The sequence below is a fragment of the Nomascus leucogenys genome, chromosome 14, assembly GCF_006542625.1.
Source record: "Nomascus leucogenys isolate Asia chromosome 14, Asia_NLE_v1, whole genome shotgun sequence".
NCBI lineage: Eukaryota > Metazoa > Chordata > Mammalia > Primates > Hylobatidae > Nomascus > Nomascus leucogenys.
Window position 1 is genome coordinate 54,492,740 of NC_044394.1, and position 280,163 is coordinate 54,772,902.

Sequence of the window (280,163 nt, forward strand, 5' to 3'; positions counted from 1 at the left end):
CATCATCTGCCAGGGGATACAGCATCTATCACACTTTCATTGCAGTTATTGGTTGGTCCATGATAGATGCTCATATTCTGGGAAAACAAAAACAGGGTACTTCATTACCCTGACAACTCTTTAGTAATTCACGCTACTTACTTATGTCTGCCTCTTTTTTTCATCTTTATTATAATCTACAGAATTCCACAACATTTTTCATCCCTCACGCTCCAACTTTTGGCTTGGAGTCTTTCTTTCCACTCTCGTCTGGCCATTACTCCCTAATACAATCAGCAACCAAGTTAAAATTATTTTAACATAATAATCCTCACAATTCCCAAACAAATCTTCTTATTAGATCCCAAAGATCTAATAACAATCCTACCTTTAGTATTGATTCATATGGCTATCTTCACTCTTCTCCCTTAGACCTCATCATCTTTATTCAGATCTACCTCTTCTTGCACTTGCTGTGCCTTCTCCTAGAACATTTTTCCCTGCCTTATTTCTTGACTAATTCCTAATCATTCTGTCCATCCTTGCTCTCCACCATATGACCCCAGCTAATCACCAAATCAATCATTGTTTCCCTGAAGACACCTGATGCTTCAGGTCATTGTACCATTCATGGTTCCCAGACACAATGCATACCATCCTCCTTCTAAAATTATGTTCAATCATTTGCTCCATGAAGGATGTCTTCTCCCCTCAACCAATATTAATCCATCAGAATCTCAATCATCCTTCAAGGTTCATCAGAGACACCCATGATGTTTTCCTTGTTTTAAATGCTTGTGCTCTTTCTTTTAACTTTCAAGGATGTTTACAACACTTTTTTTTACAGTATTTAAACTACATTCTTGAGGCTTGCGTGGTAATTTTATAGTCACATGTTTATTGTCTAAAGTATATCTCCTAATGTTTGTTGTTGTTGTTGTTGTTGTTGAGACAGAGTCTCACTCTGTTGCCCAAACTGGAGTGCAGTGGAGCCATCTTGGCAAGGGTGACACCTCCCAGGCTCATGAGATTCTCATGCCTCGGCTTCCTGAGTAGCTGGGATTACAGGCGCACACTAATGCGCCCAACTAATTTTTGCATTTTTATTTATTAAGTTTTTTTTCTTTTTTTGAGACAGAATCTCGCTCTATCGCCCAGGCTGAAGTGCAGTGGCATGATCTCGGCTCACTGCAAGCTCCGCCTCCCACGTTCACACCATTCTCCTGCCTCAGCCTCCCAAATAGCTGGGGCTATAGGCGCCTGCCACCACACCTGGCTAATTTTTTGTATTTTTAGTACAGATGGGGTTTTACCGTGTTGGCCAGGCAGGTCTCGAACTCCTGACCCCAAGTGATCCGCCTGCCTCGGCTTCCCCAAGTGCTGGAATTACAGATGTGAGCCACTGCACCCGACTGAAAGTACATACCCTAATGTCTGAAAGCCAAAATGATGTCTGTGGCAGCATGAGAATGTTCCTCACAGATCTTCCAGGACAGGAGGATAATAGAACAAGCTCTGGAATCCAGCATCAGGTTTGTGCCAAGGGTATACCTCCCATAAGCTGCTCCTTGCCAATGACTGAATGTATCAAGGCTAACCCATTCTTAGGACACAAAGGCTCTCCTCTGATGGCCAGCTTTGATTTAGGACCCCCCCAAGGGCACTACTGAAGTTCCCTCAGAAGGAGGGGGATATCCATTCAGGGTCACACTTGCTTCTCAGGGTCATACTTGCTTCACACTGTGAAGGCTGTCCAAGTCTATCCCAGTCCCCTCCCCATTTTCCTTCATATGGCATTTTCCCAGATGTTTCCAGCTGTTTCCCCACATGTTTAATCCAGTCTTGGCATCTACTTCCCAGAAGACCTGGAATAACAAAAGTGGTGCCAGGAGTGATCCTCAGAAACAGGCAATGAGTTGAGGATTAGAACTGGCTAACCCACCACCCAGCAGAGGAAGAAGACAGCATCCTAGTTGGAAGGAGAGGCATGGATAATCGCTGGCATGAGGTAGTCCACCATTCCTCTAATAAGGACTAACATTTCCCACTGCAGAAGCCCCTCTCCCATAAAACAACACAGGCCAGTGGCAAATGAAATAATAGCCCCACGCCCCCCACTGCCCTGCCACACACACACAAAGATGTCAGGTCCTAATTTCTATAATCTTTGAATATGTTACATTACATGGCAGAAAGGATCTTGCACATGTAATTAATTAGAATACTGAGGTATGAAGATCATCCTGGATTATCTGGATGGGCTCAAAGCATTCTAAACACTGATGAAAAAAATTGAAGATGACGCAAACAAACGAAAAGACATTCCATGCTCATGGGTTGGCATAATTGATATTGTTAAGATGACCATACTTTCCAAAACAATGTATACATTGAATGAAATTCCTGTCAAAATACTAGTGTCATTCTTAACAGAAATAGAAAGAAAATCCTAAAATCCGTATGCAATCAAAAAATAGCCAGAACAGCCAAAGCAATCCTGCATAAAAAGAACAAAGCTGGAGGCCTTACACTGCCTGACTTCAAAATGTATTACAAAACTATAGTAACCAAAAAAGCTGGTATTGTTACCAAAATAGATACTTAAACCAGTGCAACAGAACCCAGAAATAAATCCATACATTTATAGTCAACTGATCTTTTGATAAAGCCATCAAGAACAGACACTGGAAAAGGACACCCTCTTCAATAAGTGATTCTAGGAAAACTGGATAATCATATACAGAAGAATGAAACTGGATCCCTATCTCTCACCATATACAAAAATCAACTCAAGATGGACTAAAGACTTAAACATAAGACCTGAAATTATAAAACTATTAAAAGCATATTGATCTAGGCAGAGAATTAATGGCTAAGACCACAAAAGCATAGGCAACTAAAACAAAAATAGGCAAATGGAACTACATTAAACTAAACAGCTTCTATACAGCAAAGAAAACAGTCAACAGAGTGAAGAGGCAAACTCTCGGATGGGAGAAAATATTTGTAAACTACTCATTCGACAGGGAAGTAATATCCAGAGTATACAAGGAACTCAAACAACTCAACAGTTAAAAAAAAAAAATCCCATTTAAAAATGAGCAAAGGACATGAATAGACCTTTCTCAAAAGAAGACATACAAATAGCCAACATGTATATGAGAAAATGTTCAACATCACTAATTACCAGAGAAATGCAAATCAAAACCACAGTGAGATATCTTACCACAGTTAGAACGGCTATTACCAAAAGACAAAACATAACAGATACTGATGAGATTACAGAGAAAAGGGAAAAGGGAGCTCTTATACACTGTTAGTGGAAATGTAAGTTAATACAGCCACTATGGAAAACAGTATGAAGATTCTCAAAAAAATTAAAATAGAATTACCATATAACCCAGAAGTCTCACTGTTAAGTATTTATCCAAAGGAAAAGAAATCAATATATCAAAGTGATTACCACACTGCCATATTTGTTACAGCACTATTCACAATAGCAAAGATATGGAATCAACATAACTGTCCATCAATGGATGAATGGGTAAAAACAAAAAAACTGTGGTATATATATACAATGAAATACTATTTAGCAATAAAAAAGGATGAAATAACATCATTTTCAGCAAGATGGGTGGGACTTGAGGTTAATATGCTAAGTGAAATAAGCCAGGCACAGAAGACAAGAATTCCATATTCTAATTCCTATGTGAAAGCTAAAAAAAGAAAAAATGATCATATAGAGGTAGAGAGTGGAATAATAGATAACAGGGACTGGAAAGGGTGTATGTGTAGAAAAGGGAATGAAAAGAGTTGGTTAATGGGTACAAACACAGTTAGATAGAAGAAATACATTCAATCTTTGATAGAAAAGCAGGGTGGCTATAATTAACAACACTGCATTGTACTTTTCAAAATAGCCAGAAGAGGACTTAAAATGTACCCAACACATAAAAATGATAAATCCTTAGGTGATGAATACCCTGAATACCCTGAATTGATCATTACCCATTCTATGCATATAACAATATTTCACATGTACCCCATAAATATGTACAAATATAATGCATCAAAAAGTATTTAAATATTAACAAAAGTTCTTGTAAGAGGAAGGCAGTAGGGTCAGTGTCAGAGAGGAAGTCAGAAGTCAGAGAGAGAGAGAGAGAATTGAGATGCTATGCTGCAGGACTTGAAGGTGGAGGAAGGAGCCATAAGTCAAAAAAGGCAAGTGGCTTCCAGGAGTTAGAAAATTCAAAGAAACAACTTCTCTCCGGCTAGCGTCTTGATTTTAGAACTTCTGACTTTCAGAACTAGAAGATAAAATATTTATATTATTGTATGTCATGAAGCCTGTGGTAATTTGTATATTTTTATTTATTTATTTATTTTTTTGAGACAGAGTCTCACTCTGTCGACAAGCTGGAGTGCAGTGGCGTGATCTCGGCTCACTGCAACCTCCACCTCCCGGGTTCAAGCGATTCTCCTGCCTCAGCCTCCTGTGTAGCTGGGACTAAAGGCATGCGCCACCACGCCCAGCTAAGTTTTGTATTTTTGGTAGAGACAGGGTTTCACCATGTTGGTCAGGTTGGTCTCAATCTCTTGACCTCGTGATCCACCTGCCTCGGCCTCTCAAAGTGGCCTGTGGTAATTTATTACAGCAGCCATGGGAAACTAATACAGTGCCCCACTCAAGAGCTGCCACATCTTCTCTTCTGCCTTCCGGGCTGCTAAATAGGAAAAAATTTCATCATAGCCAGGCTAGGGATATGCTGAGTCTGGTAGGAGCAGAAAGCAATTATATGCCTAAAAGACTACATCCCTAAGAACTGCAGGAGTCAGGGAAGTTCTCCTGTGATTTGAATTTGAGGATACTTGATCAAGGAGACAAAAAAGTAAAGCTGGATAAGCAAGATTTCATTGAATTAGAAGTATTTTATTTAACACAGTTTAATGTTCTAGCAAGGTTTGGAGGGAATGAGACAAACTTGTTGCTACTGTGGCTCTTAGAAGCCTGGAAAAAAACAATGGTCAGCTTTCAGCAATGTAGAAATGCCTGCATTTCCCTAGCTGGTGATAAGAGGAAGAAATGAAGGAGCTAAGGGAATATACTTGCTAAAATGGATAAATGACATGAGTCCAGAAGGTCTGCCAGATGAGCATGTCCCATGGGAAGCCCAGAGAACATAGATAGCTTTCATCGAGGTCGTCAGGAATGCACTGGTGATGAGGGGACAGACTGCCATCACCAAGAAGTTCAAAGGTAGTTTCTTTGCAGGGTAGGGTTGAAGGGAGGTGAGGCAGTCACAGGTCTTAGCTTAGTAGCGTGCATGGGAAGGATGGGACTGTGTAGAGGACTATGTTAGCACATTCCATAACAACACTGAGGGTCTGATCTACAGTTTCAGGAATAGGGCTTCAAAGAAGGTGAGTTCAATCTATTGATAAGAAATGTAGTTAGAAAAAAAAAGGTCTATGTTTCACCCATCCTTTAGTAATTCACCACTGTGTTCACTTCAGTAAAGTTTTCATAACACATCTAAAGCCTCTGTGAGGCTCAGAAATATTTGTGAAACAAAATTCTGGAACCGCAAATAAAAGATTAAATGGTCGCTTTAAATAGAAAATAACATATCTGGAAAATTTTCATGTAACTGTGTGCTTCAATCAGCCTTTCCTTTTCTAAGCATTATGTGTTTAAGTAACAAGCAATAGAAAATACTTTAACTAGGTAGGGCTCAGTGGCTCACACCTGTAATCCCAGCACTTTGGGAGGCCAAGGCAGGCAGATCACCTGAGGTCAGGAGTTCAAGACCAGCCTGGCAAATATGGTGAAACCCCATCTCTACTAAAAACGCCAGAAATTAGCCAGGCATAGTGGCAGTCACCTGTAATCCCAGGTACTCAGGAGGCTGAGACAGGAGAATCACTTGAACCCAGGAAGCAGAGGTTGCAGTGAGCCCAGATGGCGCCATTGCACTCCAACCTAAGCAACAAGAGTGAAACTCCATCTCAAAGAAAAAAAAGAAGAAGAAATATACTTTAATCTTTGGCAATCAAATATTATGTCCTGTAGCCAGATCATAATCAATATATACAAATGTCTTGAAGTTATATAGCGTGTAATCATGTCGGTTTGACATTTCATATCTCATCAGAGAGGATGCCTACCTGCAATGCTCTCGTCAGTACCAGAAGCTGAAAGGTCGGTTACTTCATCTTGTCCAGAGGCCTCATGGTGTAATGGGGAAAAAAAAGAGGGTGTGGGGTTTAGAGTCCTACAAAAAGAGATACGAATGTCAACTCAGCCACTTCCTAGTTTTCTCAACCTGGACATGTTTATTAACTTCTCTCACCTTGGTTTAATCATCTATAAACAGGAAATAGACACAGGCTTCTTACAAACAATATATGAGATAATATCAACTGATACCTGGTCAACAAATGCTAATTCTGTTCCAAACCCCACCCTCTCTCCTTCAGTTTTCTTTCTGGACCCCATGGTATTTTAGCCTTATAATGATAGATTGCAAGGAAATGGACTAGAATAGACCAAAAGATACATAGCCCCATCTTTGAAAGCCACTTCCATTCACAATGGTCAGAAAATCTTGAATTTAAAAAAAAAAAAACAACTGACCTCTTTTACCTAAAGGTTTTTTGTTTTTCCCCACAAGGTCATACATACTGGTTTTTTTTTCTTTTTTAAATTGTAATGTAGTAAGGAACACTTAACACTTACCACATCTACCCTCCTACCAGATTCTTAAGTGTTCAATATAGTAACTGTTGTGCACAAACGCAAGGTTGCACAGCAGATCTCTGGGGCTTATGTATCCTGCATAACTGATTTTATGCCCTTTGATTAGCAACTTCCCATTTTCCCCTCCCTTCAGCCCCTGGCAACCACGATTCTCTTCTTTTGCTTTCCTGACTTTGGCTGGCAGAGACAAATTCTTAGTAATCACCTATAAAACTGCTAAATTTAGATTTCCAAAGGTTTTAAACTACTCAGAGGGCAGTTGGTAGGGCTTTATTCCTGATTCTTGACTGCACTTATATATATCTAACTACTAGCACCTGCCTTGGCCTTCCTCCTTTCAATCTTGTATTAGTCTGTTCTCACGCTGCCATCAAGAAATACCTAGGCTGGGCATGGTGGCTCATGCCTGTAATCCCAGCAGTTTGGGAGGCTGAAGCAGGTAGATCGCCTGAGCTCAGAAGTTTGAGACCAGGGTGAAACACTGTCTCTACAAAAAATACAGAAATTAGTCAGGCGTGGTGGTACACACCTGTGGTTCCAGCTACTCTAGAGGCTGAGGTGGGAGGTTGGCTTGAGCCTGGGAGATGAAGGTTGCAAAGAGCCAAGATCACACCACTGCACTCCAGCCTGGGTGACAGAGCCAGACTCTGTCTCAAAAACAAATAAACAAAAAAGAAATAAGAAAGCAAGAAAGGCCTGAGAGTGAGTAATTTATAAAGAAAAGAGGTTTCATTGGCTCACAATTCTGCAGGCTGTACAGGAAGAATGACAGCATCTGCTTGGTTTCTAGGGAGGCCTCAGGAAACTTACAATCACGGTGGAAGGCAAAGGGGAAGTCAGCACTTCACACGGCCAGAGCAGGAGCAAGAAAGAGAGGGTGGGGGGAGGTGCCACATACTTTTAAACAACCAGATCTCGTGAGAACTTACAACAGAGTACCAAGAGGGGATGATACTACAGCACTCACGAGAATTCCACCCCCATGATCCAGTCACCTCCCACCGGGCCCCACTTCCAACATTGGGGATTACAATTTAACAGGAGATTTGGGCAGGGACACAGATCCAAACCATATGAAATCTGTGATGCTGCTTTCTTACCACCTATATCACTACCTACTCACAGCTATAAATAATAGAGAAAATAGTGCATTCACAATAGCATAGCTCATAGTTTCTATCTGCCTGCCAATGTAATGACAAGCAACCTCAGCAGAAACTCAAAGATAGCAGAATGCAATTCTAATCAGAAAAATGCCCCTAACAGTTCAGTGGCTCACTCCAATCTGTAGCAAGCTCACTCACATAACACTCCACCCAGAGATCTCTGCAGCTGATATGGTTTGGCTCTGTATCCCCACCCAAATCTTACTTTGAATTGTAATAATCCCCATGTGTCAAGGGTGGGACCAGGTGGAGGTAATCAGATCATGGCGGCAGTTTCTCCCATGCTGTTCTCGTGATAATGGGTGAGTCTCAAGAGATCCAATGGTTTTATAAGCATCTGGCATTTCCCCTGCTTGCATTCATCCTTTCCGCTGCCACCCTGTGAAGAGGTGCCTTCCACCATGATTGTAAGTTTCCTGAGGCCTCCGCAGACATGAAGAACTGAGTCAATTAAACCCCTTTTCTTTATAAATTACCCAGTCTTGGGTATTTCTTCATAGCAGTGTGAGAACAGACTAATACAGCAGCTGTTCTCCATCAGCAACATCAGCCTTACTTAGATGGTTAAAAATAAAATGTTGTATTTGGGGTGGGGGTCAGGGTGAATGGGGAAGGTAGTGGCTAGCCCAAGGTATTTTCTTGCTCAAGGAATAATTTTTGAAGATTTACAATTGTTTCTGTTCCTCTTCACTGGTATTTTCACCAGATGGATTTTTTTGCTAAATGCCACAGAGAAAATCATTAGCCAACTTATATCCCTTGGGTAATGGTATTTAATGGTTTTATGCAGAAAAGTTACATTAGTATAAATCAGTGGTCCTCAACAGGTGGCAATCTTTCCCTATCCCAACATTTAGCAACTTCTGGAGACATTTTAGGGGCAGGAAGTTCAGTGGCAACTAGTGGCAAGGGCCAGGGATGCTACTAAATATCCTACAATGCACAAGATAGCCCCCCACAACAAGGAATAATCTGACCCAGAGGTAAATAGTGCAAAGGGAGAGAAACCCCAGTCACTCCATAATTTAGCTGTGAATGCATGTATGCCAAAAGGGGAAGGAGTTATAATGCAATATCAAAACAAAATCACGTTATAGCAAAAAAAGAAGCTAACATGATCTTTGTCATGGAAGAAAACTTGTGACATTGGGATAGGGAGCAAAAAGCCTTTGAAACACAGTAAGGGAACTTGCATTTATAACAGGTCACTAAAACTAATTCAAAAGATAACAGTGCCCTGAGCTTGCCAAGTATGCCATCGTGACTGTAGCCTCATGGATTCATAGGCACGCCTGTAGGAATACAGAAATAGGTTTATTTAATCCTGACTTTCTTTTGAGCACTGGCAACAGACGAGTTCTCTGCGCCAAATCCTGCCCGTAGAAAGCTAATGGGTGTTGCACGCAGTTATCCAAGAACACAAATTGGCTTTGTGGTTTCTTGTGGCATTTGGCTAGCTGAATCAGAGGAAACAACTAGAAGCTGAGGCAGATGGTTCATAGGCAATATGCTATAATGTCTTCTTACAAATATGTAGTCATGTATTAATAGGTAACCTCTTAGGGAACATAGACAAATATATCATTTTTTGCAATTCTCAGTTTCTAATACAGCTCTGTATGTTATTGGTGCTCAATACCACTGGTTTCATATTTGTTAAACTATCTCATACTCTATTCAAACTCATATCCTCATATCTTTGGAATGTGGAAGCAGACACAAACAAGAAGCTTAGCAAGGAGCACTTACTAAATACCAAGTACTGCATCAAGGGCCAGAAACCCAGTGATAAATAAGATGAACACGTCGTCCACCATTTCTGAGCCTATTTCTCCTCTGAGTTTATTGTGGCCCTTTCTATCTAAGTGAGGCTGAAGGCCATTCCTGTAACAGAAGTAAAAGTTGAAATTCTCAACTCCACGCTTCCTCCATGAAGCCCTCCATCAGTAAGTAACATGCTGACAGGTTGGAACAAGAGTTTACAAATATGTACGCTGGTCAGGTAGAAAAGGAGAAATGGTGAAAGAGGAGTAAAGGATAATGGTGTGCTTTCTCAGGTAAAGAAACTATCTTCAACAAGCACCTTTGACAGTAGGGAAGAGAGTGTATAACGTGGTATTGAGTGGAGGCAGAAATATTAACCTGGACCAGAGCTACTGGTGCTAACATGAAAATTCTAGCAATTCTGAGACCAATGGAAAAAAAAATTTTATAACCCGTCTACCAGCCTGTAAGCCTGTTTCCACTTCAGAATTAATTAGTATCAACATTTTACCAGCCAATATGTCTCAAAAAAAAAAAATCAACAGTGTGCTCTGCTTTTTTTCTTGTGCAATAAACCCCTAGGGATTACAGATATATTTATACCACATCTTTCAGGACAGTTGGAAATATGAACCAAAAGTATGTACCTAATGATTGTTTTCATTGTAATGCATTTGTATTATTTTCAATGAATGAAATTTATTAAATGACTATATAAATGTGATATAATATGTCTAGACATAAAACAAGTTCCATAAGCATACATAAAGCAGAAAATTTTGTCAGACTATTATATTCTGACTTAAGCATGGTCATCTTCCACTTGTAAGATTCATATCTCCTATACATAAGCTAAGTGACTCTGTAGAAGATTATCTGGTCAGAAGATGTGACTAGAAATTCATAAATGTTCTATTTCTATTAAACCTGCCTCACTGACACAGCCCACTTTTGTTCTCTCCTATTCTGCAAAACTTCGAAGGCTGGTTTAACATTCCTGTGTTCTCGGCTATATAATTCTGGTCTTTCCACCAAAGCAGTTTTATTTCCTGACAGTCACTACAGCTTATGAAAGCCAGTGCTATTGGGAAAATATTCCAAATGCACAGGTTATGTGGTTGTGGAAAATAGGCATTAATGGAAAAGGGACTGAAACCAACTTCTCTTCCGATTGCTATTTTGGAACTTCTGGTTTTTCTGTGGAGCTCCAAGTCAGTGGTGATTGCAAAACCAAAAAGACCAAACAGAATATTCAAAAAGCAAATGACCAGGAGGAGTTTATTTAGAAAATAGATAAATACAAGTTGTGCTTTATGGGTTTTCATGTTTATGTCAGAAGGAATGGGTAATGTTGGAGAGTCTGAAAGTGATGCTGTGGAATTTCTGTATTTCTCTTTTGTTTCAAATCATTCTCCCTGTATCTGGTACTAAACTCTTCAGAAAGGTTTCACAGCTGTGTCCTTTGGGCACAGGGCATGTTCTGACATGCAGAGGATTATCTTGTGCAGCCTGTGGCCGCCAGCGCCACCTAGCTTCTGTATACATTTCCTCAACTCAACAGTTTTCCAAATTGTTCAATTAAATGAGCCAGTCTTCCATGAGAGCTCAGTATCGGTCTCACAGATTTTGAATGATGAAATTCAGGACGCGAGTTGGAACGGCCAAACTGCTCTGAATGGTTGTCAGGTATAAAGACACGTTCTCTAAGTCTGTGGAACTTTAGGTAGGATTGACAACGTTTCTCAATGCATTCATCGCCTGCCTGTCTTTTATTTGACAAACTTTTGTGTGCCAAGCAGTTAGATAATGTGCATGGAGACCCAGCTTCTGAATTTTAACCACTACGTTTTAAATTAGGAGGGTTTCTAAGAAGAGAGTCTTTGCTAGGCTCACACTCAGGGACTGCTTCCCAATGAAGGAGATCAGAATATGTCACCCCGAAATATGCCGGCATAAGAATTATTTTGAGCTGGGGGCAACTGAGAAAAAGCAGACACAGAAGAGCTCTGCCTTCTGCCTCTGCGGGGCATAAATTTCCCCGCGTGAAGGTGTTAAAAGAAAAATTTTAGACAAATTAGATTTAACAATTTAATTAAGCTCATGAATCAGGCAGCTCCCGGAAGCAAAATAGGTTCCCAGCGACTCTTGGGCTGCCACATGGTCAGATAACATTAATCAACAGGAAATGGCAAGTGAGGTTCAAAAAATAGAAGTGAGGTACAGAAACAGCTGGATTGGTTACAGCTCAGCATCTGCCTTATTTAAACGCAGTTTGGACAGTTGGCTGCCCGTGATTGGCTGAAACTCCGCTGCTGTGATTGGCTGAAACTTGGCTACTGTTACAATAGGTTACAGTCTATATTTCCACAGCCCCTTGAGTTACAGTTCACTGTATATGGAGAAACCTTACCTTTAGGCTAAACGAAGGTGTCCCCCACCCTCCCCTGTTAGAAAGAGGAGAACAACGCTTATCAGGAGATGGAGATAGCACCAAGATGTGCTGTGTAAGCAAACTTTAGTAAATAACTCTTGTTTATTATTGCTTTTCCTCATAAATTTACCTTCCCACCACTCAGCACCCCTAGAAACTCAAACCTTCTTTCTTCTGTCATAGTCACTTCCCCCCAGGTTATCGTCCTTTGCTAAAATGGTATAGATGCCCTCCAGTTTACCTGCTTTTGGGGGGATTTTCACTTCTTTTCTATGAAAACCCTGCCCACATAAGAATATTAACATCACATACAATGTGTACAATCTTCTTCCATTCATCTATCTTTGTCAGTTTAACTTGCAGGCCCACCCTCAGAATATAAGAAAGTAAAGAAAAAGTTTTACCTCCCATACATTTAGAGTCAGTGAATGATTGATTACTAAACAGGAGAAAAGTTAGAAAATCTAGGGAAAATGGCATGAGGTCATTTGCTCTGTCTCAGAATGTCCTTCGTTGTTCTGATGTCACCTTTGAATGGAGTTTATGATTCTTATCTCCTTAAAAGATAACAGGGATCTCATCCAAAGCATCATATGCTTCTATCTTTGGGCTAACTTATGACCATAACGTGAGAAACAGAGGAGCACAGAATCATGGGTCAGGCTCATTCTTTGTAGATGAGACCAATTGCTTGAGGGCATGATTCGGTATACTTTAGAGGCAGTGGGTGTTTGAAATATATTAATGAAATCGACACATAAATAGAGCAGTTGGACAAATAGCCTACTTGGATTGTCTGGAAGGCCTTTTCGTTTAGTTTTATTTTGGAAGCCAGGACAATATGATTACCAACTATTAGTTTAATGATGAAATTTTCCAGATAGTGATGATGATTAGAATGATCAAGGAATTAGAAGCTGTTCAATCCTCATAGGAAGGCTTCAGTGGAATAGACTCCCTGCTGCCTCCTGTAGACTTGGACTTATTTAAGGAAAACCCTACAATGCCTACAGTTTCCAGTTGTAGCAATTGGAAGAAGAAAGAAATAGCACCTACAAGCCTAAAAGTTCTCTTCCTTCCAATGAAAAAGCAGCTTAAACCTGTCCAAAGTCATGTATGTTACCTCGGCAAGTAAAATTTTATCATTCTGTACACTGAGTGAGGTTTCTTCCCCTCCCAAGAGGCTTTAACTATAGAACCTTTAGGATTTGTTTTGTTTTGTTTTGTTTTGTTTTTTTACGAAGGGGGTCTAGCAACAACCTCAAGTTCCAGGACAGTCATTCTTTACTGACAAAGGAAGCAAAGATGAAATCCAATTAAAAACCCATGAAATTTCCATCATGTTTTTTTGAATTGAGTTTGGAGTCTTTGGAATTCTCAAAATAATTCACATGAAGATCTCATATGCCAATGTATTTTCTGACCCCCTTCAAGGTAGCCATATGAGGAATGGCAATGAGTTTTATACCAGCATTTGCTGACAGTAAAATATGATGAAAAACATTTATTTGTAATAATGTAGACCACATTCTAGCTGCCATTTAATGTAACCACACTATATTTCATAAGGTTTCAATTTAGCATAGCTAATCACAGGGCCAGTTCTACTCTGATGTAGACCTTTTGCATTCTGCCTGAGAAAAATCTACTAAAGTGCTGCTTAGGAGAGAGACCCAGCCAAAGTCACATTTGGAATTAAACACGTTAGAGTTTTAAACTTTTTGAAATTTATAAATGATAAAACAAAGATTTTTTTAAAAAAAATTATTGTTAAATATAAACCATTAGCAAAGGGAAATGTTTGTTACTATATGTACTGGGTTAATTGGTGGCCCACAACAAAATATACATCTACCCAGAACCTATAGAGGTGACCATATTTGGGGAAAGGGTCTTTGCAGATGTAATTAGGAATCTCAAGATGAGATCATCCTAGATTAGGGTGGTCCTAAGTGCAAAGACAATATCCTTATAAGAAGAGGAGAAAACACAGACACAGAGAACGAGGCCATTGAAGACCGAAAGAAAGACAGAAATGGTGCTGCCACAAGCCAAAAATCAACTGGAGCCACCAGAAGCTGGAAGATGCAGGGAAGGACCTTCCTCCAGCACCTTTAGAGGAAGCGTGGCCTGCCAACACCTTGATTTCAGACTTCTGGCCTCCAGAACTGTGAGAGAATAGATTTCTTTCCTTTTTTTTCTTCCATTATACTTTAAGTTCTAGGGTACATGTGCAAAACGTGCAGGTTTGTTACATATGTATACATGTGTCATGTTGGTGTGCTGCACCCATTAACTCATCATTTACATTAGGTATATCTCCTAATGCTATCCCTCCCCCCTCCCCCCACCCCATGACAGGCCCCGGTGTATGATGTTCCCCACCTTGTGTCCTTTTAAGCCACCACATTTGTGGTCATTTGTTACAGTTGCCCTGGGAAACTAATACAGTACATTCAAATATCACAACAAAAAAATCAATTAAGAGGAATGAATGGTTAAAAACAAATCCTGGCTGGATGTGGTGGCTCACGCCTGTAATCCCAGCACTTTGGGAGGCTGAGGCAGGTGGATCACGAGGTCAGGAGTTCAGGACCAGCCTGGCCAACATGATGAAACCCTGTCTCTATTAAAAATACAAAAATTAGCCAGGCGTGGTGGCATGCACCTGTAGTCTCAGCTACTTGGGAGGCTGAGGCAGGAGAATTGCTTGAACCTGGGAGGCAGAGGTTGCAGTGAGCCGAGATCGCATCACTGCACTCCAGCCTGGGAGACAGAGCAAGACTCTGTCTCAAAAAAAAAAAAAAAAAAAAAAAATCTTCTCCACTGATCAGCGGAGGAAGCCTTTCCTCACATCCATCCTCCACATCTACGAGCATGGGAAGCTGTAAATGAGAAAGTTTACATCTTTTAAAGCAGTTAAAATTTAGAAGTATAAGAATCAACGAAACTATAGAAAGTACAATTGACTCGCCATTTCCTAAGCATGTCTTTTTTTGTTACACTTCCATAACTTTGCAAATACTGTTCTCTTAGCCTGGGATGCCTTTTTCTACCTAGTAAATCTCTACATACCCTTCGAGATGGGGGACAAGTGCTGTCACCACTTCCACGAAGCTACCTTCTACACACACACACACACAGACACACACACACACACACACACACACTCACACACGAGGCTACCACTTTATTCTGGCTTCTACAACATTTTTTACTCACCTCTAGTACAATACACATTACAATACTTTGTGGTTTTTGGTTTATGGAGCTGTCTCCCCCGCTAGGCTGTGAGGTTTACACGTGCAACACTATGACCTGCTTATTCTCAACCCCTCTATATATGGTCTCCAATCATTCAGTAGTCTAGCCTGAATTTCCTTACCGCATAGTGGCTAGGTTTCAAGGCCTAAGAAGCAGAAGCTGCCAGTTATCCTAAGGCCTAAATGCCAAAGTCCTAGAAAGTCGTTTCTATTTTATGCTACTGTGCAAAGCAAGTTATGAAGGTATTCTAGATGAAGGGGTGGGGAAATAATTTCCTCTTCTTAATCTAAGACCCTGCAGGCATGTACAGAGACGGGAGGAATTGTTGGTGGCCATATTTAGAGACTGACCTACCTCACCTGAATTCTAATCCCAGCTCTGTGTCTTACTATGACCTTAGCCACAGATACATAATCTCTATGCCTTTATATCCTCTCCTATAAAACTAGGATAACACTATCTACTTGAGAAGACTGTTAAAAAGACTAAAGGAGATATTATAATTTACTTAGTGTGGTTCTTTACACATAGTAACCTTCTAACAAATGATAACTATTTTTTCTCTTCTCATAAAGGGAATGTGTTAGAAAACAGGAAGTTAGTAGACTGCTAAAAGGAAATGCCGAGAGAGACTTTCATAGGGAGAAAAAATGAAAGGCAGAAGGACAATAAAGACAACCTTTATCAACGTCAATCAATTTTGACCAATTTTGTTGCTTCTAGGCAACTGTAGAAGAAATACCCAAATCCGGCCGGGCGCGGTGGCTTACGCCTGTAATCCTAGCACTTTGGGAGGCTGAGGCGGGTGGATCACGAGGTCAAGAGTTAGAGACCCGCCTAGCCAACATGGTGAAACCCCGTCTCTACTAAAATACAAAAAATTAGCCAGGTGCGGCGGCGTGCTCCTATAATCCCAGCTACTCAGGAGGCTGAGACAGGAGAATCGCTTGAACCCAGGAGGCGGAGGTTGCAGTGAGCTGAGATCGTGCCATTGCACTCTAGCCTGGGCAACAGTGCGAGACTCCATCTCAAAAAAAAAAAAAAAAGAAAAAGAAAAAGAAATACCCAAATCTGCAAAACGAAGTATTTTGGGTATTCACCAGCAAAGTATATGCATGTCTAGAAAACCTCACAGTTGAATTTCAGGGAATATATCATAGTTTTGCATGATTTTTTTAAAATCATACTTTCCTTTAGAAATAACTGTTTTCTTTTTTTTTTTTTTTTTTTTTTTGAGGCAGTCTTACTTTGGAGTGCAGTGACATGATCTTGGCTTACTGCAGCCTTGACCTCCTAGGCTCAAGCAATCCTCCTGCCTCAGCCTCATGAGTAGCCAGGACTACAGGCCCATGCCACCACACCCAGCTAATGTTTTATATTTTTAATACAGACAGGTTTTTGCCATGTTGACCAGGCTGGTCTCGAACTCCTAACCTCAAATGATCTGCCTGCTTCTACCTCCCAAAGTGCTGTGATTACAGGGGTGAGCCACTGTGCCTGGACTTGTTTCTGACTATTAAAGCAACCCATGGCCATAGAGAAAATTGTAGGTAATATCAAAAAGTAGTAGGAAGAAAATAATTAACATCCATTAATGCTATCACAAAGGGTAGCTACAAAAAATATCTGAACCTGTTTTTTTGCAGTAATTTTGTTGTCAACATATTCAACCATAGCTGATTTTATGACTATACACTGTGTAGTCAGATAGGGCCACACACTCGGAAGAATCCCATTCTTGGTTTAATCCTCTCCTATCACCGTCTTGAAATTCTTAATAATTTTTGGAAAAGAGATTTCAAATTTTTATTTTGCAAAGAGCCCTACAACTATGTAGCCAGAGTCCTGAATGCAGGTGTGTATGTTTCTTGGTATGTATCTGTATATAAAAACATGGAAGCCGGGCACGGTGGCTCACGCCTGTAATCCCAGCACTTTGGGAGGCCGAGGCAGGCAGATCACGAGGTCAAGAGATCGAGACCATCCTGGCTAACATGGTGAAACCCCGTCTCTACTAAAAATACAAAAAAAATTTGGCCAGGCATGGTGGCGGGTGCCTGTAATCCCAGCTACTTGAGAGGCAGAGGCAGGAGAATGGTGTGAACCCGGGAGGCGGAGCTTGCAGTGAGCCAAGATTGTGCCACTGCAATAGTGAGACTCCATCTCAAAAAAAAAAAACCATGGAAGTAGCTATATATGTATACATGCATTAGTACCCCAAGCATATTTAGAATTATATACTTTATTTACATATCTTTATGGTTACCTATATTTTATCTATGAGCATGTCATGTTTTAATTAACTATTCCATTCCTCTTACATTTTCAGGCTATTTACATGGAGAGATGCTTGTCCTCAAAAGTTATCATAAGATGTGCTACAATTTTAAATACAGTGTTCAGAGAAACTTTGCTAATGAGATGACACTTAACTAAAGGAGAAAACTCTCTAGGAATCTGAAGGCAGAATGTTCCAGGTAGAGAAAACAGCAAAAGGAATGACCCTAATATAACAGGTGGTTAGATATATTCGAGTCAAAATACAACTGTGGAAATTGCATTGAGGCGATATCCCCTAATATAATCCACAGGTGCCATATGTCAAGAAGAGTTAATGGATCAGGGATGGAAGAGGATGGGGAAAATAATTGAATAATAAAAATGTGATTAAAGGAAGAAGGAAACTTGCTTGGATTACCCATACGTATACTAACAACTCAGTCTTGTGGACATGAGGTCAAACAACAAAACAATGACAACCAGAGCAAAGGTATCTAGGATACTGGCAAAAGAAGTGAGTCAAGAAATAAAATGTGTGAAGCTAAGCTAAGCAAGAAGATAAGTAAAGACCAGAGGGAACCTGATAGAACTTAGAAATGCTCAAAGGACCAGAGGTCACAAGAGGACCAAAGAACAGGTATAATAGAAGCTCCTGTTAGGAGTTAACCAGAAGATAAGTGATCAGAGTTAGAGAGAGGAAACTCTGGGTTTCTAAAGTGGAACAACTCAAATTGTCAACATGGCCCAAGGTACAGTCATTGAAAGCAGTATAGAGGAGGTCATTGTGATAAAGAGATTATCAAAATTAACAACAAGTGAAAGGAACTCAACAATTGGTAGATGTTTTTTTTTAATTTTTTTTTTTGAGACGGAGTCTCTCTCTGTCGCCCAGGCTGGAGTGCAGGGGCGCGATCTCGGCTCACTGCAAGCTCCGCCTCCCGGGTTCACGCCATTCTCCTGCCTCAGCCTCTCCGAGTAGCTGGGACTACAGGCGCCCGCCACCACGCCCGGCTAATTTTTTGTATTTTTAGTAGAGACAGGGTTTCACCGTGGTCTCGATCTCCTGACCTCGTGATCCGCCCGCCTCGGCCTCCCAAAGTGCTGGGATTACAAGCGTGAGCCACCGCGCCCGGCCAGTAGATGTTATTTTTATTGCGATTATTATAACTCATCACAGCATTCTTAAGGACTACAAGAAATATATAAAACTATATGTAGAACAGAATCAGAGTCTTAGCAAACAAATATTATCTTACAAAAGTAGTACCAACAGAGTTCTGTCTCCAAAACTAGCTTATATCCAAATCTATGGTGTCTGAAAGAACAAAAGAAAAAACAGGATTTCAGACACAGCATTATTAGATCATTCTCACACTGCTATAAAGAAATACCTGAGACTGGGTAATTTATAAAGGAAAGAGTCTGACTCACAGATTCACACATCTGGGGAGGCCTCAGGAAACTCATGGTGGAGGGGAAGCAGGGACATCTTACATGGCGGCAGGTAAGAGAGAGGAGTGTGTGTGAAGGAGAAACTGTCAGACACTTATAAAACCATCAGCTCTCGTGAGAACTCACTCACTATCACAAGAACAGCATGGGGGAACCGCCCCCCATGATCCAATCATCTCCCACCAGGTCCCTCCCTTGACATGTGGGGATTCTGGGGATTACAATATGAGATGAGATTTCGGTGAGGACACAGAGCCAAACCACATCATGCCACTAATTACGTTTTTTCATCTTTACTGATTTATATGGAAGGCGCTTCTCTGTCTTTATCTATTTGTTGCTAGTGTTTTTAATAAGGAAATTTCAGAACTGATGGTGCAAGAAAAAACAATAATTATGAGGTCATCCTGATTTAGAGGATGGAGAGGAAGGAGAAAAGGAAGATTAAGAAGATCTTAGAAGGAAGACGGCTAAACAGCCCTCACACGACTACGATATAGATGCACTAGTAAATCTCAATAGCTAACATAAAGAAAAAGGGACTAGCTTTCCATTCTTTCCCATTTAAACCATTTCTACTTTATTCCATACAAAGTAATCCAGTGAGATAAGTTTGAAACAACTGAGAATGTCTCTTTTCAGAGTCACTCCCTGTACAACATCGCACATAACACATACTCTAACATCTAACACAATATAACACCATTTGGGATGTGCTTGACCAAGTATCTAAAATTGTCATAATAAAGGAATTCAAAACTCCAATTTTTCTTTTTTTCTAATCATTTACATTTTCCATCATTCCCTACAAACTCCAATTTCCCTTCTTGAATTTCATCTTATTCTACCATTTGAAAGTGTTTCAGAATAGAAAGCATAATTAGCAGCTTCGTTTTATTCATCCAACAGTGTTTCTTGCTCTTTACTGAGCCACTGGTTCCCATAGCCTGATTTTGGAGGAGGCAGGATAGCTGAAGGCAGGTTACTTCCCATGCATTCTCTGAATCTGTCCCACAGGCTGTTTAATACGAGTTGAAGGAAGTACATTCCGAGAAGAAAGTTCAGCATAGGATGTGGTACAGGCCTAGGGATAGCCTATACAAATGACACAAGGTCTTAGTGTGGCCGTCAAAACAAGGAAGATGGGAGGCTGGGTGTGACTCAGTGACTAACTCTCCACCTTGGGAAACCATGAGCTCTTGTGAGTAAGCCCTGCCCAAGATAATGAAAGTATAAAAATATATTTACACAATAGTCATTGAAGTTAAGTGTTTTTCATCTTGTTTTCTAGTCTCCTGGCTAAACAGGAAGTTTTTTGCAGGATGCTCCGATATCCTCTGTTCAGAGTAACAACTTTAGCACTTTGCTTTCCTTTTCTCCCACGATACACTTAATGTTTCCGCTCTAGGTCCTGGATTTAGTCACAGATTTCCTGCAGGAAACTAAGGCCCTTTAGCTTTTTTGCAAGAATCAGGCATACTCCACATAAAAGAGTCACAAGGAAACTTTTGTAGATAGATTCATCTTATTTATGTGCCTTGGGGAAAGTCAGAGTGGGTGAGTTAATAAAACTATGCAAAATACAACCAGCACCTCTGTCAATCTCCACAACACTCACTGGAAGTCAGATACTTAAAATAGTTCCTGATCTTAGGGGAAGGATAAATGATTCACTAGGTTCACTGCAAAAGGAAGCTCTTTCTCCAGAGCTTATCTTGGCACCTGAAAATCATTACAAGGGCTAAATGCTATTGGCATATAAAGATGATGATGAAAATAAAATTAAGCCAGTGGGAGCTGGCTATATTGTATTAACATCTAGAGTGATTATATTAACAGTTGCCAATTTTCCTTTAAACTAATATTATATTCACCTGGACATATTTAATTGTAAGTTCTACCCTTCTGATTCAGTAGAGCATGGTGACAGATTGTGTGGACTTGGAGTCAGGGGCCCCTTCATTTCAATCCCAGTTCCAACACATTTATCTACATGATATTTAGGAAATCTGTTTATTGGTTGGGGAGTGGATTTCTCTTTTTCTTCATCTTTAAAATGGGAATAATAAGTGCATTTGGTTGAATCAAAACCTTAGCCATTTTTGTAGATTAAAATCTACATAAATTTCTTGTAAAGATTAAGGAGCTAATACATGTAAACTGCTTGGCACACTGCTAATACCTGTTAAAATTTAACAAAGCAATTATATTTTTATTATTATCATGTTCCATCATTTGTTCTTTTGATCTACAGTTATGGAGTAGAAATAAAATGCAGACCACTTAATAACACTCTGGAATATAAGATACTGGAGGACAGCAGTTTTTATATTGGTTCACTGCTGCGTTCAACCCTGGAAAAATGCCTGGTACACAGCACATACTCAGTAAACATTTGCTATATGAATGGATAAATTAATAACATGAAGATGATTACAACAAGATAGAATTTAGCACCTGTCTTAAAATCTTGAGCTATTTTATCCCATTTCATTTTAGAAAAATGTGCTATTTGTTGAAATAGTAACTTTTCTAATTAGACCAGGTGGGCGGGTACATTTTCAAGATGGTCAGGTACATCTAGTTCTGAAAGCCTTAATCTCTAGAGATTTCAGGTCATCCCAGAAATGTTGGTGGCATCCCAACTGAAGAAACAGCTGAAGTCATAGGAGGGTTCTGCTCTGAATAACAGGAACCAGCTTGGATGTCCACTATTCTTAAAAATTCATGATAGTTTTATACCTGTTCAGAGGTAAGAATGACACATTTACTTTTGACATTTCCCTTCTCAATTTGTCTTCTGCCTCAGTTTCTTTTCCTTGCAATAAACAAGGAAACTATAGAGAAGTTCTAACGTAGAGATATTACTTTTCATTTTCTTTCTTTTTATTTTATTTTATTTTTTATTTTTTTTTATTTTTTTTTGAGACAGAATCTCGCTCTGTCACCCAGGCTGGAGTGCAGTGGCGCCATCTCGGCTCACTGCAAGCTCCGCCTCCCAGGTTCACGCCATTCTCCCGCCTCAGCCTCTCCGAGTAGCTGGGACTACAGGCGCATGCCACCACACCCAGCTAATTTTTTGTATTTTTAGTAGAGATGGGGTTTCACCATAGTCTCAATCTCCTGACCTTGTGATCTGCCCGCCTTGGCCTCCCAAAGTGCTGGGATTACAAGCGTGAGCCACCATGCCCGGCCTTATTTTTGTTTTGTAGAGACAAGCTCAGGATGTTCTTAAACCCATGGACTCAAGCAATCTGCCCACCTTGGCTTCCCAATGTGCTGGGATTACAGACATAAGCCATCACACCCAGCAGATTTCTCTTGATAATTGATAGCAAAAGGTCTTGGGCCGGATCCTTAAAAACTATGTAGTGGCATCGACTGAAGGCTGTAAGAAATATTAAGGAAATGGCTTTTGGCATGAAATGTTATTGGTGTTTTGAGTCTACAACTAAAAGACATTGATAATTTGAAGAAACAAAATTAGCATACTGATCATGGCTTTTTATTTACCAGCCACAGGGTCTTTTTAAAAGAGTATGGACATAATACTGATGCAGGAGTTTTTCTCGACCCCTCCGTTGGACTTGCAACAGAGGTGCCCTGTTTATTTGGCCCACTGCACTCAACTTCTTGCAGGAGGGAGTGCATGAATGAGTGAGTGTTCCAGACAGCTGCTTTGGGTGCTGGCAGGAGCAGGCTCCATGCAGGCCCCATGGCAATGCCAGGGTGGGGGTGCCTGTGACCCTTGAAGCCCCAGAGGGCATGTTACAATCCTCTCTTAGCTCCGCCGTCCATGCACGGCAGTGTTATCAGCTCAGTAGATTCCTTGACTCATTGTGTGGGTCAGCTGCCCTCCACTAGTGAAAACAAACAGCCAGTGTGACAGCCTTTTTTGGGTACCCACACTCGGTGGGTCCCAAGCTCCTGTCTGGCATCCAAGAAGAATTAGGTTGCACGGACACTTGAAGGTTGGTGGAGGTGGAGAATTTTATGTAGTGATGGAAGTGGCTCTCAGCAGAGAGGGATGCTTGGGAGGGGATGGTAGGGATGATAATCTTCCCTGATGTCTGGCTGTCTCTGGTGGGCTCCTCTCCAAAGTTAAGCTGTCTCTCCTTCAAAGTCCAGCCATCCCCCTGAAGTCAAGTCACCTCTCTCTAGTCAAGCTGCTTCTCTCCTCTACTGACTGAGTCTGGGGTCTTTATAGGCACAAGATGGGGATCCTGACAGGCCATAGGTAGTTTTGGAAAAGGCAGTATTTGATTGTTAGAAAGACATTATTCAGAAAGAACCAATTGAGAAAGAGTGAGCAAATAGGGATAGAAATTCTCACTTTTGGGCCACGGGTTTCAGGATTTTCGACTTGAAGGTGGGATTTTGCCAGGGACCTACCTCTGTCTGCCTAGAATTTCTCTGCCTCATGCCTCTATCAATACAATTCTTATTAAAATGTATAAATGGTACAGATAGGCAAGAGTGTAAAGGACAAGCAAGCCAGCTCTGAGCCACACTGCCTGGGTCTCAGTCCTGGGTCCATCACTTACTAGCTGTGAGACACTAGGAAAACTACTTACCCTGTCTGTGCATAACTTTCCAGAGTATTAAGTGATATGCTACCCAGGAAGCACCTTGCACAGTGCCTGGAATGGCAAACACTTAATAAATGTCATCTTTACTGATCCTATGATGTTTAATAAAGATAACATCTGCTTTGGAAGAGATGCTTTTAGAAAGACAGGATCATCAAAACTCTTTCTTCTTTTTGTTTTGTTCCCATTTACATCATTTCCCTTAAAATAGTGTCAGTTCTGAGGTATTTAAATTTTTATTCAGCTAAAAAAAAAAGTTCGACATTGTAGATATGGCATGGTTGGTCATACTCGTGTTTAAAAATAAAAGATCAACAACAACAACAAAAAAAACCTTTTTGATGGTGTCTACTGGAAATCTTGACACTTCGATTCATCTTTTGACCATCTTCCTGTTTCAGTAAGATTCTCATGAGACTCTTGGAAGAATATAGTCGAACACACTCGAGAGTGAACTGTGCACTTACTTGTGTTGTAAGGATGTTGTTTATATTTTAGATCCTGTTTTCTTCCTGGATGAAGTGCCGCTGTTACCAGGTGCTTCTCCCACTGTTATCGTCTCCTCCTCAGGACTCAGCCTGCTGGAAGCAGCTTCCTGCAGCCTCTTTGTGAAACTGGCCACTAAAGAATAGGAGAGAGCCTGTCAAAGGTTATCTCCCACCTGGGTTGCAGTTTCCATGAATATCAAGGTTCATCACAATCTGGTGCAGCAATTTATATGATGTGTCACAGGGCACATAGAAGAGACAGAGTTCTTGCTGGAGGAGAGCTCAGAAGGGGGAAAAAAGATAATGACAGTGGGCAAATGAGATGCTCAAGGGAATTCCTGCAGTCAGATGCTGTAGACACCAGTTAAAATACAATGCCTAACGCTTCTGGGGAAAATAATGAATGCATGACACCCTGTACAATTAATTCTAAATTGCTTTGCACATATCTGATGGTCATGTTGCTCCCAAGAACAACTTTGGTTCAGCTACACAAATAGAATGAACACCTACCTCGAAGAAAAATGTTGTTACCTTCTTAGATAATTAACCTCCAAAACTGAGACAAAATGGACCAATTTTACTGTAAGGATTAAGAGGCAATTCATGAGCTAATCAGAAAGCAAGGATGCTTAATTATGCATCTAAACCTCCTGATTCAGCTATGCCATGCCATAGAGCCAAAAGGAAGATCGATCTCTGTCCAAGTTTACTTCCCAGACTGGGAAGATTAGCAGGAGGGCAGAGGCTCACAGGGGTACAGAAACTGACAATATGGAAGCTCCACTGAAGCCCTGTTACATACTTCAATATCTGCCAAGAAGTAAGCACCATGCCTATAGAATCCACTTACTTAAGGAAATGAATTACTAAGGTTGCATCCTCTGAGTTAGCAGTTATTGACGGTAACGGCAAAGACTTGACTTAGGAATAGGGAAAATATCACTCGTTACACTTCCTCTAAGCCAATCTCAGCTATTTCCTCTTTACTACTCATGGCTTCCTTCCAGGCACAGACAGCCTCAAGTAACATTCCTATAATTCCCAAACCAGCCTGTCCTACCCAAAACCAGTTCACTGATTTCAAGGGCAAATCGCAAATGGTAGTCATAACAGCAAAACGCAAAGCATCAACAGGAATTTCCCCCTTGTTGACAAATTAGGGGAAAAAATGGAGCCAAAGAGGGTGATGTTGAATAAGAGAATATCATTATTATTTCTTAGAAGTACTATTGTGATCAGTTTTTACAGATGTCAGAAAACAGAGATTTGGAAAATACGTAGAACTGCTTTTATTCTGAATCAGTTGTTCTGGAGTCAGGTAAAAATCTTTCCTGAATCCCTAAGACAATCACTTTCCACCACTTGGATAACACTAAGAAGGTTTTAGACCACAAGGGAATTTGGAACACTTCCCACTAAGCTAGAACTAGAATATGTCTAGGGAAAGCCATGTTTCTGATAAAGAGATTTCAGTCCCAAAAGCAAGTGAGAAAAAATTGATTAAATTTTTAAAAATCTGAGCCTCACTACTCAGAAAATATTAATCAAAAAAGAAAAAAAATCACGGTTTATGCTCACAATGGCTATAATACTGAAGCTATACTCCAACATATGCCTAATACATTGTCTAATCCAGTGTTTAACATTCCATATTTAGTGGTTTAGTCATTTGAGTTAGGACCTGCATTCAAAAAAATATTTATTGAATGCCTAACATTTCCCTGCACTATACTAGGCAACGGCTATGCAGAGATGTTTGAAACACAGTGTTTGACCCCGAGTATTTCAAGTTACTACCTAATGAATCATTGTTAAAAGTAAAAATTTTCCTAGAACATTTTGAGCATCAAAATAAACAATGATAGTTATAGATTATAGACCACAAAATAAAATTAAAAATCCATGGGATGAAAGAAATAAAGAAAGAGAGAGAGAGGAATAAAAAAATGGAGGGAGAGAGGGAGGAACGGAGGAAGGAAGGAAAGATGTGAGGGAGGGAGAAAGAGAAGAAAGGAAAGAAAGACAGAGAGAAAAGAGAGAAAGAAGGAAAGAAAGAGAAAGACAGACAGACAGACAGAAAGAAAGAAAGAAAGAAAGAAGGAAAGAAAGAAAAGAAAGAAAGGAAAGAAAGAAAGGAAAGAAAGAAAAGAAAAAAAGAAAGAAGGGAGGGAGGAAGATCCTTGTTAAGAATAGATTTCACACTAGTAAATATGAAAGAATAAAGGAATTTCACTATATTGGCCAGGCTGATCTCAAACTCCTGACCTTGTGATCCACCCGCCTCGGCCTCCCAAAGTGCTGGGATTACAGGTGTGAGCCACCAAAGCGAATTTTAAAATTCCTTTATTCAGCCAGGCACGGTGGCTCATGCCTGTAATCTCAGCAATTTGGGAGGCCAAGGTGGGTGGATCACGAGGTCAGGAGTTCGAGACCAGCCTGGCCAATATGGTGAAACCCCCGTCTCTACTAAAAATACAAAAATTAGCCAGGTGTGGTACCAGGTGCCTGTAATACCAGCTACTGGGGAGGCTGAGGCAGGAGAATCTCTTGAACCCGGGAGGCAGAGGTTGCAGTGAGCCAAGATCACGCCAGAGCGAGACTTTGTCTCAAAAAAAAAAACGCTTTGGGCAACCACCATAATAGTAACTGTTATAGAGATGAACTATCAGTGGATGCTAAAACTACTGGTGGAAGTTTGATTTAAAAAATGATACTTACATAAACTCAAAGCATTTTCCCACAAGACACGTATTAAGGACAAAGGGAAAAACAATTTTACAGTGGAGAAACCCTATCATCTTAACCAAAGGGATCAAAATTACCACCAATAATGAGATAAATAGACATCATGTGCGCCCCGTTAGATTGCACTAAGAAAGACAAAACATCACATCTGAGTATTGCCAAAAATGCATAACGTAAATCAAATCATGAGAAAAGTTCACAAATCTACACTGAAATGTCTACAAAATAAATGTCCTGTACTTATCAAAAGTATCAAGGTCATGAACAATAAAGAAACACCAAATAATTGTTTTACAATGAAAGAGAATAAAAAGACATAACAATCAAATATAATATGTGATCATGGACAGGATACCAAATGAGAATTTTTTTTTTTTGCAGTAAAAGACATTATGGACAAATGATAAAATTTGATAAGATCTGTCAACCAGATGAAGCTTCACAAGTGTCTTCTCTGGAAGATCAGATGGTAAATGTTTTCAGAAACTGCAGGCCATGTAGTCTCTATCACAACTATTTAACAATACCACTGTAGGCAGAAAGCAGCCAAGGATGGTCCATGAACAAATGGGCATGGCTGTGTTCCAATAAAACTTTATTTACAAACATAAATGGGAAGGCACATTTGCCAACTGCTGGACTAAATTAATACTAGATCAATATTAATTTCCTAATTTGCTTATTGTACTGCAGTTATGTGAAAGAACATTTGTTCTTAGGAAACATGTACTGAAGCATTTCAGGATAAAAGACATCATATTTGCAACTTACTCCCAAAAATTTCTGAGAAAGAAAAAGAAGACAAGTAATAAACAAGCTAAAATTTGAATATTTGGGGAACCTGGTGAAAGATATATGGAAACTCTCCGTACTGTTTTTACAAATTATCTTTAAGTCTGAGATAATTTCAAAAACAAAGAGTTAAAAGCCAAACATGGTGGTACGTGAGTCCTCTAGTCCCAGCTACTCAGGAGGCTGAGGTGGGAGGAGCCTAGGAGTTCAAGACCAGCCTGAGCAGCATAGGGAGACCCTATCTCTAAAAAACAAATCAATTTAAAGTTGAGAAAATGAATTATGGGAGGAAGCCCAAGTGGAATAATGCCATGTAGATACAGAAGATGACTTGAGAGGTAGGAGTGTAATAGACAGTCAGCAGCAAGACATAAAAATTACAGTTGACAGAGATAAGGGGGATAAAATTTCCTCTAGGGCTGCCTTTTAAAGACCAACTTAAATAAAACTGATTCCCATTTTCTTACAGGCCATAACTTTCAATGATGCCCCAAAAGCACAATTCACATAAATGTTCCTCCTACTGTGCATTGTGTGCAAAATGCATAACTCTGAAGGGAAATTGCTTCTACATTTTCTCCTCCTCAACTCCCACATTGTTGGGGTTGTCTGAGCATTTCAAATGCCACAGAAATACTTTGCAGAGCACAAAGAGCTGCCAAACACCAACAAAAGTTTGTCCAGACATATGCATAAGTAACTGGGATGTGAATTATGAGACTGTGGAAATAAAATCTTTACCTCTCAGACAGTTTCCAAGGCAATGCCTTAGAACTGATATGGACAAGAGGCAGGAGGGTGGGGGTCCCCAGCAAAGGTCCTACACTCAAGCCTAGATACCTGAGGCCCTAAATGGGAACAGGCATTCCAGTTTTTGCACCCAAAAGTTGCCTTTTGGCCAGCCACACACCCCTATCCTGTACCCATATAAACCACAAATCCCCAGCTCTAGGAGCAGAGAGGTGGACAAAGAGAAGAGCAGAAGAGTAGTAGAGAAGGGGAGAAGAGAAGGAATGTCGGGAGGAGTTCGGCTGGGGACGGATGGAGAATCAGGCACTGGACAGCCAAACTCCAGGGAAAGATCATCTTCCCACTCCATCCCCTTCCCAGCTCCCCATCCACCCGCTAAGAACGACCTCCAGCACTCAATAAAACCCCTGCATTCACCATCCTTCGAATCCGTCTGTGACCCAATTTTTCTGGGATGCTGGACAAGAGCTCAGAATACAGAAAGCTGTCACTCTGGCCCTCTGTCCTTGCAAAAAGGCAGAGGGTCCACTGAGCTGGTTAACACTTAAGCTTTAAATGGACGGCAAGGTTAAAAGAGCTCACTATAACACACACCTGCTTGGGCTCCTGCCCCTGTTTGTCTGCGTACTCCCCCTCCCATAAGGGGTTTAAGCAGTGGCAGCTACCGAACAGATGAGCCACACCCCTGTCGCATGTCCTGCGAGGGGGGTCAGGGAACTCTCCCATTTCAGAACTATGATAAAAATTTGGACAGTCATCCTGATATTATACAAATTTGAAAAATTAACCTTCCCTCTGGTAAGGTAACAAGAGAAACCCAAAATATGGGGGTGGGGGGGCTCTGCACCGCAAAGGTTCAATTCTTGCTCATGCTAAGTCCAATGCAGAATTTTTTCCAGGAAAATTCTCTCCAGGACTTCTCCATCTTATGTTGCCATCATTTCCCCATCTCAGCTCCCAAGGCCTCTGCAGCACAGGAGGAAAGAACCCAAGAGTCATGGAGGGATTCGGGGGGCGGAAATGAAAGGAGCAGACATCCCTTCTGCTCACAACCCATTTATCAAAACGGGTCGACAGCTCGAACTTAAATCGCAAGCAAGGCTGAGAAAGGAAGGCAAGGAAGCCCTGATATTTTGTGAACACTAAATATCTCTGCCACCAAATCTCTTCTGGTTTTTGTTTAGTAAAAACCCATAAACTTTTATCAAGATTGTCATTTAATAGAGAATGGAATTGGATACATACTAAGACTCCCCCATACACATGTACTGTGTTTAATAGGACAAACTGACCTACATGTGACCAATAGGATCTTAAACTACTGTAGCAATCCATCCTTTCCCCTACCCCCAACTTCAAGTCATGAAATAGAAACCAATTGAAAAGTATTTCCTTGGCATTTGGTCTCAAATGATCCTTAGCCACACGACTAAGTTTTAGGGCATTCAGGTCTCTGTTCTAAACCTAAGGTAAACCCTATAAATGTCACAATGCATTTTGGCATTAAATCTCCAGCCTTTGAGAAGGTTCATGTGACATTTTGTTTGTGACAGAAGTGATTCCAAGGGTTGATTTTGTTGGTTGGTTTGTTGTTTCAATTGCAACAGAGTCTGAAAAACCACCCGGCAACAAGTAAACAGAATACCGCTGTCCCCGTAATAATACTGCAAGAGAAAAACATCTCAGGGAGAAAGAAGTCAGTAAATTTCTGACATTCCAAGGTGTGAGAGGAAGCAATCTGACGTCTGAAAGCCGGAAAAAAAACAGTTCCTTGGCCCATGCTGTTCATACACACCAAGGTCACCTAGAAAGTTATCAGAAATCAAAAATAAATAAAATTAAAAGTCTATTTTAAATGATCTCCTGTATCCAAAAGCTGCAAACAAGCACGTGAAGATTTCAACATTTTATCTCTCTTGTTTGAAAGTCCTCATTAATACTGTATTATGCTGAGGCGTTGCTGAACTCAGGTAAACACTAGAATTACAGAATGATTTCCTAACAAACACATTGCTTGCTATATATAATGAAGACCATAAGAGAAAAATCCTGGGAATGTTGTTAACTCAAAGGTGCAAAAATGAGGAAATGTCATTACTCAAGAATAATTAGATTAACTGAAAAGACAACTCTTAATAGAACTAATATCATACTAAAGCAAAGGAAGTAAAGCAAGCTTTGTCTTGAAAGTCAAATGGTCTCCTTTTATGTATGTTCATTTCTAGGGGAAAGGGTGATTTTAAGCTGCCGAATCAGTGTAAATAAAAGTCCCACTTATGGCCGGGCACAGTGGCTCACGCCTGTAATCCCAGCACTTTGGCAGGCCAAGGCAGGCAGATCACGAGGTCAGGAGTTCAAGACCAGCCTGGCCAACGTGATGAAACCCCATCTCTACTAAAAATAAAAAACTTAGGGCCCGGTGTGGTCGCACGTGCCTGTAATTCAAGGGATTCGGGAGGCTCAGGCATGAGAATTGCTTGAACCCGGGTGGCAGGGTTGTAGTGAGCCGAGATTGCGCCAGTGCACTCCAGCCTGGGCAACAGAGAGAGACTGTCTCAAAAAAAAAAAAAAAAAAATCCCACTTACATTTAAATTTGAAGAGTCCCAGTGCAGGTGCTCATGTGCACACATGCACACACATATACACACACATAAACTGTATATTAACTGGAATATATTTTTAATATATATTTAGTGTGGCAGATGGTAAAGATTGTTGTATGAAACAACCGAAGAGGAGAGATAATAGAAAAAAGTAGAAAAAATTCAGAAACACTAATAGCATGAAATGATGGAGAGTGTCCTAGCATATCTTCTCTGTACCTTGTTTCTGTCATTTGTTATTTCCGTAATCTAAGAAAAATCATACTTTATTTCTCCAAGCCCCTGGTTGATCTTCTGCAACATGGGAATGGTAGCATGGATTCTGGAGGATACATGGAAGGATGAAATAACAAAATATGTGTATATGACTGGAGTTGATCAAGCACTTTCTCACCGTTCTTCCCTCAAGGATATCACTAATATGATTGTGACTCTGAAAAATTTCTAACCACTCACAGATGTGTTAAACAATAGATTGAAACCAAGTAACAACTAAGTAATACACAAATAATTAAATGAAGAGTCATTGGCTGGCAAAGATACAAAGAAAGTGTAAGAAAAACAACATGCTAGGAAGGCTGTATTGTGTTTAATAGGACAAACTGACCTACATGTAACCAATAGGATCTTAAACTACTGTAACAATCCATCTTTTCCCCTGCCCCCAACTTCAAGTCACGAAATAGAAACCAATTGAAAAGTATTTCCTTGGCATTTGGTCTCAAATGATCCTTAGAAAATCTACAAATGTGGACATCTATAGGCTCATGATTTTGAAAAGTTATTTGACTCAAAACTTTGGCGTTTGCTTTCCTCATGTATAAAGTGATAGGCCAGGCACAGTGGCTCACACCTGTAATCCCAGCACTTTGGGAGGCCGAGGCGGGCGGATCATGAGGCCGGGAGTTTGAGACCAGCCTGGCCAACATGGTGAAACCCTGTCTCACTAAAAAGTACAAAAATTAGCCAGGCGTGGCAGCGTGTGCCTGTAATCCCAGCTACTCGGGAGGCTGAGGCAGGAGAATTGCTTGAACCCGGGAGGCAGAGGTTGCAGTGAGCCGAGAACTTGCCACTTCACTCCAGCTTGGGTGATAGAGCAAGAACTCCATCTCAGAAAATAAAATAAAATAAAATAATAAAATAAAATAAAATAAAATGTGATAATGATTATTGTAAAAATAAGGCATTATAGAGAGACAGCCCCTAGCACAGTGCCTAGCAGAAGGATTGCCCTTGACTTCATCCTTTCGCTCACTTCATACATTAAGTTCACGAGTAATTCCTATGACCTGTAACTTCAACATGCACCACACCACCCATTTCTTCTCATCTTTACTCTTGTCACTTTAGTCTCTCCTCCTTTCAACTTATTATTCATGTAGTGTATTAGGGTTCTCCAGAGAAACAGAGCAAACAGCATGTGTGTGACAGAAAGAGATTTATTTTAAGAAATTGGCTCATATGATTGTGGAGGCTGGCAAGGTGAAAACCTGTAGGGTAAGGTAGCAACCTTGAGATCCAGGGAAGCTGATGTTTTAGCTCAAGTCCAAAGACAGTCTGCAGGAAGAATTTCTTCTTCCAGAGGCGACACCAACCTTTTTTCTCTTAAGGCTTTCAAGTGATTTGATGAGGCTCACCTGCATTTTCAAGAGTAATCTGCATTTCTCAAAGTGATTTTTAAAGAATAACTTCTATTTTAGATTCAGGAGGTACATGGGCAGGTTTGTTACCTAGGTGTACTGCGTGATGCTGAGATTTGAGATATGAATGATCTCGTCACCCAGGTAGTGAGCATAGCAACCAACAGTTTTTCCACCCTTGTTCCTTTCCTTTCCTCCCCACTCTAGTAGTTTCCAGGGTCTATTGCTGCCATCTTTATGTCCATAATTACCCAGTGTTTAGCTCTTACTTATAAATGAGAACATGCAGTATTTGGTTTTCTGTTCCTGCATTAATTTACTTAGGATAATGGCCTCCAGCTCCATCCATGTTGCTGCAAAGAACATGATTTTGTTCTTTTCTATGGCTGCCTAGTATTGCATGACATATACCCCATTTTTTATATCTACCACCTTATCATTTTCCAGTCCACCATGGATGGGCACCTAGGTTGAGTTCATGCCTTTGCTATTGTGAATAGTGCTGTGATTAACATAACAGTGCATGTGTCTTTTTGGTAGAACAATTTATTTTCTTTTGGATATATAGCCAGGAATGGAATGGCTGGGTCAAATGGTAATTCTGTTTTAAGCTCTTTGAGAAATCTTCAAACAGCTTTCCGCAGTGGCTGAGCCAATTTACATTCCCACCAACAGTGTATAAGCATTCTCTCTTCTTCATAGCCTCACCAGCATCTGTTGTTTTTTAGCGTTTTTAATAATAGTGATCCTGACTGGTGTGAGATGGTATTTCACTGTGGTTTTGATTTGCATTTTTCTAATGATTAGTGATGTTGAGCATTTTTTCATGTTTGTTGGCCACTTGTATGTCTTCTTTTAAGAAGTGTCTGTTCGTGTCCTCAAAAGTGTATTGATTTACACAGAATCTCATCTAGAAAATATCTTCACAGCAACAACTAGACTAGTATTTGACTGAGCACCTGGCTACCATTGTGTAGCCAAGTTGACACATAAAATTAACCATCATACATACAACCACCAAACTCATTCTTTCCTCTGGGCATTAGAGCCACTGTTCCCTCTGTTTGGAAAACTCTTCCTTACATGCTTCATCACTCTCACATGCTTCATCACTCAGATCCCATCACAAATGTCACCTCTACAGAGAGACCTTCCCTGCCCAACCTATGTATTGCATTTTCCTTACCACCTTCCTCACCACAACATGATCTCTTACGTCTCCCAATTTTATTTTATTTATATGCTTATTACTACCTACAGTCATCTCATTTCTGCATTCTCCCATTTGTTATGTTTCCCCATTGGCTACAGGATAATTAGCTCTGCATGTGCAAGGATCTTATCTGCTTCCCACTCTGTCTTCAGTATATAGAACCCTGTCTGACACATAATAGGCACTCACTAAGTATTTGATGAATGAATCAATCAACCAAGCAAGCCTAAGTACTCAAATACTATTTGACTACTATTTTTATTAATAATTAATTTATATAGTTTATTATCCCTATTATTATTATTTGTACTCTGGGCTTTAAAAATCATACCCATCCTGCCAGGTGTGGTGGCTCACACCTGTGATCCCAGCACTTTGGGAAGCTGAGGCGGGCGGATCACCTGAGGTCAGGAGTTCAAGACCAACCTGGCCAACATGATGAAACCCCGTCTCTAGTAAAAATACAAAATTAGCCGGGCGTGGTGGCACATGCCTGTAATCCCAGCTGTTCGGGAGGCTGAGGCAAGAGAATCACTTGAACCCAGGAGGTGGAGGTTGCAGTGAGCCAAGATCGGGCCATTGCACTCCAGCCTGAGCAACAAGAGCAAAACTCCAACTAAAAAAACAAAAACAAAAACAAAAAGCATACCCATCCCATATCTGGATTATATTTTAATAACATATGCTGAATTTATCCTTAATCCCACTATAGTGATGATTTCAAATAAGTTTGTGAAATTTAAATTTTATTATATGAGAAGCAGGAGATAGATTATTAAGAAAATTGAAACAAGAGTTATAAAGCTTAATATTTCATACATTAGCTCATCTGATTATGGATATAAAGAATAGAGCCCTAAAATAGACCATGCCTACACACACAAAATGACTTAGAAATGATTCAATAATTCTGTATAATTCAGGCTGAAATAACCAAGATTTTAGATATCCGGGTAAGTAAAGTAACAGGGAGCTCCTATTTCTTGGATTAGCTTGTTGGCTGGTTGTATTTCCTCCATTACTTTGTGCATGCAGACCTAACTGAGGAGTGTTTCAAAATTTACACTTGGCAGAGAAAAGGAGCTTCCCTGAAAATTTACTTTCTTTGCAAAGGATGATAGTTATGACTTCATTATTTTTGGAGAGAATGAAAAGATGTAGGTAGATGTTGGACGGTGAAAACAAGTAAACCTCTTACTGAGACATCTTTTCATATTTCATTCTATCTATACAATATAAAACTAAAGTTTTCGACATGCTAATGCATATGGTGGTTGTTGCAGAAACAGATCTTTTTTTAATGACTGAGCCTAGATTTTGTTAACACAAAAGCATACGTAGAAATAATAAAGTCCCAAGGAGGTCTCTTCTACAAGGAAGAAGCCCTTCTTTCCCGAGAATCTCCTGGATGCCTCAGCTTCGTCTTTTCTCTCTGTTTTACCTGAGACCTTCACACGAGCATCTACATTCAATCTTTTTAGTTTTTCATCTTTGAGGAGAGTTGCATTTTGCCATGAGGCTAATTATTCTTTCAAAAAATGTATAACTTGGTGAAAATACAGGAACAGAAATTACCTACTTTCTTTTTCAAAAAAAAAACAAGATGCTAAAGCAGGAAAGAGATGGGCACTCCCTTGATACCCATAGGACATCCTGAGAACCACTCCCCTGTAGAGCATTTATTAGTATTAACTGAAAGCAAGACAGTAAAAGAGACCTTCTCATCCCTGTTGTTCTCTTCTTTAGAGGAACTAAATCAGTATCCAGTTCATTTTGAAGATAAGAGGGAGAAAGGAAACTAACACCCTGCCCCTCATTTATGACAAGCCTAGTCCTGAGCTCCAGACCCCTAAGCCCACTCGCTATTGAACAACACTGTGAAATAGGGATTATTATCCCGATTTACAGACCTGGGCAACTGATTTGACCTCTTTGAGTCTCAGCCAATGTGAGACAGAAGTGAGGACTAAGTTAGTCTGTCCAGCTCCAAAGCCTGCCTAGAAGCAAGCCTCATATCCAGTGACAGAAAAGGCCATCCAATGCAAAAAGCAGAAACCATAAAGGAAAAGATATGAATAGGCCTAGCCACTTAAAAACAAAGGAAAAAAAAAACATTGTATGGCAGCAAAAAGGCAACTGACAAACTGGGAAGATATTTGCATATATAAGAGAAAAATAATTAATACCCAATAGGAAAGTGATTCTTATAAATCAATTAGTAAAAGATAACCTCACAGGAAAAAACAATGGGAAAGGATTAAACAATTCATTAGAGACAGATTTAAATAGCTCAGAAATATACACAAAGATATTCAAGTTACCCAGTAACAAATAGGACAGCCAAAGTAACAAAGATTAAGAAGACAGGCAAACAAAACCCTCTGTTGACAAGAGTTTGAGAAAATGGAAATTTATATACACCGTTGTAGAAACTGTAAATTGGTACTGTCTTCCTGGAGAAATGGGTGTCTATCGTTGATAATAATGTACTGTGTACTTGAAAAACTGCTAAGGATGTAGATGTTAAATGTTGTCACAACAAAAGTAAGTATATTGTGGTAATGGAAATGTTAACTAGCTTCATTTAACCACTTCACGATGTATGCATATATCAAAACATCATGTCGCATACCATAAATATATATAATTTTCATTCATCAGCTATAACTTAATTCTAAAAATTTAATTACTTGAGTCAGTAATTACACATTTAGAATTTAATCTGAATGATAATGATAGAAAAGTTCACTCATAAATGTAGGAGGAAATTAGTGGCACTAATATTGATAATACCTCTCCAAAAATGCTATCAATAGGCAACTGGTTGAATTATAATAGCCCAAAAAATGAATTCCAGTATTGAAAAAGATACTGCATGCTCATATATTTTTCTATTTTTATATATTTCTATCTCATTTGAAATATATATGTATACATACATATATATTCATTTCAGAATCAGAAAAAACAAACTGTAATTTTCGAGATCTTTAATATACCTAGCACTTTACAAAATTTGCAAAGCAATTTCTCATATTTTATTTCATAGTACAAACTAAGTTTTCTGTCCAATGATGTTATAGTGTGATATGATTTCATGCTAAAAGCAATACTTTCTAATTTTGCCTGTGAATTTCTTTTAATTATTTCAAATATTTAAAAGTAGGCAGGCTGCCCAGGTGTTTGGGTTCAGCAACCATCATCAAAAGGAGAGGGAAAATGTGGTTTTCTTTCATTGCATTTCCCTTGAGCATCTTCAAGACCCTTTGAAAGAACAGCTGCCTATCCCAGGCAACCTCTCTGCTTAGTCTACACGGAAGAGATGAAATTCACTCCTAAAGAGCGGGTGTTTTCAGGACCCAGTGAATTGGAACTTTCAGCGTCTTCTGCAAGCTCCGTTGGGCCGGCCTTTCATGTGAACAGGAAGGAAATGACTGACAACTTTCTCGTCTTTATGGAAGGCGGACTTTATTTCCAGCTCTCAGGTCAAAAGGCGGCGGAAAGAAAACAAAACCACTAAGAGATAAAGGCTAAAAATAATGTCCTGTGGGGTGAATCAACTCAGTTTGGTACCCTGAAGACAGCAACAAGGCAAGGATGTGCGTAGGGCTAAATCTGCGTCATCCTTCACAGGTGGTCGTGACCAGAATCAAAATGCCTGGGCAAGAGAGGAAGAAGTTCTGCAAGCAGGTGTGCTGGAGGGAAGGCGTGGGGAGGGGAGAGGAAGAAGCCATTGAGTCGATCCTGGGCTTGAAGCCCACACACTTTCCCAGCAGTTCACCTCCGGGAGAGCCCAAAGGCTGGACATGGGCTCGGAAGGAGCTAAAATTTGATTTGGGGTTTTGTGGTTTGGGTGATGCACTTTCAGTTTAAAATATAAATAGATGTGTTTATGCAGTTGGGCTTTCTTTCTCTTTGCTTTTAATTGTCACTTTAGAAGAAATAAGTCTATGATTCACAGGCTAGTGCCAAAAAAAAAAAAGGGAGTTCTCATTGGGTGATTTCCTACTTTATAGGAAGCAATGGGGGAATGGGTTTAAAAGTCACACGAAAGACATTCGCTATGGACTTTGATGATGAGTGTAAGAATGATTCATTTTATTTATATAGCACTTTAATTGTGTTTTTAGTCACATTCTAATTTGGACGTACAACTATTCTAGGAGATAGATAAGGTGATTATTATTCATCATATTTTACAAGTTAGAAAACAGAGGGTCAGATAAGTTAAAGATTGCATGTTCCCTTATAGATTGAGCTGTAATACACACACACACACACACATACACACACACACACACGAGGCAGAATCATTACCATTATTTCCCTAACTGCACCACTGGGCAAACCTCCAAAGGGGAAAACTGGTATTAGATGCTGCTAAGGAGAATAGTGCAAAAAAAAAAAAAACCACTGAGTACAAGAAGTATGAGAAGGATTCTAGCCTACATGGATTTAAAACAAACTAGATCCCAACGGGATTTGAGCAGTGCTACCTTACAAGGTCTTTCCAACTGGCTGCTAAATATTTCCATTAGAATGTGCCACTAGTCCTAGATACCATGTCTATATGTACTAAACAAAACTGATCATCTTTCTTTATCCTCTTCCTTCCTTCCATTTCTGTGTTAATGATGTCACTGTTTTTCCAGGCTCCCAGACTCCAATGAGTTTTCCCCTGTATCCACCTTCTATGCCTTATACATTCAATCAGTCCTCTTGCTTCAGCCACTGAAATGACTCTTACATGTTTTCTCTCTTATATCCTAATACGATCTAGGATTCCTCCCACCTAGACAAATGCAATAATTTGTTCTCTCTTCTCACTGCCTGCAGGTCTAATACAGCAGCTCCAATTCATCTCATGATCTATTCCAGCCAATCTTGCCTTAAATGTGACCTGATTATAACACTGTGCTGCTCAACACCCTTCACTTGCCATAGAACAAAGTCTAAATTTGTTGGCCATGACATTTGAGATCATTCATACAATGGTCTCCAATTGTACATTTACAAAGACCCCCAATTTAAACAACACTGTAAGAGCACTTTCCCCAAATATTTCCTCTTACCTCAATATCTGCCTGCTTAAGATTACTTTACCCTAAATATGCCCTCTTATGTCAATATCTGCCTACTCAAATTCCTACGTCTCCCTTCTTTGTCTCCAGAAATACATCCTCCAAGGTCCAGTTCAGATGTCCTCTACTTGATGGAGCCCTTTCCAATTCTCTGAGTCATTAGACACCCCATTCTTTCCTTCTGCTCCCACCAGACTTGGCATCTCCCTTGCATCATCTGTCACATTTGGCCTCTTAATAAAATTGTTGTGTTTGTTTCCTAATAAATTGCAACCTCTCTCAAGGGAGATCATATTCTATACTTTACATCCTGGAAAGTGCTTGACATAACCTTTTGCTCATAGAAAATACCTAATATATATCAGCTGTAATAAATTAGAAGGACTAACCAAAGCTTGTAGCATAACTTCCACATTATGAAAGCATGCAATAATAACTCCAAGCTACTTGCAATTCCCCAGACATTTACAGTGAAAGCAATAGCTATTATTTACTGAGCATTTATTATATGCTAAGGATATCCTATGCATCTTCTAGCTCACAACAACCCTGTGAAATTCATCATATTCACATTTTACATACAAGGAAACAGAGGATTAATAACCCCTACAAAGCTACACAGATGGGAGGCAAAGGACAGAGAATCAAGGTTATCTAATTCCGGAATGTGCTCCTCACCACCATGCTATCGCCACAACTAATGTCATGGATGTGTTTTCACAGGTATCCTGGACAGTATAACCAGTTTCCCTGAAGAGGTAATACTTTTTCACCAAGGCATACACATCCTCTTGCCCAGCCTCCCCTTGAGAACAGCTGGATAAAGTCATGATGGGTATAAACCATGGCTCAACACCAAGCTGTGAGCTAAAAGAAGGAAGAGAATCTAGAGCCCAAGAATAGAACGGGGGTCACCAAAGCAAGGCCAAGACAGCAGCAGACCCAGTAGCTGGTAGGAATTGAATCCAACGACAGTGAAGCTGCAAACCTGACTTGGAACAGACAGGAGCAGACATATGGACAAGTGCAAGGTCTGAAGAGGCCAGCAGTAGACAGGAACAAAACAAAAAGCTGACCTGCAAGGGGTCCAGAACACAGACATGAAGAATGGGCAAGGAGTCAAATTCAAGCAGCCCCAAGGCCGCAGCCCCAAGCCCACAGCTCCAGATGTGCTGATGTTTCTGGGAAGGCAGACACAATCTCAAAAATTATCTGACTTGGGATTTTTAGGTACAGTTAAATGGAAAGTCCTGCCTAGAGAAGAGAATGGTGTTTGGGGGGAAAGTAATTCAGAAACTTCCGATAATTTATTTTTATGTCCCCAAAAGGGCATACCACAATTGAAAGTGCACAGTAAACACTCCATAAACATTTGTCGATTACCTAATAGAGATGGAAGTTTGTTTGGTTTTCTCTTGTAAACACAAAGTAAATCATACCCAGTCAAGTGCCCCTTGCTTAAACTAGCACAATAAATCAAAAGTACCCTAAAGAGGCCAATTCTTTTGCAGAGTGCAGAGTTGAGTCCTGCGGGAGAAGACTGCTCTATTTCCTAAGCCTGAGTAACTGGAAATGCCATACATCGCTGCCAGGGAATAAGCAAAGATCCCCTGCCTACTTAAGAGCAGTACAAGCATTCTCCAAGATGTTATGAGTTCAAGCAGCATTTGGGAAGCTAGCTTGAATCAAAACTAGACTCTTCCAGAAAGACCCATTCCATAACAACACTTCAAAAACTCATCTTTCCCAGATAAGAAAATTCACTATACGTCATCATCAAATTTCCCAAAAAATCCAAGTTATCTCTGTTATAAGGGTCAAAATTCAAGGCCACTCATTCACTCCAAACAGAACTTTTTCAGATGTCTGAAATTCCCAGATGAGTTAGACCAGACAAGATAAACTCTGCCCTTAGAGATTGCAGGAGAGGGGGGTTTATCTTCAGCAATTTTCCCTTGTAATCTTTGCTCTCAGATAACCTGAACTGAATTCATTATTCTATTTCAAATAGTATCAGTAACCAAAGTCAACAGAGAAAATATTATTTTTATTGTTTATGAAATCCTTAATATTTATTGTATGTTATTGAAGGCTTAAACAAAATATCCTTCTTCATGGGTTACTCTATAATAATAATACCACCTGTAATAGCTTCCATTCAATCCTAAATAAATTCTCCCTTCCTGCTAAACAGGAATATAAAACTTTAAAACCCATGAACAAAATTAACATTTTTAACTAGATCATTTTAACTAGCCAGTTCTCTATTTATCGTGGATGTTGTGATCTAATCATTATTTCCCATAATAGGTTTTGCTTCTTTAATGGTTTTAGTAGGCAAATCAGCCCCTTTTATGGGAGCTGGGATGATACACACATCCCATAACCGGTATCACCCCTGTCTCAGTCACAAAACAAAAAGGCAACACAGTCATTTAAATCATAAATGAATACTCACACTTACGCTAGGAAGAATATGTCCTAAGCTTTACCATAAGCTAATGGCCAAACTGTTAACTCCACATAGACGTCTCTATGAATCTACTGAAAAGTAATGAAAGTGTGAATATAGGAGAGGGTTCTCACTGAAGTCTAAAACATAGCTTAAAAATTATTTTTCCTTTACCCTTACAGAAAGGAGAGGAAAATCAGAAAAATATTAACATAACCTAACTGTCTTATGGAATAAATGCAAGTGTCCCCTGATGGGAACATAGTTCCCTCAACACTGTAGTTAAGACATTTTCCTCTAACGCTAAGTAGAAGCAACAACACGGGTCTTAAGCACTTACCCATGAAAAGGCAGAGCCAAAAACTGTGTTCGACCGTCCAAACTCTGCTGGCCAGCCAACCTTAGACATTCGTGGAATATCACTTCTCCTTCACCTGACTGGGCAGAAAATAACTGACATTAAACACCTGGAACCCACATTGTTCTTATCAGGCAGGCAGCATCAGACAAACCTAACTGTCTATTTACAGGAGAATGACCACATATATAGAGTACATCCTACTATAAAATGCAATCTGCAGTTTAAAATTAAAAGTGGTTCTGCGTATACTTATACAGAAAGAGCCTCAAGAGATACTTGACATGTTACAAGCACGTTTATGTTTGGGTGTGCAGTGGGATACCATTTACAGAAAGCCCAAATCACAAAAGAGCATAGCTCATCTAGAAGGATAAGTCAATCCAGCAAGAGTGCCAGGATTGAGGTTCAGCCATCAACAAGGGCTTTGGGTTTATTTGTATATTTTCACAATGAGAAATACTGATGTATCTTTCATGTAAATGCCTTCTGCTCTTCTCTCCTTCCTCCAGCAAGGGCTTCTGGCCAGTCATGGTCATCATGTTTAGTTGCAAGAAGGGCAGCTTCTCATGCAGCAAGCAGCCATGATGGGCCACGTGGCTTACTATGTAGGATATATCACCTGTGTCCATCTTCTTGGGAGATTTCTCCTAGCACTTAGCTCTGGCTTCTTGAAAGCTACTCTTTTTTTTTTTTTTTTTTTTTTTTTGAGGTGGAGTCTCACTCTTGTCACCCAGGCTGGAGTGCAGTGGCATGATCTCGGCTCACTGCAAGCTCCACCCACCGGGTTTACGCCATTCTCCTGCCTCAACCTCCTGAGTAGCTGGGACTACAGGCAGCCACCACCACGCCCGGCTTTTTTTTTTTTTTTTTTTTTGTATTTTTAGTAGAGACGGGATTTTACCGTGATAGCCAGGATGGTCTCAATCTCCTGACCTTGTGATCTGCTCCCCTTGGCCTGCCAAAGTGCTGGGATTACAGGCGTGAGCCACCGCGCCTGGCCCTTGAAAGCTACTCTTAAACTTTTTAGCTAAATGACTCTAAGTTTTATCTTTTTGACCCATTGCCTTTCAACTTCTTAGAAAATGCTCCATTTCAATCAAATAAGGTAGTTTGTTGCTCATAGTACTAGTTTCCTGCTCAAAGACCTTCCAGAGCCCCTCTGCTCCCTGAGGCTTCCTCTGTTGGTCCTCTGAACCAGTTATCTTTTTTCCTGAATTAACAAACCTTTTAGTAGATTTCCAAAGCACTTTGGTGAGTACTGCAGCTCATAAACTAGGATTAAAAACAACAACAACAAAATCTATGCCTTTTTTATTTCCTCCAGTTTGCTAGGCTTCCCCACAGCAGAATGACAGCATCAATAATTTATAATGATTCTCCAAGTAAACTAATCATGCAAACCACACTAATAAAACATTGTAAGCCTAGAACTGTGCTAATGACAACACAGTGGTTACAAAATTAATGATCTCCCTGTACTCTTTATCCAAAAATATCCCACAGCACTTTACGGTTTTAAGATATCAAGAAGCATTTTCCCTCTGCACAAGCAATTTGCTGGCTTCCCCCAGAAAGCACAAATGGCCAGGATAGGAAGTGTATGCTTAAAACTGGAAAATTACAAATATGTGAACCAGCTCTTGAAATTCCCCTTTGCACTGGATTAGAGCCAGGATAATGAGTCTTACGCTTCCAGCCATGCGTGAAAGATGTTTGGGGCTTTTTCTAATCCAAGACCCAGAGCACTTTTTCATGTTGACTTCCAGGGGACAAGGCACTAAGTGAAAGCATATCTTGCCACGATTGACTTTTCTATTTTCTCTATTTATTTAAATGTGTCATCACAGCTAACCACATCTTTCATTTTATCCCATCCCATTAAGAAATAGGATAAGAGATTTGAGCCCATCATTGTTTTTTCTTAAGTAAGGATTTAAACGATAGACGTGAAACAGAAGGAACCGTCAGAAGGCCTGAAATTGAGCACTATTCAAACACAGGTAAAAAGCATGGAATACCACCAAATCTGACCACCCACCCTACATTCACTTATCAATATGAAAACACTTTGTCCACGGTAAAGGACTTTGAAAATGTAAGATATTATTTTAAAGGCTATTATAAAATGTCCAACGAGGACTTTCAGCTAAGCATATCATACAGCACTAAATGTAGTGTTGGTACGCACTCGGGATTTTTAAACATCGTTACTCATTGTTATTAAGATGAATAATTAGTGTAGCAGCTGTTGGTGGGCCAAACACTAATCTTTGATATGGACTTACCAGGAAGAGATGCCGATTTTCTCAGCCTCTTTCCTCTCCCCTCCCCTTGGACCCCAAAGCCACACAGGATGAGCAAAGCAGATCATGTGTTCGATGCATTGTGTATGTGCAAACCAGCCTGTGTACACATCACAGTCTTCTTTGAGGAACTTGCACTAAGAGGACGGTAAGGAAGGAGCAAAGCTGACTGTCCGAGTTGACTTCCAATCAGGATATCCCAGCTGGAAGCAAGCCAGCTTCCGCTCCTTTGAATAAAGCAAGAAAGACGTGATCTTTCTTATAAGTGAATGAACAATACCATCGGCGTGACCCCTTTTATAGGCTTCAGCCTTCAGTGTGACTCTAAGTCATTTGGTAACAAGTGAATTCCCGAAAAAGACTGGTCCAGCAATAAAGTCTGAATACTCCAAAAGGCAGAATTAAACTGCCTAGTCATTCCTCTTTAAAAATCCACTTTTAAGTATTTCCTTTAACTTCAATGATTACCCTCAGGAGTAGTGAGAATCTAGGCATCTCATATACTGCTGACAAAACAACATGTGGGTGAGACCTCTTGGTGTCTTCGCATTACTTAACAACAAAAGCTTTCAGAATGTCCTTAACCTCTAACATAGAAATCCTGCTTCTAGGAATTTATCCTAAGTAAACATTTGTAACGTCACAAACACTTGGCTACAAGAACAATTTTTATAAAGCAATTCATAAGACAGAAAAATTGCAAGACATCTTACATATACAGTAGTAACAGCCAGTTACATTCAACTAGAGTACACTCATATGATCACATATTTTGCAGTTATTAAAGAATGAGTATGCTTATTAAGAGTAATAAGAGCAAATATGTTTTCATTTTGATAAATTTATATTTGTATTGGTTGTGTGTAGGGGAGAAAGACACACACACACACACACAGGGATACACACACACACACACACACACACACACTTTGAGAGTCTAAACCCAAAAAATATAACCAGAGTTATTTCTGAATGCTAAGATTGTGTTTCATCTTTTTCTACTTGCTTATCTACATTTTCCCAATGAATATCTCTTATTTTAATAACAATTTTTTAAAGTTATGTTAAAAATCTGCAACCCAGAAAAGTACAATATAGTTTTTGTTTTTGTTTAGTTTGGTTATTGTCATTGTTAATATTTTCTTTGTTTCTGGTTCTTATGTATGCTTTTTACTTGTTTGTTTGTTGTTTTAAAGGTAAGGTTATTAAGGTATGTTTAGCTCACGGACAAAAAGAGTTCTCTCAGTACATTTCCAGATTATCCTGCTTTGTATGCCTTTCCCTGCTGACCTGATGAAAGAGTTCTCAGCTGCACTAGGGAAGAAAAATAACTTCAGGACAGACAGTCAAAATAACCCAGATGAGGTTTACAGCCTGGGCAAGGGTGAAGGTTGTTGTGTGGACTCTTATGAACACAGCTGAAGTTCCAGACTAGTTGGTAGTTAGCATACACCCTCCAGTTTCCATAATTGTACTTCCTTAGGCCACTGGTGTGAGATCCTTACTCTACCCCTCCTGCCATGGGGTCATGAAGTTAATCCTGTTAAAACACATGCACAAGATTAAATCATCTTTTCATTTTTCAGACAAGCACATAACACCACCCTGACACTGAGCAGATCGTCTCCAGCTCCCTTCATATTATGCTACTGGAGACCAATCTTTATAACCAGAAGAGGAGGAGGAGGAGCTATTCTAACCTGTCGTTTTCTTCCTTTATATCACTTTTTCCTTTTAGGTCATATCCAAAAACGGAAGGTAAATATATGTTTTAAATCATCTGCAGCAGTGTCTTAAATTATATCATTTCTTAAGGAAGGAGGAGGAGGAAGAGGGAGTAGAGGAAGAAATAAGAAAGAAAACGAGAAAGAGAGGGAGGGACATAGAGGGAAGGAGAGGGGAGGGAGGGGAGGGGGAAGGAAGAAAGGGGACGGGAGAAGAAGGAAGGAAAGGAGAGGGGAGGGAGGGGAGGGGAGGGGGAAGGAGGAAAGGGGACGGGAGAAGAAGGAAGGAAAGGAGGGGGAAGGAGGGGAGGGGAAGGGAAAGGAAAAAAGGGGAGGGGAGGGAGGGGAGGGGAGGGGAGGGGAGGGGAGGGGAGGGGAGGGGAGGGGAGAACATTAGTGATTGTCTTTCTGGTTCCTTTTCTACTGAAGCTTCACCTGTGACTTCTTTCTATGAGATCCCCTACTGGGCAATTCTGGGAGCTCCAGGAGGAGCTGCACAGCACATTTCTGGCTAAATAAATAAGGTTTTCAATCTTGATTTATTCATTCAGCAAGAACATGTCTCCATGTCAAAGGCTGACCTAAGAATCTTCCTTGTAAAAATTCAGCAAGCATATCATTGCATTTTTTTAATTAAAAGGATTGTGTGACAAGGGAAGCAGTATTCTACAGTTTATGAAGAATGAGTAATCACTACACAAAGTATAATTTATGCCTTTTTTCATATCTGACTATTCTATGTACTTTTTTTTTTTTTTTTGAGCTGGAGTCTTGCTCTGCCGCCAGGCTGGAGTGCAGTGGCACGATCTCAGCTTACTGCAAGCAATTCTCCTGCCTCAGCCTCCTCAGTAGCTGGGATTACAGGCATGCACCACCACACCCGGCTAATTTTTGTATTTTTAGTAAAGACAGTGTTTCACCATGTTGGCCAGGATGGTCTCAATCTCCTGACCTCATGATCCACCCGCCTCGGCTTCCCAAAGTGCTGGGATTACAGGCGTTGAGCCATCGCGCCGGCCTTTCTATGTCCTTGTTTTGTAGAATTCCTTCCCATCTGCTTAAATAACCATAAGTGATGAGAAATCTACCAAGTATAATATGACTTTTCATTTGCAAGTGTGTACCACCCCAAGAAACATCATGGTGCCTTCTTCAAAGTATGCAGAGAGTACTCTTCAGATTGTAGGTCTGGCTCAAGAATAAACTAAAGAATGGAGAGATGTTCCTAGGCAAGTTGGAGGCTTCTAATCCCACCTACGCACCGCCACAACTTACCCCACATTCTGACACAGTCACCCAGACCCCTTGCTCTGTAGAGAGACAAATTCACAGAAAGTCAGTATATGCCTCAAGGCCTACCCTCAATAAGAACAAACAGGGTCCACTTAGAATTCTCCCCAAACCACAGCAATTTAATATCAAGGGCACCAAAGAGAAAAACAAGACAATTCCCATTTAGGACATAAATGAATACTACTGTTAAATATGATTTTTAAAGTCAACAGATAATTAAGAAGATATTTTAAGAACATTCATCATTTAGATCTAACCTTTTTAAATTGGTGTCATGGTGGCCAAGTGCCATGGGGCACTCTCAGCAGCAGACTATTTACCAAGAGGGATCTTGCTCAGACTTCGTTTTACTTTGTGATGCACACTGTATTACAGGAATAAGTGACGATCTGAGGACAGCTTTTATTCATCTGAGGGGATCCCAGAGTTTCTGTAAAATAATGTGGGAAAATCAATAGGTACTAAAGGGAGTATCTTGTATCATTTCCATATTAATGTCAGTTGAAATAAGGAATAAGCATGTATATAGGTCAGCAGGCTTTTTCTTTGTAATTCTGTGCCGTCATCTCTCTTAGGGGAGTAACTACTGCTCTACAATAACAAAGAATTGGCGGATAATTAAGCTGCTTTACACAGAGAGGGTGTTTTTTGTTTTGTTTGTATGTTTGTATTTTTAATTTAAAAAGTGCATTCACAGCCAGGGGCGGTGGCTCACGCCTGTAATCCCAGCACTTTGGGAGGCCGAGGTGGGCAGATCACCCGAGGTCGGGAGATCGAGACCAGCCTGGCCAACATGGTGAAATCCTGACCCTAGTAAAAATACAAAAATTAGCTGGGTGTGGTGGCACATGCCTGTAATGCCAGCTACTCGGGAGGCTGAGGCATGAGGATCACCTGAACCCGGGAAGTACAGGCTGCAGCAAGCCGAGATCACGCCACTGCACTCCAGCCTGGGTGACAGAGTGAGACTCTGTCTCAAAAATAATAATAATAAAATAATTAAAAGTATATTCAGTGTGGTTTCTCAGTGCACATGGTGAGGACATGCTTCTGTAGGCCTGTTAAGTAAGAGTGCCTTCTCCAATTAAACATGCAAAGAAGGATCTTTCCATTTCCATATTGAGAGAGAGCAAATAGAGTAAATTCTATGCACTTAACTGATTATTTCTTCAAGACTTAAAAACCTCGGGAACATATTCTCATTTCAGACATCCATATAGCTCTTCACCATAGATGAGGCAACTCATTTCAACAATCACTTGCCCCCGTAGACAAGGATGACACTCGATGATGCAGGAGATACACAAATAAGTGCTCATGAGTTTAGGGTATGTTGCCTTAGAGAGATTTTTTCCAGGTGAGGCTGATTTGGCTTTGAGACATGGGGGTAATACTTGCTTCCTCCATGATTACTAGAAAGTCTTTCCTCTCCTCCATCCCCACACCCTGGTCTGATTAGTGCATGAGAAGACTCATGCCATCCTGCCTTGTGCTGGCCTAGTGGAACTTCTAAGTCATTCCAAGATCTATTAGGTGACTTCAGGTGACTTTAGGAGTTATCAGGAAGAGGGGGAAAAATGATGGTAGCCTACCTACACCAGTGTGTTTGAAAGTACCTGAGCTGGGAGTCAGAAAAACGATAGGTTCAAATCCTAGCTTTTCCATTTTATGTATATTAGGCAATCAGTCTTTGTGAACCTCAACTTCTCACCTATAAAAATGGAGGGAAATAAAACGGGTCTCTCACACTAGTTGTAAGAATTAAATTAAATTACATATAATCATTTAGTTACCAAGAAACAATACTAATACCACATGCCACTCATCTATGATAGTAATTTTATAACTGTTAATTCAATTCTTATCATATGTCAGCCACTGAGCTGGCATATATTATTTTACTTAATCTTTAAAGCAACCTATAGAATTAGCCTCATCTTACAAGTGAAGAAACTAAGATATCCAAAGGCGAAGAAATCTGCCCAAGCTTGTACAATTTCACACCAAGAAAGTCTGACAATAAAATCCAGGTTCCACCAGTACTCTGGGCTCTTCCCTGCAGAAGAGTGCCTGATAATTGCCAGGTGATTCATAAGTATTTACTGCTTCTGCAAGAGGGTCTGTTTCTTATTTTTAAAAGTTAAATCTAACTGATACTTTACCTATTGTTATTTGCCCCTGGAATACAGAGATATCTTTATAGTAGAAGGAGGAAGAGGAATTTACAATTTGCTCCACTGGGAAGTATCAGGAGCGACTGCCAGGTTTTCGCCCTCCCTGGGTGCAAATCACAGTAGCCCTTCATAAGAAATACTTAGAAAGGGGCCGGGCACGTGGCTCCCGCCTGTAATCCCAGCATTTTGGGAGGCCGAGGCGGATGGATCACCTGAGGTCAGGAGTTTGAGAGCAGCCTGACCAACATGGTGAAACCCCCATGACTCTACTAAAAATACAAAAATTAGCTGGGCGTGATGTCAGGTGCCCGTAATCCCAGCTACTCCGGAGGCTGAGGCAGGCGAATCGCTTGAACCCGGGAGGCGGAGCTTGCAGTGAGCTGAGATCGCGCCACTGCACTCCAGCCTGGGTGACTCCATCTCAAAAAAAAAAAAAAAAAAAAAGAAAAGAAAAGAAATACTTAGAAAGTTGGTGTCTCATATATTATTGTTATCTTAGGAAGTATGGTGTCTCCCCTGCCAGCTTCACTGTATCTGTACTAGAAATGCCAATGTCTGAAGTCGGCTCAAACGCCGGGTACTTTAATTCGTTCTTTCGTTTGCCTTCGTAAGACACAGCGGAATGTTCCTGCGTCAGTGGGTTCAGGGAATCCTGTGTGTTTTGTTGCCCCCTTGTGGCTATTTTAAATGTCTCGCAAGTGATTTATAACCTGGATTAAAATTTTCCAATTCAAACTCCTCACGGCAGAAGGTTAAGTATGCATTCTCGGTACCATTGCCTTTGATGTAAAACATGCACATACACTAGCACACTGAATTTTAATTTATCTCTGAGTGATAGAGTGATGGCTAAATTCTCAATTGCACTTGAAACAGATCTTTTAATTCAAACTTCCACAATGTAGGATATTTCTTGTCTCCAAAGTTTAATATTGGAGCTTGATCATTCACCATATTACCAACATAAATTGACCCCTGTATACAAAGGGACAGGAGGAAGATTGTAAACTTACCATTGTGTTACCTGCTTCCCAGAAAGATGTTAAACAATTTTAATATTTTAAATTGAGAGAGAAGAGAGAAGACCACGTAAGACACAAGACACAGTCATTTTAAAAGGGTTTTTTCATCAATGCTGTGGAGATGCCAGAGATCGCAGCCACAGCCGAGAAACGGATCAAGAAAGGAAAAAAATAGAGCAGGAACAAAACTGATCAAAATATGCCTAAATTTTTAAGAGAAATAATTATTGGATAGTTTAAAATCAAGTTTGTTAATTTAAACATTTATCAACCTCTTCTCTCCAGCTTCTCCGCGCTCATCACGGAATTCCTACATAGGAGCCTTAACATTAAAGGGTTTTTTCCAAGAAATATGAAACAGATAAAAAACTGATATTGTAAGGAACTACAATTATATACTGTGAAACAATAATCAAACATTTGAAAAGAACTTTTTGCTGCTCCATTTTTTGTCAAAATCTACTCTCCTCCACTCCCACTTATATTAAGTTAGTAAACTCTAAGTTTTGAAATAAATTGCCTCTGGATTAGCCAAAATGTTATAAAGTATAATTATTAAGGTGTTATATATTACATACTTCATATATAACATATATGAAGTCTATATAATACCTCATATGCATTATATTATATAATAATATAATATATATCTTATATAGTGTAAATCATATATAATATAAACTTCCACAATGTAGAGTATTTCTTTTCTCCAAAGTTTAATATTATTAATATTATTATATTATATATTGTTATATATTATATAATGGCTCACATATAATACATCATATATGAAGTATATATTAATATATATCAATACATATTTATATGTCATTATATATTATATATGAAGTATATAAATAATATATTCTATAATATGTAATATAGTTATATCATATATTATTTATATAACTATTATAATATATTAAATAATATAATATTAAGCATATGTTAATATGTTATAATATTAAATAATATATGATTATGATTATTAAATAGTAGATTATATATTTAATATATTATAGTATCACATAATATAAATTATTATATAATATATAAGGTATATGTGAAGTATATTACATATACCAAGTGTAATATACCTATATATTATGTTAATTTATTAAGGTATAATTGTAAAACATTTAAGGAATGTAAGATATATTTAATTTGCAGTCAATGCATACAGAAACTTTGTTTTACTTCGTGGAAAAGTTGACATGGATGTTTGGGTGTTAATAGGTTACAATCATTTAGTCACCTGGTCTGGATAGGAGATGGGGCACATTACTATAATTTATAAATATTAGGGTACCCTTTATGAAAATTGCATTTCTTTTGATAGGAGTAAAGCAATAGATTTTATCCTTTAATTTTATTGGTTGCAAGGTTTCACTGCTGTGGATCCTCTTGGGAAAATGTGCACACAATCATAAACACACAATTTTGCATTTAATTTTATGAGGCTCACAGCTCCTTAGAAGCCATCCGTGGGTCCTAGACACCCACGGCCACCTTGATCTGAATGCTATCCAGAGCTGTCCATTCAGCACCAGTGAGGCTGCTTGCATTGATGGAAAGAACACAGGTCCACCAGGCTGAGGAAAAGAGTAAATTTCAGTTCCTATTATGTGGTGATGGGGATGTACAAAGCTGAGCATCTAAAGTGTCATTCTTGGGATGCCATACTCAAGTTTCACTCAGGATTTTTTGATGTCAAAACAGTCTGATTTCCCTAATCATAGGTCCATGAAAATACTGCCTATAGATTTTATTATATAGATATTATTACTGTCAACACTAATGGTACACCAACATAAATGTATCATTTAAAGAATGCACTACACCCTCAGTAAATTATTAAAATCAGGATATGTTACCAAAGGTAATTTTACAATTTGAAAGAGATGCAGTTTTCTGATGAAAAAAGATGGTTATTCCATTTCCTATGAGCTTGATAATTTCTTGCCTCAAAAGACATAATTCCTTTGGGGGTGAAGAGAAGAAATTTGCTACATTAGCTGAATTGTTGGCAAAGGTTAGAATTATCATCTACCTGATACGAAGCAGATCATGACCAGGAAATACAACGGGAAGGACTGAAGCACAGCTTTTGTGCTGCTCATGTTCACAAATGAGAGTTGCTTCTACACCTTCTAGAAGCCATAGCATAAAATATGATTTCCCCTTTTGGATTTTTGCTAACTAATGGAGGATAATGCAGCACTCCACTGGGTTCACTTCTGTAAGGAAAATGAAAATTCATGTTACAGGCCCCTGTGTATTATATATCTTAAAATATTTCCATCTGCTTCTGAAGTTTCCATAAGAGAATGCCCAAAAGTCTTTTACAGATTAACAAGAGAGTTCATGTAGAATTTCAGTGGAGGTTTGTCCCACCTCCCCCTGCCTGCCACCTCACACACACCTAGTAAATGTTTGGTATAATTTAGCTCTGAATGAGTTCTCTATTCACATGCAAAAGTTATTACACTTACATTTTCCATAACTTACTCTGACCACAAAACATTCATTCACTAACACCAGACTATCCAGAACACAGACGCTGTTTTCCTGTCTTCATCAGGACAGAATTGCATATTGGAAGGCTGAGCCCCATCCCCTACTAATCCCTTCACAGTTCTTCCAATCTGATGTTAGAAAATATTGCCATCTCATGAATCACTGTAACTGTTTAAAGGAGCTAAACCTAACTGGGTATTTTTTCAGTCCAGAGGCACGATTGCATTTCCAAATAATCGTGGAATCCGTCTTTGACATGGCTCTTAGAGAATGAATTCCTTTCTTTTGCTCCCTTGAATTGAGGCATAAAAGTAGTTCACATGCTCTATAGCTACTGGTTTCAACAAGTGAACCTGATTTTTTGCACTCTACCTGAATGGCATGGACAGTGCTGCCTACAAGCCCCAAGTTTCAAAGGGAAAAAGACATCTTGCCAGGTGACAGCCCTCACCTTTCACATTTCTTAAGGAGTTCCCAAAAGGGAGGAACACATGGCCAGAGATCTCTTTTTCCCAATTCTCTTGTCCTACACTTTGCATGGAGTCAGTATGGGATCACCCATTCCCTCCAGCTGGGAAACAGAATTTGTTGCCACTGGTACAAGCTCAAGTTTACAGGTTCTGGCTCCTAGCCCCTCAATCCCCTACCTTTTCTTAGTTGGCTCCGCCAGTCCCTTTCACCTTAGGTCTCAGTCTCAGCTTGCCAGTCGTGGCTGTGACTGGCCCCTCTCGGGAGTTGGCTTGTAGCCCTGTTCTCAGACCTGGTGGCCCTGCTATCTTGACTGCCGGGCCACTGGGTTGCCTCTGTCTGGCTCGATGTCCCATGATCTCCTCCACTGCAATTTTTTAAAATAATTTCAACTTTCATTTTAGAGTCAGATGATGCATGTACAAGTTTGTTACATGGGTAGATTCCTTCACTGCCATTTTTATATGAGATCAAGTATGGAGGGAAAAGTTCAGGTCTCCTACTTACTCTTCTTCTCTGTCTCTCTTAGGTTGGTTCCCTGGTCTAAGTTTCTATTTGCACTCCCTGTCTCAGTCCTGATAAAAATCCAAGTCTCTATTCTGCCTGACCCTACTCTAACAAAACAAGGCCTCACCCTAAATCCTGCCCAATTGCTGAAGTCCTGGTGATCTGCCCCGATGCCCACTGGAATACTACCTGCCCATCCAACTGAGTCTCCTAATTCCACCCTTTGCAATGCCTCTGCAGTTAAACTGGCTAAGCCAGTCCTGACCCCTCGTGGGATTTGGTCCTGAACAATTTGCTCTGGAGTTTGATCCTCAATGAATTGCTTTGCCTTTCTGGATCACCCAGAGTACCAAAGTCCCAGCTTATCCATCTCCCCACATTGGCCCATACAAAACATTGCTTTCCCCTGCAAAACGGAAAGCCCAAAAACTTAGTCTCAGGGTCAAGAAAGTGAGAAAACCTTGTCTTTGTTTTAACGCAAATCCAAAAGAGACAAGATAGAGAGATTAGCCCCTTCTGTCTGGCTCGTCTGTTGACTATCTGGGTAAACTTGGTTATTGAACCTCTGGGTCTCCTTTTCTCCAGTTGTAAAAAGGGTGTCAGTAATGGTTCTCGCCTTGTTGACAATTTTGTAAGGATTAAATGAAACAATGCTAAGTCGCTAATTTTATTATTGTTTCAGATGTTTCCTTTTAAAGTGAAATGCTATATTTTCTTTTTGTTTGTTTTATTTTTATTTTTGAGACAGAGTCTTGCTCTGTCACCCAGGCTGGAGTGCAGTGGGGTGCGATCTCAGCTTACTGCAGCCTCTGCCTCCCAGATTCAAGCAATTCTCCGGCCTCAGCCTCCTGAGTAGCTGGGATTACAGGCATGTGCCACCACGCCCAGCTAATTTTTGTATTTTTAGTAGAGATGGGATTTCGCCATGTTGGCCAGGATGGCCTCAAACTCCTGATCTCGGGTGATCCACCTGCCTCAGCCTCCCAAAGTGCTGGGATTACAGGTGTGAGCCACCACTCCCAGCCAAAATGTTATATTTTCTTATTGACATTTTTAATATATTGAAATTATAAAACTGCCATATATTAAAAACTTTTTATAGATTTTGTTGTTCTGCATGTCGCAACACGTGCAGAAATGTGCATAACTGAAACGCACACACAAGGGAACGGTGTTCCATGGTTCAATGATAACTAAGATCATCACCTGCAAAGGGAGGTTTGCCTGCCTATGACAGGCACGGTGCCGGATTCTTTACTTCTTACAATTTCCACTCCCCTCTCTTCCATATAGTTCTTAATGTTTTCTCTTATTTTAGGTTGAAAACTGAGGCTTAGAACGTTTAAGAAATTTATCCTCGCCTGGGCGCAGTGGCTCACGCCTGTAATCCCAGCCCTTTGGGAGGCCGAGGTGGGCGGATCATGAGGTCAGGAAATCGAGACCATCCTGGCTAACACGGTGAAACCCCGTCTCCACTAAAAATACAAAAAAGTAGCCGGGCGCGGTGGCGGGTGCCTGTAGTCCCAGCTGCTCGGGAGGCTGAGGCAGGAGAATGGCGTGAACCCGGGAGGCGGAGTTTGCAGTGAGCCGAGATCGGGCCACTGCACTCCAGCCTGGGCAACAGAGCGAGAGACTCCGCCAAAAAAAAAAAAAAAAAAGAGAGAGAAAGAGAGAGGAAGAGAGAGAGAAAGAGAGAGAGAAAGAGAAAGAGAGAGGAAGGGAGGGAGGGAGGGAGGGAGGAGGGGGTTTGATTAGAGGATAATATTAAGAAAAATGTATTGAGTGACAATGATGTGGCAGACACTAAGTGCTTACACTTACAGATGATATTTTATTTAATTCTCATAAGAATTCCAAAGTAGTTCTTATGATTATCTCCATTTTAAGGAGGAATAAATTGGGGGCACAGAGAGCTTAAGACATGTGTCCAAGATTTTAAACACCATACTTGGCTGTAGCTCTAGACTGGAGCCCTATTCCTTTTCTCTTTTTCTCTTTTTTTTTTTTTTTTTTTTTAGACAGGGTCTTACTCTGTCTCCTGTCCAGGCTGGAGTGCAGTGGCATGATCACTGCTCACTGCAGCCTTGACCTCCCTGGCCTCAAGCAATCCTCCCACCCCAGCCTCCCCCAGCAGCTGTGACTACAGGCACATGACACCATGCCTGGTCGATTTTTTTGTATTTTGTTTTAGAGACAGGGTTTTGCCATGTTGCCCAGGCTGGTCTCGAACTCCTGGGCTCAAAAGATCCTCCCACCTCAGCTTCTCAAATTGCTGGGATTACAGGGGTGAGCCACTGTGCTTGGCCCTTCCTTATTTCAGTATCAACAGGAGCTCCATCTCTTGTTGAGTGAGTTTTCAACCAGTGTCATTGTTTGGAAGTTATTATTCACCCATTTTATTAGCATTATCAAGTCATATTTCAACTCATATTATGCAAAAGTATGTCATGAATCATGGATATTTCTGCACACAAATACAACTTTCAGAGAAACTAAATCAAAGCTCACTGGCTCCTTTGATTCTTGAGAAATTGCTTAGATAAATGAAGAGAATTCATGTTCTTTCTTATTGGCAAACAGAGTTGCCACTTGCCCTAGGCTTGCGTCTGGAAACAGAGCTAATCTATCCTTCTTTATCAGCTACGGTTTAGGGAATTGGAGGCTCTGGCAAACAGATATTTATGTTTATCTCCAGCAGTGACTCATTTGATTCCAGTGAAGAAGTCCCAAAAGCCAACCGGCTCAAGGAAAGGATGACCCATCCAAAGATCACTATCTGACTAGCAAGACTAATTTAGCCACTTTATGGTGGAAGTTGTGAATTGTCCAGAAGTTTTCTAAAGCACACGATGTCACTGGCTTGACTTTTCTGGCTGCCAAATTGCAAAAGCCAAGAGAGATGGCATGCTCCCGATAAACAGTTCTGCAGCTGTTGAAAGGTCAAGTGGTTTAGCAAGTTCTTGTCTAAGAACAACTCTTCACCTCCCAGTCTGAAGGGTCATTCTGGATCATAGGAAAATGCTCTGAGCTGAGCTGATTACTTTTAGGCAAATAGCATTATGTTCCAAGTCTGCCTCTTGTCTCTCCTTGGAGGGCAGAGAGCCACCACTTGCCAAGGAAGTTTTTGACCAGACTGTCAGTGCAAGGAACTCCAGGGACCCAAGGTGGGGCACATTAAGTCTCAGACAATACCAGAAAGTTCCTGAATTTGGAGAGAGCAAAAGCAACATTCTTTTAGATCATCTCTAAGCTTTGAGGTCACTATCTCCTAGACTTCCTTCGCTATGAAGCCTACACAATGTTTTGCGTCCCTAAAACAGCATTAAATTTGAATCTATAAAATAGTTTTATCTACAACTGATATAAATGTATGCAAGGATAAGGGTCACTTTGTCCCCTTCCCATTACTTCTTTTCAATAATTCTACAATTAAAAAAAAAAAAAAGAGGCCGGGTGGGGTGGCTCACACCTGTGATCCCAGCACTTTGGAAGGCCGAGGTGGGTGGATCACCTGCGGTCAGGAGTTCGAGACCAGAATGGCCAACGTGGTGAAACCTCATCTCTACTAAAAATACAAAAATTAGCCGGGCATGGTGGCACACACCTGTGGTCCCAGCTACTCAGGAGGCTGAGACACGAGAATCACTTGAACCTGGGAAGCAGCAGAGGCTGCAGTGACTGGAGACTGTGCCACTACACTCCAGCCTGGGCGACAGAGTGAGACTCCATCTCAACAAAAAGAAAAGAAAAAAGAAAAAAGTTGCATTTAACCCAACATCAGAGTGCAAATACACTTAAATACACTTTAACACAAAAATCCTTCCATTGAATATAGATACTGCACTTGATACATCTAACACCACCAGAAGCACCTTTTGTCTGTAACACAGGGTAAATATCAAAAGTATTGCAGTAACAATTGAGGTCTGACAATCAAACATTCAAAGCTGGATGAGATGAATAGACCAGCACTTCTTAAGCTATCATTTGAATACGAATCACCTGGGGATGGTGTTGAACTCCAGATTCTTCTCTGTATTGTTAATGAGCTCCCAGGTGATTGCAATGATGCTGCACCGTTGATGTACAAGGATGGAGAAGGCAAGTTTCAGGACAGTGTAGAGCTTCTCAAACAACATGAGGACTATAGGTAACAAAATATGATTCACGCCCAATGTGCAGATTTTAGCTGCTCTTTACACAAAACCAAAAAAAAAAAAAAAAATGGGTCACTATGTGACATGATGTGCATGTTAATTTGCTTCAGCAGAGTAACCTTTTTAAACTACATGTATCCTTGCACACGTATGTTTATTGTGGCACTATTCACAAGAGCAAAGACTTGGAACCAACCCAAATGTCCCTCAATGATAGAATGGATTAAGAAAATGTGGCACATATACACACCATGGAATACTATACAGCCATAAAAAAGGATGAGTTCATGTCCTTTATAGGGACATGGATGAAGCTGGAAACCATCATTCTCAGCAAACTATCGCAAGGACAAAAAACCAAACACCGCATGTTCTCACTCATAGGTGGGAATTGAACAATGAGATCACTTGGACACAGGAAGGGGAACATCACACACCGGGGCCTGTCGTAGGGTGGGGGGAGGGGGAGGGATAGCATTAGGAGATATACCTAATGTAAATGATGAGCTAATGGGTGCAGCACACCAACATGGCACATGTATACATATGTAACAAGCCTGCATGTTGTGCACATGTACCCTAGAACTTAAAGTATAATAAAATAAAAATAAAAAAATAAACTACATGTATCTTATAACATCATGTTGTATACTTTAAATATACACAATAAAATTTATTTTTTAATAAACTAGCATAGCTGTGCCATATCTGGAAAGGGTTTCTAGGGCTAATGACCATTGAGTAAGTGATGACTGGGTTCGGGCTTTTTTAGGTTGTTGTTTTTTTCGTTGGTTTCTTGTTGGTGGTGGTGGTTTTTGTTTGTTTGTTTTTGCAGAGTTCTAGCTCTAGCTTCATGTAGACTTACGTGGCCTTAAGCAGGTAGAGTGTGAACCAGACAAACTGGAAATTCTCTGCTTGCTTCTTACTGGCATGATGTAATCATTAAACAAAAACTGCTAGTTTTAAAAAGGCAACCTTTTGCTTCTCCGTGGCAGATTCCATTTCTCTGTTCCTATGCCCTGTACTTTTCTTTCAAGTGCTTCTTGCGGAACATTTGTTCCTCTGTGAGCATTTCTGAAAGAGTTGCTTATACTCTATTGTACTCAAGGAATACACCTTTAGGACCCGGAGGACATGATTATGTGGGCAAATTCTAGCACTGCAAATTCCCGAGTTTGGTTTATTGCTGGGCAAATCTTATCTCTTTGTTAAAGCTGGACCTGGAAGTGGGTAGGCACCACAAAAATGGAGAGAGCTGTGTTGAGACCAGCAAAATACTGCTGGTGTTCATCCCTGGAAAATAGTTGAGGTCCTTCAGCTCTTTAAAACTTTTCCAAAACAATTAGACTGGTGTATAAAGATGTAAGAATATTTTTCAGAATAATCAAAAGGAAATAATCAAAACTTTCACCATGGAGGAATAGTTAAAATTGTGTGTGTGTGTGTTTGTGTGTGTGTGTGTGTGTGTGTTGTAGGGAAAAATATACAGAACTATATATATAATTTTATTTTTTATTTCAATATTTTGGGGGTATAGATGGGTTTTGGTTACATGGATAAGTCCTTTAGTGGTGATTTCTGGGATTTTGATGCATCTGTCACCCAAGCAGTGTACACTGTACCTAAAATGTAGTCTTTTATCCCTCACCCCCCTCCCACACTTCCCCTCCAAGTCCCCAAAGTTCATTATATCATTATTATGCCTTTGTATTCTCATAGCTTAGCTCCCACGTATAAGTGGGAACATACGATATTTGGTTTTCCATTCGTGAGTGAATTCACTTGGAATAATGGCCTCCAGCTCCACCCAAGTTGTTGTAAAAGGCATTATTTTATGGAGTAATATATTTTTAAGTGCATAAACAATTAACTTGGCCAGGCGCAGTGGCACACACCTGTAATCTCAGCACTTTGGGAGGGGGAGGCAGACGGATCACCTGAGGTCAGGAGTTTGAGAACAGCCTGGGCAACATGGTAAAACCCTGTCTCTACCAAATATACAAAAATTAGCTGGGCGTGGTGACACATGTCTGTAATCCCGGCTACTTGGGAGGCTGAAGCAGGAGGATCACTTGAACCTGGGAGGTGGAGGTTGCAGTGAGCCGAGATCATGCCACTGCACTCCAGGCTGGGTGACAGAGCAAGACTCCATCTCAAAAAAAAAAAAAAAAAGAAACAAACAATTAACTCAGAATCATAGAAAATGTTTATTTCCCTGTATGTATTCTCTAGGTTTTCTCAGAATGTATTATTTAAAAAATATAAAACAAAGCTATCTCCATTTGGAGGAAAAACACCTACTCTGCAAGTATTTATGAACCATGACCATCTGGGGTGGTGGGGAAGTATAGATAGGAGATTTGTGAGTCATTTGTGTGAATATCTAATTCTCTTCTGTGTCATTTTAATTCCAACTATGGCTTAAGTCTTTCAGGCAGAGATGGCTAATTTACCCTCTAGGATAAGATTATTTTGATCAAAGTGCTTTCTTTGACAAAACTGTAGATAATAAATAAATGGAAATTAATTTTAATATTAATTTTAATACTGTTTTTCCACTTTCATCACTGATTTTAATACATCATTTCCACTGCCTCTTGGCCACCAATTTTGGAAAGAAGGAATAAGATGAGATTTTAAAGTTTACTGGTATATTGTAACTGTATTAGACTAACCAAGCATGGTCATTAGTTTTCAGACATCCTCACCATGAAGCATAACCTCCAAGTATTCACAGTGGAAATTACAGTATGATTAACTTGCAGCTTCTGTGTGGGCCTTCTGTATCACTGAAGCTGGGGAAGTACAACTTCCATGAAAGAATTCCAACTACTCTGAGATGCCCAGGCTATGAGGAGGCCAATCTAGCCACGTAGAGAGGCCACATGAAGCAAGAGATGCTCCACTGGCCCCTAGATATTCCAGCCACCCTAGTCCAGACACCAGACATGTGATGGAAGAAGCCCTCCAAGACTCTTACCCCAGCCACCATCTGACAACACATGCATGAGAAACACCAAACAAAATCGCTCAGCTGAGCCCAGTCAACCCTCAAGATCGTCAGTAATAAACTGTTGTTTTAAGCTACTAAGTTTTTGGGTTTGCTGTGTTTAAGTACATAACCAAAACATCAAGAAACAACCCCAAAATGCTTTTGTTATTAACCCAATTTCCTTTCTCCATCTTCTACTTTAATTCAGTTTCCTACAAGATCTTGAGTAAACAGGGAATCATTCTGATGGGGAAAATTAGCATCAGTCAACATGAGGGGAAAAGATGGAATTATCCAAATCAAAAGAAAAATACTTTAAAATCTAATTATATAAAAACCAGGAATAGCTGTGGAGAAGTGGATAAAATAACCTTCACATGTGATGTCTGAGAATCATGTTTGTTCATGCCCTCCCTCTCCACATACCTGCACCCTTATAGGAACTTAAAATTTGTAATGTCAAGGAAGGCCTGTCACTTAAGAAAGATGAAAGATTATGACAGTCTTGATACAGTTTAGGGGAGAAGGACTCCAAAGTCAGCATAATAGAGTCCATGGTCCCTGGGAAGTCATTTGAGTAACGTACACAGAAGTAGAGTGAGCCCTCTCCTTTGGATTCTAACTCTTGAAATGATTTAAATCTGACGTGAAACACCAAGGGCTTTTTAAAAAGTCTACTTCTGATTCAGCAGCATCAGTCTGTTTAAGAAGCAAGCTAGAATCCCATTTCTGGGTATACAACCAAAGGAATATAAATCATTCTTTAACAAAAATATATGCACGCATATGTTCACTGCAGCTCTATTCACAATAGCAATGACATGGAATCAACCCAAATGCCCATCAATGATAGAATGGATAAAGAAAATGTGGCACATATACACCACGAAATACCATGCAGCCATAACAAGGAATGAAATCATGTCGTTTGTAGGGACATGGATGGAGCTGGAAGTCATTATCCTCAGCAAACTAACACAGGAACAGAAAACCAAACACTGCATGTTCTCACTCATAAGTGGGAGCTGAACAATGAGAACACAAGGACACAGGGAGGGGAACAACACACACTAAGTTGGGGGGTGGGGGGTGGGGGGAGGAAGAACATTAGGAAAAATAGCTAATGCATGCTGGGCTTAATATCTGGGTGGAAGGTTGATAGATGCAGCAAACCACCATGGCAAACAGTTTACCTGTGTAACAAACCTGCACACCCTTTACATGTACCCTGGAACTTAAAATAAAAATAAAATTTAAAAAAAGTTTGAGAAAAACAAAAGAAGCAAGCTAGAGATAAATGTGTGCTTCCTGGTATAACTGGTGATCCACTCAAACAGGAACACTCAGGTCTAGCAATTTTTCTCTAAACTGGATTAATATGGATACAAGTCAAATGGATCTAGTCCCTCCATTTATAGGAGAAATCAGAGAACTGTGCAGACTCAACCATATTTACTTGTACTAAGATTTTCTTTCCCAGAACATCTGGATCATGGCACTGACTGGTCATGTAAATCAAATATCCTAATATTACACCTACAGGACCAGGAAAAACTTGAATGACTAGTTTGGCCTCATAGTTCAGTGTCAGCAACACACGGAAGCCAAAAAACAGTTGGTCTTAATCTTTTCATTTGATCCATCTGGACTCATCCTCACCAAAAGCCATCTGATTTTAATAATAAAATCTTCGCCTTCACCTCCAACCTAGGCTGCCTATAACAATATTGAGTCTGAAGCTGGGCGCGGTGGCTCACACTTGTAATCCCAGCACTTTGGGAGGCCGAGGCGGGCGGATCACGAGCTCAGGAATTCGAGACAAGCCTGGCCAACATGGTGAAACCCTGTCTCTATGAACATACAAAAGTTAGCCAGGGGTGGTGGCACATGCCTGTAATCCCAGCTACTCAAGAGGCTGAGGCAGGAGAATTGCTTGAACCCGGGAGGCGGAGGTTGCAGTGAGCCAAGATCGTGCCATTGCACTCCAGGTCTGGGCAACAGAGCAAGACTCTGTCTCGGGGAAGAAAAAAAAAAAAAACAAATATATTGAGTCTGAAGTAGACTAGAAATGAAATTTTTTTTTTTTTTTTTTTTGAGACAGAGTCTCACTCTGTCATCCAGGCTGGAGTTCAGTGGCATGATCTCTGTTCACTGCAACCTCCGCCTCTCAGGTTTAAGCAATTCTTGTGCCTCAGCCTCTCAAGTAGCTGGGATTACAGATGTTCACCACCACACCCGGATAATTTTTTTTTATTTTTAGCAGAGATGGGGTTTTGCCATGTGGCCCGGGTTGGCCTCAAACTCCTGAGCTCAGGCAATCTGCCTGCCTCGGCCTCCCAAAGTGCTAGGACTACAGGCGTGAGCCACCGCGCTTGGCGTTGAAATGATTTTCTAATGAGTCTTCAGGGCAGCTGATATGGTTTAGCTGTGTCCCCACCCAAATTATTTTAGCTCCCATAATTCCCAGGTGTTGTGGGAGGGACCCAGTGGGAGATAATTGAATCATGGAGGCGGTTTCCCTCATACTGTTCTCATGATAGTGAATAAGTCTCAAGAGATTTGAGGGTCTTATGAGGGGTTACCCTTTTGCTGGGCTCTCTCTCTCTGCTCTTGTCTACCACCATGCTGAGACATGACTTTCGTCTTACACTGTGACTGTGAAGCCTCCCCAGCCATGTGGAACTGTGAGTACATTAAACCACTTTCTTTTGTTAACTGCGCAGTCTCAGTTACGCTTCTATCAGCAGCATGAAAACAGACTAATACGACTGCAATACTGTTGTGTTGTTAGGTTTTGTTCTAGTCTGTTTTGGAAGTGCGGTGGTAGAAACAGGAGAAGCATAGAGAAAGAATAACAAGAATATATAGTCCAGGAAATTTTACCGGGAGAGCCTTTTATACCATGTTCCTGGAACACAGGGTTTCCAACAACTCAATGTACAGACTGTACAGACTCACTATGCTTTTTAAAATGTCTTTTATTGGTTGTACATTTTCTTATGAGATCAACACACCATTTTCTTTCAAGAACACTTTGCTCCTGAATACTTAATGTTACTTTTCCCAGCTATGAAAGTCATAGCAAGCACTTTGACAGAAAAGGGTGGTTGGGTATGTTTTGCCATTATCACTGTCTTCTCTATCATTAAACTGTTGTTTGAGTCAGTTTGTAGATTGAGACAACATTGAACACAACACACACGGTGTGAAGTTTTACACGCATATACACACATCTGGAGACCAGTTACAGTGTCTGCAGCTTGGTCCTTTCTCCTCAGCAGTATGAAACTGAAGAATATCCTGAGATAGGAAGTAAACGTGAAAGTTCCTCATTAAAAGAGGAGGTCAAGCTTGATTTAATCTCCCAATTTCATTTTCTTTTTGAGGTGGTCAGAGGGGACCCAGAACGGTAGCCAGATGAACCATGGAACAACCACGTGGTTTAACATCTCAGCCGTTTTCCTTGGTCAAAAACACAGATTCACAGAAATATTTCATGGCACATCAGAAACCTGCTTTTGAAAAATATGATCTTGGATTTGAAAGGAGGGAAATGAAAAGCCTGTTTTTTACTAGATGTGATGGGAAATTTCACCACAGAATGACCTACATACTTGTAAGGCAAAATTACCCTCACCTTTGGCAATTATTATAATTACTTGTCTATTGACTGATAGAAGTCAATCATCCAGTCTTGTCCCCCATCAATGTTATTTGCATGAAAAGATGAATTTCTCAAGAATAGAGACCCAGGACAGGTGGCTTCTCCAAATGTTAAAAACAAACATAATTTCTTTAAAGCTACATTATCCCTCAATTCAGTATATTTCTGGGAACACTATTAAAACTTGACCTACGTTAACACCAATGCTTATATCTACTGCAAGTCCTGCATACTGGCTATTTCCTTGGCTTTAGGATTTGGAGATAACATCATTAATAATGATAAACAATAGTTCAAATGAAAAAAATGCACACAACCTGGGTGACAGGAAAGCTAGCCTAAAATGAATATGTTTGGAGCCACCAAAGCCAACAGGCAAAGAAAACAAAGGCATGCCGTCCCACAAAACAGGTATTTTAAATACAATCCTGAGGCCTTATTGAAGTTATCACTTGATGCTCATATATTTCCATATAGAAAAACACAGTTAGATAGACACCCCCAACTCCTTCTTTCCTTCTTCAGCTCACAAGCAAAGAGTTCCCAAAGGCCAGAATTTAAATTTAATATTAACCTCAAGAGCATGGAAACATTCCACCCCATGCTTTAGAGGTCTTTACTTTATAAACTTCTAATGAGTTTCATGCTCTACAGTTCAGCCTGCCTCATTCACAAAGAGACAATGCGGCAATCCATAAAGAAGAGATTATTCCAACCAGAAAAAGCTGCACCTGGCAGGAAAGATGGGCACCTCAATGAGGGAATCCACTGAATAGCATTCATTCTTTTATTTTAAACTCACCAGAGACACCACTTTGAAGTGCTGGAGGTGGGTTTTGAAAGACAGGGGGGCATAGGACCTCTCCGATCTCCTTTCAGAATATTTCAGGTACCAAGAAGAGGTAGCAAGCTCCTAACTAGCTTATGGAACTACCTCATTCTAGCATCAGGGCATTTTCCACTTGCTCAAAGGCTCTCTGCAATAAACATGGTTTGAAAATAACTTTAGGGTGCAACCTAGGCAAACAATCAATCATATATACAAATAACGTGTGTCTATCACAAAATTTACAGAAGGTAAGAAAACGTGTTGTTGTGTTTTCTTACAAAGACCATATTAATAAATGGAAGCAGCATTTTCAGCTATGAAACTGAAGCACAAAGAAAGCTGGAGAAATCCACCTCTTTTATTAAAATTCTTGTAAAGTTCAATTCCATAAAGAAATTCTAGTGTCTCATCAAGATTTTCACAAAATATATAGAAAACTGTTCATGTATTTAAATAATGTGAAACTACATTCCTAACACCTCTTTCAGCTTTACATGACTCAATTTGATGATTCAGTATCATAGGAAGTATGTCCTAGTTGTGTAACTGAATTACACAAAAAAATACTTTTCCTCTAAAAATACCTATTATTCTATTAAAACATCATTTCAGTTCATATAGAAAATCACTCCACTCAGAAAATAAATTTGAGGCTAAAGAATAAATCAAACACAGAGGTAATACAGGAGATAAACAGAATTTTCTTAATCAAACCTCCTCAAGTGGCTTCTATGCAGATATTGGCCAAGAACACTACAAACTGCTGCCCAGTGTAAAGTTTTGGCACATATAGTGTTCTAAAACAGTTGCTGTCAAACCCCAGCTATTAAATTTGCTCTAGTGGCAAACATAACACTGTCAGAATTCACCAGACTCTTTATGTGTGTGTACAAGGCACCTGATATGACTCAGTTGGTGTTTAAGCATTCCCTTGTGTGCAGCTCATGACAGATACACCACCACAGCTTCAAGCTTCTAAAGGCTGTACCAGGTTTCCATTACCCTTCTCCACATACAACACCTTTGCAAAATGCAGCAAGGGGTAGCTCTGTTAGCTGGAGTCTCCTCTGTTACCTTGAGTCCCTCCCACAACACGTGGGAATTATGGGAGCTAAAATAATTTGGGTGGGGACACAGCCAAACCATATCAGCCGCCCTGAAGACTCATTAGAAAATCATTTCAAGGCCAAGCGCGGTGGCTCACGCCTGTAGTCCTAGCACTTTGGGAGGCCGAGGCAGGCAGATTGCCTGAGCTCAGGAGTTTGAAGCCAACCTGGGCCACATGGCAAAACCCCATCTCTGCTAAAAATACAAAAACTTACAGACCGTACCCCTGTCTGTGTCAACATTGTCCAAAGGATTTGCTTTTTTCTGATAGGTCAATGAACAAAAATGGTAACTCCTGCCTCTGCAAACCTAGAGATGCAAAAATTCCACTGCATATGAAGAGCCCAGTCACTCCACTCCTTGTCACTGAGACAGTGAACAAAGATCAGGTCATTCTCAACCACTTTAGGAAAATGCCCCATATAAGGATCTATAATGCATGGCTGTCATACAACAATTCCTTGCACTTTTCTTTCAAAATGATTTATGCTCAATTAAAATTAAATGACCCTGTCTTCTTGCCACCTATCTCCCTATCTCTGTGAGCATACTCAATACAGCAAAAGCCAGGGACTCACAGCCATGGTTGGCTATAAAATTTCCCATATTTGAGACTGTTTAAAGTCCTAAAGTGGTCATTTAATCCAATGTTCCCAAGTTTTTAATGGCCACAGAGACTTCCAGTTAAAAGGAACAATACTAGAAACCAGATATTCCGACTGGAGGTTGACAGAGGTTCAGATAGGCAGAGTTCACCTTCATCACACTCTCTTTCCCTTCTGTTCATAAGAGACCCTCAGGGGCACCACTGAATATGGTCTGAAAACCACAGCTGTACCTCACTCTTATCTCCCCAAGTATTGAACATACAACAGGACAAACAACTTGAGATCAGAAAAATAAAATAAAATAAAACAACAACTTCTTCCCCATAATTCATGGCTTCTGAAACTTCAAACTAGCTTTGAGTATTATATTTTAAAATTATAAAATCTAGTTCGTCTGGTGAAGACCTGTAGTGTATTTCTCAGTACATTCACAGTTCTCTGCATTATGGGAAAGAAGCCTGCTCATCAGGTAACCTTCTCTAACATCCACCTTTCTTAAAAATGTCTGCCGTCTGGAACAAAAGGTTAAGGAGCTCAGGCTTTGGTATTTGTGTTTCTTTACCCAGAGGTGGCTGATGGATGAGGTGTATATTCTCAAAATGCTTTAGGCACATTTCCCGTTAAGCATTTACTTTTTGTTCAGCCATTTGTCTGAAAAGGTAACTCTTTCAAATCAATAACACTAGGGATACAAAAGAAAATGTTCTGATATCCAAATTAATGCCACTCTCTGGATCTTCTTATAGCTCAGTATTTTTAAGGAAAAATAACAATAAAGGTTTGGCTTTTTGATGGGTTTTCCCATAGGAAATCATCTCTATAATATAGTAACACTGCAAATAAATTAAAAGATATACTTGTCTGCCAGCTTTTTTTTTAATCAGCTTGCTCCTTCAAGGGGTTCCTAATTTAGCATCAACCTTTGCATTTATCACTTCTTCCAGCCCCCAAACATGACTTCACATCACTGTTCAGCCTTATATTCCAAAGTCCAGCAACAATCCCCTAAGATAGTGGTTTGACTTACTTTGTTGAAATATCTTGCAGACTCCAACACAAATATTGGTAGTGACCAAATGATGCAAGTTACTCATTTGTGACCACAATAGAATATTACTTAGTGAAATCAGATACCCAACCTTGCTGCTCATCTTTAAAGGAAGTTCTTATTATAAGGTCGCATGTTTGGAATGAGGGTTTCACTTAAACTTTTCTTAGATAGCCCTTAAATTTTTAAGAACTGGAAACAATAGGGTTCATTTAGGCAGACTGATACAAAATTGTTGACTTTGATTTTTGTTATATGAAAATGGCCAGATCAGTTTCTTACCACAAAAGCATTAAGTCAGTCCAGGTCATCTGTGACCAGCAGAGAAATAGCAAGCAAACTGCAGCAAAGGAAAACAGAAAAGACTTTTGAAGGCCTGGTCTAAGTTACAAACTCCAGAGATTACTTAGAAAGTTCTGTTTCCCACATTAAGACACAAGTAAATGCCTAAACTTGCCGATACTCTCCCTGAGTTCAGCCTCCAGGCCTTAAACATTAGCCTCCTTCCTTGAAAAAGACCCTGAATCTCAGAAATGCAAAAGTATAAACTGGAGAAAGCTATGGAGCACATCAAGATTAACTGCCCACAAAAAAATTCTGTTCATACTGACGACATCTAAGAAACAAATACAACATAATTCTTCCAAAATTTAACTGTAAACTCTCAAAAATAAAGGGCTCAATGTCCAAGTTCAAATGATAATACAAGTGATGTCAAGATACTGAAAGTCCCAAGGAATTAGGCTGAATATTTTTAAGTTCTATTAACACATGTCTGTGTTACAAGATGATACTGATTTCTTACCAACAAAAATTCCCTACTACGAAGTTTTTTACTTTATGTTTCTGCTTAGACTAGCAAGTGCCTTCATCACCTCTATAGCAAAGAGGCTCTCAGAGGAGTTTTGCTTGAAAAAGGAATTTGGGTCAGAAACTGAAAAGATTACCTTCCACTAAAGTCTTGATTTCAAACTACTTCATTAGAAAAATCTGTAATAGTACAATGATATTTGCATAGCTGTAAACAGTGACTTTTAAACCTCAGAAAAATAACACATCTTCTATGTAGTCACCAGGAACAGGTAGTGAGTGATGTATTTGGTGGCAATGTGCTTCCCCTGGGAGGATAATTTCATTTTGAAGACTCTGGAATTCGGGTTTTATTTCCCTAGGTGAAGAGAAAAACATTCTTTTAGGTAAATTGCCAGATCAAATACTTCAATATGCCCTGTTAAGGAGTTTCCAAGTATCATTCTAAGCATAAGGTATGTTTGTCTAATGGTGCAGCAGGAAAAAGAATGTTTCTGAATAATAAAGAGACTATAGCTTTAACCAAGATGTGTGCTATTGTTCTGGAAGAAAAAAAAAATGAGAAAGCTTCGGTCACTGGCAGACTGTCATTTTTATAGCATTCTGTATGGCAAAGAGGGTGCAAGTCCTAACAGAGGGTGAAGCAAATTACATAGCTGTTCTAGTTCTATAGGGAAGACAGGACCTTCCACTAGAGGCTACAGGGCCCATAAATTCAACTAGGGCCAGCAACCCAAGAAAATCGCATCAGAAAGGAGGCATTTTGCATAGGCCCCTTAAAATTGAAATTTACTGATGATTAAAAAAAGAGAAGTACTCCTCCCACTTTTGTGGGACAGCACAAAATGGGTAGGCCTGAGTCTTCTGTCGCAGTGAGAACAGGGAGCTTTCAGAACACCTGAGGACAAATTTTGTGACTACAAACTACTCTTTCCTACTTCCTTAAAATGTGAACAGATAATTGAGGTGGATGAGTTGGAAAAAGTTAAGAACTCTATCTGCCTTCTTCTACGTTTGAGGTAAGTCTGACCTCCCAAATTCCCCAATCTCAGTACAGGTCAGGGAATAGAGAGATTGACTAGTGTCTGGGTTCGTGATTCTCTTGTGTATAAACCACACTACAGAAAGAAAGAAAGAAAATGCAAATAACCTAAGCCAAGGATACAGTTAACAACTAAGAGAACTGTGACATTTATTTCCAAATTGAAGTAAATTATGTTGGTGATTGCATAGAAATGGAAAAAGTAAGTACTTCAGTTTGATCTGAAGAAAATTGTTCTATCAGCTTCCAGAACAATTCATACTTACCTGAGGACATTAACAAGCACCTTTCATGGGACTAAACAGTCCTCATCCTTTCTGAATCCAGTTTCCTATGTCCATTTTCCTAATCTGCCTCAACAGCAGCTGAGCTCAATAGTCACTAAAATGGAAGAGCTCTACACATCTAGTTAATCAATTAGAGTTTTATATTTAATGCTCTAAGACTGGTGTTGGCAAACCACGGCCTGTGGGCCAAATTTGGCCCATTGCTTGGTTTGTAAATAAAGTTTTATTGGAACACAGCCACCAGGCTCATTCATTTGTGTACTGTTTATAGATGTTTTCATGATACAACAGCAGAGTTGAGTAACTGTGACAGAGATGGTATAAAACACAAAGCCAAAAATATTTACTATCTGGTCCTATACAGAAAAAGTTTGCCAACCCTGGTCTAGAATGTCACAGTTAATATTCTACAGAACAGAGCTACTAACCCTGTGGAGTATATAAACTGCAACCCCCTCCCAACAACAACCAAAAAAAGTTTGCAAAATTATGTGTTTCATATACAATGTAAATTTTCCTAGGGAGAAGGTCCTAGCTTTCAACAGATTCCCAAAAGAATCCATAGTACCCAAATTAAAGCCAAAAAAAACCCCAAAGAGCATCTTTAGTTGTCAGCACATTTAACAGCGCTAGAGCCACTCAAACACAAGAGGAACATAGACCTCCTAGAATAAAATAGCTTTCTTTCTATTCTATCGGGTCTGGTAGCTCCTTCTTCCTAGATTTTACTCTGGCATTTTTCCATCTGACTATGTAAATTTTCAGAGGTCTAATTGAAAACTGCACCTTCCATTTGAAAAGTTAAAAAAAAAGTCCTATGAAGTTGACATTTATTCGAACACCTTTTCACTTGCTAATTGATTAAAAGCAGAAGATCCTTTGAGCCAACAAATCCCTCTTCAAGTCATAGATAGATGTTAAGAAGGCAAAATCCCAGCGCAATAGACATTTAATTCATTTTACTAGATCTGACTACCAGCTCCAATAAATTTTGTAAATATACAAATCTTACCTTCGAGGGCAGAGGGAGTAACACAGCCAAAACAGCATTTGGGTAGGAAATTAGGAACTAGGTATCCATTGTCCTTTCAGGCCAAAGAAACAAGTGTTTTGTTAGACACTTTTAAGAGAAACAGAATCGTTTCTCTGAGCATAACTAATAAAGCCCCTTGGTCAACAAAGACATTTTAGTGATAAACTATGCAACATTAACCCCTCTCTGCCTCCTTTGAGATTATAATTCCCAAGACACTAAACAAGTTCAATGGGAGAAATCAGGAACCCTGTCCATCTTAGCACCAGCCTCCTCCAATGCTGGGGCTTATGAGTATTGCATTTTTCTAGACTAAGACACTATGGCACTGCAGGACTGATGAACAGCAAAGAAGAGTAGGGTTGCAGTTAAAAAATGAATTAGCCAATGGCAAGCAAGAACAATACTAATCATAACAAAACAAAGAGTGAAATAATGTGGAGAGTCGAGTGGCCAAGAATTTCATTTTGAGGGTCACCAACAGCAGGCAGTGCAAACATTGGCATAATAGTTATCTGTGGTCCCCAAATTATGTACTGAGATATCCCAAGGCACCACAGAACACACACAGGCTAAGCAAGATGTTGTAATTTTTTTTTTTTTTTTTTTGAGATGAAGTTTCGCTCTTGTTGCCCAGGCTGGAGTGCAATGACACGATGTTGGCTCACTGCAACCTCTGCCTCCCGGGTTCAAGCAATTCTCCTGCCTCAGCCACCTGAGTAGCTGGGATTACAGGCATGTGCTACCACACTCAGCTAATTTTGTATTTTTAGCAGAAACGGGGTTTCATCATGTTGATCAGGCTGGTCTCAAATTCCTGACCTGAGGTGATCCACCCGCTTCAGCCTCCCAAAGTGCTGGGATTACAGGCGTGAGTCACCGTGCTCAGCCAATGTTGGAAATTTTTAAGGGAAATATAGTGACATATGCAGGACACTGTGCAAACTGCTATTATTAAGCTGTTGGGACCTAATTACTTAAAACACTGAACTATTAAGTATATATTTTGGCCTTGGGCACCATAAAAAAAATTACTAAGACAACTAATGGCACCCTGAACACAGAAAGTTTAGGAATCTCTGGCACATACAATTTTTTGTTAGGCTTGAAGGATATACAAGAACTGTAAAATACAAACAATTTCAAGCCATGCCCATACATACTCGTTTCCATTTCAGATGGCTTAACTGTGATAAAAGCTGCTTATTTAACCCATTTGTTCTGATTAAATCAGTGTGACCAAACACAGTCTTTAGAAAAAATAGATTATTCCCCCACATCAGGACCTTCAATCATAGAAAATAGGTGACTTTCACGTGCAAAATCCGTGACTACCTGATATTTTATCAACAAACATATACCTTTATGTGGGTTCTATCTCCTTCAAAGTAGTCATTTTGGGAGATTACACTTATTCTGGTGGAAGAATGACTCTGCTTAAAAATAATCATTCACGGCCGGGCACGGTGGCTCACGCTTGTAATCCCAGCACTTTGGGAGGCCGAGGCAGGCGGATCACGAGGTCAGGAGATCGAGACCACAGTGAAACCCCGTCTCTACTAAAAAATACAAAAAATTAGCCAGGCGTGGTGGCGGGCGCCTGTAGTCCCAGCTACTCGGAGAGGCTGAGGCAGGAGAATGGCGTGAACCCGGGAGGCGGAGCTTGTAGCGAGCCGAGATTGTGCCACTGCACTCCAGGCTGGGTGACAGAGCAAGACTCCATCTCAAAAAAATTATAAATAAAAAAAAACCATGCACTTTGGGCAGGGGTAGGGGGCGGGGTGTGGAAATCTTCATTTGAAATTATCTCCAGAGCCCATGACATGGTGTTTTACAAAGATTCAATGATGCTAAAACTCCAGCTCTGAGGGAAGATTTAACTTCTAGAAATTATCAAACAGAACTTTGTGCTAAATCTGATAAACAAGGCAGGTAAATCAAAGAGGGAAACACCTGGTAAGGATTTTTGTAAAAAGCAAAACAAACAACAACAAAACCTAAGTAATAATTCTCAAATGATGACACACATCTCAGAGGAGGGAGTGGATTCTAAAGCCTTTTCTGAAAGAGAAGTGGCAAAAATAATTTAATAGCATTATTTATATAAATATGTAGCCTCTCAAAGTGGCTATTCTGGTGGGCAATATTCATTGATACGTACAAACATAGGGTAATAGTCTTAAAAGTTACACATATTCCTTTTCTGGCACACCTCTTAAACCAGTAATATCAAAAAAATGGCTATTTTAATCAACATTTTCAAAAATTATAACACGGACAATTATATGATACAAAATCAAATACACCTGGGGAAATAAGCATGATCTCTTTTGTAGAGCTATACTGATTTTGTAATACATTGATAGGTGTAGACAGGGCTGATATTCAGATGGTCTACGCTGGTGGGGCATTAACTATTTTGAGGGTCATCCGTGAATACAGATGTCTTTATATGTAAGTCTATACGTACAGCATACTCCCAATTTATATATAGTTTAGGTATCTTGACTTTTTCAAAAGTTGGTTGATTGGCACTTACAACACAGTTTTCCAAAAACAAAACCATGCTCTAAAATTTAGTCTCGTGAGGCTATCAGGTCATTCTTTTGACATTAGCGTATAAGACATTTAATAACAGTGCAAAATATTGCTTCTCTGGGGAAAAGGTGTTCTAAACTTCCTATCAGTATCCCAGGAACATGCCTTCGCTCATAGTGAAAAAGAGATTTCCACTGATGAGGACAGGGAAAGAAATAGGACCTGTTGTTGTTACTCTCTGCAATGGCATGTTACTCCCTGCAAATGTTCAAAAGAAAGTAAATTTAAGTCAGTTCTCTTTAGAAGGTACTAGATCAGTGTTCTGAACCCAGCTTCATATCAGAATCACACGAAGGTGTGTAAAAAACAAAACAAAACAAAAAACAAAAAAACACCGATTCCTAGGCCCCACCAGTTAAATCCAAATCTCTGGTGGCTGGAACACTGGCAGCGACAGTGTTCACAGCTCCCAGATGGTTCCAATGTGCACCAGGGTTGAGAAGCATAGACTAACTTTTTCTCTACCCTACTATTAATATGATTGTTTTTGCAAGTTTGGCCTAGGTTCACAGATGGGAGAGGCGTACGTATGAGAAGTTACACATTTTGTTTAGAATGTCTCAAAGTGGAAAAACAGGTAAGAGTAATCGGACCTAGACCAGAGAGACAATTTGCTTTACATCGTTCATCAAAAGCTAAAATGGAGTAACTGGATTTTTTTTCCTATTGCTTCCTGTTTTCATAGATGGGTGAATAAAGTAAGGAATACAATTGTAATTTTTCTCTTGATCTCAAAGAGAAGAACTTCCAGATTTAGGAAGATAGATGGGGAAGTGAACAGCCATAATCACTCGGGTGATACTCCTTTTCTGGCTAGAATAAAATGAGGACAGAGGTAGCTTCAGAGCAGAAGAAACTCATGTTTAATCAAACAGATATAACTTGGAACTGAATATGAAGAAGTGTTCGGAAGTGTCACACTGATTCTGGGCAGGAGCAACTCCTCCTTGTCAAGAACAAGGAGGAAAAAATGCAAACAGAGAAAAATATATGATTGCACTTCAAAATCTAAAAGGGGAAGGAAGAGAGGATTCAGGGAAGCAATCCTCTCCATATTGAACGTGAGGCCAAGAAAGAAAACGTAAGGTTTTTTCTTCTTCTTTTTAAAATCAAATTCCTCTGTCCTTCCTTGTCCAAAAGCAATGCTTCCTGGTTATTCATCATAGGTCTATGTTTTCCCTGTCAATTACTTCACTCCTTGATCATCAAGAAACCTAGAGCTACAAATCATAGAACCTGTGGGTATATTTAGCCATGAGAAAGAACTTTTGCTGTTTAGTCAACTTGCTAGGAGCTCCCAATGAAGCTCGTCTGCTATAGAGGAGCCAGCTATTGCACACTGCTGAAGAAAGATGCGGCCTCAACTCAACTTGTGGTCATCTGGTAGTCCATGCCTAGGCATTAATTCAACCTTTCCCATTATTTCCTCATCTTATCAAAGAATTACTCACTACCTTTAATTTTCTCCTATTCTAGCCCTTCTATGAATAGTAAGGCTGCTTAACTGAACAAGAAAACAAACAAAGCCAAAGACTACATTAACTACAAAGGCAATCCTTAGAACTTACACATGGCAGGAGGGACAAACGCAGAAGAAGGCACCATTTTTTTCTGTGGTTTAACACATCTCCCCCTCAAAACTGACAAATGTCCTCCTTACCAAACAGAGATGCTCATAGAAACCACTTGGCAGGACTTGTGAATTGCCAAATAGACACACAAACACACACACACACACACACAGGTAGATGAATAGGTAGGTGGATATAAAATCATATTACGAATCACTTTCCACTAATACTATACCACAAGTGTTGGGAGAACCAAATGTTTTACCCTTTGAGCTGTGATATGAGTGATTTTTATGTTTTCCAAAGTTGGGAAAAAGAATATGACCAGAGCATCTTGCCACTTCCCCTAAAAGATGTGGTGATCACCCAGGATTGGGCAGATGTTTGCAAAAATGGCAGCAGTCACAACAGCTGGAACAGACATTTCACAAGAAGAGCTCCTTTTTGATATTTTTATAATATTCTCAAAGATGCATATTAAATAATTTCTTCTGGACCACAGACACAATTGAACTTAAAAAATAAAAGCCCTATAAATATTGCTAACCCAACCTTGTCTTTTTTTTTTTTTGAATCTCCCTTCTTGTATAAAATGGAATCTTTTCAACCAAGCACTTAAACATAAATATTAAAATAATAAATGGGACAAACTACAAATCTACTTATAATTTCATCACTACTGTAGCACCTTTTTGTCAGGGCCAATGCATTCATTTTGTAAAGAATAAGAGAAGTCTGAGAAGCTTGAGGACTCATATGACACATCATTAAATATTTAATCACCTTTTGAAGTCCTAAGCCTTTATCATAATTCATCCATCTAGACAGTTCATTCTATACTATAGATTCCAAGGCCCCCTTAAGAGGGGGATTAAAAAGAAAATTGGGAGAAAACCCTCTGAGAGGCAGGGTTAAATTATCTCAAAGATGACTTTCTATTGATGCTGTAGTAAACTTGCTTCACCCCGAAACCCACCAATCCACAGTAGGGTCAACCAATTAAGTCCATTGCTTTTTAGTCTCCAAGAATCAGTTTTACAAAAGATGCCACATCTGTTCCTTTGGATTCATGTAGGGTGAAAAATGGATGTTGCTAGAAAAGAAAAAGAAAAAACATGGTATTAATATCTCTCACTGACAATCAATATATGAGATTAGCAAGTGAATAGATCTGCTTGGTACAGGGATTAAGTATCCCTATCAGAGCTAGACTGGGCTTTTCCTACCCTTTCCAAAATCAAGCACACATCTAGTGATGCAAACATTTTAAAGATATCTCTTAGTTGTCACTCTTTCCATCTTGATATCTCTAGGTTTCCACTATATTCTTTAAATTTAAAAAAAAAAGTGTAATTATGCTACATAAGTCTCATCTGGAGCAAAATACAAAGATTGACAAAAAACAACCCAAACTCTGATTTACAAATAGCCCTGGGCCCCACAAGGTCATTTTAGGCTAATACAGTAGTAAGATAACAAGACAATTCATAGGTGTATGCACTTTTTTTTTTTTTTGAGATGGAGTCTCGCTCTATTGCCCAGGCTGGAGTGCAGTGGTGTGATCTTGGCTCACTGCAAACTCTGCCTCCCGGGTTCCGGTGATTCTCCTGCCTCAGCCTCCCAAGTAGCTGGGACTACAGGTGCATGCCACCATGCCTGGCTAATTTTTTATATTTTTAGTAGAGACAGGGTTTCACTGTGTTAGCCAGGATGGTCTTGATCTCCTGACCTTATGATCTGCCAGCCTCAGCCTCTCAAAGTGCTGGGATTGCAGGTGTGTGCCAGCATGCCCGGCCAGCAGTATGCACTTTTATTTCTCAGGAAAAAGACGATGGAATGAGAAGCCAATTTTGTTGAATAGTAAATGTGCAAGGAAGGTAGCCCTCGCCCTTGACGTTGGAGAATTGGTTTAGACTAAAACAGTTAAAGCCATTTGCCAAGCCACGAGTTATATTTATGTCTCTCCTGGTGAAGAGTTCATCCATCTGAAAAATAATGTAGACTGCCAAACTCTAGTTATGTGCAGAGAAAACCGAACTCGGAGGTTAAGGATTGAAAAGGGAAAAGAAGAGTCTCTATCTTCACAGCTCAGATCAAGTAAACTCTAAAAACATAACAAGTCTTATGCTTTGCTAGGGGAACAAGCATGGTATGTGATTCAAGAGGCCATGCATTTCAAAACAATTCTGAACAGGAAGCCATTTTCTCTGCACTAGAACAATTCTCCCCAGATTGCTCAATTTTGTTACAATAAGTGCCCGGCTCTCACAGTGGAAGCTGCCACCTCTACTTAGAAAGATACATCAGGTCATGAGCCACAGTTCTTACGGTGGAAATAGAACCAACCAAACCTACCCAAAAAGGATAATTCCTACAGGTAGAACTTAGTCCCACGTGTCTCACCTCCCCTGCTCACTTCCTTGACTGCCTGGTAGTACTATTTTCAATGACCAGTTGAGTAGCTAAATGTAAGCATTTTTACATCCAGACACATAAGTGACTCACTCTGTTTCCCCTGACTTTAGGGAGTTTAGTTTACAACCTTTATGTTGCCCAGCTGTAGGTTTTCTAATTATATTTGTTTTAAACCTGACAGCGGAGGGTTGGATGAGTCAGCTCCGTGGAAAACTGAGTTCCCACTCATGGAAATTCTAGGAAACAATGCAAATGGGAAAGGAACAAAGAAATAAAAACCCCAAAGAAGGTAGCTGGTCACGATTAAGTATCATGACTCAGAAAATGGAAAAGAGATTTTCTCCCTTTGTCCATCTGAGGACACAGGTTGGGTGTTGGCTCGGATCCTTACACTCATGAAATGAACTGAAGCTCTGAGTGCCAGGTCCTTCCTCCTGACCTCCCTCAAAAACTAAATAGCAGCCATACTTCTGATTAGTAACCACATACACAGCACACTTACCAAGGACTCTACCATCATGCTTATTAGCTTTCCCACATCCTCTGGACATTTGGAAATCTTTTAATGTACTTAAAAGCTTTTTACTATCAAAACAGGACATGCCAAACCTCAGATTATCTTGGTGACTGCTTCCAACACCTGCCAGCCCCACCTTGCCTTTTGTTCTGCTAGTGGCTATTAGCTCAGTAGATGTTGCCTGAGTCTGCAAATGAATTAAATAATCTGACTTGAAGTCTTTAATAAAAAAAAAAGAAAATCCCTAGGCATCTTTCCATTTATTCCCAGGTTGAGAAAATGCTATGAGAGCCAGAAGGACACGGGGGAGGAAAACGGGTAGGCATGACAAATGGAAAGTGTGACTTGCCTTCTTGTGTGGGTTTTGAGGCTGTAAAAGGTTAAGAGGGAATCCAGTCCCTCCTATAAGCAATGGATTAAGATTAGCAAGGGCAGCAACCAGGAAATGGGCAAATGAGGGACTATGAATAATACTCAGACTATAGTCCCAGGCTGGGTTTAAAAGAGGAGCCGGGGAGACAAGAAGGGAGGCCTTTATACCATTTAGGCTCACTGATGTGCCTGAAGAAAACATGGAGATCCATGAACATACGGTGAGGAATACAGAGACAAGCTACAGTCACCAGCAGGTCTCCCTGTCCCATGCATAGCACCTCATCCCTTAAGACTATGGTTTTGAATGGGTCAGGCATCTTTGTTTAACATACAATTCAACCTAGAACTTCCTAAGATAATTGGAGAACATAATTATTTCACTGGGCAATCACTTGAATGAACTGGTTATCTTTTCTGGTGATTATCATCTAGGGCAGGGATCAGCTACCTATGACCCAGAGGCCAAATTCAGCCCACTGCCTGTTTTTTTAAATAAAGTTTTATTGGAACACAGCCACACACACCCCATTTTTTTTTTAACACATTGGATATGGCTGCTTTCACATTGCAACACTGAATTGAGCCATTGTAAACAGCAACTGTATAGCCTACAAAGACTAAAATACTTACTATTTAGTCCTTTACAGAAATCGTTGGCTGCTACCTACTTTAGAAGAACAAATTCTACTGAGTCATACTCCCCAGTGACATTTGAGAGAACAAGCAAATGACATGATCTTAAAGAATGCACACCCTTCAATCCGTGTTAGGGAGAGAAACATTTGGAATTTCTATAAGAGGGACATGTCTAGGTTAAGGCCTTAATTAAATTGTCCTTCACCTGGAAAAAGGATTATTTTTTTCCTTCATACTTCCTCACCAGCTCCTAAAATCTAAACAATTGCCTCTCAGCAAGTGTTTTCCCAATGCTAAAGTCAGGGAGTTTGGACTCAGATTTTCCATTTGAAAACCTCAACTCCACAGGAAAGCAGGGAACAGTTATAGTCTTAAAAGGCAAGTCCATTTCCAGTACCACAAAGACTAATGCTGTAAGAAGAAAAGGGGAACTGACATGATTTTATAACATTAATATATATGTAGGCCATAAAATATCACAGGGTTAGAACATATTGCAAATGTAGAATTTGACATCAGCTGCCCATGTATATTAAGCATTCTTTTTCTCAAGCGTGTTTCAGTGAAATTTCTGATCCAAAACCATTTGGAAGAAGAAAAAGTAGCCGGAAATATATAGAAAATATTCTTCTTATCCAAACAGTTACAAAACATGGCAACTTTAGAATAGGAATACAGGTGCACACTTGTAGTCCCAGCTACTTGGGGGGCCCAGGCAGGGGGATTGTTTCAGCCCAGGAATTCGAGACCAGCCTGGGCAACACAATGAGACTCCATCTCTAAAAAATAAAAATTAAAATATAAATAAGTAAAATAGGATTACAGGCTCCATAGTATCCTACAAGAATAACTCTATATCTACTGTATTTTATGTGAAATTAATTTTAAAATGCCCTAGCGGGTGCATAAGCACATTAAAAAAGAGTAAACAGAACCAAAAAAGCCTTTGACTGGCTATTAAAAAATAATAAGGAAGAAAATATTCAACTTAAACATGTACTATGCTAGGATTTTCTCAAACATTACTCATATTTCCTTCTTTAACTGTGAGTTTTAGTTGAATCAAGATGGTAGAGTGCTGAGCACCAGGGGCTGCCTTTTAATGGACCCAATGGAGGCCCAAGGAGATGGTCTCATCTCCAATTCATCCAGTTGCAAAATGGTTCAATCTTCAATCAAAGTGTAGGCAACAGACGTGAAAACCTACGTGATTGGCTGTAACTATCATGCATCTTCCTGATCAGCTTTCTATAACTCTTCCTGACTTGACATTTCCAAGCTGTGCTTCCTCATATCTAAGCCACCTCACCACAGCATTTGACACTAGGAATCCATGCTTCTAAGACATGCCCTGAGTTGGTCTTGAAGACAGCAGGGCTTGTGGCTGGGATAGCAGAGGAGCAAGCATTTAATGCCTCATGACTGACTGTGTTCCAGTAAGAAAGGGTGTCAGTGTTTTATTGCTTTTGAAATTGTGCATGAACGTAACTCTTCTTTCCCCCGCTAAAATGAAAACCTTGATAATTGAAACAAATCTGGGAGTTAACATAAATTAGCAAAGAGTCTGAATTTTATATATTTCTCCCCCTCAAAAATGTGTTTCTCCTACATTCAACATATACTTAGATAAATCAAAGCATTGCCAAGTTTAGGTCCTTGCCATTTGTATTTAGCTTAGAATCATTAGTAATTAGCTTAGAATTGTAGTTATCAGAGTTTTGTTTGTTTGTTTGTTTTTCTTTGAGACAGGGTCTCACTCTGTTGCCCAGGCTGGAATTCAGTGGCACAATCACGGCTCACTGCAGCCTTAACTTCCCGGGCTCAAGTGATCCTGCCACCTCGGCCTCATGAGTAGCTGGGCTACAGGCAAATGCCACCATGCCCGGCTAATTTTTTGTACTTTTTGTAGAGGTGGGGTTTCATCATGTTGCCCAGGTTGGGCTCCAACTCCTGGGCTCAAGCAATCTGCCCAACTCGGCCTCCCAGAGTGCTGGGATTACAGGCATGAACAGCCACCGTGTCCTGCCTATAGTTACCACAATTTAAGAAACGTTATTTTAATACAACAATGCTAAGTCTTACTTTCTTCACTCTTGCTTTTTATAGACACAGCAAGTGATAAACTGTGAATGCTGAGGGAGTATAATTTAAACTAATAATGCTTTGTCTTACTTTTTTCCACCAAAGTGAAAACAAAAAGCAAAAATTTTTTTTCCTCCCTAGCTACCCACCAAAAAGTTGTTCATCTAATTTAGCCCAGATATTTGATCAAAAATTGATCAGTCAAATAGCATTTAAGTTTTCCTCATTATTGAAATCTCTTAAATCATACTTTCCTTAATTTTCTCTTAGTAATATGAGGATTCTCATATCTTTTAAATTCAAAAATATAAATTGTATATACATAATTTGCTCTGTATCATGACAGGTTTATTAGCCTGGAAAAAAACTACTAAGAATAGTGACAGGTCCCAACCTGTATTTAAGAAGGATGTAGGATGAACTCTTTAACTCTCTTTCCTGGAGTTCAAGTCCTGTCACTGATGTCTCAATGAACCAACTCTTCCAATATTGTGATGTGATGATAATTTAGGTCTTAGTGACTTTGCCTTTTATAGCTATTAGTATAGTCATGTTTATATTGCTAACAATACTCACCATTAGCTCTGGGTATGTAGGCCGTTCTTTGGAATTCTTCTTTAAGCTTAAAGAAAAAAAATTAATCATTAAAATCTAGAAGCCATATATATTTTCATTAGACAAGGATTTCAGAACCTGTAGAACACTAAACATAATCAGCTTTAAAAGCGTATTGAAAACACAGCCTCCTACCTTAACTTTCCTCTTCTGTAACGCTTATGTATTATGTTTTAAATCACCCTGGTTGTGCCTTAATGGGAAAAATAGTTGTGTGTGTGTGTGTGTGTGTGCACTTTCCTTCTGATACTTTACCAATGACATACACACTAATTTTTCTGATCTACAGCCATTGTATTTCAAAAATATCTACTTTCCTTCAAAGCAGCTTTTAATGCCATTTCCACAGACAAAGAAATTGGCAAGTGTTTCTTACATTGCCATTTGTTACTTCTTCACTGTCAGGTACCTGGTTCTTTTTGCTTCTGTTTCCCATGAATGCATAATTTGCTTTTATATAGTCCTAACGAAACCTGCCTGAGATAGAAGCAATAAACCCCTAATATTAATTTTCTTTTCCTTGAGACAGGGGCTGGCTCTGTTGCCCAGGCTGGGGTGCAGGGGCATGCAATCTCGGCTAACGGCAGCCTCCACCTCCCTAGGCTCAGGTGATCTTCCTGCCTCAGCCTCCTGAGTAGCTGGGATTACAGGCACGTGCCACCATGCCTGGCTAATTTTTGTATTTTTTGTAGAGGCAGGATTTCACCATGTTGCCCAGGCTGGTCTCGAAGTCTTAGGCTCAAGTGATCCACCTGCCTCAGCTTCCCAAAGAGTTGGGAGTACAGGTGTGAGCCACTGTGCCCAACCCCCCATAACATTTCTAAGGTAATACTACTTGTTTATGACAAAGGTAATAAGACCTGTTTACGACAGCTGATAAAAGAGAGAGCGCGCTCAGTGACAGCAATTATTCTTGTTAGAAATACTTTATGGTCATGTGCTGTTGTCAGGTGACTTCTGGTTATTCTGCTCTCCGTTGACACAGACATTTAATAATATTTGATACTGGAGGCAATAAGTGCTGTTACTTATTATTTAACAGTAATAAAACTGTAAGATGAAGAGACCAACCCATCATCCCATTATCAGCCCATCCCTATCCTCTATCCAACTCTGGCCTTAAAATGAAAAAAAAAGAAAGAAAGAAAGAAAAGAAAAGAAACAATTTACTTGGAGTTGGAATCCCAGGTTACAGAATGCAGAAAATGATGATTTTGAAAACTATGATTTGCAAGGCAACCTACAGACTCCTGTGCCCAATGGACCACAAAATCATACATGAATGGAAAGGAGCTTTGCCTGGCATTGGAATGGAAAGGAATTTTGCCTGGATTTGGAGGAATCAAAATGTAACTGATTATTAGGTTGCTGGGATTTGAGCTAATGGATCATTCTGAGCAAATGAGACCTAGTACGTGTGACGTGAGCTCTGCCTCACCCTCTGAAGCTAAGCATGACAGGGTAAGATACAGAACCATGAGAGAGCGAAGTAGTTCAGGCACTTCGAGAAACTGTGGTTTAAAACGAAATAAAATTAAAAAAAAAAAAAAAAAAAAAAACAGAGAGAGAGAAAGTTTTTGAACCAAAACAACTTAAAATCAGCCTACCAGTTTGTTCCAGGCAATGCTGTGGGTGGAAGCCAGGGAACCTGAGACAGGCTACGGGTAGATGTGAGGACAGAAGTTTCAACCTGGAACTGAGGGCAGACCTAGGACCTAGTGACCTCAGTGACCAGACAACCTATGAGAGAAAGTTTCATCTCAACTGAGGATAAAAATAAGAGCACATTAGAAAGAGGAATTAACAGCTGGCAAAGTCCGATTGATATGGGAATGTGTGCTGAGTGAAATGAATGAGTCTGTGTAACTCCCACTGATGGTTTTGTAGGTACCTAGATGCTGAGAGTCCAAGTGGGTGGTTCTCAGCTGGAGGTCATTTTGCTCCCAGGGGATATATGGAAAATGTCAGGAGGCATTTTTGGTTGTTACATCTGGTGGCAGGGTGTTACTGGCATCTAATAGGTAGAGGCCAGGGATGTTGCTAAACATCCTATAATGCACTGGGCAATCCCCCACAACAAAGAACACTCTAGCCCAAAATGTCATTAGTGCAGAGATTAAGAAACGCTGTGCTATGTGTAATAGGTGGCCCCTCCTTGTTGCAGCTTCCTCTCCCCTTCACTTAAAAGGACCATCTCCAGCTGGTTTGTCTGTCTTTAAGCACATTCTCACCACAACCGTCTCCTACCCTCAACCCTCAACCCCAGGAAGCAAGTGTTTCTTTCTAAGTTCAAGAGCTAGTTTACCTAGAAAGAAACACAGAAGCAGCAATGTGATCCCAGGAGCGTTGCTGACTTGCACACAGACCCTGGTAAAAAAAACAAACAGGCTAGAAGCCCTGAATTTCCCACTATTGTTCAAAGCAAATCAAAAACCAGAAATTCTTCTCTATCGTTGGAACAATGTAACACGCTAAGTAAATAACAAAAAGCACAAGCACAACATTAAATCCACACTCAATATTCAGATGGTTGACTCTGGATGTCTCTATTTAGACCTTAAACTCTGCATTGCATCTGGAACATTCTCATTGAGGACCCAGGCCCACTCCGTTACTAGCTTTCATCGGTCAACAACAGAACCAAGGCAGTGTCAGGAAGAAAAGCTTGTTTCTCAAATGTAAAAATGTGCTGATTTTTTTACTTTATATTTAGCAGAAAAGATAAAATGACTGTCTCTTTCCAACAGATAGATGAGCTTAAGCATCTCCATTTTTTTTTTTTTTTTTTTTTTTTGAGACGGAGTCTCGCTCTGTCGCCCAGGCTGGAGTGCAGTGGCACAATCTCGGCTCACTGCAAGCTCCGCCTCCCGGGTTCACGCCATTCTCCTGCCTCAGCCTCTCCGAGTAGCTGGGACTACAGGCGCCCACCATCACGCCCGGCTAATTTTTTTGTATTTTTAGTAGAGATGGGGTTTCACCATGATCTCGATCTCCTGACCTCGTGATCCGCCCGCCTCGGCCTCCCAAAGTGCTGGGATTACAAGCGTGAGCCACCGTGCCCGGCCTCCATTTTTTAAAATACTGTATTTTTTTAAATGCTGTATTTTTTTAAATGCTGTATTTTTTAAAATGCTGTATTTTTTAAAATACTGATTTTGAGTCAGAATATCTTATCTTTTCACTTCTGGAACAGCTTATAAAGATTTCTCGGCCAGGTGCAGTGGCTCATGCCTGTAATCCCAACACTTTGGGAGGGTGAGACAGGTGGATCAATTGAGCTCACTTGAGGTCAGGAGTTCAAGACCAGCCTGGCCAACCTGGTGAAACCCCAACTCTACTAAAAATACAAAAATTAGCTGAGCATGGTGGCAGGAGCCTGTAATCCCAGTTACTAGGGAGGCTGAGGCACAAGAATCACTTGAACCCGAGAGGCAGAGGTTGCAGTGAGCTGAGGTTGCACCACTGTACTCCAGCCTGGGCAACGGTGAGACTGTATCAAAAAAGAAAAAAAAAAATCTCCAGATTTTTGTTAACTCTGTATAAAGAAAATATGGGTAAAGTACCCTAGGTGATCCATCATAAAGTGTTAAAGATTCCTGAAACCTCCAAAACTACTGGCCAATTGGCTATTCCTTGACTCATGGCCCCTGATTAGAAAGCTCACAATCTACCCCAAACACTACTGCAGAATATAAACGGAAAATACTTACACCGCAAAGCAAGGCTGTTTATTAAATTAATGTAACTGATATAACCCATTCTCTCTATCTTTTAAATCAAGAACACTTCAAAACATGGGCTAAGAATAGCAAAATACTCAGGATAAGGCTGGGGGGGAAAGCAAATTTTCCATGTTTAGTAGGAAGTACTTGAAATTCAGTATACAATAACAACTTTGGAGTTCAAAGCAACACCAATTTCTTTTTGAACTGGAATCAGACTTGAATTTTCAAAGAGCTTGTCATTTTCAAGCGTGCAATTAGCTAACTGCCCTAATTCCTTTTCCAAATGCCACAACACACGCTTCTGACCATAGCTGACACTAAAAAACAGCTCATGCTGTCTTGAGAATTGCTAGCTTGTAGTTTGTGCTGACCAGAGGATTTCTGCCTATTTGAATTCCCCCGATCATTTCCAAGAAGGGCTATTTGGTACATCCACAGAATAAAAACACATTGCGCCTTTCAAGACATACATTTGTCAAAAGCTAAATAAACATCTAGTGCCTCTTTTTACTGTCCTTCCTACGCAAGTAGGAGACTGTATTTGACTGCCTGTGTTTTATGCTAGTTTCTCTGAGTCAGACAATAACGATGCTTGAGTGGGCCTCCACTACCCTTCAATATGCCATCAGACTGGTCAGTTGGGCCCACAGCTTCTTAAATAGGCCTAGAGAAAAAGCCAAAGGGAAGTCCAGCTGATTTGGCACTCAGCAGTTGATTTCCAGTGACTTCCTTCTGTGAACCTATAGGAAGAGTTTATGATGAAAAGTGTAAACTGGCTAAGATTCCAATCTTTTGCGAACTCGTTTGTTAAGCCTTCTGCAGGACTAGAAAGCAAGACTTCTCTATTAGACTTCTCTGTGATGAATCCCAAAACAAGGCTGACATGGTCAACACAACCCAACCCAAGAACTCCTTAAAACCCCTATGATAAGAAAGAGATATATAGGAAAAAGAGGAAGAAAATCTCATTCTGTAGTCCTATCTCAAAATAAATACAGAAAAGAAGGGCTTGTAAGAAACCATTGTGGGTTTGCTTTTTTCCTTTATGTTCATATGGTTAATTCTTCTTTCTCCTTCAAGATAACATTGTCAGATGATACTGCAAAAGAAATGCAAAAACTGGAACTCTGGACTCGAGGTCTAACTTTGGGTGTGGTGATGATAGCCTGTAAGAGCTTTTCTACTTCACCCCACAAACCAAGCGATTTACTGTCAACTAACAAGCAGTGATCAGTACTGATGGGCCAGACAAGAGTGGCTACCAAGTCAATTCCCTGGATACAGAATTATGGTACCTAGCAACATGGTGATGGCATCATGCCAAGTTGATTCCTTGGGTGCAGGTGTATGATACCTAGTAGCTTTGTGACATCGAATGCTTAGGTAGGATACACAAGTTCACAAATACTCTGACAGTTACCTAGGCTGTGGGTAATGTGTTCTTTTTCTACATACCAAAGACAGATGTAGGCAATAAAAACATAGATGTATCTATCTTGAAATTTGAGATTAAATATTTCACTTTCCAAATCCGTAGTCTCCCTTCCCCACTATAGGACACAGAGTTGGGGAAGTCTGGGAGGACCATAGCCTATGTAATAAAAATATAAAAAACATGGAGATCACGAAAAAAAAAGGTCCTTTAATGAAGATATGTCTCAATAATAAGCTTTATTCATGAGAAAAATAAAAGAATAGCTGATAAAGGGGAGTTACGTGCACAGGGAATAGCCCTCTGTTCATGAAGAGGTAGAAGAGGTACTCTTCTGTTAACAGTCACTTTTCCATTCTTTCCATCAAGCTCCAGATCAAACCTCAAGCTTTCGGTAATCAAACAAGTAAAATCACTAGATTGCTAATGGACGGAGGTATGTACCCATATATTAATATATGTATGAAAAATAAAATTGCTTCCATAAAGTTCTAGGCCAGTCATAAACTCTAAAAGGAAATCAGTGCTACTTTTTGAGTATAAGATGACTTTTTCAACCCAGTTGAAAAATAATGTTCGTGCTTAAGGGATATCAAAGAAAATATATCGGTGGTTTGTGGCAGGCAAAAAAATTATTGACCTGGGATCTGAAATAGGAGAGCTTGCATGCTGAAAAAGTCAAACTGAGGATAAGTAAGAAGGCCCATAAAATTCAGAATTAACGATTCCCTTCTACTTCTTAATTCCCATACCAACAAAATGACTATTTTAGACAATTGATATTCTTAAGCATAGCATTCTACCAGAACTATAATACTGACACTTTGAGGAAGGAAAATTTATCTTTTTTTTTTTTTTTTTTTTTTTTGAGATGGAGTCTCGCTCTGTCACCCAGGCTGGAGTGCAGTGGCGCGATCTTGGCTCACTGCAAGCTCCGCCTCCTGGGTTCATGCCATTCTCCTGCCTCAGCCTCTCCGAGTAGCTGGGACTACAGGCGCCCGCCACCATGCCCGGCTAATTTTTTGTATTTTTAGTAGAGACAGGGTATTATTTTTAATATACCCAGATATAAGACAAACTGACTTACTTGAGTAGAAATGAAATGACACCGAGCAAACAGTATTAATAGAATTAACAGTTTCAGGAAAGCTGGGACATGTCTACGGCTCAAAATTTTTTAATTAATGAACTGTGGTAGGGACTAAAATTAAGAGAAAACAAGAGAGAAGGGGATATCTTTGCAGGCAGCCATGAAGGCACCATGGGTGTTACAAGGAGAGAGAAGGCACAGGGCAGTCATTATATGAAGAGCAATGATGCTGGTATCTGGAACTTCCACATGTGTGCATACATTAAAATTAGAAAAATCGGCCGGGCGTGGTGGCTCACGCCTGTAATCCCAGCACTTTGGGAGGCCAAAGCGGGTGGATCACGAGGTCAGGAGATCGAGACCATCCTGGTTAACACGGTGAAACCCCGTCTCTACTAAAAATACAAAAAAATTAGCCAGGCGTGGTGGCGGGCACCTGTAGTCCCAGCTACTCAGGAGGCTGAGGCAGGAGAATGGTGTGAACCCAGGAGGCGGAGCTTGCAGTGAGCTGAGATTGCGCCACTGCACTCCAGCCTGGGTGGCAGAGCAAGACTGTCTCCAAAAAAAAAAAAAAAAAAATTAAAAAACATTTATTTCTCAAGATGTTCATTTTTAAAATATCTCTAAAAAGTTTCAATGCTCTGATTCTTTGGAGAAAATTCTAGTAAGAGAAAAAATACACTGGTGAAAGAAAAATCAAGCAATTGGATGATTTTTTTTAAATAAATTGAAGAAAATAAGCCTTCTAAACAGAAACTAGTTGATGGCAGGTCCATAGATCATACGTCTAAACCTGGGGTTATCACCGCAGCTGTACATAAAAATGACTTGAGAACATTAAAAATATATTAGTATCTTGGCCCCTCCCCAGATCAATTAAATCAGAGTCTATGAGGATGAGGCCTAGGGGACAGTGATTTTGAAAACTCACTAGAGTTTTATAAATGAGCAGCCACAGTTGAGAACCATTGGATTAAACTGGTGATTCACAATCGTAGACTCAGCTTTCTCAAACTTTTCACACCAGCCTCATTATTACCAAAATTTCCTAAAGCACCCAGAATCTTGGGAAAAGGGGATAGGTGGGAGAAAGGTAATAGGGAGAATAATTTGAAGAGACTTAGCTAGATAAGATCATTTCCCATTACCACCCGTCTTGAGAACTACTGTACTACCCAAGATGCCTCATCCTTTTTTTTTTTTTTTTTTTTGAGATGATTTCTCTCTCTTATCACCCAGGCTGGAGTGCAGTGGCGCAATCTCAGCTCACTACAACCTCCATCTCCTGGGTTCAAGCAATTCTCCTGCATCAACCTCCCGAGTAGCTGGGACTACAGGTACCCGCGCCACCACATTTGGCTAATTTTTGTATTTTTAGCAGAGATGGGTTTTTACCACGTTGGTCAGGCTGGTCTCGAACTCCTGACCTCAAGTGATCCGCCCACCTTGGCCTCCCAAAGTGCTGGAATTACAGGCATAAGCCACCACGCCCAGCCCCTCATCCCTTTTTTTTAATGTGACCTTAAACATGAGGATAAGGCAATAAATAAATAAATAAATAACCAACCAACCAACCAACCACAAAAAACAAGTTTTTGAATCCAGAAGGCAAAATCATGAACCCAGGTCAACCTGGCAGAGGTACTACCACATCCAGCACACTCCCTCAAGGAAAACAGACAGGAAGTAGCCTAGAAGATATATCTTTTAAGAGGCATCCAACAACTATTATACTAGCGCTCGAGGCTCTAGTCCCTCTCTAGTCATCCAGCCAAAAACAAAAACAAACAACTGCAGACCAGCCTCATACATCATCAGGGAAAAGTACCAGGAATGAGAAGGGGCCTTGGGCTGACAAAGAGTCCAAGAGCTCTTAGGTTCACAAGCAACAGACAGTTGCTTTGTTTTATGTTTCTTCCATGTTTCCTGATGAATGCTGTATTCACAGCTTTTTTTTTTTTTTGAGATGAAGTTTTATTCTTGTTGCTCAGGCTGGAGTGCAATGGCGTGATCTCAGCTCACTGCAACCTCCACCTCCCACGTTCAAGCGGTTCTCCTGCCTCAGGCTCCCGAGATTACAGCTGTCCACCACTACGCCCAGTTAATTTTTTGTATTTTTAGTAGAGTCAGGTTTTCACCATGTTGGCCAGGCTGGTCTCGAACTCCTGACCTCAGGTGATCCACTCGCCTCGGCCTCCCAAAGTACTGGGATTACAGGCGTGGGTGCTCCGCCTCACAGCACTTCTAAAAAGCATGGAGGCCAAGGAATGAAGCCATGGGGAAGATGTTCCTTCAGCTTCCTCAGTACCTCAAACAGCCTTCAGAGCTCCAGGCCCTTCCCCAGCAGCGAGTACTCAGAGCGGATCCAAGGATCAGTACTCCAAGGATCACAGCTAGGCCTGCCACCATCTCCGAGCCTCCTTCCTCCCAATTCTCATCTACTTCTCCCAGACGGCCAAATACACTAACCTGGCTCAGGGATGTGCTTCACTTCTGGCATCCTGCTTCCAGCATCACTTGGCATGATCATTACTATCAAGTCATGCTAGGCATCATGACCTCTATGCAGACAGAAATTACTGGATTGTCTAGAGAATACTTTCCCCTCTGTTGCTTTTCTTGACTGCCCTGGCAGTTTTCATGAAAATATAGTTTACCACATGAGTATGGCTCCCTCCCTCTTTCTAGTCCAACTTTCTTTGGATTCCCTTCCCAGAACTTCAGCATTGTTTCTTATGGTGGGCAAGTTTCTCCATAGTTAGCAAGTACTCAGTAGCAACCAAGGTTCTACAAGACTTCTGGGGACCTAAGAAACACTCTCAAACTGCCCACTGTCTTCTCACCCAAAGTAATTCTTTGCCTCTACTTCCTATCCCCAGGCCTCTAGTGGGTCCTATCAGCTTTCTCTTTATGCTCTAATCAACATCAAATTGCTTAAAGCTCACATAAAGGAGTTTCTTGCTTTTGTGACATTGTGAATGATGTTCCTTCTGTTTGGAATACGTTTCCTTTCCTATTTCCCTTTTGTTTGGAAAATTCCTCTCACGATCTCAGCTCCAGATTTATCTCCTCCAGAAAAGCCTATCCTGAGGTCTTCCCTCTGAGTTCCTTAAATCCCCTATGCTCCTATCTCTATCACTGGACTTGCCACATTATACTATAATTATTCATTTATGAGACTTCTCTACTTGACTTTGGGCTCAGTGAGGGCAGGGAGTGTGATACGGTCATCTTTGCTTCTCCAGCAGAGAGGGCATACTCCACAAATGCTTTCGGAATGAATGTTTGCATGATGGATTCAACCCCGATGGAAGAAATTCATGAGAACTCATCTTCTTCTTTCACATTGACACTTGGGAGGTGAGGCTCTCTTACCACTGTGAGGTAAAGTCAACAAACTCTGCAGAGAACTTGTCTGCTGGGAGTTGTGGTGATGGCTCCTCTACCACCTGTTTGAGCTGCTGAAATGGAGTTCCCCATGAATCATAGGGAAATCGAAGGATGGCCAACTCAATCTGGAGAAGAGAGGAAACAAGGAAACAACAGTTTCAACAGGGCTGCTTTAGGGAATCACCCATGTTTCATTCGTGGATAGCCAGAGGGAAACACAAGGCAAAGTTCAAGTGTAAGTTGGGGGGGCGGGAAATAAACAAATAATTTGTTCTCTGGCAATTTTCCCCAAATTCCTAGTACTAGGAATTTTTAAATATTACTTACTAGACACAGCCACTTAAGCCTATCTAAAACCGGGCCCCTCACTAAAACCCACTGTGGCACTTCATAAAAATCGTAAGCCAACAGTATTAAACTTCAGGATGTAAAGCTACGAGGATTTCAAATGTTTGGTCTGCAAAGTAATTCCCAGCCTAAGACCTTTCCAGAGCTGAGCATCTACAGCCACCTGCAGGTCTCTTGGTGAAATGACAGGGGGAAAAAGCAACCTAGAACCAAATGACTGATCTTTTTTTGGACTTGAGAAAAGGCCACTTTGCATTACAGGATCATGTGCTTTCTGGGCAGGCAGGAGAAATAACTCATGGGATTTATTCAGCTGCTGTGCCTGGGGAGGAGCCAGGACCACAGTGGATAATTCCAGACCTTGGTGATCCACTGAAAATGTATGACCACCAAAGTTATGAAATTTACAATCATCAAAGTTATAAATAAGTTATGAATAAATCATATAACTTTAGGGCTGTGTCTAAGGAAATCATCCTATTGGTTATCATGTATTGAGGATATACCTGACTGATATGGTTGGGCTATGTCCCCACCCAAATCTCATCTTGAATTGTAGCTCCCATAATTCCTACATGTTGTGGGAGGGACCCAGTGGGAGATAACTGAATCATGGGGGCAATTCCCCCATACTGTTCTACGGTTCTCATGGGAGTGAAAAAGTCTCACAAGATCTGATGGTTTTATGAAGCATCTCCCTTTTCGCTTGGCTATCTCATTCTGTCTTGTCTGCCGCCATGTAAGATGTGCCTTTCACCTTCCACCATGATCGTGAGGCCTCCCCAGCTGCATGGAACTGTGAGTCCATTAAACCTCTTTTTCTTTCAAATTACTCAGTCTTGGGGATGCTTTTATCAGCAGTGTGAAAACGAACTAATACACTGAGCTGATCAGACTTTAACTTCTACTTCTCCAATAAAAATATCCTGGGAAGCATAGCCTATGTCCTGGATAACACGGCCCTATCAGGGTTCACGCACATTAGCATTCTTTGCACAGCTTAACCTTCTTGCCTTGGCTTGAATAATTTAATTTTAAACTATAAGGAATCTCGTCAGATCCTCTTATTTTACAGATGAGGATAGGAAGGTAGGCCATGTGACTATAACAATTACCCAACAAGGCATACAGCTTGTCAGAGGTGGAATCAAGAGAAAAATTGGTTTCCCCAATCCCATATCAGTGTTTTTATTACACCACAATACAAACAATTATTAGTCCAAATCTCCTACCATCTCAGCAGGAGAGGGCACCCCAAACCAGCATTTAGGGCATTTGTTTCTTGAACCCAAAGTCCACCTCATTCTAGTTTCATTACCCACGACCTCATAGTTCACGATGATTGGCATACACTACCATCGTGATGCCCAGACTCCAAATGTCAGACTTCACACTGTATCCCTTCTGGTTGAGCTCTGGGTTTATTCTTTCAGGCTGGAAAGGAGACAGACAACTGAGAAACTGGGAAGACAATTGAGATAACATTCTTAGTTCAACAGTCTCTGGGGATGGGGGTAGCGTCAGCTGCCAAGTGAGTTGTTATAAGCTGTTAACATGCCTCTGAGGCCAAGAAGACCCAGTTAACTACAACAAATATCAATGTCTCCATGGGGTTTCCCTTCTTCTGTGTTTGTCTTTTCTTGGACACAGTAATGGATCAAGTTCCTTTCATAACAAATTTAAAATTTGCCTTAAGAAGAAACAGGGTATACGTTATAAAGCTACCTTGCCCATCTAGAATTATCCTTGTTTAAAACACGAACAGTCCAGAACTCAATAAAACAAGAGTCACTGGGCTACTGTCCCATGCTAATAGACCTGAGCAATTTTTAGCTAAACACAGACAGGAAGCTTTTCAATTCAAAGCACAAGTCCATTTCGAGATAGAATGTAGTGTCCGTTCCTTCAGTTAAAGGGGATTGCAAGGTCTCTGCTAATGACAGTGAATCTTCACAGCCGTGAGGTCCTCTCATGACTAATCTAACTGCCTTGTTTGGGTAATTTAAGCTCTATTTACTATTTTGTCCTCAACAAACAAGGTAATACTCCCCTACAATACAGTGTGGAAAACTGTGCAGGCTATATGTATTGTGTATATATTTTTTCAAATAACGTATCTCCTTCACTTGATTTTTTTAAAGTAATATGTATGTAACTATGTTTGTGCCCCACCAAAATCCACAGGTTAAAACCTAATCGCACATGTGGTGGTATCAGAAGGCAGGGCCTTTGGGGGGTGATTGAATCATGGAAGTGGAACACTAATGAATAGGATTGGGGCCCTTATTTAAAAAGCCCTAGTGAGATCCCTCGCCCCTTTCACCGTGTGAGGACTGAGCAGGAAGGTGCTATGTATGATCCTGAGAAACATGAGCCCTCGTTGGACACCAAATCTTCTGGTGCCTTCATCTTGGATTTCCTAGCCTCCAAAACTGTGAGAAATACATTTCTGTTGTTTATATGCTGCCTGGCTTACATTATTTTGCCATAGCAGCCTGAACAAACTAAGACAATATATGAAGCAAGTGAGTAAAGATTTCAGACATGAAATTTTGGAGAAAAACTAAGAGGCAGACTACTTCTGGAGTCTTCGGTACATTTCCATTTTCCCTCTGTGGCCATCCATTTCTTGTTTCCCAGCATGATTTGTTGGCAGTGACATTACCAGATGCCACCCTAGCTAATGTACTTACGGCCATGTATGGTTTGCAACCTGCATCAATTGTTTTAGCAACAGAGTCCACCAAGTAGCCACTGATTCCAAAATCACACATCTTCACTTGACCGAGGGCATTAATGAGTACATTAGAAGGCTTGACGTCTGAAAGCGAAAACAACCAGGATGCCATCATTTCAGCCTGCTTTCAAGATTCATTTCTCTGCCACCAGAGGGCCTAAAATCTCCATTTGTCCTTCATCTTCCTTTCCCCAAGTTACCCAACACAGAAGTAACTGCCATCCCTGACCCATAGTTATAAACTGCTTATTGCTTTCAACTTGATTTTCTATTTCATGTTTTGTTCATGCCTTGTAGAATTATGAATTTCTCCATACAAAGAACTGTTTTCTCCACTGATTTTATAATCTTCATTACCCTCATACTTGTAGTAAGAGCCTAAAAAGTTATTACTGAATCAAATGTCCAATTCAAAATGATCTATTGATACTTACTGTAGGAGTAATAAAACAAAGAACAAAAAGGCAGACTGTGACACAATGATATACCAAATATGACCAAAGCAACCTTTGTTTTTGTTTGGTTTGGTTTTTTCTTCAAAATAAGGTTTTACTCTGTTACTCAACTGGTATGCAGTGGTGTGATCATAGCTCACTGCAGCCTCAAACTCCTGGGCTCAAATCATCCTCCCGCCTCAGTCTCCTGAGTTGCCTGGACTACAGGTGAGCACCACCATGCCCAGCTAACTTTTTTCTTTTTTTTTTTTTTTTTTTTTTTTGATAGGATGTCTCTGTGTTGACCAGGCTGGTCTCGAACTCCTGGCCTCAAGTAGTCCTCCCACCCCACCTCCCAAAGGGCTGTGATTACAGGTGTGAGCCACCAAGCCTGGCCCAAAGCAACAAATTTTGATTGAAACCTCTGCAAGTGATGTGTCAGAGGTCACATAGTGTAAAGGATCGTAAACCCAGGTATTTCAGACCACAGAGCAGGTTACTGAAGAAGCAGTATTACAGACCAGATTTTAAATGAATCCTTTTGAGTAGAAAGATTTAACCCACCCGCCCATATGCCCAAAAAATGGAACTACGATTATCTCTGGATAATAACATTCAAAATTCCAGCTAATTTTTTCCTTTTGTGATACTTTTCACAACACCCATAAAATTTGAAGTAAAAGATTATTACAAAAGCTTTAAAAATTATCCTTTATAATTTTCCCTTTAAGCTGGAAGATATACAAATTTCATTTTATTATTTTTATACCTTACATATATTCTCTAATATGAATTACATATTTCATAACGGTGAAATAACCCTTAATGTTAATTTCAAAGTTGTGAATACTCTAGTCTTTTTCCTATCTGTATTCCTTCCTATTTTCTTCTCCTCATCTTCCTTCATCCTATTTTTCCAATTTTTAATAATAACAACTAACAATAATAGGCACACTGTGGAAGGCATTCACATTACTCAGAGAGTTTAAGAGTTATCCAAACCACAAGGCCCTCTTACTTACCAATACATTCCATTATTCTTCCCAAAGACATGGTTGAGGTTATCTCTTTCCAGAAGTTTCCCTGACTACAATCACTAAGGCATAGCACTTACTTACTTTACATTATCTACACTACTTCTGTATTTGGTACTTGCATTTTTTTTTTTTTTTTTTTTGAGATGGAGTCTCACTGTGTCGCCCAGGCTGGAGGGCAGTGGTGAGATCTCAGCTCACTGCAACCTCTGCCTCCCAGGTTCAAGCCATTCACCTGCCTCAGCCTCCCAAGTAGCTGGGATTACAGACACCCACCACCACACCTAACTAATTTTTGTATTTTCAGTAGACACGGGGTTTCACCATGTTGGGCAGGCTGGTCTCAAATTCCTGACCTCAGGTGATCCACCCTCCTCGGCCTCCCAAAGTGCTGGGGTTATAGGCATGAACCACGGCACCCAGCTTGGTACTTTCATATTTCTAAGGTGTTTTTTTTTTTTCGTATATTTATCTTACTTCCCTATGAGAATCCTGATGCATAACTTAATCAGAATATATTTTCTTCTCAGATACCTCTCAGGGGATCTATTACATTTTAAAAGTGATTTTAAAAGATGAATAAATGGATGAATGGGTGGATAGAAAAGGAATGAATGGATGGATGGATGGATGGATGGCTGGTTGAAGAGATAACAGGCCAAGAAAAAGGAAGAAAAGGAAAGAGGAGAGATAAATCATTGTATCCTGCCTCCTGTTGTCTGAAAGGGCTCTACTTTATACCAGTTTTTCACACTTTCATGTGCACAAGAATCACCTGGAAATCTTGTCAAAATGCAAATTCCAATTCATTTGATCTTGAGACCCACGATTCTTTTCCAACAAGCTCTCATGTGATGGCCAATACAAGATCGATTTTTATCGTATTTTCTAAAATTCTCAATGATATAATCTCACAGCTCTGCTTGCTAACAAGTATTTATATTCAATTTGGATGTAAGACAAAGATCATGTCTTCTTCTTATGTCCTCAGCCGTGATAAGGAATACTACTTATATGGTTTGCTATCCAATCTCAAAGGAAAGCCCCTTAGTTCTCTTGCCTGAGTCAATTCTACTTCCATCCACGGGGGATTGGGGGTAGGGAGGGACTCCAGGTGAAAGAAATGAACTTTATCAAAGGAACAGCCAAGGCAGCTCATGGATGCTTACCTCTGTGAATGACAGACAGCTTACTGTGTAAATGTTCTAATGCTTTTACAATCTGCAAGAGAAACACAAGATAGATTTATTTATCATATCGTTGGAAAGAAACTGAATGTTAAGTATATCAAGGTTTATTATCCTTGGCTTTAGGTTACCAGTGAGATATTTTCTCAAATAGTGGTGGTCCTATCTAGGCAAATACATAGGAAGTTACACAAATTGGACTCCATCCACCAGAGAGGACTGTATCTTATATCAGAGAGGATGTCTCCCTCAGTTATCTTGTTCATTTGCCCTCCTTCTTTCTCTCCACCCTCCTGAGCCTGAATAGCCATGAAGGTAGAAGACCTTCTTTCTATTTATTTTCCTTCTGCTTTCTTCTATGCCTACTAGTCTTAAGAGAACATTTTAAAAATCCATAAATGAAAATCAAAATAAACTAATGTCAGAATATAGACACCAGGAATGTGGTCATAGCTGATGAATGCAGCACTTAGAGTCATTTAACGTAGAGTCTGCCAAACCAAAGCAGTGCTAGAATCTTCTACACAGTGCTCAGAAAGGAAAGCATGTATTTATCCATCCACCAATAAACGTCAACAGACATGTACGAATAGTAGCTGTGGCCCAGGTAGTATTTCTTCATACCGAGGTCCAAAGACACATAGTGACTTTATTTCTCACATTATCCTTGCAGTAGGGATCAAAATGTACTCACAGAAACTGCTATTTTCCCTAAGATGTCCTCTGGAATTGTCTGGCCTTTATCAATAACTTGTTTGTAGAATTTATCTAGTGATGTATCCATGAGCTCCATGCAGATCCACACATCACCCTGGAGACCATTTGGTTCGGGAATTGTTTAAAAGGATGAAAAAGGGAGAAAGAAAAATAAAAAAAAAAAAACAGTAAACCCTGTCCTGAAGAATTAACTATTTCTTTCTTGAATTTTGGGGGGAAATATATTGTTTTCTGTCAAGATCATAAAGGAATTTACAAATAAGGTTATCTACAAACAGCAAACCAGTAGGTAGCTGAGCAGAACCTGCATGTGCTCTCCTACCCCTTAATGAAAAATGGAATCTAATTACTAACAGACATAAGCAATACAACCCCAGGAATCCAGGCCTTTACTGATACCACTGTCTAGGAGTTAGGTCTAGATGCCTCCTCCATCTCGGATCTCTCACACTAAACACCAGCAATAGCCAGTCAAAAAGCTGGTTTTAATGAGGTGAAGCCTCATAATCCATATAACGCTAAAGTGGAAAACAGAGGTAGAGAAAAGAGATCAAAGTAAGTCTATACGTTACACAAGTAGGCTAGATGAAGCTCCTAAAGCAGTCGAAAGACCAGAATATTTCGAATTATAAGAGATCTAAGCAAATCAGTCTACAGGCGATATAGAAAGTTCTGCCAAGATAAATAAAACAAAAAAGAAAGGAGAAGAGAAACTCCACATCTTAAAAAGGCTAACCACATTTGAAAATACCATAATTTCAATCCAACCTTGCCCCAGGGCATGTCATCATTGCATACACGTAAACCCCCATATACAAGATGTGTCAAACAAGAAAGAGCTCCGTGATTGTGATGGTATTTACGTGATCAAAGAAACTTCTTTTTAAGTTATTGTTCTTCTTGGACTTTGAACTGAAGGGTCACCTACCTCCCGAAACAGTGCGCCATAAAAAGTGACGGTGAATGGACAGTCCACCGTCCTCATGGAAATATCCAAATCCATCAGTAGCCGTTTCTGTTCCTGGCTATTTACTGTGGCTCGGATCCGCTGAATGGAAATGCATGGAAAATTTATGGTTACTACTCTGAGGATGAGGCAGGCAGGGACCTGAAGGAGTCCCATCGTGGAAACAGTACAGTTCATAACACAACTTCTGGCAACAACATTGTGAATATCCACCGTAAGTGATTAGCTATTTGTAACATGAAAATAAGGAAGGCTGTTACTCATTTGATTTCCTGAATAGTCCTGGTAAGAAACAAATTGACAGTATGTTTTGGAGAATGACAAAATGTTTTGGAATGTATTTCCAAGTTACAAAAACAATCTGGTTTACTGTATTACGTCTGTTCAGTGCAAAGAGGACACAATATTAAGGACTTTGCTGCTTATCTGGGGTCCCAAGAAAATAAAAAGCCAAAAACTCTTCTTTGGGAACATGTAAGAGTATTTGGAGGGAATAGTAACTGTAAGAAAATTGGTACAGCTATAGGAAATAGAAGGAATTAGAGAAATAGAGAAACCGTTCATTCCTGTTCCAGTGCTTCTGAGGGAAGAAAAATCTGTCACACTAGGAAATGTAGCCTTACAGAAACATGATTATGTCATTAAATGATAGGAGAGATACCATATCACTAGGCCTTCACACTTTTTGCCTACTTAGCAAGTCAGCAGAAGAATAGACTGAAAAATCTACAAGATAAAAGTATTCCCATTCTTTAAAAGCAAAAGGATCCAAGTCACCAGATTATTCCTAACAATAGCCCCAATCTATTAACTCAGCTAGAGATGTTAATTCTTTATGATCCTCCGAACATCTACTCAATAATATGAAATGATTTTAAATTTCCTTTCATAGCTCAAAAACTATGCAAATTTACTCTTGATATATTTTACCCTCCTTTTTCCACAAATGGAGACAATTTTCTCTCCCAATTCTGGTTTCTTGATTTTCAGAGGCAATTCTTTAAAAGCAACAAAATATAGAATAAAAGAGATTTATGAGTCATAACAGCCAAATGCAATACGTAAACTTTCATTGGGATGCTGATTTAAAAATCCAACAGAACAAAACAAACACACACACTTTGAGATGATCAAGGAAATTTTCATTTGGACTCTGGATTAGTTGAAGGAAGTATCATTATTATTAATTATTATTATTATTATTATTATTATTTGAGACGGAGTCTCGCTCTGTCGTCCAGGCTGGAGTGCAGTGGCACGATCTCCACTCACCACAACCTCCGCCTCCCAGGTTCAAGTGATTCTCCTGCCTCAGCCTCCCAAGTAGCTGGGACTACAGGTGCGTGCCACCATGCCCGGCTAATTTTTTGTATTTTTAGTAGAGACGGGGTTTCACTATGTTGGCCAGGCTGGTCTCAAACTCCTGACCTCGTGATCCACCCGCCTTGGCCTCCCAAAGTGCTAGGATTACAGGTGTTAGCCACCACGCCTGGCCCATTAATTATTTTTAAGTGTGACGATGACATGGTAGTTTTGTAAAAATTAAAAATGGTAGAAGAATGGATGGAGGGAGAATTATGAATTAAAAAAACAAATAAAAAGTAGATACAACTCACACCAAGGAAGCCTTTTCCATACCTTTGGAGGAAAATACTGTTCCCTGCAAATAATCTTTTCTGTTTTACCCCACGGAAGACGGTTTTGCTTCTATTAAAAGGGCTGGTTGACAATTGAGATGGACAAATGTACACACAGCAGATATAAAACATTTGGGAGAATGTCAACTCTACCTTCACTGCCATGATCTGCCCGCTGGGCACGTGCCGCATCTTCTCCACCACCCCGTACGCACCTCGTCCCAGTTCCATTATAGGCTCCAGGTCATCTGCCTTCACCTCAAAGTTCTGCAAGAGAGAAAAGGAATAATGCAACGGGAAAGATAAAAGTAAATGGAACAGAGAGCACATTATCCTCTATCTCGTTTCTCTCAATGTTCTAAGGAGTATTTCTGGGCCAGAAGATTTTCTAGCATGTCAAAGTAGCCTCTGAAAGCAAGAAGCTACAAGAAGGGCCAAGAGATGTCTAGGAGCTCCCACGGTAGCCCACCTGCTTGTCCCAGGCAACACAGAAACCCAACTTGGACTCAGCTTGCCAATGTCTCAGTTGAAGCTATTTCACTGCAGTTCTTTAGCCATGACCCTTCATTGTGTCTGTAACCCACTATTGACTGATGGCAACTACATTATGTCTGAGCTTTGACAAATGCCCTCCCAAGAGAACCAATTACTCTCTTCAAATACCTTCCATCAAAACCACAATAGCCTGATTTCAATTCAACATTTTTTCAAAATAGCGAAAACTTTGCATACCACTTCCCTTTAAATGCAAACCTTTTTTGACTCATCCCCGACAGCATGCTAGGGAAAATAAATTTTTCGGTCAGAAAGCATACATATAAAATGCCCAACGTATTAGCTGGCAGACATGACTTTTTCTTACCTGATTTCCAATAGAAATGCAAGCCTTGGAGTCTAAATCTCGAGGTGGTCTAAGAAAGATAAGGGGGAAAAGAAGAAACATAAGCTATTGAGTCAATTATGTCCTTCCCAAATCACACACCACTGAGGATATTTTTTCCTTAAGAGGAAAGTGGAAGTTCATGGGTAAACTAAAGCAGCCTATGAGCGTGAATAAGAGGGGATTTGAAATAAATTACATTTGGGTTTAAATTACTTAATCTCTTTGGGGCTCCATTTCTTCTTTAACATGGGGATATTAATATACCTGCACTGTGCAGCAGGAGTGACTATTAAATGAGATAATACAAGTAAAATGCTTAGCTGAATGTTTGACATACAGTAAATATCTAATTCGTATGAGCCATACATGTGCAATTATATAGATCAGGGTGCCCGATCCCCAAGCCACGGGCTAATGCCAGTCAGCAGGAGATGAGTGGTGGGTGAAGGAGAGAAGCTTCACCTGTACTTACAGCCACTCCCCATCGCTCACATTACCACCTGACCTCCGTCTCCTGTCAGATCAGTGGTGGCATTAGATTTTTGTATGAGCACAAACCCTACTGTGAACTGTGTATATGAGGGATACAGGTTGTGCACTCCTTATAAGAATCTAATGCCTGATGATCTGTCGCTGTCTCCAACAGCCCCAGATGGGACCATCTAGTTGCAGGATAACAAGCTTAAGGCTCCCATTGATTCTACATGGTGGTGAGTTGTATAATTATTTCATGATGTAATAATAATAGAAATAAAGTGCACAATAAATGTAATGTGCTTGAATCATCCCGAAATCATCCCCCCACCCAGTTCATGGAAAAACTGTCTTCCAAAAAACCAGTCCCTGGTGCCAAAAAGGTTGGAGACCGCTGATATAGGTCATTGTGCTACAGCTGTAAGTCTCAAGCCTTTTCTTTCCTCGAAGAGCACCAATATATATAATTATTTCACCACATGTCTCACAATTGTTTTAAGAAACAAATAGTAATGGCATATATTCTGTTAACTCACAAAATTCATAGAACATAAGAATTTCAAATCTCGTCCCTTCTTTTATAGATGGACAGAAGGTCCAGAGAGGTATAGTGACTTTCCCCAGCCCACAGCTGCCCCAGGTCTCCTGATTTCCAGTTCTGCATCCTCTCTACCAGGCTGTCTCATCAAGCCCAGCAATATTTCTTCTGTGCATAGCACATGTACAATTCCGGGGTCTTCTTAGGAGCCAGAGGTTTGCTGATTTTGTTTCTATAGTCACTTCCTGAGTATTTATTTTTACCACTTCAATGATCTCTCAGGTGGTATCAATCTGCTTAAGAGAAAAATGTTTGGCTTTGGCTGTGCACACAACTAGGAGCTGAGAAAGGCATTTTCCTGAAAGAAATGTACCAGCAGTAGTACGATAAACATAGCAAATGCTGGCCAGGCGTGGTGGCTCACAGCTGTAATCACAGCACTTTGCGAGGCTGAGGCGGGCGGATCACCTGAGGTCAGGAGTTCGAGACCAGCCTGGCCAACATGGTGAAACCCCATCTCTACTAAAAACACAAAAATTAGCCGGGCATTGTGGTGCACGCCTGTAATCCCAGCTACTTGGTAGGCTGAGGCAGGAGAATCGCTTGAACCCGGGAGGCGGAGGTTGCAGTGGGCCGAGATTGTGCCATTACACTCCAGCCTGGGTGACAGAGTGAGACTCTGTATTAAAAAAAAAAAAAAATAGCAAGTGCCAAGAAATATATTGTTAATGTGATCAAACAAAAAGAAAAACTAGAGGCTAAAGATGAAAGAATCCTGGTGATGCCAGAAAAGAGGGAAAGAGGGTGAGCAGACAGGTAAAGACTCATGTCTCTCTGAAAGCACATTCCATGCCAGAAAAAGGCAAAGGAAAATGGAAAGAGAGAGGAAAAGAGAAAGATGAAAGGGAGAGAGAAAAGAAACCTTTGCCAATGAGGATTTTTTTCCAACTCTCAGGTATTATGATTCTAACCCTTTTGCTGAAATTGAATACATAAATAAAATTAAAAAGTAGGAATACGGGCTGGGTGCGGTGGCTCATGCCTGTAATCCCAGCACTTTGGGAGGCCGAGGTGGGCGGATCACCTGAGGTCAGGAGTTTGAAACCAGCCTGGCCAACATGATGAAACCTCGTCTCTACTAAAAATAAAAAAATTAGCCAGGTGTGGTGGTGCACACCTGTAATCCCAGCTACTCGGGAGGCTGAGGCAGGAGAATCGCTTGAACCCAGGAGGCAGAGGTTGAAGTGCGCCAGGATTGTGCCACTGCACTCCAGCCTGGGTGACAAGAGCAAGACTCAGTCTCAAAAAACAAAACAAAACAAAATAAAAGAGGAATACAAATACAGATATAAACATGACTCTAAGATTTTAATGGCAAGCCTTCTCTCACCTCAAAATCCTTTTGGAATACATAGAATACTTCAAGTTTTTTATACTAACTTAAAACCGGGGACTGAGAGGGAGAGAGAGAAAAAAACAACACAAAACAAAACACACACACACACATGCCCCACAAACAGCAGTGATGTGTTTATGTATCTTGTGTTTCTGAGCAGGGAATTTTTCTTCAGAAAAGGTTTCTGGAAGAATCAAATTTCTAAAACTCTAATTCCTCTTTCTCAAGATTTCCAAAGCTATTTTTCCTCAGTTGCCAAAATTTGCTTGTACTAATTTGTAATGGCACTTTGAAATAAAGGCAGATATGACTTGAAACATGTGACTAATATAAACAACAAAAATCCTTTGCAATTATTCAACACCTTGATTTTTTTTTTTTCTTTAAAGACAGAGTCTCTTCCTGTCACCCAGGCTGGAGTGCAGTGGCGCGATCTCGGCTCACTGCAACCTCTGCCTACTGGGTTCAAGCAATTCTCCTGCCTCAGCCTCCTAAGTAGCTGGGATTACAGGCACCACACCCGAATAATCGTTGTAGTAGAGACAGGGTTTTGCCATGTTGGCCAGGCTGGTCTCAAACTCCTGACCTCAAGTGATCCACTTGCCACGGCCTCCCAAAGTGCTGGAGTTACAGGCATCAGCCACCACCCCGACTTTTTAAAAATATGAAGCAACAGAAAGGTCACTAATTATTTGGGGCTGCGACTGTTTTTTTTTTTGCCATCCAATGAGGTTATCGAAAAACGAGTTCTTCCAAGTCTAATATTCTTATATTTTATATATATACCAGGGCTCAGCAAATTATAGCCTGTGGTCCAGCTAAGAATGACTTTTCCAAATTTAAATGCTTGTGAAAAAAAAAAAAAACAAAAAATAAACAACAGCATCCTCTGTGGCCCACGTAGCCTAAAATATTTACTATCTGACTTTGGTTCTATACTAACTTTGCATTACCCCTGGACCTAATAGAAGGGTCTGGTGCCATTTTCCAGATTAAGAAAAATGAAACCCACAAAAGCTGAGTGATTTTCTGAAGCCATATGGTCATCAACAGAGCTGAAAATAAAACTCAAGTCACCTCAATCTCAGCCTTGATTTAAGGAGGAGAAAGAGGAAGAAGAGAAGCAAATATAAAAAACTGGGCTAAGAGCTTTTTACCTGCTCTCGTGATTCCCATCGAGGCAGATTGAATACAAGGAACTCGCTCCCAATACCCAGGCCTCCTCTAATGAAAATAATCAATTCGCCTGTGCCGCAGGCTCTTGGGCTCATCAAGTGGGCCAAAAATATCAAATGATGGGGCCAAGACTGACAAATCAGATTGGATTAGTTGCCACTGTGCTCTGTCCAGGGCTGGGCATATTAGTTTGCCAGGGGCATTGCGATTCTGCAGGAAGTTTATACTGTGGGTGGATGTTCTCTGTCACTTCTTCAATATTTTAGTCCTCTGGGGAAAGAACCAAGCTTATTACAAAAATTCTTCCCCTGGAAGACCAAAGGTCTTCCAAAGGTCACCTAGTATTCATTTTTTTATATGAACAACCAGCTTCGGTTTACTACGATAATTATTCATTTATAATTTTACATGAGGAATCAGTTCACTGTCTACTATCGCAATTATTATTCATTTATTCAGAAATATTTATTAAGCACCTATTTGGGCAAGAGACTGTGTGAGACCATTTACATAAAATAGCTTCCTTAATTTTTACAGCTCTCAGAGGTGTTATTACCTCTATTGAAATAGAATAGGGTATGAATTGAAATCAAGGTAATAATACCCCATTAATGCCTCTTTCAACAATTAATATTGAAAGTGACTAAATAATTTAAGAACACTCAGGCCAGGCGCAGTGGCTCACACCTGTAATCCCAGCACTTTGGGAGGCTGAGGCAGGTGGATCACGAGGTCAGGAGTTCAAGACCAGCCTGGCCAACATAGTGAAACCCCGTCTCTACTAAAAATACAAACTTAGCTGGGCATGGTGGTGGGCAGCTGTAGTCCCAGCTACTTGGGAGGCTGAGGCAGGAGAATCGCTTGAACCCAAGAGGTGGAGGTTGTGGTGAGCCAAGATCACACCACTGCACTCCAGCCTGGGCAACACAGTGAGATTCTGTCTCAAAAAGAAAAACACTTAGAGAGACGATGAGATTAGAACCCAGAGCTGCACCATGATGGCTTCTCATGCATAGTATGCTGTAAAGGATACTACCTCTCATTTCACTAGCCATAAACTGTTTGCTCACAGCCTCTACTACCAGTCTGATGTGTGGTGAAGAGTACATAATTGAGAGTCAGAGGTTCCTGAGCTTATATGCCAGTTCTTCCACTGAGAAGCTGTGTGATAATACTAACTTGGAGTTACCTTTCATCGAGCAATTGCAATGCACCAGGCGCTACACTAGACACTCATATGGATTATGACATCTAATCCTCATGACAGCAACATCACTGTTATTCCTGAGTTTTGTTTGTTTGTTTTTTGAGATGGAGTGTCACTCTGTCATCTAGACTGGAGTGCAATGGCACGATCACGGCTCATCGCAACCTCTCCCTCCTGGGTTCAAGTGATTCTCCTGCCTCAGCCTCCCAAGAAGCTGGGATTACAGGCGCCCACCACCATGCCCAGCTAATTTTTTGTATTTTTAGAAGGGGAAACTAAGGCTTAGTGCAGTTAGGTATTTTGCCTAAGGTATTCAACTAGCAAAGTTTAGATCCCAAATATAAACCTAAGTGTTCTGGCTCCAGACCCTGAACTCTTACCCATGAAGCTATGCCCAACAGCTTGGAGCAATGCACCTGGCCGTTGCATGGTTCTGTTTGTTCACATGTCAAGTGAGAGTAACAAACACTGCCTCTGAGTTTCTTGTGGTGGTTAAATGAAATCATATGAACTAGCATCAAACTGATTTAGAATTGGTCACTATCAATCAAGGGAAGGGACAGCTCACACTGGCATCGGTAGCTCAAAGCAAGAGCTCAAACAGAGGGGCCACACACATTGAACTCGGGAGAATGGAGCTTTGTCAAGGCCTATTTATTTTTGTGAAGCGCAGCAGAAGGAGGCAGGGTATGAATGGGAAGAAATCACCAAGCCAGCCTTCAAAAATTGCCAAGAAAAACACAAAATGTGGGAGCTACTTCTTTAGGAGTACAAATTTAAGCCTCGGCATTAAAGTAATAACAAGGAGACTCTTTGAGCTACAGCGGTATACTCTACAATAATGAAGTGATACTTTTTGCTTCACACAGTGAAACAGATAAGTATATTCACAGTATACCTTATTAATACCATACGAGGGAAAAACAAAATATAAACTGCTTTTATCCTTGTTTATACCAAGAAAGGGTTTATGGTAGCCTTCCAAAATTCATAAAATTTATAACATTAATATATAATTTATGCTATAATGTAAACTAAGATAAAAGGTAAAGAATAAAAATTATAAGGGGAAGGGATATAAGACTCCTGGCAGGTTGATATAAGAATAAATCCCAAAGGAAATAGTAAAAATAAGAGGAGAAAGCAATAAAATTGAAAATAGGAAAATAAAACAAAGCTGGTTCTTCAGAAGAAAAAAAAATCAATAAAGTTGATAAACCTCAAGCAAAATTGACAAATTTAACAAAAGAAGACACAAATTATCAGTATCAGGGAAAAAAAAAAAGGATGTCACAACAGATTGTGCAGCCATTTAAAGGATAGGCAGGAAACACTATGAACAATTTTATTCGCATAAATGTGACAACTTGGAAGAAATGGACCAACTCCTCAAAACCACATACTGTGATGAAATAGATAATCTGAATAGTCCTGTAACTATTAAAGAAATTGAGATTGTGATTAAAAAGTCCCAGAAAAAAAAATCCAGGCTCATTTTCTTTCATTGGAGAATTTTAGCAAATATCCAAAGAAGAATTAGCACCAATTTTATGCAGTGTCTACCAAAAAATAGAAGCAACACTTACCAATTCATTTTTATGAAGCCATTATTACCTTAATACTAAAACTAGAAAATAATAGCACAAGAGAAATAATAAATAAACCACCACAGACCAACATCTCCCAAAAGCCTAGAAACAAAAGTCCTCAACAAAATTTTAGCAAATCAAATCCAACAATGCACAAAAATATATATACCATAATTAACTGGGATTTATTTGGGGTATGCAAGGCTAGCTCAGTACATAAAAATGAATCAACATAATCTACATATCGACAGATCAAAGAAGAAAAATCTTATGATCGTATCAATTGATGCAGAGAAAGCATTCAACAAAATTCAATACCCATTCATAATAAAAGTTCTCAGGCAGGGCACGTTGGCTCGCGCCTGTAATCCCAGCACTTTGGGAGGGCCAAGGCAGGCAAATTGCTTGAGCCCATGAGTTCAAGACCAGCCTGGGCAACATGGCAAAACCCCATCTCTACAAAATACAAAAAAAAAAAAAATTAGCCGCATGTGGTGGCATGTACCTGTAGTTCCACCTACTTTGGAGGCTGAGATGGGAAGATCACTTGAGCCAGGGGAGGCTGAGACTGCAGTGAGCCATGATCACACCTCTGCACTCCAGCCTGGGTGACAGAGTGAGACCCTGTCTCAAAAAAACAAAAACAAACAATCAAAAGAACCTCTCAGTACACTGAGAGGTTTTATATAGTTGGGAACCTTTTCAACCTCATAAGTAACATCTACAAAAAACCTACAGTTAGCTTCATACTTAATAGTGAAAGACTAAATGCTTTCCCTCTAAGATGAGGAACAAAGCAAGTTTGCCTGCTCTCATCAACCTTATTAACATAGGACTGGACATTCTTGCCACTTCAATAAGGCAAGAAATGAAAATGAAAGTAAAAAATCAAAGTAAAGACTGGAAAAGAAGAAATAAGACATTCTTGGTTTACAGATGCCATGATTGTTTATATAGAAAACCCTAAGGAATCGATGAAAAGCTTCTAGAACTAATAAGTGATTTTAGTAAAGTCACAGAATAGAAGATCAATTGCAGAATCCACAGAATTCAAGATCAATACAGAAAAAAATCTATTGCATTTCTATATATTGACAATGAACAAGTGAAAACCAAGCTCACAAATCAAATTCCATTTAAAATTTGCTCCAAAAAACACTTAGGTATAAATTTTAACGAAATCTAATATAGAGCAATTGTATTATAAAAATGCTGAGGAAATAAATAAAATGTTTAAAGTTGAAGAAATATACCATGTTTGCAGATGGGAAGAACCAATGTAGTAAAAATGTCAATTCGCCCTGAATTGATCTATAGGTTAAACACGATTCCTACTAAAATCTCAGTAAGTTTCTTTGTGGACATAGACAAGCTTATTCTAAAACTTATATGAAAAGAGAAAGGCCTTTAGAATAGTCAACATAGTTCTGAAAGAGAACAGAGTGAGAGGAATCATGTTTTCCTGTTATGACTTACTCTACAGCTGTGGTCATCAAGACGATGTCATACTGGCAGAGGGACAGACACATAAATCAGTGGAACAGAATAGAGAACGCTGAAATAACTTCAAACAAATATGCCCAATTGATATTGACAAAGGAGCAGAAGCAATTCAATGGAGGAGGGATAGCCTTTTCAACAAATGGTGCTAGAATAATTGGTAACCCACTGGCCAAAAAAATAAAGCTCAACCTAAACTCATACCTTGAACAAAAATTAACTCAAAATGGATCATGGGCTTAAATGCAAAATGCAAAACTACAAAACTTCTAGACAGATCTAGGACTAGGCAAAAGGTTCTTAGACTTCTCATCAAAAGCATGATCTGTAAAAGTAATAATTGATAAGTTGAACAAACTTTTGCTCTGTGAAAGGCCCTGCTAAAAGCATAAAAAGACAAATTACAAACTGGGAAAAATATTTTCATATCACATATATATTGGAGAAAGTCCTTGTGTCCGGAATATACAAATAACTCTCAAAAGTAAACAATAAAAAGAATCTAATTAGACAATGGGCAAAAGATATGCACAGACATTTCACCAAAAATATGCATATGGAAAATAAACACCTAAAAACATATTCTACATTATTAGCCACTAGAGAAATTGCAAATTAAAACTACATATAGGCTGGGCACAGTGGCTCATGCCTGTAATCCCAGCACTTTGGGAGGCCAAGGCAGGTGGATCATCTAAGATCAGGAGTTCAAGACCAGCAGACCAGCCTGGCCAATATGGTGAAACCCCGTCTCTACTAAAAAAAAAAAAAAAAAAAAATTAGCCGGGCATGGTGGCAGGCGCCTGTAATCTCAGCTACTGGGGAAGCTGAGGCAGCAGAATCACCTGAAACCAGGGGGCAGAGGTTGCAGTGAGCCAAGATCACGCTATTGCACTCCAGCCTGGGCAACAAGAGCGAAACTCCGTCTCAAAAAAAAAAAACTACATATATATCACTATACATCAGAATGGCTAAAATGAAAACTACTGATAATACCAATTGCTGGCAGAGATGCAGAGATCCAGAAAAACTGGATTATTCAGACATTATTGCTGAGAACATAAAATGGTACAACTACTCTGGCCAATAGTTCAGCAGCTCTTTCAAAACTAAAGATGGGCTTACTATATAACCCAGCAATTGCACTATTGGGCTTACACCCCAGAGAAATGAAGACCTATTCTCATGCAGGAACTTATGCATAAATGGTCATAACAACTTTATTCATAGTAGCCAAAAATGGAAAACTACCCATATCTCCTTCAAAGGCTAAGGTGTTGAACAAACTGTGGTATAACCATACCACGGATGGGTACTTAGCAATAAAATGGAACAAACCATCAATACATGCAATTACTTAAATTAACCTCAATAAAATTACATTGAACAAAAAAAATCTCAAAAAAGAGATGCATGATTTTGTTTATATAACAATCATGAAATAACAAAATGGCAAAGGAGAACAGATTAGTTGTTGCCAGGGATTAAGGACGGAGATGGGGAGAAGAGGTGGGTGTGATTATAAGATGGTAACATAAAAGAGTCTTGTAATGTTGCTGTAGTGAAGTATCTTGATTATAATAGTACTTATACAAGACTTACACATGTGATAAACTTTATAGAGTTACACGTACACACACACACACACACACACACAGATGAATACTTGCATAGCTGGCAAAATTAAGTTCTATGATTTGCACTACTGCCACTTTCTTGATCTTGATAATGTACTATAGTTGTGCAATATGTTAACTTGGGATGGGGGGAGTTTGGCATGGCCTGGGGAAAGGGATCTATAGGACTTCACTGTACATTTCTTTGCAACCTCCTGTTAATCTGCAATTATTTCAAAATAAAACGTTTTAAAAGTATATCCCATAAATTCCTACACAGGTGGTAAAAGTAGGCCACATATTTGACTGTAAGCTCTTGAGAAACCAGTCAGAGAGGAAACAATAGTAATTACACAGTTCACATGTCTACGAGAAAAAAAAAAATTGCTCAGAGAGACCAAAAAAAAAAGAAAAAAAAAAGAGGAAAAAAAAAATCTTGATAGCAACTATGGGAAGACGGATCTTCCTCCTGCAGATTCTAATGAAAGGAACATTCTATCTTGAGTTTAGACTCTTGAGCTACAGTCCAGAACCCTGAAGAGTAGCCCTCAACTCTACTTTGTCCTTAAAAATTCTCCAGTGGAAAGTGTCTGCATACTGCTTCACACGATGCAAGGACCAGTGGCTTTCACAGTCTTACAGCAGACATGATCCCATTTAAGAACACATTCCAACACTAGGGGGTGCACTTCCTGATAGTAGATCACAGCTAAGATCAAAACCCATTACAAAGGGAGGCACTTTTGTAGACATGAACAAAAGCCTTACCAACTCACTTTGCCATTAGGATGCCCTCTCTTTGCCCTTGCCCTGTCTCTCTAACACCTCTATTGTGAGTTTCCTTGGAATTTCCATTCCTCTCATGCAGATACCTTGGTAGGTGGTTGTATCTCCAGCTGGACAGGGAAGTACCGTTCCCACCACACAGAGACAGATAAAAAAAATAAAAAAATAAAAAATAAACCAAGAAGGAGACATCCTCACAGAGAGGATGTCATTTACACGATGCCCTTCACTAGGACTTGAGCTGACTTAGGGATTTGGGCCAAAACCTCAGCTAATAAAAAAGTGTTCCTTTACCTCATTCTTCCTTCTGTTTATATGGGACAGAATTTAAGTGTCAGGATGTGGGTCCTCACCAAATACCATCTATCCATCTCAACCCAAGTTTTATAGTAGTGGCTTTCACAGGGATTTGCTCCAATCTACAGGGAAAAGGCAAGGAAGTTCACATCCAGGGGCCTTTCTGGCCTTACACAGAGCCCCATCTGCCAAATATATGTGACATTCACTTCCTACTCAACCAATAACTTAAGACACTGAGTTCAAAACTACCCATTCAATGTAACTGACTGACAAGATGATTATTTCAGGTCTCAGAACAGTGAGCAAATGGCTTCCCCCTTAAAGGGCTCTTCTAAAGTCAAGGCACTGCTCACCAGTCCAAAAATAAACCCCCAGGAGAAACCCGAAAGTACAAGGATTTGGATTCAGATGATGATCTTGCCAACTTACGTGGAACTGGTCTGAGGTTGTTCAAATGCTTCTTTTGGAATTTTAAGGCCAGGGTTTCGCTTCTTGCCTATGGGGAAAGACAAAAGGAAAAAGTTAAGGACTAAATCATAGCAAGATAGCAGAGAAAGAGACTGCGGCAAAGGAAAGAGCTGACCTGCACACACAGCTCTCATGTCTCCATTCAAAGCGCCACTTCCTACCCAGGAAGTCTGTGAGTGTGGAGAACCCAAGCACCAGGTAGAACAGAGCTTCCCAAATACAGACTGTGGTCATGAATGAGGTTTTTCATCAGTCCAGGGGGCAAACATCAGGATGAGAATGCCAACTCTCTTTTCCTAGGAAGATCTTCCCTTTCTCCCCACTGAGAGTTTGTCATTGCGACTTCCTTACAAGAGTCTCACTCTGTCACCCAGGCTGGAGTACAGTGGCACAACTCGGTTCACTGCAACTTCTGTCTCCTGGATTCAAGCAATTCTCCTGCCTCAGCCTCCTGAGGAGCTGGGATTACAGGCATGCACCACCATGTTCGGCTAATTTTTATATTTTTAGTAGAGACGGGGGTTTCTCCATGTTGGCCAGGCTGGTCTCGAACTCCTGACCTCAGGTGATCCGCTGACCTTGGCCTCCCAAAGTGCTGGGATTACAGGCATGAGCCACCATGCCCAGCCTATGAGCCACCATGCCTGGCCTTGTTTTTTTTTCTTTTTTTTTTTATTTTACACTATAATGGTGATGGCAGACACTTGGTTATAGCTTTTTTTTTCTTTTTAGTGTTAGTAAAGGGTAGTCACCCTTATCTCAGTATCCCACTATTTTCTAAATCGATCTGTTAACAACTACAAGAGTTAGCAATGGAAGTGGAATAAAAAATGCTTTTCCACTGTTCTGCCCTCCCCTTTTCCCAACCACCTGCTATAATTTGAAAAACTTGAGAGGGATAGAGTAATACTTATTTACATTTGCCCTGTTCCGGAAAGGATTAAGATAACAGATGAGCTTATGCAAGGAGGTTAGAACTTCTTCTTGGGCCAAATGGAAAGGTAACTTGATGTTGATCATACCTGGGCTGAAATTACAAGAGAATTTGGCTCGAATGCTTTTGTTGATGAGTAAAAAAGAACAGACTGAGAAATGCCAGCTCAGGAAGCAGATCAGAGCAAACAAGGGCCTGGAGTGTTCCTCATCCATGGAGATCCTATGTCTCTTTGCACTTGGCAGGAGAAACCAAGGGAGAGCTGGAGAGAACAGCTGGAAAGAATGCCACCTCCTGGCCGGGCACAGTGGCTCACGCCTGTAATCCCAGCACTTTGGGAGGCCGAGACGGGTGGATCATGAGGTCAGGAGATTGAGACCATCCTGGCCAACACGGTGAAACCCCGTCTCTACTAAAAATACAATAAATTAGCCAGGCATGGTGGCGGGCACCTGTAGTCCCAGCTACAGGGGAGGCTGAGGCAGGAGAATGGCGTGAACCCAGGAGGCGGAGCTTGCAGTGAGCTGAGATCGCGCCACTGCACTCCAGCCTGGGCGACAGTGCGAGACTCTGTCTCAGAAAAAAAAAAAAAGAATCCTACCTCCTTTCCCACCTCTTCTCTACATTGCAGGTGAGCACTCAGAGATAACACAAGCCCTGGATATGGCCCTGGATAGATCCTAAGGCTGCAAAGAAACTTAAGAAATCAATTCAAATAACCTCCTTGCAGAAAAACGACATCCAAAGACTTCAGTGACTTGCTCTACATCACAGAGGTCAGCAATGACCCAGTCAGAATCAGAATCCAGGTCTCCTGACACCCAGGTGGGAGTTCTTTCTACTATCCTGCAATAGAAGACGTTTAGAGATGACTGGAGAGGGGGCGGGTGAGACGTACACGGGGATTTTGAGTTTTAAAATACCCAGCTGACATCTGGTTCTTCCACGCACCACGCAACTTCTAGAATCACTTTTCATCTGACTCTCAGTTTTCTCAATTGTAAAATGAGGAAGTAACATCAATAATCACCTCACTGGACTGATACGAGAATCAAAGCAGATAACATATGTGAAAAAAAACATTAAGATACCTTAAGCAGCTGTTAATTAGATTCATTTAGGGAAACAACCAGTACTGTCTCATTTTTTAAAAAGTCATTTGAAAAAATTAATGAAGAGAATTGGCCACATGATTATAGCCCACTGTAATGTATAATGAAATTTTTTCTTTCTATTCCTTCAGAATCCAAAATCAGATCAATTCTGCCAAGTTGTATAAAGCCAGGAAAAAATATGCTTCACAGTAATCAGCCTAGAGAAAGCCTTTTAGGGCCACCTTCAGAATAACAGGCTTTCTCAATTCTCTCCTCATTTGGGTTTACTTACGTATTTTATAAGATTCAAAACTCACCATTCACTTTCCTGCTCTTGGAACTCAAACAGCTGTTAAGGATGTTACTAAATTAGTCAGTTATTGACATCACATAGACCTTTCCTATGTACCAGGGACTATGCTAGGTGCCGGACCCAGTTATGAGAATCCAAATATGGCCTAATTCCAACAATTCCCATCCATGCACCTCAGCCAAACAGACAGGGAATGTTATTTTTGATGAGATTCTTCAGTGAGGAATGAATGACAGATTCAACTTGTTTAGATAACTATACAGATAACTACATATAAATTCCAGCACAGGTGACAGATAATTCAGGTAATCCCAAGAGGCAACCCTACGGTTCTCTCAACAAAAACAAAAACTAAAGTAACATATATTTTGCCTATGAAAACTGGTCTCCAGTTGTCATTTAAGCAAACCAAAAGGAGAAGTTACTCTTAAATTCCTACATCTTTCTCTTCTTTACCTCTAACTCAGTTCTTATAAGATAGATGTAAAGAGAAATAGCTATTTATTGAGAAAACCCCTTTGGAAAACCTTAATATAGCAAGTAATTAGTAGCAATTCTTAAAAGCAATTAATTATTACACCATAACTTAAATCACCAAAACATCTATACAAAGAAATAGTAAAAAAAAAAAAAAAAAGAGAAAGTTTTTGGCACAGAGACCGAAGGAATAAAACACCAAAATAATAATAAAGTCTTCAAAGTGGGAGGAGAAGGCCTTTGATTCTCTCCCCAATCACTTTTACACCCAGCCACCCCCCCAGCCCCCCACATCAACATCATTCTTACCCTGAATTTACTGCCTCCTAGTTGAAATTGCCAGCCCCATGTCTCCAGACTCTAAACCCTTGACTATACATATAAGTTGGACATCTGCATATCTTAAACCTAATATTTCCAAGTATATCAGCTCCTCAGAACAACGAGAAAAAAAATAGATCCAGGAGACACAAAACCTAGTTGAATTACAGTTAGAAAATACTCTGCCTTCACGTTAAAAAGTACATCAAATAAAATACAAATCACAAGCACCCACAGCAACATTCTGCAGTTCACTTACTTGCCCATCTCTGACAGAGCAGCACAGTAAGAGACCAGCAGAGGCGACTCTGGTGAGGTTTTCGAGGCTGCAAGGAAGGCCGGCAGAGGAAAGCCTAACAGAAGTCATTCTTCACTTAGCTCCAAAGACCACACTTCAGCAGGGAGAAACAGAACTGAACAGACTCCACCCCCTCCTCAAGTTCGGATTGCAGCAAACCTCTGCAAGTTCATTGTTCCGAGGAAATTGCAGCTTCAGGAAGGGAGAAGGGAAGTGGGTCTATGTGGACACCCAGGCGTGACATTAATCATTAACCAGACTTGGAGGAATAAATCTATAAATCTGGACAGTACCATGTTCTGCAGCTTTTCTATAAATGCCTCTTTCATTTCTTAAAAGAAAGAGAAACAATATGTGGTCAGTTTCCAGCTGTGTTTACTTCACAGCAATCTGTTCCCCCAGGAAGGCAGCCAACACCTGACGCTAACATTGAACACTGTTAAAAAAAAAAAAAAAAAACAGGGGAGGGAGCACTATGAATAATAAAGCTAAGTGGCCAACTATGTTCAACAGTCTTTGCCTTTGATATTCTAAAGCAAAGCAGAAAAAATATCAGAAAAAAAAAGGCTTTCTATGATGTCACATGCTAGCAACAAGCCTTCTCAGAAAGAGAGAATTCTGTAGATTTCTGCAGATCGCAACAAGCCTCGACTGCTTATTAGCACAGTCTGCAAAGGGTAAGCCTCGTCGGCCTGATTGGGCATATGCAGCACTATATTGCATCAGACCCTGTTACACCCATGACTGTGTTCTCTGAAAACAGTGTAGTCCCACCACGCACATATATTTGCAAAATTCATCTTAAACCAAAGCAAAGCTGGGTCATTATAATCCTGGCGTGCAGCAAAATGGCACTGGAAAAAAAAAAATTGAAAAAGCCTTGCCAATAGTTAGAAAATATTTCCCAGGCCACAGAAATGTTCGCTAGCTTTGACTGCACCGAAAATGATGGGGTACACGAGAGGTCTTGCGCACACTCTGAGAGGGTAAGCACAAAGCACTCCTCTGATGTTCCTCATTACATAAAACAGAAGATTAGGTTCCACTGCCAACCCAAACAGCATGAGAAGCCCACGCGGTCAACAGAAGGTGGCATCGTGAAGATACGCTGATGCCTAAATATTTGTTAGCTTGGCCGAGGGTTGGGGGGCATGATTATGAGAGTTTATGATTATTGACACAGCTTCACAAAAGGATGGCAGTGTTTCCAGTGCCAAATTTATTTTAAAAATCTGTTTCCCAATATGAATAGGATTTCCAGCCAAGTAACTGGCAATCTAGAGGCCTTGGCTGCCCTCTCCTTACTACTTGCATCTAGGCTTACGTTCCAAGGGTAGTTGGCAATAAAATCAGCAGTGAAGTATCATTCAGTGTTATTAAATTGCAATCATCATATGCAAAGCAACGAACGAAGCAGGGCAAGGGAAGAGGCGTGCAGGAAGAAAGCTGGCTTTGCAACAGCAATGTAAAAGTGAACGGGGATCCTGCCATCCTCCAATCTTCCAAAACCACTGGCTCTTATATACCACTGAGATTTCAACCACTGAGGACAAATCTCTCTGGAATTACATAAAGTTTAGAGAAGAAAAGCTGAAAAGCTCTTTTTTTTTTTTTTTTGAGATGGAATCTTGCTCTGTCACCCAGCCTGGAGTACGCTGGCACAATGTCAGCTCACTGCAACCTCCGCCTCCCAGGTTTGTGTGATTCTCCTGCCTCAGCCTCCTGAGTAGCTGGGATTACAGGCACCTGCCATCACGCCCGACTAATTGTTGTATTTTCAGTAGAGATGGGGTTTCACCATGTTGGTCAGGCTGGTCTTGAACTCCTGACCTCGTGATCCACCTGCCTCAGCCTCCCAAAGTGCTGGGATTATAGGCGTGAACCACCACGCCTGGCCTTTTTTTTTTTGAGACAGAGTCTCGGTTTGTCACCCAGGCTGGAGTGCAGTGGTGCTATCTAGGCTCACCGAAACCTCCGCTTCCCACGTTCAAGCAATTCTCATGGCCCTCAGCCTCCCAAGTAGCTGTGACTGGGAACACAGGCACGTGCCACCCCACTCGCCTAATTTTTGTATTTTTAGTAGAGATGGGGTTTCGCCATGTTGACCAGGCTAATCTCAAACTTCTGACCTCAGGTTATCTGCCCGCCTTAGCCTCCCAAAGTGCTGTTGCTGGGATTACAGGTGTGAGCCACTGTGCACAGCTGAAAAGCTCATTTTAAAACCTGCAGTCAGTTTGATTTCAAAGTCAGAATGAATCTCCTAAGACCTTACCTTTGCTCATACTGTTCCTTCTACCTGGAGGGCTCTAGCTGTCTTGCAGACAAGAACTCAACCTTCCAAATTCAAAACCTCCCTCATAGAACCTTCCCAGAGTTTCCTGAACACAACCTAAGGATTACTATCCACACATTACTGCTTTCACATTCTGGCACCTTACACTGGGCCTGCAACACCGTATGAGCTCAAAGCAGCTTCCCTGAAACTTTGATATTTTAGTTGAAAAATGTCCACTCTCTCTAAAATAGATCTCCATGACCATCTTCCACTCATTTCCTGCATACCTTTTCTCACAATCTAGAATTATTTTATTTTTGTATTTATTTATTTATTTACTTCTGCATTTATTTATTACTTGGTTATCTACCTTTCTCCACTAGAATACAAGTTCCATGATGGCCAACGATTTTACCCAGCACCTGCACATCATAAGTATTTGTTGACTGAATGTTTGTTATTCTTTTCTCAACTGTTTTGAACATTTGTACAGAGCTCTTCAAAAAACAAACAAAATGAACCACCAAGAATGGAATGGAAATTGCACAAACCTCTGCATCAATAAGAATCATTTCAAATCCCAGCTGTCCCACTTAGTGACGTAACGTTGAGAAAGTTTCTTATCTTAAACTAAGTTTCCACACCTGCAAACTGGAGATGATGTACAGTCTCCCCAGGTTATTAAGAGACTCGATTGACACAGTGTGTGTGAAGAAGCCCAGCAGGGTGTAGCATAATATAGGTGCTCAATAAATGCTTTCTTTTTATTGAAAACAAAAAATAAAAAAAAAAATGCTTTCTTTTCTCCCTTCCATGTTTGTGCTTATATTTTTTAAATATGACCTAAGCAGAAATGTTCTCTGGATGGCATCTTACTTCTTCAAATTCCGTGCTCCATTCTCCCTCTTCTGTGTTATTTACGCTAGAATGACATTTTGCAAACATCTCATCAATCCTGAATCTACCTCTCTTTGTGCCCACTGACTATGGGAACTTCTCCAGGTCTATAGACTCAGGATTTCTGGGACTGAGTGTAGTGAGTGCTTATAATTTTACATTGCCTCAGTATCCATTTTTAAACCTCAGTTAAACTACCTCATCAGAAGCAGGGCTCAGTCACTCTTGACACGGTTTCTAATACCATACTCCACCAGAGTGGCTCCAAACCAGTGGCCAGAGATGAAACTTACAGACATCTCTCCTGCCTAGCAGGCTGGCCTCCCTACTTTCCTGCCACTTCCTTTAAACAGACCATGCAGACATTTGCCCACAAACCTAAGATGACCACCTCTCAGTCACACTGTGACTTCCTAGAACTAGTGCCTGCTTGCTTTAAGCCTAGCAATTAAAGCTCCCTGCAGGAAACTGGATAACGCCCTATACCCAATAAAGACATTGGCTCACTGGTCCCTTCTCTCTCTCTCTCTGTGTGTGTGTGTGTGTGGCTTCCAGGTGTGTGTGTGTGTGTGTGTGTGTCTGGCTTCCAGGCATGCTGGGTGCCATACAGAGTCTCTAAGTGCTAAAAAGTCTTAAAATCTCACACTGTAGTTGTGTCACTGAAGCCACACTTGCAATCTTATCCCTACGGGTGAAGCTGCCCCAAAAGGACCCATGCAGGTAGGTCCCCTGCTGATGCCCTTTTGTCCAGGTCTCTCAGCTACTGGGGACAGTAGTTACCAGCTAAGTTGATAGAGTGAGGCTTCAGGATCCATATATTTTTTTAAGTTTCACAAGTGTCTGAGAAATCAGCCACAGTTAAGTCGCCCTTGTCTACCATATGTCTATGTAAAGTTGCTTTGTGTTTGTTTGTCTTGTTTTACCATTTCTCACTTTATGATGCCAATGTCACTTTCCTCCCAGGCTCTTGTCACTTCCCCCACAACCCACCAGTTCTTTCCGATTAGTGAGAATTAAATTCCAAGCTAGCTCCTCATGGTGTTATCTCCATCTTTGAGCTGAAATTGTCAGTCATTCCCCAGGGTACACATTGCAAGGGTCAAAATTTATTAAGATGCAAATTCTGCCATCGAAGCATCAGGAGATATGAAAACCCAACTCCATAACAACAGTGGGTATGTGTGATGTGCAATACAAGCATTGCACCCTGAAAGCAGGAGAGAAGAAGCAAGACAAGCAACACTGAAAAATGGTCTCACATACGAAGTGGTATTTGAAGTGGCCCCTTGATTTTGGTAGGATTTAAGGGTATCTGAGGGTTTGTTATACTTTATGTCTCCTTTATATATATTTAAATGTTTCCAAAATCAAAAGTTTAAAACGATAATGGGTGGGATTTTGACAATCAAGACTTAGAGAGACAATAAGGGGATTCTAAGTAAAACGAGGATGAAATATCTTTGTAAGGAGAAGCACTGTGGTATATTCAAAGAATTCTGAGTTTTCTACTCTGGACAAAGTGAAAAGTGGTGGAGAGAGAAACCTGGAGGAGGAGGTTGGAGTCAGAGATCAAAATACTGTAACTAATAAAGTTTAAATTTCAGATGTAAAAAGAGAAGTCATTTATGTTTTTCAGTAGAGGAACATCATGCCACATCCATGCTTCAGAAAAAAAAAAAAAGATGTAACAAGGTGAACTGATCTAATATCAGGATGTTTTGAAACTGTGCTACACACACACTCGTGCATAAACCCACATACTGTCATGCCTTATGTTTTATGCCTCCAGGTCTTTGCTCTTATTTTCCTCAGAATGTTGTTATTACCTGTTTTCCCCAGTCAACTGCAACACTCAGCTCAAGTATGTTTTTCTCCAGGAAGTCTTCCATGAAAGTCCCCAATACAATACTCTGTGTTGCCACAGTACCCTGAACCTTCCCATGCTGATTAAGTGAACCCATCTGTTCATCCATGTCTTCCACTAAAAATGTAAGCCCTTTGAAGTCAGGGCCCATGTCTTCTTACCTATGTACAGAGTTTAAGCACTAGACCCAAAAATAAGAGATAGAGACCACAGCAATCTGGCTCACAAATAAGCTGCTTGAATTTTGCAGAGGCAAAATCTATAGGCTCTGGTCACTCACTGCGTAAGAGGAACAAAGGAACAGAAGCTAAGTAGTAGTAGTAGCAGTAATAGTAATAGTAGAAGTATTGCTACTAGTAGTAGTAGTGGCAGTAAAAATGATGCTCGTCATCTGGCTTTTCCACCCCTAAATGAAGTTAAGTGAAAGAGGAAAGTCAGGTCAGTGGGGGTGGCCAGTGGGGAAAGGACAGATCATGAGTTCCAATTCAGATGTATTCAGTATAAGATGCTGCAGGGACACATGGCAGAATTCAAGCAGGCAAATGGAGCTTAAGAGAGGGACAGGAGGAAATCTGTAGATCTGGGAATGACGAACAGAGAGGTAGAAAGTTGCCTGAGATAGACAGGGAAACAAGAAGAATGAAAGAAGGTGGCCAGGTGAGGTGGCTTATGCCTGTAATGCCAGCACTTTGGGAGGCTGAGGTGGGCGGATCACCTTAGGTCAGGAGTTCGAGACCAGCCTGGCCAACATGGTGAAACCCTGTCTTTACTAAAAATATAAAAAATTAGCCGGGTGTGGGGCACACGCCTGTAATCCCAGCTACACCGGAGGCTGAGGCGGGAGAATCGCTGGAACCCGGGAGGCGGAGGTTGCAGTGAGCCAAGATCGCACCACTGCACTCCAGCCTGGGAGACAGAGCGAGACTCCCTCTCAAAAAAAAAAAAAAAAAAAAAAAAAGAAGGGAAGGCAGCCAGCCAAGCTAAGAACATTTTGAAGAATCGGTGAAGGACACAAAGAATTACGTTCCTGTCTGAGGAGAATGAGCCAGCCTGTCCACCTGCTAATTGGGAAATGGCCCCACGTTAAGAGAATAAAAGTGCTCAAATGGGTTTTCTTACAGCTTCACGTGATTAAAGCTAAAAAAAAATCCTAGTAGACCTTTTATGTCATGTTAACAATTTGGTGTTGACTAACATGTTCTTAAAAGAACCTAAAAGCAAATCACAGCCAATGCCCTGAGTCATGTTCTAGGCCCAGGGAGAAGGCAGGAGGCAGGCAGTAGGGAACTCCGACTGTCTCAGTTCATCTCCTTCCTCATTTGTGGGCTGCTTCACTCATTAGCATTGATCGAAAGGAAACGTAGTCATAAGGATGTTAAAAACATCACTTTAAAATAAAAATATGGCAACGGGTTGCAAAGAAATTTAGTGGCATGCTCGAGCTTTTCAAAATACACGCTGGGTTTTGGTTAGGTTTTTAAAAATACATATATTTTCTTTAGAGATAATACTGAAATGTTTACGAGTGAAATGATATTATTCTAGAATTTGCTTCAAAAAAAAAGCAGGGTGGGGGATGGAGATACAGATAAAATAAGATTGGCCATGAGTTGGTCATTGTCAAAGCTGAGTGCTAGATACCTGGCAGTTACACAGTCTACTTTTGAATATGTTTGAAATTTACCAAAATAGCCAGGTGCAGTAGCTCAAGCCTGTAATTCCAGCACTTTGGGAGGCTGAGGCGAGTGGATCACCTGAGGTCAGGAGTTTGAGACCAGCCTGGCCAACATGGTGAAACCCTGTCTCTATTAAAAATAAAAAAATTAGCTGGGCGTGTTGGTGGGCGCCTGTAGTCCCAGCTACTTGGGAGGCTGACGCAGGAGAATCACTTCAACCTGGGAGGTGGAGGCTGTGAGCCGAAATCTCACCACCGCACTCCAGCTTGGGCAACAAGAGCGACACTCCATCTCAAAAAAAAAAAAAAAAAAAGAAATTTACCAATATATAAAGATGTTCTTAAATAGTAACAGAATCACAGAAAATTCTGTTTTAATAGTTAAAAAAGTGGCATAGTGAATAAGAGGGGTGAATTTTTTTTTTATGTGGAAGTAATGGATTCTTTTTTTCCTCTGGTCCAAGACCACGATTTTGGGTTTTTGTTTTGTTTTGGTTTTTGGTTTTTTTTTCTAGACAGAGTTTCGCTCTTGTTGCCCAGGCTGGAGTGCAATGGAGCCATCTCGTCTCACCGCAACCTCCACCTCCCAGGTTCAAGTGATTCTCCTATCTCAGCTTCCCGAGTAGTTGGGATTACAGACGTGCGCCACCATGCCCGGCTGATTTTGTATTTTTAGTAGAAATGGGGTTTCACCATGTTGGCCAGGCTGGTCTCAAATTCCTGACCTCAGCTGATCCACTCGCCTCAGCCTCCCAAAGTACTGGGATTATAGGCGTGAGCCACCGCGCCCGGTCCACAATTTTATTAGCACTCTGATCACCTCCCTTTTAACCAAAGGAAACTCCAAGATAGTAACTTTAATTCAACCAGCTGCTTGAAGACTAAGGGGTAATAAAAAAACAAAGGAAAGTTCTTCATCTGCAACCCCTCCCCTAGAATGCTATCAGTACAGGGTCTATTCTGCCTCCCACCCAGCTCCATCTGATTTCTTTGGAGCTGCATTCTATCCCGATGCCACTGGCCCTTGTTGGGGTACACATTAGTACACCTTACAAAGAGGCCTCTGGAATGCATGTCCCTGAGGATGTTTTGCATTATCCCTACATAACGTTCTCTTTATAAAGACTCAGGGGAAAAAAAAAAATGTGTATCAGTAGCAGAAAGAATTGGCTTCTCCTGCATAATTGATCAATTCCTGCCTAGAGCAAATGAGAATGATGTTTCCTTCCTTGGGTTAATGGCTAAAAAGCTTAGAGCTAAACTAGGAATTATATTCATATTCATTTCTGCGCCACTGTTTTTTTGCAGGTCTACTTCGTTTCTGTTTTATCCATTCTTTTAATAACATTTTATTATAGGACATTTTAAATGCAGGCATACACTGCATAATGATGTTTAGGTCAACTGTCACCTGGTGACATGGTAGCCATCATAATGTCATAGTGCAATTCATTACACACATGTTTGTAGTGCTACGGGTGTAAACAAACCTACTGCACTACCAGTCATATAAAAGTACAGCACACACAATTATGTCCAGTACATCATATTTGATAATGATAACGACTATGTTACCGATTTATATATTTACTATGTTATACTTTGTATTGTTATTTTAGAGTGTACTCCTTCTACTTTTTTTTTTAAGTTAACTGTAAAAAAGCCTCAGGCAGTGTCTTCAGCAGGTATTCCGGGAGAAGGCATTGTTATCACAGGAGATGACAGTTCCATGCATGTTATTATCCCCTAAAGACCTGAGACAGAATGTGGAGGTGGAAGACAGTGATATTGATGATTCTGACCCTGTGTAGGCCAAGGCTGATAGGTGTATTTGTGTCTTAGTTTTTTAAAAAGTTTAAAAGTAAAAATTAAAATAATTTTAATCTACAAAAAGCTTAGAGAATAATGATATAAAAAAGAAAATATTTTTGCACAACTATACGTTTGTGTTTTCAGTTGAGTGTTATTATAAAAGAGCCAGAAGTTTTAAAAAAATTACAAAGTTTAGAAAGTTAAAAAGTTATAAGCTAAGGTTCATTTATTGTTGAAGAAAGAAAAGTATATTTATAAACTCAGTGTAGCCTATACAGTGTTTATAATGTCTATAGTCATGTACTGTAATGTGAGGCCTTCACATTCACCCACCACTCCTTCACTGACTCACCCAGAGCAACTTCCAGTCCTGGAAGCCCCATTCATGGTAAGTGCCCTACACAGGTGAACCATTTTTTATATTTTATACCATATTTTACTATACCTTTTCTATGTTGACATACACAAATATTGGCCATTTTGTGACAAGAGCCTACAGTTTTCAGCACAGTCACACGCTGTCCCAGTTTGTATCCTGGGAGCAATAGGCCATATCATATAGCCCAGGTGTGTAGTAGGCTGTGCCACTGAGGTTTATGCAAGTACATTCGATGATGTTCACACAACGAGAAAATCACCTAACCATGTTTCTCAGAACTTATCCCCATCATTAAGCAACAAATCACTGCATAGGAGAAAATAAACAAAGTAGTTATAATCAACCCCTGTATATCCATTTCCCCAGCTTCAACAATATTGACTCATGGACACTTTGTTTAGTCTATATCCCAAACTCTTTCCCAGACATCAAATTATTTCATCCAGATACTCTTCACCAAATATCCCTAAAAGAAACTGACTATTGAAAAAATAGTAACCGTAACAGCATTATCACACTTAAATAATTTCTTAATATCTGCTCAGTGTTCAAAATTCTAATTGTCTCACAAAAATCTCAAATACTTTTAAATTACTGTATGTTTGAATCAAGATCAAAATTAGGACCATGCCTCATAAGCAGTTAAGTTTCTTAGTTCCCTTTTAACGAAGGGGCTCTCCCTTCATTTTGTTTCTTTCTTTCTTTCTTTCTTTTTAAAAAACAGAGTCTCACTTTGTCACCCAGGCTGGAGTGCAGTGGCACGACCTTGGCTCACAGCAACCTCTGCCTCCTGGGTACAAGCGATTTTCGTGCCCCAGCCTCCCAAGTAGCTGAGATTACAGACATGTGCCACCATGCCCAGCTAATTTTTGTATTTTTAGTAGAGATGAGGTTTCGCCATGTTGGCCAGGCTGGTCTCAAACTCTCAGCCTCAGGTGATCTGCCTGCCTCGGCCTCCCAATGTGCTGGGATTACAGGTGTGAGCCACTGCACCTGACCTCCCTCTGTTTCTCTTTGCCTCTCCCTTTCCTCTCCTCCTGCAACTTCATGCAATTATTTTGTTGAAGAAATGCTGGCCATGTGTCCTGTAGTTTTTTCCACTGGATTCTGCTGCTCTTATCCCTTATTATTGACTCACACATCCCTCTGTTGGTTAGAAATTGATCAGATTCAACTTGATCAGATTGTTTGGCAAGACTACTTTGTAGGTGGCCTCACTTACTTTTAATTTACGCCAAATTGCTTAATTTTATGCAACCTAGCAAGCTAACTTAAACTCTTAATGAAAAAAGGAAAAATTAATAAATATAAATGAATAATCCCTCAGCAACACTTGGTAATTAACATTTTCATCTCTGTCAATTTGATAGGTACAAGGGTACAAGGGGTGTCTCATTGTTTTGAATCACATTTTTAAAATATTTAATGAAACTGAGTATATATATATATATATATATATATTTTTTTTTTTTTTTTTTTTTTCTTGAGACGGAGTCTTACTCTGTCGCCCAGGCTGCACTGCAATGGCACGATCTCAGCTCATTGCAACCTCTGCCTCCCGGGTTCAAGAAATTCTCCTTTTATAGACGTACACTACCATGCCCGCCTTATTTTTGTATCTTTAGTAGAGACAGGGTTTCGCCATGTTGGCCAGGCTGATCTCAAACTCCTGACCTCAGGTGATCTGCCTGCCTCAGCCTCCCAAAGTGCTGGGATTACAGGCATGAGACAGCATGCCCGGCTGCAGCTGAGCATTTTTTATATATCCACTGTCGTCTGTATTCATTTTTCTGTGAACTCCCTGTTCAAGTCATCTGCTCATTTTTATAACAGGTTATTATTATTGTTGTTTTCCTTGTAAAAGAAGGCATTGCCCCTTTTGTAGTTAGTGTTGCAACACACACACACACACAAACACATACACTGTTTTTTTTTCCTTTTTGGTTATATAAAATTTTAAATTTTTACATTTTTTCATGTTCTCTGCATTTTCATAAGGTAAAAACATTCTTTCCGCTTCCCCAATGGCCGGATAGTTCCTCCAATATCACCTATTAATCTGTCTACTTGTTTCCAAATGAATTGTATGCAACTTTTTAATATTTAAGCCTCTTATTCTTTTGTATAATAAGTTCATTGGCTGACGTGTCTAAAAAACATATGAAATATTCATGTAGACATCTTCATTTGATCCTCACTTTAAGAGAACTCTTTCTTGCTTTTCACAATTTAAAAAAATGATGCTGGCTTTGGATTCAGCTGAATAGACCAACTGAATGATTTTTCTCATGTTGAGGAGGTATTTCACTATTTACATTTTACTGAGTGGGCTAGGCTGAGACGGTTCCCAAGGACACGCCCATATCCTAATCCATGCAACCTATGAATGTTATCATAACTGTTTGCAGATGTGATTAAATTAAGGATTTTGAGATGAGAAGATTAGCCTAAATTATCCAGGTGGGACTTAAATGCAATCAGAAGTGTCCTTCCACAGAGGGGCAGAGGGAGAGTAGACACATGCAGAGAGGAGAAGGAGAGGCTGAGTCAGAGACTCCGGTGATGCAGCTGCAATCTAAGGAATGCCAAAGGCCAGCAGCCACCACAGGCATGGATTCTCTCCCAGAGCCTCTGGAGGGAGCCTGACACGCCAACACCTTCACTGTAGACTTCTGGCCTCCAGATGTCAGAGAAAAAATTTCTGGTGTTTTAATGGGACAGAATACAGAGTCCAGAAATAAGGCTGCACACCTACAACCATCTGATCTTCGACAAAGTGGACAAAAACAAACACTGGGGAAAGGACTCCCTATCCAATAAAATGTGCTGGAATAACTAGCTAGCTATATGCAGAAGGTTGAAACTGGATCCCTTCCTTATACCATATACAAAAACCAACTCCAGAGGGATTAAAGATTTAAATGTAAAACCCAAAACTATAAAAACCCTGGAAGACAACCTAGGCAATACCACTCAGCCATAGGAATGGGCAAAGATTTCATAATGAAGATGCCAAAAGCAACTGCAATAAAAGCAAAAATTGACAAACGGGATCTAATTAAACTAAAGAGCATCTGCACAGCTAAAGAAATTATGAATAAACAGACAACCTACAGAATGGGAAAAAATTTTTGCAAACTATGCATCTGACAGAGGTCTCATATCCAGCATCTATAAGGAACTTCAACACATTTTCAAGGAAAAAGTAAACAGCCCCATTAAAAAGTGGGCAAAGGATACAAACAGACACTTTTCAAAAGAAGATATATGTGTGGCCAACAAGCATGTGAAACAAAGCTCATCACTGATCATTAAAACCACAGTGAAATAACATCTCAGACCAGTCCGAATCAAAGCAAAACCACAGTGAAATAACATCTCAGACCAGTCTGAAAGGCTATTATGCAAAAGGGAAAAATAATAATAATAATAACAGATGCCAGCGAGGTTGCAGAGAAAAAGGAACACTTATACGTTGTTGGTGGGAGTGTAACTTAGTTCAACTATTGTGGAAAGCAGTATGGCTATTCCTCAAAGAGCTAAAAACAGAACTACCATTTGACCCAGCAATGCCATTACTGGGTCTATATCCAGAGGAATAGAAATCATTCTACCATAAAGACACATACACATATATGTTCACTGCAGCACTATTCACAATAGCAGAGACATGGAATCAATCCGAATGCCCATCAATGATAGACTGGATAAGAAAATGTGGGCTGGGCATGGTGGCTCACAACTGTAATCCCAGCACTTTGGGAAGTCGAGGTGGGCAGAATAGCTGAGGTCAGGAGTTCGAGGCCAGCCTGGCCAACATGGTGAAACCACGTCTCTACTAAAAATACAAAAATTAGCCAGGTGTGGTGGCACGTACCTGTAATCCCAGCTACTCGGGAGGCTGAGGCAGGAGAGTCTCGTGAACCCTGGAGACAGAGGTTGCAGTGAGCCGAGATCGTGCCATTGCACTCCAGCCTGGGTGATAGAGTGAGACTCCATCAAAAAAAGAAGGAAGGAAGGAAGGAAGGAAGGAAGGAAGGAAGGAAGGAAGGAAAGAAAGAAAGAAAGAAAGAAAGAAAGAAAGAAAGAAAGAAAGAAAGAAAGAAAGAAAGAAAGGGGGAGGAAGGAAGGAAGGAAGGGAAGGAAGGGAAGGAAGGAAGGAAGGAAGGAAGGAAGGAAGGAAGGAAGGAAGGAAGGAAGGAAAAAAGTGTGGTACATATACACCATGAAATACTACGCAGCCATAAAAAAAGAACGAGATCACATCCTTTGCAGGCATATAGGTGGAGCTGGAGGATATTATCTTTAGCAAACTAATACAGAAAGAGAAAACCAGATATCTCATGTTCTCACTTATATAAATGAGAACTAAATGAGAACACATGGACACACAGAGGGAACAACACACACCGGGGCCTATCAGAGGGTGGAAGGAGGGGGAGGGAGAGGATCAGGAAAAATAACTAATGGGTACTAGGCTTAACACTTGCGTAATGAAATATCTGTACAACGAACCCCCATGACACAAGTCTACCTATATAACAAACCTGCACATGTACCCCTGAATGTAAAACAAAACTTAAAAAAAAAAAATTCTGGTGTTTTAAACCATCAAGTTTGTGGTAATTTATTACAGCAGCTACAGAAAATTATTAAACAATATGCTGCTATCAGAAATGGACAATGAATTTTGTCAAATTTTCTTTCAACAGTTATTGAAATAATGCAGCATCCTTCCTGCCACACCCACATTGCCACATTCTCTAACAAATGTATTTCTTACTTTTCCCATGCTCTTCTCTTCCTTTCCCTACCCCACTTTCACTCTCTTGCCTTCTTAACTGCTGTAGCATTTGGCCCTCAGAAGCATCTTGTGATCCTGCATTGCCAGTGGCGAGAGAAACAAAGAACTGGCTAATCCCTGGACTCGAGAAACATCTACAGAGTCTCCATTTGACAATATAAGAAGGCAAAACAACCAAAGTTGAGAAATTAACTGCAAACTATAAAGAATGGATATTAGCAGACGAGTCCCTCCTGCTCTTCAGTGGAGCAAGGAAGGAGGAGACGCTGACCCCCTTCCAGGTCTTTCTAACTCAATGCCATCTTGGAGGAAAAAGCATAAGGAAGAAATGCAGCCCTTTCCCCAGGCCTGAAATTCCTCATGAATTCTGAAACTCTTCATGTTCCCTGCCAACAAGAAACAAGAGGGTAAAGAAACCGCGGCCAAAATAATAGAAAATGTATGGCAAGATTCTTTACCCTGTAACTCAAACCCTGCAACCTTGAAAACCTCAGTTTAATCCTTTGCCCCATGGCTGTTTCTGCAATGTCTAGTTACCTTTCTTTCCAGAGAAGCTGTACATTTGTGAGAGTCATGTTTTGCAAACCATAGCCTAGCAAAAGAACACAGTGGCCTTTGCCTTTTGTTTGGCTACATACTTTCCTGGCTTAGTGCATTTCCCACTGGTGACACTTCTGGCTAGGGGTTTAGGATGCCCAATTAAAAAGCAAAGACAAAGAAATTGCTTCAAGAAAATCATAAAATTTAAATCTGAGATTTTCTAAAAAAGAGAACGCTAATCTACAAAAGCAAACAACTTATTTTCAAAGTACTGTAGTTTGGTTCATGCAAGTGTACTCATTTCAATATTAACTAGTTCAGATCCTCACGTAACCCTTAAAGTGAAAATTCCATAGTCCTATAGAAAGATTTAAACTCTGAGTTTTTAACTCCTGAAGAGATAATCATTACCGTAATTAACAAATATTGCTTCAGGCAATGCCATAACTCAGGGTGTCAAAAGAAGTGGAGTTCTGTAGTCTTAGGTAATAAGTCTGGAAGTTTTTCCAGGCAGTCACCTTGAAATATCTAAATCAGTTAATCGCAAAGACTGAGCACAAGAAAAAGTATATAAATTCTCTATTGTACCAGAACCATGTTCCACCTATGTGATCACAGAAATGTGGGTGAAATGTATTAGAGTAAATATGTTCCATGTAGTCTCATATACACTGCAACCTATGCAATGTTCCCAAACTTATTTTATTTTTCCTTTTTTTTTTTTTTGAGACAGAGTTTCACTCTTGTTGCCCAGGCTGGCGTGCAATGGCGCAATCTCAGCTCACTGCAACCTCCACCTCGTGGGTTCAAGTGATTCTCCTGCCTCAGCCTCCTGAGTAGCTGGGATTACAGGCATGCACCACCATACCTGGCTAATCTTGTATTTTTACTAGAGACGGGGTTTCACCATATTGGTCAGGCTGGTCTCGAACTCCTGACCTCAGGTGATCCACCCACCGCAACCTCCCAAAGTGCTGGGATTACAGGCATGAGCCACCACACTCAGCCTTGTTTTATTTCTATAACTGCAGTTTTTATTTTAGATTCAGGAGGTACATGTGCAGGTTTGTTACATGGGTATATTTTATGATGCTGAGGTTTGGACTGATCTCATCACCCAGGTAGTGAATACAGTATCCAACAGTTAGTTATTCAACCCTTTCTCCCCTCCCTCCTTCCCCCTTCTACTAGTCTCCAGGGTCTATTGTTGCCATCTTTATGTCCACGAGTACCCAAGTGGACATAAGTGTTTAGCTCCCACTTCTAAGTGACAGCATGCAGTACTTGCTTTTCTGTTCCTGCACTGACTTGCTTGCATCCATGTTCCTGCAAAGGACATGATTTTGTTCTTTTTTATGGCTGAATGGTATTTCGTGGTGTATATGTACCACACTTTCTTTATCCAGTCTATTATTGATGGGCATTTAGGTTGAGTCCATGTCTTTACTACTGTGAATAGTGCTGCAAGGAACATATGTGGGTATCTGTCTTTTTGGTAGAACCATTTTTTTCTTTTGGATATATACCCAGTAATGGGATTGCTAGGTCAAATGGTAGCTCTGTTTTAAGTTCTTGGGGACATTCTCAAACTACTCTCCAGAGTGGCTGAACTAATTTACGTTCCCACTAATAATGTATAAGCATTTCTTCTTCTCTACAGCCTCACCAGCATCTCAATTTTTGACTTTTTAATAATAACCATTCTGACTGTCTCATCGTGGTATTGGTTGCATTTCTCTGACGATTAGTGATGCTGAGCATTTTTTTGTATGTCTTCTTTTGAGAAGTGTCTGTTCATGTCTTTTGCCCACTTTTTAATGAGGTTATTTGTTTTCTGCTTGTTGATTTAAGTTTCTTACAGATTTTAGATATTAAACCTTTGTTGGATGCGTTGTTTGAGAATATTTTCTCCCATTCTGTAAATTGTCTGTTTACTCTATTGTTAGTTTCTTTTGCTATACAGAAGCTCTTTAATTCCCAAACTGATTTTAATGGCTAATCAAAAATATGAGGAGATAATTTATAATATTTCCTGGATACAGTAATTTCATAAGATTTTCTTAAAGTTGTAGCTTTTTATTGGATTGATTTTAAGTAAACATTATTGATGGAAATTCTCACAAGTCTTTATTATTGGGAAGCAGAATTAAAGACTGGAGGAAGTACCCACTCATATCTATACAAAGTCAGATGATTTTAAAGTCAACAAAGTTATATGTAGTAAATTGGAAAACAACACAACAAGACCCTGTGAAAAAGAGACCTACTGGGAAAGCACCAAGCCCCTTATTAGCAGTGAAAACTTGGGATGTTATTAGTCTAAGCCCCACCCTTAAAATGGGAAAACCAATATCTACCTTGGTGGCATTAAAGGAGCGAATCAATATATGCTGTGATGCTCAATAAATATGTCTGGGATAAATTGAACGCTGCAAGTTACCAGTCAGCTACACTGCTGTTTCTGGCAGGTACCTTCTTATTAACAAGTGGCTGCTCATGAGAATAATAATAGCACCTAGAATTTATTGCGTATGTGTTACATGCAAGGCACAGTTCTCAGCATTTCACACGAATTGCTTAATTTAATGATCACTACAGCTGCATGGGGTATTACTTCCTCTGTTTCAAGGACCTTGTCCAAATACACAGAGCTTGTACAGATGTAAGCAGTCGGCTTTCCCATATAATTGTATTTAGTCCCTCAGCTGAAATTACTCTTCGTCACAAGTCTGTTTCCACTAGCTCGTGTAAGGATTATTGCTGAACTATGTCAGGGCTATATATAAATTCTGGTATCCAAAGGAAAAAGTCCAGGACTAAAGCCACTGTACAGGCTTTCTATTCACATGTCCAGGCTCTTCTGGATCACACAGGCAGGTTATAAAACTGTTTACTAGAAACTGTTTCGACACGAAGGTCTATCAAGGGAGATCTAGACTCAATCAAAAAACTAAATTGCCATGACCTTTGCCCAATGTATTTTCACCTTCCTGGACTTTGGTTCCCCTGATGCTAAAATGGAAAACATTTGGGCAATTGGCTAGCTAATTTTCTCACTAAACGGTGCTCTGGTGTTTGAGAAGGGTACCACACCAGCTTTACAGATAAGGTCACCAAGTTTTGTATTCTTCAATAGCTCTGTGGTGTGTTTACAAACGAATGCCCCTACCCTAAGCAGGGGGTATGGATGACATTGAAAAGCCTATTCCCTACTTGACATAAATTACTTTAGCAGAAGGGTAAGGCTGAAGTGACTATTTGAAAAGTTGTGTCTGTGATCCTTATTTGCAGATGCTGAGCAAGATCAGTGCTGTTTGTGTTATGTGTGGCAATGTCCCCTCTCAATATCAAAGTAAACGGCTCTTAGTCCCTTAATGGATTCCCTGCTCGCCTTATCCCAATGATATTCTCAACCTGATGCTTCTCACTTCCTGGTAGAACACTCATCAGTCTCAGACTAGACTAAACACTCAAGATCACTGAGACTCTGAAATCTGGCTTCGTGCCAGAAACCTTAACATTCAAAATGAAATGAACACACTTAACCAAATACATCTTGATGACTCTCTCAGGGCATTTTCTGTACAGGGAGAACTTCCATCTCTTAATCTCAAGAACGGTACTTTCTCCCCCAAGAAACTGGCCCATTCTCCAATGCCTAAAATATAAACAAACAAAGTGGGACACCAAATAACACTCTCACTGCATCCAGCCCTGTAGCCAGAATATGAGTCTAATTACAATTGTTGGGCTTCAAGTACCACAACTTGGAAAAACAATTTAGAAAATGCCTTCTCCTCCTTGTGGTCACCCCACTTCTCCTTCACATGCAGAATGCTTCCAAGTATGATATGTTCTAGACTTAATTTTAGCACAAGGCTCTTTGCTTTGTAACTCTGGTCTCTTCATTCAAAGTTTACATAAATGGAAATAGGAAAATACACAGACTTTTCAAAAAAAAGTTGACTGTGAGAAAATAAAGATTGTAGTCTATTGAGAAAGACATAAACATCTAAGGAAAGTTTTGATGCTTGGGACTTTTTGTACATTTGTTACTACTTTCTAAAAAAAAAAGATGGGAAATTTGAGCAACTGTCAAGCCAAGAAAAAAAGCCCATGAGGGAAAGGGTCAAAAGAGGCCAGAGAGGTACACAGAAATGATGAAGCAGTGTCCCAAGGGACAACGTGGGATCAAGAACACAGGAGACAGGTAGCCTCAGAGACAGGAGTGAAGGATGTCTCTCTTTAAGACAAGAAGGAAGAGGGGCAAAAGGGGGTGACAAAGAGAAAAATCCGATGTGAAGGGAAGCCGAGAGAGGCACTCAGTATAGATGTATAACAGGGTGTTCTGCCAAGATTTCCCATGGGGTCCTAGGCAACATGAAGCCAAGAAACATTCGGAACAGCCACAATAGGTCAGCAAAGGAGTTCCCGTAGTTTCAAATGAAATTTTACCCAGTACTCTAACAGTGTATAAGCTTCTGAAGAAGTAGTCAGTGTTCCATAGAGACAAGAGAAAATTGAAACAGGCAAACAACTCTGCAAGGCTGAATTGCAGGCATGAACTAAAACTTCCTTCTTTCTTCTAAAGGCCTCCTCCATTCCAAAGTTGCTCATCCTAAAACCTGAAAAAAAAATGACTCAGAAGTCGTTCCCATCTCAAGAACTACCCACGAGTCTCAGCAGACACATGTGAGTATGAGATGTGAGTATGGGATACTTTTCTAGAAATTTTAGAATGTTTGCTACTTAAGAGTTTGAATTATTAATTTCAGAGTTGGTCCATGATATTACCTTTGCACTCTGACTCTTATTAAAATAGCTTTATTGAGATATAATTTACCTATTCACCTATTTAACATGTATTTCACCTATTTAACTTGTACAATTCAATGGCTTTTAGAATATTCAGAGTCGTGCAACCATCATCACAATCCATTTTAGAACATTTTTATCACCCATATAAAAAACACCATACCCATTATCAGTCACTCCCTCTTTTCCTTCAACAGTACCCCTCCCTCTAGCCCCTGGCAACTACTAGCCTACTTTCTGTCTCTACAGATTTGCCTATTCTAGATATTTCATATAATGAAATTATACAATATGTGCACTTTTGTGACTGGCTCCTTTCACTTTGCAAAATATTTTCAAAGTTCATCTGTGTTGTAGCTTGTATCAGTAAAATTCTTCCTTCCTATTGCTGAAAATATTCCACTGTATAGAATACCTGTACCATCTTTTATTTATTCATCAGTTGATGGGCAGATATGTATTGTTTCCACTTTTTGGCTATTATAAATAATGCTGCTAAGTACATTCATGTACAAGTTTTTTGAGTGAGCATATGTTTTTAATTCTCTTGGGTATATACCTATGAGTGAAATTGCTGGGTCCAACAGTAACTTTGTATTTAACCTTTCCTGAACCTGCCAACCTGTTTCTCAAAGCAGCTACACCATGTTACATTCCCATCAGCAATGTAAAGGGTTCTAATTTCTCCACATCCTCACCTACACTTGTTATTTTCTGTTTTTGTTACCATAGCCATCCTACATGTGAAGTAGATCTCACTGGGGTTTTGATTTGCATTTCCCTGATAATCATTGATGTTGAACATAATTTCATGTATTTATTGGCCATTTATAGATCTTCTTTGGTAAAATGTCTGTTCAAATCCTTCACTCATTTTTTTAGTTATCTTTTTAGTATTAAATGAAAGGTTCTTTACATGGTCTACATACAGATCCTTTATCAGATACACAATTTATAAATATTTTCTCCCATTCTGTCAGTTGTCTTTTCACTTTCCTGACTGTATCTTTGCCACAGAAAAATTTTTAATTTTGATGAAATCTAACTTATCTGTATTTTCATAGGTGCTTACAGTTTTGCTATTATATCTAAGAAACCATTGACTAATCCAAGGTTGTGACAATTTACACCTATGTTTTCTTCTAAGAGTATTACATGTTTAGCTCTTATATTTAAATATTTGGTTCATTGTGAAGTAGTTTTTGTATATGGTGGGAGGTAAGGGTCAAAATTCATTCTTTTACATATGTATATCCAGCAGTCCAAGCAACATTTGTTGAAAAGACTACTCCTTCCCCCCTGAATTGTCTTGACACTCTTGTCAAAAATCAACTGATTGTAAATCCAAGGGTTTATTTATGGACTTTCGATTCTATTCCATTTGTCTATGTCTATCCTTAATCCAGCATCACACTGTGTTGATTACTGTAGCTTTGCAGTAGGTTTTGAAATCAGGAAGTGTGATTCCTCCAAGTTCATTCTTTTCCAAGGTTGTTTTGGCTATTCTGAGGCCTTTAAATTATCTTATGAATTTTAGGATTAGCCTATCAATTTCTGCAAAGAAGTCAGCTGAAAGTCTCATGAGAATTGCATTTAATCTTCAGATCAATTTGGAAACTACTGCCATCTTAACCATATTAAGTCTTTTGACTCATGAACATGATATGCCTTTGCATTTATTTAGATCTTCTTTAATAATCTTTCAACAGTGTAGCTTTCAGAGTATAAGATTTGCATTTCTTTCGTTAAATTTATTCCAAGGTATTTTATTCTTTTTGAGGCTATTATAAAGGAAATTGTTTCGCCATATTGTATTTACAAATTGATCACAGCTAGTGTATAAAAATACAATTGATTTTTGTATGTTAATCTTGTATCCTGCACCCTTGCTGAACTTGCTTGTAAGTTCTAATAGTTTTCTTAGTGGGTTCCTTAGAATTTTCTATATATAAGATTGTGTTATCTACAAACAGAGATCATCTTACTTCTTCTTTTCCAGCGTGGATCCTTCTGATTTCATTTTCTTGTCTAGCAGTACAATGTTTAACACAGATGGCAAGAAAAGACATCCTTATGTTGTTCCTGATCTATGAGGGATGTCCTCTGATTTTTGCTTTGACTCCTGCCAAGCCCTCATGAAGACAGTCATCACTAGATTAATAAATTAGGGCCTGGTCTAATATAGGAATTTCTCCTCATCATTAAAAGTTCCATAAGATGATAGTGAAAATATAAATTGGTAAAGTCCTTTGAAGGAAAGCTTGGCAAAAATCTGTCTTATGAATGCATAGTCCCTTTGTCCCAGCAATTCTACCACTAGGAATATATACTAAAGATATAACATCTCCCACTCATGCAAAATGATGTATGTACAAGTTTTTTAAACACAGCATTGTCTGTAATAACAACTGTCTAACAACGGGAGATGGCTAAATGAGGAACAGGGCATTCACACAATGGAATGCTATGGAGCCAAAAAAAGAATGTGGAAGTTTTTTTATGTATAGACGTGGCACGATCTCCAAACTACATGAAGTGAAATAAGATGCAGAAGACTATAACTTACCATTTGTATAAGAAAATGGCAAAAAAATACACAAATGGAGTTGCTTATACATGCATAAAATATCTTTGGAAGACCACATTAGAAACTGGTAATATCAGCTGGTTATGGGGAAGGCACACTGTTGCTTGTGGATAAACATAAGCGAAGGACATTCGACCGTAAATCTTCATAAACTTTTGCAATTTTTGAACCAAGTGAATATAGTACCTATTCAGAAAACTAAGTTTAAAAAAATAAGTAATAAATCACATACCATAAAAGCCAGAAAATAGTTAATAGCAAATAACTGAACAGTCTACGAAGGACTGAAAAGAAACGGTGCATGATGGTATCAACAGTCCTGACATTGCCAAAACCTAGGTTCTTTTTCTGAATCTGATGCTAACCAGAAACTTGAAGACATAAGTTGCCTAACTTTTGTGGACTCAATTTCTTTGTCTAAAAACACAGGGATCAGAATAGTTAACTTTACAGTTCATACAGCTAACTGAAGTTAACTTTTTCTGGGGCCAACCCTACATTAGAACTTTTACAGGCATTTAAATCTCACAGCCACCCTATAAAAATGAACTATGTCCTTTAAAAAAAATTAAAAATAGGATTACCATATAATCTAGCAACTCCACTTCTAGGGATATATCCGAAAGAATTGAAAGTGGGGTATTATGGGCCAAATTGTATTCCCATAAAATTTATGAAATCTTAACTCCCAGTACCTCAGAACATCATTTTATTTGGAAATACCTTTTTAAAGAGGTAGCTACATTAAAATATGGCATTTAGGATGGGTCCTCATCTAATATGAATGGTGTCCTTATATGGAGAGGAAATTTGGACATGGACACACAGACGCACACACACGAAAGATCACGTGAAGACATAGAGAGGGACAGTCATTTATAAGCCAAGGGGAGAGGCCTCAGAAGAAATTAATCCTAATGACACCTTGATCTCAGATGCCTAGCCTGCAGAATTATGAGAAAATAAATTTCTGTCATTTAAGTTACTCAGTCTAGGGACTCTGTTATGACAGCCCTAGCAAACTAACACACGGTCTCAAGGAGATACTTGTACACCCATGTTCATAGCAGTATTATTCACAATTGCCAGAAGGTGGAAGCAACCCAAATGTCCGCTGACAGGTAAATAGATACACAAAATACGGTAGATACAGACAACACACAGATGATGGAAGATGATTCAGCCTTAAAAAGAAAGGGAATTCTGACACATGCTACAACATGGATGAACCTTGGAGACATTATGCTAAGTAAAATAAGCCAGTCATAAAATGACAAATACTGTATGATTCCACTTAAACAAGGTACCTGGAGTAGTCAAATTCATACAGACAGAAAGTAAAGTGATGGCTACTAGGGGATGGAGGAGGGGGAAAATATTGGGGAGTTACTGTTTAATGAGTGTGGATTTTCAATTTTATAAAATGAAAAAAGAGTTCTGGAGACAGATGCATACCAATGTGGATGTACTTAATGCCACTGAATTATACTATAATGATTAAGATGATAATTCTATGTTGTTGTATTTTACCACAATTTAAACATCTTTCAAAAGGAAAAAAATGAACTATTATTCTCTCATTTCACAGGTTCAGAAACTAAGGTTTAGATGCTAACATTCTTTTCTTAAGTTCTAACAGTTGGTATTCCCATCCAGGTCTGAATCCCAAACCAAGCTAGAAGTACTGCTTTTCCATCCTACCATTAAATTATCTCCAAATTCAGGTTGTTTTCAGATGATTTTGCTTCCCCAACAAGCATTCTGCTTGTTTAGCTACCCTGGAGGTGTACGCTTTCTTCAGAAGGTTACTTGAATCATTCCCATGCTTCCCAATCTCTATATTCCTGATGGCACTATAGCCTCCTGTTTCGGGATCCAAAAAGAGGAAGAATGAAATGGGCTTTTTCCAAAATACCCAGTGGCTCTAATGACAGATGCCAAGACAGCTTCCTCCTTGTATGCCAAAGGCTACATTCTCTGTAGTTAAACACATTACTACTTCTCCTCAATTGTCTCAATTTCCAAATGCTCTTGGACCAGAAGCTTTGCTCTCTGAAAAGCTGAAACTAGTCCCCGGGGTAAGACTATGTGGAGAGTCCTGTTCCTCGTGCTTGCCAAGTGGCAAACAGGTTAGGGCTGCTGAGAAGAACGGAATGTCCTGTGAAAAAAAAGGAGGGACATAGAGGTAGCCACGAGCAATACGGGTTGCTGCCATAGTGTTTCATGTGCTGGGGAACGAAAGTGAAAGAACATGAAGGAGCTCAGGGTACCGATGCAAAATTCTAGGAAATGATGCTACGTTCTTTAGAATGCTCGACTCTCCAGAATATAAGCCCCTGAATTGCTGGAAGATTTTTAAAAATACTTTTTGCTTAAATTTTATGAACAAATAAAAAAACATTCAACCTGGGAATATCAGATTAATTCTCCAAATCCCTTTATACTGTGAAAGAGCCAAGAGCTCAGTAACTCTGCAGCCAGAGTTGGGAGGCCAAGCCGGGTGGATCACTTGAGGTCAGGAGTTCGAGACCAGCTTGGCCAACATGGTGAAATCCCGCCTCTACTAAAGATACAAAAATTAGCCAGGCATGGTGGTGTGTGCCTGCAATCCCAGCTATTCGGGAGGCTGAGGCAGGAGAATTGCTTGGAGGCAGGAGGAACCCAGGAGAGGTTGCAGTGAGCTGAGATCGCACCATTGCACTCCAGCCTGAGCAACAGAGCGAGACTCTGTCTCAAAAAAAAAAAAAAAAAAAAAAGAACAAAAGGAAAAGTACATTTCCTGGGCTCAGCTCCCCAAATATCCACACGGTAAGGTAAAATCAGTGACATAAGCCTCCAAGTCATTGCTCAGATTCTGTCGTGTTACTGAAATTTTGTTACATTTAATACAGATTGAGTATACTTTGTCTGAAATGCTTGGGACCAGAAGTGTTTTGAATTTTTTTTTTTACTTTGGAATATTTGTACATGCATAATGAGATATTTTGGGGATGAAACCCAAGTCTAAACATAAAGTTTATTTATGTTTCACAGACACCCTTTTACACATAGCTTGAAGGTAATTTTATACGATTATTTTAAATAATTTTGCACATGAAGCAAACTTTGTGTTAAGTACCCGAGTGTGGCATTTTTCACTTGTGGCATCATGTTGGTGCTCAAAAAGTTTCACATTTTGGAGCTTTTCGGATTAGGGATGCTTGACCTGCACTGCTTGGAAGAAGTAGGCCATGAACTAGGGCTAAGAATTTTTTTTTTTATAAAATAAATAGCTACAGCTATTGTAGTCATCTCTTTCGTCGCAGAATGCATCCTGTTCTAGATATTCTGGCAGAAGCTGTGATCACCGGTCACACCACACTTCCTTCTGAGTGTTTACACAACCACATTATTTTTCAGTGAATTGAATACTGTATAAGCACAGGCTGAAACACAGCCACATCAGACCTAGAAAGAAAAATGGAGACACACACGTTCAATATGCATCTAAGCTCAAAACCTGTCCAAAGTCTTCAACCTCAGAACCTAAGAGAAGTTCGCCCCTGTGCTAGCTCATGGCTGGCTCTGGCACAAGGCAGGCAAATGTCTTACCCAAGGAGCCACGTAAGCTAACAGTGCCACCAAGAAGAGAACTGGAAGAAATAAATACATAGCACTTTGATTCACTCATCCTCTCCTCAAATATTTACTCAATACTTACTATATGTTAGTTAGCGCTGGGCACTATACACTACACCTTGAAAGTAAAATATGAGGCCGGGCACCGTGGCTCATGCCTGTAATCCCTGCACTTTGGGAGGCCGAAGTGAGTAGATCACCTGAGGTCAGGAGTTCGAGACCAACCTGGCCAACATGATGAAACCCCATCTCTACTAAAAATACAAAAAATTAGCTGGGCATGGTGGCAAGCGCCTGCAATCCCAGCTACTCAGGAGGCTAAGCCAGGATAATCACTTGAACCTGGGAGGCAGAGGTTGCAATGAGCTGAGATTGAGCCACTGCACTCCAGCCTGGGCAACAAGGGTGAAACTCCGTCTCAAAAAAAGAAAGAAAGTAAAACATGAATGAGAGCCAGCCCCCTACTCCTGTCCACCCCCATCTTCCCATATGTCTCTTCTGGAATGATTAAGTTACACAGTGATATCCCCAGAGGCTACAAGAAGGACACATATGCAATGGTAACTTCCTGCGTGGCCTGAATGAGCTGAGGGAATGGGGAAACTAGAAAGCAAACTGGCCTCTTTGGTTGAATTCCCAGTCTTTGGAGAAGTTGTCTATAGCTCCTTCCACGCTGCCTACCAAGTATAATTCAAACATTCAAACTGGCGTTCAAGCGCCTACCCCAGCTGTGCTGTCTTTTGTGTCCACTCCTAAGAAATAAATACAAGGCACTCAAATGGAAGTCCCGCTGTTTCCCGGAACGCACCCAATCTTGGTCTGGACTCTACTTTGACCATACTAATCTTGCCACCTTTAACACCTTTACCTGTCCTCTCTCCCTGTAACACATGCAAACCGCTCTCTGTTTATGAAGAGTTCTTTTTCCGGCATTTTTGTCCAATGCCCTCTTCCTATGAACCCGTCCCTCGTCTACTATCTCCTTCCCTTCCCTTCCACCTACAAGACTAGAAAGTTATCTGTGCATCTGCTGCTTTGCATAGTCATACTAGGCCCAAAGCAGGAACTTAACAGATGTCACATCTGCTAACTCTCCCAGTTGCATAATGAGTTGATATCCTCATTGTGCAGACGAGAAACTGAACTTTAGAATAGTCAGGTAAATAAACCAAAGTATTACAACTAGATAAGAGTGGAGCTAGGTGTGGCTTGCTCAAAGCCTGCATTTTCCTCATTAGACCCTTTGGAGTGTAGTGTGTGCATGGGACACAAGTTATGTAACACTCCTAATTTATCTCCTCTCACCTCCCACTTCAGTCCCCGATGTGGCTTTCCAATCCAGCAGAGGTTCCAACCAACTTCCAAACAGGTGCAACTTGATAGCACCTCATCTTTGGCTGTACCAGATGCCTTCTATCTCTGGACTCCTGCCCTCAGACTTCTCCGACACCTGAAGGAAGCTTCTGGGACAGCTGACATGCACAACCTGGGAGCTAAAACATGTGGGACCAGCTGTGACCAATGAACAATGATGGACAGGAGACGATAACCCCATTAGTTCCTTACAGTGCTGAGATAAATTTCATGAGTCTCCTAGAAGAACTGATGGGATCGAACATCAGTTGTCCCTAGCATGACCGCTGTACTGGCTTTCCTTCCTTCCCTATTTCATCCCCCCTCGTCCCTCCTACACCTTGGGATCACATTGACAAATAAGTCTCTTTCATGCAATTCCCTATTTCAAGCTCTATATTCAGTTAGCAGACGGCAGAAATGTGGTCCAAAGCAGGAGAGGACTCAGCAGCAGCAGGCTGTGACAATCTGCCTTGTCACTCAAGCCATGTGAATGAGAAGATCCAGTGGTGGCTGGTTGAATGCATGACTCCCCTGTGGATGTCAGCCAGAGTCTTCTTCTCAGACACCCAGTGCTAGCACAATGGCCCCATGGATGAGATGGCTCAGGTGGCAGGATAAAGGCTGTATGTGGGCTCGGCATTGTGGGCTTTCTCTTAGCAATGACCTAGCTATTACCACTGCTGAATGGTCCAGCCAACCAATAGCAGAGGGAGATGCCAATCTCTATAGCACCTTCACCAATATCAGCCAGGCCCTTGGGGAAAGGCTGATCATAACAGACCACTTCCACCCCAAAAAGGAGAGGGGAGATAGAAATTCATGCTTACATAAATTGACATGTACTCCAGTTTTGGGTTTGCTTTCTCTGCCTTTAGGGTCTCTGCAAGTGCCACTATTTGAGAACATAAGAATGCCTAATCTACCAGTGTAGTATCCCACACAACATTGCTTCAGACCCAGGGATTGATATATGTCAAAGGAGGTGCAGCAATGAGTGTATGAGTAGGGACTCCATGAGTTTTCTCATATACCTCCTCATTCACAAGCATCCAGCTTAACTGAAGACTGGATTGGCCTGTTAAAGGCTTAGTTAGGAGACTAGCCTGAGAAACACAATCTGCGATTCCAGTATCACCTTGATTCACGCCCCAGCCCTGGAATTTCTGCAAGGAAGCTTGGTTTTTTGGTTTTGTTTTCGAGGGGTTTTTTAGTGAAGAATGGTGTCAAAATCTGGGTACCAGGTGTTCTCATTGTTATTGGGATATCATTTCTTCTTGGTCCTTTTAACAGGCAGAGCTAGGAAATATATGACTGTATGTATACCTATACATATATATGTCTTCACACATATTTATAAATATACATATACATACATCTGCACATAAACACACATATATGCATTCACTCTTGCATATTTTAGAAATCATAAATTCAATTCACACCAATATGCCAATTCCAATCCACTCCATAGGGCTATTTCTGCCTTTTCTCATTTGCTCAACCTTATTACACACCTAAAAAGGGTTTCGAGATTGCTTCATCCATACTACTGCATGGTTCTCATCTTAAGAGTGATGAAACGTTGCTCCAAAGCTACCCGGCAGGATTACACTCCTCTTATTTGTGAGAAATGTATCACATACCCATGGCTGAACCAGTCTCTAGCAAAGGAGACAGGGGACCATCATGATTGGTTTAGACCCATCATTCTCCGCCATCCCCACCACCCCTGGGACCAGACGCCAGGGCCCCCTCTCAAACACACCATCCCATGGAGGAGGGTGAGCTGCCTGAAGATAATAAGGTTTCTCATAGGAAGAAGGAATGCAGGCTACAGAACATGGTTATGGGAAAGGCAACAAACTATCTCCTATATTAACCCACAATCCAGAGTGGAATAGGCAACATAAAACTTCTGAAATTATATATAAAATGTTCTTTGCGTATACACACGTGAGAGGAGAAAATCCTCAGTCATCATTTTCTCAGAGGGCTCAGTGACCCAAGAAAAGTTTAGAACCATTTTCATTTTAAACAAATACAGATTTCAATCTTAAGTTGAACAAGAACAAGAGGTTTCCAGGAACTTAAACCCTAATTCAGAAAATACAAGTGTTTTCGCAATCTCATTTATTACACTCTGCTTCGAGGGCAGGAATCAGAAGACTGCACAGGCTTTGTCAAAATACAAATGTTTGTCTCAATTTGAGTCCTCTTTGAGCTTGTTCCTAGAGCCTGACTTTTCAGGCTTCTAAGGCAATTAAGGGGCACTGAATCCTCAGCGAATTGACATGCTGCCTTTTAAATTCTCATTCTTCTAAAGAAAAAAGGGGATGGAGCAGGAGTCCCTGAAGGAATAAAGGAAACAGAAGTGCAAACTGCCATAAAGAAGAAGTGAATCCATGGCTTAGGAGCTAAAGAGCAAATGTCAAGGCAGCTTGTCAGTTTCAATGTGCCCTTGGGATTTCATCCCATTGGCCCCAAATGCAGCATTCAGGGTCCTAGAAGTATTACCACCATCTGGAACAGCTGTGGTCATAGAAAGAGATCAACTTGTCCAGAGCTTTAATCCTCTAGGGCTTCTTCAACAGTTCTATTTAATCTATCTGAAAAGGCTTAGTACAAAAGCATCTACTGCAGCCATTATGCAGGGTAAGAAGGAGAGAGGGAGCATTAAAAAGCATGTGCTTTTGGGTGTGGCTCTTACATTTTTGCCAGGCAGACAACTGCTGTTCGGGCAGAGATGAATGCATGGAATCTAGAAGATTTTACTCAGCCACCTCAGTCAAAAAGTGGCCCTATAAAACAATCATCCAAATGAAAGACTTTTGAGAGTAAAAGAGGATACTATTAAAGATTAAACCAAGACAAAAGCCACGAAGCAGGGCAGTCTCAGCCAACCTATGACATCCTCATCAATCAGTACTTTATATTACTCTCCTCTGCTCTGGTCTCTGTCATTGACTCAGCACTTCGTATATGCCCAACATTGCGTTAGTATCATAGAGAATATGCAAAATTAATTAAAATGAAATAGCATACCATAAATACCGTAACACACCAAAACATGTAGTCCTTGCCCATACGGAGCCAGCTCTTCACATTAACATTACTCTGGCCGCCTTGAGCAATAGCCATTTGGCTAGCCCTAAAATTAAAATTAACTGATGTTTACTCTGAGCTAAGGCATTAGGAGCATTTATTTGCATGCTTTGGTTTTTAAATCTTTGATTCAGAATATGTCCAAGTGACTCATTAGTCTATTTTGGTCTTGGGCATTAAGCTGTATTCAGAAAGTCTGGCTTACGATCACACATACCAGGGTAGAGGGAGGCTCTCCTAAGAAACCACTGGAACATCTGCCAGAGGTGATGAAACCAAACAGATCTGATCAATAACACCTTGAAAATAGATATATTGAACGCTGAACATATTTTTACATTTTAAGTCAACTCCAAAGTGTCTCCTGGATCAATAATCATTGATGTACATTAACTGCCATTCTCTAGTCCTCTTAGCTAAAAACATTTCAAACCTAGGACTCCCAATTTCTTGCACTTTTCAACACTGGAGGGGGACAAAAGTAATTTTACCACTGATGCTTAAAAAAAATGTACTTTTAAAAATAAATACCATAGATTTCCTGAGTTCAAAAAGAAGATATTTATCATAAAATTTAGAAAGGTACAAGGAAGAAAGCTGAAATTACCCAAATTCCACTAACCAGGCAAAACTGCTATTAGTATTTTGGTGTATTACTTTACAGCCATTTTTGTACACAAACCTGTAACTACATATGCTTACGTAGATATAGAATTTTCTCATAAAATTGAGACCATACTGTGTATATAATTTTTAATACCACTTTTATCCCTTGGCATTTTATTGTGAACATTTTCTGCAGAAATTAATCCTATTTTTGTAAACTTTTTTCAGTTGCAAATTATTCCACTCAAAATACAGTTAAGTACTCACTTAACATTTTCAACAGTTTATTGAAAACTGTGACTTTAAGCAAAACAACAGATAATGAAATCAATTTTACCACAGGCTAATTAATATAAACAAGAATAAGTTTCCTACGGCATATTTCTGATCACAAAAAATAACCAGATTTCTAAATAAAGACCAAGACACATCTAATATTAAACACTGAAATGAAAGTGGGCTGTGCATACATTTAAGAAAGATGAATAGGCCAGGCTCATTGGCTCATGCTTGTAATCCCAGCACTTTGGGAGGCCGAGGTGTGTGGATCACTTGAGTCCAGGAGTTCGAAACCAGCCTGGAAAACATGGTGAAACCCCATCTCTACTGAAAATACAAAAAATACAGAAATTAGATGGGCATAGTGGCACATGCCAGTGGTCCCAGCTACTTAGGAGGCTGAGGCGGAAGGATTGCTTGAGCCCAGGGAGTAGAGGCTGCAGGGAGCCAAGGCCATACTACTGTACCCCAGCCCGAGCAATAGAGTGAAACTCCATTTCAAAAAAAAAAAAAAAAAAAAGAATAAAACAAGTAAGATAATGATGTTGCCACTTACTCCAGTTCAAGGTGGCCAGATCTTATCCCAGTAGCTCAGAGTACTGAGCTGGGACCCAACCCGGACAGGATGCCATCCTGCCTCAGGGTGCACCCACCCTCACCCACACTCACTTAGATGGGGACAATGCAGACACGTCCACTAATCCACATGCACATCTTTGAGATGTAAGAGGAACCCTGAGTGCCCAGAGGTTACCCTTGCAGACACGGGCAGAATTACAAACTCCACACAGACAGCGGCCCTGGTTGGGAACTGATTTTGTTTTCTCATCAACACTATAATAAAACAATGTTGAATGAAATGGCATTATTCAAGGACCTACTGCACTACAAATCTTGCTTGTAACGATGCATATTTATTTGTAATTTATTATTGTTAATGTTAAACATTTTTTTTAGATTCGGGGGTACCTGTGCAGCCTTGTAACAGGGAGTATGTTGCTTAAGGCTGAGATTTGGGCTTCTATTGAACTCATCAAGTAACCAAATGCAGAGCTAGCATGCATTTGTAGCATGTGTGAATATGTTTGGCTCTTTAAAAACACCAAGTTGAAGAACAATATATTAAGTCACTCAGTTTTACAGGACTTGAAATCAACATGCTCAGAATAACCCAAGGCCTCTGAAATGAATAAAGAGATAAAAATCAGGGTGGTATCAGACTACTTTCTCTAAAGGCCAATCAGAGAACAGAAGGACATCCCTGGGGGGAAGATGTGCTAGACACTGCAGCTTCTAGAAACAGATAGTCATTTTTAAATCATACGAAAACATTCATCTAAACATTTTAATACTTTCTACAGGCTTTATATTTGTGTCAAGTACTGACAATACAAGGAGGGCTAAACCGTAATCTTTTCTCTCACAGACTTTACAGCCTACAGAATAATACAGATTTAAAGTTGACACTTTGTTGTGTTTTTTAACATATGAATTGCTTATTTATGGAATTTTTTATTTGCTATTTTGGGTTTTTTTTTGTTTTCCTTTATTTTATTGTATTCTATTATTTTAGATTCAAGGGTACACACGCTGGTTTGTTACATAGGTGTATTGCATAATGATGAGGTTTGGGCTTCCAGTGTACCCATCACCAAAACAGTGAACATTGTGCCTAGTAGGTAATATTTTTAATCCTTACCCACTTTCCACTCTCCCCTTTTCTGGAGTCCCCAGTGTCTATTATTTCCATCATTATGTGCACACTGTTTAGCTCCAGCATATAAGTGAGAACATGCAGTATTTTGTTTTCTGTCCCTGAGTTACTTCACTTAGGATAATGGCCTCCAGCTCCATCCATGTTGCTACAAAAGGCATAATTCCATTCTCTTCTATGGCTGTATAGTATTCCATGGCGCATATATATATATATATATCATATTTTCTTTATCTAGTCAACCACTGATGGATGCTTAGGTTGATTTCATGACTTTTTAAAGCTGACATTTTGAATGCTTGAGCCCACTGAAAGCTGGTGGTTGAGAGTGAGCAAAATGAAATTATACCAAGTCAGCAAAGAGTATAACAACAGTTCTTTTCCACTTAATACATTTCATTTTTTTCCTACCCTATTTTGATAGTTTGAGATATATGCTCAATCAATTAATTTACCTGCAATGAAGTTATTATATTGAAAACCATATACTGAGCTCTTCCTATGTGCAGACACTGTCCTAGGTGCTGTGAATTTCACAATGAAAGCACCATGGCCTCTGCCCCTACAAACAGCCAGGGTGAGGGTGTGTTTCAAGGCTGGTTCCTGGAAAAGGAGTGTGCATTGGGAGGTGGGGATGGGAGATGGTAAAAGGGAAAGTGAGAAGAGGCAAGGCATTCTGGTAAAGGCCATAAGCAAACACACCATCAAAAGCAAAGAGGTGTGGTGTGTCCAGAGGGCTAGGCAGAATGTGTGAGGAGGTAGTGTCAAGTTCTAGGCAGACAGCACCAGGAAACAAAAACAGAGGTAAGCAGGTAGTGCCATTGAAGAGTTTGAAGCAAGGTTGGTATGGTCACAGTTCTGTTAGATGATGCCCTGCTTCATACTTCATTGACAAAATAAAAGCCATGAGATGGCACTTCACTTATGTCCCATCACAATGTCACAAAGCATCCAAATCCTCCATCTTCCCTTCTATACACAAGGGGGCATGTCCCTCCCATTAAAGGTCAAGCTCTCTGCTGGCTCTGGATTCATCCACTCTTGTCCTAGGAAAGATTCCAGTGCTTCCTTGCAGGGTTTCCTCCCTTCCCTGATGGAAGAAGCATCTATCCTCCCTGGATGAAGGATTCCAGGGCCTCATCTTAGTGATGCTCCAAGTATCATCATCATGCTACTTTTGCCTGGTTTATTCTTATCAGCAAACATCGTTTGTATTTGCCTAAAAAAATGCTTCATTTCATTCCACATCCCCTCCAGCCATAATCCAAGTTATCTAAAGAGTTGTCTACACACTACATTGTTTCTACTTTATGGTTTTCTTTTTGCAACAGGGTCTCACTCTGTCATCCAGGCTGGAGTGCAATGGTGTGATGAGGCTCACTGCAAACTATACCTCCTGGGCTCAAGGCATCCTCCCATCTTAGCCTCCTGAGTAGCCAGGACTACAGGCACACACCACCATGCCCAGCTAACGTTTTGGATTTTTTTTGTAGAGATGGGGTTTCGCCATGTTGCCCAGGTTGGTCTTAAACTCCTGGACTCAAATGATCCACCCGCCTCAGCCTCCCAAAGTGCTGGGATTACAGGCGTGAGCCACCATGCCAGGCCCACTGTTTCTACTTTCTAACTTCCCCTTTCATTGCTCCACCGGCCATGATATGGCTCTCCTTTGCCATCATATGTCCGAAAAAGCTCTTGTCAAGGTCATCAACCACCCCTATAGATACTTTTCTCTTTATTTACTTATTTATTTTTTTGAGATGGAGTGTCACTCCATTGCCCCCAGGCTGACATGCAGTGGAGTGATCTCGGCTCACTGTAAACTCTACTTCCCGGGTTCAAGCAATTCTCCTGCCTCAGCCTCCCAAGTAGCTGGGATTACAGGCATCTACCACCAGGCCTGGCTAATTTTTTGTATTTTTCGTAGACATGGAAAATACCATGCCGTGTTGGCCAGACTGGTCTCGAACTCCTGATCCCGTGATCTGCCCGCCTCGTGATCCACCCACCTCAGCCTCCCAAAGCACTGGGATTACAGGTGTGCACCACTGCACCTGGCCCCCTATAGATACTTTTCTCATTTGACTCTACCTTTGTGGTAGGCAGAATAATATCCACTCCACTCTCAAAGCTGTCCACGCCCTACTTCCCAGATTCTGTGAATATGTTACCTTCCACGACAAAACGATCTTTGCAGATATGCTTAAAGTTAACGATTGATCAGGATTACTTGGATATTTTGAGCGGGCTCAAAATAGTCCTTAAAAGTGGAAGAGGAAGGTAGAGGGGTTGGTTAGAGAGATGCAATGTGAGAAGAACTTGACCAGCCTTGCAGGCTTTTAAGATGAAGGAAAGGGACAGAACTCAAGGAATGCATGTGGCCTCTAGAACCTAGCGACAGTCCTCAACTGACAGCCAGCAAGAAAACAGGGATCTCATTTCCACAATTACAAGAAAGTGGGATCTATCCTCCCCTAGAAAATAGGTCCTGCACTCTCTACTGCAGACCACAAGGGCCTCTGTAACACGATTCTTGCCCATTTTTCTGATCCCATCTCCTGTGACTTCTTCAATTGCTCTGTGCATTAATCACTTTCTTCTAGTGTTCAGTTCTTTGAAACAAATAAGCTCTTACACATCTCGGAGTCTTTGCAAACTGTTCATTCTGTCTAGATTGCTTGTCCAACCTGCCTTTTGTTGTTGTTGTTGTTGTTGTTGTTCTGTTTTGTTTTGTTTTAGGCTTTTTGCAGCCTGAAACCATGGTTTTTAGTTTCTGTCTCTAGTGATAAGCAGAAAAGAGGGATGATGAAGGGGCTTTACTGGCCCAACCAGAAACAGAAACTAAGAACCCATAACTGTATTCTCTCCCTTGGACACCCCTGGCTCCCTTCATTCCTCTTCTAGTTTCTTCGCACCTTTTCGAACTCAGCTTCGATGTCATCATCAAGGAGAGCCCTTGTTCATCAACCCTATGCAAAGTATACCTTCTCTTTCATCCTCCACCTCAAATCCTTGTTTGTTTCCTTTACAACAGTTTATAAACACATTAGTTACATTTGCATACACGGCTTTATTGGCCTTCAGTACTAGGAACTAAGTTTTGCGAGAGCAGAAACAGTGATTCGTTGGCTGTGTTATCCCAGCCCTGAAAAGAGTAATTGGCTCGTAAATGGTTGTTGAATTACTTCCTTAGTCATTCTGGTGGCAGATGGAGAGTGGGTCAAATAGAGGATGAGACTGGAGTCAGGAAAACTCATTGAGAGATTACAGCAGAGGCTCAAATGAGGGATGAGAAGGGCCTGGATTGGATTAGTGATGGTAGAGATGGGGAGAAGGAACTCTGAATTACACTAAAGGTCCTTCTAGGGAAATAGCAGGTAACAACTGAAAACACCATCACAGGAGAAGCAATCTAGGAATGCGGGAAGGGGTGCACTTGGGCTGAAACAGGTTAAGATTCAGGCACCATCCAGGTAAAGAAATCCAAGGCCAGTTGCGATGGCTCATGCCTGTAATTCCAGCACTTTGGGAGGCCAAGGAAGGTGGATCACTTGAGGTCAGGAGTTCGAGACCAGTCTGGCCAACATGGTGAAACCTCGTCTCTACTAAAAATACAAAAATTAGCTGGGTGTGGTGGCGCACGCCTGTCATCCCAGCTACTTGGGAGGCTGAGGCATGAGAATCGCTTGAACCTGGGAGGTGGAGGTTGTTGCAGTGAGCTGAAATCACATGCCACTGCACTCCAGCCTGGGTGACAGAGTGAGACTCTGTCTAACAACAACAACAACAAAAAAAAAAACCACGAAACTAAGAAAAGAAATCCAGCAAACAACTGCTTACTCAAGTCTTAAGCTTCAAGGAAAAGACTGAATAAAAACTGAGATTTGGGAGTTACTGTTATACATAGATATGTACACATTAACATTTTTATAGTATGGTAGTTCCAGGATGTTCTCAGTTGTCTCACCAAGAAGTCTAAAAGCATTACTTAACAATCAACCTAGCAACAGTGAAAATGGAAAAAGACTCAGTCCAGAGCCGTCCTCTAGAAAACCCAATCAATACACAATGAAAGGAAACTCACCACAATGGCATTTCACAGCTCCATACAACCCATTCTCCTCCCACTTTCCCCCTCCTGATTATCTCAACCCTTCCTGGCTACAGATGGCCCACTTCCTAACAAACAGCAGCCAATGAGCACCACATGGCTGTGTTCCCTGCAGAGCAGACCAGTCAGATATCATTAAGTATTAGGTAAAACATCATCCCAGGAGTTCTCCCTGACAAATATCAAAACACAAATTCTAACATGTTCCAGTCTCTTCTTGTACCTATTCATATATGGTACCTCAGTTACTTAATTCCTTATTCTTTGCCTTATATAGAGACCCCTTTATTACTGCCTAGGATGCAGGTATGAAGAAATAATTGGTGGAACAAAACTCAGCTTCAATAAAGCATTAACCAGAAGGATAGAATGGGGGCCAGTGAGATTACCAGTTCATGAGCCATTACCAATTCTTATTGTAATCCATGTAAATATTAAGATGCACTTTTCTGCTTTGTTAGTATTATCTTTGCAACAGATTTCATGGTAGAACCACCATAATAAACAGATGGCACATCAAAAGTTCACTCATTAATCTGATTGTTTAGCTCTGTATATATTTCTCAGATACACAATATTTCAATAGGGAGCCTCCAACATCAGCCCAACAAAAACCTATTTAACTGATAACATAAGTGAATCCTAGATCTCTGAACCTGGAACAAGCCTTAAGTGAGTAGAAGTCATTTTATGAGGAAAAATGAGGAAAGATGAGGAAACCGAGGCTGCTCCAAGTCATACAATTAGTCCTGTGAATAATGCTTTAAACCCATCCACCCAGTATAACCTGTTTCTGTAAGAAACTGCCACAGGATTTCCCCGCATTCACAGGGATTGCTAAGAGCATCCGATTTCCACTTTCGCTTCGGAATGTAAGGTCTTGCCCAGTTTCAAACCACTGGAGGGGATGCAGTGCCGATGGCTTGAGAAACAAATTCCAGAAAGGAATGGGCCAAAGAATAGAGCTGAGGGATGATAAGGAGGGTCTACACACTTTCTGGGAAAACGGAGATCATAGTAAAAGTAACAATACAGAATACCTTCTTGCATTTTTGATTTCTTGAATTTACAATACGCTTTTCCATCGAGGAAGAGAAGATAATGGACAAGCTACTAGAGGAAGGGGGTGGAAAGAGGAGGTCTATATATTTATATATATATATATATATATTTTTTTTTTTTTTTTTTGAGACAGAGTCCTCCTCTGTCACCCAGGCTGGAGTAGTGGCTTGCTCTTGGCTCACTGCAACCTCTGCCTCCTGGTTCAAGCTATTCTTCTGCCTCAACCTCCCAAGTAGCTGGGACTACAGGTGTTTTCCACCATGCTTGGCTAATTTTTGCATTTTTTTTTTTTTTTTTAGGAGAGAAAGAGTCTCACCATGTTGGCTAGGCTGGTCTCAAACTACTGGCCTCAGGTGATCCGCCCACCTTGGCCTCCCAAAGTGCTGGGATTACAGGCGTGAGCCACTATGCCCAACCGGAGGTCTATATATTTCTAAGAAGTGGAAGAAAAGGCTCAGAAGAATTAGAGGCACTAAAAAGCATCACCAGGGCTGGGTGCAGTGGCTCATGCCTGTAATCCCAGCACTTTGGGAGGCCAAGGCGGGCAGATCACCTGAGGTCAGTAGTTTGAGACCAGCCTAGCCAACATGGTGAGACCCCATCTCTACTAAATACAAAACATTAGCTAGGCATGGTGGCGCAGGCCTGTAATCCCAGCTACTTGGGAGGCTGAGGCAGGAGAATCTCTTGAACTCGGGAGGCAGGGGTTGCAGTGAGCTGAGACCGCACCACTGTATTCCAGCCTGGACAACAAGAGCAAAACTTTGTTTCAAAAAAAAAAAAGAAAAAAACAAAACATCACCAGGAAGGGCAAATCCCTCCTCTGCATCCCCTATCTTGTCACCTCTACCATTAACAAAATCAGCAATGAGGATGTATCAGGAGGTGGCCTTCTGTCTTTCAGCCTGCTGCCAAGTGTACAGTAGGTCGCTTCACAAACGTTTGCTGATTGAATACACATACACTGGGAATCTTAAAGCAAAAGGAAGAAATGTTTACCTTTGCTGAAGTTATTAAACTTAGGTTGCTTTTGATACAAAATGCAAGAAGACAGGAAAAATTTAAATAAGGGAAATGAGGGCAGGCCGTAACTTATAGATTTGTAGAGCATAGTAATATCATTTTATTAAACACTTTGTGTTCCAGGCAGTCATTTCAGTTAACCCAACTAGGGTACCGACAAGGACAGGATGAATCTGGAATTCTTGCCTGGATATGGTCCAATCTCGTATTGCATAGATTGCAACTCAAATGAGTCCAGGTGGCTCTGACCATTAAAATAGCTATCATTCATTCATTCAACAAATATTATCAAGGAGCTATTATGCATCAGGCTCTGTGGGGGTCTGTAAAAATAAATAAAATATTTATTCTGTTAAATACACAATCTGGTCGGATGCAGTGGCTCACGCCTGTAATCCCAGCACTTTGGGAGGCTGAGGCGGAGGGATCACAAGGTCAGGAGTTTCTAGACCAGCCTGACCAACATGGTGAAACCCCGTCTCTACTAAAAATACAAAAATTAGCCAGGCCTGGTGGCACATGCCTGTAATCCCAGCTACTCGGGAGGCCGAAGCAGGAGAATCGCTTGAACCCGGGAGGCAGAGGTTGCAGTGAGCCGAGATCGCACCACTGCACTCCAGCCGGGGCAACAAAGCGAGACTCTGTCTCAAATAAATAAATAAGTACACAATCTAGCAAAGATAAAAGGACATCTTACAAAAATAAGTAGTGGCGGCTCACACCTGTAATCTCAGCACTTTGGGGGACCGAGATGGGCAGATCACTTGAGGTCAGGGGTTTGAGACCAGCTTGGGCAACATACTGAAACCCCATCTCTACTAAAAATACAAAAATTAGCCAGGCGTGGTAGTGCATGCCTGTAGTCCCAGCTACTCAAGAGGCTGAGGCAGGAGAATCATGTGAACCTGGGAGGTGGAGGTTGCAGTGAGCCAAAATTGCGCCTCTGCCCTCCAGCCTGGACTCGAACTCCAGCCTAGACAATAGAGCAAGACTCTGTCTCAAAAGTAAAAAATAAAAAATAAAAATAAGTAGTGAGTGTTGATAAGGAGAAAGCACTACACTAAAAGTGCAATAACTCATTTAATCTTCATGAAAATTATGTAATCAACTATTACTGTCTCCATTTGACAGATGAGGAACCTAAGACCCAGACACTGTAATCCCAGCTAGTCGGGAGGCTGAGGCAGGAGAATCGCTTGAACCCAGGAAGCAGAGGCTGCAGTGAGCCGAGATCACGCCACTGCACTCCAGCCTGAGCAACAGAGTGAGACTCCGTCTCAAAAAAATAAGTAAATTAATTAAAAAATAAAACAAAATAAAAACACACAATATTTTAAATATTTATTTATCAATCAATAAACTGGTTTTGTTGCATTGGTGAGCCTATGCAATGTATAGCTGGAGTGCAATGGCGCAATCTCGGCTCACTGCAACCTCCGCCTCCCAGGTTCAAGCAATTCTCCCGTCTCAGCCCTCAGAGTAGCTGGGATTACAGGCACATGCCACCATGCCTGGCTAATTTTTTGTATTTTTAGTAGAGATGGGGTTTCACCACGTTGGCCAGGCTGGTCTTGAACTCCTGACCTCAGGTGATCCACCCACCTCAGCCTCCCAAATTGCTGGTTATAGCTTATTTTCAAAATAAAATTCTTTCTAAGTAGATTCACTAATATACATATATGTATGTGTGTGTATATATATGTGTGTGTGTATATATACATATATGTATGTGTATGTATGTATATACGTGTGTGTGTGTGTGTGTATATATATACATATATAGCTACTCTGGGGGCTGAGACAGGAGAATCGCTTGAACGTGGGAGGTGGAGGTTGCAGTGAGCCAAGATTGCGTGTGTATATATACATATGTGTGTGTGTGTGTGCATATATATGTGTGTGTGTATATATATACACACACATATATGTATATTAGTGAATAATATACATACATTCACTATTATATAGTGAATACATATGTATACACACATATATATACACACAAACATATATGTCCATGAAAGCAAAATGTAAAAAAAATGCTTCATATTGATTATCTGAACATTATAAAATAACAAAAGCCGAATCATTTTTTCTTGGCACACGTTCACACACTTCAAATCAGTTTCTTAGCCATAAGCCTCTAACACTGTGTCTCATGGAGGCGCCCCAGTGGCTGGTGAACCCATAGGTCAGCAGGGGCAGCAGCGTCAAATACATCTCCCATTACCACCTAAGACATGAAGGGGTCAGCCAATCCTGACAGTATGGATATATCAGCCAGCGAGCACCCTGCATGCTGTCCATGAAAGGCAAAAAAAACAAAAAACAAAAAAGACAAGTCATTGCTTGTCCTCTTTTAGATAGGGTTTCACCGTGTTGGCCAGAATGGTCTCGATCTCCTGACCTCGTGATCCGCCCGCCTCGGACTCCCAAAGTGCTGGGATTACGGGCGTGAGCCACCGCGCCCGGCCAAAAACATGACTTCTTAAAGGCAAATATGGAGAAAAGGGCATTCTAAGGGCAAGGGGAAGGAAAGCAGCAAGAACAAGAGCATGAAGGTGGAAAATCCAAGGGCTTTGCAGAACGTCTAGCTGAAGCCCACAGTGTGAAAAAGGATAACAGTGCAGGAGAGGCCCAGAAATGAGGCCGAGACTTAATCACACAGGGTCACGTATGCAGGGCAAAAATATCCATGGCCTATACACATATTGAAGAAGAAACTGTAGTTCTGAGTGTTGAGAAGGTGACCCAAGGCCGTCCAACTCAAATGGGGTGGAAATGGGACTTGAACCTAAAGCTCCTTAGATGGCTGGTCTAGAATTCACTTGAAAAACCACCTTTGTCAGGGCTCTAGAGGAAAACGTAGATGGCTCAATACAGCTCTAGTGGCGTTCAGTAGCACACTGTGTTCTCTTGTCGTTTTATGGAGGGACTGCATGTGCTGGAGCCCACAGAGACCAGCCAAGCATCTCTTTACTCTCGGAAGAATGTATGTGCCACACCAATCAGCTGACCAGAGTCCATCCCCTGGATAGAGGAAGTGCTAACCTGTCCCCTGCTAACTGAGGTAGAGGTCTCGTGTCCTCTATGGCCAGTGTTGTGCCTTGCTATATTTAAACCCTGCCTGTGAAGGATTCTGCACTGTGCCCAGGGCTATGAGATGAAGCAGGGGGTGCTGAGAAGGAAAATGCAGCATACTTTTGCACGCCACCATCCCGAATGTCTGTAATTCGCCCCAAGTGCGAACTAAAACCTCACTAATTTCACCTTCCTTTCCAAACTGCCTCCTTGCGAATTTCTACACATAAATTCTGACTAAACCTGACATCGTGTTTTCTGCAAAAGAAAGCAATCTGACTGCCAACCACAGAGGAAAAGTTATGAAGAGTGGCACACAGCTGCAGCTTTTTCTTTCTTTTTTATTTGGTAATGTGTGATTGACGATTAAAATGGAATCTTGCTGGCCTGAACTCCTTCCTGACTACTAAGCTGGTGAATTTGGCAACAGTTTCTCTCCCCTCCACTATCTGAGTTAGACTTGGGACAAGGATGCAAAGGGCCTCAGATGACCTCCATGAGCAAGGGGTGCCTGCGGGATGCTAAATCGCAGCTCTCTGGGGGGCCTTGGAGATATCCCCAGAAAAAGTGGAGCCCCACAGCTTTCTCAGCAGCCTGCTTTATCAAATGAGCTCTCCCCAGAACAAAACCGACCCTGTCAGGCACCATAAACAGTCAGGAAAACATGCCCCTAAACAAAGCTAGGCTATTCAGTGGTCCCAGAGCTGTCTCTTCCACCCCTCGGGTTCACCAACCCAACAACTCCCACAGAGTTGGCTGCAGAAATTGGAAGAAATAAATCTCCGCTGAAGGAGAAAAGGATGAAGACAGGGCCAGTCACTGCCCTCATTCTTTCCATTGCATCGGGACCACGTGCTGCTGGCTATGTTCACAGGGCAGGTGAGTGGTTTAGAAACCATGCCACATACAGAGCAGTGAGGACACCCAGGAGTACATAAACCAGGGAGGAAGAGATTAAGGAAAATCATGAGAGTTTTCTTTCAATTATTTCAACAGCTGTCATGTTGAAAGGGGAGTCATTTTGCTGTGAGTTACTCCAGAAGGCAAAAGAAGAAGGGAATACCACTCACATCTTTTACTATATGCTTTTTATAGTAGAAAAAGGACTTTCTTGTTAGTCAGAAAGGGATAGTGAGTGTTTTGAATCTGTATCACATCCTACTTCTCTAAGGAGCTCTTCCTTCACTCCTCCTGATCAAAGGTTGATTCTGTCTTCAGCCTATTCTTTCCCTGTGCGGCTCACCCATGGCAACCTATTCTCCAGGTTTCTACCACTCTATGTCACTTCTTAATACTGCACCCCGACCAGGTATGGTGGCTCAGGCCTGTAATCCCAGCACCTTGGGAGGCCAAGGCGGGTGGATCTCTTGAGCCGAGGAATTCAAAATCAGCCTGAGTAACATGGGGACATCCCCTCTCTACAAAAACACCAAAATTAACCAAGGGTGATGGCACACCCCTGTAGTTCCAGCTACTTGGGAGGCTGAGGTGGGAGGATCACTTGCACCCAGGAGGTCCAGGCTGCAGTGAGCCATGATCATGCCACTGCATTCCAGGGTGACACAGTGGGACCCTATCCCAACAACAACAAAATACTGTGCCCTGGTCTAACAAGTCTTAGCTAGACTTTTGCACTGGTTTTCTTACTGATCTCTCATTTTTGAGGACTGCAATTCTCCTATCCACTGTCCTCCATCACAGACATATGTTCATGCTACTTCCCACATTAAAATCCCAACACGTTCCTCCTTGCTTGCCCCAGCCTCATCTCTCAATACTCCTTCAGCTGCACCAGGTAATCTCACACCTCTGGGTCTTGCTCATGTATCTGCAGTGCCTTAAATACCTCCGTCTTCCTAATGGTGCAAACTTTTGGCATTCAGCTCAAGAACCTGTCCTTCTAATATGAGTTTCTACCCTTTCTCCATGTACCCCACCTTCATGACACCCTCCCCTCGCCACTGGACCCTGACTTTCCCTGTATGTTTAGCAATCTGTTATGTTTATTTGATGACAGGACTGCCCCATGCTAAGCTGGAAGCATCTCAAAGGCAAGGGGCCACTTTTGTTTCATTGCTCTATCCCCAGAGCCTAATTTGCTGTCTGGGATGTGTCTGATGAGTATGTAAAAAGAAAGAAAGGAGGAAAGAAAAGACGAAGGGAGGAAGGGAGAGAAGGAGGGTAAAAGGAAAGAAGAAAGTGAGAGAGGGAGGGAGGGAGGGAAGAAAAAGAGGAAGGGAGGGAGGAAGGAGGGGAAAAGGAAAGAAAAAGGGAGGGAGAAAGGGAAGGCAGAAGGAGGATGAAGGAAAGGGAGGAAGGAAGAAAAAGAGGAAGGGAGGGAAGGAGGCAGGGAGGAAGGAAACAAAATATTTTTTTTTAAGAAAGACACCTTGCGATCTGTGTATTTCTTGTGTATTTCTTTTTTCCTCTTTTTTTTTTGAAACGGAGTCTTGCTGTTGCCCGGGCTGGAGTGCAGTGGTGCAATCTCGGCTCACTGCAACCTCCTCCGCCTTTCGGGTTCAAGCGATTCTCCTGCCTCAGCCGCCCGAGTAGCTGGGACTATAGGCACGCACCACCACATCTGGCTAATTTTTGTATTTTTAGTAAAGACAGGGTTTTACCATGTTGGCCAGGCTGGTGTCGAACTCCTGACCTCAGGTGATCCACCTGCCTCGGCCTCCCAAAGTTCTGGGATTACAGGCATGATTCCCAGTGTATGTATTTCTTATTCTATTTCCTTTTAATCTAAGTTCTTCTCTTTTCCTTGAATTGTAAAGATTTAGTTCACATATTCTCAAAACAAAGATAATGACTTATTTAGTTACTTTGAATATGGGTGCATTCCAGAAAACAAGGGAAAATTCTAGTTAGAATCAACTACATAATATTAACCATCACAAGAAAAGTACAGGCAATTATTTGCCTGAAGGAATTCAGTAATCAAAGGAATTAGAAATTAAAATAACTAGCTTAATGGTTAAAAAAAATCACAGTAAACCTGAATTTGTAAAACACGTTTTTAAGTATAAAAACTTTCAGTGACCAACTACTTTCCTACCCTGGGGGCTGGCAAGTAAAGACACAGTAAGATCCAATTTCTCTCTGGCTTAGAGGTTGCTATTCATGTTCAACTTTGCACACCAGCAAAGGAGGTTAGAACCAAATACAAATTTTTTTATAAGGTTGCCAACCTCTAAGAGATTTGCTTTAATGTGCTCCAAAAGGTCAGTGAATTTGAAAATAAGGAAGTCCCTGGTGACTTGAGAGAAGAGTTCTGGTGGAGAAGTGGGAAGAGAAGGCAGACTACAACAGAGAACGGGGACAGGGGCGACACACCATGAACTTGACAGGAAAGTAACACCTGCAAAGAAATAGGCCTAGAAAAGGCCACAGATGCTAACAAAAACTTCTTCTTTTCTCTCCTGAAACTTGGAGACACTGCACAAGGTAAGAGTATTTCAATAATGGGAATGAAAGCCAGGTGGAAATCTAAGGACAGTAGGAGAACGACAGTGCTATTAACGGCAACAGGGAAACTGGAAAGGTAGACGGGTATAGACCACAACAGAGTTAACACTAATTTTGAAGGTGAGCATCTTCAGTCCACGGTTTTGGGGAAAATCAGAGACAACTAAAGAGTTAAAATGTGCCCTGGAATGTGGTCCTTATACTTCAGGGTGATAAGAATCTCCTGAGGTATTTGTTTAAAATACAGTGGCCCTCCCCACTGGGATTCTGATTCAGTAGGTAGAGGGCAGGTCCTTGAATGTCCATTTTAAGAAAGAAGGAGTGGCAGGGTGCAGTGGCTCACGCCTGGCATCCCAGCACTTTGGGAGGCCGAGGCAGGCAGATCACTTGAGGACAGGAGTTTGAGACCAGCCTGGCCAAGATGGTGAAACCCCATCTCTACTAAAAATACAAAAATTAGCCAGGCGTGGTGGCGGGCACCTGTAGTCCCAGCTACTTGGGAGGCTCAGGCACAAGAATCACTGGAACCCAGAAAGCGGAGGTTGCAGTGAGCCGAGATGGCACCATTGCACTCAGGCCTGGGCGACAGAGCAAGATTCTGCCTCCAAGAAAAAAATGAAAGAAAGAAGGAGGGACAGAAGGAAGGAAGGAAGAAAGCCAGTTGCAATTTTGTTAGGACTCACTGAATTCTAAGGTATTGTGTTATAGGTAGTAATGGGCCATAATTTGAGACCAGCCTAGAGCAGTGCTTCCCAAACTTTAATGTGCACATGAATCTTCTGCAGACATTGCTAGAATACAGATCCTGATGCAGCAGCTTTGAGGTGAGATTGGAGATCCTGCCTTTTTTGTTTTGTTTTGTTTTTGTTTTTGTTTTGAGACAGTGTCTCGCTCTGTTACCCAGGCTGGAGTAGTGTGATCATAGGTCACCACAGCCTCTATCTCCTGGGCTCAAGTAATCCTCCAGCCTCAGCCTCCTGAATAGCTGAGACTACAGGCACAGGCCACTATGCCCAGCTGGTTTTTGTTTGTTTGTTTTTAGCTCAAGTGATCTTCCTGCCTTGGCCTCCCAGAGAGCTGGGATTACAGGTGTGAGCCACCACACCCGGCTGAAATCCTGCATTTCTAACAAGCTCCCTAATGCTGCCAGGCTGCTGGTCTGCAAGTCCAGGGACGATACTTGGAGTAGCAAGCCCCCAGGGAAGGACAGACTTTAATAAGAAGAGGATCCCCTATGAAAATTCCAACTTGAGCTCCTTTGTTCATTCAGACATTCATACAAATACCAACTGTGGGCCAAACGCTGAAGATTTCCAGGTAAATACCACTCACCCTGGGGGATAAACGTGTCCACAAGCATCAGATAAGACAGGGAAAATAGTGTAATGGTGCTGGCAGTGGCAGTCCTCCTCAAATGCTTCCTATTAATGCACAAAGGTAATTAGAAGGACTAGCAGGGGGCCATGCCTTGATCTGCTAAATCCCAAGCTGCATCCTTCAATAGAAGAAACCACCATTGTAGAGAGATGCTGAGGTCTCTCTGGGGTAGGAACTCTTGCTGAGGAAGTCTCACAGAGAAGATATTTGATTTAGGTCAGAAAGGATGGTTCCACAAGGAAAAGGAGATGTTCTAGAAGGGAACAGCATATGCAAAAATGTGGGTTGTGAGAGGATTCCGTATGCGCGGCCGTGAAGCAGTAGGTCAGGTTAGAGCGTCCAAGCTAAGAAGCTGGCGTTTATCAGTCAAATGGAAGTGTCGAAAGCAAGCAGCAGGGACAACTTTAAAGTAGAAAAGTGGGGATAGATGAGTTGTAGAAAGATACTCAGCATCAGTGCAGGGGAGGGATTCGTAGAGTGATGAAAAACGTCTCTATATAAGGGCAGGTGGGGTAAGAGTACTCATGAAATGGTCAGTACCCAAAAGAAAGCAATTAACTAGAATGAAGGAGGAAGGCTAGGTGGGGAGACATCTCTGGGTAGAAATAACAGGGTTTAGTGGTAACAGACCAGCGGGGAAAAATCACTTAGGGCAGACATCACCCGAGATGCCTAGACCCCACTGAGAAAACAATTGGTCCAGTCAAGCAAATCTCTACACAACAACACCTCACCCTCCAACTACCATCCACTTTATGAACATCACAGTTGGGTAGCTCTGAGTAGACCAAACTCTAATGAGTTTCAATATCTGATAATTACAAAGGAGAAGGTTAATTCAAGCCAATTTCTAGAATCAATGATTTCCTGAAGTTCTAAAGACAAAAAATTGCCTTACTTTAAAATAAGACTCAACACAAACCCCAGGCCATCCCTAATCAAGTTTCTTCTCTGTAATGGAACAGAAGAGACATCTCAAGACACAGGTGTTATTTTCCGCCAAAGAAGCCCAAAGCATAGGCACTCACTCCCCCAGACCAGCCACAGCCAGGTTCCTAGAAGTTCCACTAAACAGGATGATCAACTACACCCAGTTTGCTCTGGATGTTTCTGGGTTTAATACTGAAAGGCCAGGCCAGGTGCAGTGGCTCACGCCTGTAATCCCAGCACTTTGGGAGGCCGATGCGGGCGGATCTACTGAGGTCAGGAGTTCGAGACCAGCCTGGCCAACATGGTGAAACCACGTCTTTATTAAAAATACAAAAATTAGCCAGGCGTTGTAGCACGCGCCTGTAATCCCAGCTACTCGGGAGGCTGAGGCAGAAGAATCACTTGAACCCGGGAGGCGGAGTTTGCAGTGAGCCAAGATCGCGCCATTGCACTCCATCCTGGGCAACAAGAGCAAAACTCTGTCTTAAAAAAAAAAACAAAACTGAAAGTTCAGGAACCCACTCAGTCCCAGGCATATCTGTAGGGTTGGTCATGCTATAACTAAACAAATCGATTTTTAGAACTTAAGTTCCAAAAAATGATTTTTGCATTTTTACAGGATTAAGGGGGGAAAAAAAGAACAAACAAGAATATGCAGAGACCATATGTGGCCCACAACACCTCAAATACTCACCATCTCATCGTTTGTAGAAAAAGTTTGCTAATTCCTAGTTTATGCCAACCATAATGCACCCCTTTGACAGGACAGGTTTGAGAATGAAAAAGTGGCATAGCTTTGGGCTCCAGGTTCAAAACCTAAGAGAAAGTCGGCTGGGAGCTCCTGGAAAGATTTTCCTTCCTGATTATAAATAACGAGACTCAGGAGAGAAATACTGTCCTCTCTTCCCGCCTTTTGATGTTGTCATATTACATCATGATATTTAGAGCTACAGTAGCCCTCCTGTGACCAGAAAGAAAAAGTCAGGTAATCAGGAATTGCAGGGATACCATCCCTCACCAGGGCATGGCTAAACTACTGAATTAACCAGCCCTGGAACAGTATAAATCCAGTTATCTCCATAAAGGGTGTAATAAATCCCTATTGTTGCAACCACTTTTGTTGGGTGTTTGTTTACATGCAGTGGACAGAATCCTAATCTCTTTCCATTATCCCTCACTAAATGAAGCAACTTTCATATCTCCAATATAATGGAGCTTGAGAAGTTGCAATAGGCATTAAAAATAGTTTGCTCCTAGCTGGAAAATTCTTCAGAACATTGTACCCTTACCTCCCCTCCACCAAAAAAAAAATAATAGTAATAATGACTCTCTAACTCTTGCTTAGGAAGGAAAGCACTAAGTCTTTGAAATTTAGCCTATTAAATACTTGAGCAATTCAGTGTCGTAAGATTAGACCTTCTATTTGTAAAACGAAAAGAACGATGTTTGTAAGCAAAATGCCAGAAGATCCCTTTAAAATGTTCCTACTTGCAAAATATTATTATACCCATATCTGTATCTTCAAATGAATTTCCACATATTTTTATCAAACAGTCCTTGAATTTACCTTTTGAATTGTCCTATGTTGCCTTAATAACAAAAATTACCTTTAGCTTAGCCAAATAGGTTATCTCTAAGAAATATCATCAGTTAGGCTGGGCACGGTGGCCCACACCTGTAATCCCGGCAGTTTTGGAGGCAGAGGCGGGTGGATCACGAGGTCAGGAGTTCAAGACCAGCATGGTCAACATAGTGAAACCCCATCGCTACTAAAAAAAGAAAAAAAATAAATACAAAAATTAGCTGGGCATGGTGATGCATGCCTGTAGTCCCAGCTACTCAGGAGGCTGAGGCAGGAGAATCACTTGAACCTGGGAGGTGGAGGTTGCAGTGAGCCCAGATCATACCACTACACTCCAGCCTGGGCAACAGAGCAAAACTCGGTCTCAAAAAAAGAAAGAAATAAATATCATCAATTATGTATGCACCCATGATAATGTTAGAAGGCTATGCCCTCCGGACACAGTGAGAACATCTGCCCTGATCATTTTCTCTGGTAAGACTGGCTTCTAGGAGTAATGGCTTAATCACTGGAACCTGGAAGCTTTCACAAAGCTCACAGGCTGTCACCACACTCACTGATGGAGGAAGCACTTCTGACTAGAAACATAGACATCAGTCAAATCCCAATAGCTTCCTGATATTTCTTTTATTGCTCCTACCAAACCACAACAAAGAGTTTTTGACCGTGTCACCAGGAAATACGTTTTTCTGAAAGTAGCCTTTAAAATCTGAAAACTCCTATGTTTGTGGCTATAACTGGAGGGCCATAAATGGTTACCTACACAGGTAAATTTCCTTCTTTATTCCAACATCTAAAGCAAATGTTCAGGACTTTTCTTTCTTCTTTAAATCCAAGGAAGTGATTCTCAGCCTTGGCTGCACATTGGAATCCCCCGGGAAGCTTTAAAATATAATGATGCCTGGGCTATCCTTGGAGTTCTGATTAATTGTTCCAAACTGAGCCTGGGCACTGAGATGTCTTTTGATTGTAATTTACACCCAAGGTCAATGGTAAGTAGAAGAAAATGTAACTAAGAACTATACCCAAGACAGAAATTGCTAAATTGCATTTACAAAGGGCTAAAAGAGAAGACTAGAAAAGGTTTCTCCTACTATTCAAGACTTCAGAAAAAGAACAGAAAAATAATTATCAATCAATAAGCAATTCAAATATGTATGCATACATATGCATTCTAAATTACTTAAAAGGAGAGAGGTGAGCAGGAGAAAGAGGCCAAAATAAAGGAAAGAAAATGAATGTGTTTGACCCCCTTAATCATCAATCTTACAGTTGAACCTACATCTCCATGTCCACACCTTCCTTAAACAGTACAGCAAAATCATTTTTTCAAGTACACCTAACAGCAAGCTACCGCCAAAGGGCCAAATCTGGCCCACCACCTCTTTTGGTAAATAAAGTTCTACTGGAATACAGCACTTGGATTCATTTGCCTGTCATCTGCCTGCCTTCACAGCAGCAGAGTTGCCACAGAGACTATATGGCCTGCAAAATTTTAAATATTTACTATGTGGCCTTTCACAGAAAAAGTTTTCAGACCACTGCTCTAGTTTTATCATGTGGTTTGTCATGCCAGGAATTAATGCATCTCCCTTTTATTCTCCTCCCACTAGGGCCTATCCCTGAAATCTGCACTCCTGTTCCTGCCAAACTCCTGCTCTGCATCATCAGGCAATTCCCAGCAAAAGGCAAAGTGTCTCCATGAGTCACTTCGTCCCAACGCTTAAATGGTGTTGGCTTCTTAGCTATGACAGGGACATCACAGAGCACCTGGCTGAGGCTGTCACTCCATGCAATAATCAGCTTTCGGCCAAATGAAAGACAGCATCAAAGTCGTCACCAACTGACTATAATAGAATATGCCAATGTTAAGACGCAAACAAAGACATTTTATATTATGCTTTGGTACGACCTAAATTCTTATCACCCTAATCAACTTCTGCTTTTGCCTAATTAAATTTAATCATCATCATCTGCTTTACTACTTTGCTAAAACCTAAACAATCCATTTTAAAATTATCCCCATAGTTCTACTATTTCTTTGCAAAATTTTTACTACAGTAGCAAAAAACCGAGGCTATCGTAAGAGCCCCTCATCTGTCTTATTATTTGCTTGCTTTCACCTACATCTATCTCTGTGTTTTTAAATAGAAATGAAGCTCCACTTTAATCTTCTGGAAGGAAGACAGTGGGAAAGACATGCAAATCTACTGCTATCTAGATTTCTTGAAATTTTCCTATGAGGCAGGTAGGGCTTTAAAAACAATGTGATAAGCATTTGCTTACAAGACGAAAGTTCTTCTCTTCTCTATCCACCTGTAAATTATTATCTTCCCTTTAGCTATCTGGTAATGAATTGTGGATTCAATACTCAGACATCCAAGGCAGGAACAGAGAAGGTAGGCATCTTATACTTCCTTTCCCTTACTCTTAATATCATTAGGGCAGAATGTGTCAAATTCAGTATTACTGACATTTTGAGCTTGCCCATTCTTATTGTGGGGACAGTCCTGTGCAGTATAAAATACTCAGCAGCATCCCCGGCCTGTACACACTAGATGCCAGTAACACCCTCCCCCCACCCCAGTTATGAAAACCTAAACTGCTTCCAGATGTTGTAAATGTACCCTAGGGGTAACCTCCCACCCTCAGTTGCGAAGCACTGTGTTAGGGGAACTTGTCCATAGACTCTACCTACACCCTTGCCGCATTCCTACTGCCTCCATCCCCACCACTGCTACTTTAGCTCAGGCCTTCATCATCTTCAACATGGACTATTACAATACACTCCCAACAGCCTCCTTGCCACCCACCTCCAGGGATCTCATACATTCTCCAAACTGCCAGCGGTGTGCAGTGGATGCTGGAGTGCACCACCAAAATCACCTTCAGCCTGAGGCACTCTCTCCTCTAGTTGCTGAGCCTTCTCCAGGAACTGCCCTCAGGGAAAGAGAACCACTTCACTATGGTTATGTGCCCCTCTGCAGCGGCAGCCTGTATCCAGTCATGCTCAGCACAGGGGTATAAAGGCCTGACCTCTTTGCCTCTCTGGATAGGGCCACTCCACCTCCAAAGCTTCCCTGTAGGACCAGGTGAATCTGTTACAGCTGGTTCCTCATTCAACTCCTCCTTGTGCCCAAACCTGCTTTGTTAGTGTCCCCTCAAATGCTCGTCCCAAGAACACTCCCCAGTAAACCTCCTGCATGCAAGTCTCCCTCTTGGGTCTCTTTCCTGAAGGGCAAGACCAAAAACACAGAGCTGTCTTTCTAGATTACAAACCTGACCATGTTTCTTCCCTGCCACCTTTCCACATTCACTTCTCATCGCTTGCACTGAAGAGTCCTAAAATAATTTCTGGAGTCGCATACAAGGGATCACAATCAGTGATCTGCTGCTAAAGCAGCTCTTTGGTTTGTGGGGTGGGGAGAGAAGGCCCTAATATGTAGCATTTGCTGATTTCCATGGTGCAAATATTTCCACCACTGTTGATCTCCAGCTACCACCGGTTTGCAACCGGCTTGCAGAATGACTGGCTATTTAATAACCAGCTCCCATAAGCCAGACACAAGCCAGCTTGAGCACATCACTGATAGCCCCTGACCATTCGCTATTGTTAACACTAACTGTTTGCCTTCGCTTCAGCCATGACAAATTCTTGCAAATCTCAGATCTCCAGGATGCGCTGAGGTTCTGTGCCCTTATTCACGCTGTTTTCTCTGTCTAGAGTATGTTTCCTTTCCCTGTCTGACTCATGCAAACCTACTCAATGCTCTGGATCCAGCTCACATAAAATCTCTTCCATAAACATTTTCAGGATTCACCTCCACCCATCCCATTTCGCTCAAAGATGAAACACAACCCTCCTTTTTGTGTGTCTGCATGTGTCATAAATACTTTCTATCATAGTGCTCTTCTTATATTTTATTACATATTTCTGTTTACAAAACACTACTGTCTAGACTGTAACTACTCTGAGGGCAGGGTCTTATTTATATTTTTAGCAACTGGCAAAAAGTATACTCATGAGATGTGTTTAATGAATAAACTAAAAAAAAAAAAACTGTCCCCACTTTCTAGCTCCATTTTATCATGAAGTACAAGTCTTAAAAATGTCTCAAGGAAAAGACATTCGTTGCCCCAAATGTGAATCATAAGTTTGACCTCCCACGTCCTACTTCCAGAATGTTTCAGAGAGGCAAAGCATGGATGAAGGCTGGGACAGGGCATGACCTCTAAGGCTTCGTCCCAAACCCATGGGTCTCTGCATCAAGAAAGAAAGCACTTGTGGAAACAGGAGCAATTTTTGCTGGTCCAAGGGGAGGGTGCAGGTGCACCATCTGGTTACCTCCTGGCCAGGCAACTTGGAGACCAACCTTTTCGGATGCTACTGCCTCAGACTCAGAGTCAAGCCAAGTACTTTACTGTGATTCATTTTTGAGTAAATGAAACTACATTTTGAGTAAATGAAACTACATGCACTCATGCAGTGTCTGGTGCTTGAAAAATGCTGTATCTTTAAAATAAGAATAGAAAGGCCAGGTGTGGTGGCTTAGGCCTGAAATCCCAGCACTTTGGCAGGCCGAGGCAAGTGGATCACCTGAGGTCAGGAGTTCGAGACCAGCCTGGCCAACATGGTGAAACACTATCTGTACTAAAATTATAAAAATAAAAAAAAAAAAATTAGCCAGGTGTGGTAGTGCACACCTGTAGTCCCAGCTACTTGGAAAGCTGACACAGGAGAATCACTTGAACCTGGGAGGCGGAGGTTGCAGTGAGCCAAGATCGCGCCACTGCACTCCAGCCTGGGTGACAGAGTGAGGCTCCATCTCTAAATAAGTAAATAAAGATAGAAATGACAACCGACACCTCAGAGGACTCTGAGGAGTAATAATCATCCCTGCTTTTAACTCAAATATACCTCCCCACCCAAAAAAAACTTCTGCAAAGCAAAGAAAAATAACAGTAAACTCTTCCACAGCACCTGCTTGCTGTGTACCACCTCTTTTTTAAAGCCTTTACATATATTAACTATCTATGTATAGTTTATGTACTATATATTACATGTAACATTTATATGATGTATATTATATAACATATAATACTAGTATTAACTCTATGTCCTGGATACCAGTATCATCCCCATTTTACAGATTAAAAAACAGAGATGTTAAGTAATTTGCCTAAGACTACACAGCTAGTAAGTGGAAGGGCAAGGATTTGAACCCAGGTAGCCTGGCTCCAAAATCCATGCCCTTCATAATGCTAAAAGAAAGAGAAAAACAGGCTCCTTTACAACTTTTCACCACTGTCATCGAAAGATAGGTAGTATCCCTTTCAAAGACTGTAACCCGGGAGTGCCGGCCTTTGCCCTTAACCTTGGCACGCCACACATGGCTGATCACCTGCAACAGCTACACCCAGCCAGCCCTACACCTACTAACACCTCCGTTGTCAAGGGAGCCTTTATTTTTAACAACTTCAGTGTGTGGAAATGCCATGAATCCCAAGGACAGAAGAAAAGAGAGGCGAAAAAGGAAAGGCAACTCCACCTCCAGCAATGAAGACAAATCCTCTGAGCAATGCTGCAAAGCGCCAGGATGAGTTAAAGCAGCAGGAGGACATCCGGCCCTGCAAACAATCAGTTCACTGACCAGGGAGAAGGAGACTTCTCATTACCTGGGGATGGCTACAAGAGTGAGCCACAGGGGGTCAAGAGCGGAGATGTGGCTGAGAAAAAAAGCAGAAAGAAAATACAATGAAGAATGAAAAGAGCCTTGGCTAGGGCCGGCTGCAACTGGGAGTGAGGCCAGGGCAGTGATGGGCAGACTCGGCAGCAGGCAGCAAGCAGCAAGACAGCAATGGGGGAACCACAGACCTCCAACCCCGGGCTGGGAACAGAAAGGTCCGCACCTTAGCAACCTTTAATGGGCTCTCCATGCACTGCAGACCAGCAAAATGACTGTGTTTCCTAAATAAAAAGTTAGATTACATTTAAGTGACAAGAAAAAAAAGACAGTGATTTTTTAGAAAGAGTCCAGTGAAAAACAGAGTCAAATTAGGCCTCTGCACTCAGAAAGCTAAACTTGAATTTGAAAAAAAAAAAAACAAAAAAACCATATTACAATATTTCCCTACAGGGCTAGATAATTGAGCCATTGCTAGTGGGGTAAGGAGTCCTGGGGATATAAATTAGAAACAACAAGACAAATTAGGGAAACACTGTAACAATATTTAGGTGAGTTTATCAGGGTTTATTGATGGAAGAGGCATTTAAAGATGCCTCCCTGTTTCAGTCCCAGGCTAACAGGCTTAGTTCCCTTCATCTCTACCCCAAGAGCGGCTCAGTCCTCTTTCTGCTGTATTCCAGATGCAGCCTCTCAATTTCGGGTTGAAACAGCCCTGTTTGCCAACTGACCTCAACAGTCTGGCAGTTCTGCATTCCCCTGGACTCAGCCCAGTCTCTCCTTTAGCAAGTCTCCCCAGCACGGGCTCCCCGCTAGGAATAAGCATCCCTCAGCTCCTGCTCACTCCTAGTACACCTTCATTAACCGTCTCTTCTCTGGTCCACTAATGCTCGCTCACCCTTCTGAATGCCCCAATGGCCCAAACTGAGCCATTGCTCTATTTCTTTCTTTCTTCATCTCCTTCCTCCTCCAATGCCTTTTACTCAACTGACTTCCATGCAATCATCAAATTCCAATTCCTAGCCAGGCACGGTGGCTCACACCTGTAATTCCAGCACTTTGGGAGGCCTAGATGGGCAGATCACTTGAGGTCAGGAGTTCAAGACCAGCCTGGTCAACATGGTAAAACCCCGTCTCCACTAAAAATACAAAAATTAGCGAGGCATGGTGGTGGGTGCCTGTAATTCCAGCTACTTGGGGGGCTGAGGCTGGAGAATCACTTGAACCTTGGAGGCAGAGGTTGCAGTAAACCAAGATCATGCCACTGCACTCCACTCGGGGCGACAGAGCAAGACCCCATCTCAAAAATATAAAAATGACATAAAAAAAATCCAATTCCCAAACCTACTTCTACATGAAACTATTTCGTATGTAAGAAACAAAGGTTAGGCTGGGCGTGGTGGCTCACGCCTGTAATTCCAACACTTTGGGAGGCCGAGGCGGGTGGATCACCTGAGGTCAGGAGTTCGAGACCAGCAGACCAGCCTGGCCAACATAGTGAAACCCCGTCTCTACTAAAAATACAAAAAATTACCCAGGCATGGTGGCGCATGCCTGTAATCCCAGCTACTAGGGAGGCTGAGGCAGGAGAACTGCTTGAACCTGGGAGGTGGAAGTTGCAGTGAGCCAAGATCGTGCCATTGTACTCCAGCCTGGGCAACAAGAGTGAAACTCCTTCTCAAAAAAAAAAAAAAAGAAAAGAAACAAAGGTCATAATAAAATACAAGTTATATAAATCGCCCACAACATCAAACCTGTTACAAATATCCAATGAATGACCACTTCAGATAACTGCATAATTCAATATCTTAAAAAAAAAAAAAAAGCCTTATTCTTAAGTCTAGCAATTGTGTTTTCCAGTACCCATTCTGCAATAAGCTCAAAGCACAGCAATTGTAAAAGGGTGGAGGAGGCATTCATGCATGTACTTTGGCATCTGTGGGGGGTACTCAAATGATACCCAAAAGGCAGGGTAAGCAGAAGTAAGGAGACTGAGTGGCTCTGGAGTGCCCCTGATCGAAGTTGGCATCCCGACTCTGCAATTAACTACTTCTGTGACTTCAGAGAAAATTACTCAACCTCCCTGAACTTTGGTTTCCTCACCTGTGAAAGGAAGAAAGAACACAGACCTAATAGGTTAGTAGTGAAGGAGCAATGAGCTGATACACATGAGAGTTCTGGAATACAGTAAATATCTATCAACATTGGTGGAGAAACTGAGGTACAGAAAATGACTCAGCTCAGCCAGTCCTCCTACTTCTGATTTAGCCCGAGTAACCTGATTCTTAATCCAGCAATTCAATCTCTTAACATTTAGTATAGCTTAGGCTTTCTGTGTGTCACTCAAAAAACTTGTTGACTAATGTAAATCCAGGCTGTATCCTTGTATTGTATTCCCATTCCCTAGCAGAATGCTAGAATTCTGTTGCTTAATGGAAAACTGTCAATTATTGGCTTGATTCTCGATATTCTTAGGCCAAATGATAGATCTACCCTCCCCCATCCCAGTGTCCATTAATCACCGGAAGAGACTACAGCAATAAAAGTAAATATAATGCTAAGGTAGCAGCTGGTAAAACAACATGCTGCATACCCAAAATACCTTTATTGCAGGGTATAAAACAAGCACTTCTTTGCTCGCTTAAAACCCTTAACTCCTTAGGTGTATGTGTACCCATTTGATTCCTTATGCAGTGTTCAATACATATGTTAATAAATTGAAGTAAATTTGAACTAAACCTAAGATTGATACATTTGAAACTGAAGCTCATAGTATAAATATCTCAAAATAAGAAAAAGAGACCTGCACAAGCTTTACTTTTCCAAGCCAGATTAGAGAAATGCATCATATCTCTCATCTAAATAACTATTAATGAGACATAAAGTTAGTGTGTATGTCCCGTCAACCCAATTATTACACATAAATCAGGAGCTCTTTTAGTATTCTGAATGATGCAGTCTTTAGAAACAATTCATTTATTACCCAAAGAGAATTCTTATAGGGAAATACTAATGGTTCAGTGAGAAGAATATTAAAAAATAAAATAAAATGGAGAGATTGGGTCCTAGCCTTGGGTTCACCACCTGGTAGTCATGTAACCCCAAAACAAGTTACTTCCTTTAAATATGCAGAAGTTTTCCCATCTACAAAACAAGAAAAATATGTATTCTTCTTTGTTAACTTTTTAATATGAACCAAACAACATTTATCCATGATTTGATCTTTGATTTCTGAAAATTGTTCACAAATCAAGGCAGGGCTGTCCACATTTACAATTTCATTTTTGTTAAATGAACCAGAATTAGCTTACTGACAGACAGATTTAGCTAAGGCTGAGCCAGCCCTTTTGCTTTTGAGGTCAGGAAGTAATCTAAGACCCAAGAGTTTTCTCTCCACTGCTTAACTTCCCTGAGTCAAGTTTCCTTCCTCTACCTTGGAGTTGGTAAAATTTCTTTCTGATGACAATGTACTTTGGGGCCGGTGTGGTAGCTCATGCCTGTAATCTCAGCACTTTGGGAGGCCGAGGTGGGCAGATCACCTGAGGTCAGGAGTTTGAGACCAGCCTGGCCACCATGGTGAAACCCCGTCTCTACTGAAAATACAAAAATTAGCCGGGCGTGGTGGCGCACACTTGTAATCTCAGCTACTTGGGAGGCTGAGGCAGGAGAATCGCTTGAACCTGGGTGGCGGAGGTTGCAGTGAGCCAAAATCGTGCCACTGCACTCCAGCCTGGGTGACAAGAGTGAGTCTCCGTCTCAAAAAATAAAAAGAAAAAGAAAAGAAAATGTGATTTGGATTTCCCGTAAGTCTCCAGTGAATGAAAGTTAGTGGCATGTATGCAATAGCCAACTTGGAGAATTCAGTGGACGTTTGCCATGCATCTGCCATCTTCATTCCCTTCTATGTTTGGTGACTCTTCCACCTCTTGAGGCAGAGTCTGCCATTCCTTATAGAAGCTAAAAGTGCTGGATACTCATCTCCCAGCATTCATTGCAGCTAAAGTGTGGGCCCTGGGCAACCACTGCAACCTCAGAATCAGTCCCCAGTGATGCAGACATGGAGGGACTGCAAAGGATCCATTTTGGGACTTGACAATGATAGCAGGAGCTCCATCCAGTTGGGGAGGCTTTATTGGCAGCAGTTTTGTTGAACTGATGGTAGCTGTGTTATATTGCACCAGACCCCTTCCTTTGATATGCTTCGGGGCTTCACTCCAGCTGGATTACCTCTGATTCTAGTTCTCTGGCCCTGTGGAGTTAGCTACCCCAAATTCTTTTGATGGATTCTTTTTCTTGCCAAAATCGGCAAGAATCCATTTCTTTTAACAAAAAACTCATTGACCCAGAAATCATCCTCAAGGCCAAGAAATCAACCAGGACCAGCAGAGTACCCCGCTCTATCCCAAAACCTCCCAGTGAGGTGCCACTAAACCTCCTGACTCCATTCAACCTTTCCATTCACAATATATATCACACAGTGAACCACAGGGATGAAAGGGAGAAATCCCAAAAGCAACCAAATTGTAGTTCAATGGTACAGAAAGACAAACCTAGGAGATTAGATCATCTAAAATATTTTAGGACCAATCCCACTCAGACCTTTTAAATGGAAGCAGAATAGGATGTTAGAAGAAGAGCATGGACTTTTTAGTGAAATAATCTTTAAAAATCTAGTTTTGGTCATTCCCTTCATCATCTCTTGTCCTTCAATATCCTAAGGACAATACACCCAGACACATCCCAGTTGTAGCAACAAACTGACACCCCACACAGGACACGTTTATGCCTCCTTTGCTTTTCCCAGGCTTATCACCGTGACTAAAATGCATTCCTCTTTCTGGAGAACTCTTATCCTTCAAAATTCAGCTCAAAAAGCCCTTCCTTTGTGAATCTTTCTTAATTCCCCTTCCCCCCGCCCCCACCAACTTATCACTACTTTCTCTGTGTTATCGGAATCTCTACCATGGCCACTGTGCTTTCCTCGGTTTTGAGAGTGTCAGTCAACCCCTTTACCCTAAACCCCAGTGATGAGCTCCCAAGACAAGTGAAAGTCTTACCAGGGCAAGGATTAGGGTAAGACAAGTGTGGCAACCTAGGGCACAAACTTTATGCAAGTACATAAAATTGGTCCTTACCCATCTTTCTTTCTTCAGTAACTACGTCAGTGAACTACCGTAGAATAACCGCTCAGATTTTTATCAACTGAATGGTCAATAATATAACAAAGTGTATAGGATTCAGAGAATATTTTATATGATGTAGAGAGGGCAGGGTCTAACAGTACCACAAACAGGTTGGATAACCTTCCTGAAGCTTGTAACCTGGCCAAATGGGAAGAACGACACAGCCTCCATGGCGCCTTACACTGCCATGGTCTATGGCTTGGTTATTCCATGTTCAAAGGAAGTTCACAGAGGAAGAGATCAGGACAGGAGGGAACAGCCACAGAAGACTCTAGCACTTGTGCTGAGGCCTGACAAATGCATGGATGGGATTTGAAGGGGAAGGAGGGGGAATGGTCATTCTAAGAATAAACATAAGGTATGAGAGAGGTACAATAAATTCAAGGTAAATAAAGATAAGAGGCTGACTAGAGGAAAGAATACATGTTAGGGTGTGAAAAATAAGCTGAATATAAACTGGATGGTCTGGGTGGGAAGAGACAATAAAACACCTTGGAAAATCAAGCAAGAAAATTCTGGGGTTTGGGACTGAGCAATAGGATGGAAAATACTGTTTTATATTAATACAAGACCAAGAGCTAGAATTATTGCATCTCTACTAGATGCCAGATATGTTTAGGTATTAAACATAAATAATCTTATTTCATCCTTGAGTCAAACCTCTGCAGTTGCTATTATCATCATCTCCCCTTTACAGATGGGGAAACTGAGATTACTGAAGTTAAGTGAAGTATTCAAGGTTACACAGCTTACAATTGGCAGAACCAGACTTAACTTGTGCTTTTTGCCCTAAATACACACCTTAGGTAATGCATGTTGAAAGACAAAGGGACAAAGGGAACTAGGTTTGTCTTTCTGTACCACTGAACTGCAATTTAGTTACTTTTGGATTTCCCCCTTCCATCCCTGTGGTTCACTGTGTGATATATATTGTGAATGGAAAGAAAGAAACCAGATGATTTAATGTCCACAGGCTTATGAAAACAATGCTATTATGGACACAGGCTGGGAAATTGAGAGGAAACAAAATTGGGATAAAGAAAGCAAAACAACTGCATTTTTTGTTATAGTTATCAAGTATGAAGTGGTGGCAGATGAAGTCAGAAGTGTCTTTCAAGGAGGGAGACCATCAGGATTAAGGATCCAAGGAGAGGCAAGGTCTAGGGAGCAAGATCTGGAAGTTGCCATGATGACAGGTAAAATCCAGAGGTCTGGAAAGAGTGAAGTGCTCTTAGAGCAACAGCATACCTCAAGAGAAAAGCCATACTTGGAAGGGTCCACATTTGGGAGGTAGAAGATGAAGAAGGAGCCAAGAGGTAACAGAAGGAATAACGAAACTAACAGGAAAGTAAGAATAGCACTGTGTTTATAAAAAGGTAACTAAATGGATTTTCAATAAATACAGATAGCACAAATCAAAGAAAATGTCCAGAAGAAAGTTACTTCCTCTCCCCACAGGGGGAGTGTCAGATAAGACCTAGCAAAAATCAAGACCTCTACCACCGTTCAGTGGTAGCAAAACCACCCTCTCTACAGCATCAGTAGAGGCCAGATGGGGAGTAGAAACCAAGTGCCTTTCGCCCTCCCAGCCAGAGAACTGTCAGTGGAGGCCTAGGAGGAAGGCTGAAGCACACCCACCTATCAGTAACAGGGAGTCCCTTCTCTCCAGGTGTCAACAGAGGCCCTGTGGAGAATCTAGTGTCTACACCCACCTGGCAGTAAGGAGGCAGCACCCTCTTTCACCCACCAGGTTAGTGTCAGAAGAGATCTTCTAAATCATAAGGTTTAGGTAAGAATCATAAGAATTAAGTAAGAATCAGATATCACAAAATGTCCAGATTTCAATCAAAAGTCACTTGTCATACCAAGAAATAGGAACATCTCAAACTGAATAAGAAAAACAATCAATATTGAAATGACACAGAAGTGAGAATTACCTGACAAGAATTTTAAGGCAGCCATCACAAAAATGCTTCAACAAGCATTTGAATATGCCTGAAACAAATGACAAGAGGACATCTCAGCAAAGAAATCGCATATATAAAGAAGAACCAAATGGAAAATTTAGAACTAGAAAAATACAACGACCAAAATTTAAAAACTCAATGGATGGTCTCAAGCAGAATGGAAGATACAAAGCAGAGAATCAATAAATTTGAAGACAGATCAATAGAAATCACCCAATTTGAAAAATAGAGAGAAAATAGACCTGAAAAAAAAAATATCCAGGGACATATGAAACTATAACAACAGATACAACATTTGAAATCTCAAAAGAAGAGAAAGAATTTGAGGCTGAAAAGTATTCAAAGAAATACAATCTTCACTGGTTAATTGAGGGACTAAAAAATTAAAAAAAAAAATACAGTCACACCCCACATCATGACATTTCAGTCAGTGACAGACTACATATACAATGGTGGCCCCATAAGTGTATAATGCCATATTTTTACTATACCTATAGGCACGTAACACATGAATGTAATGGCTGACATTTGAGAAAGGTATATATTACATGCACACACACACACACATATATACACACTCACACATGTGCCCCTATGGATTCATGCTGTGCAAACTCCAAACAGGATAAACTCAAAGAAATTTAATGAAAACATATAATAGTAACCAGAAAACTAAAGAAAAGAATCTTGAAAGGAGCCAGAAAGAAACAGTGTATTATGTATCAGAGAAAATAATTTGAGTAACAATAGATTTCTAATCAGAAACAATGGAGGCTAGAAGGATTCAGCACATTTTTCATGTGAAAAAAAAGAAAACACACACAAAAAAACCTGTCAACCCAGAATTCTATATCCAGAGAAAATACCCTTCAGAAATGAAGGAAAAATCAAGAAATTGTCAGATAAAGAACAACTCTAGAATTTTTCACCAGCAGATCTACCGTTTTAAAAAAAATGGCTAAAAGAAATTCTCTAAAGTGAAAAGAAATGATAAAAGAAGTCACAGGTGAGCTGTGAACGCAATGTCAGTATTATAGAGAAAGTAGGTGTCAGACTATGAGATGTAGAACAGAATGGGTGGTATTGAAAAGGAAGAAGCCAGAGGGGACCACTGTAAGTCACAACAGGAGATGAGTTATATGGAGTGAGGCTGGGGTAGGGATAGGGAAGTAAGGCATACTGATTGGAAAGTACAGAGGGTTCAAGTCTAGGCCAGACGTGGTGGCTTATGCTTGTAATCCCAGCATTTTGTGAGGCCAAGGCAGGCAGATCACCTAAGGTCAGGAGTTCAAGACCAGCCTGGCCAACACAGCGAAACCCTGTCTCTACTAAAAATACAAAAATTAGCCAGGTGTGGTGGTAGATACCTGTAATCTCAGCTACTCTAGAGGCTGAGATGGTAGAATCACTTGAACCCAGGAGGTGGAAGTTGCAGTGAGCCAAGATCATGCCACTGCACTCCAGCATGGGTGACAGAGCAAGACTCCATCTCAAAAAAAAAAACAAAAAAGTACAGAGGGTTCAAGTCTCTATTCAGCCTCTTTCCAACTATATGCCCTTGGATAATTTCTTACCAAGAAATTATTCTTTCTTATTCTGGAAAGATAATTTCTTTCCAAGCCTTGGTTTCCCCCCTTTTTAATGGTAATAATAGTAGCAACTTTGTAAAACTATTATGAAATTTAAATGAGACAACACTTATACAGTATTTAGCACAGTGTCTGCTGTGTGAATGTAATGGCTCAAGAAATGCTATTCCTATTCTTAGTAGCTAAAGTAGCTATTTTAGCTAGAAGAGGAGCTGGCCTAAGGGAATGTTGTTCTCAGGAGGCAAACTTAATACCAAAAGAAAAGATGATTAGAAAAAGAAGGGAAGAAATCAAGAGGACATACACAGAAGAACAGGGTGGAGTGTGGTGTGGAGGAGATGGCTTTAGGTGCACAGAGCGCAAAGATAACATCAGACAAGAGAAGTAAAGTCCCTGTGATCAGAAAGACGTGTTCAAACTCTGGCACCACAACTTACTAATTGACACATCCTAGAAAAGCAATTTGACCTCCCCAACCTTCAACTCTCTCATTCCAGAAATGGAAATAATAAGCCTGACCTTACATTTATCATCTCTGAACCTTCTTCACAACTCTGTAGAATGCTAGAAATCTCGGGCATCTAATAAATGATAATATTGCTATTTCTCAGAATAGAGGAAATCGAGAATTGATGAAAGGACACATACAGAGAGAGAGATGGGAAGTCAGGGTATGGATGTATGGCTGGAGATGAGGCATCTATTTTAGATAGACTCAATCTTTTTAAGAAAAGAGGCAAACTCAACTGTTGAGAATGAGAGAGGGCAGGGAGAGATGGAGACCTCATAGGAAAACAGAAGATGTAAGCAATTTTCTCTGCAATTCTCAGAACATTTAAGTTGAAAGGGACCTGAGGAATGACTTAATCCTTTCTCTGCCTCCATTTTATGAATGATAACCAGCAAATTTGTTCTTTAAAGGGCCAGATAGTAAATATTTAGAGCTTTTGAACCAAAGAGTTTCTGTGCCAATAACTCAACTCTATCATTGCAGTACAAACACAGAGCTATGCAAGTAGGGCTGTGTTCCAATAAAACTTTATTTATAGACACTGAAACTTAAACTCCATGTAATTTTCAGGTTCATAAAATATTCTTTTGACTTGTGTAAAGCATTTTAAAATGTACCAGTTGGGCATGGTGGCTGATGCCTGCAATCCCAACATTTTGGGAGGCTAAGGTGAAAAGATCTCTTGAGCCTAGGAGTTCAAGATCAGCCTGGGCAACATAGTAAGACCCCATTTCTACAAAAATAAAATAAAAATTAGCCCAGTGTGGTGGTGCACCTGTAGTCCTAGCTACTTGGGAGGCTGAGGTGGTAGGATGGCTTGAGCCTGGGAGGCCAAGTGAGCCAAGATGGTGCCACTGCATTACAGCCTGGGTGACAAGCAAAACCACATCTTAAAAAGAAAAAAAAAGAAAAGTATCAACAATTTTAGCTCAGAGGACGTACAAAAAAATGCAGAGATTCACAGTTTGCCAGCTCCTACCATACAGTGATTATGAGCTCAGGCTAAAGAGAGTCAGACATGAGTTTGAATCTCTCCCTCACAATTCACTAAAAGTAAAACTTCAGCTATTGTATTTAGTCTTCTATGCCTTCCATATAATTTTTGTGAAGATTAAATGAGATAATACAGGTAAATGGGCTTAGCGGAAGGCCTGATAGAAAGCCAAACCCAAGGTAACCAAAACAGCAAGCAGAAACACTGGACCCAGGGAAATGCAGGCAACCCAATTAGTTAACATCTAAACAAGAATCAAAACCTATGTGACCACCTACTCAATGCAATGCTTTTTCCAGTCCCATAGCTATTGGTAGACTTAGCTTTACAACAAGTCAGCCATTCATGTGGCACCAGAAAGTCTCCTGTCCCCCTCGGAAAGGTTTCCTCATCCCTGAGATTTCACCACAGGAGCAATGCACATTCCCCTGGATGAGTTCTCAACTCACTTTCTATTAGCTACACTTATGTGTAATTTATTTGCTACTTTTTCAGTGGCTCTCTAGATGCCAGGTTTTCATAGGAAATATAAAGAGAAAAATGTGGTAAAGCAATGCAACAGAATTATTATTCAGCTATAAAATGAATGAACCACAGATACATGCTACAACATGGATGAACCTTGAAGACTTTTTGCCAAGTGGTAGAAGTCACACACAAAAGGCCATACATTGTATAATTCCATTTATAGGAATCTCTAGAATAGGTGAATCCAAAGAGACAGAAAGTAGATTAGTGGCTTCCAGGGACTGCAGGAAGAAGGGTTGAAGAGCAACAGCTTAATAAGTACAGGGCTTCCTTCTGTGATGATGATAGTGTGTTGGAATTAGATAGTGGTGATGATTGCACAACCTTGTGAATAAACAAAAGGCCACTGAATTGTATACTCTAAAATAATTAAAATGGTGAATTTTGCATTATGTGTGTTTAACCACAATAAAAATATATACATATACAGTTGAACATCAAGGGTTTGAACTGCACAAGTCCACTTATACGTGGATTTTTTTTCAATAAAAGTTTCACCAAATGCGTCTGCCTCTCCTGCCTTCCTCTCCACCCCTGCCACCCCAAGAAAGCAAAACCAACCCCTCTTCTTCCTCCTCCTCCTTAGTCTACTCAATGTGAAGACCATGAGGATGATCCATTTCCACTTAGTAAATATATTTTCTCTTCCTGATGATTTTCTTAATATCATTTTCTTTTCTCCAGCTTAGGTTATTGTAATAACATAGTACATAATACACATAACATACAAAATATATGTTAATCAATTGTGTGTGTTATTGGTAAGGCTTCTGGTCAACAGTAGGCTATTGATACTTAAGTTTTAGGGGAGCCAAAAGTTATATACAGGCGGGCACGGTGGCTCACGCCTGTAATCCCAGCACTTTGGGAGGCCAAGGCAGGAGGATCGCCTGAGGTCAGAAGTTTGAGACCAGCCTGGCCTACATGGTGAAACCCTGTCTCTACTAAAAATAAAAATAAATTAGCCGGGTCTGGTGGCAGGAACCTGTAGTCCCAGCTACTTGGGAGGCTGAGGCAGGAGAATCACTTGAACCTGGGAGATGGAGGTTGCAGTGAATCGAGATCATACCATTGTACTCCAGCAGCCTGGGTGACAGAGTGAGACAGTGTCTAAAAAAAAAAAAAAAAGAAAGAAAGAAAAGAAAAAAAAAGAGAAAAAAATTATATGCAAAGTTTCAGCTGCACAGGGGGTTCAGTGTCCCTAATCCTCACGTTGTTCAGGGTCAACTATATAGAGGACACATGAGGATTCTGCAGGTGTGACAAGATATTCTCCTATGAGAAGGAGAAAGAGGAAAGACTAGAAAAGGGAGGATGAATTTAGCAAAACCCAACTTAGTCCACTTTACAAGTTTGCATAAGGCTCGCCCTGGATACTGATAAAAATAATTTATTTATTCTAAAGGTACTTGTTGACCACCTACTATGTGCCAGGCACCGAGCCTGAATCTGAGGATAAAACATTGTAAACAAGATAGAAAATTGTTAAAATTCTTAAAATTCTTTCCAAGGTTTAAATAACCAAAGCACAAACTCCCATATAGGTATTTTTGTAAAACTATATCAAAAATATTTACTGTACAATCACTATTATAAAACATAATTATAGTATTTCTTCATCAATTTTCATTTAACCCTACCTATTAGCATATCCAACAGTGAGCGAAAGGAAGTAAAAGTTCTTTGGATCAAGTAAATCAAAGGGCTGTGCTCTTGGAGGGGGAGGGATTAGGATGGCAGAAGCTCCAGGAAAAGGATGGAATTTAGATGAGATCTCTTAATTTACAAACTTGTTATCTTTCCAAAGCTAAATCTCTACAGAGGACAGAGAAGTGTGACAGCTGTTCACTTCTTTTAAAGTGTTGTTTGCAGTCTAACAATCTAATGCTGGCAGCACATTTGTTTTTTTTTATTTTAAATCGATTCCAAATGATTGGAATATATTTGAAATTATTGTTTTTTTGGCTGGGCACAGTGGCTCATGCCTGTAATCCCAGCACTTTGGGAGGCCATGGAGGGCAGATCACCTGAAGTCAAAAGTTCGAGATCAGCCTAGCCAACGTGGCGAAACCCCATCTCTACTAAAAATATAAAAATTAGCCAGGCATGGTGGCAGGTGCCTATAATCCCAGCTACTCAGGAGGCTGAGGCGGGAGAATCACTTGAACCCAGTGGAGGTTGCAGCGAGCCGAGATCACGTCACTGCACTGCAGCCTGGGCGACAGAGCAAGACTTTGTCTAAAAAAGAAAAGAAATTTTTTTTTTAACTTTTACGAACATCAGATCTAAACCAACTCACAAAGCCAATGCTGTTCTTTCCTTGAAAACTTCACAACCTTTCTTATCTTACATTCTACCATTTACAACTCTTTCTTTTTTTCTTTTTCTCTTTTTTTTTTTTTTTGAGACAGAGTCTTACTCTGTCACCCAGGCTGGAGTGCAATGGCATGATCTCGGCTCAGTGCCACCTCCATCTCCCGGGTTCAAGCAATTCTCCTGCCTCAGCCTCCTGAGTAGCTGGGACTACAGGCATGTGCCACCACACCTGGCCAATTTTTGTATTTTTAGTAGAGACGGGGTTTCACCATATTGGCCAGGCTGGTCTCGAACTCCTGACCTCATGATCCGCCTGCCTCAGACTCCCAAAGTGCTGGTATTACAGGCTGAGCCACGGCGCCCGGCCGTATTTACAATTCTTATCCAAAGGCCATTCTTCCTCTATCTCCATTGTTTATCTTTTATTCCTAGCAGAGTGAAAATGGAAAAATGCATTTTGGAAAACAAACATGGGTCGGTTTTATATATAAATTCAGGTTACTATTAGAATATGGTTTAAGTCATTCATTTTTTCAAGCTTCGACCAAAAACAAAAGCATGGATGATATCCTTGAGCCCAACTGGAGTGCAGGAAAGGTAAAATGTTTGAGATATTTCATCCGCTAGCATCCACCCGTCTTAATTTTACACTTTTGCTTTTGTACCATATCTCTGTATTCACATTTTTTGGCCTTAATGGATTTCCCTAATCAATTAGGTAATTCTTTAAATAATAGTATGTAGTGACCGTCCAGTTACAGACGAAAAAACTGAGGCCCAAGGCGGTTAGAGGATATGGAGGAGATCACAGATCTTGTTAAAAATATAGATAACTGATTTTTTTCTCTGATTTGTTGCTAAGTTTGTTGCTAAGAACTATGCAAGGCTGTGGATACAGACTTTGGAAATTTCAAGATTAAAAAAAAGAAAGTGGAAAAATAAAAAATAATGTGAACTGCTTATGAAATTTGGAAGAGCCTATGTTAGGTGTGGCTTTGATTTTATCAAAACCTCGGTGCATTTTCCTGCACTTTTGTAAGACTCTGGAACCCTGGAGCACTCTCCTGTTTCATAGATTAAGACTGACTTCCAAAGGCCCAGAAGCTCCAGTTCTAGAACACAGAGGCTGAGTTTTCTGTTCTGTAAAACCTCCAGAGTGGCAGGCACTCAAATGTGAGTGAGCAGCACTCGCATGACCTCATGGAAGAGGCCAATGGGGAGAGCCAGCAAGCTCCCTCGTTCTTGGCAGGCAAGAACGTTAAGTTACTTAGCTAAAAAACAAAAAGCAGAGGGGGAGACATGTCGTATGAATGAAAACCGTATAATCAGACCTCAAGGCATGCCCTGTTGAACAGAGGCAAGTGCAAGTTGGAGAAATGCCAACAAAATGTCATTATGAGTTGAGTCATCAAATGGTAGTTAAAGAAAACTACATTCAGTACTAATCAACCCATGCAAACTCTCTTCTCTGTAAAGGTTGGTATCTTTTAGGGGTAGATTTGCCAGAGGAAAGCTCTTCAAAGCCAATTTGGCTATCCATTCCATTCTGAGCTCAGAATATTAACAAAAACCTGTTGCTAAGGGACATAGATGCATAGTTGAGTCTAAAATACAAAATGATGCTAATCTAGCTGCTGGAAGAAACCCTCTCTCGGCAGCACTTCATAGTATATTGAAGTCAAGCAATGAATGCCTCCTCAACTGCAAGGCCTTCTGTACCCTGGGTACTGTCTATTTCTCCTTTCTCATCTCTCACGGGTCTGTTAGGTGACCCCTACATCCCAACCATAAAGAACTTCAGAATTTTCTAGAAACTCGTGTCATTTCACCCTGCCCAACAGACCAAAGCTGTGTCTGCTTTGACTGTCCACTCCCAATCCTTGATTCTCCCATTCACCTTTCAAGATCCAAGCAGTTAATAATCACTTTCCCTTTGAGGTATCATTACATCACAAATATTGGCAAAGACATCTGTCCCCCATTAGAATGTGAGTTTCTAGAAAGTAGGAATCATCTCTCTTTACACTCTCCATGCCTAGCAGTGAACCACACAGTGAAGCAGCTAATACATGTCCAAGGAATTAATAAATAGAGGAATGGCTACATGCACGATTGAACAGACCCACTCAATCAGCAGATGACCGACTGAATAAACAGAGGTCCTGATTTCCACCATGCCTGGTGTTCTTGTTTGTTTTACATCTTAAGCCTCAGCAGTTAGTTTCTGTCTTTATAGGAAGACTATAAGGGCTCCCCAGAGAGTCAAAGTCTGACTTAGCTTCAAGACGCACTGAGATCCTAACAACAGCCCAGGCATGAGTTTTACAAGATCTGTGTTCAATACTTGGCTTGCCGCTACCTTGGCCTTTCCAGTTACTTAATCTCTCTCGGTCATAATTGCTGCATGTATAAAATGAGGTGGTTGGCCTAGCTGATTTCCAATGTCCCTTCTACGTGTAATATTCCACGATTCTGAAGTCTTGTCTTTAGATTTTGCCTGATACCTCTTGCCCTGATTCTTTGTACCACATATAATTGGGCAACTGTCACATCATTGGACAATTAAGCTTGTACTTGTCACTTAACCATTAGAGAGCATCAGTGTGCCTTTTCTGGTTCTCTTTGTTCAAGAGCATTGCCTCAGTTTGTTCACCAGAGGGTATTGTAGCCCTTTTTACTGTTCCACTGGGCTTGTTATAAAGGTAATCAGCAACAGAACAAATCATAGCATATATGGTCTGAGTCTCCTCCCCTCAGAAAGAATATAAGCAAATCCAAGGAGATGCATCTGTAATAACCAAAATCTTTTTTTTTTTTAATTTTAAGTTCCAGGATACATGTGCAGAACTTGCAGGTTTGTTACATAGGTAAACGTGTGCAATGGTGGTTTGCTGCACCCATCAACCCATCACCTAGTTATTAAGCCCCACATGCATTAGCTATTTGTCCTGATGCTCTCCCTCCCCAACCCCTCCCGACAGGCCCCAATGTGTGTTTTTCCTCTCCCTGGGTCCATGCGTTCTCATTGTTCAGCTCCCACTTATAAGTGAGAACACGTGGTGTTTGGTTTTCTGTTCCTGTGTTAGTTTGCTGAGGATGATGGTTTCCCACTTCATTCATGTCCCTGCAAAGGACATGATCTCATTCCTTTTTATGGCTGCATAGTTATTCCGTGGTGTATGTGTGCCACATTTTCTTTATCCAGTCTATCATTGATGGGCATTTGGGTTGGTTCCAAGTCTTTGCTATTGTGAATGGTGCTGCAATAAACATATGTGTGCATGTATCTTCATAATAGAGTGATTTATATTCCTTTGGGTATATACCCAGTAATGGGATTGCTGGGTTAAATGGTATTTCTGGAGTAAAAGCCAAGTTCTTAATGATTAATAGTATGTAACCTTATACAGAGTTTGTATTAAAAGAATGATGTAAAACGCTACAGGTCACAACACTACAAAGCTTCATTTAAATATCAGTCTAACCAGCCATATCTGTTCCTTTCATTTGCTTAATGCATTTCCTTTCAATCTGCATACAACATCAGCCATTTGACTGTTCCTTCTGTGACCCCTACCCAGATAAGCTGGATCTACAGCACCTCCAAGTGGGTAGTGAGCCATGGGGTAATGCCCCATATGCAAAGGGGTGAACACCTGACTCAGATCCAGCCAATCCAGCAGCCACTCCTCATCACATTATCCCATTTTTCTCTTTTTTTCTGAAAGACAGAGAATGTAGTCTCAGACCAGAAAGTGTAAGTAGCCAAAATATGGTAGGTCCTGAAACAACTACACATCATACAGATGCAAGAAAGTCACAGAAGGTGAGTTTTTTAAACTATGTGCATGTTGATTGATGAGTGAGCAAAAAGCCTGGTCCACAAGGAAGGCAGAAAGCAGAGAAGACCCTCAGAGAAAAGCCGAATGAGGGACCCTGCAAAGGGAGGGGATTGACTGGATAAAGAAAGAGGGAGGGAGTCAGAGAATGCCTTACTTAGCTCCTACCAGGCCTAGCTGTACCTCCTGCAACTGGACTCCACGAAATTCTCCTTAACGCAGACTCTTACTTAAGGTAAAACAAAATACACGTAAATACACAAACACATGCACTTATTTGTAATCACACTCCAGATACATTTATATCCATTCCTCCTGGGTCACAGGCATCTTGCCATTAATGGTACTGCCCTCTCCTTAAAACCTATTACATCAAATGGGTATTTGATAACTTAAGCTATCCCCTTACTATTATAATTATTATATATAATTATAAGATATAATTATATGTATAATATACAATATAGTATAATTGTATATTATACAATAAGGGTGTTTCTATTTTTCACTGTTTGGACACAGCAGTGGTATAGAAAGAAGCATGAACTTTAGTATTTAAATAAACTAGATTCAAATCCCAGCTCTGCACCCATTAACAGTATAATCTGAGACAAGTTATGCACCAAAGTTGCAACTTCCTCCTTTGTAAAAAGAAGATAAATATTGCCTACTGCCCAGGTTTTGAGAAGGATTAGACCTAATTAGTAAAGTGCTTATCACAAAGCCTCGCACACAGTAAGCGCTCAATAATCACTTTTATAGACTAGATTCTCATAAATAAAAATGCTGGATCAAAGGGTATGAAGATTGTCCAGGTTCTTGATACGGGCTAAATGCTTTCCCAAAGACTGAGTGAGTCGCTCTACATCCCCCTGATACATTGTTAGAGCAGAATAGCGTATAACCCTTCCTCTGCACTTGTGTTTCTTCTATCCAGCTTTGCCTTGAACGTAGAAGTTTAGAGCTCAGGTTTGCTTGTTCACATTAGACTGTGTGCTCCCTCTAACCTGACAGAGAAAACCAGTAGCTGGTTTCTGTCTTAAACGAAGTGGCTTGACAGTCCAGCTGATTCACTGCTTCCTGTTTTCCTCTGACTCCACTGGTCCCACTTAGAGAGCTGTGTACAGGTACTCAGCATGGAAGATAAGTCTGGGCTTGTTTGAAACAAGCCCCAAACTAGTTTCTGTTGCTCTTTTTCTGTGTGTCCTTCTACACCCTACCTACTCAGGCTTCTTATGAATGCATCTTCACATAATAGCTGGATGAACAAAGATTGCTGCTGAAGCTGAAAGAATCAGAGATGTATAATCATTTCTTACAGGCAGAACTAATACGGAATAAAAACTCACATGATTGCCTGGATTCTGCAGCATAGTTTCTTGAATCTTTTCACTCTCTGATTCCTGGTTTCCAATTGGCTTCTCTATTTTATTCTTTCTTTCTTTTTTTTTTTCTTTTTGACAGAGTCTCGCTCTGTCACCCAGGCTGGAGTGCAGTCGCGTGATCTTGGCTCACTGCAACCTCCATCTCCCAGGTTCAAGCGATTCTCATGCCTCAGCCTCCAGAGTAGCTGAGATTACAGGCATGTGCCACCACGCCTGGCTAATTTTCTTTTTTAATATGTTTTTAGTAGAGACGGGGTTCCACCATGGTGGCCAGGCTGGTCTCGAACTCCTGACCTCAAGTGATTTACCCACCTCAGCCTCCCAAAGTGCTGGGATTAAAGGCATGAGCCACTGTGCCCGGCCTATTTTATTATTTCTTTCTTCCCCTTCCACGTTGACTCATCTAATTCTTGACTTTCTGCTGAGCCTCTGCTGCTCACCTGTTCTTTTGTTATTCGGATCACCTGTCCCACGACTCTCCCTCCATCTAGCTCCAAGGGATGCCCAGGCCCCACGTCCCAGCCTCACCTTCCTGTGACTTTCTCTGGGTTGCCCACCTGGCCCCACACTTGAAGCCTGCTGCCATCAACACCCCAGGAGGATAATCTGATGGATGATGGACATCGATTCTCAGCTGGAAAAGTTCCTTTCCACTGACCTGACCCCCAACCACCTCACACAACATGCCTAATAATTTCTTTCCTTAGTGTCCTTTCTTACTGAAACAGCTCCTGATATTTTACTCATAATTTTATACTAAAGGTACCCAGATCACATAAAGAAAATAAAGCTGCATATTAGCTCTAGGAAATATACACATAGTTGAAAAGACCTTTGTTAATAATCAATGTTGCAAGAGCTTGGTAACACGTGAATACTTTTTTTTTTAAGACTGACAGGCCTTATCTAAAAATAAGCTTTGCCATGGCTTGGTTCTTACTCTCTCTCTCTCTCTCTCTCCCTCTCACTCTCCTTTTAGAGGCAAGGTCTTACCCTGTTGCCCAGGCTGGAGTGCAGTGGAATGATCATTGCAAACTTGAACTCCTGGGCTCAAGTGATCCTCCCACCTTAGCCTCCCAAGCATCTAGGGCTATAGGCACGCACCACCATGCCCGGTTAATTTTTTTTTTCACCTTTTGTAGAGACAGAGTCTCACTATGTTGCCCAGGCTGGTCTCAAAACTCCTAGCCTCAAGTGATCCTTCTGTCTCAGCCTCCAGCCTGACTGGGGTTTACAGGCACGAGCCACCAGCCCAGCCCACTCTCTCCCTCTGAAACTTTGTCCCAATAGGACTAGGACCATGTTACAATGGGAAGCATGATCCTTTCTCCCAACCACCAAGTCCTGTCCCTGTATCTATACATCAAAGCTGCCTGTGACAACCACAGGGAGTGTTGTGTCGGTCTCATTACCACTAAACACAAATTCAGTTTTGGGAATCAATACAACAACATCATGTGGGGTGTGTGTGTGTGTGTGTGTGTTCTCTAATGTAACATACCCCAGTTTAGAACCATCCAGTCTGTCATTAACAATTAAAAACAAAAAAAAAAAAAAAAAAAAAAAAACAGAAGAAAGGGCAGGTAGTCTGTCCGTTCAAGGACCAGATGGGAAGTCTCTTGTTTTACTTCCTTATTCTCCTGAGAACCACACTGCAAGTTCTGCTATACCAACTTAAGGTCCTTCCTCTACCAAAAGACTCCTGATCTTCCCAGGCTGAATTATACACCCACCTTCTTTGGTATCCTACTCGTATCTTATACCAGAACTTACATGCATTTCACACAGAGTAGCATTAGTTTGCTGACCACGTTTGCCTGCCATGTTACGGGTTGAACTATGTCCTCCTAAAATTAATATACTGAAGTCCTAACCCTCAGCTAACCCTCAGCATCTCTGAATGGGACCTTACTTGATGACAGATGATGTCATACTGGAGTAGGGTGGGCCCTAACTTTAATATGACTGGCTTCCTTATAAAAAGGGGAAATTTGGATACAGACACAGACAGGCAGAATGCCATGTGAACATGAAGGCAAAGTCTGGGCTATGAGTATACAGGGGAAGAAATGCAGAGATTGCCAGCAAACACCAGAAGCCAGGGAAGAAGCACAAAACAGATTTTTCCTTATGGCCTTCAGAAGGAACCAACCCTGCCGCCAACTTGATCTTGGACCTCTGGCCTCCAGAACTACGAGACAATTAATTTCCGTGGTTTAAGCCACCCAATCTGTGGTACTTTGTTACAGTAGCTCTAGCAAACATAGACATCCCACTAGAATATGAGCTTCTTGAGGGTAGTAAGAGGATTCTATTCATTTTTGTATCAATCTAGCACAGAGTGAGGTACAGATAATTTATTTGGTTGTTCTATAATGCTTGTTAAATGCAATCCAGAAACAGCTAGTCCTCTACCTCCCATGTCTTGCTTAACACTGACTAGCTATCCTGTCCTTAGATAGGGTTATATCAAAAAGAAAGAATGAAACTCGGGATGGAAAACAATTATTCTAGACTGAATATATCAGAATTTCTCAATCCCATTCTTAAACCAATTTCAGAATTAAATCTGCATTGTTTTCCTCTACTTTCCTTAGAAAAATAGAGGCTCATTCAGGAACAAAGTCCCAAGCAAGAAGACTTTGCAGGCCACTTGAATGAGATATGGCTGACAGGTCTTCTACCTGGCTGGGTCATATGTTATCTTTAACCACATAGCAAAGTGAGGCCAAAACTGCCCTGTGGCTTACGTGAATCTAAGTAGGGGTGACTCAGTTCACCTCCTTCACACTGTACTGACTCTGTTTGAATGGAGTTATTGAGGGAAAGAAGGTGATTAAGTGCTAGGTTCACAGAGAAACAGCCCACTGTGAGCCCCAGAGCTATATGTCACTCTGTTTTTGAAACCAAAATAGTAAAAGAAAAAATGTTTTTAATCTATTAATTGTATTAAATATTTTATCTTTTATCCTGTATTTTTATCTTCCTTTTTATTTTTATATGTTTATCTTTTTATCTCTTAGAACTGTATTTTTCTGAAATTAAAAATAGAAAATAAATGATGAGCTCCCTTGCTAATATCCAATATCATGCTTGAGAAAGTCAATTTGGTAATACAAAGAACTTTCCAGAACACTATTTTACTTGAGGTAAATAAAATGAGGATTCAAAAGTACATTGAACAGGTTTCCTTCTCTTACACTGATTTCAGATGATTCGAGAAAAACAAAAAGAAATGGAAAAGGCAGGTTGGCATGTTAGCAGGTTATAAAAAATGAAAATTACAGCTGTGGCCAAGCTCTGGAAAATATTCCCTGACCCAGCTAGACGTTGATTATTGAACCAACAGCTTGCTTATATAATTACAGTGTGTCTATAAACCTGGTTGATATGATATACTTGTTTAACTATTAACCTCTAGATTTCCTGGAGTTTCCACAATCCAAAAAACACCTAAAAGTATGAGATATGATATATTCCATTTATTCACCTATTGCAATCACAAGCAATAGCTACAGTATTAATCTTGGTAAGAAAAAGGAAGTTCTTAGAAAACACAAGTAAGGTCTCTTAAGCTTCGGATATTTTGCTGGGGCATTTTCTTTTTTTTTTTAAATCCTTCTAAAGAATTGCTCCATTTTATTGTTCTATTGTGCCACTGGATACTAGAAGTCAAGAGTCCTTCCCGTACCTATGTTGGATCTAATTTCCTCATTGATTCTAAAAATCACATTGATACCTCCACACCTGTCAACACTTTCCTGATCTCTCTCTTATTCATAGGACTTTCCTACTCAATAGTACCTCCTTTAAGCTAATCTAGGATTCCAATTTAGATTCTACACATTTTTATGCTTTTCTTACCTCCTCCTAGACAATAAGCTCCTTAAGGGCTGGAAGGAAAGGAAGAGTGAAGCAAATGTATGTTTATAGAGAGAGTACTATAGCTAAGTACCTCAAACATAAAGTGCACTCAATAAATATTTGTTGAATAAACGAATGCCAAGCACTGGCCAAAGCATATTACATATATGACCTTGCTTAATCTTCATAAAGACCTCGTGAATGAGTGTCAGTCTTTTTATTTAGAAGGTGAGGAAACCGAAGCTAGAGGTTAAGTAGATTTTCCAAGGCCACATGGCTAATCAGTGGAAGAGTAAAGTCAAATGCATTGCTGTCTATTTCCACCCAGCATGATGTCTTAAACATAACAATAGATCAAAAATGTATTCACTGAGCTGGGAACAGTGGCACTGCCTGTAATCCCAGCTACACAGGAGGATGTTTGAGCCCAAGAGTTGAGGCCAGACTGGGCCACATAGAAGACCCTGAATGAGAAAAGCAAACAAACAAATACAAAAACTTGGTCGAATTGATCTCAACAAACTCCTTATCCAAGTTCTCTTTTTAGGTATATCCAGAGTTTGTGATATTTTTTTTTTCAAATGGCAATGGTGTTTAGGGTACAAGAAGGGGTAAATAAACTGTGAAGACTGCCTCGCAAGGTTTACAAATATCACAAAAAGGTTATCTCTACATTTACTTCAAAATAATTTCCATACTCTTACTATTCTGTTCCCACAGATTCTTCAGATTCTAGCCCTACACTTATGGCTATCTCCTCTCATCCCATTTGAAATTGGAGGAGGGAGAATAAAGGAAGGGAATAAATAACTTGTCACTCAACAACCAGACCATCTATTTCCACAGCTTCGGCATGGGATCATGAAAAACAACTGAGGCGCCGGGCGCGGTGGCTCACGCCTGTAATCCCAGCACTTTGGGAGGCCGAGGCGGGCGGATCACGAGGTCAGGAGATCGAGACCATCCTGGCTAAGACAGTGAAACCCCGTCTCTACTAAAAATACAAAAAAAATTAGCCGGGCGTGGTGGTGGGCGCCTGTAGTCCCAGCTACTCGGGAGCCTGAGGCAAGAGAATGGCTTGAACCCGGGAGGCGGAGCTTGCAGTGAGCCGAGATTGCGCCACTGCACTCCAGCCTGGGCGACAGAGCGAGACTCTGTCTCAAAAAAAAAAAAAAAAAAAAAACAACTGAGGCATGGGTATAGCTGTTCTGCTTTGGCTGGAGAGAAACCCGAGAAAGAATTCACTGGTTTAGACCGGGTGCGGTGGCTCATGCTTGTAATCCCAGCACTTTGGGAGGCCGAGGCGGGCGAATCATGAGGTCAGGAGTTTGACACCAGCCTGGCCAACACAGTGAAGCCCTGTCTCTACTAAAAACACAAAAAGTAGCTGGGTGTGGTGGTGGGCGCCTGTAATCCCAGCTACTTGGGAGGCTGAGGCAGGAGAATCACTTGAACCCGGGAGGTGGAGGTTGCAGTGAGCTGAGATAGCACCACTGTACTCCAGCCTGGGTGACAGAGCTAGACAGCGTCTCAAAAAAAAAAAAAAAAGAATTCATTGCTTTAAAAGGAAATTCATTTCCATCCCCATCTACCTCCTCTGCCACAAAAACAGGCAATTCCAGTTTCCTCCACTCTGTCCGGTACAAGAGGAAAACATTGGAGATGTGGGTTCATTCATCGTTTCAAGGAAATTGTTACATTTACATAGAAACAACCAGGAAGAAAAAAAGTCACTAAGCCAAAAAGGGGCTGCAGAATCCCCACACTTAGGTATGCTGCCACATTGGCCACATTCTTGTTACTGTTTTAATACAATTTAACTTAGATGTGTAAGGAAACACACAAGGTTTGAGTCGGCTTAGTTTCTGTGTGATACACCCTACAGAACAGCAAATGGAAGCAATATTTGTTACCTACATTTTAACATAACCTTCCTGTATATCCAGACCAATAACTGTCAGTGGGCCAATTGTAATCAGCCTCCTTCAACCAATGGGCAGTTTCTACTTGGAACTCAACCTTAAGAGTCAAAATGAGTCAGACTCTGTCCTCTGTGATCAAAAGACATATAAAGGGACATGTCAAAAAGAACCTATAAATAGCTAGACACAGGTCAGCCCTTCTTAATTACCAGACTTGGCCCTGGTATGCCCAAATCTATCCAAATTCCTACAGAATACATTCGTTCTTCATTCTTCGACCACGTCTTTTGTGTAATGGATTTCATACCTTATTTTGGAGTGATGTCTCAAGTGGAGTAGCCAGGAGCTCAGATTCTGAGGTCAAACAGACCTTGGCTAAAACCTCTGCTCTGCCACTATTGTGGCAGATAGTTTGGTAACTGAGGCAAGTTCTTAACCTCTCCAGCCTCAGTTTGCTGATCTACAAAATGGGATATCACCTCACTGATCCATAGTGAGAGTAAATGATATAATTCACATTCATCACTAAGCACAGTATCTGGAGCACAGAAAGAATCACAGCAGTGATACCATCTGGGATGGTAGAAATTAGCACTTCTTTGTACGTGACTTAAATTTACATCATTCTGGATGTGGTGAACAAATCTGGGCTCATTCTACCAGAGCTCCTCTGTCTACGTGTAGCTTTCACCTCCCTTCATTTTCAGACCCTCTATCAAAACCTTCTCTCCTAAATATACCCAATATCCATGATGTAAGCGACTCTGTGAGCACAAAGAATATTCGTCCTCAAAAGAAAATTGCCCACCCAGGGTTAGGGGGTTAATGTAAGAAAACAGCTCTAAACTTTGCAGGAGATGATAACTGGAAACCTTTCTGGTCCCATGCAGGGAGGCTTTCACATTTACACACAAGAAATGATGGAACCTCTGAGCTGGGTCATGATGATAACCAACAAGCCAGGCAATGGTGGTAGCAGGAGAGTTATTTTTGATTTCTTAGGTCGATGCAAAAGTAATTGTGGTTTTTGCCATGAAAAGTGATGACAAAAAATAATATTACTTTTGCACCAACCTAATACTTTCTAAAGAAATGTGGGGTCAATAAGGGGAGAATGAAGAGAATGAATGAGAATTAATAAGCAGCTTCTCATCGAAGGGAAGAAAAAAAGAAAAGAAATATAAAGCAAACAGGAAGAACACAACTAAGGGGAAAAGACCCCAGGACGGGCAAAAGGAGACGGGTAACTTAGTTCAGAGGAAATGAGCAATGACCTACAATTCTTATAACTAGGAGAGACACCACTCAGACATTTCCTGTGGGCTGGGCCCAAGAGGTCTCTGGCTGAGCAGCAGACCAGTAGTTATCCAGGTTAACAACTTCCAATGAAAGCCAGAGAGGAATGTTTCTGGGAGCTCTGTCATGAAGAGACCCCAGTATTAGATGGAATAAAGTCATAAAGGAAAGGGTCAACAAACATTTTCTGCAAGGGACCAGATAGTAAATATTTTTGGCTTTGTGGGACATAGGGGCTCTGGTGCAACTACTCAACTCGACAGCTGTAGAGCAAAGAGCAGCCATGGAAAACATATAAATGAATGACCATAGCTGTGTTCCAATAAAACTTTGTTTGTGGATGCTGAATTTGAATTTTGTATCATTTTCATTTGTCATGAAATATTGATTTTGATTTTTTTTCAATCATTTAAAAATGGGAAAACCATCTTCGCTCATGGGCTGTACTTAAAAACAGCTGAGGCTTGGCCGGGCGCGGTGGCTCACACCTGTAATCCCAGCACTTTGGGAGGCCAAGGCGGACAGATCACAAGGTCAAGAGATCGAGATCATCCTGGCCAACACGGTGAAACCCTGTCTCTACTAAAAATACAAAAAATTAGCTGGATGTGGTGGTGCACACCTGTAATCCCAGCTACTCGGGAGGCTGAGGCAGGAGGATCGCTTGAACCCAGGAGGTGGCGACTGCAATGAGCCAAGATCGCGCCATTGCACTCCCAGTTGGGCAACAAGAGCAAAACTCCATCTCAAAAAAACAAACAAACAAACAAACAAAAAAAAAAAAAAAAAAACCAGCTGAAGCTAGATTTGGCCCAGGAGCTGCAGTTTGCTGCACGGGCCCTCCAGTCAGACATCCATCCTGCCTCTGCCACTGACTGGCTATCCAGCCATGGGCAAATTGGTTAACAACAATTGATTTCCTCACTCGTAAATTAAGGATAATAACATCACCTTTCTCCATAGTGTTTATGGGACATCCTAAAACATACTATATGAATAGTAACTGGCGTAGGGTAAGTGATGATGACAACAGCCTTGTGGTACAGGAAGGGTCGTGATCAGCAGCTCCATCTGGGGCTAATGGTCTGTCCGAAGAAGACTGATCTCAAGGATCTGACTTAAGGAGGGATGTACAGACCAGAAGGTAAAACAGATGACAGGGATGCTACAAATGCTTATTTAATGCTTCAACTCAGAGTGGAGCTGACTAAATTACGATGATTTGGCCAGGCATGGTGGCTCATGCCTGTAATCCCAGCGCTTCGGGAAGCCAAGGCGGGTGGATCACCGGAGGTCAGGAGTTTGAGACCAGCCTGGCCAACATGATGAATCTCTGTCTCTACTAAAAATACAAAAAGTAGCCTGGTGTGGTGGTGGGCGCCTGTAACCCCAGCTACTTGGGAGGCTGAGGCAGGAGAAATGCTTGAAACTGGGAGTCAGAGGTTGCAGTGAGCTGAGGTTGCACCACTGCACTCCAGTCTGGGCAACAGAGCAAGACTGCATCTCAAAAAAACAAACAAAAAAAAATTATAATGATTTCTGATAGACTTCATTGTGTGGGGATTATAACCTGAATATCTTCTTCAACTCAGAAAGAGGGAGATTATGGACTACATACTGAACCGCATGGGCCAATTCAGGAAGACCATCAAAGGAGACAGAGTGGGGAACAAGCCAGGGAGGAAGGGGCTGAGCAGAGGCAGTGGAGGTGGTCAAGGAGGAAGTGAAGAATCATTTCACTGGGAGGTGATCCTTGCAGAGTTCCCTGTTTTGTTAGAGGGCAGCCAGCTGTTAAAAACACTGTCTCTGGGCCGGGCACGGTGGCTCACGCCTGTAATCCCAGCACTTTGGGAGGCCGAGGCGGGTGGATCACGAGGTCAGGAGATCGAAACCATCCTGGCTAACACGGTGAAACCCCGTCTCTACTAAAAATACAAAAAAAATTAGCCAGGCGTTGTGGTGGCAGGCACTTGTAATCCCAGCTCCTCGGGAGGCTGAGGCAGGAGAATGGCATGAACCCAGGAGGCGGAGGTTGCAGTGAGCTGAGATCGCACCACTGCACTCCAGCCTGCGCGACAGAGCGAGACTCTGTCTCAAAAAAAAAAAAACAACTTTGTCTCTGACAATCCTTCAGAGACCTCATAGACTTAAAAACCACCTCCTAAAACCAGCACAGGATGGAGAAATCACCTCAATTCTGTTGGATGGGATTCTTTGGACAATTCATCTTCTCATATTTTTTAAAAAGAAAGTTAGCAGAGAATCGTGCAAACTTTAAATCTGTTCAGAAGGCTTAGGTAGGAGAAATGACACTTCACCAGCCATTATAAGTTGCTTTTCATGCTGTTCTTGCAACTTTCAAATGATTAAGCAAATACATAATGGGAATATCAGTGCAAACAAAGAAGAAGCACAAGAAGAAAACTGCATTATAATTCAATTACCCTAAATCTTCATAAAACTTAGGAGCAAATGAGAGCTTATCCCTACTGATGAAAAATACTTTCATTGTCAGACATTTTTTGAGCACCTATTATTTATAAGGACAATGCTATAAGAGTCAGAGATGTAAAGACATATAAGAAAAAGTTTAGTTACCCAGCAAGGGCTTTCAAACAAGACAGTCCATAAAAGGCAAACAACCATTACAGTGGTTAAAACTTGCAGCTGTACTATGTAGACACTGGGAATCAAAATGAGAGCATTTGCAAAATACCCTTTGGCACAGAACTGGTAAGAAACCCCACCACCATGATTCACATGTCACCGTTTCTTGGACACAGAAAAATAACCCCTGCTGATTATACCATCAGCTCCCCCTTGCCAGCCTGCTCCCCACAAAAACAAGCAAAGCTAAAAATGTGAAATATACCAAAGATTCTGAAGAAAAAAAAAATTTTATAAATGTGGATTACTAGTGTTCGTGTGTGGTTTAGTGAAAAGAACTTACGGACAGAGAATCTGTAGATCTAACTTCTACCTGGGACTCCACCTCTACTGTCTTCAGGAAAGTCACTCACTTCCAAGGCCTCAGTTAGCTTATTTGTAAAATGAGGTGATTGGACTATAAAACTTTCATAGCTCTAAATTTCATCACTTAATATCAGGATGCAAAAATAGGCACATTTATTAAGGCTATGTTAAGCATATGTGAAGTCTGATTGACTTATATTACTTGTGAGGTCATTAAAATTGATTCTCAACAAGAATCTTAAAGATTCTAGACTGAATTATTTTAACAAATCTAGGAAATTTAAGTCAACCACCTTTTGTGATTAGGCATTGCACATGAAGCTAAAAAAAATTAGATTAAATTTCTCTGCAACAGTGCATATAACACAACCAGGTGCTATGTAAGAATTATTTATAAAACTGAAGAAAAACTAATTTTGCCTGAAAAGATAACTGAAAATGCAGGAATGCCGAAAAGTAAGCTATTTCTCAGACTGGAATTTAATCAGATCACTACATTTTTCTTATTATTTTCATATAGGTCTGGATAGCTATAGACTACATAAACAAAATGAGTTTATAAAATATGTGATAGCAGCTTAAGACATTAGGTTAAAATTAAAATTAGAACTCATCAAGGAATTAAATTGTTTAGATACACAGAACCCAACTATCAGTCCATGATTACCTAACCTCTACAATATTGTTATGTTCTGGCTAACTTTGAAAATAGTTTGATCCCCATTTAATTAATTTTTTTTTTTTTTTGAAATGAAGTCTGGCTCTGTCACCCAGGCTGGAGTGCAGTGGCACGATCTCTGCTCACTGCAACCTCCACCTCCCAGGTTCAAACGATTGTCCTGCCTCAGCCTCCCAAGAAGCTGGGATTACAGGCGTGCACCACCACGCCTAGCTAATTTTTGTATTTTTAGTGGAGACAGGGTTTCACCATGTTGACCAGGCTGGTCTTGAACTCCTGACCTCAGGTGATCCACTTGCCTCGGCCTCCCAAAGTTGGGTTACAGGTGTGAGCCGCACCCGGCCACCCAAATTAAAATTTTAAGGATCTATTTCATGAGAAAAAAAGAAATTTGGGCATATGAGACACAAATGTCAAAAAAAGTGAAAAATGCAACTGCCTTATCACTAATAATATTAGAGTAGAATATTAATAGCTTCCATCAAACTGCCAAAGATTTTTTCAAATTGTTATACCCAGGATGAAGAAAGGTACCATCTTCCTGAAGAGCAATTTACTTGGCAATAGTTACCATAATGCTTGAAAGGAGAGAATGGGCACATCTAAATATTATTGGTAGAAATAAGAATTAGTGTTACCTCTATGGAGGGCAATTTAGCAATATATCTATACATGCCCTTTGACCCAGGACTTCCACTTCTAGGAATCATCCTAAAGAAATAATTGGGCAAATGTATAAAGATGTCTGTTCCAGGTATTCCTTACAGCACTGTGTAGAGCTGTGCAAAAAAATGGAAACTATTTGAAAACTCAATGTGACATCAAGTAAACGGCTACATTTGTACAAATTAAAATCCACAGTTGTTAAAAAATAGGTAACCTTATGTGTACTACTACAGAAAGATATCCAAAATATATGGTACAGTATAAAAAAGCAAGTTACAAAATACAATATATAGTATGTAAAATAACATGTACATACAAATATGGAGGTAGTACCCAAAAAACGAACAGTAATTAGCTCTGGGTGGTATGACTTTGAGTGAGTTTTATATTCTTATTGTGAATTTATCTTTGGTTTGAATTTTTTGATTAGCATATGTCTTTTTTTTTGGCAATAATAAAAAGCTATTTTCAGAAGGAAGAAAAGAGAATGGAGAGTGAAGAAGAACTGGACATTCATAGCCTGTGTTTTTGCTCCCTGGAATTTAATCTAAGGGCATAGTATGCATGATAATGTATGAACTGGTATGATCATCACGGAAATATTCATAATAGTGAAAGTTAATAAACATTAAGATTCCATTTAAATAAATACAATGGAAGAGGATACTATGAATGTAGGAATAAATAAACTTGGGAATATTTTGCCATATATTGGTAAGTGAAACAAGAGGTAACGAAATAGACTTAATTTTACACACATTTTGGATGCTTCATACACATAGATAGAAACAAAAGTCCAAGAGAATAAATGCCAAAGTGTAGACTGCAGTAACTAGTCATTCTTATTTTTCCTTTTCTATGAAATGTTTCTATAATGAACAAGGGTTATTTATGAAATTTCTTTTAAGTTTTAAAAATATTCCTTGTAGATCTTTCAGATTTTAAAATACTGGGGAGTCATTAAAGCAACACTAATCTGTGAAAAACAAAGACAAGAGAATCTCAACTCTTTTCTCCAACATTAAATTTACCACCCAGAGACCCCTGAAGCCCCCTACAGTTAACATGCCGCATGCTCTAAAGAACTGAATGCAATACTAACACAAAGCAAGTTCAGGAAACCCAAGCTACCTATTCTGATTTTGTGTCCTGAGATGTACGGGGTTATAAAACATACTGGCTCAGATTACAGGCTAAGCATGACAAGTCCGTCTGGTACAACCTAACAAAGGAATTTATAGAGAACAAGAAATTTACACATTTCATTTCCCAGGGTGGAATGAATTACAGAAGCAAAGAACCCCAGTAGAGTTAAGACCTTTCCTACCACTCTGCTATATGCTTCTGAATTGTGCCTCCTAGGCATTTCTTACATGATTTACTTATTGCTCTCTAAAACTAAAATAAACTAATATTTTTTAAAGGTGAATAGGAGGAGAAGTGAGAAAGGTGTATTTTAACAGGGTCAAACTTTTTGTATATTTTCAGGTGAACTGGGGGTTGCCAGATCTGCCTACCTCCCTCTTTCTCTCCCTCCCTCCGAAGATCATTATGGCTGATAACAATAGTTTTTCTCTCCCGGGTAGTGTAGATGACACATTTTTCCTGTAGCTTGTCTTCCTGTAGTGTGCAGGAATTCCTGCACTTTCTGGGTGCCCTTCCTGTTAACTTACATTTCAGATTTCCTCAAAAGGCATTCTACTGCTTTAATATTTGAAAAATGTCAACTCAACCCCAGACAGCTAATATAAACAAGCTGAAAAGCATACCACCTAAAGTTACAACTGTGGAAAACAAAATTTCTTTTTAAGAAATTCTTTCTCGGAATCTCACTGTTGGTAAGGCTGTGGAGCAGTAACCCAGTCCTTCCAGCTTCCAGGGAGTCTATAATTCCTTTGCCTCTGCTGTGCCTTAAATTAGAGGTCTGTTAAACCGAATTATAGTGATCTAGAAAGTTCGTAAAGGTCCTTGAATTGAACATGTTGTTAAATTCTTCAATACTATGAGATTGTATCCACCTTTCACTTTTCCTCCCATTTCTTTGGTTAGAATATTAAAAAAGAAGTTTGGTACTGCAAAAAGTATTTTGGCCATTTGAGAATAGCGTAGCTGAATAAGGCCAATTCCACATTTAAAGTCCAGGCCAAGGCGGCTGGCTCTTTTGCCATTTCTAAAATGATCACCCACTTCTTTCTACCAATAATTTTCCTTTTGGACAAGAACCCCATGTTCATTCCAGATGTACTTTCCAAGCAGAATCCAATTAAGAAAACTCATCTGGGTAAATGGGAATTGATTTGAAGGACCACCAATACCTGATCCATTGTAAACACATCCATAGGGAAGAGTGCAGTGCTAATATCTCCTTTGGCTTCTCAACTCAAAAACTGGCTCTACTAAGAGGAAGCTACGTGCATAGTGAGCCCAAAAGTATGCAAAAAGGAGCCTGATTTAGTTTAGACCCTAAAGTCCAAAGTTAAGATCACAGTAAACACCACCTTCTTCATAAACCTTCCTGACTATCCCCCAAATAGATAAATAACTTCCATTTTTAAACTCCAATAGCACCATTTCTCTTCAATACCTGTCCTATTATCTTGTATTATAATGATTTCCTTACATTCTTGTTTTCACCAACCTGAAGGAAAAACTTCATTTTAAATATTTTTATGTGTCCCCAAATCATGTGCACACATACACACACAATACATACATACACATGCATATATATACATACATACATATGTATATACATGCATATCACAATATATTACACATATATTAAACTGAATTGAATGAATGAGCAAATGTTTACCAAATACAAAGTAACTAAATGCCATCTCTTTAATACATCAAAGCATGGACTGCCTCTTCTGAACTATTATTTCTCTACTGAATAAGGAGATTTTTAGATTTTCCCTACTTAAGGAACATCTCCACCTGATATGTCAGTTCCTAGGTTCTTCAGCACTCTTAACTTTTCAGATTTCCATTCTCCCCTAATAAAGAAAAGCAGAGTGCTACTTTGAATGCTTGAGATTACTACTTCCTTCTTGGGCTGCTGAGATATATGACTCCCATCAGGTAGAATTAAAAAGCGGTGCAACAACTCCCCACACACCCTCCCAAAAAAGTGGCAAAAAGCTTGTTAGACCCTTTAATTTCACCATGTCTTACTCAAACAGTGCCCCGGGCAGCCTAATTCAATAGTATCTAACGCCTCTCTTCATCATTCCATACTTCTTATATGGCATATGCTTTCTCTATGGTAAAGAAACAATTGTTCTGAAACAAGTGACTTGGGGTCCCAGGGGCACCTGACAGCACCTAGTCTGCTCTTTGATGTCATATCAGGAATGTTTTAAATCCCCTTCCCAGGGTGACATTAAGCCTGCAAAATACAACTGTGTCGAAAAACAAAAATTAAGAAAAGAAAATAAAAGAACATAAAGAAAACAACCATAACGTGAACTTCCAACCTATTATAGCTGACTAAATACACGCAGTTACACACTTAAAATATTTCATTATGCTTGTCAATGAAACAGTGCAGTCCCTTCACACTGCTGTAATGCTTAAAAGTAAAGTTTTACCCCCAATATTTTCCCCCAAGATGCAAAGCATCTCCCAAATGGGCAGACATAAAACTTGAGGTCTTCACTGCTGCTTCTAAATTTTGCGAGCCAATAAGTAATTGGTGTAAAGCGCAAAATCTCAGAAGAGCAAGACTTGTCTCCTTTTTTGTGATATACTGTTATTCACCCTTCACCTTTACTTCCTTTAAAAATCAAAAGTTACCTAATGTTCAAGGCGATATCAATGGAAATTTAGCTAAATACTGGCACCGCAACGGTCTATTCCCCAAAGAATATAAGATTACATTAATTTCCTAGTAGTTTAACTCAAGTTTTACCTTTCATCTTCACCTATAGAGTTTTTAAAAGTTTCTATTCCTGTTGCATACAAAATTACTTATAATATGTGTGCATAGTAAAGAATTTTACAATTATATAAAGCCTTGCACATTTAGACGCTACCAACCTGCTCTGTCTCTCCTGACTGTGCAAAAGGCAAAAAGAGCTCAGTAATCCTAGCAGAAGAATGCAAATAACGTCAATGCACAGCTGAACTGCAAGCCCTGCCTTACAGGAACTCTCTGTGTCTGCAAAAAAAGACACATACTAAACAGGAAATGCAACTGAGCTGTGGAAAACCTCAAACTTAAAAATGCACTCGCCAGGCGAAAATTGCATCCATGCATTCATAAATGCATGCACAACCCTTTGCATTTTTGCAACTAATGCAAATAGCCTCTTACCTTTCGACTGAGACATTTTCCCCTTTCCTTTGATGGGGGAGGGGAGCACAAAAGACTTTGCCTTGCTTCTCTTCTGTAGCTAGTTTTGCAACAAAGATGCAAGCTGCAGGCGTGCAATCTTCATGCAAGTGGAGTTTCTCTTGACCGATGCAGCAGATGGACTTTCAGGGAATCAAGATGGAAATGCACACCTTGCAAAACAGACTGGAAAGTGATTTTTCCCCCAGTTGCAACGTTAGGGAAGGCTGTGCTGCAGCTACATGATGGGCCAGGGCTGGCAGCTAAAAGCTCCAAACTTGGAACTGAGTATCTTAGTGCGCAGACGTCCTTCCTGCGAAGGGCGCGAAGGCCGCTGGGTAATGTAGTTCTCCGGCGGAGTCCACGGAGCTCTGATTTAAGGAAACGTGGTTGCCCCGGTCGCTGAGCGAGATAACTGGGTGCGACAAAGATTGCGTCCAGATAAACAAGCCAGACACACACTCAGTAGAGTGATGGGTGAAAAGCGGCAAGGCCAAGACGGGGCGGCAGTTTTGTTCTCGAAAAGCCTCTGAAACAACTGCTAAAGAATATTAGGTTAGCTAAAGAGCTTTTGGCTTGTCTAGAAGGTCTGTTTGGGAGTTTAGTGTGTTGATTTTGCAGCTCAGCACCTGTTGTGCTGTTCTTGCCCGTAGACGTTTTACCCTCACACCTCAGTTTTTTGTTTGTTTGGGTTTTTGTTTTGTTTTTGTTTTGTTTTGTTTTGTTTTTTTTTTGAGACGGAGTCTCGCACTGTCGCCCAGGCTGGAATGCAGTGGCGCGATCTCAGCTCACTGCAACCTCTGCCTCCCGGGTTCAAGCAATTCTCCTGCCTCAACCTCCCAAGTAGCTGGGATTACAGGCATGCGCCACCACGCCCGGCTAATTTTTTTTGTATTTTTAGCAGAGACGGGGTGTCAACATTTGGCCAGGCTGGTCTCGAACTCCTGACCTTGTGATCCACCCACCTCGGCCTCCCAAAGTGCTGGGATTACAGGCGTGAGCCACCGCGCCCGGCCACACCTCCATTTTTAAAAACATTTTTTTTCTAGTATGAAAATGTATGGATGACTTGGCTGGCTGGAGGTAAGGTTACCTTTGCTCTGTAAAGAAGATGCAAAGTTTTACTTTGTCAGAAACGATCCAGGTCAGTTATTTCCAAGGAACCCGAAACTCAATAGGGGGTAGGTGTGGGGAAGATTGGAGGCTTCTCATTTCTCACAGGGTTACAGAGGAAGTTCTGCTTTTTATACGTCAAAGCTAACTTTATCAAAATTAAGGTATCTAGATGATTTTTTCTCACCTGGGAGAAGAGTCCCTGGCCTAGGGGGAAAGTGGATGGAAAATGAATACAGTCGAATATCTTGAATTTATTCATTAAAATTAACAGATATTTGTTGAGTGTCCAGGATGTGCCAGGCACCTTTCTAGGGTCCTGGGGTGTTCATTCATTCTGTACCGCTCACACATAGCGGGTAGACAGCACCCTGGTGGAGAACAGCATCACCTTTTTCACAAGGAAGCCAGAGATGCTTAGAACAATTCACTGCAAGGAATGGAGAGGAGTGAGCAGGGCATGGGCAAAAATGAGCTCAGACTTCTGCTTCTTGGAGCAGACAGACTCAGAAATGTTCTTTTAAGACAGAGAGGGAGGAATTGAGGAATTCAAGGAGGTGTGGACAAAGCACCGTGGCAGAAATAAGGACAACCTTACTCAGAGGATGCCAAGGAGACCTTGTTGCCTTGTGTGCAGGAGTGGTGAGGGCGGGGGGGAATTTACAGGTGAGGACTCCGCCGGGCCTTAAGAGGTGGGCTAGAGGTTTGGACTTTATTCTGCAGGTACTTGCGGGGAGGTGAAAGGGTCTTGAAAGGGGCGTAAATTAATCCAAGCATTGTTTTAGGAAAGTAAATTTGCCCTCAGCAATCAAGGTGGGTTGAAACTGGGAGAGGCTAGAGATAGGTCAGGTCAGTACTGAAAGGCAAAAAGAAGCACTTTGAAAGAAGATTCAGCTAGGTTTGATGATTACTAATGAAAACTATCGGAATTGTATTTAGAATGCTGGAAGCCAGGACCATCTGCATAAGGGATGCATTAGAGGGAAGGAAGCCGTCTTATTTGAGCTGCAAATCTGCGGATCAAATCTTAAATATGCAACAGGTTGTGGGACTAACATGAATTTACTTAAGTTGGTCCCCTTTACTGACATTCTTGAGAATTAGTCAAGGCAATCTAATCTCCATATTAGCTTCTGCCCCTAAGAGGAAGGCATTGCTGATCTATGAACACAGGTGCAAGGACTTTCTAACTCTTTAACTGTCCTTCTAGGCTAATCCATGTTGTCCCTTCCCTCCTATCTTATACACACAAGCTCAGCACCCCCTCAAACCAGCATGGTTTCCTAAGTCTCATTTAACCAGGAGACATACGTGTGAAAATCTAGTTCGCTTTCCCAAACACTGATGGAGCCAGGCCCCGGGATAGCTACTGGAGCTTTCTGTAAACTGGCTTAGCCCAGGCAGGGCCTGAACAGCCACCTAGAGCTTGCTTTAATTTGCATTTTATGTGGTCAGCTGCATTGCTCTTAAGTAGCCCCAGACTCCCGGCCGGGCGCGGTGGCTCACGCTTGTAATCCCAGCACTTTGGGAGGCCGAGGCGGGCGGATCACGAGGTCAGGAGATCGAGACCACGGTGAAACCCCGTCTCTACTAAAAATACAAAAAAATTAGCCGGGCATGGTGGCGGGCGCCTGTAGTCCCAGCTCCTCGGAGAGGCTGAGGCAGGAGAATGGCATGAACCCGGGAGGCGGAGCTTGCAGTGAGCCGAGATCGCGCCACTGCACTCCAGCCTGGGCTACAGAGCCAGACTCCGTCTCAAAAAAAAAAAAAAAAAAGTAGCCCCAGACTCCCTTCTTTATGGAAAAGTTCTAATCACAACTTGTCTGGTGCATTTTGCCAGTGTCGTTACTGCTCTTACTTTCTCTGCATAGGCGTACAGAGTCCACAGCTGGCGAATGGATTGTAGCTTGAAAGTCAATCTACAATTCATTTTCTCGTAGCACCAACAATATGTTCAACAGCTAATATACACACACAAGCACACATGCATACACAAAACACCTCTCATCCATAAATTGGCTGAATCATCTATTTTAAAATAGCAAAATTTTGTATCATATTTCTTTCTGGGAAAAATGTATCCTGAATTTCAAGTAGGAAATTGGGAGGACAGGGAACTCAACCTCTCTGTGAAGTCTTAGTTCCCAGAAGAAAAAGTTCTTCTTCCTGCCTTGGCGTTCAAAGATTTCCTCTCCCACATACGTGGGTGGTGGAAGAGGAGGTATCCGTGCTCTTCTTCTTGCCAGTCTTCGTGGTATCATTGGTACTAGGAGGAGAATCCTCCCCATTGTGGCGTAAGAAGGCAAGAGTGAATTCTGGCAAGACTCTCCTTTTATATGCACATCAAGTGTTTATCTTCAGGTGGCCCATGCTTCTGTTTTAAATCCCCCATCTTTTTTTTTTTTTTTTTTTTGAGATGAGTCCTCGCTCCGTCACCAGGCTGGAGTGCAGTGGCGCGATCTCGGCTCCCTGCAACCTCCACCTCCCAGGTTCAAGCGATTCTCCTGCCTTAGCTTCCCGAATGGCTGATATTAAAGGCACCCGCCACCACACCCAGCTAATTTTTGCATTTTTAATAGAGACGGTGTTTCACGGTGTTGGTCAGGCTGTTCTCAAACTCCCGACCTCAAGTGATCCACCCACCTTGGTTTCCGAAAGTGCTGGGATTACAGACGTGAGACACCACGCCTGGCCTCCCCCATCTTTTTAATTGTTTGTTTGTTTGTTTTAATTTTTTGAGACAGAGTCTCACTCTGTCGCCCAGCCTGGGGTGCAGTGGCATGATCTCAGCTCACTGCAGCCTCCGCCTCCCAGATTCTCCCACCTCAACCTCCAGAGTAGCTGGGATTATAGGTGCATGCCACCAAGCCCGCCTATGTTTGTTTGTTTTTAGGGACAAGGGTCTTGCTTTGTCTTCCAAGCTGGAGTGCAGTGGCCTGATCATAGGTCACTGCAGCTTCAAACTCCTGGGCTCAAGAGATCCTCCCGCCTCGGCCTCCCAAGTAGCTGGGACTGCAAGCGTGAGCTACCATGCCCAGCTAATTTTTGTTATTTTTTATTGTAGAGATAGAGTTGCTACGTTGCCCAGGCTGGTCTCAAAGTCCTGGCTTCTAGCAATCCTTCTGCCTCAGCCTCCAAAAGTGCTGGGATTACAGGCACCAATCTTTGTAATTTTCTGTACTTCAGATCTTTCTAAAATGCAAGTCAGATGCACTCTCCTCTCAGCTTCTAAATATCCTCAGGATCTATTCCAAACTCCATGGCATGGTATAATTGGTTCCTCAAGACCTGGGCCCTGCTTTCTCTCCAGCTTCATTTCTCATCGTATGTTGACGTTTGAGTCAGGAGAAGGCAGGTTTTCTCACTCCTTGCCATTAGGTACATGCCCTCATGCTCGCTCGCTCGCTCTTTTTTTTTTTTTTTTTTTGACAGTCTCGCTCTGTTGCAGTGGCATGATCTTTGCTCACTGCAACCTCCACCTCCCAGGTTCAAGCAATTCTCCTGCCTCAACCTCCCGAGTAGCTGGGATTACAGGTGTGCACCACCACATCCAGCTAATTTTTGTATTTTTAGTAGAGAACGAGTTTCACCGTGTTGGCCAGGCTGGTCTTGAACTCCTGACCTCAAGTGATCCACCCACCTCGGCCTCCCAAAGGGATGGGATTGCAGGCGTGAGCCACCGCACTCAGCCTGGTACACGCTCTCTGTCTAGCAAGACTTTTCCATTTTCTTCCTAGTTCATTCTGACTTGTCCTTGAAGACTTAGTGGGCACGTCCTTTGGGCTTTCTCAGCCACCCTCTGTAACATATCACCCTGGATTCCAACAAGGGAGTTATCACTGGCAGGGAAACTTGAGCACCTCACCTGGAAAGAGCCTTGTGCTGTCAGGTTCAAGGTGTGAGATCCTTGGAAGGAGGCCCTTAGGTTAGGTCAGACTGGCATCTGAAGGAATTATTCTAGAGGCATATGCAGGGAGGAGGAGGTCGGGGAGGTGTCACATATATTCCACAGGCCAGGAACAGTACATGTGACTTAATACCTGAATATCAGTGTTTCTCAACTGGGGGTAATCTTGCCTCCCAAGAGATGTTTGGCAAGTCTGGAAATATTTTGAGTTATCACAATAGGGAGAGAGAGTGTGATACTGGGATCTAATGGGTATACTGGTATACAGGGATACTGGTAATCATACTGTAGCATACAGAAAGCCCCCACAACAAAGCATTATCTGGTCCAGATGTCAATAGTGTGCTGAGTTTGAGAAACCCTGCTACATACCATGGAAAGTTACTAGACGCTCTACTTTTTTTGTGTGTGAGATGGAGCTTCACTCTTTTTGCCCAGGCTGGAGTGCAGTGGTGCAGTCTCGGCTCACTGCAACCTCTGCATCCCAAGTTCAAGTAATTCTGCTGCCTCAGCCTCCTGAGTAGTTGGGGTTATAGGTGTGCACCACCATGCCCAGCTTATTTTGTATTTTTAGTAGAGACAGGATTTCACCATGTTGGCCAGGCTAGTCTCGAACTCCTGACCTCAGGTGATCCGCCCTCCTCAGCCTCCCAATGTGCTGGGATTACAGGCATGAACCACCTCGCCTGGCCTAAATGCTCTACTTTTAAGTTAATTTAAAGCTAATGAGATTTAGTAATGGGATATTTTGACATAGGAAAAACACTAGAATCTAAGATATTTGGATTCTAATTCTGGCTGTAGAAAAAGTTAGCTGTGTCTCCTAAGGCAAGTCATTTTACCTTTCTGGGCCTCTTTTAGTTCCACTATAAAATAAGGAGACTCAGACTAAGGCCTCTTCCAGTTTTAACATTCCATGTCTCTAAACCCAACTCACCTGTTTGATTAAAACCACTAATGATTTAAAGAGAGAAGGGAATTGTGATCACACATTCTATTTTATACACTGGCTAAACATCTTCCTGATCCCTTGCTTTGGCAAGCCACTGATGACTCTCATAACAACGTCTCTTAAGAGATGAGACAGGCTGGGCGCGGTGGCTCACGCCTGTAATCCCAGCACTTCAGGGGGCCGAGGTGGGCGGATCACGAGGTCAGGAGATCGAGACCATCCTGACTAACATGGTGAAACTCTGTCTCTACTGAAAATACAGAAAAATTAGCCGGGCGCGGTGGTGGGCTCCTGTAGTCCCAGCTACTCAGGAGGCTGAGGCAGGAGAATGGCATGAACCCGGGAGGCGGAGCTTGCAGTGAGCCGAGATTGCGCCATGCACTCCAGCCTGGGTGACAGAGCGAGACTCCGTCTCAAAAAAATAAAACATAAAAAATAAATAAAAAAATAAAAAAAAGATGAGAAAAGAAATACTCATATTACAATTTGAAATACTGCCTTCGAAGTAGTAATGCAAATCTGCACATGACATTTATGAATGTTTTCCAACAGTGTCTACTAGATGTCAGAAACAAGGGAAAGGAAGCTACCAAAGTTCAAGCTAAGAACTCAAGTCTAAATATCTACTTTTCCAGACTCTAGAAAATCATTGCATATACAGGCGTGTTATATATAGTGAAGTATATGGGGGAGAAGCAGGTGGAGGATTCATTTAAGGGACTGGATGGCAAGTTGTGATGGTAAAATACTTTTAAGTACAGTTTTTTTTTTTTTAACTGCACTAAAGTGTCACAATGAACTATGATTACCACCAGAAATTCTAGAAATCTCAGTATGATTCAACTTACTATATGGCTGGCTATAGCTGTTCAGCCTTATCTCTCATTCCTCCACCATAGGATTCCTTTGTTTAAGCAATCCAGTCCAAACAGGATTACTTATCCCACTGAGCCATGAATTGACATGGCACCACTTCTATACCTTAGTGCATACTGTCCAATGACTTTGTTCTATGACTTTGCCTTTTTCTGGCCTCCACTGCCATCTTTGTTTTCTAAACTCTGTTCTTCATTTGAGGTTCTAGGTCATCTCTTCCATGAAGATGTCCTTGATCACATCCCTCTGTCCCGTTAAAGAGTATCCACCCTTTTAAATTCTGGTGGCACCCATTAGCTCTTATGTGCCATATATCTGATATTATCTCTCGGTAGCATTACTTGACTACAAATTTTACCTTTTCTACAAAATGGTGTGTTCCTTGCACCTTCCTAACCTACTCCTTTGGGAAGACCTTGCTTGTCTGTATTTGGCCCTTGACTCTAAGCTTAAGCAGGGACGGTTTCATCAACATCATGTAGCCCCAGGTCCCGCATTTGTCATGCAGATAGTATGTGCTCAACCAATATTTGTTTATCTGATGTTTGCATGGATGTATTATCTACTGAATGAATTCATCTAAAATAGGTTGATTATCTGTTAGCTTATCCTAGCCTTCTTTGTTAAAAGTTAAAGAAACACCAGCATAAAGATTTGCTATGAAGAAGAATTTTTTTTTTTTTTTGAGACGGATTCTCGCTCTGTTGCCAGGCTGGAGTGCAGTATTGTGATCTCAGCTCACTGAAACTTCCGCCTCCTGGGTTCAAACGATTCTCCTGCCTCAGCCTCCCATGTAGCTGGGACTACAGGTGCACGCCATCACGTCCAGCTAATTTTTTTGTATTTTTAGTAGAGACAGTGTTTCACCATATTGGCCAGGATGGTCCAGATCTCTTGACCTCGTGATCCACCCGCCTTGGCCTCCCAAAGTGCTGGATTACATGCGTGAGCCACCACACCCGGCCTAAGAATTTGTATTTACTTATAATATCTTATTAAAAACATTTTGGCTAATACTTTCTTGAAACTCCTATTAAGATTCTAGATTTTCAAATTACTGTCAACAAATCTTTATAATTAACAGTGCCTAATATATCTTATGGAAATGCCAACGAACTATGTAGAGTTCTTATTGGATGACATTCTCATTGAATTAAAAAATGTATAAACTGAATGTTCAACATTTCTTAGTAATTAAATAGCCATTTAGAGCCCCAGTGTGATGCTGTTACAACCTTTTCCTCAAAACCACATTGCATCTTGGACAGGCATGTTAGCATGAGCCAATTGACTACAAGATGTAGGTTCTGGGAAAGTAAGAATAGACATTATTCGAGTCTAGCATTCACTCTTTAAAAGTGTCAGCATATCATCTGTGTGTTAAAGCACTGGCAAGTAGTGAACTACGCTGAATCATTAGATTGAGTAATACAGGGCACACAAAAAATTTCAAGTTCTGTTAAGAGAGAAAATTGGAATGGTGTCTAATCTCACAAGCAGCATATATTTTTCTCTTCTACTCTAATCAATCATTTTCTCTTTCCTTATACAGTTGTCCCTTGGTATCCATGGGTTTGGTTCCATGGCCTCCCTCAAATACCAAAATCAATTGATGTCTGATGCAAAATGATATAGTATTTGCATATAACCTACACACATATTCCCATATACATTAAATCATCTCTAGATTATGTATAGTACCTAATACAATGTAAATGCTATGTTAATAGTTGTTAGACTATATTGTTTAGAGAATAATGACAAGAAAAAAAAGTCTGTACATGTTCAGTACAGGTGGAAATTTTTTCTGAGTATTTTTGATCCACAGTTGGTTGAATCCTTGTATATGAAGAGCCAACTATATATATATATGGAAATATATATACACATATCACACAACTGTGTATATTTTTCTCTTTCTTACCACACTCACTCATTTTCTGCTGGCCCTGCCCTGCCTGGCTTCAGAAAACTGAAGACACCAGAGCTCTACAGAATGCCAAATAAATGGCTGTGCTCTGTCTGTAAAGTTCCAGTTACACTTAGATTTGGAACTCCTTTGTAACTCACCTAATCAGTTTCATATTTAAGTAATAACTGGCTTGTCTTATACAGGGTGATTGAGAAAGAATTGCACATTGGTCACCCAGAGTCCTAGTTTCTCACTTTACCCCTTCTCCCCGAGAGGATGTCTTCATAACCTCGTGTTTATACTGTACTTTCTTTTTCAAACTTAAAGAATTGAAGAATCTCACTGTGGCTACCACTTCAGCTTTCACAGGTAATATACTACAGAGGGCTCCGGGTGATTGATGGATGCCCAGTGACATGAGGGGTGTGTGGTGAACATTTATTAAGTTATAGAGGGAGCAGAGAGAATTCCTTTAGAATGGGGGTTGTCAAATTGTGGCCTATGGTCCAAATCCAGCCCGCTGGCTCTTATTATAAATAAATCCTTTTTTGTTTTTGTTTTTTTTGTTTGTTTATTTGTTTGTTTTTTAGTCTTGCTCTGTCACCCAGGCTGGAGTGTAATGGCGCGATCTTAGCTCACTGCAACTTCGGCCTCCCAGGTTCAAGCGATTCTCCTGCCTCAGCCTCCCAAGTGGCTGGGATTACAGGTGCCCACCACCATGCCCAGCTAATTTTTGTATTTTTAGTACAGACAGGGTTTCACCATCTTGGCCAGGCTGACCTCAGCTGATCTACCCGCCGTGGCCTCCCAAAGTGCTGGGATTACAGGTATGAGCCACCATGCCCTGCCATAAGTAAAGTTTTACTGAAACACAGCTATGCCCATCCATTTAAGTATTGTCTATGGCTGTTTTTGTATTTCCCTAGAGTTGAATATTAGCAACAGAGAGCATCCGGCCCCTAAAGTCTAAAATATTTACTGTCTGGTCCTTTACAGGATAAATGTGTAGATCCCTGCTTTACAAACTGGTCTTGACTGCATGTTTCCATAAACTCCAGTTACTCATAAATGCATTATAAGTCATGAATCTTACAACATAAGAAAAAAGGATTGGCCAGGTGTGGTAGCTCATGTCTGTGTTCCCAACACTTTGGGAGATCGAGGTGGAAGGATTGCTTGAGCCCAGGGATTCGAGACCAGCCTGGGCAATATGGCGAGCCCCTGTCTCTATTTAAAAAAAAAAAAAAAAAAGTTAATAAAATAAATACATAAAATTTTATAAACAGACGAAAGGATTTCTCAGTTTTCCTTGAGTACATATCTGACTTTCCACCTATTTTACTTTTCTTATCTATCTCTCAGGATGTCCAAGTCCTGATACCTTTAAGTAGTAGGTCTATGTATTTAGAGAGAGACTAGGAAAAGTCAAAATACAGAATTCAGCCTAAGAAATGCCAGCTGTAAGAGACATATCTCGCAAATCTGCTTTTTAATCTCAGGGACCAAAAGAAATAAGAGGGAAGCACCTCAGTTTATTATGTTTCATTTTTTTAAGTCTTAAGTCTTAAGCCTTTTCTTAAGACTTACAATAATGATAGGGTATACGTTACAAAAATGCAAAAGTATGATTTCTGGTCAGAGAAGCTTAAAATTCTGAGAAACCCTGCTATACACCATGAGTAATGTTAATAACATTTTTGTAATATTTTACAGTTTACTGTGTCTTTCCACACACACCATATCATTTTATCCTTACAATGACGCTGTGAAATGGGTTGTTCCAACAGCCCAGTTTGTCATCATCACCTCAGGGTGCTTTACTTTCGCAAGATGGAAAAATCTGTGATTTGAAACCATCTTGACCGCAGATGTAAAAATGTGTCTTCTGATTCCTACTTCCTTACTTTAAACGATCTAATCTAGTATTAAGCTAGGTAACTTTTCCTAAGTGCCCTGGAAATGTATCCATTTCAGGCTAAGAGTCATCTAGCAACATTCTGGCTCATTTTATATTAGTTGTTAATGGGACAAGCTCAATTCAGCACTTACAAAGTCCACAGCAAATCTGTATATCTCCTTAACACTCTGTACCTTGGCCAATACACTGTGACAATTCAATAAATGCTGTACTATTTGAGGATGAGTTAGAAACACTGATATAGGACAAAGTGTTGTGACCTTCAAGGCTCCTTGGTCTGTTTACATTGATATTAATAGATGGTTCTCAGCTTCAGTCACAGACCTGAATAATTCAGGTCATACTGAACTACTGCACTTTTTTAAAAACTATAAAATATTCTGGGAAATTTTTTAGGTAAGTGACATATGTAAGTTATAGAAAAAGTTTAAAAGTCCACAGAAAATGAAGTTGTCTGAACTCCAATTGTGTAGAAATAATCAGATAGTCAATATAACAAATAAACTTGTTCTTAAGCTGTTCCATTTGGATTTGCATCTAGAGTGAATGTTTTATAATTAACAACATATGGCAGTTAAGTAGAAAATACTACTGATTTTTAAATATTTATTCTCTTTTGAGATTGGTAGACTAATAATTGTATCTGTAGACCAAAGTCAAAAAACCAATCAGTTTTATTTGTTGGGATTTTTGTTTCATTTTTTTTGTTTTGTTTGAGACGGGGTCTCACTTTATCGCCCAGACTGGAGTGCAGTGGTGCAATCACAGCTCACTGCAGCCTTGACCTCCTGGGCTCAGGTGATCCTCCCACCTCAGCTTCCCAAGTAGCTGGGACTACAGATGCACATTACCACACCTGGCTAATTTATATATATATATTTTTTTTGTAGAGTCGGAGTTTTATCATGTTGCCCAGACAGGTCTCAAACTCCTAGGCTCAAGCAATCTGCCCACCTTAGCCTCCCAAAGTGCTGAGATTACAGGCATGAGCCACTGCACCCAGCCTAGTTCTAAATGTTTTTTAATTAACATATCACACAATTGGATAGTATTTTATCAGTATTATGTGGCTGTATAGTATTGGAAAGCAGCTATTTGAGAGTATAATGAACACTAATGGCATTGTATAAATTGGGCTTCTTATTATCCAGAAGGATTATGGCTAACCTTGCAGCGTGGCAGCATGAGCTACATACTGTACATTTGTTAATGATTCTGTATCAGACAGTATAAGAAGTAAAATGGCAGAGACATTAGATTGTACTTTACGGCCACCAGAATTCTTTGGAAGTGTGTCCTGGAACCCCTTTCTGGCAGCCTTAACTTACTGGCATTTAGATGGAAAATGAAGAGAACCTAGAAACCCTGCATGTTTGCTGAAGATAACTGAAGATGTCCATTTTATAGGTCTTTATTTATTCTTTTGGTTCTGGTTTGTTTTTTGACCCAAATAAATATCAAAATGAATTTATTAAACACTTTAGGGGGCATATTGCCAAATCGGATGCTACTATATATAAAGAAACTGTGTGGAGTGTGGTAACACCATCTGGCATGATGAATAAATTTTGGGATGCTTGTGGAAATTTCAAAGAAAAATGTAGGAAATTTTGTGCATAATTTTCTTAAACTTATTTTTATGAGATCTAGGATTATACAGGTTTCCAATAGACATCTGGATGAATTTTGTTAATACTCAGATAATCCTTTAAGAAAAAATATAATGCCTGGCTTTTAACTTTTAAAAATTCATTGTTTCGGGGCCGGGCACGGTGGCTCATGCCTGTAATTCCAGTGCTTTGGGAGACCGAGGTGGGTGGATCACAAGGTCAGAAATTCAAGACCAGCCTGGCCAAGGTGGTGAAACCCCATATCTACTAAAATACAAAAAATAGCTGGGCGTGGTGGCGGGCACCTGTATTCCCAGCTACTCAAGAGGCTGAAGCAAGAGAATCACTTGAACCCTGGCGGCAGAGGTTGCAGTGATCTGAGATCACACCACTGTACTCCAGCCTGGGCGACAGAGTGAGACTCCATGAAAAAAAAAATCCATTGTTTTGTACAATAGGGGCTTCTAACAGTAGTTATTTAAAATATGCTATGTAAAATATTTTTAAAGGATTTGTGAACGTCGTAATGCAAGCATACCTCAGAGCTATTGAGGGTTTGGTTTCAGACCACTGCAGTAAAGCAAATATTGCAATAAAGTGAGTCACACGAGTTTTTTGGTTTCCCAGTGCATATAAAAGTTATGTTGACACTATAGAATTGTGCTCATAAAAAAGTATATACATTAATTTTAAAATACTTTTTTTTTTTCCTTGAGACGGAGTCTCACTCTGTTGCCCAGGCTAGAGTGCAACAGTGCGATCTTGGCTCACTGCAACCTCTGCCTCCCAGGTTCAAGAGATTCTCCTGCCTCAGCCTCCCGAGTAGCTGGGACTACATGCGTGTGCTACCATGCCCAGCCAATTCTTTGCATTTTTTAGTAGAGACGGGATTTCGCCAGGTTGGCCAGGCTGGTCTCGAACTCCTGACCTCAGATGATCCACCCGCTTGGACCTCCCAAAGTGCTAGGATTACAGGTGTGAGCCATCACGCCCAGCCCTTTTTTTCTTTAGAGATGGGCTTTCGCTCTGTTACCCAGGCTGGAGTGCAGTGGCATGGTCATAGCTCACTGCAGCCTCAAACTCCTGGGCTCAAGCAATCCTCCCACTTCAGCCTCCAGACTGGCTTGGATTACAGGAGTGACCCACCATGCCCAGCACAAAAAAAATACTTTGGTGCTGAAAAATGCTAATGAGCACCTGAGTCTTCAGCAAGTCATAATCTTTTTTGCAGCTGGACAGTCTTGCTTTGATGTTGATGGCTGCTTACTGACCAAAGTAGTGGTTGCTGAAGGTTGAGGTGGCTGTGGCAATTTCTTAAAAGAAGACAACAATGAAATGTGTCACCTCAATAGGCTTCTTTTGATGAAAGACTTCTCTGTAGCATGCCATGCTGTTTGATAGCATTGTACCCAAAGTGAAACTTCTTTCGAAATTGAAGTCAATGCCCTCAAGCCCTGTTGCTGCTTTATTAACTAAGTGGATGTAATATTCTAAATCCTTTGTTGTCATTTCAACAATGTTCACAGCATCTTCACTAACAATAGGTTGCATCTCAAGAAGACACTTTTCTTTGCTCCTCCAGAGGAAGCGACTCCTTAACCATTCAAGTTTGATCGTGAGATTGCAGCAATTCAGTCCCATCTTCGGAATTCACATCTCATTCTAGTTCTCCATATTTCCACTACATCTGAAATTATTTCCTCTACTGAAGTCTTGAACCCCTCAAAGTCATCCATAAGAGTTGGAATCAACTTCTTTCAAACTCCTGTTCATGTTGATGTTTTCACCTCCTCCCATGAGTCATGAATGTTCTTAATGCCATCTAGAATGATGAAGCCTTTCTGGAAGGATTCCAATGTACTTACTTTGTCCAGATTTATCAGAAGAATCACTATCTATAGCACCTGTAGCCATACAAAATGTATTCTTTAAATAATAAAACTAAAAAGTCAAAGTCACTTTTTGATCCGTGGGCTGCAAAATGCATGTTGTGTTAGCAGGCATGCAAACAACACTCATCTCTGTACATCTCCATCAGCACTCTTGGGTGACTAGGTGCATCGTCAATGAGCAGTAATATTTTGAAAAAAATTTTTATGGAGCAGTAGGTCTCAACAATGGATTTAAAATATTCAGTAATCCATGCCATAAACAGATGTGCTGTCTGTCATCCAGGCTTTGTTGTTCCATTAATAGAGTCCAAGCCAAGTAAATTTAGCATAATTCTCTCTCTCTCTCTCTCTCTCTCTCTCTGAGACAGACTCACTCTGGTGTGATCACAACTCATGCAGTCTCAACGTCCTGGGCTCAAGTGATCCTCTCACCTCAGCCTCCCAAGTAGCTGGGACTACAGGTGCATGCCACCACCCATGCCTGGCTAATTTTTGTTTTTGTTTTCTTGTAGAGGCAGGGTTTCAACATGTTGCCCAGGCTGGTCTCAAACTCCTGGGCTCAAGTGATCCACCCACCTCAGCCTCCTAAAGTGTTAGAATTACAGGCACGAGCCACCGCACCCAACCCTAGCATAATTCTTAAGGCCCCAGGATTTTCAGAATGGTAACTAAGCACTGGCATCAACCTGTCACCAGCTGCTTTAGCCCCTAACGAGAGTGTCAGCCTGTTCTTTGAAGCTTTGAAGCCAGGCATTGACTTCACCTTTCTTGCCATGAAAGTCTTAGATGGCATCTTCTTCCAATAGAAGCCTGTTTCATCTATACAAAAAAATCTGTTGTTTGGTGTAGCCATCTTCATCAATGATCTTAGCTAGATGGTCTGGATAACTTATGGCAGCTTCTGTATCAGCCTTTGCTGTTTCATCTTGCAGTTTTGTGTTATGGAGATGGCTCCTTTCCTTAAATCTTATGGACCAACCTCTTAAAGCTTCAAAGTTTTCTTCTTCAGCTTCCTCACCTGTCTCAGTTTTTATAGAATCCAAGAGAGTTAGTGCCTTGCTCTGGATTGGGCTTTGCCTTAAGGGAGTGCTATGACTGGTTTGATCTTCTATCTAGATCACTCAGAGACTATCTTCACATCAGCAATCAGGCTGTTTCACTTCTTTTTTTTTTTTTTTTTTTTTTTTTTGAGATGGAGTCTCACTCTGTTGCCCAGGCTGGAGTGCAGTGGCATGATCTTGGCTCACTGCAACCTCTGCCTCCCGGGTTCAAGCAATTCTCCTGCCTCAGCATCCCAAGTAGCTGAGACTACAGGCATGCACCATCACACCTGGCTATTTTTTTTTGTATTTATAGTAGAGATAGGGTTTCACCATGTTGGTCAGGCTGGTCTCGAACTCCTGGCTTCAAGTGATCTACCCGCCTCAGCCTCTCAAAGTGCCGGGATTACAGGCGTGAACCACTCACTTTTTTATCATTTGCTTGTTCACTGGAACTGGAGTAGGTAGCACTTTTAATGTGCTTTGAGAACTTTACCTTTGCATTTACAACTTGGGTAACTGTTTGGGGCAGGAAGCCTAGCTTTTGCTCTACTTCAGCTTTCAACATGCCTTCCTTACTACGTTTAATTATTTCTAGGTTTTTATTTATTTATTATTTTATTTTATTTTATTTTATTTTATTTTGTTTTTGAGATGGAGTTTCACTCTTGTTGCCCAGGCTGGAGTGCAATGGTGCGATCTTGGCTCACTGCAACCTCTGCCTCCCTGGTTCAAGTGATTCTCCTGCCTCAGCCTCCCTAGTAGCCGGGATTACAGGCATGCTCCACCATGCCCAACTAATTTTTTATATTTTTAGTAGAGACAGGGTATTGCCATGTTGGCCAAGCTGGTCTTCAACTCCTGATCTCAGGTGATCCACCCGCCTTGGCCTCCCAAATTGCTGGGATTACAGGCCTGAGCCACAGTGTCCAGCCCCTAGGGTTTGATTTAAAATGACAGATCTGCAACTCTTCCTTTCACTTGAACACTTACAGGCTATGATAGGGTTCTTAACTGACCAAATTTGAATACCATCATGTCTCAGGGAATAGTGAAGCCAGAGGAAACAGAGAGGAGACTGGAATGGCCAGTGGGTTGGTGGAGCTATCAGAACACACATAACTTTTATGATTAAGTTCAATGTCTTATACTGGGGTGGTTCAAGATGTCCCCCCAAAATTACAATGATAACATCAAAAATCACTGATCATAGATCACTGCAACAGATATAAGAATAGAAAGCTTTAAACATTGCAAGAATTACCAAACTGTGACGTAGGGACATGAAGTGAGCATGTGCTGTTGGAAAAATGATGCCAATAGACTTGCTCCACTCAGGGTTGCCACAAACCTTAATTTGTTAAAAAAAAATGCCATATCTTCAAAGTGCAACAAAGCAAAGCACAATAAAACAAGGCATGCCTGCGTTCATTCTGACCCCATCTTAATGAGGTAGCCAACCAAAGTGCCTCCCAGTTTGAAGCTAGGGAAACTGAAGTCAGTCCACAATATATATTTGATTCTTACAGAATCAAGAAAGAAAGTGTGGTACTACTAATTTTAGGTCCCAGTTTTGTGTTTTAAAGACTTTGATAGAGGTAGTAAAGTATCAAACAGCAAATATACATTGCTTATGACATCTAACTACTTACTTAGCTAGGACTTTAAAAATCACTAAAACTCGGCCGGCCGCAGTGGCTCATGCCTGTAATCCCAGCACTTTGGGAGGCTGAGGAGGGGGGATCACGAGGTCAGGAGTTTGAGACCAGTCTGGCCAACATGGTGAAACTCCATCTCTACTAAAAATATAAAAATTAGCTAGGCGTGGTCACGGGCACCTGTAATCCCAGCTACTAGGGAGGCTGAGGCCGGAGAATTGTTTGAACCCAGGAGGCAGAGGTTGCAGTGAGTCAAGACTATACCACTGTACTCCAGCCTGGGCGACAGAGCAAGACTCCATCTCAAAATAAATAAATAAATAAAATAAAATTACTAAAACTCACAAAATGTAAGCAAAATGGCACCCTCAATGTAAATTACATTGCTCTATTTATTCCTTTATCTATAGATACTGTTGATCTGTTCATCAACACTGGAGGAGTCAAGTTGATTCGGATTTTCATTTGGTAGGCTAAAGGCACTGTTTTAATTTGCAAACTGAGAATCCTCATTGTCACAATTTTAAGTGGCCTGATTTTATATAATGTTGATCTAGAAGTAATATCGAGGTAAAATGAAACTAAAATCATTACTGACTATTCTGTTATATTTAAAATTAAGTATCAGAGAAAAAAGTGTTTTAAAAATATGATTAAAATAAGATTAAGCTATTTGGATGTTACAAACATATTAATACATCTCACAGCCCAGACTCATAAATCTTGTGTTCTACACAAAGAAGTTTAGTTATTTTACATTCAAGTCTTTACATAACCAATAGCCATGGTTTTTTGAAGGGCAGTAGGTAACTCTAAAATATGGAATTTATTGGCTGATAGTGATTTTCGAGTGTCCTTCTAAATAAAATATTTCATATGTTATGTTTGAAACCCATTTATTATAACAAATGTTAAAACACCATTTGTTACAAATGTTGCATTAAAAAATTATTCTAAGGCTGCTTGCTAGTTTTTTCTCCCATTCACATATGATTTGGGGAGGGATTTTAGTATTTAATACCTATCCTACGTATCTTTAAGGTTAATATAGTATATATTTCAAGATAGCTATAAAATAGGATCTTGAAAGTTATCATCATAAAGAAATGATAAAGATCTGAGGTGCTTGACATGCTAACTACCCTGATTTGATCATTATACAATGTACACATGTATCGAAACGTCACACGGTTTCCCATAAACATGTACTATTACTATGTGTCAATTACAAATAACATCTTTTTTAAACTTTATGTAAATAAAAGAGTCAAGTCAGGCATGATGGCTCACGCCTGTAACCCCAGCACTTTGGGAAGTTGAGGCAGAGAATCACTTGAGGTCAGGAGTTCAAGACCAGCCTGGTCAACATGGTAAAACCCATCTATACTAAAAATACAAAAATTAGCCAGATGTGGTGGCACGTGCCTATAGTCTCAGCTACTCGGGACGCTGAGGCAGGAGAATTGCTTGAACCTGGGAGGAGGAGGTTAGAGTGAGCCATTATTGTGCCACTGCCCTCCAGCCCAGGGAACAGAACTAGACTCCATCTCAAAAAAAAAAAAAAATTAGAAGATTAGATACAATGAGCATTTCTTAAAGTCAAGTGCTTTATTGAACCCAGTTTAGGCTGGAAAAAGTAGCAAATATCCAGATGACAGTATATCATATTAAATTACAAGCAACTATTTCATGTAAATTAGTAGATATGGTCAGATATTAACAAAGAAAAATAAGAGTCTCAGATAGTTTAAAGTGTATTTGATCTTCTTGGAATTTATACCTTAAACACCAAATTAATATACCAAAAAAGCAAAGTAATCAATTTCAGATTAAGGGAAAAAATTAGGTTCATTTCATGGGAAATAATTGTCCCTGCCTCATATCTCAGAGTAAACGAGCTTCTTTGTTATTTCAGCTCCACTTATGATCATCATTGTTTTCATTCAGCTGAACCGTTAGATGATGGTTAAGACTTAAGACGGTTCAGCTGACCGGATACTATTCTTTGTGATTTAGGCTGTAAATACTGTGAAGCATTATATACAATAAAAATTCAAGCGAATGTGAATTTGGAGCTCTGCTTTTCCATTTTGAAGACTTTGGTAGAGATATAATAAAGTGTCAAATAGCAAGAATATATGCTTGGAAGATTTTATTTTCCTGTACTGTACTCCATAGAAGCAGATAAATTGACACAATGCTGGCACTTGCTTCCATCACCCATTCTGGTTTCCATTATCTTCTTCAGTTGTCCATAGATGTAATTTGACTACACTATAGCTATATAGTTTGGCCATAGTTGTGAGGGGATCAAAGCACAGGCTCTGAAGCCACACTGCCTGGGTTGGACTCCCAGCTCCCAAATTGCTAGTTCTGTCATGTCAAACTAAGCAAATCACTTTCTATGCCTCAGCTTCCCCACCTGCAAAAAGTTGATGATAATAGTACCTACCTCATGGTGTGGTTGAGAAGATTAAGTGAATTCATTACACTTAAAGCACTAAAAAGAGTGCCAGGTACAAAATAGTGCCTGGTGCATATGTGCTTAAGAGCTATTAGCTATTGAGGTTTTGGCTATTATTATTGGTATTAAATTTCCACGCATTGGCTCCTTTCTTGAGAACAAAGATATAGTATTTGATATGGAAGAAAACTGGGATGTAAGAACATGTGTCCTACCAAATGATAAAAGAAAATCTTTTTTTTTTTTTTGAGATGGAGTCTCACTCTGTCGCCCAGACTGGAGTGCAGTGACCTGATCTCGGCTCACTGCAACCTCCACCTCCCAGGTTCAAGCGATTCTCCAGCCTCAGCCTCCTGAGTACCTGGGATTGCAGGCGTGCACCACCACACACAGCTTAATTTTTGTAATTTTAGTAGAGACAGGGTTTCACTATCTTGGTCAGGCTGGTCTCAAACTGCTGACCTCAAGTGATCCGTCTGCCTTGGCCTCCCAAAGTGCTGGGATTACAGGCATAAGCCACCGTGCCCAGCAGATAAAAGAAAATATTTTAAGACCAGAGATAAGAAAGCTCTGAAATTAGAGAACTGTTAACACCAATGTGAGGAAATATTAATAGAAATGCTTAGTCTAATGAAAGGGAAAGGGAGAAGAATTTTTTTTTTTTTTATTGAGTGGAATCAAAACACTGTTGGATGCTTGTGAAGATGAAATGGAGGCCATCTGGAGAAAACAATTCCATTCCACAGTGTGGAATGGATTTAAAGACAGCTGAATAGTCTGGGCGTGCGTTATATAGGCCCTTGGCTATATAATGTTGTAGATTAACAAAGTGAACGGCAGGGGGCGTAGTGGTGGTTAATGAGAGATGATAAGAGTTGTCCAGCTTCAAGGATCGGTGTTTATGACGTGTTTCCCCCTATTAAAAAAATATACTGGCCAGGCGTGGTGGCTCACGCTTGTAATCCCAGCACTTTGGGAGACCGAGGCGGGAGGATCACCTGAGGTCAGGAGTTCAAGACCAGCCTGGCCAACATGCTGAAACCCCGTCTCTACAAAAATACAAAAATTAGCGGAGCGTGATAGCGGGTGCCTGTAATCTTAGCTACCCAGGAGTCTGAGGCGGGAGAATCGCTTACACCCGGGAGACGGAGGTTGTAGTGAGCTGAGACTGCATCACTGCACTCCAGCCCGGGCAACAGAGCAAGACTCTGTCTCAAGAAACTCTCTCTCTCTATATATATATATGTATATATATATATACACACACACATATTTGCATATATATATATAGTAGATAGATAGATACAGATATAGATGACATTATTTTGGTCTTTCCAACTATTTGAGTACATTAGGACCTTAAGATTCAACATTCTTCCATTTTATTTATTCTGGCTATATATTTCTTACACCCATTAACTTTTTTTTCCTTTTGAGACTGAGTTGCCCAGGCTAGAATGCAGTGGCACGATCTTGGCTCACTGCAACTTTCGCCTCCCAGGTTCAAGCGATTCTGCTGCCTCAGCCTCCTGAGCAGCTGGGACTACAGGCGCCTGCCACCACAGCTGGCTAATTTTTTGTATTTTTAGTAGAGATAGAGTTTTGCCATGTTGGCCAGGCTGGTCTTGAACTCCTGACCTCAAGTGATCCGCCTGCCTTGGCCTCCCAAAGTGCTGGGATTACAGGCATGAACCACCGTGTGCTACCACATTACCTTTTTATTAATTCTTTCCTTGTAACCATTACCAATGTTTGCTGCCTTTTTACTGGTTAACTTGTTAATTAACCAATTAGTTCAATTAAAAAATTTACGTTAGGCATTGTATGTATTTATTTATTTTTTAGAGATGGGATCTTGCTATGTAGCCCAGGTCGGTCTCACACGCCTAGGCTCAAGCAATCCTCCAGCCTCAGCCTCCAGAGTAGCTGGAACTACAGGTGTGTGCCACTGCACCTAGCTGTTAGGCATATTTTTAAAATCATCAAAATATGTTTTCCCTAGTGGCCTGGTTACCTGATGAATAAATAACAGACGGGTTTAGGCATGTATTAAGGATATTTTATTATTATTTAAAAATGGAGAAATTCTTATTAAAGATTTATTCATTGAATTTGTGTTTTAAATAATTGTTTATTATCTATCCAGAATGATCCGCATGGATTGTTTGGGATTAGAGGTAAGAAGAACCAGAAAACACAGAAAAATTAGATAATTTTGTATTAGCTGAAATATTTACCTTTCATCATAATGAATTAAAAAACATACATAGAAAATAACTCTTCTTCCTTTATCAATATTAAGAGAAAGCCAGATGTGAAAGCCATCCTGTAAGAATCTGCAGGATTTCAAGAAGATATTGATAGACTTATATTGAAGCTTTAATATATTCAAAAGACTTTAAAGCCCAACCTACAGGTAACATGCTCTATTGCTTTCTTTCCATAATATTTTTATCATATTCTTGGGTTCTTATAGATTCTAAAGTTAAATTTTTGACTTGACTAAAAATGTTACATTTAACCCCTTTTAATTTAAATCTTTTAATTTTAATCTAACTTTAACTTTCAAATAGTACATTTTTTAGAAATTTATGATCAATGCTAGTTTTGAGTAGATCCTAAGTGAAGAAAATTAATTTTTTTTTTTTTGGAGATAGAGTCGCCCTGGCTGGAGTGCAGTGGTGCAATCTCGGCTCACTGCAACCTCCGCCTCCCAAGTTCAAGTGATTCTCCTGCCTCAGCCTCTTAAGTAGCTAGGATTACAGGTGCCCGCCACCACGCCCGACTGATTTTTTGTATTTTTAGTAGAGATGGGATTTCACTATGTTAGCCAGGCTGTTCTCAAACTCCTGACCTCATGATCCACCCGCCTCAGCCTCCCAAAGTGCTGGGATTACAGGCATGAGCCACCAAGCCCAGCCGAAAATTAAGTATTTTTAAGATTTCATGTTCACAGTGACTGAGATTCTTTCAAAGAAAAAAAAAAAAAGTTTCTGCAGCAAGAGCTGAGCAAATATCTATTGGGGTGCCTTCCAGTGAACTGAGCCTTGTGTCTTAAAAACAGCACTTTATTTGCAGCAGCTGGGATGGAATTGGAGACCATTATTCTAAGTGAAGTAACTCAGGAATGGAAAACTAAACATTGTATGTTCTCACTCGTAAGTGGGGGCTAAGCTATGAAGACACAAAGGCATAATAATGATAAAATGGACTTTGGGGACTCGGGAAAGGGTGGGAGGCGGGTGACAGATAAAAGACTATATATTGGCTACAGTGTACACTGCTCAGGTGATGGGTTCATCAAAATCTCAGAAATCAGCACTAAAAAGAACTTATTCATGTAACCAAACACCACCTGTTCCCCCGAAAACTTATTGAAATAAAAGTAATAATACATAACAATAATAACTGCACTTTACAAATGTCATGAGGGGGATGAAGAACTAAGCAGAAACCTTCATCCGTGCTGGATGATATTCTATTCCAGTTTCCTCTTCAATCAATTTTGTATAATGCTTTGGAAGCAGAATAACAAGTAATATGAAATCATTTTTCAAGATGCTATATGTACACACTCTTAGTTCTATTTCCGTATTCATCGGAACAGACAATTTATGCAATTCATTTGTAATACTCAGGAACAAAGACCTATTTCCCCGAAGGTTATGAGCATTCTTGAATGTTACAAATGCAAAAAAAAAATATTATTTTCATGTTGTCACATTTAGATAATGAAATGTGCTAGGTTTACAGCATCTCCACAACGACTCTCAGGAAGTATGCCCACGGTGTATGTGAATTTTATTCTGAGATTCCAAAAGTGGATGTAGGCAGTTCTTAACAAGCATCGACAAACTGTAATTAAACAGTGAGTGTTGGGGAAGATGGAAGGAAAGCAGGATCTGGACCTCAGCTTCTGAACATGAGTATCTTTCATTCTTGGAAAAACAGGTATTCAGTTGATCTGTTTCTTATGTTGTGTCTGAGTTTCAGGATGGGAACATGAATCAGTGTGTGACTGCAATGAGCCACCTGATACCTTCAAATGGAAGTAAGGAAAAGGGTCCAGTAAGGATGACATATTAATCCTTTTGGCACATGATAGCCATTTTGCTTATTTTGTTTTCCTTTGAGTGGATGTGTCGGGCTGAGGGTGGAATTGCCACACATTTGGACCCTCATGACTCTACCCAAGATGATTGCATGCTGTTAAGCATGCAATAGCAACGCGGGAGATTCCAAAGTTCAAAAGTAGCCACGTTATCTTTGTTCCTTCTGTTTTTCCCTTTAATGTTTACATGGAGTTGTTTGCTCTGTAATTGTGCCAATGGTGTTGTGCTGTAGAATACATGCAACATATATAGAAATAGTATTCATGTTAACATTTTCATAGCTACCCGACTAATAATCAAATACAGAAACCCATGTATTGCCAAGAAGCACAGATATTTTATAGCTCTCTTTCTTTTTCATAAAATCTAACCCGAACGAACAGAACACAGAGCTTGGTTGATTACTCTCTCCACCAACTTCCCCTGAAGTTCTCCTATCTTTGGGGGCACAGTTCTGCCTAAACTCATCTCTGTCACATTCCAGATGCACGGCAGAGTTCCACATGTGTAAACACCCTACCCCTGCTTTGTACCATGTTAGGTAATGACCGTAAATGCTCTCGTGTACCTCAGCATAAACTAGGAGGAGGAAGGGGCAGGTGCCGATCTAAGCCTTCATGAAATTTCTACCAGAAAAAAAAACCTGGCCGGGTGCAGTGGCTCATACCTATAATTCCAGCCCTTTGGGAGTCTGAGGTGGGCGGATCACCTGAGCTCAGGAGTTCAAGACCAGCCTGGTCAACATGATGAAACCATGTCTTTATTAAAAATACAAAAATTAGTTCAGTGTGGTGGCACGTGCCTGTAATCTGAGCTACTGGGGAAGCTGGGGCAGGAGAATTCCTCGAAGCCGAGAAATGGAGGTTGTAGTGAGCCAAGATCGCGCCACTGCACTCCAGCCTGGGCGACAAGAATGCAACTCTATCTCAAAAAATTAAATAAATAAAATAAATAATTTGCTTTATAGCTAATAGTTAGCCGGCATGCCAATCTCAGATTCCAGCAGCTAACGGACTACCGTGTTCAGTCAGGTATATCCAACTGTTGGAGTTGTCTTATTCAATGACTGAATTTGGTTGGAGAAAACAAAGGAGAGGGGGATAAAAACACGAGGACCTGGCCGGGCGCGGTGGCTCACACCTGTAATCCCAGCACTTTGGGAGGCTGAAGCGGGTGGATCACCTGAGGTCAGAAGTTTGAGACTAGCCTGGCCAACATGGTGAAACCCCATCTCTACTAAAAATGCAAAAATTATCCGGGCATGGTGGCGGGCGCCTGTAATCCCAGCTACTCAGGAGACTGAGGCAGGAGAATTGCTTGAACCCGGGAGGCGGAGGTTGCAGTGAGCTGAGTTGCGCCATTGCACTCCAGCCTGGGCGACAGAGTGAGACGCCATCTCAAAAAAAAAAAAAAAAAAATACAAGGACCTAAACTGAGACTAAAAGAGAGCTTTGAGGTCAGCTATTGTGAGGTTTCAGTTATAACTTCACAGATGGTCCAAGCAGATAAAGAAAAAAAGGATAGTTTCAGAGATCTGGTAATCAGTCTCTTGAATTCTGCTACCATTGTTAATGGTGTTGTCATTTATTTATTCATTCATATATTCATTTATTTATTCATTCACACACCCATTCATTCATTCTGCTTTGCAGGGAAGATGAAGTGGGGATAAGAATAAGTTTGGGCGCCAGGCATGGTGGCTCATGCCTGTAATCCCAGCACTTTGGGAAGTCGAGGTGGCAGGCAGATCACCTGAGGTCAGGTGTTCCTGACCAGCCTGGCCAACATGGTGAAACCCCATCTCTACTAAAAATACAAAAATTAGCCAGGTGTGGTGGTGTATGCCTGTAATCCCAGCTACTCAGGAGGCTGAGGCAAGAGAATCATTTGAACCCAGGAGGCAGAGGTTGCAGTGAGCCAAGATCACACCATTGCACCCCAGATTGGGCGACAGAGTGAGACTCTGTCTCAAAAAAAAAAAAAAAAAAAAAAAAAAAGAATGAGTTTGGGCATCTGACTTGATGATCTTATTCTTCCTGAGAGGTTTACCCACCCACCGCTAGGAAAAACTTTGATTGTAAAACCAATTTCAGATCACTCTATTTACAGGCGTGGTGATCATGGCAATCATTTTGCTTAAAGTTACCCTTAGCCCCCTTTTCTATATACTTTGGGAATCCAAGAAGCTATCAGAACTAATGATACTGTAGGTGAACTGAGCCTTTGGCAAAAGAAAAGATAGCTGATGCAAAACAAAACCACAATTAAGTGATGCAAAACAAAACCACAATGAGATACCACCTCACATCTATTAGGATAGCCGCTATAAAAAAAAAAACAGAAAATAATAATTGTTAGTGATGACGTAGACCAATTGGATCTCTTGTCTACTGTTGATGAGAATGTAAAAGGGTGTAGCCACTATGGAAAACAGTGTGGAGTTTCCTTCAAAAATTAAAAATAGAATTGCCATATGATTCAGCAATCCCACTTCTGGGTATATATTCAAAAGAATTGAAAACAGATGTTAAAGAGATATTTGCATGCCCATATTCATTGCCGTATTACTCCGGATAGCCAAGAGGTGGAAGCAACCTAAATGTCCATCTAGAGATGAGTAGATAAAGAAAATGTATATACATACAATTGGAATTTGATTCAGCCTTAAAAAGGAATAAAATCCTGTCACATATCTCAACATGAATGAACTGTGGGGACATTAAGTGAAATAAACCAGTCACAAAAAAACAAATACAGTATGATTTCACTTATATGAGGTATCTAAAGTAGTCAAATTCATAGAAATCAGAAGTATAATGGTAATTTACAGAGACTAGGCATAGGAAAAAAGGGAATTGTTCGATAAGTATAGAGTTTTGGTTTTGCAAGACAAAAAACTTCTAGACATGCGTTTTTGTGCACATAGTTAACGCTACTGTACTGTATACTTACAAATGGTTAAGGTGGTAAATTTTATGTTATGTGATTTTTATGCAATAAAAAATAAGGAAGGAAAGGAGGAAAGTGAGTGAGGTTCCCAGTAAAACCCTAGTTGTAACCCTTTTTTTTTTTTTTTTTTTGAGACAGAGTCTCGCTCCGTTGCCCAGGCTGGAGTGCAGTGGCACAATCTCGGCTCACTGCAACCTCCGCCTCCCAGGTTCAATCAATTCTCCTGCCTCAGCCTCCCAAGTAGCTGGGACTACAGGAACGTGCCACCATGCCTGGCTAATTTTTGTATTTTTACTAGAGACGGGGTTTCACCATATTAGCCAGGATGGTCTCAATCTCCTGACCTGGTGATCCGCCCACCTCGGCCTCCCGAAGTGCTGGGATTACAGGTGTGAGCCACCACACCCAGCCTTCCCTAGTTGTAATCTTAAGACTGATTGGCTCTATAAATTATTCCAAATGTATAATTGCTTAATCAATACTTTGCTACATTCATGACTAGCTGCCTTTTTTGGTAAATGGCCTCATATCTTTTTGAAAGTATGCTGGGTAGAAATGATCAATGAATGAAGAATAAGCATCCTTGTAATTTCTCTCTTCAATTTTAATGATCTTTATCTCCATTCATTTCAGCAAACCTAGGCCTCTCATTCTCTTTCCTAGTTCTAGGGCAGAGTTTCTCAGCCTTAGCGCTATCGACGTTTTGTGCCAGATAATTCTTTGTTTTAGAGAACTGTGCTCTGCAGCCCCCTAGTCATGGCAACCAAAAATATCTTCAGATGTTGCTAAATGTCCCACTGCAGGCAAAGTCACCTCTGATTGAGAACCACAGCCCAAAGGTGAAGAAGTTTTCTAAGACAGTCCTGGATTACAGGTGTTTTCCCAAGTGTATGGCATCCCTTTTCATTCTCAACAGTTGTAATTTGACAGTGAATTAAATCGTCACCCAATTTATCTCAGTAAATAGCAACTCCATGTTTCTAGTTGCTCATGCTAAAACTTAGAGACACTCTGCACCCCTCTCACTTTCCCATTTAGCCATTAGTAATCCTGTTTTTTTGTTTTGTTTTGTTTTTTGTTTTTGTTTTTGTTTTTTGAGATGGAATCTCACTCTGTCGCCCAGGCTGAAGTGCAGTGGCGCGATCTCGGCTCACTGCAAGCTCCGCCTCCTGGGTTCACACCATTCTACTGCCTCAGTGGCTGGGATTACAGGCACCCACCACCATACCTGGCTAATTTTTTTGTATTTTTAATAGAGACGGGGTTTGGTTTCACCGTGTTAGCCAGAATGGTCTTGATCTCCTGACCTCGTGATCCGCCAGTCTTGGCCTCCCGAAGTGCTGAGATTACAGGTGCAAGCCACCACACCTGGCCAGAAATCCTGTTAAAACCACTTTCAACCTATATAAACTATTCAGCACGTCTCTCCACATCCACACTGGTCCAAACAACCTCTTCTTGCCCAGAAGAATATGTGTTCTTCTTCAGACTCTTCCTGAATGGCTGCCAAAGTTATTATGTTGAATTAGTCATTTGGATTATGCACTCCTCTGCTCAAAACCCTCCAATGGCTTCCCGTTCCACTCCGAATAAAAGCTAAAATCATTACAAGATCTTCAAAGCAGCCTTACAGGACTCACTGGTGCAGCCACACTGGCCTCTTTGCTACTCCTTGAAAACCTGGCACTGTCCTCTTTCTTTTTTTTTCTTTTTTTTTTTTGAGACAAAGTCTCACACTGTCGCCCGGGCTGGTGTGCAGTGGGGAGATCTCGGCTCACTGCAGCTCCCGGGTTCAAGCAATTCTCCTGCCTCAGCCTCCCGAGTAGCTGGTACTACAGGCGTGGGCCACCACGCCCGGCTAATTTTTGTATTTTTAGTCGAGATGGGGTTTCACTGTGTTGGCCAGGCTGGTCTCGAACTCCTGACCTCGTGATCCACTTGCCTCAGCCTCCCAAAGTGCTGGAATTACAGGCAAGAGCCACCACGCCCAGCCAGCACTGTCCTCTTTCAGATCTTTCCTTTGTCAATTCCTTTGGCCTACAATCTTTCCCCTAAGATAGCGTAAAGCTTGAGCTCTCAATTTTCAAGTCTGTGTTCTAATGTCTCCTTCATAGTGAAGCTTTCTCTGGCCATCCTATTTCAAATTGCACTCTCTGCTCTTCTGCCTCATTTCTTTTTTATTGTAACCCTTATTACTATCTGATATACTAAAATTTTACTCATTTATTTATTTATTTACCTGCTTATTTATTGGGTGTCTCTCTGAATTAGTATGCAAAGTCCACGAGGGTATGGATTTTTCTTTATTTTGTTCACTGTCATACACTCAGTGCTTATAGCAGCTCCTAGGAAACACGTAGTAGAAACTCACCAAATGATTACTGGATGCATGCAATGATGAATTTATTGAATACTTACTATCTTCTAGAGGTCAGGCTAGATCCTGAGTGTACAAAAGTGAGTGCAATATGGCATCTGCCTTCAAAAATTTACAATCTAGCTAAGGACACAAGTGCATAAATAAATAAGCACAATAGAGTACGATGCATGCCATAAAGAGAATGCATGGCTGTAGTACAGAGGAATTGATTTGTGAGGCTCAAGGATTGCATTGCAGATTGAGAGGAATTAGAGGAAGTGAAGGGATACTACTTCAGGGGCCCTTTCTTGTCACCCAGTCCCCATGTGTTATCTGTGTAGCTGCTGCAATGCAAACGTACTATAAATGGCGATGTAAAGCTGTGTTCCAGTGGCTCATTATCTTACACACCTACACCTGCAGTGAGAATTCAAACTCTTCAGCATGGTATATAAGACTTGTCATAATCTGACTTCCTGTCCAAATCTATTTGCCATTCTCCTCCAAAGAGCCTTTCCCTCTAACTAGACTATTGGGAACAAAATGTGTTCTCAACATTTTTAGCTTGTTGAGTGCAATGGTTACAATTCATGGTTACATCTTTAGCTGTAATCACACCTGGGATTACAGGTGTGAGCCACTGAGCCCAGCCTATATGCATAAATTAAATGTGTACTAAACTATATAAAGTTGTATCATTTATAACCACTAATTTCTATTATCCTGATGAAGCCATGAGTTGAAAGTTCTACTCAAGTATTTTTAAAGGTAAATACCACAATCAAATAGACCATAGTGATGGTTACAATCAAGATTCAAGACTGGGCATGGTGGCTCATGCTTGTAATCTCAGGACTTTGGGAGGCTGAGGTGGGCAGATCATTTGAGGCCAGTGGTTCAAGACCAGCCTGGCCAATATGAAACCCTGCCTCTACTGAAAATACAAAATTAGCCTGGCATGGTGGCACATACCTGTAATCCCTAATCCCAGCTATTGGGGAGGCTGAGGCAGGAGAATCACTTGAACCCCAGAGGCGGAGGTTGCGGTAAGCCAAGATTGCACCATTGTACTCCAGCCTGGGCAACAAGAACAAAACTCAGTCTCAAAACAAAACAAAAATTAGCTGGGCATGGTGGCACATGCTGGTAGTCCAGCTGCTTGGGAGGCTGAGGCACAAGAATTGCTTGAACACAGGAGGCAGAGGTTGCAGTGAGCCAAGATCACTGCCATTGCACTCCAGCCTCGATGACAGAGCAAGACTCTGTCTAAAAAGAAAAGAAAAGAAAAGAAAAATTCAAGTGACCATAGTCAGGCCAATTGAATTAGAAGCATACTTTATAGAATAGTATCTCTATATGACCTATTACTCCTTGAAATATTTATTCAACAATTGAATAATTCAATACTCAATTGAGCAATCCTCCAACCTCAGCCTCCCAAGTAGCTAGGACTAGAGGCGAATGCCACCACGCCTGGCTAATTTTGTATTTTCTTGCAGAAATGGGAGATAAATTCTCACTATGTTGCCCAGGCTGGCCTTGAACTCCTGACCTCAAGTAATCCACCCACCTCAGCCTCCTAAAATGCTGGGATTACAGGAATGAGCCACTGCACCTGGCCACTGCATTAATTTTATCACATTCTCAAGAACTCTATGACTCAGGAGGCTGAAGCAGGAAGATCACTTGAGCCAGGAGTTCAAGACCAGCCTGGACAACATAGCAAGACCCTGTCTCCAAAAATCAGAACCCTATGAAATAAATTGTATTTTCTTCACCCATGAAGCTGAAGCTTTAGGGAGGTTTAAGTACCTTCACTAGTCAGCACATGGAGGACTTAATACCTGAATCCAGTTCTTTCCAAAGCCAAACCTCATTCTTTACTCTGCACTTCTGCTTCTGTGTTATGTGTCTAGATGATTTCATTTCACAGGCATTTATAGCTGAATTGAGGGTACTCTTTTTCACCACGTGTGTATGTTTTTTGATAGTAATCTATGTATTAGGAATCATGGTTAGTCACAGAAATTATCTAGTTCATTTATAATTGTTAACTTATTGAGATTAATACATTGACTGATAATAATGTTTGAGTTCAAGTTGTTAGCTTGAGCCGGTGTACGGCAGACTGGTGTTTAATTATACAACATGCTTTTGTGAAAACAGACCAGTTGTAAGACCATTATCAGCAGCTCATGAGGGAAGATTCCAAGAAGAAGCTGACAAGACTTAGAAATTTCCCTGGGTATTACGGACTTCATTTCAAGTGAAATGCAAAGCAATTAATTTTCTTTTAACTGAATTCCTTAATTATACATAATTGTTATGCTTATTTACTTTTTATTTAAAAGTTAAGAACCATGATTTCTTGCAACTATACAAAAATACTAGTGAAAATGGAAAAAACACTAGAAGATGATAGGCAAAAAAATACATATATATATATATTTGGTCCAAGAATAGTAGGAAAAACAGGATGTGTTTTTTCCATTTGTTAAAAATTTCATATCATTTTAGTTTTTCTTTACTTTTCTTTCTTTTTTTTAAGACAGTGTCTCATTCTGTCACCCAGGCTAGCATGCTTCTACTTCCTCAGGCTCAAGTGATCCTTGCACCTCAGCCTCCCAAGTAGCTGGGATTACAGGCATGCACCATCATGCCTGGCTAACTTTTGTATTTTTCATAGAGACAGGGTTTCATCATGTTGCTTAGGCTGGTCTCAAACTCCTGGGCTCAAGCGATCCACCTGCCTGGGCCTCCCAAAGTGCTGGGATTGCAGGCTAAGCCACCACAGCTGACAGTTTTCCATTTTTTAAAACAAATAAATGTAAAATAAGCAACACTGTTCTGAGATAATGTGATGTATTTACTGCATAAAAGAGCATAGTGAATTGTATTCTAATTTACAGTTTATGTGATATTATACAAGCCATTTAATTCTCTATACACAAGTAAAATATTTTTCCTCTGTATAAAGTAAATATTATAGTTAGAAATATGGAGTCTAAGATGTATATTTAAAATGTTTTCCTCTAAATTCAGCCAGGCCTGGTAGTCCACGCCTGTAATCTCAGCACTTTTGGAGGCCAAGGCGGGCAGATCATTTGAGGTCAGGAGCTCGAGACCAGCTTGTCCAACATGGTGAAACCCCGTCTCTAATAAAAATACAAAAATTAGCCAGGCATGGTGGCACAATGGCTGTAGTCCCAGCTATCCCAGCTACTCTGGAGGCTGAGGCAAGAGAATCGCTTGAACATGGGAGGCGGAGGTTGCAGTGAGCCGAGATCATGCCACTGCATGATCAAAAAATTGAAAATAAAAAGTTTTTCTCTAGATTTTTCATTAATTTTAAAATAGGTATTTTTTCAGCCTGTTTTAGGGTAGAAGTACAATTTAGATGTGTCTTGCGTGATACTAATGTCTAAAGCAAACTTGTTTTCAGTCCACCATCTTGTATTCTTTAAATTTTTTTATTATTTATTTATTTATTTATTTTCTGAGACGGAGTCTTGCTCTGTCGCCCAGGCTGGAGTGCAGTGACGCGATCTCAGCTCACTGTAACCTCCGCCTCCTGGGTTCACACCATTCTCCTGCCTCAGCCTCCCGAGTAACTGGGACTACAGGCGCCCCCCACCATGCCTGGCTAATTTTTGTATTTTTAGTAGAGATGGGGTTTCACTGTGTTAGCTAGGATGGTCTTGATCTCCTGACCTCATGATCCGCCCGCCTTGGCCTCCCAAAATGCTGAGATTACAGGTGTGAGCCACCACACCCGGCCTATTTTTTTATTCCCTTAAAACAACACCCCCTTCTTCCACTACAAACCCTATCAACCCACTCTATTCCTCAGGTACCCAGTGATTTCACGTTTTAGAAATCTCCCCATTCCTGACATACACACACACACACACACACACACACACACACAAACTAATACACCAAAGATCCCTGCTTTGAACTCCTTTTGGTCAGAGGAATCAAAGAAAGGGCTCAGAAAAATCAGAGCATTCAGAGGGGGGAGGGAGAATCCCAGAAAAGAGAAAATGAGAGACAGAGGATCCAAAACTCTGTGTAAAAACCCTGCCAAGTCTCTGGCTCACCTTGGGAGCATGCATGAACAGAACCAGCTGAAGGCAGTCTGAACTGAGATCTGAGGTACCTCCCACACAGAGTCAGTGAGTTGAACCAAGTTAATTGCCAACTAAAACATAAATATCAACACTTGGAGGAAAATAACAGAATCAATAATGTCCAGAATACAATGCAAAATTACCCAGTAATAGCAAAACTAACAAGAAACATCAAAAGCTTACATAAGAAAAACTATAAAACCTTCCTGGAAGACACAAAGATAAACTTAAATAAATATACAGATTCATGTTCTTGGATAGGAATACTCAATATCATAAAGAACTTTTCCCTTCATTAACTTATCAATTCAATGCAATCTCATTAAAAATTCTATTATGTTTTCTCCTGGAACTAGACATGTGGTGTATAAAATGCATTTGGGAGAATTAAACAACCAAGAAGACAAAATAGAGCAATGGGTGGAGATGGCAGTGCCAAATATTAAAATATACTCCAAAGCAGTGATTCTCAACAAGGGACTATTTTGCCCCCCTGTGCAGTGTTTGGAGACATTCAGCAGTGTTTGGAGACATTTTTCATTGTCATAGCCAGGAATGGGAATAAGGGTAGAGACAGGGGACACTACTGGATTTTAGTAGGTAGAGGCCTAGGATTACACAGACCAGCCCTCAACAGCAAAGAATTATCTGGTCCAAAATGTCAATGGTGTTGAAGTTGAGAATCTAGGCACTAAATCTTCTCTAATTAAACCATCTTGGTATTGGTGCATGAGTAGACGGGCCAGTGGAACAGAATAGAAAATCCAGAATTAGATCCACTTGTATTTTTAATTTAGTATACAACAAAGGCACATTGTGCCAGGCGCAGTGGCTCACGCCCGTCATCCCAGCACTTTGGGAGGCCGAGGTGGGCAGATCACCTGAGGTCAGAAGTTCGAGACCAGCCTGACCAATATGATGAAAACCCCTCTCTGCTAAAAATACAAATTATTTTTAAATTTTAAAAATTAGCGGGGTGTGGTGGTGGGCGCCTGTAGTCCCGTCTACTTGGGAGGCTGAGACAGGAGAATTGCTTGAACCTGAGGCTGCAGTGGGCTGAGATTGTGCCACAGCACTCCAGCCTGGGCGACAGAGCGAGACTCCATCTCAAAAACAAACAAACAAACAAACAAACAAAAATGGCACATTGCAAATTCATGGGGGAAAGATCAACTTTTAAGTACCAAATATAGTGATATGTGGATAGCTATATAAAAAAAGTTAAAAGTTGGACCCATTCTTCAGACATACTTTAGAATAAATAAAAAATAGATCAGCTATTTAAATGCAAAAAAGGAAACATAATATACATACAGAAATTTTTGTTCAACATATAAAGCCAACTTTATAAATTATAATGAACACCCGCTATCCACATTAATAAGTAAAATATTGCTGTCACTACAGAAACCTCTCCTCTATGGTACCTTTCTAATCACAACCCTTTCCCTCACTCCATAGGTACTCATTATCCTAATGTTCTGACCTTTATTTTTATTTATTTATTTATTTATTTATTTATTTATTTATTTATTATTTTTTTGTGATGGGGTCTCACTCTGTTGACCAGGCTGGAGTGCAATGGCACTATCTTGGCTCACTGCAACCTCCACCTCCAGGACTCAAGCCATTATCCCACCTCAGCTCCCAGAGTGGCTGGGATTGTAGGCATGTGCCGCCACGCCCAGCTAATTTTTGTATTTTTAGTCGAGATGGGGTTTCACCATGTTGCCCAGGCTGATCTCAAACTCCTGTACTCAAGTGATCCACCCGCCTCGGCCTCCCAAAGTACTGGGATTACAGGTGTGAGCCACCACGCCCAGTCTATGATATTCTGACTTCTATGGAAATCGCTCTCTTGGATTTCTTCATATCTCTAAGAGTCTAAACACGACTGTTGAGTTTTGCCGTTTATCATGTTTTATGTAAATGAAAGGGTGCTATATCCCTTTTTATGTGTCTTGCTTTTGTGTCTTTTAATCAAGATTATGTTTGCGTAATACTTCTATGTTGGTACATGTGACTATAGTTCATTTTGGGTTTTTTTGTTTTGTTTTGTTTTTGAGACAGTCTCCTGCGGCCTAAACTGGAGTGCAGTGGTGCAATCTCAGCTCACTGCAACTTCCGCCTCACCAATTCAAGCGATTCTCCTGCCTCAGCCTCCCGAGTACCTGGGATTACAGCTGCCCACCACCATGCCTGGCTAATTTTTGTATTTTCAGTAAAGACGGCGTTTCACCATGTTAACCAAGCTGGTCTCAAACTTCTACCTCAGGTGATCCACCCAGCTAGGCCTCCCAAAATTCTGGGATTACAGGTGTGAGCCACCACGCCCAGCCCATTTTGTTTATTTAATAATATTCTTTTTATGGATCTACCCCAATTTGTTTATCCGGTCTACTGTTGATAAGTAGTTGGGTTGTGTCCAGATTTTGGCTCTTATAAATAATTACACCATGAACATCCTTGTATATGTGTATGGTGTTATGTCCATGCCTTGTTCCAAATTATATAAGAGCATCTTGGGTACATGTATGTCTATGTAAATTCTTGAAAAGAATGTGCATTCCACTGTGGTTGCAAGCCATGGTCTATAAATGTCCATTAGTTCAAGTTTTGTTAATCATGTTGTTCAAATCTTCTGTATCTCTCTGTTCTGACATTTTAATGTGTTTGTTCCATCAATTACTGAAACGATTGTTTTCGTTTTGTTTTTACAATATAACTTACAGATTTTTTTCTTCTTCTTGTGGTTCTTTTTTTCTTTATATATATATTTTTGTTTGTTTGTTTGTTTTTTGAGACAGAGTTTCGCTCTTGTGCCCAGGCTGGAGTGCAATGGCACGATCTCAGCTCACGGCAACCTCCACCTCCTGGGTTCAAGTGATTCTCCTGCCTCAGCCTCCTGAGTAGCTGGGATTACAGGTATGCACCACCATGCCCGGCTAATTTTGTATTTTTAGTAGAGATGGAGTTTCTCCATTTTGGTCAGGCAGGTCTCTAACTCCCGACCTCAGGTGATCCGCTCGCCTTGGCCTCCCAAAGTGCTGGGATTATAGGCGTGAGCCATCGCACCTGGCTCTTTATGTTTTTAGGCTGTATTATTAGCTGCACATAAAATGTAAAATGATTACCTTCCTTTTAAATTGAGTGCTTTATCCTAATGAAGCAACCCACTTTATCCGTAGTATACTAATCCTTTCTGTCTTAAAGTCAACTTTCTCTGGTATCAATATGGCTCCCCCAACTTCATTGTGGTTAAAACAATCTGATGCATATGATCATATTTATCTTCTTATTTGCCTTCTTGGGATTTACCAGGCCACGTAAATCTGTGGATTGGTACTTTCACCAATTTTGGAACACTTTCAACCACTATCTCTTCAAATATTGCCTCCATTACTTTTCCCTTTTCCTTCTATAATCAGATGTGTTAGGCTTCTCCACATCTCTAAGCTCTCTTCTGTATTTTGCATATTTTTTTCTTCTGAGCTGAAATTCTGAGTAATTACTTCAATCTTCTCATTAACTAATTCCACTACCTTGTTTTACCTGTTTCCTAACATATCTGTTGAGTCTTCATTTTAGCTATTACATTTTTCATTTTGAGACAGTCTGGGTCTGTTTGGTTATTTTTCAAATCTTCAAGGTCAGTCTTGTAGGTTCATACTGTCTACAAATATGCCCAAGCTTTTGTCACTTATTCCTTTGAGCACATTGAGGATATTTGTTTTATAATCTGTATGTGGTCATTTGTGGGACTGTTTCTGCTGTCTCTGTTTCTGCTGGTTTGAGTTCATGTTGCCTTGTTACCTGTATGTGGGTTATCATCATTGATGGAGCGCTGGCCATTGTCCTTGAAAAACTATGTGAGGATTCTTCAGTGCTTATGATGATGGTAGCCTCTTCCTGAGAGATCTGTTATTTGTATCTGCAAGTACTTGAGTGAACTACCAATTGGGAACCATCTCAAACCAACTTCGAGTCTTGGGAGTCCCCATCCCATCTCATTTGGGCATACCTAGAGTGCAGATCTGCTGGTTTGTAGCCTTATCATGTCAAGAATAATAATTTTGGCCAGGCACGGTGGATCATGCCTGTAATCCCAATAATTTGGGAGGCCAAGGAGGGCAGATCATGAGGTCAAGAGATTGAGACCATCCTGGCCAACGTGGTGAAACCCTGTCTCTACTAAAAATACAAAAATTAGCAGGGCGTGGTGGTATGCACCTGTAGTCCCAGCTACTTGGAAGGCTGAGGCAGGAGAATCGCTTGAAACCAGGAGGCGGAGGTTGCAGTGAGCTGAGATCATGCCACTGAACTCCAGCCTGGCGACAGAGTGAGACTCCATCTCAAAAAAAAAAAAAAAAAAAAAAAAAAAAGAATAGTAATTTTATCTCTATCCCATTTTCTTCTCTTCCATACCAAGGGAATATTTATGCCAATGCAACTCTGTGGCTGGGATGCTGGATAGGTCAGTTGTAGTTTAATTTACCCTGAGTGTATCCTTTGGGAATCCTGGCTATTATATGGAGAGAGAGAGACTTCTAAGACCCCCTACTTTAGATGTGCTTTGGCCTTGACTTCTGCCTCTTCATTCCCCTACTTAAGGCCATGGGACTGAAGCCCAGCTCTGACATAAAGCTTGGCTAAATTTTTTTAAAATAAAAAATAGATAAAAAATCAAATAAGAGAATCAACTTTTTTTTTCTGCCACCTACAATTAACTACTATTTATTGGCTGGGCACCGTGGCTCACACCTGTAATCTCAGCACTTGGGGAGGCCGAGGTGGGTGGATCACTTGAGCCCAGGAGTTCCAGACCAGCCTGACCAACATAGCAAAACCCCACCTCTTAAAAAAAAAAAAAAAAATACAAAAACTTAGCTGGGCATGGTGGAGAGGGCCTGTAGTCCCAACTACTCAGGAGGCTGAGGTGAAAGGATCACCTGAGCTGCAGGAGGTGGAGGCTGCAGTGAGCCATGATCCCACCATTGCACTCCAGCCTGAGAGAGAGTGAGACCCTGTCTCAAACAAACAAACAAAAACAGCAAAAATAAACAACAACAAAAAATCCCACTACTATTTATTTGATTATTTTTAGTTATTTATTTATTTAGAGATGGGGTATCACTGTGTCCTCTAGGCTAGAGTGCAGTGGTGCAAGCATAGCTCACTGCAGCCTTGACCACACACCACAACATCTGGCTAATTTTTTTTAGTTCTTTCTTTCTTTTTTCTTTCTTTCTTTCTTTCTTTCTTTCTTTCTTTCTTTCTTTCTTTCTTTCTTCTTTCTTTCTTCTTTCCTTCCTTCCTTCCTTCTCTCTCTCTCTTTCTCTTTCTTTCCTCTTTCTTTCTTTCTTTTTTTTTCTTTTCTTTTATTTTCTTTCTTTCTTTGAGACAGGTTCTTGCTGTTACCCAGGCTGGCCCTGAACTCCTGGCCCCAAGGGATCCTCCCACCCCAGCTTCCCAAGTAGTCAGGATTGCAGATGCAAACCACCTCACCGGGCTAATTAACTACTATTTGTGTCTTCTCATATTTGTTTTGCTATATTATTTTTTAAATTGTACATGCTCTTTTGAAATAAGTTAGAAAAGGAAGAAATATAAAAATATGAACATTTAAATACTTGTGTTGTCAACATTAAACATCATTCTAGACACCACGAATGCACACACAACTCTTCGTGCATTTGTGCTGATAAAAGATCAATGATGGGCCGGGCGCGGTGGCTCACGCCTGTAATCCCAGCACTTTGGGAGGCCGAGGCGGGCAGATCACAAGGTCAGGAGATGGAGACCATCTTGGCTAACACGGTGAAACCCCATCTCTACTAAAAATACAAAAAAAAAGTTAGTTGGGCGTAGTGGTGGGCGCCTGTAGTCCCAGCCACTCGGGAGGCTGAGGCAGGAGAATGGCATTAACCCGGGAGACGGAGCTCACAGTGAGCCGAGATCGCGCTACTGCACTCCAGCCTGGGTGACAGAGCAAGACTCCCTCTCAAAAAAAAAAAGATCAATGATGGATGGATGGAGGGTTAAAAAGAGAAAGATCAAGATGCTTTTATGAAAATGATAACTATAAATGCTGTAACTATAAAAATGGGCTGAGTGTGCTGACTCACGCCTGTAATCTTGGCAATTTGGGAGGCCGAGGCAGGTGGATCACTTAGTTCAGGAGTTTGAAACCAGCCTGGCCAACATGGTGAAACCGAGTCTTTACCAAAAATACAAAAAAAAGTAGGCAGGCATGGTGGCACATGGCTGTAATCCCAGCTACCTGGGAGGCTGAGGCAGGAGAATCGCTTGAACCTGGGAGGCGGAGACTGCAGTGAGCTGAGATCATGCCTCTGCACTCCAGCCTGGGCGACAGAGAGAGACTGTCTCAAAAAAAAAAAAAAAAAAAAGAAAAGAAAACTATAAAAATGATAACTAAAATGTTAAATTTTCTTGAATTTAGTATAACAAAAATAAAAGGAAGTGAAATTGTTGAATTTCTTGTGTCTTTTCACCACAGATGAACTTATTTCCTAAAATTTGTCTGTAGGTTAATTTTTGTTGTTGTTGTTGTTGTTGTTTGTTTTTTGTTTTTTTTTTGAGATAGAGTCTCACTCTGCTGCCCAGGCTGGAGTGCAGTGGCGCAATCTCAGCTCACTGCAAGCTCCGCCTCCCGGGTTCACGCCATTCTCCTGCCTCAGCCTCCCGAGTAGCTAGGACTACAGGTGCCCACCGCCACGCCCAGCTCATTTTTTGTATTTTTAGTAGAGATGCAGTTTCACCGTGTTAGCCAGGATGGTCTCGATCACCTGACCTCATGATCCGCCCGCCTCGGCCTCCCAAAGTGCTGGGATTACAGGCGTGAGCCACCGCGCCCGGCGGTTAATTTTTTTTTTTAAGGAACAAGTGTAAACAATAGAAACATTAAGATATTGGAGTCATTATGCTTTTTAGAAAACATAATATGCTTCGATTTTAGACAGTATGTATAGTCTCTTCTGTGAAAGAGTTTTTATTCTATCTTTCTCTTCCCTGTTATATCATTTTTACTTCATCTAGGTTATTGCATTCACATTAACTTCCTTGACTACAATTGTCATGGCTATTTTTGCTCTATATTCAGATGAACTCAAAGTTATCACAGTATTTTCACTTCTTGCTTTTTTTTTTTTTAATTCTTTTTTGAGACATGAGTGTTTGTTGTCAAGCATTCAGAAGGGCACCTGGGGGCTAATTCCCTAAGTCATTTCATGTTTGAGAATATGATCTTATAAATGGAATGACAGTAACTGCAATTGAATATTCCTGGCAATATCTTTGTTCCATAAAAGCTTTGCAGGTTAATAATTCTCAAACTTCAATATGCAAAGGGAATTTTCTGGGGACTTGCTGAGAATGTAGATTCAGTAGGTCTGGCATTGGGCCTGAGATTCTACATTTTTAACAAGCTTCCAGGTAATGTTCATGCTACTGATCTGCAGACTACGCATTGAGTAGCATGTTTGTGGACTTTGCTTTATCATCTTTGGACTCCAAAGGCTGTTATAGACAAGTCTAACACCAACTTTTTTTCTGTCCTGTTGAAGGTGGTTTGCTTTTTCTACCTGGATGCCTAGAGAATTCTTCTATCATTGAGATTCAGTCACCATGTTGAATATGAGCATTCTTTATCAGACTTTCCTAGGAAAAAAGTGTATCCTTGTAAATTGAGAGATGAAGGTTTTTCTCTTGAAGTCTATTTTTACATACATCTTCTGTACCATCTGATGGGGTCTCTATTTCAGGGAAAGAAATTACTTTTATTGAATTATTTTAGTCTGTGTCCTGGATCACTCTTTTTTAAAAAAAAAAAATTCTTTTTTGTAGAGCCTGGGTCTCACTATGTTGCCCAGGCTGTTCTCAAACTCCTGGCCCCAAGCAATCCTCTGGCCTCAGCCTTCTAAAGTGTTGGGATTACAGGTGTGAGCCACAGTGCCCAGCCATGTGTCCTGAATATTCTTAGCTTCATTTATTTCTTTATTCTCTATATTCTTTATATTCATTTACATTGATTATCTAAAGCCTTTCCTCTATGTCAGTAATTCAATTCTCAATAGTATATATTTTGTTAATTGTTATTTCAGATTTTTTTAATTTGGTGGTCTAATTATGTTGTTTTGAATCTTGGAATGTTTTTCCTTGGATGAATATTATCACTTTTTATGTTGTTGTTGACCTATGATTTCCTTGAAGGTGGCTGTTTGCCACTTTCATGCTACATTCCCTCTTCGCCCATAGGATGCTTATATTGTTACCAAGCTATTGTTTTTGCTAAGATTTGCATGGCTCTACCTGGACCTCGTGTTTGTCCTGATATAGCACAGGTGACTTCTTGTCTCTTTTTCTACAGTGCATGTCATCTGTTTATTCACCTTTTGCGTCATTCCACTCAATTTGTGTGGCACTGAGTTTTGTATACATTGGAGACTGAGCCTCCTTGTTCATTCCTCTATCTCGCCCCTGCCCCTTCAGCAATAGTTTTTACTAATCTTCAGTTCAAAGAGAAAAAAAGCAAATGAACCAACTCAATTTGATTGTCCCCAGATTTGGGGGAAGATTCTTTCCAATATGCCTTTTGGCAGTAGGAGGCTGGGGTGGGGGAGGCATAGGAGCAAGGTTTAGAGACAAGTACTTCTCTGTTTCTCTTTATAGACTTTTCCATCTCTTTCTCTGTTGACCCCTTTCACTTCTGGATCACAATTGCTGATGCCTTTTATCCCCCCTAGTGATCCTTTAGAAATTTAAGGCAGGTGATATCACCCCATGGTTTCAAATCCTCCAGTAGCTCCCTATTTCATTGAGAGTGAAAATCAAAGACTTCTGACTGGCTCACTGGGCCCACAAGGATCTGCCTCCATCCTCACCCCATTACTTTTCTGCCTTTGTCCACTTTTCTTGACCTTGCTCATTCTGCTGAGGCCAGCTGACCTCCTATTCTTCAAGCAGGGGCGTTGACTTGCCTCAGGGTTTTCTACCTGAAACATTCTCCCCTCCCCCCACCCCACCCCACATGCTCAGGGCTTGCTCCTTCCCCTCCTTTAAGTCTTTGCTCAAATATCACCTCAAACTGACCTCTGACCAAGCTATTTAAAACTGCAGCCTTCAGCCCTTTCCCTGCTTGATGTTTTCATTTCTCTCCTAGCGCCTACCACTTTCCAATACACCATGTCATTTACTTCATTTCATTCCCTGTCCCCCTCTTGTGCTCTGATCCTCACCCCCTCCCAACGTGAGCTTCCCAAGGACAGAGAATTTCCTGGCTTTAATAGTACCTGGCACCTAGTCAGTATTTAATAGATGTTGGTTGCGTTTCTTTATTTGTTTTGAGGACTAAACTCAAAAGAGTTTGGGGGCAAAAAATTTTTAAAAAAATTTTATCTTGCCCAAGTTCCTATCTAAGGAGTCTGGGGAGTCATGCCCTAAAAAGTCATAAATTCAGATGGATTTTAGTTAACTCTATATATCATAATTTACTTTCCAACCTGACTCTAGCATAACATTACAAGACAAAGAAAAAAATCAAAATATTTTACCCCAAAACATGTTTATTTGCCATATTTTGAAATGGCCCTGGCCGGGCGCAGTGGCTCACGTCTGTAATCCCAGCACTTTGGGAGGCCGAGGCAGGCAGATCATGAGGTCAGGAGTTCGAGACCAGCCTGGCCAATATGGTGAAACCCCGTCTCTACTAAAAATACATAAATTAGCCGGGCATGGTGGGGCGCGCCTGTAGTCCCAGCTACTCCAGAGGCTGAGGCAGGAGAATTGCAGAAGAGTTGCTTGAACCTGGGAGGCAGAGTTTGCAGTGAGCCGAGATAGTGCCACTGCACTCCAGCCTGGGCGACAGAGTGAGACTCCATCTAAAAAAAAAAAAAAAAAAGAAGAAGAAGAAAGAAAGAAGGAAAGAAAGAAGAAAGAAAGAAAGAAAGAAAGAAGAAAGAAAGAAAGAAAGAAAGAAGAAAGAAAGAAAGAAAGAAAGAAGAAAGAAAGAAAGAAAGAAGAAAGAAAGAAAGAAAGAAAGAAAGAAAGAAAGAAAGGGCCCTGCAAAGCTGTTCTTTGTAGGGGAAAATTTGTATCTGTATAGAATCTCAATTAACATAACTAGATCTTTTTCTTCCAGATCCTCCCAATCCTAAGAAGATTAACTAAGATCTGAGCAGGAAACATTTGTTATCTATTGTCTCTAAAGGCAGCCACTATAAAACTTCAAAAGAAATTTGCTCTCCATAATCTTTATCTTGACTTGAACATGCCTTTTCTGTCTATCCCAGGTCTTTAGACAAACCCAACCAATCGTCATCCAGAAAACGTTTAAATTCACCTATTGCCTGGAAGCCCCCCACTGCTTTGAGTCGTTCCACCTTCTGGACCAAGCCAATGTATTTCTTTCTTTTTCTTTTCTTGTTTTGTTTTGTTTTGAGATGGAGTTTCGCTCTTGTTGCCCAGGCTGGAGTGCAATGGCACAATCTTGGCTCACTGCAACCTCTGCCTCCCAGCTTCAAGCGATTCTCCTGCCTCAGCTCCCTGAGTAGCTGGGATTACAGGCATGCGCCACCATGTCCAGCTAATTTTTTGTATTTTTAGTAGAGACGGGGTTTCTCCATGTTGGTCAGGCTGGTCTCAAACTCCCCACCTCAGGTGATCGGCCCGCCTCGGCCTCCCAAAGTGCTGGGATTACAGGCGTGAGCCACCGCACCCGGCCCAGTGTATTTCTTAAATGTATTTGATGTCTCAAGCCTCTCTAAAATGTATAAAACCAAGCTACACCCCGACCACCCTGGGCACATGTTCTCAGGACCTCCTGAGGGCTGTGGCATGGGCCTTGGTCACTCAATTTGGCTCAAAATAAATCTCTTCAAATATTTTACAGAGTTCAACTCTTTTTGTCGGCAGTTTGCATGTTTATTTTGCTCATCCTAGTATTGAGGAGAGATGTTCTTTAAGGACATTTCTATTGTCACTTACACTCTTCTCATTTCATCTTACAACCTATTTAATCTATTTCAATGAAGCCCAGTCTTGTTCCTAGAAAACCTGTTCGAGTGTGTAATAAGCTTGTAATCAGGAAGCCTTCCTATTTATCCAAGCCATATTTCGAATGCTAGCCAGCTCAGATTTCTTTGCTCAATGGAATAATATAGAAATACATACAGAAAGAAAATATTTTTCACTTATCTGCACTGCAAGGTCTGTTTATTTTTGTGATAAGTTAGGCTTGGAGGCTTTTAAAAAATATGACAGTTGGACATTTATTTTTATATCTATCTATCTGTTTATTGATTTATTTTGAGACAGGGTCTCACTCTGTCTTCCAGGCTAGAGTGCAGTGGCACAATCACGGCTCACTGCAGCCTCAACCTCCGGGGCTCAGGTGATCCTCCCACCTCAGCCTCCCGAGCAGCTGGGACTTCCAGGCGTGTGCCGCCATGCCCAGCTAATTTTTTTTTTATTTTTGGTGTCTTTCGCCACGTTGCCTAGGTTAGTCTCAAACTCTTGAGCTCGAGCAATTCGCCTGCCCAGGCCTTCCAAAGTGCTGGGATTACAGGTGTGAGCCATCGTGCCCAGCCTGGAAGTTAATTTTTACTCCCTTACTTTGACTCTTATTTGCCTTTCCCCTTATATTTTCCCCCATGGTGAAAAAAGCCATATTATTAATTAATCTGCAACAAGTGAGTGATCTCTGTGACAGAACTGTGAATAGTGGGAAGATGGTTCCCTTCAAACTCCACTGCATATGTTTCCAGGAGTTTTTCCTGAGCCTCTGCACCCCTACGCACTTCAAGTAGTAATAAATCTCTGCTAGCCCCTTCGCAGATTTCAAAAGCATTCAATACAAAATCAAAACATGGTTTTAAGTGAGATATCAATACTTGAACATTTATAATACAATATATGTATTTTAATGAAATGTAAGTCTTTCTCTCGATTCTACTGCGGTCTTCACTATTTTTAAACCATCTCAGCTAAATCTTTTATGTTATTGTATTTTTAATTCTAGTTTGATCCCTGGAGGTGAAGGCTACAGTGAACCACGATTACACCACCGCATCTCAGCCTGGGTGACAGAGCAAGACCCTGTCTTTTTATAAGGAGAGAAAGAGAGAGAAAAAGAGAGAGAGAGAAAAAGAGAGAAAGAGAAAGAGAGAAAGAAAGAAAAGAAAGAAAGAAAGAAAGAGAAAGAAAGAAAAGGAAAGAAAGAAAGAAAGGAAAGAGAGAAAGAAAGAAAAAGAAAGAAAGAAAGAAAGAGAGAAAGAAAGAAGAAAGAAAGAAAGAAAGAAAGAAAGAAAGAAAGAAAGAAAGAAAAGAAAGAGAAAGAAAGAGAAGAAAGCTGTGAAGATGATACTTGTTAGCCACAATGAAAGCTCATTTGGTCAGTAGATTAAATACAAATAATAATTCTACCATTATGTCTCAGGCAGTGTGCTATAAGTGATTATTATGTGTCATCTTATTTCATCCTTACAGTAATCTGATTTGGGTAAATTTAAGGATAATTTCTGGCTGGGTGCAGTGGTTCATACCCATAATCCCAGCACTTTGGGAGGCCGAGGCAGGGGGATCCTTTGAGCCAAGGAGTTCAAGACCAGCCTGGGCAACATGGCTAGAACTTTGTCTCTACAAAAAATACAAACATTAGCCAAATGTGGTGGCATGTGTCTGTGGTCCCAGCTACTCTGGAGGCTGAGGTGGGAGGATTGCTTGAACCCAGGAGGTGGAGGTTGCAGTGAGCCATGATCATGCCACTGCACTCCAGCCTGGGTGACAGAGCAATATCTTGTCTCAAAAAAAAAAAAAAAAAAAGGATAATTTTTTCTTTTCCTCCCAGATTATGTGTACATAGAGGATACTTTATAGAAAGGTTAAAATCGTGACTCAAATACAAACATAAAATGAACATGTGCAAGATTTTATTTAACTTATTAATGAGGCAATGAATAAGATGTTAGAACTGAGTCAAAGGAGAATTCAAAGACTACACATGTATAGTAATTAGGAATGCTGGAATGAATAAATAAATGTAAATGTAAAACAAGTTAATATCCAAAGGCAATGTTCAATTGTATATCAGTGAACACAATTTGCATTTCTGCAGATAAGAATCATTTGTATCACTATCAGTATTTTATATCTTACGGAGTTATAAAATAGCTCAAAGACAATGAAAGGTGGAGACAGCCCAAAGGTTGTTCTAGACAGGACACTCAGTACTGTTTGTCCATTTCAAAGTAAGAAAGGAGTTCAGCAGGACTGGTTTCACAAAGTACAGGTCACAAAAGCCCTGCAGATAAAACAGGATGTGTTAAAGAAGGCAGCCAAAACCTAGATGGCAATGAAAGCAACCTCTGGTCGTCCTCACTGCTCATTATATGCTAATTATAATACATTAGCCTACTAAAGGAAACTCCCACCAGCCCCGTGACAGCTTACAAATGCCATGACAACATCCAGAAGTTACCCCACATGGTCTGAAAGGGGGAGGAACCCTCAGTTCTAGGAATTCCCCACCCCTTTCCTGGAAAAGTCATGAAAAATCCACCCCTAGTTTAGCATATGATCAAGAAATAATCATAAAAATAGCCAACCAGCAGCCTTCAGGGTTGCTCTGCCTATAGATTAGCCACCCTTTTATTCCTTTACTTTCCTAATAAACTTGCTTTCACTTTATTTCATAAGCTCACTCTTGAATTCCATTCTATGCAAAGCCAAGAACCCATGCAGCCTCCCAGGCTGAACCCCAGTGTTGGGGTTCACCGTATGACAAAAGAAGTCTTTCACTGTTACTCCAACTTTATAGATTTTAGAACTCAATACACAGCCTGGCCACAATGACAAGTCCCCATCTCTACAAAAAATAAAAAAATTAGCTGGAAGGCCAGGCACAGTGGCTCACGCCTGTAATCCCAGCACTTTGGGAGGCCAAGGCAGGCAGATCACCTGAGGTCAGGAGTTTGAGACCAGCCTGACGAACATGGAGAAACCCTGTCTCTACTAAAAATACAAAATTAGCCAGGTGTGGTGGCGGGACCCTGTAATCCCAGCTACTTGGGAGGCTGAGGCAGGAGAATTGTTTGAACCGGAAGGTAGAGGTTGTGGTGAGCCAAGATCGTGCCATTGGACTCCAGCCTGGGCAACAAGAGCGAAACTCTGTCCCCCCACCCCCCAAAAAAACATTAGCAGGGCATGGTGGCACGTACCTGTGGTCCCAGCTACTCAGGATGCTGCAATGAGAGAATGTCTTGCTCTCTGGAGGTGAAGACTACAGTGAACCATGATTATACCACGGCATTTCAACCTGGGTGACAGAGCAAGACCCTGTCTTTTTATAAAGACAGAGAGAAGAGAAAGAGAGAAAGAAAGAGAAAGAAGGAAAGAAAAAAGAAAGAAAAAGAAAGAAAGAAAGGAAAGAAGGAAGGAAGGAAAGAAAAGAAAAGAGAGAGAGAGGAAGGAAGGAAGGAGGAAGGGGGAGAAGAAAGAAAGAAAGAAAAAGAAAAGAAAGAAAGAGAAAAGAGAAGAGAAGAAAAGAAAAGAGAGAGAGGAAGGAAGGAGGAAGGGAGGGGAAGAAAGAAAGAAAAAGAAAGAAAGAATGAAGAAAGAAAGAAAAGAAAGAAGAAAGAAAAAAAAGAAAGAGAAAAAGAAAAGGAACGAAAGAAAGAAAGAAAGGGAAAGAAAAAAGAAGGAAAGAAGGAAAGAGAGAGAGAGAAAAGGAAGGGAGGGAGGGAGGGAGAGAAAGAAAGAAACTCGATACATAAAAATAAAAGATCAATTTAATATGTACAAGATCTTTAATTTTTGGAAAACGAATGATAATCTTTAAATAAAGCAAATAGGCCAGGCACGGTGGCTCAGACCTGTAATCCCAGGACTTTGAGAGGCCAAGGCAGGTTATCACTTGAGTCCAGGAGTTTGAGACCAGCCAGGCCAGTGTGAAGAAACCTCGTCTCTACAAAAAATACAAAAATTCGCTGGGCATCGTGGCACATGCCTGTAATCCCAGGTATTTGGGAGGCCGGCTGAGGCATAAGGATCACTTGAACTGGGGAGGTGGAGGTTGCAGTGAGCTGAGATCGTGCCACTGCACTCCAGCCTGGATGACAGATGTCTCAGAAAAATAAAATAAATAAAAATAAAATAAATAATAAAAATATAAATAAAGCAAATAATCACAGAAATTAGATCTCAACCAAATAGTACAGATCAGTCTTCACAATTTATAGATGAAGATCAGTCTTCACATTTTATAGATGAAAGTATCCAAGGTTAAATAATTTGCCCCAAATCAGAAAGCTGGCTGCTGGCAGGGCTAAGAGAGGAACAGGGAAACTTGGGCTTTCTAGAGAATTATCAAAATAAACAGAAACAAAAAATTAAAAACGTTGTGTATTAAAATTACCTTTAAATATTTTACACTTAATGAATTACCCATCTAAGATAAGAATAAACTGAAGCAAACATCAGTTAGGAAAATTTCTAAGGTCACAGGGCTGGATAAAACCAGAGATTGTTTTGGTATCAGAAAACCTATTTTTGACCGGGAGCAGTGGCTATGGCTAAAATCCCAGCACTTTGGGAGGTCGAGGTTGGAGGATCACTTGAGGTCAGGCGTTCAAGACCAGCCTGGCCAACATGGTGAAACCCCATCTCTACTAAAAATACAAAAATTAGCTGGGCTTGGTGGCACGCGCCTATAGTCCCAGCTACTCAGGAGGCTGAGGCAAGAGAAACGCTTGAACCTGGGAGGCAGAGGTTGCAGTGAGCCAAGATTGCGCCACTGCGCTCCAGCCTGGGTGACAGAGTGAGACTCCGTCTCAAAAAAAGAACAAAAGAAAAGCTATTTTTTTTCCATCAGGGCAAATGTGGTGAACTCATATTGCTTAATTACATAATGATCATTTTTACATTTGTACAATTATAATCATTTTTAAATTACAAATATGTTCTCTATTAGGTTTTACTGACAAACTCAGTGTTTCTTTGATTCAATTGCAGTGTAAGCAAGGAAGCTTTTTCTGAGAAGATATACTTATTCACAGACATTTTCTTTTTAATTAAGTCAAAGTATTCCCTTGCCTTATAGATAACATTAACAAAGAGATTATTACTTCAATTACAGATGTGAAGGCTGATTTAGTAAATTAAGGATGTGCCTTTTTTTTTTCTTTTGAGATGGAGTTTCACTCTTGTTGCCCAGACTGGAGTGCAATGACACCAACTCTGCTCACTGCAACCTCTGCCTCCCAGGCTCAAGTGATTCTCCTGCCTCAGCCTCCTGAGTAGCTGGGATTACAGGCTTGCACTACCATGCCCAGCTAATTTTGTATTTTTAGTAGAGACGGGTTTTCTCCATGTTGGTCAGGCTGGTCTAGAACTCTCGACCTCAGGTGATCTGCCTGCCTCAGCCTCCCAAAGTGTTGGGATTTCAGGCGTCAGCCACCACACCTGGCCAGTGTGCCTGACATTTAATCCAACACATAGCTAAACTGAGTTCTACAATATTTAAATGGAAAATTAAGTCATTTAGCGGAGTGTGGTGAGGCATGCCTGTAATCCTAGCTACTCAGGAGGCTGAGGCATGAGAATCGCTTGAGCCTGGGAGGCAGAGGTTGCAGTGAGCCAAAATCACGCCACTGCACTCCAGTCTGGGTGACAGAGCAAGATTCTGTCTCAATAAAAATTAAAAAAAAAAAGTCGTGTTCAGATTTGATTTATGTGTAAAAAATTTTTATTAGAGTTAAGAGTCATTTTTCTCAGGTACTTGGGCTGCTGAAACACAAATATAGGCAATCAATGCAACTTCATTTAACATTCAGACACTTTAACAAGTGTGTAAGTATTGGAGACTCATGGATCTGCTTGTTCAGATTAGCATAACCAATATAACAATACAGTAAATACTACTAATAATATCTACAATAAATATATACAATATATAATATACAATAATATATGCAATATATTGCATACAATAATTGTATATAATATATACAATAAATAACATATATAATAAATACCAATATTACCAATATAATTATACAATGACTAATAATATATACAATTAATAATATATACAAAAAATAATATATACAATAAACATCAATATTACCAATATAGTAATACAATAAATAGATACCATAACTTATTATTGTGGAAAATACGCAAAGGCTCCTGAGCCATAGAGCTCTGTTCTTTGGACTTACCAATCTATGTCCCTATAGTTATAACCCTTAAGTTAGAGCGAAATAATCACTCTAACTTGGAGGAAGCATTTCTTCTTTGATTAGTCAATGATCCGTCAGCAGTAGTTTGGGAGAAAGATTGTTTAACTATTCTATGACCTAAAGGCTGGCACACATCTGTTGTACAAAGAAAAGGAGTGTTGCAACCTTCCTTTGGAACAGAGATTGCCTGTTTTTGTGCTAATACATGTTTGGCTTAAAAATTATTTCTGTTGGCAAGGGCATAGGCTTTTCCAACATACTGAGGTTTTCTTTCCAGGTACATCTTACATTTGGAGAAAACACACATGTAGGAAGGACTGCTATGAAGGCTTTTCACTGTACTTGTGATTTCTATTGACCTCTCTAGTACCAAATTGAATTTTAGACACCACAATTTGAATTTTATATTGAAAACTTTGTGTCTGTAGGAAAAGAAAAACTATCATTAAAATTGCAAAGTGGGTGGGTGTGGTGGCTCACACCTGTAATCCCAGCACTATTCTGGGGAGAGGAGGGCCCAGGGCAGATCGTTTGAGTTCAGGAGTTCAAGACTAGCCTAGGCAACATGGTGAGACCTTGTGTCCACCAAATATAAACAAAAGCTTAGCAGGGTGTGGTGGTGCATGCCTGTAGTCGCAAGTACTTGGGAGGCTGAGATGGGAGCTTGAATCTGAGAGGCAGAGACTATAGTGAGGTGAGATGGTGTCACTGTACTCCAGCCTGGGCAACAGAGTGAGACCCTGTCTCATTTCATCTTACCTCATTTCATAAAATAAAATAAAATTCCAAAGTGGATCTTGAGAATATAGAGTGTTTTAGTCTGCTCAGGCTGCGATAACAAAATACCGTAGGCTGCAGGGCTTCAACAATAGACTTTTATTAATATTTCTTCTGAAAGCTGGGAAGTCCAAGATTGAGGTGCTGGCAGATTCTGTGTCTAGTGAGGGCCACCTTCTGGCTCATAGACAACCATCTTCTCCTTGTGTCCTCACATGGCAAAAGGAAAGAACTCTGACCATTTCAGAGTTCTCTATAAAAGCACTAATCCCATTCATGAAGACTCCACTATCATGATGTAATTATTTTTGAAAGGCCCTGCCTCCTTATACCATATGCTATTAGGGTTGCAGCATATGAATTAGAAACTAGGGAACCCAAACATTTTGTCTGTAGTACTAACCCACATCCAATTTATAAGCAAATCCATAGGCTCCACCTTCAACATTTATTCAGAAGTTAACTTTGATCACCACCTCCACAGCCACCATCTTAGTCCAGGACATATCATCATCTCTTTCTTGGGTTATTGCAGTAGCTTAACTTGTCTCCCTGACTGTGCCATTTCTAAGACAGTCTGTTCTCAACCCAGCAGGTGAGAGTGAGTGATCCTTTTCAAGTAGAAGTCAGATCACCTTATGTCGCTGCTCAAATATTCTCCAATGGCTCCCATCTCACTTTGGGTAAAAGCCGAAGTTCTGGCCAGGCACGGTGGCTCATGCCTGTAATCCCAGCACTTTGTGAGGCGGAGGTGGGTGAATCACTTGAGGCCAGGAGTTTGAGACCAGCCTGGCCAACATGGCGAAACCCTGCCTCTACTAAAAACACAAACATTAGCTGGGCGTGGTGGCGCACTCTTGTAATCCCAGCTTCTTGGGAGGCTGAGGCAAGAGAATCGCTTGAAGCCATGAGATGAAGATTGCAGTAGGCCGAGATGGCACCACTGCACTCCAGCCTGGGTGGCAGAGCGAGACCCTGCCAAAAAGAAAAGAAAGAGAGAGAAAGAGAAAGGAAAAGAAAAGAAAAGAAGAGAAGAGAAAAGAAAAGAAAAAAGAAAAGAAAACAAGAAAAGAAAAGAAAAGAAAAAAAAAAAAAAAGCTGAAGTTCTTACTATGATCTACTGGTTGTCTTAGCCCTGGTTTCCTCCCCACCCGAAGTAGAGCCTGGTATAGGGGCTGTGTGCAGGTAGTTTATGGTTAAAAATGATTCCCCAAATGAAGACTGTTTGAAAAGTGAAACAAGGAAGGAAGGAAAGGAAATCCAAGTGTGTGTTATTGAGCTGACCTCCACAATGGGAAAATTGGAGCTGGATCCCTCTGAGGAATCTCAACAAGCTATCTCTGTATTCCCTCAGAATGGTCCTGCAAAGGATAGAAGAAGGATGTAATTATCCATTTGCTCCCATCCCCCATAGGGACTCCTGGCATGCACAGGGCTAAGGGGTTCATGCAAGAGTTCCATGCCACAGTAGGGAAGAAGCGAGAGATAAGTAGCCATCAGAAGAGGTGCTGTGGGGTTATATCTGTGCTACTAGTTGCCTAGGTAGTAGCTGGACTTAAAGGATAGCTGATAGCATGTAAGGTGCAGCTCTAATGGGGTCTGATACAAAGCCCTATCTTGCCCTCACTTCACTACCTCTCTGACCTCATTCTCATTCTTTCCATCAGTCACTCTTTCCCACTTCCTCTGCCCTGCTTGCTGCTGTTCCTAGAACAAAATGGACATGCACCCTCCTCAGGGCCTTTGCACTTACTATTCTCCCTGCCAGGAAAGACAACTGGCTGGCTTGAAATTCACACAGCTGGCTTCCTCACCTTCTTCAAGTTTCAACTCCAAAGTCACATTTTTAAAATTTATACATAATATTTTACATATTTTCAGGGTACATGTGATATTTTGTTGCAGCAAATGTGTAATGATCAAGTCACGGTATTTGGGGGTACCCATCACCTTGAGTATTTATCATTTCTATGTGTTAGAAACATTTCAAGTTTTCTCTTCTAGCTACAGGTTTTTTGTTTTGTTTTGTTTTGTTTTGTTTTTTTGAGATGGGGTCCCACTCTGTCACCCAGGCTACAATGCAGTGGCAGCGATCTCAGCTTACTGCAACCTCAGTCTCCAGGGTTTAAGTGCTTCTCCTGCTTCAGCCTCCCAAGTAGCTGGGATTACAGGTGCCCACCACCATGCCTGGCTAATTTTGTATTTTTTTTTTTAGTAGAGATGGGATTTCACCATGTTGGCCAGACTGGTCTTGAACTCCTGACCTCAAGTGATCTGCCTGCCTTAGCCTTCCAAAGTGTTGAGATTACAGGCATGAGCCACCGCACCCAGCCTCTCTTCTAGCTACTTTGAAATATACAATAAGTTGTTGCTATTAATATTATCATCCTACTCTGCTATCTAATATTAGAACTTGCACCTTCTATCAACTGTATCCATTGACCAACCTCTCTTCGTCCCCTCCCCTCAACTCATACATCCTTCCCAGCCTCTGGTATCTATCATTCTGTCCTCTACATCCATGAGATCAACTTTTTTAGCTTCCATATATGGGTGAAAACATGAAAAATTTGTCTTTCTGTGTCTGACTTATTTCATTTAACATAATGACCTCCAGTTCCAGCCATGTTGGAGGCAAATGACGTGATTTTATTTTTTTATGGTTGAAAAGTATTACATTGTGTATATCCATTCACCTGATGATGATCGCTTAGTTGATTCCATATCTTTGCTTTTGTGAATACTGCTGCAATAAACATGAATGCAGCTATCTCTCTGATATACTGATTTCTTTTCCTTAGGATAAATGTCCAGCAGTGGGATTGCTGGGTTCTATGGTTGTTCAGGTTTTTATTTTTTTGAGAAACCTCCATACTGTTTTCCATAGTGGCTGTACTAATTTACATTTTCACTAATAGTGTATAAGAGTTTGCTCTTCTCTGCACCCTCACCAATATCTGTTTTTTTTTTTGTCTTTTTAATAATAGCCATTCTATGGCCAGGTGCAGTGGCTCACACCTGTAATCCCAGCACTTTGGGAGGCCGAGGCAGGTGGATCACCTGAGGTTGGGAGTTTGAGACCAGCCTGACCAACATGGAGAAACCCCATCTCAAAAACCCCAAAAATACAAAAATTAGCTGGGTGTGGTGGGGCATGCTGGTAATCCCAGCTACTTGGGAGGCTGAGGCAGGAGAATCACCTGAACCCAGGAGGCCGAGGTTGCAGTGAGCTGAGATTGTGCCATTGCACTCCAGCCTGGGCAACAAGAGCGAAACTCCATCTCAAAAAAATAAATTAATTTAAAAAAATAATAGCCATTCTAAGCGGGGAAAGATGATATGTCATTGTGGGTTTGATTTGCATTTCCCTGATGATTAGTAATGTTGCACTTTTTAAAAAAATTTGCCTGTTGACCATTTATATGTCTTCTTTTGAGAAATGTCTGTTGATGTCCTTTGCCCGATTTTTAATGGGATTACTTGCTTTTTTTACTGTTGAGTTGTTTCAGTTCCTTGTATAGTCTGGATATTAGTCCCTTGTAGGAAGAATAGTTTGCAAACATTTTCTCCCATTCAACAGGTTATCTTTTCACTCTGTTGATTGTTTTATTTGCTGTACAGAAACTTTTTAGCTTAGTAGAGTCCCATTTGTCTATTTTTGTTTTTGTTGTCTATGCTTCTGAAGTCTTAGCCATGAAATCTTTGCCTACAATGTCACATTTTAATTGAGGTATCCTTAGCTGTCTCATCTGAAATTTAGATTCCCACTCTCCCAATGCCATAGCTCTTCTCTCAGTTTGCCAGGACTTAAACTTCTATGAATCCATGAATGTGGGCTGGCTCTGCAAACACTGCTGTGAAGGCTACATTTTTTGTGGACCACCTAGGCACAGGTAGGTTGGTCTGCCTGGTTTGTACTGCAAGAGCAAAATAACACAGACTGGGTAATTTATAAATAATAGATTTTTTTTTTTTCTCACAGTTCTGGAGGCGAGCAAGTCCAAGATCCAAGCACTGGCAGCTTCTTTGAGGGTCTGTTCCAGTAAAAGCATCTTCTTGCAATAACATCCTCACATGACAGAGGGGGGAAGGGCAACAGGACATGAATGCTGTACCCTCACCTGGTGAAGAGAGGGAGAGCAAAAGGGTCTCAGCTAGTTCCCTCCAGCCCTTTTCTAAGGTGCTAATCCATTCATGAGTTAACCACTTCCCAAAAGACCCTACTTCTCACTACTACCACAATGGGGATTAAGTTTCAACACATGAATTTGGGGGGACATTGAAACCACAGCATCTCTCTTGCCAACTTAATTATTTTTCTCCTTCACATGGGGTAACATTTCATATGCTTTACTTTTTATCTTGTTTATTTTTTTTCCCTCCTCCACTGAAACTCTGTGTGTGTGTGTGTGTGTGTGTTATGTGTGTTTTGTTCATTGCTCTACCTTTAGCACCTAGTACAGTGCTTTGCACATAGTAGGCACTTAATAAATATTTGTTAAATAAATGAATAAAATGAATTTAAATGAATCAAGATACTGCTGGCAAACCTTAAATTCTCTTATTTATGAACAGTGTGGACAGTACAGAGGGAATTAGTGTACCATAGTTTGAAGCTATGATATTCTAAACAGAGGTACTTGACTCAGAAACAGAGCAGCTACATTTGCCAGGACTTAGACTTCTATGAATCTATGAATGTGGGCTGGCTCACGAACACTGCTGTGAAGGCTACATTTTTTGCAGACCACCTAGGCACAGGTAGGATAGTCTGCCTGGTCATTTATGATACCTGCAAGCAATGTAGTTGGTAGTTTTATGTGGCTTAGATGTTCTGAATTATCCGGGGATCATGAATTTCCAGTCAAGCCAGGGGCCATCACCAGCATCCTGGAGAACACAAAGATGTTTCACCCAAGAGCATTGGTTCTTTTCACTTGCAACCACGGGTTGAATGTGGGCCTTAGTGGCACTCATTTCACTGTAGATGCTAACGAGCAAATGTGGCCAGGTGGCTGGTCTCTTCCAACCAAACACACTAGGCAATCGGTTCAGCTGGCTATCAGCTTTGGGAGTTCATAGTATCTGGCTCCAACACATCCTAACAAACCCTTCTGTAACTACCCACAGAGGGCAGTGCTTTTCTAGGCTATGTCAAAATATTGCTCTAGTGTGGCTGCTGAGTTCTTATTCCTGAATGAACCATTGAGTAATCTGTGCTCTCAGCTTAGGACATGCTTTTATACAGTCAGCACAGGTGGGCCAGGAAGCCTGTCTGGTTTTCACTAAACTAGACCCTGTGAGTTTTACAGCATAGTTCACCTTCCACAGCAAAGAACGGCATGACCAAGTATACAATGTAATTTCTATGCAAAGGTGGGAAAATTAACCTCAGGCCTTATTTAGAAACTATTTTATTGTGCTGTGATATAAAATAATGACTTACTATGCCAAAAATTCTAGAAAAAATGTCAGTAGGGAAAGTTGTGTATTTATAATGTTTATTCAAAACAACTGTTTATATAGCAGTATTGTTGTTTACAGAACCAAGATGAAAGTCAAAGGGTGGATTTCTCTAAAAGTTTTACATTTGTCATATGAACTTAATACATAATGGGGTAAGCTAGTAATGGCATCTAATGGCAATTAATATGTATTTTATTTTATATACATGAAACATCATGTTTATTGAAATTGTTATGCAATTTGAATTAAACTGGTTTGGCTCTTAGGGATTATCATCTAAATTTGAATGTATGTTTTTAAAATGAGTTTGATTAGCCCTTTTATGGTGGCTTTTTGTTTGTTTTCCATTGGAGAATTTTATTGGCTTGTCATGAATTTTGAGCAGAAAGTTAACAGGTATCTAGTTAGTAAAAATGTATTTGTTTATTCCAATGTTTATCCAATCAAATGTATTTTCTAATAAGTTAGAAGACCAAAAGAATCTGGCAACTTCTAGCTTTTTATTCAAGTCTTTGTATTCCTGCTGCTACTACTCTTATTGACTCTAAAATAACATTTTTCTTTGAGTCTGTTTTGGGTTTTACTTTATTTTTTGATTTAACTGTATTATTGTTATTTTTTAGACTCGCTCTGTTGCTCAGGCTGGACTGCAGTGGTGTGATCTGGGCTCACTGCAACCTCTGTCTCCCAGGCTCAAGCAATCCTCCCAAGCACAAGCAATCCTCCCACCTCAGCTTCCTGAATAGCTGGAACCACAGGTGTGTGCCACTACGCTCAGCTAATCTTTGTATTTTTGTAGCGATGTGGTTTCGCCATGTTAACCAGGCTGGTCTCGAACTCCCAAGTTCAAGCAATCAGGCCGCCTCAGCCTCCCAAAGTGCTGGGATTACAGGAGTGAGCCACCACCTTCGAGTCCAGCCTTCAAGTCTGCTTTGAATGCACTGTTATCACATCTAGTGCTCACAGCTGAAAAACAACATCTATAATAATCTGCATTTTGCAGATATTGAACAGTTATCTACCCTCGGTCACATTGCCAGAAGGTGGTAGAATTAGAATTAAAACTCAGGAGTTTATTTCCACACCAGATACTCTTAACCATTTTATTAAAACTTGACAAAACTTAAATATATATATATATATATATATATATATATATATATATATATATATCCATATACTGTGCATTTCTTATTAATACCACTTTATTATGTTTATTGAAAAAATATTGTCCCAACTGAAAACCTTTGGTAAGGTATAAGATCTCCCCAGTGAATAAAACTTCCATTCTATGTAGTGTGTGTGTGTGTGTGTGTGTGTGTGTGTGTGTGTGTGTGTGACAGAGAGGATGTTTTAACAGCCTGTTGCTCTGTTGCCCAGGCTGGAGTGCAGTGGCACAATCATAGCTCACTGCAGCCAGAAGTCCTGGGCTCAAGGGATCCTCCTGCCTCAGCTTCCCAAAATGCTGAGATTACAGGTGTGAGCCACCATGCTTGGGCTAGTTGTGTTTTGTTTTTTTTTTTAAACTTAATTAGAATCTCAAGATGACAAATTTGTAATGCAATAGTTCGCCCTGAATTTATTCTCACCTCCCAAGCAGGAAGGATTCTCTTCTTCTTCAGAAGGCCTATGTCATTCTATCAGTATCACTTTTATAGAATTTCCTCCTTGCGACACATTATTTCTGTAAATGTCTTTTCTCCTCTTCCAGGTAATAATAAACTCTGGGGGCAGGAATTCTGTATTCTATGTCTGTATACCTTTTATCCACTACAAGAGTATACTCCATACTCATTTTGTATGCCTAATAGTAATATCATGGCCGGGTGTGGTGGCTCACACCTGTAATCCCAGCACTTTGGGAGGCCGAGAAGGGTGGATCACCTGAGGTCAGGAGTTTGAGACCAGCCTGGCCAACATGGCAAAACTCCATCTCTACTAAAAATACAAAAATTAGCCAGGCGTGGTGGTGCATGCCTGTAATCCCAGCTACTCTGGAGGCTGAGGCAGGAGAATCACTTGAACCTGGGAGGCTGAGGTTCCAGTGAGCCAAGATCATGCCACTGCACTCCAGCCTGGGCAACAAAGCAAGACTCTGTCTCAAAAAAAAAAAGGAGTACCACATATGCCCTTTGCCACAATCTCCTTCTATGCACACACAAATACACACCCTGCCTAACCCAATTCATTGGATTTTGGGGGTGGAATTGATGAATAACACAAGAAAAGGAAAAAAGAAAGAGAAATGTCGGGGAAGGAAATAACTAATATGGGAGGTCTGTTATGGGTTGTACCCGTTTGAGGAATAAAGGAATTAAAACTCCCAAAAGAGGACAAATATTAACAAAAATGTACGGACAGATGCAAAACAACAAATCCTCATTTGCAACCCAGAACTAATTGTTTAGTATGATTTTTGATACACATAAGAAGGAGTATTAGGCCAGGTGTGCTGGCTGGCGCCTGTAATCCCAGCACTTCGGGAGGCCAAATGGGAGGATTGCTTGAGACTAAGAGTTCAAGACCAGCCTGAGTAACATAGTGAGACCCTCGTCTCTACAAAAAAAGCAAAAATTAGCCAGCCATGGTGGCACACACCTGTGATCCCAGCTACTCAGACTGAGGTGGGAGGATCAACTGAGCTTAGGAGGTCAAGGCTGCAGTGAGCTGTGATCACACCACTGCTCTCCAGCCTGGGCGACAGAGCAAGGAAAAAATAAAAAAGGAATAGTCTGATATCCAAGACAGGTTAAAGTTATGGGGGTATTGATAACCATAAAGATTGGCTCCAAGTCTGTAGAGCTGATCATTTAAAAGCATAAAACCAGCCTGGGCAACATGATGAAACCTCCTCTATAAAAAATACAAAAATTAGCCAGGCATGCTGGCATGTGCCTGCAGTCCCAGCTACTCAGTAGGCTGAGGTGGAAGGATTGCCTGAGCCCGGGAGGTCATGCCACTGCACTCCAGCCTGGGTGACACAGTGAGAATCTGTCTCAAAAAACAAATAAATAACAAAAATAAAAAATAAAAAGCATAGGACATGGGGAAATTTTCAGCTATGTTGATTTACTATTCCAGTTTCATGTTGGCATAATACATCGAGATGGACTTTTTTTTTTTTTTTGGTTAAGGCTTTTATCTTGAGGACATAATGTGTGGATTTGAAGGTAGTGATATATCCCATGCTATTCTTCAGTGTGATAACTTAGGAACAAATATTATTTGAACTCATTTGGGTTTAGGGAGGATGTCAGAAATTGAGAGCCGTTTACTTTAAAAAATGTAGAGAATTTTTGAAAGTGGCATCAGTATGTCCATATTCAAGTGGAGATAAAATGAACCAAAATAAAAGAACTGTAGGCAGACAGGACAACTGTGGATTATGCATCAATTCTTTTGAAAAGTGCTATCTTGAAGATAAATCTTGACTCAATCTTTAGAGAAACTAAGGTAACCTTGATGAGCAGGGAAGGAATCACAAGATATGAAATTCCTTGAAGAAAAATGTAATGACTTTAAATAATTTTGTCTACTATTACACATAATTTTTAAAACTCTTTACACTGTATAAAGTCAGCATGTATTTTTGGCTCAAAGTTTCTCTAGTGTTTTCTGTAGAGGGAATAAAAATTAAATTTAACAGTTTCAGTTGTGGTATGCTTTAGGCTTGAAACACTGAAGGCCCTCTCCCCATCTGCCTGCTCCCCTTATAAATTTTTTTTCCCTTGCTCTTTTTTGGATACAATCTTCTTGCTTTGCTTTATCTAACTTTTGTTGTTTCACTTCAGCTAATTAATTGTATAATCTGTAAGAAATTTATATAGAATTAACGACAAATACTGCAGGAAAGTAAATTACTAAAATAAAGGAAACCCTATAATAAGGCAAGTATTAACATTCGCATACTCAAATACTTACCAGTTAGATTGACCTTATTTAACTCCCCCCAATGATTATAGCATCAATTAGATGATAAGGGAACAAAGAATACGTAACTCTTATCAATGAAGAACTCCTAGTTTATCAAGAGACATGTGGTTCAAAGGAAAATCTAAAATGCTAATGATACATAGGCAATCAGGAATGCTGAAATACATTTAAAAATAGCTGCAAAACTGGTGAAAGTTGTCAATATCCATAGGGCAATAATCAGTTGCTTTCTGCCAGCACACAATTCATCTGCATTTCTATGGTCAGAAATCGTGTGTATTATTCTTAGCTCTCTAAATTTACAGAGTCATAAAATACCTCATAGATAATGACGAGAGATAACCCAGAAAGGTGTGCATGATACGACACCTGTACCCTTTTATGCCCATTTCAAAGTCTAGTAATATAATACTATAGTATAATACTAATGTAATATAATGATATTAATACACTTGGGCTTGTTGGTTTCTGTACCACTTTGTACTTGTAGGACTTACTGAGTATCTCAAAGAATGTGGATTATAACTATCAACACTTAATGTTTTGATAATTGAAACAAAGAAAATTTTAAATATTGATTGATTTGAAAATAGCAATGATGAACATGTTGCATATTAACATTCTATCTTGGCATTGTCAGGAGGAAAAATAATTAATTTTTTCCTAAACTCCTCCTAGTTCTTAGCTGGGACTTCTATAATGAAAGATAGATTAACAAGAGAAAAATTAAGTTATTGATGAATATAGCACACATCATGCAGAGAAATCTCAATGAAAAGTAATTCAAAGCAGTGGCTTAGAAACTGTGGGAAGGTAAAATATATGGGAGGAAACTAGTGCAGTAAAGTTTGTTTGCAGATTCCTCTGGTGCCATGTCTGGGCTGATAAGAGTCTAGGGTTGTCTCCAGTAAAGAAAAATTCAGGGAGAAAAGGGGTTGGATAGAGATAGCTTTTCTTCTGTTTGCTGCTTTGTAATGCCGTCAGCCTGAAAATAATTTTTATGTCAAAGCAGCATATTTTGGGGTGGCATATTCTGGTTTCCTTCAGTATTATTATATTTGTATTATTTGGATGTTACAGATACCCTGAAAGAGAATCACTGTCTTAAAATGTTAGTCGTTTCCAGAATATGAAAAAGCATAATTAAGTACTGTCTTAGTTCATGCTGCTACAACACAGTATCATAAACTGAGTGGCTTATAAACAGTTAGCATGTATTTTTTACAGTTCTGGAGGCTGGGGAGTCCACCATCAAGATACTGGCAGATTTCAGTGTCTGATCAGGGCCAGCTTGCTGTTTCACAGGCAGCTGTCTTTTCACTGTGTCCTCATATGGTGGAAGAACAGAAGAGGAAGGGATCTCTCTGGAGTTTTTTTTGTTTGTTTTTTTGTGTTTTTTTTGAGACAGTCTTACTCTGTCGCCCAGGCTGGAGTGTGCTGGCATGATCTCGGCTCACCGCAAGCTCTGCCTCCTGGGTTTAAGTGATTCTCCTGCCTCAGCCTCCCAAGCAGCTGGGACTACAAACACGCCATCACACCTGCCTAATTTTTGTCATTTTAGTAGGGATGGGGTTTTGCCATGTTGGCCAGGCTGGTGTCCGAGCTGTCTTGGGCTCAAGCGATCTACCTGCCTTGGCCTCCCAAATAGGTGTGAGCTGCCCCCAGCCTGACGTTTCTTTTATAAGGGCTCCAGCCTCTTGACCAAATCACCTTCCAACGACCCCAACTCGTAATCACATCACATTTTGGTGATAGATTTTAACATATGAATTTTGACAGAAGACAAATATTCAGTCTACATCACTGAGGAGACAACACTTGTTTTTTTTTTTTTTTTGGAAAGAAAAGGAAAGCACAGTTTTATTTTTCTGTCACTATTACACTTGACAGAATGTTATCCTCTTTTTATATACTGTTCGATAAAAGTAATCAATTTTATTTTTAAGACAGGGTCCTGCTCTGTTGCCCAGGCTGGAGTGAAAAGTGACTAATTTCTCTTTCACAGAGAAAACTAGGGAATGGATAACTAAGAACAGTCAATCATCGACAAGCATTTTTCAGCAGACTGGCAGCACTCATGAATACAAATAAAACAACTTGCTGCAACCACATACATCTCTTTTACATCTTCTTAAAGTGGCCAAAAAAATAAAAAGAGGCATTAAAAAGAGGTCACGAATATGACCCAGAGATATGCCTCTCTATAGCATATACAAATAAAAATCAAACATATGTAAAGACTACCGCACTGATTACCTCGATTTAATATGAATCTGAGCCTGGATGGGAATTATAAGCTAGAAGGATGGTGATTCAGACACAAAAATAAAAGACAGCTTCGAGGCTCTGAATTCAGGTGACTTGGAAGAGGAAGGAGTTTAGAAGAAAAGGGATGGGGGTGGTGGCATGGTGATCACATGCACCATGAAGGGGGTGCATATGATCACAGTGGGATAGATACATTTCCAGGAAGGTGATGTCTGGGACATCATGAGTTTGAGATGTCAAAACAATCGGGGAAAATGGCCAGCAAGTATTTGGCGATGCATCACTAGAATTTGGAAGATGTGCCAAGACATTTGTTTGGGCTGCTCTTACGGGTTACGGATTTGAGTATTGAGGTGATACTTGAGGCCATGCAAATAGAAGAAAGCCAAGAGAAAATAAACAGAAACGAATGTGATTTAGAACTTCGTTGTTATTCAGACTGCATATAAGTATTACTTAATTTGTTCTAAAATAGTGTTGCTTATAACTGTCTTAAAAGTGCAAAAGCGGCCAGGCACAGTGGCTCATGCCTATGATCCCAACACACTGGGAGGCTGAGGGGGGCAGATCACTTGAGCCCAGGAGTTTGACACCAGCCTGGCCAACATAGTGAAACCCCATCTCTACTAAAAATACAAAAATTAGCCAGGCATGGTGGAGCAGACCTGTAGTTCCAGCTACTCGGGAGGCTGAGGCAAGAGAATCACTTGAAGCCGAAAGGCAGAGGTTGCAATGAGCCGAGATTGTGCCACGGCACTCCAGCCTGGGCAACATAGGGAGACTCTGTCTCAAAAAATAATAATAATAAAAAAGAAAGAAAACGCAGAAGCCAAAAAAGATTATCACACTAGCATGATTAGACTTGAGGCCACTGACACAATGTCAAACATTATATTTAAGTATTCCTCAAGACTGATGAATACTTAAATCCACACTCAGAGAATTATGCCAGTTTGACCTCCCTTCTATTTTGAACTTTTTTTTTTTTTTTTTTCAGACGGAGTCGCATTTTGTCGCCCACGCTGGAGTGCAGTGGCGTGATCTCCACTCACTGCAACCTCCACCTCCGGGGTTCAAGAGATTCTCCTGCCGGGTTCAACTGATTCTCCCAGCCTCCCGGGTAGCTAGAATTACAGGTGCCTGCCACCACGCCTCGCTAATTTTTGTATTTTTAGTAGAGATGGGGTTTCACCATGTTGGCCAGGCTGGTCTCGAACTCCTGACCTCGTGATCTGCCTGCCGTGGCCTCCGAAAGTGCTGGGATTACAGGTATGAGCCACTGTGCCCAGCCCTATTTTGAACTTTTTTATGCATTGGTTTCCTCTTAGTCTGTGACTTGCTTGATTTTTTTATTAGCTCATTAATCTCTTGTTTGCCTGAGTTGGATTTGTAACACTGTTTGGTTTACCTTGATGCCAATCTGGAAATCGATTGGGATTCTGCTTTTGTAACTCACTCATGGTTTTATTCAGGTGGTGATATGCTCATATTCTTTGCCTAAGTCCCCAGAGTACATTACCTGGTGTTCAACCACCAATGAATTATTCTAGTACAACATATATCTGGGTCACCATTTTTCTTTCAAAATGTTTCAGGGAACTTATTACATGCTGTGAAGATCAACAGTATTTCTATCTTTTGAAGTATACCCATCAGTGTTTAGGACAATGTCTAGCACATAGTTAGTGCTCAACAAATATAGGTTGAATAAATGAGTGTGGTCTTGAACACACAGATAAATTTTGAGTGATTTACTCAGGTTGTTCCCATCTTCTGTAAATTATATTATGAAATTCGAACTACCCAGTATACTTAACATAGAGATGGAATAGTCAAATTGGTGGCATTTGTACTCCAAAATAAGCTGTTGAACAACACAAATAAAAACATATTTTTGAGGGGCTGGGTATGGTGGCTCATGCCTGTAATCCCAGCACTTTCAGAGGCCAATGAGGGAGGATCACTTGAGTCTGGGAGTTTGAGACCAGTCTGGGCAACATAGTGAGAACTCATCACACACACACACACACACACACACACACACACACACACACACACAAATTAGCTGAGCATGATGATGCACACCTGTTGTCCCACTTATTCAGAGGGCTGAGGTGGGAGTGTTGGCAGTGGCGAATCCATACAGGTCTGCAGCAACCCCAATTCTTGCTTCCTCAGAAGAAAGAATTTGATGGAGGGGCATAAGGCAGAGTGAGAGACTGAGGCAAGTTTTAGAGCAAGAATGAAAGTTTATTAAAAAGTTTTAGAGCAGGAATGAAAGAAAGTAAAATACACTGGAAGAAGGCCAAGCAGGCAACCTGAGAGATTCAAGTGTGCAGTTTGGCCTTTGACTTGGGATCTTATACACTGGCATGCTTCCAGGGTTGCATTACTTCTCCCCTGATTCTTCCTTTGGGGTAGGCTGTCTGCATGCACAGTGGCCTGCTAGCACTTGGAGGGGCTGCACTTGAAGTGTGTTTACTGAAGTTGTACACATGCTCACTTGAGGTGTTCTTCCCTTACCAGTCAAGCATTTCCAGAGAAAGGTCATATACCAGTTAAACTCTGCTATTTTGCCTCTTAGTGCACATGCTTGAGCCCAGTTGCTCAACTCCTGAGATCTTATCAGGAAGATGCTGATCACCAGTTTCAGGCGCTTCCATCTATTGGGAGACTGCCTTTCCCTGCCGCCAGCTGTGACTAATTATTCTTTTAAAGAGACAGTACAACCACTGACTGACCATCACCTGATGGTCACCTGACATTCCTGATGTGGGGAGGAGCCTCTCCTGCTCTGCTCATATCAGACTAATTACCTACTGTAACAGTAGGATCTCTGGAGCCTAGGAGTTTGAGGCTGCAGTGAGCTGGGATCATGCCACTGCACTCTAGCCTGGGTGACACAGCAAGACCCTGTCTGAATGCATACACACACACACACACACACACACACACACACACACACACACACACACACACACACACACATATATTTGAAAGCCTAGACTTTTACTTCTCAGAGCTGGGCTTTTTGGAAAGTGTAAACCAAAAATAAAATTCTAAATCCCCCAACTAACTGAATAGACTCCACTTCTTGAAATCGCCTTCACAAAAATTATAAAAGTGAGAAAATTATGACAGTGAGAGAACTAACCAACCCGCATCTTGCCTTTAATCTCCAAACTGCCCTTAATTATTCCTGGGCTTAGGCCAGGCTAACTTTGAGAGACATTTAGTTTATAGTTTATTTATTTAGAGACAGAGTCTCACTCTGTTGCTCAGGCTGGAGTGCAGTGGTGTGATCCAGGCTCACCACAGCCTTGACTTCCCAGGCTTAGCCTCCCAAGTAGCTGGGACTCCAGGTGCACGCCACCACACCTGGCTAATTTTTGTATTTTTTTGCAGAGACAGGTTTTGCCATGTTGCCCAAGCTCGCATTTTCAGGAAATTGATTGGAGTAATAAATTAGTCTCCCATGTGGTGTGACCAGCCTCGTGTCAATTAAACTCTTTTTTTATTGCAATGCCATGGTCTCAGTGAATTGGTTTTGTCAGTGCAATGGGTAGGAAGAATTCATTAGGCAGTTACGCTGTTGTCCAAGGACATTCTAAAGTAAACCTGGGCCAGGCATGGTGGCTCACACCTGTAATTCCAGCACTTTGGGAGGCCGAGGTGGGCGGATGAGGTGAGGCGTTTGAGACCAGCCTGGCCAACATGGTGAAACCCCATCTCTACTAAAAATACAAAAATTAGCCGGACTTGATGGCACATGCCTGTAATCCCAGCTACTTGGGAGGCTGAGGCAGGAGAATCACTTGACCTTGTGAGGCAGAGGTTGCAGTGAGCCGAGATCATGCCACTCCATTCCAGCCTGGGTGACAGAGTGAGACTTTATTTCAAATAAAAATAAAAAAAATATAAAGTAAATCTGAGGCCACTTGCGGTAGCTCACGCCTCTAATCCCAGCACTTTGGGAGGCTGAAGCAGGTGGATCATGGGGTCAGGAGTTCGAGACTAGCCTGGCCAACATGGTGAAACCCCATCTCTACTAAAAATAGGAAAAAAATTAGCCGGGTGTGGTGGTGCGTGCCTGTAATCCCAGCTACTCAGGTAGCTGAGGCAGGAGAATCACTTGAACCCGGGAGACGGAGGTTGGAGTGAGCCGAGATCACACCATTGCACTCTAGCCTGGGCGACAGAGCAAGACTCTGTCTGAAAAAAGAAAAGAAAGACAAACCAATCCACAATAACAAAAGTCATGTTTCAGTGTCAGGCAGAATTGTTTGTAATAATGAACCCCTCCCCTCCCCTCGCCTCCCCTCCCTTCCCCTCCCCTCCCTTCTCCTCTCCTTTCCTTTCTTTTCTTTTCTTTTTTTTTTTTGAGACAGAGTCTCGCTCTGTCAACCGGGCTGGAGTATAGTGGCGCTATCTCAGCTCACTGCAACCTTTACCTCCTGGGTTGAAGCAATTCTCCCACCTCAGCCTCCTCAGTAACTGGGACTACAGGCATGCGCCAATACGCCGGCCTAATTTTTGTATTTTTAGTAGAGATAGGGTTTCACCATGTTGGCCAGGCTGGTCTCAAACTCCTGACCTCAGGTGATTTGCCTGCCTCGGCCTCCCAAAGTGCTGGGATTACAGGCAGGAACCACCGCACCCAGCCCGAACATTTATTTTCAAAAGGGATCTCATCAAGCTTAAGGATAGAGAGCAGCAGTAGGAGATTCTTTAATAGCAGAAGATCAGGTTTCATCGTTACTTCCACTGAAGCCTGAAATTCAACTCTGTTGTAGAGAAAATTTGAGGACCCCTATGTTGGAAATAAGGCAAGGCATAAAAAAAAGTTACATACAAAAAAAATGGCTTTTTGTGTGTTCCATTCAGCAGCCCTATCTAAAAGAACAATAAATTCAATTTACATACTGTAAACAGAAGCATTCTCCTTATTTTTCTATCTCCAACCTGTAAACATGGGCACAATAAGGAAGGAAACACTTTGGGGATTACAAAGAACAATAGAGCTAAAATAAATAAATAAACAAACAAATAAATAAAGCCTGAACTTATTTACCTGAGATTTTATTAGAAAATTCTTCATTTCATCTCATCATTAAGATACTTGGTGGATTTCCTAGATAATCATACACATTTAGCTTTCCTATTTTGACTTTACCCCACATTTACATATTTGTTCACTTTGAGAAAATATTTTTTATGTTATCAATACACTGTATGCTTATTACAAAAAATGTGATAAAAATTTATATAATCCTGCTACCCAGACATAATCACTGTTAACTTTTGTAATATATTTCCTAAGGCTTTTCTGTATGCATCTATACATATATTTTACATTGTGGATATCACAGTACATAAATAACTTTTTATTCTACATTTTTTTCTTTCTTTCTTTTTTTTTTTTTTTTTTTTTGAGACGGAGTCTCACTCTGTTGCCCAGGCTGGAGTGCTCGATTTCAGCTCACTGCAACCTCCACCTCCTGGGTTCAAGCCATTCTCGTGCCTCAGCCTCCTGAGTAGCTGGGATTACAGACGTGCACCGCCACACCCAGCTAATTTTTGTATTTTTAGTAGAGACGGGGTTTCATGATGTTGGTCAGGATGGTCTCAAACTCCTGACCTCAGGTGATCCGCCTGCCTCAGCCTCCCAAAGTGCTGGGATTACAGGCATAAGCTACCGCACCCGGCCATTATCCTACATTTTAAAATAGAACATAATCATTTTCCCATGATTAAAAAAATTAAAAGTTTTGGCTGTCTAATTTTCTGTCTATGTTGTGCCACAACACACTCAACTATTTTTTGAGTGTGTTAGGGTACAAACACAGACTTGTGTGTTGTGGTCAAACAAAATATCTTTTGAACATTGAGTTGTTTTTCAATTTTAAATTGTAAATAAAGAATGTGATGAATATAAATAAGCTCACATCTAGGGCTACATTTCAGTTCTCTCCCCTTCCTCCCCACCCATACCTTACACTATGCACACAGGATAGATTGCTAGAAGTTGAATTACTTGATCTAAGGGTAAGAACACTACTGAATTATGTTCCCCACCCAAATTCCTATGTCAGTGACTAATCTCCAATGTGGCTATATCTGGAGAGAGGTCATTAGGAAATAAGGTCACAAGGATAGGACCCTAACCAATAGGAAGGACTATAGTCTTGGAAAGATATTTCTCTCTCTCCTTGCAGCCCTGCTCTGTGAGAACACAGCAAGAAGGCAGCCCTCTATAAGCCAGAGAGAGAGCCCTCACCAGAAATCAAATCAGCTGGCACCTTATCTTGGACACCAGCCTCCAGAACTGTGAGAAATAAATTTCTGCTGTTTTAGCCACTGAGTCTACGGTATTTTGTTATGGCAGCCTAAGCAAATTAATAAAAACACTTTTTTTTTTTTTTTTAAGACAGTCTCCCTCTGTCACCCAGGCTGGAGTGAGGGGCATGATCTCAGCTCACCGCAACCTCCGCCTCCTGGGTTCAAGCAATTCTGGTGCCTCAGCCTCCCGAGTAGCTGGGATTACAGGCATGCGCCACCATGCCCAGCTAATTTTGTATTTTTAGTAGAGACGGAGTTTCTCCACGTTGGTCAGGCTGGTCTCGAACTCCCAACCTCAGGTGATCCGCCAGCCTTGGCCTCCCAAAGTGCTGGGATTACAGGCATGAGCCACTGCCCCCTGCCAATTTTTGTATTTTTAGTAGAGACAGGGTTTCACCATGTTGGCCAGGCTGGTCTTGAATCCTGGTCTCAAGTGATCCACCTGCCTTAACCTCCTGAAGTGCTAGAATTCAGGCATGAGCCACCACACCTGGCTTAAAAACATTTTTAAAGTTCTGGGCACATGTTGATAAATTACTTTCGAGAAAGATGTTACCAATACGCACCACTCTGGCAGTATATAAGAACCTCTATTGCCCTGTACCATCATCAACATTCAAAAAAATTTTTTTAAACTTAATTCTAAGATATGTATCTTTAAAGTGTTTAAAAGTTCATACTTTTAAAGTTTTGTTTCATCAGAATTGTCTTCATTTTTATGGCATTGCCTCCTGAATCTGCCCCTGTATTTTCAAGTTCCCAGTGTAGTAATATTTCATAGCGATAAAAATGTCCACTCGGGAATCCCAAAACAAAGCAAACAAACACATACAAACATTTAAAACTTTTCAGCATTTTATCATCTCCATTTTTATAGTTATGTAAAGGAAAAGCTAAGAATTAAGAACCTGAGATGGTTCCAAAGCCATGTAAAAACAGGATAAACAATCAAAGACTATGATATAGGCGCTCTCATTTAAAGCACTCACCTATTTTGGACAGAAAGATTTCATTTTTGTTAGAAAGTAGTCATACAGAAAAATTGCCATAGAAGCAGAAAATACACCCTCTCTTAGTAAATTTAAATAAAGCCCTTACTAGCAGAACACTCCCCTTTTCCTGATAAGCACTCTAAATTCTCCTAGGTTTCATGCACAATCATTTTTCTCTCCTTCAGCTTGAAATAGAAATAAGTGATTTAAGAGATAGGTTGGAGTTTGAAACTAAATTCCACTTCCCCATCTGGTTTTACACTGAGAACACTGTAATGTTCTCTCCACAAAATGCAAATATTTGTAGCATTAATTAGTTTACTATTAAATAGTAACAGAAATTTGCCAATTAATGCCACTGATAATTATCTTGAGGACAAATTCAGGGTGTTGTGACTTTATGTCTGACTCACTTTTCCATTCTTACTCCATTCTTAACTCACCTGTTCCATTCAGTATTACTTTACAGTACATCGTGGACTGTTTTCCTAACTTGGCCTTGAGTTGGCACCAAGTGCACGGAGATGAAAATATCTTTCACGTCAGTCTGTCTTGCCTCATGACATTCTCAAGCTGTTTTCCCCATTTTAGCATTTCAAGGGCAGTTCCCTCCTACTGGGTCCTCTTAAAGAGGTGCCTGCAGTTGATAATAGACAAAGAAAAGAGAAAATTAAATTCACCTGTTCTGATCAAGCAGGCAAAAGAGAACAATCCAATGTCAAACAAAGGATATTTCAAAAGTCAACAGACTTTTGTTGTCTGAAAACCCAGCCAGAAATATCCTCAACCCAGAAAGATGTTCTTATGGGCTTTGAGTGTGCATCTTAATGTTATTTTTATAACATCAATGTTAGTTTTCATCTACTATAAATAGAAAAAAAAACCCACAACCACAACAAACCACTGAGTTGAGGAATTGGAATGATAATTTGAGCAGAGTGATGAGTGAGTAGGGTATGGAATTAAAATGTCAGTTCTTCATATAGAAAAATGTTACATTTCAGGCAGGGCGCGGTGGCTCACGCTTGTAATCCCAGCACTTTGGGGGGCCGAGGCGGGCGGATCACGAGGTCAGGAGATCGAGACCACGGTGAAACCCTGTCTCTACTAAAAATACAAAAAAAATTAGCCGGGCGTGGTGGCGGGCGCCTGTAGTCCCAGCTACTCGGAGAGGCTGAGGCAGGAGAATGGAGGGAACCCGGGAGGCGGAGCTTGCAGTGAGCCGAGATTGCGCCACTGCACTCCAGCCTGGGAGACAGAGCAAGACTCCGTCTCAAATAAAAAAAAAAAAAAGAAAAATGTTACATTTCAGAAAAAAAAAATCTTCATGGCTCTAAAAAGAAACTCACTTCAGTGATACTTTTTTTTTCAATTTAGAAGTGCAGGGGTCAGAGATGTTTGAACCAGAGCAAACTCCATCTTGAATAGGGGCTTGGTAAAATAAGGCTGAGACCTACTAGGTTGCATTCATTAAAGCATTCTTAGTCATAGAATGAAACAGGAGGTCAGATATATGATACAGGTCATAAAGACCTTGCTGATAAAACAGGTTGCATAAAGAAGCCGGTTAAAACCCACTAAAACCAAGATGGTGATGAGAGTGACCTCTGGGGGTCCTCACTGCCACACTCGCAACAGCACCATGACAGTTTATAAATGCCATGGCAATGTCAGGAAGTTACCCTACATGGTCTAAGAAGGGGAGGTATAAATAGTCCACTCCTTGTTTAGCATATAATCAAGAAATAACCAAGAAAATGGGCAACCTGCAGCCCTCGGGGCTGCTTTATTCCTTTACCTTCTTAATAAACTTGCTTTCACTTTGATCTATGGACTCACCTTGAATTCTTTTTTGCACGAGATCCAAGAACCCTCTATTGGGGTCTGGATCAGGACTCCTTTCCAGTAACAGGGTATAAAAATTTTAATTTCTTAAATGTCTAATGTGTGCTATAAATTGAACAGAAAAGATGCAACCAAGTGTCTATAATTTACTTGAAATAAAATTAGGTTCAAATTTAATTCTTCGTCTGTGTTCATTTTAGTGTGGAAAATGCCTGTTTTTTTAAAAAAAATTGTATGGAACAAAGATGTTTCGTTATATTAGGTTCTAATAAAATTCAATCCATACTGGAAACTAATATTTGCATAGTGTCAGTTGAGACTTAGAAAAGACTTGAGTGTAATTCAAAGAACATTTTGATGCCTATAGAAATTACATGGCTTTCCTCTTCTTTCTACTAACCTAAATGTACACTCCAGGATAAATGGTATCAGAGGATACCTTAGGAGAGGTATGGCAATTCCGTGTCCCTACACTTCAGCAAGGTTCTAGAAAATTGAATGTATTGGTATTTCCCACCAAGATATAACTTTCTCTAATAAAACACAAATGTGACATAAATATAGTAACTCACAGCTTTGTCAAGAGTGTCCAAAATCATATCTTGGCAAATTTTAGGCAAATTAGATGTTATCAAGTCCCTCATCTAAAAGACAAATAACAGGGCTGGGTGTGGTGGCTCACACCTGTAATTCCAACACTTTGGGAGGCCGAGGCAGGTGGATCACTTGAGGTCGGTTGTTTGAGACCAGCCTGGCCAATTTAGTAAAAACTTGTCTCTACTACAAATATAGAAATTAACCCGGCATGGTGGCAGGTGCCTGTAATCCCAGCTACTTGGGAGGCCGAGGCCCAATAATTGCTTGAACCCAGGAGGCAGAGGTTGCAGTGAGCAGAGATCATGCCACTGCACTCCAGCCTGGGCAACAAAGCAAGACTCTGTCTCAAAAATAAACAAATAAATAAATAGCTCACTGCAACCTCTGTGCTCCAGGTTCAAGTGATTCTCCTGCCTCAGCCTCCCAAGTAGCTGGGATTACAGGCACCCACCACCACATCTGGCTAATTTTTGTATTTTTAGTAGAGACGGGGTTTCACTGTGTTGGCCAGGATGGTCTCCATCTCCTGACCTCATGATCCTCCCACTTTGGCCTCCCAAAGTGCTGGAATTACAGGCATGAGCCACCACGCCTGGCTGAATTTCCACAAATTTTTAAGAAGATCAATAACAATGGAGTAAAAATAGTGTTGTCAATAAATAACCCCTATGAGGTGCCAGACTTAGACACTTTCAAAAGTAGATTCTCTTACATTTGCAAGAAAGAGAATACATATGGCTAGCTGTCACTGAAGATTTGTAATCCTCCTTCCATAATATGGAACTATAGCTGGAAAGTGGCCACACAGCCAACACTGGCACTTGTCTGGCATCTAGGTAGAGCCACATAGCTGTTTCTCATAAAACAAACGTAGGCTTGAGTGATAACTGTCACTTCGGGGTCTGGACTGTTAAGAAGGGGGTCTTTCGTTCCTTTGCGCCTTTTCAACCCACTATATCCCAACTGAATGACAATGCCTAGGGCATCTTTTTGAATTACTATATGAGTAAGAAGTAAATATCAGCGGTATTTGGCCTGTTGCACATTTTTGGGTCAATTGGTCTATTTGGTCTATCAGTCTATCCTAAGCCATATGTTACATAATGTGTATCAGAACAGCTAGAGTTAAAATGTTTCCTTTACTTTAATTCATACTTTTCTTCTTTTCCTTAGTTTGTAAAAGAATGAATGCAAGCCATTTTAACATCATGAAACAACAGTAAAAATAAAAATAAAAAATTATTTGAAAAATAAAAATCTTCACAAGAAAATAAAAGGTCTACACAAAAATAGGTAAAGTCAAGCAATCCTACTTAGAAAACTTATCTGACTAGATAGACTTGTCTTTTTAGAAAATGACACAAAAATATGCCAAAAATAATAGTTGAGTGACTTGAAAATATTTGACAATCTAGGAACCAGAAGTATACAAATATGATCTTTTTTTTTTTTAATTAAAGTTTCCAATTTAACAAGAACTCTTCCAAGTCGGTCCTCAGGCTGAAGTGCAGATATAGAGAAAGTTAAAAAACAGGCCCGGCCTCATGGCACAATTTGGACATAGGTTATGTTTATATTTCCTATCCTGTCCCTTCCCCCAGCATGTTGGGTGAGTTTGTACCTCTATTCCCTCTTGTCATCAAATGATTTCATAGTGTTCTCTGGCACTCCAGGGCTGAACCCATGTTAATATTCTATCTTGCAAGTTTATCCTTGTAAGTTTATCCTCCTAAGGAAATGTACTCATATTATGTTCCCTTTCCTTGAGAACTAGGGTCATAAAACAATTGCAATAAAGTAACATAAGCCACATTCTTCTAAGTATTAATAGCATAACATTTATCACGGTTGTTCACAAATCTGGCTAAGTATCAGAATCATGTGGAAGCCCTTTTAAATCTATACATTAACAGATTTCATATCTTAGAGATTCTTTTTTCAGATCTTGGACAGGTTCTGACAGTCAAAAATAATAAATACACAAACAAAAGCTCTTGGATGATCCTAATACCCAGCTAGATGTAGAATCTACTGACATTATACTGTTTTACAGTTGACTATGTAATGGATATCTCCTTCACTATTAAATTTCTTGATGGCAGGGACTATGTTTTTAAATTTTGCATCCTTTAGTAGAGTTCCTTGTGCATGTCACAGTAAGAGCTCAATGACCATTTGTGGAATTCAGTTGAATAACGGCTGAAATTTCTTGCCAGTTATAGGCATATTGATGGACTTTCTTTCCTATGGAGTAACTAAACATACTATCTTATGAGTTTCATGCTGCTACAGATACTACAAATATTCTTATTTGAATTAGTAGTATATGAAGTAACTTCTCTCACACATATAAAAAGATTAGGCATAAAAGTGTCAAATTTACAAAAACTAAAAGAAAATATAATTGACTTTTTGAGAGCTTTGGGAATTGGTGGTGATTTTTTAAGCTTAGAAAACCTGGATTAATAAAGACACGTATGTACTCCTCATATTATTTCAGCTCATTTCCAGTGGCTTTGGGTAGATATTGCTAACAGATGAAGGCACTCTTTTTTATTGAAATGGGACTTTGCTTTAGAATCCTTCTTAACCACATATTTATACAACCAATAAGAAATTATGTGATGAGGTAGGTGAATTAAAAATGAGTTGTCTATCTTTGAAATAAAACAAAAGGTAATCAAGTTTGATTTTAAGATGCCATTTCTTAATTTTTTAGGCCTTTCTTGCCTTCCATTTGAGTGATTTTTTTCTTCCCCTTTTTTTCTTTTACTAATTTACAAGTTATATATCTCTACCTTTCAGTGGTATGTTAGTGGGAGATTACCTTGATGTAA

General features: G+C 40.6%; 1 protein-coding gene and 1 pseudogene across 4 annotated transcripts; one reads left to right on the forward strand and one right to left on the reverse strand.

Annotated features, from left to right (window-relative positions):
- Window positions 1-73,630: 73,630 nt before the first annotated feature.
- On the reverse strand, window positions 73,631-205,265 carry MAP2K6 (mitogen-activated protein kinase kinase 6). 4 transcript variants are annotated; one of them, XM_003276083.4, is made up of 12 exons: window positions 204,948-205,265; window positions 112,801-112,867; window positions 101,769-101,817; window positions 101,060-101,173; window positions 99,231-99,350; window positions 98,280-98,396; window positions 97,568-97,619; window positions 94,887-95,014; window positions 93,550-93,627; window positions 91,831-91,970; window positions 82,170-82,215; window positions 73,632-76,661 (listed from the first exon to the last, which is right to left on the reverse strand). In XM_003276083.4, exons 1-12 carry the CDS (start codon window positions 204,961-204,963, stop codon window positions 76,584-76,586), a joined length of 1,005 nt encoding a protein of 334 aa, XP_003276131.1. In that variant the 5' UTR covers window positions 204,964-205,265; the 3' UTR covers window positions 73,632-76,583. The 4 variants fall into 4 exon arrangements, with proteins under 4 accessions (XP_030683539.1, XP_003276131.1, XP_030683540.1 ...); XM_030827680.1 differs by lacking the exon at window positions 204,948-205,265 and adding an exon at window positions 116,238-116,637; XM_030827679.1 differs by lacking the exon at window positions 98,280-98,396 and having other exon boundaries at window positions 73,631-76,661.
- Window positions 205,266-263,702: 58,437 nt separating this feature from the next.
- LOC115838465 lies at window positions 263,703-263,792 on the forward strand (annotated as a pseudogene).
- Window positions 263,793-280,163: the final 16,371 nt, after the last annotated feature.

Coding starts and splice junctions, on each gene's coding strand:
- MAP2K6 (XM_003276083.4), bottom strand. Junction 99,351..101,059: donor GGCAGATCATGGCAGTGAAG/GTAGAGTTGACA, acceptor ATTTCCATTCAG/CGGATCCGAGCCACAGTAAA. Junction 93,628..94,886: donor GTTGCAAACCATACATGGCC/GTAAGTACATTA, acceptor TCTCCTTTCCAG/CCTGAAAGAATAAACCCAGA.